Source organism: Lethenteron reissneri, chromosome 9 (assembly GCF_015708825.2).
Source record: "Lethenteron reissneri isolate LAM-NWPU_2019-01 chromosome 9, ASM1570882v1, whole genome shotgun sequence".
NCBI classification, from domain to species: domain Eukaryota; kingdom Metazoa; phylum Chordata; class Hyperoartia; order Petromyzontiformes; family Petromyzontidae; genus Lethenteron; species Lethenteron reissneri.
In genome coordinates, this window is record NC_083787.1 from 2,202,166 (window position 1) to 2,456,728 (window position 254,563).

Genomic DNA, 254,563 nt, shown 5'->3' on the forward strand with positions numbered 1-254,563 from the left:
ATGAAGTTATGTTGTCATTTGAGGTGGAAATTATTATAATTTTTTTCATCTAATTCATTCCAATTAGCGAAGGTTCGTGATAATGTAGGCCAAATATATATGAGTTGTTTGTCAATTTTCATCCGCAGAAATCACTTGCTGTTGTTAAGTGTACTTTGTTAATAACAAAAGAACCCGCACGTGGGGTGTTTGTGGTTTTGTGAGGCTGACGAAAGCGGGGCAGGAAGGAAGTCTGCACCCGGGTTAAATATCGACACGAGAGAGCGGCTTGCAGCGAAGGGGGTTTGGCATTTTGAATTCCACCAAAATTCGTTCTGAGATCGACTCCCTGAGCGGATATTGAAGAGACATGACTTATTGACCAAAGTTGATGGGTTTGTTTCCTCAAAAAAATATACAGTAGCATACAAACTTTTTGTTGTTGTTGTTTATATAGTTAGCTGTGTTTTTGAATTGTAATATTTTATTTTATACCTCTGACATGAGCGACAGCTTCGAAGACAACTTTTTGAATTTGCTCTTTGAGCAATCGGTGGTGAATCGGTCAGCTGAGTCCACGCAAGGTGAGTGGAACGCTTCATTTTATATTCGTGACGTTAACATCTTTGTAAAAAAAAAAAATAACCGATGCCTTGACATTCCTATTGACAGCGGTAATGGGAGACGATATGCCAGCTCCGAGCTACCAAATTAAGAGAAGCTTCCCCCAGTCGGCGCACACAACCTTTGCTTAATTTTCGCGCCACAAACGTTGCAAATTCGTGAATTGGTGCGATAAAATTGACAGCGGTGGACCCCGCTCCTGGGACACTTTCTCTCGCGGCGATGACATAAGACAATTGACATTTTTTTTTTCAGTGCCTCATTTAGATGTTTTGGTTGCTCACGCAGCGCGCAGAATATACGCATTTTTTCGTCTTCCTCCCTTAAACAACAGCAACTCTCCTCTCTCGCGAGACACCCGCGACCACTGCTAGTTCGCACGCCGCGCACGCCGTGGCCACTGCCCCGCGTGTACCCCCTGTGCCCCCCCGTGCCCCCCCCCCTGTGCCCCCCCCGTGCCCCTCGTGCCCCTCGTGCCCCCCGTGCCGTCGCGCAAAAAACTTCGCCCGCTCCGCCGATCGGCGCCGCGCGGTTTGGCCGGAGCGCGTTGAGCCCCACGGCCATCTGCGCCTCGCGCGTTCTGCCTCCGTGCAAAGGCAACGCTCGCGGTTGAGGACGAGGGAGGAGGAGGAGAGAAGGAGATGGTGGCTGTTAAACAAACACTGCCATTGTCCATACAGCTTGCACGCCCGCTCTCTCGTGGTCGCGCCGTTACCAGCCGTCGGGAGTTGCTTTCTGGTTGTGCCGCGTGCTGCTCGGGGTGAGCTTCGTACGCACGTGTCGCTCCCACGTGCTGGGACGCCCCTTGAGGAAGCGAAATTGGAGAAGCTCCCAGCGCCCGGAGCGAAACGTCGTAACATCACGCCGAAGAGCGCACAGTGTAACCCCAAAAGTCTCCAGCCATGGTGCCATTAATCGGCAGCAACGTCCATCAGGCGACTTGCGTCAATGTCTCCGGAACTGCGACTCCCTGCTGTTGCTACAACTGCGCAGGAGTGAAAGAACGGCGGTGCCTGTCCATATCACTCCGTTGACCGATCAATTCAAGAACAGCTTAGATATCCTAACGTTTTCAAGTTAGCTAAGACAATTGTGGGAAGAAGCAGATGGGTTACAGAATTTTAAAATTGTTATATTGTATGCACTTGGATGTTGAACTTTAATTTGTTTTTTCTAGATCTGTGGATATTTGGGAAACATGCTCAACCATTTTGGCTTGCACTGCTATATGTATTGGAATGCGAAGTTGCGGTAAAAGTATTACGTTACAATGATGATGAATACAATTGCAGGCAGTGGTTGAGTGAAAATGTGCACGTCTCTAGTAAGGAGACTGAGTGTGCCTTTGAGCGAGAACCATTCATTTCTTCGGGTTCGCCTGTGTATTTCAATCACGTGGAGTTTTGCTTGAGTCAGAGTCGCGGGCACAATGGGATCAGTGAACGCATTAGGGGTACGTCCGACTTCCACTTTCTCAGCTTGCGAGGTTTTTTTGTATTCGACTGTAACTGCTAATCGCTTTCACTCGTAATATCAATTTCCTCTTGGTAAAGTCACATTTAGACGCTTCCTGTTTCTAGTTCACAACTACCTCAATGCTTTCAATGGGATCCTATGCCATAACCATTTGGATAAAATAATGAGTTGGGGGGGGGGGTCCAATCTGTTTGAAATATTAAACTCACTGTCTTCTTTCTCTCGTATGGAATTTGAGCGGGCAAGCCATCGTCACGACATTAGGGGCCACCTGATGTTCACCACCGCAATACGTGTATTTAATATACTGCACGCAATTCAAGTCTGGGTGAACGTGTGGCAGTATCTGTCACCGAACCATCATCATCATAATAATCAATAATAATAATGACCATGATCAAAATAATAGTGCAATTTGTAATGTGCAACAATTTCGCGAAACAGAGAGTCACTGCGTGATCGCAAACTTCTCGGGAGGCGCGGGGAACAGGCTGCCGAATAAGTGCGGCCACTTCAGAGGGCTCCTAAACGTAGACGTTGGGAGTTGTGGAATACTTCGTACGTGGGGCGGCACAAAGTTCCAAATGACCGGAGCAGGCCAGGGAGAATCTCCGCTCGGCCAGGTCGATCGACAGAGACGATCTGTTGGATTGGGCTTTGCGTAATGCTGCGTTTAGCAGGAATCTACGGGAGTAAACGAGGAAATAACATCATCATAATGGCATTGATGACGATAGCAGAGACATTTCAGGCATATTTAAGGGACTGCATTTTCAATGGTGAACGGACATTCACCATTGCTAATCCACTGCTGGATGAGGGCCTCGCACCGTGCTGTTTGTGGGGATAATTTGACCATACCTCACCGTGCTGTTTGTGGGGATAATTTGACCATACCTCACCGTGCTGGTCAGTGCAGGTTGTTAATGGAGATGGATCTCCCACCACTTTTCTCAGTTGTCCAGCTTGTAGCTCCACAGCTTTTAATAACCGGCCATGCATGGTGAGCAATCATACAAACACGATCCAGGATCTTAGCTTCCAAGATATGAGATCAGATGCATCTGGGAGATTTTATCAAAGGCACGTTGAAAAAGCAAACATTAAATCAACATGAACTCACAACCTTTGCCGTTAATATTGCCTCATTATAGACAATATACCTTTGGCTGATGTTTAGGGCAGTGTCCATTAAACGGCGTAGAAAGAGAGGGCAGAAGAATCACACCTTCACACCGCTGACTTCAAGAACTGTTGATTATTTTGGTGGCTTATGATTTTCCACGACATTTCCAATGATTCAATACATGTAAAGTGCAATCTATGAAAATAACTTCGTAAATCTCTCTGCCCAAAACCATGAATCCATTTTTTTTTGTGACACAAAGCCACCCCAGAAGGTCCGCCAGAAATATGATGAACAGCTTAAAACTCAAGAGCAGTCACGTGGGGCTTGGGTAGAAGACGTCGCTGGGGGAGATGATAACCGATGGTCAAAAATAAAGATGGATTGGCAGCTAATCAATGAAATGTGTCCCAGAGGATGTCCGTTGGGGAGATGAAGCGAGGGGATCAGTTCATGTGCAGGTGCTATCGGTATTATATCCTCGCCCAATCGTGAGAAAATGGTGATGATGGTTTTGAGAGGCCTTCATCCGGCAGCAAACGGATAATCGCTGACAAATGACGAATTGCTGTGGCAATGATTTCTCATAATCCATACAGTTGTGACGGCTGGCATTTTTGTTGTTGTTGTTGTTGTCGTTGTTGTCGTGTCAGATGTAAACTTCTCGGCAGGATATTTCACAGCTCAGCACGACTGCAGCCAAGCCGCCTTCGGTCCCGGCTACCTCATGGCCGGTGGCCACAGAGCCGCGGCGGGAGGGAACGGGAGCGGCGCTCCGTACCCCTCCCCGTTCAGCTACGACGCCGGCGGCGGCGGCCTCTTCAAGTGCCCCAAAATCCACATCACGCCCGGCGAGCAGGTGGACCCTACGGTCCTGGCCTACGACTCGTCGTTCCTGTCCCACCGGGACTCCCCGCACAGCCTGAGCCCGACGCGCAGCCTCTCCCCGCACAGCTGCCACTCGGACAGCTCCCAGGGGGGCGATCGATACGTCCACGAGGTGGACGACGTCGAGCAGGAGATCGTGCCCAGCACCGAGAGGATCAACCTGCTCCCCTCGCCCTGCGGCAACGAGGGCGGCTGCCCGCCGGAGGCGCGCCACACGCGGCCAGGGTCGCCGTGCAAGAGGCGCTACCCCGAGTCGATGGAGCGCGACGAACGGGAAGACGGAGACGGCGTCGGTGGCGACTTGGCGATGGCGTTCGCCGTGGATCGCCACCACTACCAGCAGCAGCAGCAGCTGCAGCAGCAGCAGCAGCACCCTCACCACCACCACCCTCACTACCAGCACCTATACCACTACCAGCAGCAGCAGCAGCAACAGCAGCAGCAGCACCACGCGCGCTCACGATCGTTGTCCCCCAAGCGCACGCAGGGACTGGCCCCGGGCCTCGGGTGCCCCTACAGCCTCACGCGCAGCACGGAGCTGCTGCACCACGCGTCGTCCTACGAGCACGACGGCAGTGGCCACGACTCCCCGAGGGCCAGGAAGGAGGCTCGGCCCTCTGTGGGAGGGCGTCACTACGACTCGTTGCTCTACCAGTACCACGGGCTCGACAATTACCGCCTCGCGGTGCCGCCCGTCGTCAGCATGCAGCCGGCAGATATGTGCACCCACAGCCCCTTCCTTAGGTACGGACCCCACTCCCCCCCCCCCCCACCAGCCGGTGACCTCGACGTTTTATCTTCGCTGAATGTGTACGTAGCCAACCGCGCTAATCGGAGGTACGCAGAGAGATCACCTGTCCGAGGAGTACGGATTTGTACGTATGTGTGTGTGTTGAATTTCTTTCGCACCGTACGTAGCCAACAACGATAATCGGAGTTGTGGAGGAAGGATAAACAAATGAAAAACAAGGAGCAGTTCTAAAGAAATGTGTTTAAAATCTAGATGAAGGTAAAAGTGCAGCCCCGCTCACACCACTGCTGGCTGAAGGGTCTCCACTCGAAGAAGCTTCAGAGAGCCCCTCTTGTCTACAGGGTTTGATATCCGACTATTTTTTGATAGAGTCGTATTGATGGCTTGTACATTTTTATTTTAAACGATTGGCTGTTTTCTCCCGGGCATTAGCAACTCATTTAAGTGGTTGTTTTCCCCCACAACTGTTTTTTTATTTTAGAGTGCTCAACAATTGAGTGAGCCGTTTCAAAAGGTACACAAACTGAAAGCGCGTTCACAGCCACGTTAGTGTAGGGTTATTTGTAGTTTGAGCATGGCACACCATAGCACATAATACAAACAAATGTCCGTATAGCCATTTGTTGTTGTTGGTGACGTCACCACGGCGCTCGTGCCATGCTAGGTGCACTGAGGCCACGTGATGTGTCCAAGTCCCGCTGGCAGGAGGTCGCCGAACAGACCCGGGTGCCGTGGGTTGACTGAGATACAAAGGCAAAGATCACCCGCATGGCCTTAACAGGCTGTTGGGGCAAGTGCTGTGAGCGAACACCTGACTGGCAGATGCACCAGCTGCGCTCCCCGCTGTGCCCAAACCACGGCACCGGATGCTGCAACGCACACAGCCGTGCAGATTGTAAACATTTATTACTCTAGGAACTTAACCTTCCGGAAAACAGTACATTACATAGAGTAGTGTTTTGCTTTTATTTATTTTTCCAAAAGACTTGTCAACATGGTACATGTGCATATATTATAATCACAGTATAATTACAGTTCAATCCAGTTATAATAAACTTTAAGAGCAATTCGTTATTTCAATGAAGCCAATTATGTAAATTATGTATTTTCATTGCATTTAAATTAAGCCATTATGAACACAACATGAATTTCGTTATAACGAGGTCATTTAAATGAGATGCTACCGCTCGCATATACAACGCGCAGCTCTTCCATCAATCCACTGCTGGATGAGGTCCTTCCCATGCCGTGCGAGCCGTGGGTGTTAATTGACCATACTTCAGCACGCTGGTCAGCGTGTGTCGGTGAAGACAGGGGTCATGGATATAGCAGAATACAATTGCAAAAAAGAAGCAGTTGATATGATGCAACAGCCCTTAGCTGGACACAACATCGCCCTGCAGCCCGATAGCAACCTGCTTGTGCGTGGGTGTGCGTGTGGACATAGCTGCAGGAACCTACCCACCCCCACCTCTGTGCCACTGAATGTGGGACTTTTACAATTCGACTGAAACTGCTCCGGAGTGAGTAATCCGCCACCAGCGGTTGGCCCTGCGTTCATCTCGGGAGGCATCACACCGCATTGACATGTTCATGCGTCGGGCCCCCGCTGATGTACACATTATTATTGTGATGTACACATTATTATTATTATTACAATAATATCACAAATTCCCTCGAGATGAAACGTCTCGCTTGCAAGGGGGCACCGGCTGTCAGCTGACACGTACGCATTCAAACATTTTTAATTCCTCCACTTGATGACAACTAAAGGATTGCAATGGATTTATTTTTTATTGTGACGTAAATAGACATTTGATGCGTATAAATAGATCGGTGGTACAGCGGTTAACAATGCACTCTATGGACCCGGTGACCCTGAGATACATTCCTGGACACGGCTAACATTAGCGGTGAGACGCATCTAGGCCAGTCTTTAGGCACTAGAGCTGAACGATTTGGGGAAAAAAATCTAATTGCGATTTTTCTGACAGATATTGCGATTTGATTTGTCAAGCTTCAGTTCAATATTCACTGTGCAATAGATTTCAAACATGTGATGGAGCATTACCACATGATACCATCAAAATATTAACTGCTCTCTATATTCTAATGCAAGGATGAGAACTTAAAATACATGAATTGATTTCAACATGTATTTATTAAAATGTTTTCATTGAAATATAACAATCAGACATAAAACAATTGTTAAGTTAAATAAATAAAGTTATAATAAAAAAAACTATTCCAATAAGAAAGTAAGAGGGCTTTTCAAGTCGCGAAAAATCGCAGCTTTTGCGATTTGCTAATCGCATTGTTTCAAATTGCGATTTCGATTTGAAATCGATTAATCGTTCAGCCCTATTAGGCACCCCCTTCACCAACCCGCACTGACCAGCGCAGTGAAGTATGGTCAAACCAACCCCGATCACCAACACGGTATGGGGAGGCCTTCATCCAGTAATGTATTGACAAAGGGCTGCTAATCGTATTATTTTACTACTGTACTCTTTGTTTCTGTGAACATTAAAAAAATGGTGAATCAACCATTAGGATTTAGTGCACATTCCTGCTTAATCTAGTATGAAGTCCCCTTTTCAGCCCTTAATTCCATTTCATGAGCACGTTCATTAATTCAATCCACAGATAAATTGGCATTCAAAACCCACATCATTTTCTGGACTGTGATCTTCAGCAAACAATATCCTCGGCTGAATTGTGTACGTACGAAATTGATCATGGGCTGGATACAGTTTCGTTTTTTTCATTCAAATTTAAAGGGAATGGTGCACGTGAAATCCCCACCAATTACAGACTATGCTGCCAGAATTGAGTGCAGAAATGCTGCAAGGTGGATCGTCAGTACTGAAACCCAGCTGAATGAGCTATATGACAGATAAAGACAGCGTTTATTACAATGCATTATGGAATGTGTATATAATAATTACATTACATCTACTGATATTCAACTCTAAGTCATTCGGACACAATCATCATCATCTTTCACATCCCTCTATACATTGCAACATCTACATGTATATCGTGAATATAACGGATCATCATCATCATCAGCAGCAGCAGCAGCAGCAGCATCCATGTATTTCCTTCATCATCATCATCTATTATTATTATCATCATCACCATCATAGTCTTGCAAATGTGTACATCATCATCATCCATGCACAAGCGGGTATTGTGTCATCCGCATATATAACTTCATCATTACACACCAAATATTATGACCATCATCACCATCATCATAATCAGAGACCCATTTCCCCGAGTCTAAGCAAGCGCCAACGCTGCTGCTGCTGCCGCCACCGCTGACAGCGCGTGCCCGCTGTGCCCCAGCAGGAGCGACGTGTACCCGCCGCTCGACTGGCCCCTACCGAGCCAGTCGGGCTCCTACGACCTCCGTCTGGAGTCCCAGCCGCGTTCTCACCACAGGGCCCACTACGAGACGGAGGGCAGCCGCGGGGCCGTCAAGGCCCAGGAGGGCAGCCACATCAGGGTCAAGGTACGCGCACGGGCACACCCGCGACTCGACTCGCAGCCCTGGCGGGGGCGGAGCGAAGTTGGCACGGGCTCTGACACAGTCTGTTGTCTTGTCACGCGAATTGGATGTAACGTGATGTATTAGGGAACACGTCTTTTTTTATAACGCGGATGCGAATTGGATACACCGCGATGGAGCGAACGGAACTGCGTGGCGGGATGCTGCTGGATGCTTCTAGTTACAACCCACGCGCCTCAGTTTTTGTTCAGCCTGAGTAAGCATCTCACGTGTCATCGTGGACTGTGCTTTACCCCTATGTTATACATTATGTATTCTAAGGCCATTTTTCCATAATGTGGTGTTCTTAAGGAACGCAACTACCGCGTTATGAGACAACAGACTGTACTCAATATATTTCTTTGTCTGGGTCGCTGGTAGGCGAGAGTTGGTGGCAAGTGAACTGGTAGCCACATCCAGAGCGATGGGGTATAGGAGGTGTGGCGCGCCGGGTCGCGTAGATGTTTTTAGAGTCATTGATTTGGACAGGCCCGGCTGAATTTAAACCATAAGGTATGCACCATGCTCATAGCCCTAGCAATAACGTGTTAGGAAACCACCGGAGCATTAGGAAGCCACTGGAGCTATGCACTTTTAATTCTAAATTCAAAACTCATTTCTTCAGAACTGCTTTTGTGTTTAGCTTGTTGTCCTTTCCCCGCACCTCCGATTTGCACGATTGGCTAAGTACAGTTGTGAAAGAAGTTTAACATACACGCGCCATTTTCAATTCAACAACAATGGTGGGCATGAGAATTGGTCTAATGAGTGAAATGGGGCCTCCATGTCTAATTTCCCCAAATTTTTGTAGCCCAGTGCCTGGGCAACCTCTGGTTTTTTTCATCGCCTGCACACTCGGTAGCATCACCACTGTGCCCGAGTATCAGTGCCTAATTTCAGAAAACGTTTCCACACCCGGCAAGACCGGATCCAGGATAACCTTCGCCTCGGATGCGGCTACCAAGTCACATGCCGACACGCCAGTCTACTGGGTACCTGGGACAATATTCAGCGAAATGAAACGAAGCCCTGCAGAGCATGGCACCACAGCAGACTTAACAGCGTGCTATTCGAAGAGCTCGCTACGTGCGCTCAGTGCGCGTTCGTGACGGACTGGACTCGGAAGGTTTGCGCGACACCAAAATGTTCATGCTTGGGGACAAAGAGAAGAAACCGTTTCGGCAGGTGACTTTCACCTGGGTATAAAACGACGCGGCGGGGGGCTGCGGGTCAGGCGCGCAGCGGAAGGGCGCGGGCGAACGCACACGCCCAGCTTGTCGCGGTTAAGTAGTTTTCCTTGTATTTTGGAAACTGTGGGTGGATGGGTTAAGAGGAGAAAGATGTTTCGCTGTTTGAAAAGCAACGCGTGGCGCCTGCTGCCTTCCTCTTTTACGAGCAAAAGCAGATGGGGGGGGGGGAGTTTGTGGGAGAACAGCTGGGACACACGTGGAGAACAGAAGAGGTGGAGTACAGAACACACGGGCGGCAGGATGCGACGACCACCCCCCTGCTGTGGCCAGGCCCACAATGGCGGCTGCACGTGTCCTCCTGTGGAGCCGTCGCTACTAAACGCTGGCCAATAGGCAATAATGAGCGTGATTGTGATGTCGGGAGGGGGGGGGCGTAAATCTCACGTGGGCAAAACGTTTCCGTGATGCCTCTGGCTAGACGAGCCACTTGGCATTACTCACTTCTTATGGCTGTAATCTATACCGTAACCAGCACGACATGGTCATACATTACTCTGTTGATATATCGCAACGTTTTCCGAGCAGTGAGGTACAGACTTACTTCGTGCTGTAGGACTGTAGCTGTATTGTTTGTTCACAATGAAGTTTCTCCAAAGTTCACGACAGCCCTGTGAGAAGGGGTGAGGCGTGAAGTTGTGCGCGTGGGGCAATGAAGCCGGCGACCTGAGTTTCATTCCCGACTGTGGCTAACGTCAGTGGCGGGCGATGTGCTCTGAGCCCTTGCCCGGGGCCACCAAATGGCACTGATCGGTGCGGTGAAGTGCCGGCAAACGATCCCCATGGTTGACGCGGCGTGGGGGAAGCCTTCGTTCGGCAGCCGATGGACAAGAGGAGCGTGAATAATCAATATTATTATTATGACTATTACCATCAATATAAAAGTGTTTGGGAAGGTTTTGAAGTAGATGTGGGTCAAAGTAAACTCGAAGCTGTGAAATTTCTATTGCAACAAATAAAGAATGTAAATGCAGAGTTAAGCGTCACAAGAGAAAACGGGTTTCAAGAGTGCAACAGATTAAAATGTAGAATGAAATATAAAACCAAACAAATTTATATTAACACAAACGATACACATTGACACAAAGGGGAAAAGGATATTCAAGAATTCACAATTACGTACATGATATTTATATATATATACATGAATAATATTGTATATAGATACTTATCCGATAGCCTTGATCAAATGAATGTGCCAACATGATGTACATTCGTTGAGCACAAGGCCTTTCAGCTGTGGGCTAAGAGCTCAGCAATAAACTACTGGGGCGTTTCTATGGCAGCCATTGCTGGTGTTTCTCCAAACTTGGCCATGGACGCAGCTCACAGTCCGAACGATTCGGTGGGAATTCTGTCTTTCGCCACTAATTATCACGCAGCACACTCGCGTGATCACTCCCCCCGAGACGCATTATCGTGAGGTGGGGGGGTCTGGGGTTGGAACTTCGCGTACCCCGAACATTAGAGGCGGGCACGCAGACCACGAGGCCAACCCGGCCTTTTCCTAATGCACAGGAGACAAACAGTGCCGCGGTAACGGTGATGACGCAGCGGTCGGATAAAGCGACCGAATTGCACCTTGGGAATGGAGCCTGGCACTAGGGTGTTGTGCACAGGTGGGCCCCAACGTCCAATTCGTTTGTATGTACGGATGTTGAACTTCTTTCACACCGTACTTAGTCAACCGTGCTAATCGGGGAAAGGCGACAAACTTAACACAAAAAGCAATTCTAAAGAAATGAGTTCGTCAATCTCGATGATTTCAAAGTGCATAGCTCCAGTGGCTTTCTAACATTGGCAGGGAGAGCTTTCCAGACGGCCGCATAAGCGCGTCTGAAGGCACGCGATGCGGTGACCGTCTTTGTTCGATGGCTGAGCCAAAAGCCGCTGATGCGAGGATGAGCGGAGTTTACTTGAAGGTTTATGCTCTTTGACGAGATCAGCAAGGTATTGTGGTGGCAAGCACTTTGTGTGTGATGAGTGCGACCTTATCGTGTATTTGTTCGGCAACCTGGAAGCCAATGCAACTCGGCGAGCACTGGACGGACACTGTCATTATTGAAATATGTTCATCAAATCAATCATTCAATTGACTTATCGCCCTTACTCAATCTGCTGGGTGAATGCCTCTTCACGCCATCATGTTGATCATGGGAGTTTGTTTGGACCATACTTCACCAGGACGGCGAGTGTGGGTTGGTGAAGAAGGGAGGGCAAGAACGGTTCTCACATCACTCTCATGTTAAGCCGCGGCCCAATATCGAACTCAGGTCACCCACCGGATGAATCGCAGCAAGCGCTATCCACTGCGCCGCTGCTCCCCTAGGTGCACGTTTGTTCCGTGGCATTACTTGTAACGGACAATGAACAGACGTAGGTAAACCTTGAGTTAACTGCAAGCATCTGGTCCTCGCTCCACTAACAATGTTACTTGAATTCCCACCTATAAGATCAGCAAAAGCTGCTGATTAGCTCAATTTGCAGATCAGTAGGGATCAAGGAGGGTTCCAGCCGGTGTCGACTCACGCCATTATGACCACCATGGCCCCCACGGATGAGTGTCAACTGTTGAGCATCGTCTGGTGGCCAGTTAACAGAGGGGGTTGACAGCTGAACAGACGGACCCTTGCACCTGTGATCCAGTGGTACGTAGATTTCAAAAGCATAGCAAAGCTGAGCACTTTGATGGGTGACCAGCGTGCGTGAAACAGGTGTTATAGGCTCCTGCAGGGCTCACGGTGTCGGCAAGGGAGGGCAATACAGTACAGCAACATCCATTGTATTGTACTATCCAATGACCATGTTCCCGCCCTTTACCAACCCGCACTGACCAGCGTGGTGAAGTATGATGAAAACCTCTCCCCGTCCCCCACGAGACCAACACAGATCGCGGGGAGGCCTCCACTCGGGGAATCTCGAGAACGCCCCTCTGAAGGCTACTTTGGCCGACTCTTCCACACTTGTCAGACATCTCGGAAGAGCTGGGACTACCCCCGCACTTTAACCCCACGCCGCACGCGACCTGACGATCGACGATACGTGCCGTTGTACCTCTTTATATTGCTGGGTTGACAGAGGCTTGGGTCGGGGGGGGGAGGTGTGTGTAGGATTTATAAAACTCTCAACCGGGAGATCGATTCGAGCCCGCGACCTCTCTGGATTGCAACTCTGAGCGCCGCAAGGCGAGCGCGCGCGTCGATATTGATCCCCGACTGAAACCGCGAGACGCGATGGCCGTCCCCGCTTCGTGCCGCGCGCAGCTCTGCGGCTACAGCAAGACGCCGCTCATGCTGCAGCTTTTCATCGGCACGGCGGACGAGCGGCCCGTGCGGCCGCACCCCTTCTACCAGGTGCACCGCGTCACCGGCAAGACGGTGCTGACTCCGAGCCGCGAGCTGGTGCTGGGCGACACCAAGGTGCTGGACATCCCCATGCTGCCCGAGAACGGCATGCTCGCCACGTACGTTGTTCCTCCGTCGCACGTCGCACGCACACAAAAATCATCCCTACCACCCCCCCACCACCCCCCCCCCCCCCCCCCCGTATAGCCTTAACAGACTGTCGGGGCAAGTGCTCAGTTGAACGAGTAGGCTTTCGCGACCAATATTATTCATACGAAAGGTTTTTGGGTTAGATCGCGAAAGTACAAATGTTGTGTCGTAACCCTCCACCACCCGAGACTGCCAATTACTCAGGGATTTGTCACGTAAACAAAACGCCAATTAGTTACTAATTCAGCCCACGGTGTGTTGGAATGTAAATCCACAACATTTACTTGAGTAAATGTGGATTAGTAAATCCCTTACTAATTGCCTGTGTCGGGTGGTGGAGGGTTACGACACATTTATACTGACACGATCTAACCAAACAACCTTTATTAAGTGGCAAGTGCTGTTAGCGAGCACCAATGAAGGCCGGCACAGCACACGAGGGGGTGGTTGACCAGCACCACGCCCCACCGCCGTTGTCTCCCCTGTGGCGATGTTTACACACCGCACAGGGTACTCAGTTTAGGCTGAGTCGACTTTGGGGGAGGCCCGGGACCAGTTTGGATTGTCGTCGCTGGTGTTGGCAGTGAGCGGGAAGAGAAACGCAGCGTAGCGCTACCCGCTACGCCACCGCTCCCCACACACATGAAGGCACAGGCACTGTTTATCCCACTACACGCAGGCTGCCAATTGGCTACCAACTATTTTTATTTTACCAGGTAAGGCCCACTGAGCTATGTAGCTCTTTTTCAGAAGCGACCTGGCCACAAATGATAGCTCAACGAAGTGGCCCATCGTCACGTGGACATTTATAGCAGCCAAAAGCTCTAAACTCGCGTTGATTCTAAATGTGGAGTGAAGAACCGGAGGACCCCGAGAGAAAAATCCACGCGACTAACCATCGTGCACTCGCTTATACTATGGTACAATTTTTTTGTGGTATCAAAATCATGAAAATGGAATAGGCTTTAACCTTACATTATTATCAAAGCACTTTGTTTGCATGTTTTACCACAAGCATGTGTGCTTAATGCTGACTTGATGACTTGCAATAGGTGTCTATAAATAGGTGTTTGAACATCTTAACACCTCCTGTATCATTGCCGGAAAGGGTGAATGCTATTTTAAAAAAATTGGAAACCAATTTATACTGTTGGGTGAACACAGGCGGTGGCGTGGGATTTAAAACTTTCCCCATCGTTACAATCGATGCGCCGGGAGATCGAACCGGTGGGGATCGCGATGCAGCGTGCGAACCATCACGGCACGCCAGCATCCTTGAGCTTAAGCTGATGCATTTATGCATTCGCTGCTAAGCAGGGCAGGGAATTCTGTAGGGTGTTCGTCGTTACGCTCAAAATGCACATTTACAGCCCTCTTTGGCAATACCCCAGTCGAAGAGGATCTTTCCACATCTGTGCGGGTTTTCTGTAAAATGATATCTTTTTTTTAATCATACTTCGCCATGCTGGTCAGTGCGGGTCGAAGGCGGCGGGAGCCGACATGTAACCATAAAAATACGCAAAACAACGGACTTGGCGGTTATCGCCTCCCCCAGCCCGTCACGCGGCAGCCCAGAGCGGCCTCTCTGCGCGTGGCGGGTCTCCCGTCCAAGCACCGTCAGCGCTCTGCCGGTGCTTAGCCGCCGATGGGATCGGGCGCATCCAGGCTCATTTGATCACATGCGCAAGAGCCTCGCATGCAATGCATAATTGATGGGGAATATTTGCCATTTGGTTAGTTGGGCGTCCGCAAAGCTTGTTACAACTTTGGGCTTGTTGGGTCAACCCGTGGGGCTTGGATTTAGTGCCGGCGAGGTTGTTCCTTGCAGACGAGCCCGCCGTCGCGGCCCTTAACATTAAACACGTTGTTCCACACCACACACACATATTGTAATTTTCAATATTATTCTCCCTCCCGTTTGTTTGAATAAAATGTCAGCAAGGCCAACACCGCCGTTGCAGAGAGGGCCTATTACGCCCGCGCATGCAGGTCATGGGTGTCCGCGGTTGTTCGCGGCGCCCAGCGACAAATCTACAAACTTCCCCCCCACCCTACCCCTCCTTTGGGTGTTAGACAAAATGTCAAACATTACGACATAGGGGCACACCTCACTTCCAATATGTGTACCCCCCCCCACCGGGAGAACGTTGATCTACATTGCCGACCTCCAGGACCAGCTAGGCGACCTGTATTGAGTGTGGTCGCAGCAGCAGCAGCATGGGGAACGTGACGGCACGGTGAGGGGGGGGAGGGTATTCCATGCGGCGTGGGTTTCGTGTTGAGAAATATAAAGCGGGTGGCCAGAGTGCAAGTGGAAGTTGTGCACACGTACTGCTCCCCCCACACCCTCCGTGTCAATCCACTGCTGGATAAGTTTTGCCCAAAGTCGCGCATATCATGAGGGTTTACAACATTGGAACCTCATTTGCCAGTAAAAAATATGATTATTGGTTTTTACCCTTCTATCTGGCAACAAAACTGACACCTTTTTTACAAGGAGTCATGTTTGCATAGACCACAATACCTGCAGTCGTAATGCAAACAAAAAACATAACTCTGATAATGTATGCACTGTCCTTGAAGTTGATTGGTCCACACCCGAGACAGCTTTCCTTAGAGCCTAGTCTCACATGGTGTTGGACCAGATGACGCCAAAAGGACAGTGCATACATTATCAGAGTTGTGTTTTTTGTTTGCATTATGACTGCAGGTATTGTGGTCTATGCAAACATGACTCCTTATAAAAAAAGGTGTCAGTTTTGTTGCCAGATAAAAGGGTAAAAAAAACAATTATCATGAGGGTTATTTGAGCATAGTTCACCATGCTGGTCAGTCGGGGGGGGGGGGATGTACGAATAGCATAGACGACGTGGGAGCATAGAAGTGCAGTAACGTAGATTGTGTTTGCATTGCCATCGGCTGCCCGTCACGTAGCGCCGGTCTCGCAGCTGTCTCGGACAATGAAGAGTGGTCATCATCCATCAGCAAGCACTGTCCAGGCTCGAGGCTGCGGAGATTCCGAGATCTGATGAGAATGAAACCCATTCCGGGTGGTCTGTTCAGTGGCATTGGGTGTTTGCATACATTTGTTCGGATGTCTGCGATTGTTTTGTATGCTCTCACGTGCCACCCAAATGAGCCCTCCTGGGTTCTGTTGGTCAGGCCGTGTAATTCACCAACACACGTGCGTGTGTGCGTGTGCGTCACCCACCCTCTCGTGTGCCGTGCCGGCCTTCAAAAGTGCTCGCTAACAGTACTTGCCCCAACAGTCTGTTTAAGGCTGTACGGGTGATATTGGTCTTTGTTTTGAGTTTGTGTCAGTGTGTGTGTTTGTGTCAGTGTGTGTGTGTTAGTGTGTGTGTCAGTGTGTGTGTCAGTGTGTGTGTCAGTGTGTGTTTTAGTGTGGATCAGTGTGTGTGTCAGTGTGTGTGTCAGTGTGTGTGTCAGTGTGGTGCTGGCCACCCACCCCCTCGTTCGTGTACCGTTCCGGCCTTCATAGGTGCTCGCTAACAGCACTTGCCCCTACAGTCTGTTAAGGCTATACGGGGGATCTTTGTCTTTGTCAGTGTGTGTATCAGTGTGTGTGTTTGTGTCAGTGTGTGTGTCAGTGTGTGTGTCAGTGTACGTGTCAGTGTTTCAGCGTGTGTTTGTTTGTGTCAATGTGTGTGTGTGTCCTAGTTTTGAAATGCCCCAGACCCTTTTGCACGTGAGGTTTTTTTATTGCATAAAGCCAAAATATACCACGTTTATCTCAAATGCACATGCTTTTGAAAAGAAAACCCAGTGAATATCTTATCATAATTGGGCGCCGCAACATCGCAGATTTGTGTTTTCAAATTGGGAACCTCAAGTCAACAGCACTATAGCACTTGAATTGCAATGCTACATACGCCAGTGAATACAATCAAAGTAGCAAACTACCCTGCGCCTTGAGCTAATACTCTCTCTCTCTCTCTCCTTGGTCGTGTTTATTAATCATAATGAATATGCTCTTCAGTAATCAGAACATTAATGACTTAGCCATATAATGGATTAATATGTTGTGAACAATTTGAAGATGCTTATTTAAATTTCGATTTAAAGCTTTCGTGACTGCAGGGATTCATCTTCTTGGTTTTTTCGGTAAAGTCACGTAGAAGGTAAATAATAAAAAAAAACATAATAAAATAATTCTCACAACGTTTCGGCCACAACGCAAGCAGCCGTCTTCAAGTGGAGAACAGGTCTGTCGAGAGACAGAGTCTGACTCTCGTGAGAATTATTTTATTATGTTTTATTTTATTATTTTATTATTATTTTCCTTCTACGTGACTTTACCGAAAGAACCAAGAAGATGCTTATTTATTCCATTACATCTTCAAAGCATCGATTCATCAGGGCCGATTATTTATTTCCTTCCTCCATGCAACAAATTGTAGGAAAAATCGCGGTCGCAATTTTTCACCCGTTTAATTCTGGTGTCCTTTGACATTTTTTCTTTGCACCGTGCTCTCATTTGCAGGCTCTCGTTAGATTGTCCGCAAGACGCGACTCGTTTATAACACGACTAATCATCTCGAATTCATAACGCCAGCGGCAGTCACCGTCGCTCTCTAATGACGAACAAACAACAGAAAAAAAAAGTAGCGACGACTCGCTCGCAACTTCGCTCGCCAACAAAAACCGATGAATCTCTACGGCCCTCCACCTGGTTAAATAAAAGAACAGTGATGGAGTGCCGGCTCCCCCCGCTTTATTAATAACGCGCGGGGAGCAAAGAGTGTAACGGGCTTCCGAGACGGTGGCAGCAGCGTCCCCCCCCCCCACACACACATCCCCCGCTGCGCTTAACGAGCACGGCTCGCTCCGCGGGTTCCACTGCCGCCGCAGGATCGATTGCGCGGGCATCCTGAAGTTGCGCAACGCCGACATCGAGCTGCGCTCGGGCGAAACCGACGTGGGCCGCAAGAACACGCGCGTGCGCCTCGTGTTCCGCACGCACGTGCCCCAGGCCGGAGGAGCGGAGCCCGTGTCGCTGCAGGTCGCCTCCATCCCCATCGAGTGCTGTACGTGGTGACGCACGCGCACGCACGCACACACACGCGCACGCACACACGCACGCACACACGCACACACGCACGCACACACGCACACACGCACGCACGCACGCGCGTGCACGCACACACACGCGCACGCACACACGCACGCACGCACGCGTACACATGCGCACGCACGCGCACGCACACACGCACGCACACACACGCACACACACGCACGCGCACACACGCACACACACACACACGCACGCACGCACACACGCGCACACACACGAGAGCGAGCGAGCGAGAGAGAGAGCCGACACGATCGCGATGACAATCGCACGCAACGCCCCGGGGGGTTTAATTTCACGCTGAATATCGTCCAAAATAATTGTGGTGGTGGTTGGTGGTGGGTGGTGACGCTGCGTTCGTTGGCGGCAGTGCACAAGGAAAAGTAGGAAAAGACAACACGTTTGTCGATAACGTTGCCCTGACGAGGAAGACATGTATATTGGGTCACATTTTGGGCGATCTTCATAGCAGAGAAATGTTATCTTTAGGGCAGTGTTCTTCATGGGTGTGTTGATTTGTTTTCTACTTTGTCACCTGCCCTGGTTTTACGGTGATCATCTCCTTTTTGAGGCGTCCATCCTGGGTCACCTGTAACTATTCCAGGGACTTTAAAAGTCTCAGACTACTCGTAATAACACATCCCTGTGTTATGTACAGGTACATTGGAGATGGCAACCGTAATATTGGATGTGGTGTTTTCTGGGACGTAAATATGTTTTAATTTTAGCAGGTAAGGCCCAGTGAGCTATGAAGCTCTTTTTCAGAAGCGACCTGGCCACAAATGATAGCTCAACGAAGTGGCTTATCACGTGGAAATGTATAGCAGACAAATATACTCTAAAGGCGTGTTTTAAAATGTGGAGGGAAAAACTGGAGGACCCAGAGAAAAATCCACGCGACCACGATGAGAACATGCACACTCCAAATATTCAGGCGTCATGGTCGGGATCGAATCCACGACCTCCTCCATACCAGACCCTGACAGACCAAGCTGAATTTTAGCCCCCCCCCCCCCAACATCCCCCTGCCCCCATTTGCCACAGCACGCAGCTGCTCAACTTTGGTCAAATGACCTATAAACTTAATGGCCATTGAGCTGTTTTTATTTTTTACAAACGTGGGATTAAGTTTCGTTTCTTTGCAATGCAACACCCTGACATATGCAAGTATAGGACTGATGTTTGCATTTTTTTTTTATCGCCGTACACATGTCAAAAGTAGATGTGTGCATGACAAAGGCCTCTAGATTATTTTTATTGTTTTAAAACACGGACAAAGAATGGCGGTTCAAAGTTTCAAATTAGCAGCAGGCCTATGCCGACTAAAACCTAAATATTGCTCATTCATGTCTAAAAAAAGGTTAAATATTAGAAAGTGTAATTAAATGAATTCCAAACTATAAAAACTATTTTTAAAATCCCATTATTTTGACATGAAATCTTAACCGAGCCCCATGACTCAACACACACCTGGAACTTATGTAAATATCCTTACCCTGTCGTGCTGCCAGTTTGCCACCACTGTACTGGAAGTGATGTGGGCATTTCATCTGTTCAATGTTGAGCATATAACCGCACGTTCATGAATGACGTTTTTTAACAATATATATACATAGCCTTACACACTGTGAAAGTAAGTGCTGTTAGCCAGCACCTATTACATAGCCTTACACACTGTTACTGTTAAAGGAAGTGCTGTTAGCCAGCACCTATTACATAGCCTTACACACTGTTACTGTTAAAGCAAGTGCCGTTAGCCAGCACCTATTAAATAGCCTTACACACTGTGAAAGTAAGTGCTGTAAGCCAGGAACTATTACTTAGCCTGACACACTGTTTAAAGCAAGTCCTGTTAGCCAAGACCTATTACATAGCCTTACACTCTGTTACTGCTAAAGCAATTGCTGTTCACTAGCACCTATGAAGGCCGCAACGGCGCACGAGAGGTGGTGTGACCACGACCACGCCGATCCACCTTTGTCACCCCCAGTGATGATGCTTACATCCTGTAAGAGTACTCAATTAAGGCTGAGTGCACCTAGGGGAAGTCCAAAACCGGTGCAGAAATCACTCACCACTCACGTTGGCCATGGCTGGGAATCGAGTGCAGATCGCCAGGCGCAGCGCGCTAACCACAACACCACCACTTCCCACAAATACAAAGATCCCCCGTATAGCCTTATTAGACTGTTGGGGCAAGTGCTGTTAGCCATCACCAATGAAGGCCGGCACTGTGGCACACGAGGGGGTGGGTGGCCAGCACCACGGCTGGCCGCCTTTGTCTCCCCAGCGGCGATGTTTACACGCCACACAAGGTGCTCATTTGAGACCGAGTCGATCTAGGGGAGGCCCGGGACGGGTTAAGATAATTATCGTCACTGGTGGTGGCCGTGAGCGGGAATCCAACACGGGTCGCCGGGTTCGGAACGCAGCGTAGCGCTAACCACTACACCACCGCTCCCCGCAGTATGATTCCCACACAACACGCGCGCGCACAAACTCATATGCACGCGCCAGAAAATGTCCCCGGCTGTGCTTGTGTATTCCAAGCGTAACGCCTCGCCGCATCTGCTAAAATCCAACCAGCAATGCATTACCCATCCATGCGCCTGTTCGCTATAGGTCAGGTTGTGCCTCTCAGTCCCTCCAGCTGCCTTTCACACATTTCCCGGAACAGTTTGCACCTGCGGCGACCTGCTGCTGCTGCTGGCTGCTCTGCTCTGCCATTCCCCGTATCACCCCCATCCCCATCTCTCTCTCTCTCTCCGCGTGCTTCCAAATGGCACGGAGAGACCAGGAAGAGGAGGAGGAGTGCCTCGCGACTGCATTGGCGGTTGCCGTCGTGCAACTACAGTCGTGCACGCCTGATTTGTCGGAGTCAGATAGCCACGGATTACGGGAGAGATGTTAAAGACCTCGCCTGGTATACAGGAGGTCGTGACTTGGACCCCGACGCCTGTTTATGTGGATTTTGCATGTCTCTCTCCGCCGTGGTCGCGTGGATTTTTTTTCACCGGGTCCTCTGGTTTTTTTCCCCCTCCACATTTAGGAACACGCGTACAGAGCATGTGGCTGCTATACATTTCCACATGCATTAAGCACACATGCTTGTGATAAAACACGCCAAGTGCTTTGATAATTACGTGTTTAAGGTTAAAGCCTATTCTCCTTTCATCATTTTGATACCGCAAAAAAAATTGTACCGCAGTATAAGTGAGTACACGGCGGTTAGTCGCGTTTATTTTTCTCCGGGTCCTCCGGTTTTTCACTCCACGTTTAGAATCAATGTGCTTTTAGAGCTTTTGGCTGCTTTAAATGTCCACGTGATGATAGGCCACTTCGTTGAGCTATCATTTGTGGCCAAGTCGCTTCTGTAAAAAAAGCCATATAACAGCTCAGTGGGCCTTAACTGGTCAAATAAAAAATAAAATCGTTTGTTTTTGTTTATATAATCTTTATTTATAGAATCTTTATTCATCCTGGAGGAATCCGAAGAGCCACGAAGCTATTTTTCAAATATGTCCAGTCGGGGGGGGGGGGGGGGGGGTCTGCAAGTTACAACAACTGTGTCCGAGGGGGATATTTGGAGGGGTCCAAATGTCCGTCAGACAATGAGGGCTTAATCATCAACCGGCTCTGTCGGGATTGGTGACCCTGCAAGTGATTCTTCACTCGACACACCACGACAACCACAGCACCTGACGCTCTCTCGCCGTTGCTGTGGCTACTAATCCCGTGCCACCTCGATGTCTCGCAGCGGCAATACTGTTGGCTTGGTGCAATCACCTTTTTCTCCGGGCTCCTTCCACATTTACAATCAACATCGCGCGTTTACAGTGTCTGGCTGCTCTAAATTCCCACGTGACGATGGGCCACTTCGTTGAGCTATCATTTGTGGCTGCCAGGTCGCTTCTGCAAGATAGCTGCATAGCTCCTGGTGGGCCTTACCTGGTGAAAATACAAATTAAAAAAAACACCCGCTTGGTTGACGGGTGACGCGCTATCCTTCGGCACTGTTTACTCTTCAGCGCACGGTCCGGCCGACTTGACGGTAGCACGCAGTGGCAAGGGCTGTTGGTCACAGGGATGACCGCAGAACAACGATTCCTCCGCAATGCATACTGGGCATGAGTTGCAGTTACATTCGGTGGGCACTATGAGCCAGGCGACCCGAGTTCGATTCAGTGGCGATATCTGAACCAGTTCGGGACAGCTTCACAAATCCGCATTAACCAGCAAAGGGAAGTAAGTTAAAGAACCCCGACGATTGTTCACGCAGCAGTAGATTGACAAAGAGGGTGTAATATGAATCGGGTTTGACGCTGAACAACATCAATATTTATAATTGGGCATGTGACGATGCACAGTAGCACATTATTGTGCCTATGAGAATAGCACGTTATTGTGCCTATGATAATATATTGTTAATATATACAAATAGCTGTATTTGAAAATGATATGTGTACGGCACATCTGGGCTAATGGAACGGACGAAACTATACAAACGAGAAATAATTCGCGGATTAAATCGCTCGGCCAAATTGTGACAATTGATCGACGGGGAGGATCGAAGTGGAGCAATTAATTGTGACATTATTATTTACGACATACTGCAGATACACACAATGCAAATGTCCATGATCTCTCTCCACTGCTGGGTGAAGGACTCCCCCAAGCCGTCACCATTCCTCACACGCGGATGCAGCAATCCATCTGGCTCCTGTCTCACCGATTCCATCTCCTTGGGCTGGACAGACCCTCAGACACATTCGCTCATTTGGCTGCTTCTCCGACCGCGGGGGAGCGGTAGTGTAGTTGTTAGAGCGGTAGTGTAGTTGTTAGCGCGGTAGTGTAGTTGTTAGCGCGGTAGTGTAGTTGTTAGAGCGGTAGTGTAGTTGTTAGAGCGGTAGTGTAGTTGTTAGAGCGGTAGTGTAGTTGCTAGCGCGGTAGTGTAGTTGTTAGCGCGGTAGTGTAGTTGTTAGAGCGGTAGTGTAGTTGTTAGAGCGGTAGTGTAGTTGCTAGCGCAGTAGTGTAGTTGTTAGCGCGGTAGTGTAGTTGTTAGAGCGGTAGTGTAGTTGTTAGCGCGGTAGTGTGGTTGTTAGCGCGGTAGTGTGGTTGTTAGCGCGGTAGTGTAGTTGTTAGAGCGGTAGTGTAGTTGTTAGAGCGGTAGTGTAGTTGTTAGAGCGGTAGTGTAGTTGTTAGAGCGGTAGTGTAGTTGTTAGAGCGGTAGCGTAGTTGTTAGCGCGGTAGTGTAGTTGTTAGAGCGGTAGTGTAGTTGTTAGCGCGGTAGTGTAGTTGTTAGCGCGGTAGTGTAGTTGTTAGAGCGGTAGTGTAGTTGTTAGCGCGGTAGTGTAGTTGTTAGCGCGGTAGTGTAGTTGTTAGCGCGGTAGTGTAGTTGTTAGCGCGGTAGTGTAGTTGTTAGCGCGGTAGTGTAGTTGTTAGCGCGGTAGTGTAGTTGTTAGCGCGGTAGTGTAGTTGTTAGCGCGGTAGTGTAGTTGTTAGAGCGGTAGTGTAGTTGTTAACGCGGTAGTGTAGTTGTTAGAGCGGTAGTGTAGTTGTTAGAGCGGTAGTGTAGTTGTTAGCGCGGTAGTGTAGTTGTTAGCGCGGTAGTGTAGTTGTTAGAGCGGTAGTGTAGTTGTTAGCGCGGTAGTGTAGTTGTTAGCGCGGTAGTGTAGTTGTCAGTGCGGTAGTGTAGTTGTTAGAGCGGTAGTGTAGTTGTTAGTGCGGTAGTGTAGTTGTTAGAGCGGTAGTGTAGTTGTTAGAGCGGTAGTGTAGTTGTTAGCGCGGTAGTGTAGTTGTTAGCGCGGTAGTGTAGTTGTTAGCGCGGTAGTGTAGTTGTTAGAGCGGTAGCGTGGTTGTTAGCGCTACGCTGCACTACGAACCCGGTGACCCGAGTTCGATTCCTGCCGACGGACAACGCCAGTGACGAATATCTGAACCGGTCTTGGGCCTCCCCTAGGTCGACTCAGCCTCAAATGAGTACCTGGTGGAGATGTACAAAACATCGCCACTGGGGAAACAACGGCGGTTGAGCATGGTGCTGGCCACCCACAACCCCCTTTGTGTACCGTTCCGGCCTTCATAGGTGCTCGCGAACAGCACTTGCCCCAACAGTCTGTTCAGGCTATACGGGGGATCTTTGTCTTTTGACTTCCCCTACTAAAGCCCACAGTCGATAGAAGATAGTAAGCTATAAAATAAATAATTACAAATGTGGTTGCAGGGAGGGGGGGAGGGTAGCTGTTAATGGTTCTCGCTGGGGTTCCTACAACCTCAGCGCCGCGTCTGAACGGGCCTGCTTCTCGCTGTGAAGGGTGTTACAGAGCAGCCCCTCGTCAGCGCCGAGGGCTGGATGCACGCTATTCACCAATTTGTGTCGGCGTCAGCTATTCCACACGTCGCTTCTGCAAATCGCACGCAAACAAATGTTAGCGGGGAGCAAATGAGCAAGTGTGGCGTCGCGATTCCGTGTGGCCACAGGCGCAGCAGCAACGGGCGGATCTCTGGAGAGCCACTTGTTCAAGCCCCTCGCAGTAATGAGGCTGCGGAGACAATTTCAATATCACACGGAACCACCTGACAACGTGGGCCCGTGATTGAAGTGCAGAAGCTTCAATGATAATGGGATTTTAATATCCTGATGAATCCCGCATTGTTGCTGGACAATGCGTGTTAATTCAAGTGCGGCCACTTCTGAGATTTCTAGAACCGGGGTTTGATGTTAATTTTTGTATTTATGTAAATAAAAAAAACACAATCAAAAGGCCACTAAAAAGCGATATCCTTCATTCATGGCGACGGTTACGATGACCGTGATGAATTGTGAATGATGACACTTATTACGATGATGATATTAACATTGGTAATTATTGGTCATGGAAAGCAATGGCACTTTTATGAAAACGACAATGATGATGGTAATACTAATTATAATGATGATGATGTCCGTTCCAGCTCAGAGATCCGCACAGAAGCACCCTCTGATTGAGCGGTTGAGCATCAACAGCTGCTCTGTGATGGGTGGGGACGAGATGGTCATCACTGGAAGCAATTTTCTTCCAGAGTCGAAGGTCATCTTCACACAGAAGGGGGAAGGTGAGCGGCCCCACCGTGAGGGCTTTGATCTCGTTATCGCTTTGTCTGCGTTCTTTTCTTGCTAAGCGGCAGCCAGACGTTTTAATATTCCTGCACACGTAGATATTTTATGAGGTGTACACTGTATACAGAGCTTCATTAAGTTGTGACCTCCCTTTTTTTGTTAAGTTTGGTGGTTTTGGTTGATATCGTAAAAAAGTGTGTAAATAAATGTACATTTTTAAAAAAACATCCATATTGAAACATTAACAATTAAACGTGCACGTGGGGTTATAACATTTCACTTTGGAAACGAATTTTCATCGCTGTAATTGTATCCCAGTCGCGTTCCCTGCCGCTGAAAAATTGTGCTAAGACGACCCATGGCAGGGGGGGGGGTTGTCATTTGGCAGCTGTAATGCACATGGTGAATTATCACCTCAGCTGTACAAATTCTCACTCCGAACCCGGCTGTGGGAACAAACGGGGAAGGGCAAAAGTGTCACCACCACTCGTTGCTTTCAGCCCTGTAGAGTTTCACATGGGGCCAATTAAAAGTTCCGCTGAGAAGGAAAATAGAAAGAAGTGAAATCGGAGGCTGGGTGAGACAACCCTCGCGTTAGTTCCCGTACAGCGGGGTAACAAAAGGCGCGAGACGGTTGAGAGGATGTATATTTATGAAGCGATGTGGACTCCAAACGCAAACGGGAACATGAAACGCAACTGAAAAATGCGTACGCTCAGAATGCCAGCTACGGTTGAAAATGTATCGCAAGGAAATAACAACATTGTATACTTCGATTTAAAGCTTTCGTGACTGCAGGGATTCATCTCCTTGGTTCTTTCGGTAAAGTCACGTAGAAGGGAAGTAATAAAACAATAAAAATGAAGCATAATATAATAATAATTTTATTATGCTTCATTTTAAAATATTTTTTTTATTATGCTTCATTTTAAAATAATTATTTTATTATGTTTTATTTTTATTATTACTTCCCTGCGGATGGGAGCAGTGTCACTAAGTTACTATCGCATTATTTTATTACGTTTTATTTTTATTATTGTATTACTTCCCTTCGACGTGACTTTACCGAAGGAACCAAGAAGATGAACATTCTATACGTATAAAGGAAATGTACGGCAGAAGAGTGAGAATCTGGGACGCGTAATATTAACATTTTCTGACTGCTGAGATACAGGGCTTGGCTTTTTTTAATGCTCAACCGAATGACAAAATACCTGCACGATATTTAATTTAGAAAAATGTTCATAACCCGCCGTTGCCTTTTGGCACATTGCCTTGAAAGTCATAACGTATATGAATATTTACTCTCAAAGATGGACGGACTGTGTGGGAGAAGGAGGTCGACCTTACGATGGAGAACTTCCATTCGGTGAGTAGATAAAGCCGTTTCAACAGAACCCCAATTGCTGTGAAGGTGAAAGCTGTATTTGCACTCGAAACACTGCAGACTGCAGAGACGGAACGAGATTGCATTGTGCTGTTTGTTCGCTTAGAAACAGGGGGAATTAAGGCTGGCAAATTTCTGGGAGGCTCAACTGAGACACACGTGTTGAGCTGGCAGCCCCTCCCCCTCGGTCAACCACGCCTACTTTGGTATAGCCACGCCTACTCAACCACTAGCTCCCGTGCAGTGGGTGGCTCTACTCGTTCAAAGCTGGCCCCCACCTTCTCATAGGGCCCGCCTAGCCCTGTGCCAACCCCAACCCCGCTTCCCAGATCGCCCTTCCCTTGCTGTCTCACACATGGGAGGTTCGAAAATACTGAACGTTATCCACACTATGGGTGTAAATAAATTGTCATTAGCATCTTTACGCTTTGCAAATATAGCAACAATATATATAAACCTATTTTCGTATCATGAGTCAAGCAAGAGCCCAAAACTTTCTTATGTGCTTTTTAAAGTGGAACAAAAATCGGGAAGCTTCGGCGACATTGGGGACGACGTTTCTAAAGCGAGGAACGTGAGCCCGGCCCCCTTGACGCTCGCTGACAGCGGAGGTCAGTGCCTCGCTCGCACGGCGAGACGCGTCGCGTCTTCGCAGAGCGTGCGGCTCCCCCAAGAGGCCTGTGGCTAACCGCCTGGGGTTTCATGCGGATGGGAGCAGTGTCACTAAGTTACTAACGCATTGTTCTGGTAGACGCACGCGACTCCACACAAGCGGATGTAGAAACTCCCCAAGAGTGGCCCCCCAATGTTCGTACAAAAATAACTAAGTAGCAATGCGTAGTCCATGTTAAATATCAATAAAATACAAATACATGGGTCATCAAGGGGTTCATTTCTTGAGAACTGCTTTTTGTGTTTAGTTTGTTTCCCTTCCCCCGCACACTCCGATTTGCACGTTTGGCTACGTACGGTACGAAAGAAGTTCGACGTACAGTACATACAACGGGTGGGTGGAGAGAGGGGATGGGGCAATTGCCACAATCACCCCCCTCCCCCATCCCTAAATCTACCTCTGTGGCCTCGATAATTCCGTGGAGCTCAGTGTTAATCCACTGCGCGTTAAAGGAACCAAATTGACCCACGTCGTGGGGGTTGTTTGACCACCATACGTCTCCCTGCTGGTCAGTGTGTGTTGGTGATGGAAGCATTCGGCCCTGGACCGGTCCAGATATCGCTCGCAACGTTCATTAGTTGGGAACAGGAATTACATTCAGGTCACTGGATCCAGTAGCGCAGTGCTGCCCCCACCCATCGCCACCACCCACCACCTATAACCGCCCCGTGACTTCTGTTGCAACTGTCCTGTAAAGCTACATGGGGAACCGTACCTGTTTGCGAGCGTGTCTCTGCCGTGGCGACCTTCACAGGTGCTCGCTAACAGCACTTGACCCCAACAGTCTGTTCAGGCTATACGGGTGACCTTTGTCTTTGTATCTCCATCGACACATGGCACCTGGGCCTCTTCTGCGACCTCCTGCCAGCGAGCCTCTGACACGTCACGTGGCAGTTAGAATGGCACCAGCGCCGTGGTGAAGTCACCACCACTTGGTGACACGAGGCAGTCGTTGCTGTTGTGTATCTGTGTTGATGTGTGTTGATGTGTTCACGCGAGTGGAATCTGTGGCGCAGCAGTTGGCACGCTGCGCTACGAACACGGTGACTCGAGTTCCATTCCCGCTCACGGCCAACATTGATGATCACCTTTGGCATTTTGAATCTGATCGCTTCACTTAGCCGTCTCAAAGCCCCATCGAGAGAGCGGCGTACGCACCAAATCCCGAGCGTGCCGATACGTTGTTACACGTTGGTGACGTGATTTTAGAGCAAGCTGCAACGAATTATCGTGCAACGCACTGTGTTTTAGAAAATGTGATGTTTGAACCACTGCGGCTCTTACCCTGTCATTAACACACAGAGGTGTCATTTCACTAAAATTCCAGGACTAGAAGCCAGACGAGAGTCGCTTTAATATTGTATTACACATACACTTGGATATGGGGGGCAGTGGTGCAGTGAAAAGCAGGCTATGCTCTCAATCCGAATGTATGAAGCATATTCCTCGCCACGGCTAACATCAGTGGCGAGTCATAGCTGAACTAAGTCCCGGATCCCCGCCCCCTTCATCAACCGCGCTGAGCAGTGCGGTAAAGTATGGTAAAACAATCCCCTGACTGCCACGTAATAGCCATGTGAATGAACACATGGCTGTGAATTCTAACAAAACTTAGTCCCGTACAATATCAATGTTGTTAAATGTTTAGTCAAGTAGCGGGAAGCAATGTTACATTAGAAATTTGAAGAGCTAAATATATTATGCCATAAGATTATATCCATCCCATCTGTTAGTAACGTATGATTGTAATGCCAAACTAGGTTGTAAAAGTTTACTTGATTGCAATTTTCACGTCTATAATTGTACTTTCATATAAAGTCGTAGAAGTGCAACAGATGCATCAATTCAGCAATGTCCATGTTTAAGCTCACAATGCATGCACTAGTGGCCGCTACATCACAATCTAAAACAAACATTTTCTTGAATGGCATTTTGACCCCGAGCTGAGACAATTTATGGAATATGCCACGGTGAAATAAAATGTTTTGCGTCTGGTATTAATACACGCAGCAGTGTAGAGGATGGTCCACCCCCCTGTAGAGGCATCATCCATCATTACAGACTCACAGTGGGACAGCCGTTTGCACGATGTGATTGAATGTTGATGTGACATCAAATATATCGTATATGGCAAAAACGTGAGAAACTAGAGTGATCTTTAAGAGCAGTCAATGAAAGCGTTCAAAACAATTGCAGCATGTCCCCTAAGTACCCAGTGCAGTGTCTGAAACATCGACACTGGGAAGGCAAAGGCGGCCAGATGTGGTCCTGGACACCCACCCACTTGTGCGTCGTGCCGCCCTAACAGGAGCTCGCTAACAGCACTTGCCCCAACAGTCTGTCCACGGCTATGTGCGATTTTTGTCTTTGAATAGTTGTATCAACCGAGCCCAAACTGCCCTCGATTTATGATTCTTTAACAATGGACTTTAACTCTACGGATGCCGTGCACGGTGCATGGACATTCAGCCACGCAAACCGATCCTGGCTGCCGAGGAACTCCCGTGATTAATGCGTGTCGTGCGTGCGTGTTGCGTGTGCGTGTCGTGCGTGTCGCGTGTGCATGCAGGCCAAAGCCTTGGTGCGCGTCCCACCGTACCAAGACCGCAACGTCGCAGCGCCCGTGAGCGTACAGGTTTACGTCTGCAACGGAAAGCAGGAAAAGAGCCAGAACCACTCCCTCACTTACCTGCCGCTCACAGGCAAGCGACATTCACACCGGACATCTTGCTGCAGATGAACATGCAGCGACACTCCTCGTTATCCGCCCACCGATGAACATTCTTCCTCTTGTCCACCGCTCACCCCAACGCAGATATCATTTCCATTATTCACCACTCGATCTTTTAAATAAAACCTCTGTTGTACTGATACACACACACACACATAGATCTCAGACACACACACACATGAATGTGGGTGGTTATTCACGTGTAAGTTTGCGGGGAGCAGCAGTGTAATGGTTTGCGCACAACACCACGAACTCGGCAATCAGAATTTGATTCCCGCGAACAGCCAACATCGGGAGAGAATAGCTGAACCGATCTTGGGCCTCCCCTAAGTGGACCCAGCATTTACTGAGTAGCCGGTGTTGCTGTGTGATCAGCATTGGGGAGATAAAGGTGGCACGGGCGTGGTGCTATCCACCCGGCACCTCGTGTGCCTGTGCCGGCCTTATTAAGAGCTCGCTGACAGAAATGGCCAACAGTATGCTGAAGGCTACAGAAGGATGAATCTATGTCTTAGTATATGTGCATATTCAAAGACGAGGGCCTGCGTTTGATTTCAAGGGGGAATGTTGAAAATGTTAACTCTAAAGTAAAACAATGTTTTTTTTCGTATTTGTAAATCATGCACTAGATTATAAAAGACCATATGTCTTTATTAAATAAGAAATATCTGTTCGTATTTTTCATATCATTCAGCTGCAACTTATTTATTCTTATTATTGATTTCCACTTGTTAATGGCATCCGTCAGCTAAACATTCAACAGGGCTGTCTCGCCAGCCATCTAGCGTTACTTTTATGACTGTCAAGTAGAAGAGCAGCTGATAAGCTGATCAGGACTTGCTTTGATCTTGATCGCACCAAGATCTGATCGATGCACAATTTAAAAAGAATTCACTAACGTAAATCTCAAAAATAAGATGGGATCCCATTCCAAGCATGCGTTTCTTATGTTTACCATTCACAATATTATCAGTATATATATAGCCAAATAAATACGCCACGAAACCATAACAACGTGTAAATATTGTGGGGTTGAGACAAAAGAGTAGGGCTAGCATGAATGCATAACAGCGTTTTCAGTGAATAAAAAGCACAAAAATCTTGATGATCCCTTGACCATTCGCGCCAAAGCATTTCACAGCGGCAAATTGTAAGCACTGAAGCAAAAATCAAAACGCAACTGGAAGAACACCAACTAAATATAATTGCAAGAAATAGAACTTGCATTCAATGTGGATCAGCTGGTTGCTCACGCCTCACGCGATCAATGTTCATGTTTTTCTTTTTTTTTAGGGTGGGGGGGAAATGGGGAGACGGGGGGTGGGGGCGGCGGTTGTTAAAGCCAATAAATTTGCCACAACAGTGCCTGCCCTGCATAGATAAGCCCAGCGTGCTCCTAAAACAGCCTCCGTGGTAACAGCCCTTATCAGATAAAAGCTCTTATTGGGAGCCGTGTCAAAGTATAGTTCACACTTTCGATGGCGAACAAGTTAGAAACATACGTTCTATAAATACAATTAAGAGTTTGGGATTTTTCTCACTTTTTCGAAGCTTGAGTGTACCATCAGCCGAACATTGGTGGAGCTTTGCTCATCGTGTTATTTCAAATTTAGTGGAGGGCTTATTAGAAATAAGACATCAAGTGATGAAAAGGTGTGGGCAGTAAAGGCACAAGTGTGAAAAGGTATTACAGCGATTCGTTTTTTTGCCTTACCGCTACATGTATAAAAAGCCAGGAGAATATAAACTAAACGTAGACTTATTTTACATTGTATCAGATAAAATAGGACTAAGTGGCACAAAAAATATACAGCATATGGTAAAACTGCAACACACATGCACAGACTAAGTGTAACTGCATTTCAGCTGCTTGAGAGAGCTTGTGGCATTCAGGATTTGAACCTGGCATGAAATTACAAACAAAAATAAAAATATAGAATCAGACATTTTCAATGATACTTAAAAATAAATGACTATTTACCTATGACACCTGTTGCATCAGGGCTAGTGACAAAAATCAACAAAACTCGCTACGATTATTTCTAAAGGATGGCGGCTGGGAATTGACTTGAGGTTGGAATTGTTTTGGCTTCACAAAAGTAGTTACCAAGTATTTTACATATACAAGATTCTAGGCACTTCATTACGAGGAAAAGCGAACGTAGTTTTGGTGACCATAAATAGACACCCGTTACCTAAAAACCGATGCGGAAACGGGCACACGTACGTGTATATTAAAAAAACACGGGCGCGAGAAAGAGAGAGAAAGAGCGAGTGATCAAAGTACGAGCTGAAGCTGACCAAGCCAACGACGCCCAGTTATCTCAACGAGCAGGAGTGTTGAACGTCACCAGCAGGAGGCCCTTGTGGTCTCACGATTATTCAATCCTTGGAATTCTGTGCCCCCAGCAGTTAAAAATAGTCCCTGCCACCACCCCCCCACCACCCTCCCCCACCCGTTGCTGTCAGCCAAGCGCACATTTCGGTATCAGGATCTAAGACGTTTCTCTCATTATAAGCCGCGAAATGCTGATGGCTTGTCTATGCAAATGGCATTCTCATTGCGGCGATCAGTGTGGCCGTTGTTGGCCACTGCTCTTGGCACGAAAAGAGGGCTCGATTACATTATACGCGCCGAGGTTTAAGACACGGACACGTGGTTGGTTTACTGTTCATTATGCGCGCGTATTTGAACACACAGTGATTAGTTCTTTTGTTCATTCAATAGTTAACTTTAATTTCAACAAACGTTATCCCATTTTGCTTATGAGCTAGCGCTTACTGAAGATTCGATGTACATGAGGGCTGCTGCATTGTAATTTCGACATTATCCAATAAAATGTACATTTCACCGTGATGTTTATCGTGGAATCAGATTCCGTTAATTTTGCAATTGTATTTAGCATGTTCATAGTCTTGTTTTTGTGCCTTTATGTAATCAAGTATGCGATAAATACAGCTGAAACGTTACTCAACTGCAGTTCACTCAACATAAGCCTGCCATGAGTATGTAGAACTTCTTTCGCACCGTACGTAGCCAACCGTGCTAATCGGAGGTTCGGGGGAAGGACAACAAACTAAACACAAAAAGCAGTTCGAAAGAAATTATATAATCATTGAAACTTTACCATCCACTCACAATGCACTCACTGTTAGAAAAACGAGACTAGGCTCGAAAGAAAGCTGTCTCTGGTGTGGACCAATTTCAGAGACAATGCACATATTATCAGAGTGTTTTTTGTTTGCATTTTGACCACAAGTATTGTGGTTAATGCAGACATGATTCCTTGTTAAAGGTTTCAGTTTGGTGTTTTAGTATCTTAACACCTGTGTTGTTGCCAGAAAGAAGGGGAAAACCTATTCTCATATATATTTTTGTAAGCTAATTATGGTTGTGAACTCTTTCTTTCCCAAACATTCTCAGAAATTTACGAGAACTTCAAAGACCAGCAATAGTAAAAAAAATGACGGTATTTTACAAAAATGGACAATCTGTTTATCACGGTTTATATATCGTACAATGTATCACGGTATCGCCATATCATTCGTAAGGGTTTTTTTCCGAAAGATATGAACCTCGGAAGCATGCTTCAGTTAATTTTTGTTTCCTTGTATGTACATTTACTCGTAAATATCTCAATTGCGCAATGCTGACGCTGCTTAAAAAAACACTGCCCTCTGTCTCGGTGTTTAGGTGTCCCAATAAAGCAGGAGACGCCGTGCGAGTTCGCCCACCAGATGGTCCACACGTTCAGACCCGCGTCCCCCCTACTACCTGCCACCGCGTACGGCGGCAGCGGGGCCTCCCCATCGCCGCCTCGGCCGATGGCGTTCCCCGTCTCCCGCGGCGTGGCCTCGCCCCAACCGCTTGTCGTCCCCGCGCGGCTCTCGTCATCTCCTTCCGAGCAGATCACCGTCTCCGCCCGCCTCTCCCCGTCCCACAAAGCGGCGGCGGCGGCGGTGTCACCCGGAAGCTCGCCGACGCTCACGGCCGGTTCCGGCGCGAGGCTCTCCGCGAGCCCCGGCCGGTCGTCCGCGTTCTCCTCCGCCGCCGGCGTGCCGTCGCCCCGGTCGAGCTCCCCCTCCGCCTCGGTCATCGGCATTGGCGGCGGCGGCATCTTCTCGCCGCTCCGCGGAGTCGCCCACGCCGCTCCGGCGAACGTCGCGGCCACGGGGCCACCGGGAGGCCCCGCGATCGCATTCGGCCCCGCGGGCCGGCAGCAAGCATTTGCGACCGACGTCCCCAACCAGGCCTCCCGCCTCTCGTTCGGGCCAGATTGCGGCGCCCAGCCTCCGACCCTGCTCGTGGGCCAGGCCGCCCGGTGGCCCGAGGGCGGGGGCCTCCGCCGTCCCGTCGCCATCTCCGGAGCCGCTCCGCCCTCCGCGGGCCGGGCCGACGCCTCGTGCTCCTTCCGGATGGCGCAGCCAACGCCGCCGCCGCCGAGCGGACACCGGGCGGGCCGCGACGCGTCGGGGGAGCGGACGCCGTCCGCCTACGGGGAGATGCCGGCGTCCGGCGGAGCAGAGGTCGCGGGGTCGAAGGGCTCGCCTGGTGAGAGGCCGCCGTTTGGGACGGCGGGAGGGCGGGGGGCGAACTGCGGCGTGCCGTTCGGAGAGGCGCCCGCGTGGAACCCGGCGGCGGTGAAGGAGGAACCCCCAGGACGGAGACGTGTTTGGCATGAAGGAGTTCAGCATGCTGGAGGATGGTAGGTGACCGCGCGTCAGTTTTCATAACAAACACAAAGAGCCTTGCCACCACAGCGGGTGCTGTGACCTCACAGCAAGGTTAGGGTCGGCGTTTGCGTGCGTGCATGTGTGTGTGTGTGTGTGCATGAAAGATCTGGGCAAAGTCCCATCGGTGAGCTCTCCGGCAGGCAAGGCTGCGTTGGCTGGGTCATGTAGCCCGCATGCCCAGCCACCGCATGCCTAAACAACTTTTGTTCAGCCGGATCGAGGGGGCTAAACGGGCACGGCACGGGCTAGAGAAGAGATGGAGTGATGTGGTACAGGAGGATGTGGAGCTGAGTGGACTTGCCGATGGCTGGTACCAGCGATGTCAAGATCGGCCTCTGTGGAGGAGGCTCGTCAAGGACGCTACTGGGCAGTTGGAGGCAGTCGCCCTCCAAAAACAACGGAGGGCAAAGGAGCGACGGTCACAACAAGCAGAGCGCCAAGTGGCTAAAGCACAGCAAATTGGCACAGTAGGGGGCATAGGTGTTGCATCAGCCAGTCATCTCGGTCATCTCAGTCAGTCGACCCGTGGCACCTGGGTCTGCCCCGTGACCTCCTGCCAGCGGGCGTTCGACACTTCACGTGGCCTCAAGGTGCGCATGGCCTGGCACAAGCGTCATGGTGACGTCACCGCCACTTAGTGGCGAATGGCGGTTGTTGTTGTTGTGTGTGCGTGTGTGTGTGTGCGTGTGTGTGTGTGCGTGTGTGTGTGCGCGTATGTGCGTGTGCGCGAGCGAACTGTGACGCGCGTAGGACGGTGAAATTCGGCACCAAAATCTCCTTGGGCAATGGACGGAAAGGCCATTTCCAGTAACTGGACTGACCTCAAACACCCACATCAACCGGAGGCTCTTAGCAGAGCCATTGGCTCAAGTTAGTCAGCCAACGTAATTTTCCTTCAAAACCCCGACGATTACATTGCAGACCTCGAGTCTGCAATGTGCGGTCAGGTGCTCAGACCAGATCTCTGCCCATATCTATAACAATAACTGTTAGTCATAGGGTAGTGGGAAATGTTATTATTCCCAGTAGCTTGCACCCATCTACACAAGAGCGAGCTGTATTTATAGAAATATGGGCATGCTGCATTCAATAGTTTTTAATGATTGGTAAGGGACATTTTTTTTTCTTTGTCGAGTTCGATTAAATGAATGGAAAGGTGTTGGTGATGATGTCCACACAGTGTGTGTTACGATTTTATCGGACACTGTTTAAAAATACTCATTATTTAAATGTTGAATGTTCCAGTTTGGCTACAAAAATAGAACACAAATATAATGTCGACCAATATGTCACAATAAAAATGACAGCCACACCAGGTTTTTTTTTTACAATGGTGACTTAAAGTTACAATGTTTTCTCCCAAACACTTTAAACACCTTGGAACACGCGATATATATTTATCTACTCAACTGCAACCAGTGCTCCTGTGTGGATATTTGGCTCGTGATTGGCCAATCGTTTTACAGCCCAATATGGGAACTTTCCGAATCGTCTCGTGTGCAAGAGTGAGATCAATTGCTACATCGCTAGACCCAGAGATAACAACGTCTTGGCGAAGCTTTCATCCAGCAGTGGATGAAGGCGTGTGCCGTGAAGACTACATATATCCAGCCGTGTGCCGTCACCCACTGATGATAATTATGATGATTATTAATGAATAATGAACGGACAAAGACCAAAAAAAACAAACCAACCGTTATAACCCATGTCTGGCCAAATGGGGGCCTTGAATTATAGATTACACACAAGTGATGACATTATTGTCTTCATCATCAGATGTAATGCTGGCGATTGAACATTTCGGCTGTGGTCTGTTGAAGATCGTCTCAAGGTGTGGGAAGCAGACCAGGACCTCGCCCCCAACTTTGAGTGAACAAATGTTGCTTTGCGATTTTTAATCTCGCTTGCGCGTACTTTATCCTGATTGCACGTTTTTTGTTTCTCAGTTTCAGAGATAATACGAAGAGATCTTAATGACCTCCCGGCATCTTAAGATGACAAGAAACAACAATGTCCGAGCCGTGCATTTTCTCCAACGCTGAAAGTTTGCCAGTGGGATTCCTGAAAATAGTGGGCGAATTCAAGGGTGCAAGTGCCATGATATAACCGGGTTATTAACAAAAACCCCATTATTTCCACGAAGACAACATCTATCAAACCTGCAGATTGAAATGCCATTCATATTATTATATTATAGGATAAACAAAACAAAAATCGATATACGATAGAAAGGTTAAATATCTCCAACTGAAGCCACCGAAAGCGACGAGCCGACTCTGCAGCCGCGTGACACGTGACGTTTCTGCGCACCACAGAGACGCAGCGGCGGTGGATACGAGAGTTTGTTTTTGTAAGGGTTAGCCCCCCTCCCTCCCTCCCCCATAAAACATATCCTATTCTTCTACTTATTTCATATGGCGTTAAACAAAGCATACAGCCACTATTGTATTTGTAATGTGTTAAGCCATTCTACGGAATGCTGGTTGGTATTTGCGTGGAGACGTCCCGCTTGCTCCGCCAGAGTACCACGTGGTTGTATTGGGGCCAGTCGTCAGTGGTTCAAGCGTGATGGTTCTCACCACACGTCATTCGCAGTTTGGTGTGGTCCTGATCTTCCATTTAGAGGAAATACTCAAACCTTTCATGTTTTGATTGGAGAAGGTTGAGAGTCGAGTGAGGTTCTTGCTTGGGACGCCACTAAACTGAACGATGTTTATTTTACCAGGTAAGGCCCACTGAGCTATAACAGCTCTTTTTCAGAAGCGTCCTGGTCACAAATGATAGCTCAAGGAAGTGGCTTATCGTGTGGAAGTTTATCGCAGCCAAATGCTCTAAACGCGTGATTCTAAATGTGAAAAATCCACGCGACCACAGGCAGAACACGCAAACTCCATAAATACAGGCGTCAGGGTTGGGATCAAACCCATGACCTCCTGCATACCAGGCGAGATAGTTAACATCTCACCACCCTGGCGCCCACCAATTTCCCATGTCTCGCGCCATTATTATGTCTTTTTGAGGACACTGTATAATGGAGCATGTGTCACCTGTTTCCGAATACTGTTTGCTACTCGACAACTCAGGTTCAATAAATGAAAGTTACATATTGTATTCATTTTAATTTCAACGTTTATTTTTTATACTTAAGTATATTTTTCTATAGAATGCTTAGAATCGACGTCAAAGCCTTTTGAATATAGACAATATAAATGCAGCAGTATAAATAATCGCTCTTCGTAATATTTGTTATAAGTATATATTTTATGACGTATGTCAATGTAATATCTTGTGTGTTTACAATATATATATTTTAACGAAGGCTTAATTTCAACTTCAACGCAAAGCCCCCCAGACCCACACCAGGGATGTGGGTAGGTAGGTGGGCAGAAAAAAATATTTTCCAGCATTCAGCCCTGGACGCAACTCCGGCTGAAATTAAGCTCCGATTTAACCCATGCGTCGGTTTTACACGTGCAAATTAAAATTTATAACAACTGTGCCTCACGTACGTTCTGATATCTTGAAACAAAATATAATAATTGCCTGAGAACCAAGTTTGTAAATCTTTGATACCATAGAATTGCCACTAGATGGCGAAAGTGTTACACTTACTGTGTTACCCTGCACTGCATGGAATTGAGTTCGAGTTAGCCCACTCAATAACCGTGCAGTATTTATAACGGAGATTAGTTCAGCACTGGATGTCACGTGTGCGCCGTGTGTGCGCCGTGTGTGCGTGTATAGCTGCTACAAAACATATTGGTCGTGACAACCGACATATAAAATTGTTACAATTTTTGTTTGTAAAATAATAATAATAAACCATAAAGACTTAATCAGTTACCATAACCGATTGTTAATATCCAGGGGACAATAAGCAGGGGGATTCAACCCCCAATCACCCTCGAGGGGTGACTGAGAGTGAGGCAGTGAAATATATTCCGGAGCTCAGGCCCCTGACAGCTCCGGCTGACGTCATGTGTGTGTGCTGCTTCCAAATGGCACACGTGTGTGTGTGTGTGTCGTAATTTAAGTAAAGACATTCGGTGATACAAGGAGGTGGGGGAGCCGAGGGAGGGCACAACCAGAAATCACGTAATTCACAACAAATGTAATCTCACCGTCTGTGAGTCAGTTGCAATGTTTGAGTAATTATCTGATCACAGCCGACGAGAGAAGGACTGATTCTTGTCGGATGGAAACCAGACGGGCTATGGTATCGTTGATGACCTTTGACCTAGTTTAAAAAAAACACATTTAGATGATCATGGTGAACATTGGAATTTTGATTTGGCATTAGGTTTTGATTTTATTAAAATAATGGGGAGGGGCGGGTGTGGCATGTAGATGGGATTTCTTGCAGATAATCTCCCCTGATGAGTTTTCTTATAACGCGAGGTCGAAACATGGGCCTGGAAATACACGAGCAGTCAAATGGAAGCTGGGGGGGGGGGGGGGGGGCGGGGGGGGTGGAGGAGCAAGCCACGTGCTGTGCCCAATCATTAATCACATCGTAGCTACCTGATAGCCATCATTAATATTCATCACTTATGTTAATAATAATAATAATAAAACTGCAATGCCCTTTACCCAGCAAAGCCTCAAAACATTTTCCGGACAATCTTGGATTGCAATGCTTCATCGTTTCCATCCGATAATGAGTGGCAGCATGGGGCTGAAAAAAGGAAAATCCCGGATAAAGCCCACATTCGCGAGCACACGCGTATATGTCGGTAACACTCAAAGCTCCGCACAGATAGACTCAGGAAATCATTGCTGTATTGCTACCATCTCCTGGCCACCTCCACTCGTCCCCCAGTATCAAGATTGTAGTTTTGGTTGAAAGAAGTCGTGAAAAGCCACGTCCGTGGCCCGTTGCGAGAGCCTGCGGTGGGCGATTGGAGAGCTGATTTGGTCTCAAATGACTCGCGGGGGAGATCTTGAAGATATTTGCGCGGGTAGTTTAACATCAAACGCCACACAAATCAATGAATCGTGGACCGTCCGTCAACATTATATCCCCAAGCGCAGCGTGAGTGTCTGTTTTGCGGGAAACATTTGTGCCCTAGATTGTTGTACAGAAACGCATAATAAACATACTCGTTACTACACTGTGCCAAAATGACACGCATTTGTGTCCGCTTATTTTATTCCCCCCCCCAAAAAACTTCGCAGTGTCAAAACAGAGAGAGAGAAAAATAATGTGTTACATTCTGACATCTTAAATAATTATCATCTGCCGTGATCAATCCGCTGGTGGATGAAAGCCTCCCCCAAGATATCACCACCCCATCGCTCCACCTTCGATCCTGGCATGCAATTATCTGGCAACCACCACCTAAACTAAAATGTTGTTCATTTTACCAGGTAAGGCCCACTGAGCTATATAGCTATTTTTTCAGAAGCGACCACAAATGATAGCCCAATTAAGTGAAATTTATATCAGCCAAATACTCAATGCTTATTTCTAAATGTGGAGCTGGAGGACCCGGACAAAAATCCACACGACCACGTGGAGAACAAACTCCAAATATACAGCAGGAGTCAGGGTCGGGATCGACACGACGACCTCATGTATACCAGGCGAGGTAATTAACATCTCGCCACCGCGGCACCCCTGTAAGCATGGCCAATTCATTGTTACATTCCTTTAGGATGCATGGAACCTTCGATCTTCAACGGTGCTAGTTTTTGGAGAGAGAAAAAAAACCCCCAACAACTATAAAACCACCCAATGCGAACAAAGATAACAACATGGCCGTAAGAGGAGCTGTCCTCGGTTGTTCTCTCCCGCAATGTGTCGTGGCGTTGCCGTGGAACCTGCGTTGCAGACGGTTTACTAACGACACCGGACAGACGAACCCGTAACGCTGTTATTTGTACTGGCACATGCACGCGCCGGCATTTGTGCAGTCTGTGCTGTACAGACGGCTGCTTCACTCTCTATACACCGTGGGTGGCGGCTTACTTAATAAACTGGATCAATCAAGAGTCACCCACGCCAATTTGCAAAAGGCATGCTCGCAAGACCGCCTCGTGCCGTCTGTGCATGATTACGACGGCACTGTAAATGCAGTTCTTACTACGGTGGGGTATGTTTTTTACATCAAATGCGATGTGTTTTTTTAACAAAGGGATCATCTTTCTGAGAAAAAAATACCTGAGCTGGAGCGGGGACGCAGTGGTTAGAGTTATCCCAGTTCGATACGGCTAAGATCAGTGGCTAGCGACATTATAATCCAATCTCAGTGGTTCAGCCATTTGAATTTTGATTCCAGGCCACGGCAAACCTCAGTAGCGAGTGATATCTGAACCTGTCCCCTACTGCCCAACCTACTCGCACTGCCCAGCGTGGTGAAGTATGGTCAAACAAACCGGCACGGGAAAAATTTCGGATGCTGTCTTTCCGACAGCCCTGTTCTTCACCTGAGGACGGCTGCTTGCGTTGTGGCCGAAACGTCGTGAGAATTTTATTTTATTATGTTAGATTTTTATTATTTAATTATTTCCCTTCTACGTGACTTTACCGAAAGAACCAAGAAGATAAACCGGCACGGCTTTAAGGGTAGCATTCAGTCAGCAGTGTACTGACTAATGGCAGTAAACCATTATTTAAATATCGTGCTTTTTTAATTTAATATCACGGTCACGATGTTTGCAATAATTTGACCGCAAGGCAAATCGGCGGCAACATGTCATTGTGTTGTTTGTTGATGTCTCTCGCACACAAAGTCGCGACGATATCAGGTTCCACGAGGCGTCGCGTTTGCTTTAAAGACGCAATTTCCTGGCGGAGAGCTCGAGAGAGATGCAACAACAACAACAACAACCATAAAAAAACATATAACACCTCCTGCGGATTAATCATTCATCACCGCCGGTCCAGTCATTGCCTTGCGGACGCTTTAATCTTGATAATTAACGGTGCCAATGTGCTCAAGCGGAGCGCCGAGATGTTCCGCCGCACTCACTGAACTCTGACACCCGCCCACCACATTCCCATGGATTTTTCAAGCAAAAGTTGTAGGGTGCGTCTAATAATCCGGCAGGCGTGTCTGGATATGTAACCTGATTTACGTGGCATTCATTGACACCAGGCACGCGTTGTCTGGTGTGCGTCTAACTTGCCCCAGGGTCTTATTATAATCTGGAGGGATGCGGTAGGCGGTTTTTTTTCTTCCTTTTGGAACGTCACCGCACGTTGTTTTGCACGTGGCCAGCCTGATACCGACAGAGTGCGCACTGCCGTTAAAACTTCGCCTGGACAACCAGGAGCGAGACATGTTGTGCTCGCGGTATGAATTTCCCCGCTCGCCTTTGAACACAACACGCAAGCGAGCGCCGCTCTTGCTAAATTCGTCCAGCGAACGCAACAAGCGTGGACTAAATTAATCGATCGCTCGCTCCGCGCCAAAGCGATCGCGAGCGGCGTCGTTCAAAGATGCCGAGGGCGACTCCGCGGACGCGGCGCCGTTCACGTGAGATTCGGAGAGGCGCGGTCCCAGCGCGAGTCTCTGCCTCCATTGAGGGTCGTGCGTGCAGGCTGGACGCTTTGGGGTGGGGTGGGGGGGCCTTGCAACGGAAATGAGCGGCACATCCCATCGATGCGCTGCGCGTGCGAAGGCAAAGTCACCGCGTTCGACCCCAAGGTGGCTCTGTGCGGCCGTCTGTTGCGGATCGGCAACGAACTCGGCAGAGCAGCGATGGTCGCGGTTGTTCGTTGCAATGTTTAACTTATGCGGCAAAAGTGGGAACAAGACAAAACCGTATGGCGGCTACATTCTGATTGAGAGTCGTCAGTGTGAAAGAAATAAAAAAAACAACTGCAGTCGAATTGCCCTGACAGACAAAGTTTAGTTTTTTTATTCATCAAAGAAAATCATCCGGAATGGCGCACGATCTCGTCACGCCTCGGAAGCTGATGATAATTTGAGCCTGGACAACACAGTGCAGCATCGTGCTTGCCTTGACGCTGCTGTCGACTCGTCGGCGGACAGTGGCGGCTCCACGGAGCCAGAATTGTTTTTATTTGTAACTGATATTTTACCGCATGGAATTAATTGAATGCTATCCTTCATGTAGGGCCCAATTTGAAACATTTGAAACTACGGGACTGCCCTGTACGTACCCACCCTTGGAGAAGTTTCCAGATCCGCTTCTCAGTAAATAGCAGTACGTACCTTACGCAGAGCCGTCCCCTAGGGATAACTGCGAATTCTGGACGACCGCACCGGGCCCCACGCTTTGGGGGGCCCGCGCTTTGGGGGGCCCCGGGCTTTGGGGGGGCCGCGCTTTGGGGGGCCCCGGGCTTTGGGGGGGCCGCGCTTTGGGGGGCCCCGGGCTTTGGGGGGGCCGCGCTTTGGGGGACCCCGGGCTTTGGGGGGGGGGGCGCTTCGACGTCACGGTGTCAGATGTAAGACTCGAGGTTGAGTTTGAAGGCAGGGCCCCACCCCCCATGGACGACCCTGACTTACGTACAGTAACATCCATTGTTAGTATTACCCATCACCGATGCTTCTCCACCTTCACCAACCCACGTTCACCAGCCAGCGTGGTGAAGTATGGTCAAATAACTCCCACATCCCGCACGGCGGGGAGGTGTCGGGGGGGGGGGTCCTCGTCGATTCGTCAAAAAAAACATTCCGTTGAGAAATGGAGTCGTGACCGTACACCTGTCCACGGTAGATTTAAACAAGTGACGTCACATTTACAACACGTGCTACACGTTGACTGACTGAACTGCGGCAGAAACGCGTTTTGGGTGTTTTTTTTAATCCAACACATTTTAGCGCTAACACACTGGGACACACACGCAACGACGAACTGCCACCACTGCTACACACGCAGCACGCACGCCCACTCAACAGGCACTCCATCGTGCCAAGCGCGCTGCTCCAGCCTGTGCTGCATCATCTGAACACCCTCACCGAAGCGCATCCTCTGCTCGTCATTATTGGAGCTGGACGGGCATAACAAAAATACACAAAGACGCCACCCCCCCCCCCGCAACAGACCGTTGTAGTGAGCGAGCCGCTGTTTGCGAGCATCTGTTAAGGCCGGCTCGGTGCACTCGGCGATGGTGTAGCCGAGGCAGCACATCCCGGCCGCCTTTGTCTCCCCGGTGCTTGTGTTCACGCGCCGCGCCAGGTACTCGATTTGAGAGCGAGTTGGTGGTTTCGGTGGCGGCTGAGATCGGGTTTAGATATTAGTCGCTGCTCATGTCAGCCGTGGACTGCGGGGACCCAACTCAAATCGTCGGGTTCCTAGCGCAGTGCGCTCACTACTACGCCACCGCTCGCCTACCACAAAGACAAAGCTCCCCCGTATTGCCTGTAACAGACCGTTGGGGCAAGTGCTGTTAGCGAGCACCTATGAAGGCCGGCACAGCACACGAGGGGGTGGGTGGCCAGCACCACGCCCGACCGCCTTTGTCTCCCCTGGTGGCGATGTTTTGAAGCCCCGCACCGGCTATTCATTTGAGGCTGAGTCAACCTAGGGGAAGCCCAGGACCGGTTCAGATAATTAAGCACGGCCTCAATTGCTGAATATCCGATATTGATGGACACAATCAAAGTATGCGTTCATTGTATTAGACTGATGCGCTGTACGTGTTACATGGATGTTATATAAAGTTAGTGTACACACTGTTGTAAAGTATTCAGTTAATTGTACTTTTTAAAGTACAAAACAACGACTGGGCAGGCAGGACGCCCGTCTTTTAAAGGGAGTGCTCTCACCAATAACATCTGGAAAACGAACAGGGTTTACTTCCCAAGCCATACACCTGCTGAGCCTTAAAACATCAAAACCGGTCAATATTTTGCTTATTTAAATAAACGCTGCGGGATAGGATAAGCCCTGAAGGCAAGTCAACTCATAAACTATAAAGTATGTTTATTCTGTGTGGATATTCAAAAAGGAGGTTGTGATTTATTCATGTTTGGTAATATACGATTGATACCGAGCGAGCGATGTTATTTCCGGTACAAATTAACGAGAGCAATGGGAGAGCCAATTTTTCGTTCAAATTTGGGCCTCCAAAACGAACGGCACGGAGGTTCATCGGCTTCACTCGTGTAGGGGACAGGCGCAGCCGTGAGTTGGACATTGTTGCTCCAAGTCTCGTGCGGAACGCTTACACGTACTCGATACACAATTATCCTTTCTTTATGTGGACCAAGACGATCCCCTCCAGTGGAGTGTGACGTTAAAGCTGAAAAGAAGCAGATAAAACTCGCTACCGGCTCCGAGTACAGGGACCCCTCGACTTACGGACGAGTTCGGTTGAAGAGCTCTGTTCGTAAGTCGATTTAAGTCCAAAAGTAAGTCCAAATTGACTCCTGTCGATTCCAAACACGTTGTCCGGCATGTACACTGCACATGGGGAATGGCTTTAAAAGTTGTATAATCTCCTGTAGATGTAGATGCCACTGGTTCTTCACGTTCTGCAGATGTAGATGCCACTGGTTCTTCACGTTCTGCAGATGTAGATGCCACTGGTTCTTCACGTTCTGCAGATGTAGATGCCACCACCGCCATCTGTTGCGCGCGGCAGTTGAACTTACGACTCTCGGTCCAAACAGGCAACTGGACATACGGAGAGGTTTGTTCGTATCGATGAAAGTACATGAGTCGAATGTTTCTAAGTCGAGGAGTCCCTGTCTAACTACATAACTGCTGGTACAGAGCACAAACGAGCTCCTGATAAACGCTCAACATATGCTCTGCATTAACTCGAGGCAAATGCAATTTGATTATGCAGAGGAACGAGAGATGGGTTCAATGGGTTTGTTTTGATTGTGACGTCTGTCCTCCGGCCTTTTGGATCGGTTTTCAATTCATGTGCTTTAATTACCTCTTATCCTACAGTCTTCATCAACAACGCTTTTAAAAAAAAATATGGCAAGAGTCATTCAAAGACATCATTAACGTGTTATCAATAATGCCACCTTTTTAGCCGGGAAGAACCTCCACTCAGCATCGGCACTCTTTTTTGATGAGGCCCTTGTATCGGGGATGGTTTGGCCACCTCGATTACTGAGTGGCTTCGTGTGCGAGGATAACCGGAGGACCCTGGGAAAAGCCACGGACATCACTTGGCCACCTTGCAGATTCCATCGAGGCCGAATGATATCCTCTGATATCAAAGTCGTGTAATCAGAGGCGTGTGCACGGGCGTGCATACATTGCCACACGTAGCTGCGGACGTCGCTATCGAGTGTGCAGGCGGTGCGATTGCACCGCTGCCCCAGGCACCCGGCTACGAGGAGAGACGGGAGGAGGAGGAGGAGTGGCCATGACTCAACAAGGTCAGTACTCAGCACCTGCCACCTTGACAGCGTGCAAATACAGTTCGGAAAAGCACATCGGAAGAAAAAAAATAAAAATATGTATAGCCAGCGTCCTGGGCACCCTCGGCTTAAATATTAAGCACGAATGGTGCTGCGGCTGCATATGACTAACAGCAGCAGCAGCACGTGATGAATGCGATATAATGAAAGATAGCACTGCCAGCAATATGGACGCGGAATGAGAAGAAGTAAAACCCGCCCCGCGCGCTGCAGATGCGCGCTGCGTATTCACTCGTGAATTGTCGGAGCGACAAGAGCCCCCATCGCATCCCTTCCTCGGCCCTCCGGCCCGTCACGGCCTCCTCCTCCTCCTGCACCAACGCCGTGGCACGTTCGTTTCCAGTGGCCGTGTCTCGTCCAAGCCTTGCCGCTCGCTCGCTCGCAACGAGTTTTTGTTCAGACAATTGAAAAGGCAACATGGGGGCGGCATAAGAGGGGGGAGGTTGTTGTTGTTGTTTTGATCGCGGGTTTACTGAACACGAGGCCGAAAGGGGCCGAAACCGCCAAGCGACCGGTAACGAGCAGCGCTATTGAATTTGCAAATCGATAAAGAGACGAGAGCTAAACAACGCTTCTCGCACCGAGCAAACTTCGTATCCGAGCTATTAATACATATTACTTATTAACGTATACGTATTTGGTACTCTATGGTTCTTCGGTAAAGTCACGTAGGTAGAAATCTAAAATAATATATCACGACGTTTCGATCGCAACACAAGCGGTCGTCCTCAGGCGGAAAAAATAATCCAGCAGTGAAACTGCTGGACCGATGGCAAACACCCGCGTTCATGGTGTTGGCCATCGTTCTTGTGCTGTTCGCCTTTTGGCGTCCTTTGGTCTCCAGCACAGCTGAGACAAACCCACAGAGAGGCCGTTCGCATTTCCCAGCAACAAAACACGCAGGCATTACCGCATGACAAGAGGCGTTGGATCGTTTCAGGACCCACAATGCTAAGGAGGTGACCGTCAGGTTCAAACTCACCAACCGCTGTTTTCGAACTTTCTTTGGGAAAATAAAAACAAAACATCCACCAGTTCCCACTCTAAAACGAATTCATAGTAATACCTTTTACTGGTAGGAACCTCCTGGTTACACACAAGGGATTATTGTGTCCGTCCGTCGTGCATCCAAAAATGGGAGGGGTGGGGCTGGGTGGAGAGGGGAGGGTGGGGAGGGGAGGGTGGGAAGGGGCTGGGTGAGGAGGGTGGGGCTGAGTGGGGCTGGGTGGGGTGGGACTGGGTGGGGAGGGGCTGGTCACCCCGTGGTGCCCTTAAACGTTTAACCTACTCACGCCGGCTTGTGCCCGCCCTCACAGTCGGGCATATTTGCGGAATACACCACGCCGCCGTTGACCCTGGCCATTGACCGAGCAACCCAACGTTCCTACCAGCTCCCTCCGCAGGAATGTGTTTTGGCAGGGTTCACTGTGTAGTTCGGTCGCTATTTGGGACTCAAATTCACTTTGAGGGCTCAGGTTTAGTAAGTTGTTTGCTCGTGGCCATGAATACAGACCACACTGGCAAAATCTGGCTCATATCAAACCCAGCATTTATTATCCTTATTACAATTCCTGCTCAGCCAATGTAATTAAGCAAGCACGTCGCTGCTGGCTGGAAGGGTTTGGCGATTGATAACAATAATTACTATCACGCCGTAACATGGCAAGCCATTACAAGGGTTCTGAACAAACAACAAACACGGTCAACATGAGTCAACTGGGCCATTCCAATGACTATGCCACGGAGTGTCACTTTGTGGTTCTTGACATCTCGAGTTGTGAACGTGTTCTATTTGTATGAACGTGGTGAGGCGCGTGACTGGAGGCAATCATTTTTGGAGCTCAACATTTTAAGCATTTGCCTTCTGGAACGTTCCACTCCGCTTGGGCATCCACTGAACTGTATTTGTGCCACATTTCAGCTTCTCTCTCGTCCGCTCGACTATCGCTTCAATTATCATCAGTCACAAATCGTCTCGTACAGGAGCCGCCGACCTGCGGCTCTTTGGCTGCCACTGTTCGGGCAGTCGTTTCAACAAAAAACGTAAATCTTAAACATAGTTAACCGCGAAGACAATTGATTAAATATGGGAGGGAATGGGTCACTATGGAATGTCTTGGTGACGACAAAATGTACAACAGTCTAACTCTAGTGTTAAAGGATAACTAAGGGGGGAAATTAACGAAATGGACGCAGTTGAGTCCATCACCAATTTAGCTTAATTAAGTCGGAATGTTTGTTGACATCTGCTGTATACTTGCTGCTGCTGCGTCTGTGTACAAGTAGCTCTCACTGCCTGTGATACGGCTCTCCAATTATTTTGGTCAAATGGTCTGTCCATAAATGACGTCACGCGATTTTGGACGATTTTTGACCCCCCCCCCCCCCTTCGCCACACTGCGTCACAAAAAGTCAGACCCTCCCTCAAATATGACGTCACAAAGCTCTGCCCCCCCCCCAAAATAAAACATGCTTCAAATCGCTTTAAACTATTGTCATTGTAGTGCGTGTTTAATGTGGCGCTGCACTCTGATGTTGTAGGAGAAAACATTTATTAAAAAGTCTACTTAATTAAGTAGAACGTGTTGTCTATATTTATTTAAAGTTGCGCATTTTGATGTGACGTCACATTTCTCAAACCCCCCCCCCCCCTCGTCACACATCGTCACAAATGTCTGCCCCCCTCCCCCCAGGTGCGTGACGCCATTTATGGACGGCCCCAAAGACAAATCCACTTTTTTTTTTAGCTTCTTCCTTGAACGTTTCCAGGCCTAATATGCGGGCTAAGGTGGCGCAAGAGGCCTCCGTGGGGGTCGAAGGTCCATCTCGTCCACGTGCTGACAGAACTGACGTCACCAGCCATGGGTTGAGGCGCTCACACTGGCGCTCTCCTCTTGACGCACCGATGCTGTGTGCAGCTCATCAGAACCGCGTGCGAAGTTGCGAACACGCGGACATCATCATCATCACGATGTCCTTTTACCCCACGTAGGCATCTTAACCCCAAATTACGAGAATTGTGTTTTTTTTTTCTCCCAGATTACAAGACGCTCCGGAAAGCTGCTCCATTCGTCAACGAAATCACTCGAATCTCACCAAAGACAAAGATCCCCCGTGTAGCCTGAACAGACTGTTGGGGCAAGAGCTGTTAGCGAGTAGCAGCACCTATGAAGGCCGGCACGGCACACAACGGGGGTGGGTGGCAAGCACCACGGCCAGCCGCCTTTGTCTCCCCAGTGACGATGTTTACTACACACCACACCGGGTACCCATTTGAGGCCGAGTCGACCTAGGGGAGGCCCAGGACCAGTTCAGATAATCGTCACTGGTGTTGTCCGTGAGCAGGAATCGAACTCGGTCGCCAGGTTCGTAGCGCAGCGCGCTAACAACTACACCACCGCTCCCCACACACGCATACACTTAATTATCCTGTTGTAAAGCAATAGTTGGGGATGCATTTTATAATCCAGTAGGCGCGTGTGATTTGATTTTCGAGATTTGATTTTCCTCTCATCGAATTGGCCACCCGCTCAGACAGTTTGGCTGGAGGGCCAAATGGAGATGCAGACGCATCATCGTGACTTTCTCGAGTGTGCAGTACTTCGTGTTTCGGTAATTAAGAACTGTAATAATGTATCAAGACGAAATCACTTCATAAATATTCAGAGTCGTCCCGCATGGCGATGATGAGATAGGCGAGAGGAAGCTGTGCACTTGGCCCAAATACACACAAACTCGACATCAGGCATGAAATCACTCCACTGCTGGATGAAGGCCTCCTCCAAGCCGTCACCGCCTCTCACAATCTCGCCATTTCATAATCCGCTTTGCCCATACACGTGAGCCCACCCCCTCGTGTGCCGTGCCGGTCTTGATAAGAGCTCGCCAACAGCACTTGCCCCAACAGTCTGTTAAATGCTATACCGGGGATCTTTGTCTTTGTCCAACGTGATGCAATGAGCACTTTTTCAAACTGATATGGTGTGCGTGTATCCCACCGCTGTTTCAATGTAATACCCACGTGGGCTTAGATTAGTATCAATCATATCGTCTCTGTGCGTGTGTGTAGGCTTCATATATGTATTTGAAGAGCGAGGCAGAGGAGTGATGCAATCAGCTCGTGTGCATCGCAGCATCGTGGGATGGCGGCGACGTGGAGGTTTAGACGGGGGCATGCATCCAGCAGTGGATTAGTGAAATGGGTACACTCGGACAGCTGTGCCCGTGGTGAGACGCGATGATCGGCGGAGGGCAAACGAAGCCCCCGCCCCCCCCTATGTAAGATGGCTTACAGACGGTGGATTCTTTCTACCTGGCCGCTTCAAAACCGCGTCGCAAGTTTCGGTCGAGATGAGCGCCGAGTACCGGGGCCGCGGGTTCACCAAAGTCGCGATTCCTCTCTACCGGTGGGGCAGGGGAGTTCAGGGGACTGAGCAACAGGTCTGTGTCGTGTACATCTACCAACGTTGACAGATGTGAGCGCAGCCTTTCGGTGTTTAAAACCTCCCCTTCAAAGACCACCTCTTGCCGAAGCAAAAAAAAAAATGCGTACTTTAATTTTTCTTGAAGTCGTAAGATTAACTTGGAAAATCTGTCCAAATTTTTTGTTTAAATCGGCAGCCTATAGGGTTGGGTGGGCAGATATGCATCTAGGACCATCTATTGAGCAAGTAAGCACCATACATACGCATACGTGCGTAGACCGAGCTGTTAGTTGCATTCGCTAGCCGTGGAATCATTATCATCGTTCATGCCCCCTTACCTGCTCTTCTCTTGCACGCACGCGGTCGGCTCTGCTTCGCTTCTCCAACCGTGGCACACACAACTTCCTTTTTTTTCCCTGTATCGCACTCGGATCTCTGATTAGACAGCACGATCCCACCGACACATTCAAGTGAATGCAGTGGTGTAAGTGATCATGCTTTTTGGGGGATTTCATCAGTCGTAGAACGTGACACACCTTTGGGAGGTTGCCGGATGGATGGCTTAGGAGTCAGAACAATGAGCCGGGTACTGCTGAGTTTCTGGGTTTGAATCTGGCTTTCGGCCACCCGTGGTTAACCGGTTTCTCAAGCATAGCGAGTTGTCTCAGCTCGGTCATCAATGAAAGTCGCGTTTTCACGAAATATGGCAACACAAATATGCAGTCAAAAAAGATATCTGTACGAATTTCATTCGATGGAACAATTCTCTTTTAAGGGAGCGTGTGAGCAAGTGTGACCCCCATATGGGTATAAAAGGTCAGTTGATGGGACCTCAGTATTCTGTCAACTACAGATTGTTTTCTTCGAATGATCGATAATGCACTGCTCTCCCCAGAGTTCCAAACGGACGATTAATCTCGTGCCTAAAGTTCACGTGCACATCGACTTTGGCAATCCACTGCTGCATGAGGACCTCCATCCACCACGTCGGTCAGTATGGATTGGTGAAGGCACGGAACATAAACGGGGATGCATACAATTGACAATGCAACTTCGGATGTCCCTGCATCGTTCTTTCTGCTACTCGCCACGCGGGACCGCAATCCTGTGACGCCGTTTGTGCATGGTGGTCCGAGTGATTTGTTTAGCACGTTTCAAATCAAATTACGAAAGCGATAGAAAAAAAAAACAATCTGGAATGAATAACACAACCGAGCGACGAGGCCTCAAGGCAGCACCCATGGAACGGCTCCACCGGGTTTCGAATCGACTCCCTGCCTCTGGGCGAGCTGATTTTGCGGCTAATTTCTCCAGAGCAGTTAATTTTCGTTGATGGAAAAATCCACTCTCTCCGAGTCATTAAAATCCGACCGCAACGCCTTTTGCGTCTTGGGGTGCAAATTATCCGCGTGCGATCGTCAAGTCTCTGGCAGTTGCTTGCAACACGAACACCTCCCTCTGGCAATCGCGGCATTCTTGTTTTTTTCTCAGCCAAGGTGAGAGGAGCAGCTGTTGTAACGCGTCACGTGATTTTTGTTAAATAAAACCAAAAAAAATCTGTCGCATGCAACCGCCGTGCGCGCCGCCCATGGAATGTGTCCCGGAGCCGCGTTGCGAAAATGTGATGCTGTCGGGAACGAGCGCGTAATGGGATAGAGGCGGCGAGATGCATACATCTTACTTTGCCGTGATGTCCGGCCCGCCACAAGAGCGTACTCGCGGCACCGTAACCGCAAATTGGTTAACGTGGGGGGGGGGGGGGGCATTCGTTAAGTTGAAAAATGTGGGTTGGCTGCAACAGCAGAGGGGCCAGCGGTCCTGCTTGGCGCCACACATTATGCCACGGGACACTTTAATTGGGAAATAAATGACGCCCGGTTTGCGATCGGTGTTGAGAGCGGCGCGAGAGATGATAACGTGGGCGTGCGTTTCCGCGTGCACATCGTGAACTTGGGTGCAAACGCTTAGCGGAGCCAAGACGATGGCAACGGTTTATTCTTACCGCGGTGGGAGCTGTGTGTGTTGCAGCGGCGGCGAGGTGGATTTAATCTCACTCCGCTCAAGTAATGAGACGATTTACATTCACATTAGATCATATAAATGGGGGTTGCACAACTGTATTTGTGTTTGTTAGTTTGTTTTTTAAGCTTACGTATAAAGCGAGGTTGGTTGAGGATTTACATCTTGATAATTCCTTTAAAATTTGGCTTAATAACAAGTTCCAATGAAAAAGGTTGCTCGAAACCAATTTATTTGCAGATTTTTTTCCCCCCCACACAAAACTTGACGGACGAGTAATGTTTGTGACGAAGGCACCCGACAATCATCCGTAGACTCTCGACTCCCCTTAGCATATGTACTTAGCACTTACTCCGAACCGTGCTAAGGCTACAGCAGCCATTAATAAATAATAACCAAATTCCAAAGGTCACGCGCGTACCACGAGGCTCCATTACTATCCGCAGGGCACAGTCTCGGACCAGGTGTGCACCTTTTTATTAGCATCATCATCAACAACACCCGTGCAAGGAGAACACCACCCAGTTTCAGCAACTCCGTAAATTGACTTTGCATTCTAAAAACAAGGAGAGAGAGAGACCCCTCGCGAGGAGCCGGGACCTCCCCTATGACACCCCCATTAAAATGAGCAGCGGCACAATGCTGGCGTGAGACGACATCGAAGTGGGAGAATCGTCGTCACTCTGCTCAAACAACAACTCGTTAGCACATTTTGTTGTAACCCCCCCCCCCCCCCCCCACATCGTTAGCGTAAAGCTGCCCAGTTTTTTTGTTTTGTTTAGGCAGAATTATCTCGTTAAGCGGGGTTATTAAATAAGCCCGTGTGTGTGTGTGCCGTACTGGATCATTGGACCAAATAATGGGAGACCGCTGTAAGGAATGACCTCTGGAACAATGTGGGTTGTTTTTTTTTCCACACAGCGCACGCAACTCTTAGCCGCAACTCTTCGCGACCACGCCGTTGTTCGACAGCCTCGAACGCCACTGCCGTCGACATTTACGAGGGGTGCAATTAATTCTCTCCCCATCACGATCCAATGAATCGTCACTGATACACGGACTCGTAATTCCAATGTAAACATTCAGCATGGTTCATGTAAACGGAGGCCTTGGAGGTGATGAACTGGTTGCAAGGGTTTAACCCCGCAAGGAACGCATGCTTAATCTCAGCTCATGCCGAAGGTAGCGGCCCCTCGTAGTGGCTGGAGTGTGCCACGCTGAACAGAATACGCAAAACACATTCCTGCTGCGGAGGGAGCTGGTAGGAACGTTGGGTTGCTCGGTCAATGGCCAGGGTCAACGGCGGCGTGGTGTATTCCGAAAATATGCCCGACTGTGAGGGCGGGCACAAGCCGGCGTGAGTAGGTCAAACGTTGAGTTTTATAAGGGCACCACGGGGTGACCAGCCCCTCCCCACCCAGCCCCACCCCTCCCACTCAGCCCCTCCCCACCCAGCCCTTCCCCACCCTCCCCTCTCCACCCAGCCCCACCTCTCCCATTTTTGGATGCACGACGGGCGGACGGACGGACACAATAATCCCCTGTGGGCTGGTGGAACCAGGTGGTTCCTACCAGTAACATATTACAACCTGAAATACATCGATTGTTAGTGAATACGCTTGTGATCCTGTTGTAGTGCAGAATAGCAGCATTGTACAGGGTGACACACCCCTCCCCCCAATTAATTGACCCCTAAATAATGTTCCTTTGTATGCGTTTTTTTAAAAATAAACCTTACTAAATATTTTTACGTTTAAAATAATTAAATGGGGGGTAACAAGACATCTGGACCGCCCTGTATGGTATGGTGTTCGGTTCTGATTATATTATCCGGTCGAGAGCTTGGGTAGATGCGGAGTGATTTTGTTATGAGAGCATGTATCACGAGCTAAATAAAATGCAATGAATCGGCCAATCGATGCATCGCTATACCCCAAGAAGTCCGGCTTGGCAAGACAGGGCTGTCAGCTGCTATTTCATGTTTGCTTAAATACACTGCCAAGTGTGGCCGACTGGGATTATTCAGAGTGCGAATGTCAAATCGCTGACAAATTGATATTTAATTCATTGGACATGGCCCAGGGTGGACGTAAAATAAATCGGGGCAGATGGCACCGTCAGCTGGAAATGGTCGGGCTGTTTTGACGCCCGCTGCACATCGCAGAAGCAATGGCAGAGGCAGAGAGAGAGAAAATAAATACTGCCCTCATCTTGTTTGGCACGAAGTGAAAGCACGCATTTTGCATGTAAGCTTGTCCAAGTATATTAAGTGTAAATTATATTCAAATAGTTGGAACTGTTTATCGTAAACGTACCCTCTAAAGACAATGGTATACGGATTTCACACATGGTAACGATGCTATTTTTTACCCATTTACAGGTTTCAGCCTCCAAATAGACTAAGTCGGCGAAGATTGATGAGTAATTTTTGTTATCGCTGCAAAGTTTAGGGAATAAAAAACATTGCACGAATTATTTAAATTGCAAAGGGACGACTCGTTTGTACAAAGCATTCTACAATGTCAACATGCAAAACATAATTATGTTTTTTTTACGCGCCAATTAATCTAATTTACGGAAAATACATCATTATGCATGAACAAGGGGAGATGTATAATGCTGCTAACAATGCGTGCCATGGCAGTTCAAATTTCTAAAGCAATTTTCAAGCAAGTACCATGAGCACCGGTTTAATTACGGTCTCATTACTGGCAAATGGGCATCAATCAATGAATCCTGAAGCACTGTGAAATGCACAACTCAACTCAAACTTGGGCTGACAATCCAATTGGAACTGCAAACACTGTGAGATGCAAACAAGGCACGGAAGGGATTTTACCATATCTCTAAGCGCACACCTTTTCTGTACACATAACGTACACTTGGAATGCGGCTCCTGTGCAAATTACATGTGAATAAACATACCCCGTAATTGCATAAGTACTCCACGACTGATAACTTTGAATAATTGACAATAAACGGGGTGTCGGAGTGGTGGCGAAGTGGTTAGCGTGCTGTGAAATGAACCCTGCGATCTGCTTTAATGATGAATCCTGCGATCTGCTTTAATGAAGACCCTGCAGTCATCATTAACATGCACCGACCGAGCGTGGCGACTGACGCGGCACGGTGGAAGCCTTCACCTTGGCAGCAGACTCACGAAGGCCTGCAAAAATTATGAATCACCACTAAACAGTGGTTGCACGTATCCACATTTACACGTGCAAACGCATACGAGTCGGGGCAGGCAAGCCAGTTTCTCGCTTCACACACGCGCATAGAAACCCGGAGGTTTTTTTTTGAAGATATTGTACGTCGCCCTTCTCTCCGCCCCGTTTCTCCTCCTCCTTCGCTCTTCATTCCGACGACCCCTTCTCAGCACGGACCGTGCCCTTTGAGCAGTCGCCAGGGATTTTCTCACCGCTGCCACCGCCGCCTCTCGTGTCCATTCCCCCCTCGTCGAGAGCCCCCGCACTCGGCGTTCGGAGCACGTCCGTCTCCTTGGCGCCCTGTCCAACCTCCGCGACCTCCTCCCCCCGCTGCTGCTCCCCGTCAGCCCCCCGCTTGCGCTTGTTACTGACGGCGCTCAATTTGCCCCCCTCCCTGCTTAGCTTCATGCTCGGGAGGCCCAGGCTCTCCACGCACACCACCGCGGCCGCCTGCTCCGCCAGCTTTTTACTCTTTTCCCTGATGGGCGGGGTAGAAAGAGAAAACAAATCACGGGGCACGTCACAAACAAGCGGAGACAAGGCTCGCCCAAGTAGCCGCACGGACTGTCGAGGCAGGTGGCGTTAGCGAGCACCTATTACGGACCGAGTGGCGCCCGAGGAAGTGATGGGGGGCCCACAGGACCACACCACGCCACATTTGCCTCCCCAGTGCCGGATGTCGAAGTACCGCTGCCGTCTGTGCTGCTCCTTCAACGGAGGGGCAGCACAACCACGTGAAATCTCTCCTGAAGTGGCGAGCAGATCTCCACATTGGCATTTAGCTTCCGGAAATATTGGCACACGCAAGAATGTAATCGAAGGTCGAGTTTAACTAAAGGTGAAGATACTCGCTGCCGCCGTTGCTGGCCGAGGCTGGGAATGAAACTCGGGTTAACTGGGTTCGAAGCGCATTGCATTGCTAACCTCTGCACCGCTGCTCCCCACAATGTGCGCGTCACGCGCACATCAAGAGTCTACGTTCGGTTCAAAATATCGGATCGCCGGTGAGGAGAGATAACAGGAAAGGAACATTGTCAATACGCCACGAGGCTTCATACAGGAAATGATAGATCTGTGTGGGACCATCCACAGTGACGTTAGAGATCTCTCAGGATTGTTTTAAGAGCCATATCTCAGAGCAACCACTCGGGCTGATGCGGATAAAGGTTTTACCCTTTCTGGCAATAAAACAAGTGTTCAGCGGTTCAAACACCAAATAGATAAATTTTGCACGGAATAAAGTCTGCATTAACTGCACATACTTGTGGTGAACATGCAAACAAAGATACTTTTTTATACTTTGATACTGGCAAAAAGGTCCCATGGTAGATACAGGTTGCGTGCGCACACACACTTAGTAGTGCAAATGAAGAGAAAGAATGAGGCAACGTTTCCATTTGTGATATTGTGTCATTCACTTGTACATGCCATCATGTGTACATGGTTATGTGTCCCCTGGGATGGAGTGGACGGGTGCTGCTGCTATAAACCTGGCGAACTGAGTTCACGGGAGAGTACTATCTGTTCTCTGGCTCCTACCTTCTTCACCAACGTGCACGAACCAGTGCGGTGAATACTTTTTGGTTTTTTTCTTAGGTAAAGTCACGTAGGTAAAAAAAAAAAATCAAAACAACTAAATTAAATCACGACGTTTCGGGCACAACACAAGCATCCTTCTTCAGGTGGGGACAACGCAGCAAAAGCACAACCACTTACGTTGTCCCCACCTGAAGAAGGACGCTTGTGTTGCGCCCGAAACGTCGTGATTTAATTTAGTTGTTTTCATTAATTTTATTTTATTTTTTACCTACGTGACTTTATCGAAAAAAACCAAAGAGTATGAATCCTTGCAGTCACGAAAACTTCACATCTAGAACCAGTGCGGTGAAGTATGGCCAAACCTCCATGACGACATCACGTGGGGAGGCCTTAAACCATCAGCGCATTGACAAACAACCGTAAATGTGGATGTTCACCACAAGTACCGGTGTGTGGTTAATGCCGAGTTGATTCCTCGCAAAAGTGATCTATTTGGTGTGTGAACATCTTAACACTTGTTGTGTTGCCAGAAAGGGTAAACCCTCCTCTTTTTCATACTGTGATACTGTAAAAAAGGTCCCGCGATATAACCGTAAACGATTACTGTAACATCTGAAAGAGAATAAACACGTCGACACGTTAATTAACCGCACCGATAATCCGTACAGAAATCCACCGCCGAAATAATGGGATTGGCTCAGCTCCTACCGCTGCGTGAGATGCTGGGTGAGACGTCACCGTGATTGTGTGATCTCACCAGTTGACGGTGGAATATTTCTTCCCCGCCACCACTGCCACGGAGCGAAAGAAACGGTCTTCGGTTCGCTGCTCCTGCAGAAGAAAACGACGGATGGCATCAACTTGTCCCAGGTTTCGAAGCAAAAGCTCTAAATTTCTTCTTCTTCTTCTTCTTCCTGCTGTGTACATTGTTTCTCGTATTCGTCTTGACACGTGGTTGATCGATTTAAAAAAACAAACTGGGTTGGCCACTGCGGAATGTCAAATTGTATTCCAGCTACGAGTTGCAACGGGTACAAGACACAAGACAAATAAAAACAGCATGACGAGCAGCAATCAGATCGTCTCCTCCAAAGGATCTAAAACGCAGTGTCAGCTTTGTTGAGGTCGGCATCAACAGAAGGGATCTAGATTTTTAAAAAATGTTTGAAATATGACACAGTTATAAATATGAATACATAAAATCAACATGGACAGCCTTATTTTGTGAACTCATCCAATTTCTGCTGCTGCTGTTCACTTCACCAATTAGGAGTAAGAAGGTCTGCCGCTTGAAGCACATCAAACGACGAACATAAATGTGTGGTCGGCCACTCACGGTTGTGTACTGGGGCTGGCCGTGTTTCGAGTGGCGGCACCACTCCAGGACAACGGCCTTGGGGGTGACGTTCTCGGGGTATTCCCTCCTAGAGTGTGGCACAGCGAAAAGAGACACCTGTGAGCAAAGGCGCAGGTGAAACAATTCCACGCCTGTCGCGGCGCCGTGTTCGCAACGGCCTCTGTGAGCAGCGTGGACGTCGAGGGGCAGAACGACGAATGCGAACTTACGGGAGGCAGGGCAAGATCGGCGCCAATTGCTTTGGACGAAGGAAGATTCGGTCTAAACAACTTCGGTTGAACGTTCGGTTTAACTATCGTTCGATTTAACTAACGTTCGGTTTAAATAACGTTCAGTTTAATTAACTTTGGGTTTCACTAACTTTGGGTTTAACTACCCTTGGATTTCACTAACGTTGGGTTTAACTGATGTTGGGTTTAACTGATGTTGGGTTTAACTGACGTTGGGTTTAACTGATGTTGGGTTTAACTGACGTTGGGTTTAACTGACGTTGGGTTTAACTGACGTTGGGTTTAACTGATGTTGGGTTTAACTGATGTTGGGTTTAACTGACGTTGGGTTTAACTGACGTTGGGTTTAACTGATGTTGGGTTTAACTGACGTTGGGTTTAACTGACGTTGGGTTTAACTGACGTTGGGTTTAACTGACGTTGGGTTTAACTGACGTTGGGTTTAACTGACGTTGGGTTTAACTGACGTTGGGTTTAACTGATGTTGGGTTTAAGTGACGTTGGGTTTAACTGACGTTGGGTTTAACTGACGTTGGGTTTAACTGACGTTGGGTTTAACTGACGTTGGGTTTAAGTGATGTTGGGTTTAACTGACGTTGGGTTTAACTGATGTTGGGTTTAAGTGATGTTGGGTTTAATTAAAGTTCGGTTTAACTGATGTTGGGTTTAAGTGATGTTGGGTTTAATTAAAGTTGGGTTTAAGTGATGTTGGGTTTAAGTGATGTTGGGTTTAACTGATGTTGGGTTTAAGTGATGTTGGGTTTAATTAAAGTTGGGTTTAAGTGATGTTGGGTTTAACTGACGTTGGGTTTAACTGATGTTGGGTTTAAGTGATGTTGGGTTTAATTAAAGTTCGGTTTAACTGATGTTGGGTTTAAGTGATGTTGGGTTTAATTAAAGTTGGGTTTAACTGATGTTGGGTTTAAGTGATGTTGGGTTTAATTAAAGTTCGGTTTAACTGATGTTGTCGTTATTTAGCGCCCGTGTCCCGTCGCGACCGTGTGTGTCCCGGTGACTGCACCTGCGACGCCGCACATGACATCAACGGACGGCATCGATGATCTCCAGCAGCCACATGGACATTATTTTTGCGGATAAAACGTTCGTAAGGAAGGCAATTTTCTCGAATACTCCTGAAAATGATGACAGCTGTCAACAGGCTAAAGGCTATTTACTTGAAATCCGGCATCTGTCTGTTCACACGAAAAATACACCCCGTCACTATAATCTATTTTTAGTCCCCGACAACAAATAAAAGAAATAACAGCACTGATGTAAAAAAAAATGTTGTGTTCTTAATCAATACCCGGCATGTTGTATGAAGACGCTGATGACGACTTACGTTGAGGTGAGAAATGGATCGTGTCTTAACGCGTTTGTCTCGTACGGAATGTCACGTGTCGAACACAAAGCTCATCCGTGCGGAGCGAGTGACATTCGCACTCCTCCGGGAGTTCACAAGTGAACGAGAAATCTGTTGAATGGCGTTTCACCTCGCACGAACGCTGAAATTCATCTACACGTACTTGATTTTTCCTCCGCCCATGAAATCATCGGAAAAATAAATTAAAACTATCCCGAACGCTTCAACGCCGCAGTTATACCCTCGCCATTAGAACGTTGGCCGCGAAGTAATGAGTGTGTGCAGGCAAAGAGAAATAACGTGACCATATCTTCCATGAATCGCGCTTAATCAAGTCAGGGCAGAGCACTCCTGTCTACGGGTAACAATGCATCGTAATTTCCTCGTCAGGCGAGCATTCTTCATTATTAACTGGGAATTCGTATCGTCAAATTCAGCTCTACATTTTTTATATTTTCACGATTTCGATTCACCCCTCTGCACAGACCTCTCTGGTTTTGGAAGCCGACAGCTGGAGTGTTTTAAGGGTGCAACGTTAACATTGCACTGGTTGATTTCAGTGTTTTAGCTTCATTGTATGTATGTTGTTGAAATTCTTTCGCACCGTACGTAGCCAACCGCGCTAATCGGAGGTGCGTGGGAAGGACAACTAAACACAAAAAGCAGCTCTACAGAAATGAGTCTTCAATCTCGATGTTAAAAGTGCATTGCTCTAGTGGCTTCCTCATTTCTGTGGTTTACGTCTGCTCCTCCTTGGCGTTGAGAGTCCAACATTCTGACCCGTATGTCAATACTGCTCTTATTACTGCCCGATATACTTTCCCTCTCAACCAAGTCAGAATCTTCCTGGCATTACTATGATGATGAGGGGCATCATCATGATCACACTGCCGGTAACGTTTTAATTCGCACCGCGGACTTGCCATCCAGAAGTCACCGGTTCGATCTGCTGGCGCAGTGGTCGAGACAACGGCGCAAATTTATTAACCTCCACCGCCTGTCCACCGCGCAGCACGAATGCTCAAGTGTGTTGTTGTTGTTGTTGTTTTCCCACCTCTTCCAGGAAGGGTTGAAGAGCAGGCCAAAATATTATCTTGTGGAGGGTCTCTCTAGAGCTCTCGCTCATGGAGACCCTTCCGCCAGCAGTGGTGGGAGCGAGCAATTGCACGGCCTGCACCTTTACTACCTTTCGTCATTACCGGACTGCCAATTGCTAGTCGTCTGGAACTTATTTCGCAACGTACATAGTCCACACCTCCGATTAGCGCGGTTGGCTACGTACGGTGCGAAAGAAGTTCAACATACAACGGACATTCGCCACTGAGTGACGGTGACGTCGCCACGGCGCTTGTGCCATGCTACGTGCACTTTAAGCGAAATAGGTTCAATATACACGCACACATACATACACGCACACATACATACACGCAACCGTGCAAACGGGAGGTGCGGGCGGCAGCGACGTGGGAGCGAGCGAGGAGCCTCACCGGTCGAAGTGAGCGTAGCCAGCGGTGACGTCACTGGCCAAGTCGGACCGCAGGAGGCGGCTCGTCGCGTCCCGGCCGTTGAGACGCTCCACGGCGGCGCGATGCCGCTCCCTGGTGTCCCGGCAGAACTCGCCCATCCCGAAGAGGTCACTGCGCGCCCCACGGCGGTGGTGTCGCCCGGCATCGAGACATTTATTCAATACGTCGTCGATCGTGTCGTCACGTCTTGTGTTGTGCAGGACGAGGTCCCGGTCGGGCGTATTATTGCACAGGGTCATGGACAGAGACCCCGCGGGTGGCCTTTAAGAGACTGTCGGGGGCAAGTGCTGTTGGCGGAGCGAGCGGCTACGGAGGCCGGCAGCGCGGCACACGAGGAGAGGGCGGGGTGCCCAGCACCACGCCCAACCGCCTTTGTCTCCCCAGTGGCGATGTTTTACACATCGCGCAAGATACTCATTTTGAAGCCGAGTCGACCTAGGGGAGGCCCAGAACGGGTTCAGGTAATCGTCACCGGTGTTGGCCGTGAGCGAGAATCGAACTCAGGTCACCGGGTTCATAGCGCAGCGCGCTGACCGCTACACTAATGCTCCCCACAGCAATTCTCACACACTTTTTTTTTTTAAAGATTTCCAATTTTAGCCATTAGCACTGTCCAGTCGTTACAGGTGGTGACTTACTATAATAATAATTTACATTTATTTGTAAGGCATCTTCGATTAATGTCTCATGATTCAATATGATCAAACCTGAGGTATTAAGTGGTGTTGCAGTTAGTGCCTTCCCTGATATAATACTGTAAAAATAGATCAATGAGTTGGCCAAAACTTGGAGACACAACACATTTTGTCCTGCCAGCTGCCCGTCAGCTTCCATGCTGCTAATCAAATGCCTCTAAAGACAAATGCATGTTTTAAAATCCCTGCATACGCATGATTTTTCAACACCTGTTTCAATTACAAATCTTGGTTATTGCTCGATTAGATGCAGAGATTGACACTGCAGGTGTCACGGTCTCCGGTTGTGAATAACGCCACGGGAGAATTTCCTTCACACTTGCTACGCAAAGGTAACCCACCAATGTGCATAACGAAGGAGCGTTTTTGGGCAGTGAGCACAATACCGGCTACGACACCTGGGCCATTAACAAAAAACATTAAACATGCTTAAAGAATTGAGGAGAATTGCATGCCTGGAATGATACCGAGCGACAGGAAGAGAGGTATGTGGATGAGAGAACACAAGCGGGCGAATGAAATCGTTCAAACCTGTGAAGAAAGGTGAGTGGGCCTGGGCAGGACACATCACTCGAAGGGAGGATGGCCAGAAAAAATTAATCATCAGGCATTCATTTATTCACTGCTGGATGCAGGCCTCTCCATGCTCACAGGCCTCTTTGTAGGTTTGAGCAATGCGGTGGGTGAGCAATTACCATGTCAGAGGGTTTATCACGTGATTGTCCAGAGCCATCGATGAGACCTCTGTTACACATTTAAATTCTGCCCGTGGCACCCTCAATGCAATGCGACAAAACAAGCATATAAAACGCACCTCCGACTAGCTCGGTTGGCTACGTACGGCTCTGATACTCCTGCTGTTATGGAGTGACTCATGCAGCCAGCTATGACTGCAAAGTTTGGTAGGTCATGTTATGTATATCGTTTATTGTTTAAATTTCAATCACAGTTCCTATGATCACTGTTACATTGCTTTTATAGCTTTATTTTGGTGATTTCGAAAACGTTTTGGTTTAGCCATATTTGTTTGTTGTAGTACAGAGTAAGACTGATAACTTTAATCTAAGTTGTCTTGTGGTTGTTATTGTTTGACTTGCATCCCATTGGGATTTTTGCGTTGATATACGGTGCTTTCTCTGGAAAACGTTGCTGTTTTTCCTGGATTTTTCTGTTTGCGCGTAGTCACTTTAAGATGTTTCTTGTTTTTGTTTGTTGCGGTTGCACCCGATTCAAGAGCCGAATGGCTCACAGGGCTATACCAAATACATGAAATGAAAACGGCGTGAAAGAAGTTCAACATACACACACACGTACAAAACTATCAATCCACGAATAGATTAAGTCCACCCGGACACGATGTAGTCATCGGGGTTGGTGAGCATACCTCACCCACGCTGGGTAGTGGAGGCTGGCTAAGGGGGTGATGCCCAGCACTCAATCAGATACCACTCGCCACTGATGATAGCTAATTACCAATTACTATGCCGACCGCTCCGTTTGGAGAATGAAAGGGATAGAAAAAATAAAAAGAAAAACCTTCGATTTTGAAGGCTGATTTTGAAAAGGCCACGGTGACTCAAGTTTGATATGTTTTCCTTTCAAGAATTCATATTCATGGAGAACGTGTCCTAAATTGCTCGCCGCGGTCGTTGTAAAACGTCAACAGTCAAAAGGTAAATATAAAAAATACATGCACACATTTCCCTCCAAGTACGCCCTTTCCAGAAAAAAAAAAAACCTTAATAAACATTTCCAAAAAAAAGGGGACATTGTGGCACTTGGCCTTGGAATTTGAATACATTTCAAAATTCCCAAACCTGGTGTCAAAAGCAGCAGCTTAGCCCTCGCCGAAATGTTAACATGGGGGCGGGGTGTGGAGAAGAAAGGAGGGTTTGAGGCGTCGTGGGGATTATCGGAAATGCCACAGCACGTGGAGAGGCGTCACTCTCACTCGCAGCGGTTTTACAGTATTAGCAGCCGAGACAATTTTCACGTGGTCGACAAATCGAATCCCAGGCAGCATTATGATGCTACGGGGACCATTAACAAAGCGCATGATGCGTCGAAGGCACTGAACGCCGCGCAGTCTCGCGTTCAAGACCATCGTGTGACGACATCGCATGCCGATGTCGTGCCAGGGGCGTAAGGATATATAAAAGAAAATCGTTGTCTTATGGTGGACACAATCGATTACGTATTTTCCGATTTGTCCAGCTCTCCGATGTGTTTTGCTCTAGCTGCCGCGTGTCTGACAATTCCGCCTCCACTTGCCGGGAGCTTCTTCAGGAACTCAACGTTCAAATTCTAGAGGCAAACAGCCCAACCACGAACACCCACGAGGTGGTTTGCATTCGACTGTGTTGCACGTGGTGGTGCGGTGGCTCACGTGCTACACAATGAACATGGTGACCTGAGTTTGATTCCCGGCCACAGTGGTGGAGTCGACGTCTGAACCGGTCCCCGTTTTCCACAAATGCGGACAAAACGGTTACGTGTGGCCGTGCATTTGTAAGCGGGCGGCAGTTGAAGTCAGAAAGAGTGCAGACAGACCCTTTATTTCAACCAAGTGTGTGTCAATTGAGCGCTACAAGTCTCTGTTTGCAAGGGAGGCCCAGTTGCACACATACAAGCATACACAAGGAATAAAAACGTGCAAAATGCATGGGTTCTGCAATGCTTTCCAAGATGTGTTTGTCCTCGGAGGCACTTAATTCGCGATAATGAAGGCCGTGGTGATTGCGCCAGGCTCAGGAAGCAGGACGTTTGTAGGCCGCGATCAGACGATGCCACTCAGATAGCGGATTTACAGGGGAGGAGGCGTGGGAAACACTCATTTATTTGGCTGGTTTTCTCTGGAGGCGGGCCCAATAGCAACACAACTTTCTCATACAGCTGTAACCATATTGGACCATCTATTGCGAAAGTTATCCACGTATCCCCCCCTGCTTAGAGAGAGACAGAAGGACGAACGGACATCATACATAAACGCTTTTAACCAAAGTTAGAAAACGTTAAAAAGCAAATTTCACGGAAAAAAAGCATTAAAGGTAGCATTATAAATGCACACTGTTTGAGGAAATAAAATCCAACACAACAGAAACGATACAATCTTTACACAAATTAATCACACACATCCAAGATGCAATAGTATGTCATGAAAAAGTAAATACATTCCCTCGCATGATGCGATGGCTGGGCTGGCTGGCTTCCAGGGTACAAACTGTCATTGCTAAATCTTACTTAAGAGGATCAATTTGAGCCCTGTTGTGCTATTCAGCAAATGATGTGGTAATGGGGACACACATATTTGTCTCAAACATGTGCACTTTGTTCACTGGCAAGCACAGATGATGGAGAGGCATTGCTTTGCTCCAACGAGGTAGCAGCACATCAATACGCAGATCGACGTTCCCAAGGCCAGCTGAGCAGCCTTTAAATAATCCTTCGTGCATTATTATGACACATTTGTGCTTAGAAACGGAGAATAAAACCGACGGATCAATGCAATCACACTTTCCCATGACGACTACCGGGGTATTAATAAAAGGTGACATTTCACTCAAAGCCACATGCATTTAACCCGTTCCAAACAGTAGCCAATGCAGACGCTCAGAAATGTTCGTGTGAAATAGCTGTCTCCTTAGGACGTCATCAAAGTGTGTCGCTAAGAAATACGAAGCATTCACTCGAACACGATACACACGCTGTCCTGCTATTGAACCGTCCGTCGGTAAACCCGCGAGCACATCTTGACGCGACCGAGCTCGCACTGCGACTGCGCTGCGAGGACGGTAGCACGCATCCCCCCGGCGTGGCATCGTCGAGTTGTGAGTCGCGTTTCAAATGAAAACGCTCCACTCTTCTGACTCCACAAATTACTGGACATCGCACCAATCCCATCCCCCATTGCGAACCTCCGGAGCGCCCTCCCGAACGGTGAAATCTCGCTACTCGTGGAGCGAGGCTTTCCAGGGCAATTAAAATGTTCTCAACCGATCAAAAGTCACTGCTGTGATATCATCGATGGGGGTTGCACTGCACGAACGGAGGCTGGCAGGTGAATGCTGAAGTGTTCAGTAGGATGTACGCGCGAGCCCAATGCTAGCCGGCTGGATCATGGATTTCGTTTAAGTTGCTGCAACCTAGAAGGATTGACATTTACCCGTTGTTAAATCCGCGTGGCGTATTTTCTTTTCTCCCCATTTCCCCCGAGGAATTTAATTATGCACATCACTGAGAGACTGGCAGGCTTGTTAAATTAAGCATGCATTTGTAATCATCGTAATTAAACGTTAATCAGAGTTTGCTTGACAACCTCAAAGTGCATACACAAATACTGATGAACTGTTAATCCAGCAATAGAATTTTGATTGTGGTAATGCTCCTAACGTTGACTGCTTCAGTGAATCTTTACGGTTCTTGACTGAAAATTATTTTCTTTTGCAAAAGATGATTACTCTAAATGTGCACTCTCATGTGAGATATTCCATTTAGTTCTCGAGCACTGAATCACACAAGTGTTAAAGTAACAATTAAATAAAATATTTAAAGGTTATTGTTGTTTATTTAAAATGTTTGGTTATAAGGCCTTTCCTTGAGCATCCCTCGAGGGTATGTTGGCCTACTCTTCCACGACTAGGCAAACGTCTTGAAAGAGGTGGAAGTTACCCACACTTTACCCCACCACACCTGAGCCGCCCATCGTAGACCAACTGACCTGTGCCCATTCATACTGCTAAATGGAAAAAAGGGCAAGGGGCAATTAAGAAACCCGTACCACTGTTTAAAATTTCCACGCCAGAATATATATCGAATCGGCCGCCCTCTGGAACGATAATCGCTGTTACGCGTGAACGCAGCTTCTCACTTGCACAGCAATGCTGCGATTGGACATGTAAAATACCACAAGCGGCAGATATCGTTTGCAAGTTCAGCCCGCTAATTCAGCACTTTGTGAATTCCCCGTGCGTACGACAGCATGGCGTATACTAATGTGCAGCCTCTGAGTCAAGCTGCTGTGAGATGAACACCTCGTTCCACCGGCTTCAGCCACAGGGGTTGTTTGACCATACTTCACCATGCTGGTCCGTGTGGGTTGGTGAAGTGGCTGACCGAGGACTTGTTCAGATAATTATCATTCACATTAGCCACGGCTGAGAATCAAACTCAGGTTACAGGGTTCATAGCGCAGTGAGTGAACCACTGCCCTTACCGCTCTACCCCACAGAATTTGCCAAACTGAGACTCCAGAGTTGAATGCGGTTCCCGGGGCAGTTGCAGAGTGCACCCCAATGGAGGCGCTGACAATTTGTAACTTTTCAGTAAAATTTAATTTGAAATTATAAAAAAAAAATCATCATCATCCCTGGAAGTGGCAGCAGCCCAGCACACAAGCACTCCCGGGGTGCTCCCACAGATTTCTAAATCGAAAACTCCACAGCCAACTGACGCGAGAGAACCGGCCGCGTGACCGCCAAGTGCACATCGTGCAGCTCTCAGCCGTTGGGGATCTTAGCATGCGGCTTGTAGGGCCAGGAAGTTGGGTACAGAATGTACGTACAAAAAAATATATTGGTATTTTTTTTAAACCGGAAAGTCACGCGCTTAAGTCGTTGAAAAATAAACATCCGGGAGCTTATTCACGATTTTTCCACAGCCAAAGGTGTTAATGAGTTATTTCTGGAGAACCACATTTAACACCTGAATATTCTCGCTCACGCCACAACACCCCCCCCTCCCCCCCCCCCGCAGTGGTCTCCTGTTTGCGGCTTTGCGTCGCGTAAATTCGTGACGCGCTGACAATCTTCACAAAAAAACAACCGAGCATTGTGGTAAACACACCACCGCGGCGCAGAGGGCAGCCAGGACGTGAGCAGACCACCAGCCCAGGTGACCCTGCCCATTAGGGATGTCATGATTCACGCACACGCCGCTATTCTCAGGATACGTTCGCCGAATCGTTGCATGCAAAGAATCGACCGTGTATGCAAATTATACGGTCATGTCGTTTTAATCGAATCGCACGGGACGATGATAATTGTTTGCACGGAAAAGCCACGCTGCGTTATGACTCTTTTACCAGAGGGGGTCCTATATTGGGTTTTAATTTTAAGATGTTTACAACCAATGAACAAGTGTCCACAGAAGATCGATAAGCAACACAAAGTTGAACGAGAAGTAAAGCACAAAATGCGTTGGTAGAAATTCATCGAAGGGAGACCCTGAATCGAGACATCAGCCAAGATCTATCCACTGCTGGATGAAGGACTTCCATCTCAAACGGTCTCGTGACACCGACAACTCATCTGGCTCCTGCACAGGAGCCGATGTCATTGCTGTGTTTACGTGGCGGCTGCATAATCTCATGAATATTTATATCCCCTTGGACACTCTCCTCTTGGGCAAACATCCCCACGGGGCGACCAGGCATGTAGGGGAGGCTTCATCCCAACTGGACCTACGAAGGGCTTTAACGCACCGAGAACTTCAATTCGTTTTGGAATCATTATTTTTGTCGGCATTTGCTACAGTGGTAATTTGTTTGTTTACCAAACCAAGCTTAATAGCCTATTGGGATGTGTACAGCATTGCGGTCGACTAAAGAATGTATTTAAAATGTTAAACAAATCCTGATTAAGTAAGGCACTGATATGGTGTGGTTTACAAAAGTAAGCTTTACAATTCACTAGGTGTGTTACAATTCAACCTGTGATAGTATTCAACAATCCATTCTTGTTTGCCATTTTTTCAGCCTCGCTGGGATTCTCATATTTTTTTTGTCATCATCAGACACGAGCTATCCCCTGTTGGACGAAGACCTTCCCCCCCAGGGCATTGCAATTGATCCAACAATCCACGTAGCTGCTACACACCAGCCGAGTTGAACGCTCCATCTCCGTGGTGGATGTCCGACTGGGTTCCCTCCTTTGACGGTCACTCGCTCGTTAATCTCGAGCACCGGCAATGATCCCTTCTGGCGGTGATGTGCCCTGTTCAAGCCCACTTACTTTTCTTAGCAGTCACTATGACATCTCTAACCTGCTCAAGTTCTTCAATTCATGTGCTTCTCTTCCTGTCTGTCAACGCAATTCCAAGCATGTACTTCTCCATGCTTCTTTACGCACTCTTCTGCCCGCTCCATTTCCGTAATAAAATGCAAACCATACGAACATATAATTTAAATAGAATTTGCGTACACTGTAAATCATTGATTCTCGCACGCACGATTCGACATGTGTATCGCCGAGCATAAGAATCGATCTGCATCGATGGATCGACTCGTCATCACATGCCCACAACCCACTCAATCGTGCTTTATAACAACGACCTCTAGTCCTCGGATGACCGATCATATCTCGCGGTCACTTTACCCTCCATCATAAGGACACGAGCACACGTACACGCGTTTTCCGATAACACACATGGCGGGGAAGGGAACCACGCACTTATTTTATTGAGAGTGGAAGTGTGTGCGTGCAAGTGTGCAAGTGTGCATTTGCCCACGCGGTGACGCACTGCGGAGCGAGCGTGGGAGGCCTTGTGCCTTGCCCAGGTTTAAGCTCCACGTACCTTATTTCCTGCAAAGATTGGCAGGCGTACAACTGCTTCCCCAAGGGGCTCTCGAGCTGGTCGCGAAGCATCTGGCAGAGGCAGTACTTGGTGTTGTGTTGGGAGTTGTCATACTTCACTGCCTGTGTGAGAGCATGGGGACAGCGGCATTGAGCGCAGATGACAGCGGTAGCTGCGCAACTCTCTCGCGCAACATTTGTGCCATTTTGTTCGAGGGTTGAAAATGACTAAAACCGATGAATATAAAAATTTTAATATATAAATTCCAACATTTGCGCAGGACTTTAATTTGTCGACCAGCATGTACAATTTGTTTACGTTCGAAGGAGACAGTTTATATTAATTTTTAATGTTTCGTGAAATACGTAATAACAAATAACATTTAAAATATTGAGGATTTTTTTTATGCCAGCCACTTTATTGCAGGTGTATCTGACTCATCTCCGCTTGGGTTTATGCACACTTCTGCAAAAATGTACGTGACCGGAAGACAAAACTTCAATTCAGGAAGGAGACGGTTGGAATGTTTGAATGGTCATTAGCATCATTCGCAAACAAAAACTATTCAAGACAAATTATCTTCTCACGTAGCGAATGTACGCGTGGATGACGTCGTCCAAAGGAAGAGGGCCCTCCTTGCGCAGGACGGAAGGATTCCACATGGCGGCACGACCAACCATCACTGAAGTGGTCCCACAGGCCTCCTTGAACGTTTCGATGTCCTCGTAGCTCTTGATGAAGTCATTTGACCCTCCGCTGAATAGGAACAAATGAAAGACGCATGAGAGCCGGTGCCGAAATTAATGGAAATGTTTTATTTGGCGAGAACAATTACGGCCCACTTAAAAAAAAAAATTATACTTCACACACCGTTTCAAAATCGTCACCCTGGTTTGTTATCTCAAAAACAATGATTCAATAAATACAGACACACCACTAATATGCACTACAGAATTGCACTATGTTTTTCGTGGAATTTAAATCGTCCTTGCCTGAAAATAATAAGGCATGTCAATTTCTTTTTTTCTACATTCAATTCGAACATTTTCATTTAAATAAAAACAATTTGATAAATTACCACATAGGCCACAAATCCAAATAATAGTTTTAATATGGAAGGCTTAATTTACAATTAACGTTTCTGTCTGGGTCTCTTGTTCCTTTTCTCGTCTCATTTCTGTTCAAAACACTCAGCCTGTACCTGGAAATGCGGTGGTATCGAACGCGACGTGAGGCTTGACGAAAGCCATGTCCACGAGTTGTGAAGTGTTTACCGTTTTAGCTATGGACGGATGCGAGCATGTGACCGGTGTGCTATCCACTACCCACGGCAAGCCGGCACAACAACACATCACGGACACGCGCACACATGAAACTAACGCTGAATGATAATAATAATAAACATGGATACACAATTTATTCATTTTACGGTTAACCCAAATGAATGTTCATTCCCTTTTCTTGCATTACAGACCGGACGTTTGATCAATCACTCAAAATAAACAATTTGCACACGTGCACATCACCGAGTGTAATAAACACATTTGTTAGCATTCGTAAATGGGGTGTCTCACTTATATGCACTATTCATAATGAAGTAGAAATGGCTAGATATGGTCCATTAGTCTTATATATATATATTTATTCTGTACAAAAGAATGCTTTCAGCATGCCGCGGATATTTTTGCATACATCTAAAAGCATTTTCAAGTATTCGTTTTACAAACGGACGAACGAAGATGCAAAGTGGCCTCAGTGACTGTTGGTTCAGAGACACTGAGTCAGCACCTCTGAAAACCGGGGTTCACATCCACGATACCGCCCTCTTTGATTAAACTTAATTCTCAAGTGTTAGTGAGCTGATGGTCTCAGCCCGGTCACCAAAGATTCCACAAAACAAACCCGATCGTATGAAAAAATATATGATTTGTCATATAATGTACTGCATTGACCATTTTGTTCAAGGTGGAGAGTTACTAAATGATTCGCAGATTGTGGATGATCAAGGGATGGTGATAAGTAAAGAGATTGACGGATGGGATAAAAATTACAAAATAATACGGTGTGAGGATACACTGAAACAAAAGTGATAATATCAATTGAAAGTGGAGCAAAAATGAATATCACGATTGATGAACTGGCATAAAATGTGAAGACATTCTGGTACTTGGACACAATGATCACGTGGTGTGTAGCGGAAATAATATTGATGGTTGGCATGGGGAAAGAGGCATTCAGCAGCAGGAGGAGAGAATTGTTGACAAGAAGGAAGCGTGAAACAGCAAAAACAGAGAGAGAGAGAAAGTCAAGATGATTGTGTGAAGCAGAGCTTTGCACGGAGTAGACACTGAGAAAACGCAAACTGAGACAGTCAGATGCGTTTAAGACGTGGTCATGGAGAAGGATGCAGAGGGTGGAGCTGGGCAGAGAAGCGGACCAAGGAATAATTCTTGAATGGCAACAATCAAAGAAGAATGATAATTTAAGTAAACGGAAGGGGAGTGACGATGTGGACTTGATGCATTCTACGAGGTTATGCTTTGACGAATGAGGGCATTGCAGATTCCAAAGAACACAGGATGAGATGTTACTATCCTATGTGCAAGCACTTCCAAGAGTTCATGAACAGTGAGCCTGGTGAAATTTGGGGAGCGCATCGTCAGTAGTGAACCTTTGGTTCCTAGGGTGTTTCGGCCTTTCATACTATACACCCTCCCCAAAGGCGGCCAGCGACAGGGTGATCAATCCTACACTTGCGTCCCATTCCCAATTAGTCATAGGAGTTGCCTTGTTGTTGATAGCCAACATCCCATGGGACTATGCATGGCAGGGGCGTCCTCCTCCCTGAGTCAAGCATTGTTGACTGCATACCTCCTGGCCCTCTCAGAAGGAGGAAGAGAAGAGAACGAGAGGAAAGCCCGAGGATTGGGATTGGTGGAGGGGCTGCAGGAAGGGGGCGATTGTGGGAATGAAGAGGATGGGCAGTGAATGGAGGATGGAGAAGGTGGCAGCATAATCTGCTTGCCGCTTTGCCGCAAAGGCTCTGCTGGTTCTTGTCAACAAACTCTGCCATGCAGGGAGAGCACTACGAAGGCAACTTGACTAAGTCCAACTCTGACACGAACACAAACCTCAATCCACTAACACAAATCTCAATCCACTGCAAGAAATACAAAGCTCAAAGCAGTGTGTGGGAATGTGCTCTCCTGTCGTGTAACCATACAAAGAGGGCCACTTGAATGGTTTTTTGAGGTTTTCCGTGAAAATATACAGGGTCGGACCGCTTCATGAGATTTCAACGTGGATTATCTACCCATGGAGTAATGCTGCATGCATGCCAGGAATAAATACTTGGAGAAAGACCAAAACACATTTTAAAAGAGCACTGTTAATCCAAATTGATAAAGCATCTTGTGTAAGAGAGATCCATAACATGGTGTTATCGGAACTCAAGCGCTACTGCCCAACGAGCCACATCACATTAACACCTACTTTTGTTCCTCCTAAAGCTACAGAATATCTGTTTCTGACCATGATGAATGGACCCACAGTTCCTCCCTAAAATCTCACAGCTGGCGGCGTGGCAGAGGCGTTATTTCTCTGGGATGTGGCCCAGGCAACGCGCTGGCCTCCTTTTTTTCATTTACCGTGACCCCCAAGCCGCAAGCGTGCCGAGCACGCCATGTGCTCCCGGCGACGTCCCATCATCTCGTTCCGCTTAATGTCACGAGAGACAATAAGAGGCGCACGAAACCCGGGCATCCAAGCGTGCGCAATATATGCCTTTGAAAAAAGTGCTCGGCAACACACAACGTGTGAGACATCGTGATGTGAAAGGGCGAGAGGGCTATTTAAATGAACTTTGGAGGCGCTGAAGAAAGCCGGCGCCTCCAAATTATGTGTCACCGTCCATTGGCTGCGATTGCTGCCGAGCATTCAAAAACATCAACACCGTGATCCGAATGAGGTCAGAGTTCGTGTTTGCTGTTCATGAAAATGCAAGCACCCGTGACGAAAATGTTTCACAAGCGTTGTGTATCACATCCTGGGTGATTAAATTAACCAGACCGGATGCACAAGTAATTAGGTGGGCAGCATCTGTGCTTTCATGGTGTGGCTTCAGGTCAAAATAAGTCAGCATAATTATCCATACTTGACAGAGTGCATATTCTAATGAGATAAATATTTGTAAATCTACTAGACCGCATTGAGTTGGCCAAACTAGCATAAATTACCAGGTTTCAAATTATATGTATCATACTCAGATTTGTTTTGCAATGACAAAAACATAAAAAAAAAGATTGCATCTTACCCTTATTTTTAAGACCGCAAAAGACAATGTCAAGCCATTACTTCACGAGGCAAATTTACACACACATCTATATTCAAGAAAATAAGTTACGAATTAAAAAAGTAAAAACAAGAACATCAAATGTAACTGGAACAAAGGGCCTATTACGTGTCACCCGAGTACCATGGGCAAAACACACGACTGTGCAATGTCATCTCAAAATCCATCCCTGTGCAAGCCACCCCAACAGGAGTGCGATATATTGACGGCTTGCTGCTAGTGTTTGGCAATCAGTGTTTGTCATGATCATCCGCGTCCAGCCTCGATCGATATCGGCGAGGCCAGAAAGGTGCACAGAGGGGAGATGACGCACGTCCTGGTGCCGACGATGGCTTTGATGGAACAAAGCATTCGGTGCACACAGCAGGGGAGGGGTGGGGGGGGGGGGCATGTGCTGGAGGAACGGCGGAGGTAGAAAAGAGTTCAAGGCGCAGCCGTGCAATCGCTAGCTCGTACCGCTGATGGGGAAAGGGCCTCGGCTCGAGGGAGCTCTCGGGAATCCATCTTGGAAGGGATGGCAGCACCCACACTCGACCCCCACCACGCGTGACCTGTTGATCGACTCCCCCTGGTGGACCCATTTTTGCTGTTGCGTGGACATCTAATAAACTTGCACGATCGTTAAAAAAAAAAATTGCCCAATAAGAATTGGCGAAGATTTAGAGTGCGGAGACTACCAGCCTCCCGCTGTGGGCATGCTCATTTATCGGCTAAACAACCAAAGTTCTTCAAACTCCGTCACCGTGCGAGCATTTGAAACGAGGCTCACACTACAACCGTACCCACGTCGTCCGCGATGTTACATGGCCTGGCAGTAGCGAGTTTTCCACTTGTTTCTGCAGAAGTTCACGGTTCGGTTCGAATGCAACGGCCGTCTTGATTAGCGCTGCGAGTTGATCAACCGTAATACCACCGAGCGTCGCGTGCTTCACAGTGGACGTGAAATATGTCGTGACGTCAATCTCCAAGTGCAGGCCATTGTGTGCCGGTGTCATAAGTAAAACAAAAAGTAAAAATGACCCCCAAATATCAATTGGAATACACACAGCAATCACTGCCCTCTAATGCCAAACAAAAAACATTGGCAGGGCCCTTCTGAAAAATGTAAACAAGTGTAACGATAAGAAAGCTGTCGTCAATATCGTCGTCGTCCTCGTCATCTTTTTGGCTTGCCAAAGTACAGAAGTGCAGCAAGTGGATTAATTCCCATGTGTATAGGCATTGAGTGTTACACCACTTCACGCACGTAGATTTTCTCCAGGTACTCCGGTTTCCTCTCGCATGTGTAGTGTAATAGTGCCGGCTGGTGGACAGCGGCGGCAATTGTGGTGGACAAACAGCGCACACGCCGGTGAGGGCGTGCGCGTTGTGTTGGCAGGGCGGAGTAAGTGGGGCAAAGGTCACGGAGGACCCGGTCTGGAAGCCCCTGGAACCTGCTGGCGGGTTCGAGAAGGGAGGCACGGTCAGGGCGAGCCAGGCTGCGCCGGGAGCATAAAAGGAGCTGAGAGCGGGGGGCTCAGGGCTGCCGGTGTTGGGCGTGGACTCGTCTCGTCGTCGCTGGCATCTCGTCGCCGTCGTCGCTAAACGTCTCCGCTAGACACTGCGCTACGAAGGATAGCAGTTGGCTATCTCAGTCGGCGGCATCAGTGTTAGATGGCTCGTGTTATGTACAGGCTGGGCTCAGCAACTGTGGAGAGTGTGCGTGTATAAACACTCGTTAATGGAGTTGGTCAAATATTGCGATGTTGGATCACAGAGCTCGAACAAATTCAGTTGTTGGCAGCGCCAGTTCCGGTTTCCTTCCTGCTCCCGTCTGTGGTTTCCCACCCCCACCCCCGTGCCTCTGTGCAACGACGACTGCACGCTATAAATTGTACTCGAGATGCAATTTGCAAGGAAGACGCAATATATGTATTTTATTCATCTCGTCATGACAATCATCCGCAAAGGGCTCTCTGCCAAGAGGATGATGAAAATGCAAAAAATGCTGACAAGTTGGTGAACCGTGACGGAGAGAGGATTTGTCATCCCAAGGGGGAAAATTCAAAGCAGCGCCGGCACAAGCGCGAGTCCTCGGACAAACAAGATGAACTTCGCACGAGCGCTGGCGGGGACGACCACTCCCGCTGTCGGGGGGGGACTCGGGGGATCGCGCCTCACTCTCCCGGTCGGAGTGAAGGGGACCACTCGCACTTCACTCACGCTGGGGGCTCCAGAGACCACTAAAGCGGTTGCACAGGGGGAAGGGATCCTACATAATGGGGGGAGAAATCTCCAATCCCCACAAAGCCCGGTTAAAGGCATGCCCTAAAACCAAAATGACACTTTTTTTTTACTTCGCAAAGGGTAAAAAATTGCGGGATTTATTTTGGGGAGAATTTTGCTTTGAATTTTTTAGAAATACTTCGGGTAATTTCCCATGCGAGAGTAAAAGTCAAAGAGGTAAAGGTGCAGCCTTACAACCTCTTACTCACGGCACTCTTGGCCAAAAGGAGGCTCCCACCATTTGCAGGAGCTCTGGCGAGCACCTTCTACAGGCGTGTTTTGGGCCAACTCTTCGTGCTGGACTACTTGAAGAGAACACAGGCGAGTGGGTAACACTCCCAAACAAGGCCAGCCCCATACCTGGCGTGAGCAAGCAACTGCCCGCCGTGGGTGGCTTCCGTGTGCAATGGTGTTCGTGCGACGGATTACGCTGGCCTGTGGGATCGCACTCCTTCTGCACCTTCTTTGCGGCCACGTAACTTCCCGGCGCCTTCCGCCCGAGCCAAACCGCACCAACCTTCGCCAGTTGCGACCGTGCAGACAACACCCACGGTATGCGGGGGAGGAAAGCTCCATGATGACAACCGTGTGCGATGTGCTCAAGTGCGTAATTACGAGCGCAGCGGCGACCCACGAGAAAAAAACGTGAAGTGAACTCAGAAGATCTTGGCGATTGCGACTCACGCATTTGTTGTGCTGGGTCGGTGGAAAATTACTCGGCTTGACGCAAACTTTTCTGACAAAATACATCCCCAGGAGTGCTGAACCTTTCAAGAATTTCACGAATCAAAAAGTTTTGCCGTCAACCTTTGCAGAAAAGGGCGCGCTCAGCTGGGGCATCGTGCAATCACGCGCCCTCTGCCTGGGCAGTAAAATTGGACGCATTGGCTCAAAAAACGTCGTGATACCGCGCATATAGCCATCGCAGCCTTTAAATTTAAGACAAAAAGAAACCTCCCAAAAAAATTACACACGGAAAACCGCTTTCTAATTAGAACAAAACAAAGCGGGTCTCACAGTGACGAGCGGTATTAAATATTTGATCCAATTCATTCAGTTGCAAGAGCAGATACAATTTTAATGAGCGCAAACACTTTAAACTTGCCGAGAAAGGGAAAAGAGGAGATAAAGCAGCGCCCGAACCTGCGGTGATCAACGGCAACATTTCCCTGTGGTTGAAGTCACATGTCAGAATGTCTCTAGTGTCAAAGTAGAATTAACAAGGGACCAGGAAATGGAATATGCACTTAATCACAGATCTGGAGGGAAATACACAAAAGCCCCACAATGTATTTCCGGGTTGTGCCGTGTTTGTTTCGGCATGATGTCTGACGTTTCGCGCCATGTGCTGGGAGCTCCTTCAGGCACTGGGGAGCTCTTTCAGTTATTCCCAGGACGTAGATTAAGATGGTGGACACAATTCAGAAAGACACTCGGTACAATCCCAAAAGCCCTCACAAACAGTCCAGCAAAACCACGAAAATGCATGCAGTAGTATAAGATGTAACAAGGACATTAACGATGAACGTAATAAAACAGGTTTCCCTCGCTATAAGAGAGTTCACTTTCTGCGATTTCGCGTATGAGTCTAACTTTATTTCTACCCAAAATTCGCTGCCCGGTTTGAATTCATTCTATACGCGGCTATGCGGTCGGACGTGGGACATCGTGTGTGTGTACTGTGTGTGTATACTGTGTGTGTATACTGTGTGTGTGCACTGTGTGTGTATACAGTGTGTGTACTGTGTGTGTGTACTGTGTGTGTGTACTGTGTGTATACTGTGTGTATACTGTGTGTGTACTGTGTGTGTGTATTGTGTGTGTATACAGTGTGTGTACTGTGTGTGTGTACTGTGTGTGTGTACTGTGTGTATACTGTGTGTGTATACTGTGTGTGTGTACTGTGTGAGCGACTCAGCAGGAAGGTGTCACGTGCAGTGCATTGTGGATTGGACGACTGGATTGGTTTTGTGCGATTTCGCTTCGTGTGCCCTTTTATGGGACTCATGTACCACATGAAGCGAAGGAAAACCTGTATTTCTTTGGGCTTTGTGAGCACTGGCTCATGGTGCTCTAGGTCATAAGAGCGATGTCCAATTAAATATGAAGAAAACATGTGCTGTGATTGTAAGCCCTGGGGCAGAAGGGCTTTGATCAATGAATAATGAATTTGAATAATTATTTTACATTGACAAATGAATTAGTAAATATATATTAGAAAAAAACTATGTTTTAGGAGCTGACAAAAGCATATCTTGAAATTATAATACACCATTCACAAGTGAAAAGATACACAATGAATATTTAACAATCTTAAATATGAATTAGGTATAATATATTCACGTCACTAGTTGGAAGCTGTACACAACAAACCAACAATTAATTTATTTATCAGGTAAGGCCAACTAAGCTATTTAGCTCTTTTTCAGAAGCAACCTGGCCACAAGCGATAGCTCAACGAAATGGCTTATCTTGCGAATATTTATTGCAGCCAAATACTCTCAAAAGGACGTTGATTCTAAATGTGGAGGGGAAAACCGAAGGACCCTGATAAAAATGCACGCGACCACGGGGAGAGCATGCAAACTCCAAATATACAGCAGGTGCCAGGGTCGGGATCAAACCCACGACCTCCTGTATACCAGGCGAGGGAGTTAACATCCCATCACCGTGGCACTCAAATGTCAAACAGCTGCCAATTGACCACGGTGCATGCAACCGCACGCTGTCGTCACAGCGGGCGTCAGAGATTTTAATATTGTTATTCGTTTTTTAATAGTCTGAGATTTTTTTTAAGAATCGCGGTGGCGCAGTTGGGAGATGAGCGGGGGGCGGGGAAGGGGGAGAGGAGGCGAGCGGGGGGGGGGGGTCAGGAATGGAAACGGCGGTCATCTTGATCGATGCGCCCGGGGAGAACTGCGCGCTGTGCATCCACTGGGGCAAGCGCCCCGTCTCTCCCCGTGTTGTCGGTTTAAGCGAGCCGGCACGACGACCCGACGTTGTCCTGGAACGCGAAGGGCGCTTGCCAACGGCGACGCCACCACACCGAGACGTCGCCAGTGTTTCTTTTTTTCAGCGGGTAAGGCCCACTGAGCTAAACGGCTCTCTCAGAAGCGCGAGCAGTGACCCCCCGCCAAATAGGTCGCCCTGTATTAGGGTGCAGCGGTGACAGCAGCGCTTACTTCGCGCACTGTGCTACAAAACCCTGCTGGCACCGACTTTCGATTCCCACCCAATGGCTAACGTTCGTAGCAAGGGATATCTTAACCATTCAAACGAGCGGCGTGGGGAAGCCTTCATCCAGCGGTGGAATGACTCAGGGTTGTACATGATCACATATCGGTGTTACAGTCATAAAACACAGACCACACACGCAAGCCCATTGCCAAGCCTGTTTGCAGCAAAAAGGCAACCCACAAAACGGCTTAGTGCAGTGGGTGTGGAAATCATTAGTAATCATGACCCTTTGCTCACTGAAGACCATTATTTGTAAGTCCCTGAATAAGGTACAGGGTACTGCTGGAGCACACAGTCATCGTGGCGATCTCAACCATGTAATTATCCCATGGATGCTTTCCAGAGCACGCGTCCAGGCAGACAATTTTTCTTCTCCCTCCGATCAATTGATTGACTCGTGTTGTGGATAACAGCTTGGGCGTGTGTCGTAGTATTTCCTGTTCCTAATGCTGCCGGCTTCTTCGTATTTAGCACTCTAGCCAGGCCTCTCAGGATCAAAGAGATGTGTGCTCATAGCAAAATCGGCAACATCTTTCCCTTAATCTTAATTATGGAGCTTTCGTGACTGCAGCAATTATTCTTTGGTTCTTTCGGTTAAGTCACGTCTAAAGATAAAATAATAAATTAAAATAAAAGCATATTACGACGTTTCGATTGCAACACAAGCAATCATCATCAGGCAAAAAATAAATAGCAACAAAAATCTAACTAGAAAACTATAGACAGACATACAAGCAGACAGACATCACAAGGACACACAGAGAGAGGACACATATCGGCACAAAGAGAGGGGTCGTTTCTGTGACGGTCCCTTAAATATAGAGAAGGGGGCAGGGACGGAGAGAGGGAGAGGGCAGAGAAAATTAGCATATCAATGAGTGGCAAAGTGCTGCTGCTGCTCTAGTAAGATGACGACGTGGCACGGCACGCAAGCTTGTAAATTAGGAGAAAGGCACACTAAAATTAAATAACCTCGCAAAATATCGAAATGTGATGTAATACAACACAGAGAGTCGGTCAACACACAATTAACGCATAGCCTGGTTGATTACGTATCTCAAAGATTCACAAGTGTCCTTGTGATGTCTGTCTGCTTGTATGTCTGTCTATAGTTTTCTAGTTAGATTTTTGTTGCTATTTCTTTTTTGCCTGATGATGATTGCTTGTGTTGCAATCGAAACGTCGTAATATGCTTTTATTTTAATTTATTATTTTATCTTTAGACGTGACTTAACCGAAAGAACCAAAGAATCTTTCCCTTATAGGCACCAGGCAAACAGAGGAGCACCGTCTTATTGGGTAACTTAGCGACCTGCCACTCGACGTAGCCTGGAAACCAAGGCTTCTTCTCCTGGCTACGTTGAATAATGTACCGCATATTGAACTTCTTTCGCACCATACGTAGCCAACCGTGCTCATCGGAAATGCGGGGGAAGGACAACAAACGAAACACAAAAAGCGGTTCTAAAGAGATGAGTTTTTCATTTACATTTAAAAGTGCATAGCTCCAGTGGCTTCCTAAGATCGGAAGGAAAAGCGTTCCAGACAGCCGCGGAGGCCAACGGTGCCATTTGATCTCCCGGTGGTGAGGAAGTTGAAACAATGGTGCAAGTTTCTTAGAATCTTTCTCTGCCCATCGCGCCGTATAAATGGGTAACACCACAGTTCGTGGACCAGTAGGTCACATGTGGTTGTGTGGAGTGTGGATATACCCACTCTTTCATTACATGTGGCCAGCGTGGACGAGAAAACGGAGAAGATTCTCGAGGTGCTCTCTCGAATGGAGGCCCTTCCACCAGCAGTCATGTGACCAAAGATTCGCAGCGCTGCACTTTTTGCCTTTCGCTATGCCTGTTATGCCTTGCTTATTTTTTGTGAAACGTGGATATTGATGAACGTGAATAGAAAAACTCTGAAAAGTTTGCAAATAAATACAAAGAGATGCGTGCGTGAAATGACGCTGAGAAACAGAAAGAGAAACGCGTTGTTTAGAGAACGTATGCCGGTAAAAGACGCCATTGCGGGTTAAAGACGCCCTCGCCAATTGGCCTTGGGCAGGCCGTGGCGCTGTGAGGGCCACTGGCCGGTGTTCATCACTAACGGTGTTCATCACTAACGGTGTTCATCACTAACGGTGTTCATCACTAACGGTGTTCATCACTAACGGCAGTCATCAGTAACGGCGGTCAACACTAACGGCGGTCATCACGAACAGTAGTCATCACTAATGGTGGAGTGACAGCCAGGGCAGGTAACGTGCCTGAGACTACGTCCATGGTGGAGACAGAGAGACGAAATCAGCTGTCGCGTGCAGACGCCACGTGGACAGTTACATCGCAGGACTGCCAAGGATGGTGACGGCTTAGAGAGGCATTACATCCAGCAGCGGATCAATCTTGATCACGGCTGATGATGTGGATGAGGCAAACTTGGTTACACTACCGCATTACTTTCTGGGGTGAATTTTTGTTGACGCCGTGACAGCGCGACAGCCCCCGAGGCTCGGGTAAGAGCGGGTACGCTGCCCTAGCGGAAGCGATGCGGCCCTCTGAGAGTGAGGAGCTCCGCAGGCTGGTGGAGTCCGCTCGGCCTGCGTAAGGTTGCTAATAATAGTTATAATAGTTCAATTTGTAACGGCGCGCAAATTTGCGGACGTAATGGCCGCAACTCAGAGGCGCGGATCCGAGCTCAGAGTCGCTCGAAAGCATGATTATAGAGGTGAGTTTTCAAGTGTCTCTTGAAGGAGGCGATTGAGGTGATGCTGCGAACTGTGCAGAGGGGATATGCGTTCCAGACTGTTGGGGCTGCCACCGAGAAGCGGCGCATAGACATGACCATCCTGGATCTTGGTATAAAGAGGAGGTCGTGAGTCGCGCTGCGCAGGCACCTGCCGTGTGCTGAGCTGCAAGTTGTCAATAATGAAGAAAGGTACGGCGCGCAGGCGGATATGAAGGCATTGTGGCAGAAGGCAGGCGATCTTGTATGTGACCCTACTGGCGATGGGTAGACAGTTGAGTGCGCGGAGACAGGCTAGTGAGTCGAGATGGGGATGAGAATCCAAGCTGCGCCCGCTTCCCGAACAAGGCCAGGCCACGGAGATGCGGAGGCGTTTCGTCTGCTCATTTATCTCCTCGCTTACGTTCTCACCAAACGACACGGATTATTACGCTGCGTTGTGAGTCGTAGGGGTTTTGCGTCAAACTGGTGGGACCCATATCTCACAGAGAGGGCCGTTCACCAGCACTGGTTCAAGTGAGTCTGACTCTGCTGATGGGATACTGCATGTCGAAACCGGTCCAGTTTGCTCGTGTTGAACACTTGATATCATGCACTCTCAGAAGGCCGCGTGGCTGATGGAATGTGTAAACACACTTGCGTGGTTTATGTGGATGGACAGGTATATAAGGAGGCCTATTTGACAGCCTGTACTTATTTATCTCTCAAGGGAAGGTAGCGTTATGGTGCGCGTAACGCCGCACTCACACTGATCTGTGGCACGGCACAGCTTCGAGACCCACCCTCCCCCCCAGTCACATTTTCAAGGAAGCACTTGGAACAATTAAATGTAACGTGAACAGCTGGGCAGGGTGCGAGTGAGTCACTGGGCTCCTGCATGTCCACCGAAGCGTTGACGAGCAATGCCTTCCTGTAACAATCCCAGGTTTTCCATTAGGCCTCGCCGAGCTTACAAGGCCGGGCGAAGCGGATGGCCGCAGTGCACAGCGCCCTGCGCTACGAACCCGTCGACCCGAGTTCGAACCCCAGCCAGAGCTAACAGCAGTGACAACTGATATCCGGTCTGGTCCTTCTCCCCCCCCGGAACAATTAAATGTAACGTGAACAGCTGGGCAGGGTGCGAGTGAGTCACTGGGCTCCTGCATGTCCACCGAAGCGTTGACGAGCAATGCCTTCCTGTAACAATCCCAGGTTTTCCATTAGGCCTCGCCGAGCTTACAAGGCCAGGTGAAGCGGTGGCCGCAGTGCACAGCGCCCTGCGCTACGAACCCGTCGACCCGAGTTCGAACCCCAGCCAGAGCTAACAGCAGTGACAACTGATATCCGGTCTGGTCCTTCTCCCCCCCCCCCTCCTGCCCCCGCTCCACTTCACCAACTGACATTGACCAGCGTGGTGAAGTACGGTCAAATCACCGCGAATGCCCGACAAGCGCGTGGGGCAGGCCTCCATCGAGCCATGGATTGGCAAAGAGCCTTTAAGTGAATATTGCGAAAAGGTTACATTACATCTTCACGCGAAACAGAACGAAAAACAATATTTCAGCAAAATAGTTATTTCAAATTCATCGGAGGACTGCAGTCGAATCGCATGAATGCTGTTTCTGCCGAGCGACGGATGTCAGTGCCTACAGAACGCACAAACGATTAGCGCTGTTGGCAATGTACGGTGCGAAAGAAATTAAACAAATGTTGCTGAGAACACCATGTCACATGGCCAGAAGCTGAGGGCTCATCGTTGTTTTGTCCACATAACGTAAACCCCTGACTCTTATTAATAACCACATTGTGCTTTAGCCATGGATCAGCGAACAGGGCGCAGTTTTTTTCTCTCTCCCTTTTATATACGGGACCTTCAAATAAGTTTTCTCCATTATCCGTAATTGTGTAAAATAAACGGCCTCAAAGTGATTTCATGCACAAATGAGCAGGGCTGCGATGCTCATTTCATGTTCACAGCCCCCCGAGTCAGCGGTGCAGATCTGTTTGTGGACAACGCGGAATCGCAGGTGAAAGAAAATGTCCAAAAAATTTGAGAAAAAATTTGAGAAAAAATTTACCCCCAACAGAAAGGCAAAACTCGCACTCCCATTTTTTTGGCAAAGAGAAAATCTGGTTGGGCTACAAAGAGGGTCGCTCTTTTTATTGGATCCCTTGCGGCCCACGGGAGCGTCGATGGTCGACATTAAAGAGATGCAGCCCCAAGATTGGATGCTCGCGTAAACAAATAAAAATTGGACCCAACAAAGGTCGGATTTTTCAAGGATGAAATATAGAAAACCGCCCATCGGTGTTTGCAAAGTTCAACATTTTGGCAACCGCCCCACCGCAAGTTCCAATTGACAAGTGCATTGTCCAGGGTGGCCCAAAATTAATTTACTTTAACATTGAAATCAACACTTTTTTATTGCTAATTCTTTCAGTTATCATTTAATCTATTATCGTTATTAATATATATTTTTTGTCTTCTTCCTTTTCAGACGACATTTACAATTTATCTGAAGACGAACGAGTTAAATTCATCTTCACGTAAGAAAAGGCTGCTGTCATCTTGAAAAAAAGTTCCAAATTAATTTCAAAAGAAAATCAATGCGTGCATGTGTGCATTAATGTTCATGGAAGTCCGTTTAAACGTTTGTTAAAGCAAATTAAATATCCCTTTGTGATTTGTTCAAATAAATATAATAACCTTATGTGTCCTGATTATTAAAGAGTAATGACGACGGAGTGGCATCGAGGGGATGGAACGTGTCGGAGAGGATATCCGAGGTGGAGATGGAGCGATGAGGTCGGTTCATGTGCAGCTGTCGGATGGAATGCTGCATCGTAGGATCGCAAGAGGTGGCGACGGCTTGGGGAGGCCTTCATCCAGCAGTGGATTGATCACGGCTGCTGATGACGACGATTATTATTATTCCGCAAATGAAAGCATCAGTTATTTCAGAACGTACGCTAGGTGAAATCAATAACCCTGTCTTTGTGTGCGTAAAGCGATAACGCAACCACATTAAAAAACACAAATGTACTTCATATGTTTATTCATGCAGTCTTATGAATAATGTATGAGAGGACCCATTAAATACTATTTAATGTATATTGATAGTTGATTAATTACTTATACAGATGAATGAATTAGGCTGTAAATATTAGCATTTACTAAACTGTCTTGTCACGAGGTGCAGGCATGAATCCTGCCACCTGAGTTTGATTCCTGGCCATGGACAACATCAGTGGCGACATCTGAAGTAGTTCTGAGAAATCCCTCCCAACATCCATACTGACCGGCCCGGAGAAGTACGGTCAAACAATGCCCACGGTTGCACTGTGTGGGGGAGGCCTTCATCCAGCAGTGGATCAGCATTGGGCTGCAACCTTTGCATTGTCGTGAAAATGGAAATGCGCACAGGCTTCACGAACACAAACCACTTGCCGTACGAGCTGCCGGAGGCACTCCGTTGGCCTCCGCACGTGTATCGTACACACGATCGCAGTGCGATCCACCAATCCCCTCCCCTCAAAAGTACCGGATTATGGACGCAGGTTAAAGACGTCATTCGAAGAGTTAACGGAAGGAGTGAGTGGGCTTGGGCTGAAGAAGTCACGAGAAGGGACAATGGCCAATGGTGAAGAATAGTGGCAGAGTGGCAGCCCCCACAGACGCAATCCATCTGAGAGGATGCTCACCTCTGGCATCGAAGTGCCCTATGAAATGACCACGAGGTGCAGCTGTTATGGTTAAGGACCCAAAGCGGTGAGTGTGTGCGCGTGTTTGTGGGGGTGTGGCTGTGTAGCGGTGAACATGCTGTGTTAACGAACCCGGTGACCCGAGTTCGTTTCCCGTTCACGGCCAACAACAGTGACATTTAACTGAACCGGTCCTGGGCATCCTCTAAGTCGACTCATCCTTAAATTGTTCGATGTGCAAACATCACCACTGAGGAGACAGAGGCAGCCAAGCATGATGCTGGCCACCCACCCCTTCGTCTGCCGCCATGGCCTTCGTAGGTGCTCGCTAGCAGCACTTGCCCTAACAGTCTGCGAAGGCTACGCGGGGGAAAATTATTTGTCTTTGCAGTCATGTCAAGATACTAAAATGAGAGATCTGCGATATTCCCAACAGAACTGCCAAATGCGCGTTCCTGTGAAAAAAATACGACAGGATGGAAAGTGGACTGCCGCCTTGATACAACACCAGCAGCACCATCTCCGCAGCGATGGCAGATTCAATTATGCGCAGCTCTTCAATGCAATGTAAATTCACAGCAGGCCGGAAAGCCCACTCCGAGCGGCTCATCAGAATACCCAACGGACATCGTGCCACAAAAGCTCGTTTCCAGAAAAGCATCTTAAATATACACAAGGGTAATGAAATGTACGTGCAAAAAAATGTACACGTCGATTAATATTTGATACTGTTTTTCGATCGTTTTACTTTTATTTTCTTCATACCATTTTATAGAGGCCACTTTTCTCCTGTCAGCCGATAGGCAGGCTAAGCTTCCGCAGCTATGGGATGTTTACTAGGAAAACAATTATTTACCCAGGAATATCCTGAACAAGTTTCAAGACTATGTTTACATAAAGTCCAGCATTGGGATGGTCGGTCAATAGCATGAACCCTTTCCCGTTCCGATGACGAAACCGGAAGAAAAGGTAAAATAAGATAACTTCATCAGTACCGAGGCTCCACACAGCTGCTGCAAGAAGAGTAATATCACACGGCTGCTGCCAGTAGACTCAACTACGTAAAATTGTTACCTCTCAAATGAGCGTTGAGGCAGTGCCAAGAAGGGGACAACACTAATTTTAAGAACTTTAGGCCCTTACGGTTCTCATCACCGACATGTAAAATTGTTCACATAAATCACAGGGAGTTGAATAATGGACATTCTAGAAGCCAACCAGCCAGCCATACAAGCATGGACCGTGACACCGCGACATGAATTTTGACATTGTCGCTACTATGATAGATGGCGACAGTGTAGGAAGGTCTTCATCCAGCGGTGCACGGAGAATGGCTACGGGCGATGACAACGACGCTGCGAGAAAGTGCTATTGAGAGAAATGCAAATGTTTCCTTTCAGTTGACCATTAGCCGAACACATCTCCACCGGTGTAGAGAGACACAAGACGAGTGTGCCAATCCAGAGTCTCGAGTCAATTACCCTTTGCACAAGTCCGCTTTAATCAGCGGCCGCTGGATCCACTCTCTCTGAGCTGAGTGATCGCAAATCAACTGGAAAGTTTCGACCTCAGAAGCAACTTCTTTTCCTGGCACGCACATCAATCATTTAATAAACTGCCCAGCCAAAATCCATGTTCTCTCTCCTTAGTTTCAATATTCATGTTTAAAAAATGTTCTTTAAACATTTCCTCCATCCGTTTGTTACTACCCGAGGGTCACATCGAGTGGTTAGAAACGCACGCACGTGTGCAGATTCCTTAAATGTCATAGATGATCAGGTGGCCGTGCGAATCGGAGCACTTGAGCCAGCAACTGCTGAGACTGCGGGTTTCAATTTGGGCAGATACTTGTACTTGGTCACCTATGCACATGCCACAAAAAAGTATTTCAAATTAATCACGGTTGTTTTCCAACAATTTGACATATCCCGCCTCCGAGGCTTAAATATTAGAAAATTTATTGGAATGCATGGCACACTCTTTATACGAGGAATATCAAAAGTGTGCCGCAAGTGTGGCCAAAGAGGTTTGCCGCAGTAATTTTAAAACAAGTTTTGTGATGTCATCTCTTTGAGCCACTCTTTGCTACAGGGTTGGTGCGCTGCGGTCTACGAGATATTCGATGTAAATTTATGCACCTAATTAGCACACACAACTGTAATAACTAAGTTGGGGAGAGGGGGGCATCCAGCGGACAAAATAAAATAACTAGTTACTTGCAAACTGTTTGACAGGGCAGATTTGACAACTGTGTGAACTTCCTTATCGGGCGACCGCACGGCACCGCAGCAGACCCACAGATGTGGACGCCCATAAAAGATGTTTATTGGGTTAGACCGTGCAAATCTTCACGCGATCCAACCCAACAGTATAGCGAAGGCCTACATATTAAACAGATGTGGACGTGTATCCCGTGCTTCATTTCAATGGGGCCCGTCCGGGTCAGCGAACCGGAGAATATTTCCGCAACCCGACCGAGATGCCACAATGCAGGCTGCCACCTCTCGCTGGGGCTTCCAGCAACCGGCGAAAAACATCCCGTCGCCGAAATCAAGACCCCCGATGAGGCGTACTCATATTTCACGAGGCCGGCAGGTGTCATTCTTGTCTGGCGCTTGGGAATCGCGGCACTCACTTGGCGATAACGGGGATGGAGACTGCTTCGCTGACGGCCTTGATCACGTCGCAGCGCACCGCGTGCCGTGGACGCTCATCCTTGGTCCTGAGGAAATGCGCAATGAGCATTCACCCCGATGATTACTGGGCGCATTAACCCGTGAGCATGCACAGGCCAGAAAAAGCAGTGTTTTTTTTGTCCCGGCCGCTACTTCCCTCTATTCACTTCCTGTGCTCATTTCCAAACTGTGAACCAGAGGTTCACGCTCGATGGTCCTCGTAACATTCATCGCCACGGAGACGAACGTCACTTGCGAAAAACCATTGATAACACTGGTCAACACACTTTTTCTGGCATAAGGTATTCCAACGGTTTGAAGGTAATTTTGGGGTGCTGATTTCAAATCTGGCATCAGTTTTTGTCTATCATATCAGGTTTTTGAGATATCAAATATTGCATTTTCAATAAAAACTGCAGAAGAAAAATATAAAATAAATGTGGAAAACACACTATCCTAAAAATACAGCACCATATTTTAACACTAAAGCAGTCACTGACTCGCAACAACTTGCAATCATAGGTGACAGAGTTAATTTCGGGTAAAATCAATGAAAATGGGGTATGCCGATAGCATAAAAATGAGATGTGATAGAGAAAATCTGAGATCAGATTTGGAATCAGCACCCTGAAATTAGTCTAAAACAGCTGCAAAAGTCCAGGCGAGAAAAAAAAAATTTGTTGACCAGTGTAATTGACACAAGAAAAGTAGCGCTTAACAATAGTCCCAAGAGCGTTTTGACATTTTCCCATCTGTCAGTATCCTCGCCGACTTCCGTTTACTGGGACACCATGGGTGGGGCGGTCGGTGGAAGGGACGGAACAGAAACAGCCACCACCACCACCGCCACCACCACCACCACCACCCTTGGGCGGCGCCAGGGCCCCTTTCTGCCGTACCTGCCGTGCACGGCGATGGCGGACACGCCGGTCTTCTCGATCCGCCGCACGAGGCTGAGCGTGGCTTCCAACTGCAGTCGACACGCGGGACGAGCGCAGATCGCGGACAAACGCAAACGACGCAGTCGTTAACTCTTTGGCGGCTAGCGAAATTGCAGAGGTGTGCAGGTGGAACGTCGGCGTTTTAAATCGCACACGAGAGCGAAGCTGCAGATGCAACAAAAGGCAAAGGAGTCGCGAAAACAAAAAGAAAAGACTAGTACAGCACACCGGTGTGTTGGAGAGTAAATCCACAACATATTTTTACGGATTATTTGGTCTAACCTCCGCGGAGGCCCCCCCCCCCCCCCCCCCATATCAACACGGATTATTGAATCTCTGCTGTTTTAAGCAAGGATGGCTTAAATCTGTCTTCAATTCCTCCGGGTGCAGAATGAAAAGTGAGGCTGACTGATAGCAGGAAGTGAGGTCGGCAGGGTGTGGGCACCATTAGGCCGCTCCGTAAACTCTTGTTCGACACCCCGTTCTATGGCCCCGGTGGGAATTGCTAAAGATGAGAAACAATAAAATAAAAAACTTCCACGCTCACGACCGTCGTACCAACGTGCGTAGGGTAGCGAGCCCTCCTTTCCCCTGCCACCGCTCCTCGGGGGTTTTTGTCCGCAGAATTTCTGCATCCCCACTTTTCTCTTTGTTAATCGTTAGTGCTCTTTACCGGGCTCTTGTCAAAATACAAAAAATATAAAAAAATGTAGAGATAAGAAACAACATCTCTCTAGTGGATGGCGATGTGGACATAGATTTTAAGTTTTAAAGAAATGTTATTTAAATCTTACTTTGTAATAGTACGGTAACATGCCGATTTGCGCCCTCCCGCTTTACGTACTTTTCGCTACAACGTACTCAACTTGTTGATACGTATACTCCATCCCGATTCACGTACTGCGTACCTCGCTATAACTTACTTGGGATTTACGAACTTCACCATTCTGCTCAAGTTTTTTTTACGTTGCACGGCGAACATTGAGGCACCAGATGACGTCCAAGCGTCCCTGAATGGCTCGGAGTCTCTTTGATGTGTACTCTTTTCAAATTTTGTTCCCCACATACCGTATTTATGGCGACTATTTTTAAACAGGTTAAAAACATTTTTGACATGATAAACAACTAATAATACATACAGTGGAATAGACGAGGTAATATATCTAAATATATCAAAACCATACACTTATTTTTCACAGCGATGATTAGCGAAAAAATGCTTCGACTTAAGTACCGTACTTTCGATTTACGTTTTGCTTTTCAGGAATGAATCCTGGGCGTAAACCGGAGTATACCTGTACATACGTTGTTTTTCTCTTATTGTGATTTTTATTAAATAGTAATTTTATTTTAGAAACACTAAGTCTGTGCTTCCCACTCACCTTGGGTGAAAAGTGGGCTAGATTTTGCCCAATCCTGGCCAGCTGGCTCCAAAAAGAAATAAACTAACTAACGTCGCACCAGGACCTAGAGTTGAAGCCCAGGACCAGTTCAGATAATCGCCAACTGCTGAATGCCGTGTCCAGGAATTAAACTGAGGCTGATGGGGTGTTTTTTTTATTGTAGTGCACTAGCCACGACACAGCTGCCCGCTCCAAAACAACAACAACAACAACCGCCATTCGCCACTAAGTAGTGGTGACGTCACCACGACGCTTGTGCCAGGCTACACAACAAAGCACAAACACACACACGTGCGCAAAGAGAGCAAAACTTGCATTGCTTTTGAAAGCCGAGTGTACTTAGCGACAGATGTGTGCACACAAAAGAGGCTACAGCCTTCACCGAGATAAAGGATTGTTCCTTGGCTGGCCTGCCCTGTCACGACAGATTCAGGCGCCGTGTGTTCACTCATTGCAGACTCGGTGCCTTACTCGCCAAAAGTGATTTCCCCAACCCACTTGGGCGATTGAGCCCGGGCGTTCGGAGGCAGAGCCGCAACCACAAGCACACATCGCAGCCACTGCAGCTTGGCAACCACCAATTACCCTCAAAAGTCAGTGCTGTTCTGGAGATGGGTTTAGGGTTTAACTTGTTATTCTCGAGGTGCAGCATTTGTGCGTTTGTAACGTAATCTTGAACAGAATACGGCGGGCTCGCACATCGGTAACGACGTGACGGTTTGTCCAATTTCAAGGTCCGTGATTTGATTTTGAATAAAATCGTGGGATGCTCGTGCCTCGAGTGGCTGCAAAAGTGACGTGAACAAATCACATACAAAATGAAAGAGATTAATTCTAACGTGCGCGCTTTTATGTACACGTCAACAGTTGAAGAATACATTTTAATCGACAATAAGATAAGGACTAACACACCACGATTGAGATAAATATGAATGCGGTAATACTGCTGAGGTTACGAAAAAGGTTTTGTCAAATGCCATTGTGAGGATATTCGCGTGATATATCGAAAATGAAGAGAAACGTCAAATCGCAGCTTTGCGTTGACACAAATATAATACCAGAAAAAAAACCTGAAGGTGATACATTGGTGTTTGTTTTTTCAAGAGGCTCGCAAATGATATTACAAATCCGGCATGACTTGTCACAGCTCTGGATGATTCACAACAATAATTATTTACGCAGCATAGCCTCAAAGAGCCCCAGAGTCCAGCATTGAGATGTTTGGCCAATATCATATGAATGAGTTTGGCTTCTTGTGGGAAAAAACCGGAGTACAATGAGAGTACCCATTGCATGTCAAGGGTAGCACTCAACACTGCCACGCCCTGGATACAATGCACACTGTTGCTGGCTGTACTGCTCAAACGTCGCACTCAGATTGTAAACGTTGTGGATTTGCTCTCCGACACACCGGTTAGTGCTGTACTAGTCACGAATCGGCATGCTCCATTTACGTGACAAACCTTACTAATTGGCCGTGTTGGGTGGTGGCGGGTTTCACGACACATTTATATTTACACGATCTAACCCACACAAAAAAACCGCTGTGTTATGGATGAGATTGGTCGCGAAAGCCTTGCCACGGGTTAAACTGGCCTTTATCTCCTCACGGAAAGTAACCACTCGGGGGCGCTGCCGTGATGCGACGGCGAGAGCACGCCGGGCCTGCAATACAGAGGTCAACCGTAGACGATCTGCCGGCGCGGCAGTTGAAAGGAGTTTCTTTAAATCTCCCCTCCTGCCCCGATCCAACCCGCGGCGTGGCATGGGCCCAGCACAGCGAGTGGATCGGCAAGCCCGCGTGCGGTGGGGTAAAGTGAGATGAACGAGAGAGCGAGCGAGAGAGCGAGAGAGTGAGCTAGAGGGGGGGGGAGGGGGGTTTACATAAAGCCAAGTTTTAAAAATTTAAATAAAAAAAATACGAAATGATGAACGAAGCAAAGTGCCGAATACACCGAGCATCTTCATGTTTCCACTGATCGTAAAAAAAAAGAGATGAGAGCTCTCTCTCATGGAGGTCCCTCAGCCAGCAGCGGCGTCAGGGAGCAATTTCCGGGCTGCACCTTTACCTTTGTTTGCTTCAGTAACCGCTAAATGTGCTAAAGATTCAAACTTTTCACAAGTGTGGGGGAGGGGGGGGGATTTTTCCTTTATTCCACCTGTCACTAATTTAATTTACCCTTTTCCAATGGTTGAAGACACAATAGCAGTTACTATTAATTGCAAAGTAATATGAAGGAGGCTCCAGTTTAAAAATAAACTTTACTTTTCTTTAATGAGCTGTCATCGTAGGAAGGCAGCGTGACCGCGTGCACATTCAACGTTCCCCACCGTGTCTCTGACATGCTCTGGGCAGAGTAATTAAGACGGTGAATCTAAGAGACAAGTCAATGCCATGTTAGACGAGCAGCTGGTAACTCAAGGGGTGCGTGGTAACTGCGCGTGGTAATTGGTGCCCTGCAAACTTGCACAACAGCGGCGTTAACCGTTCCACGACATCTGAAAGACCAAGTGTATGGAACAACGGCGGCTGTGCCAAGACTGATGTATGGCTCCGAGCGCTGAGCAAAGGGGATATCGAACGAAGACAAATTGCGACCGCACAGAAGGTTGGCTGAGAAGAATTATTGAGAGTGTCTCGACTAGATCTCGGCTAGAGATGGTAAGAAATGAACGACTAAGAAAAAGGGTTCACGCTGAGAGAGAAGATTCACGAGTGACGATTACAGTGGTTGGGACACATGGTAGAGAATGGATCCGGAGAGAATCCCAAACGAGGTGCTACACACACAAACACACACACATAAACATCAACACAAAACACACACAAACACACACACGTAAACATCAACACAAAACACACACAAACACACACACATAAACATCAACACAAAACACACACAAACACACACACATAAACATCAACACAAAACACACATAAACACAAAGATCCCCTGTATAGCCTTAACAGACTGTAGGGGCAAGTGCTGTTAAGCGAGCACCTATGAAGGCCGGAACGGTACACGAAGGGGGTGGGTGGCCAGCACCACGCCCAGCCGCCTTTGTCTCCCCAGTGGCGATGTTTACACACCAGGTACACATTTTAGGCTGAGTCGACCTAGGGGAGGCCCATAACCGGTTCAGATAATCGTCAGTGGTGTTGGCCGTGAGCGGGAATCGAACCCGGGTTACTGGGTTCATAGCGCAGCGTGCTAACCACTACACTACCGCTCCCCACAATACAAACACACACACACATTAACATACACACACACATTAACATACACACACGATAATTACAGGTGGGCTAGATTGACTCGGTGAGGAATAATCTTGACCAGAAAGGTTGACGAGTCAAGGAAGCAGTGGTGCTGGTCCGAGAACAGGGACAGGTGGAGAGACCTCATTCGGCCCCAACCTCTCTAGAAGATGACGCAAGGGAATTCAAGTATGAAAGCCTGAGATGCATAAGCATCAGCGATGGCTGGGGTTGAGCCTCAACCCTTTTCAAAAGATGGGATACAGAGTTCAAAAGAAACGCGTTCTTATATTTTCCTCTTCTTGCCCCACCCCCCCTTCCTTGGAACGAACTTCCCCTCCACATTTCGATTTAAAGCTTTCGTGACTGCAGGGATTCATCTTCTTGGTTCTTTTGGTAAAGTCACGTTACTTGATACAGCTATCGTGCTGTGACGGTTCCACCTGAAGACGGAAGCTTGTGTTGCCTCCGAAACGTCGTGAGAATTATTTTATTATGTTTTATTTTTATTATTTTATTATTCCCCTCCACACTAAGCAGTCACCTGCTCCTCACTCAAATCTCACTTAACTGTTCCCCAGATCACTCCACGACCCCTGAATCTCCCCCAGTATAACCACCACCTCTTCATGTTCTCATTCTATGGCTATCACTCATTCCCCATTCATTCAATCCATTCATCATCGTAATCTGCTGTCCTCAATTTCGCTTTCACCGAATCCACGCATCACAGATTCGCCCGCCATCGCTTCCTCTCGTCTATTTTATTCACCGCATCTCCACCGTTACATTCACACGTTGTGCTGTTCTTAATTCTTCGTAAAGCGCCAGGGTTAAGTAAGGCGCCATATAAGTCCCGTTAAGATAAGATACCATGCATTTGGAAATCTGACCTTCACAATAAAAAGTAACACACCAATGTGCACCAAATGAGAATGTTTTCAAACAGTGTAGATCACCGGCTAAAGTGACATACACTGGCAAAAAAAAACATTGCCACTGACAACCACTTTGGATGATGAAATTAATATATCAGCTTGTGGTTTGTTGGAGCCGTGCGTGTTGTTGCATTGTGAGAAGAAAGTGAGCTGTGGCCAAAGGCTTGGAGAGGGCATCACGGTGGCATTTGAGGAAGACGACATTCTCTCCGGCATCCGTCACGCACCGAGCGTGACACACTGCACACACGTGCGTTCGGCACGGTTAATACTATGGGTATTTATAAGGGCTTAACTTTTGGACTACAACCGTAATCCAAGACATTTGACGACGTGCCGGCAATGCAACAATGCATCCAAGGTGTTAGATTACATTACTTGAGTGAGAGAAAACAAGGGATTATTTTTTAGGGTTGCTCTGAATTGGAATTGTGATCCGTAGGCCTGTGATTCACTTTGTTTAAAAAGCAATACTTTTAGGATAAAAATGTTACCCGACGTTCTCAATGCCTTTAGTCACCGATGTGCACATTACAGAGATACTCACCAGTGAGTTTAGGGAATTCAAAGTTGATTGTAGAGAACAAGTGGGGCCAGTATACAGTGGTACGAGATGTACATGCTTCCACTAGCGCAACCACTCGGCATCGTCCCGAAGCATCCGTGAGAAAACAGATCTATGGCAAGCGCACGGCAAGATGCAGGACGGCTGTCGGGAATTTTTTGTATGGACACTGCCAAAAACACAAGCGGATGAGGAACGGGTTCGCCAAATTGCGCATAAAAGACAAGCGCGGAGCGTTTATAATTAGCAGCGCACACGCACAGTAGCGCGGCACTGCTTTGGTTAACCCGGCGTTGACCACCGCCGTTATTGACGTGAAATCGTCTCACGAACCCCCCACCTAACGTGTTACCAACAAATTGTCAGATTTTTTTTAAACTGTGAGGAGTAACGGTGCCTTGTTCATGAATCAATGCTGAATATTAACAGAGCAGCATGTGAATCGTATGGGGAATACGGCAGCTTGGCAATGCCTTTGTCCAGTGGTGGGTAAAGATAGAACATGGCTGACTACGACGACGACGACGACGATGATATAACACGCAAGATTTTGAATGCAAATCAGTGAAGGCATTTAATGGGGTTTCTTTTCTTGACCAACTCCCATCACGGAGGCGAGCCGAAGCAATTATGACGAACCTCTCGCCGCCATCGATTGAGCGTGCCGCATTTATTATTTCGTTGCCTGTTCAGCGCATTACACTCTACCAGAAAAAAAGGTTACGTCTTGAATTGCAATACGGTGCAATTTTCATAAATACTAACAATACAATGTCAATGAATTCTGTTGATTTATCCGGGGAAAATAAAAAGAAAATCACGTCAAAATTGCATGCCGACTTTCATCCGTTTTCAAAACCACGCCACGGTTTTGTACATTTTCAATGACGGCTAAAACTCGTGGGCAAGGGCCCATCAATGAGCAAATGATAATGCTTTGTCCTTTTCATTATTTTACAAAGTGCAATCATTCCAATTGTGTGTTTTTTCATGAGTTTGTTGATGGTACAAAACGCACTGTGGCTTGATACAACCGTCCCACTTCACATTTGTCTCCCGGCGACCAACATCACTTTTGCCGTCGTGTTTTTTTTTTTACTGGATTGCAAAAAATGCGAAATCGTAACAAGTCCCCATTTAACACGGCGCAAAGATGATTGATAATTTCCCTGCGTGACTGATAATCGCGCTGTGTGACTGCCGTTGTTTTAATCGCCGGGCCAATCTGCCCGTTTAATTGTCCGTGGCGTGGGAGATGCCGCTATCGGTGTGATGGTTAGCGCAACGGATCTCCAAGCCAGAGGTCACCGGCTCTCAAATCGGGTGAAGTGTGGTGGGGTAGAGCGTGGGTATACCCACTCTGGCCAGTGTGGAAAAGTAGGCCAAATACCCTGTGGAGGGGCTCTCTTAGAGCTCCGTGGAGTGGAGGCCCTTCTGCCAGCATTGGCGTGAGCAGGCAATTGCAGGGCTGCGCCTTTGCCTTACTTTTAATCACTCTTGACATACAAGTGACATTTTCTCCAACGTGGTAATCTTCTGGGGATGTCTGGCAGACTTACCGAAGGCAGGATTCTTATCTTGCACGTCACAGGCTTCGAAATTCCTTTGACGAGCTTTGTAAGAATCTGAAAGAAGTAGAAACGTAATCATTAGCGTTGATAAATTACAGCCCACTGTCGCCTCCATTGCTGGGTGAGTGTCTCCTCCCTGCCATGTGGGTCATTGGGAGTAGTTTGACCATACTTCACCACACTGGTTATGGCGGGTTGTTGGAGGAGTGGAGGGGGGAAGCGGTTAGAAGTTAACTGGCTGTCATGGCCAAGAGCTGAAATCAGGTCGCTAGTATTCCTCACGTAGTACGGTAACCACTGCACCACCACTCCCCCCCCACAGTAAACACAAATCATTAAAATACAGCATGGAGCTACACTTTAAGAAACCTCTGCTCTCACAAAATATATTATTTACCGAGTACAACTCATTTTTTATACATTCCAGAAATACAAGGCCCTTTTCAGTCATTTGAGGTCACCACTGGACTCCCAGGGCCATGCTTTGCCAGGCGATATATGCATTTCAAATACATAATGAGTATATGTATGTCTGTGTGTCTTTATATACGTGTGTATGGGGGGCCAACATACCATTCCTAAAAGTGGCGTGCTTATTTTTGTTTTGCATTTGACTAAGAATGCCAACATCCACACACAAATTCAAAACGTGCAAAACGAGCGCGATTGTAAATAATGTGCATGTATATATTATAATGTAAAACGTCTATCAAAATTGCATTTGCGGGTTTCAATTGCTCATCTGTGAATCAACATAGGAGTTTACTTTGTGAACTGTAACCGAGATGATTCATGCAATACTTTATATATTGATTAACATTTGAATAGAAAGATAACAATTTATTCAACTGAAGACGAATACAACAATGGGGCCTTTTGTCCACAGGAGTGTAACCACAAATTAAACAATCCAACCCGAGTTTGATTTATTTATTTTTATTTAGTTGAAACATAACACTATTGCAACACAAATTTTGTTCCTGGGGCGTAAGTGTTATTTCGTAATCGCTTATACCAGAAAGTATAGAAAATGTCTATTATTCCCCACAATCTTTGCTTTTGTGATCAGGACAGTGATAGTTTGAGTTGACGTCATGATCTATACACTGTTGACGTCATGATCTATACACTGTTGACGTCATGATCTATACACTGTTGACGTCATGATCTATACACTGTTGAATGAAAGCCTCTCCAAGCGGCTGCCATCTCTCACGGACTTGCAATGTAACAATCAATCTAGCGCCCGCACAGGAGTTCAATTCATCGCTCCGTCTCCGTAGTAGCAACGTGCCCTGCCCAGGCACACTTAATTTCACAGCAGTCAACGCGATGCCTCTAGCTTGTCTATGTCCTCCAATCCACGTGTTTCTCTTTCTGTCTCTCAGTTGGAATTCTAAGCATGCCCCTTTGCATCCTTTCTTCATGTACTTATCAGCTGTTGTTCCTTTTGCTTTGTCAATGTCCGTATTTTTTATTCATGCGTCACAGCGGGTAACAGACACTGATTGACAACTTTGTTTTGCAGGCACGTTTTTGTGTTGCATTTGATTACTAAGTTCTGTTTTTTTGCAAAGCGCTCCATCCAACCTGTTCTCTTCGGCCTCCGTCCTTTGTCGTGTTGATAACGGCACGCCATGTCTTCAGAGGCATGGTGACTCAGTGGGAAATGATGCAGTCATCGAAGCCCTTATAAACCCAGGCTTAAAACATATATTTTTCGAAATAATAACGAGAAACATTTCAATGGCAACACTGAGATTGCACAAGGTAAGTATAGAAAAAATGCCGGACTAAGAGGCACGCACTCAATAACGTTATTCCCAGAAACATTATGGGACATTTTATAGAAAATATACTTGAAAAACTTGAAATTTGCTGATGACGGAGTGATTGTAACATGCAATGGAAATGAACTCCAGGAAATGAAAAACTTGATAAAAAAGGCTGGAAAGTGGGGCTCAAGATAAAAATGAGCAAAACAAACGGAAGATACAAGCCTGGATAATAGTTTAAAGGTAACGGTACGAGACCCGCTCAGAGCAGTTCTTGAAAGCGGACAGACCAAATCATACACACGAATTGAAAATAATAGATTATCACGAACACACGGTTTGATAATAATAGCGCAATTTGTAACACTGAAAATATGTCACAGGTATGATTGACCGTAACTTTGTGGTGCGGAGCCAAGATGGGTGTTAATGCCAGGCTAAAGAGGTGCCTTCAAGTGTCCCTGAAAAGTCGGCCGAGGTTGAATTTTGCGAACGTGGTCGTGTTTTGGGTTAGACCGTGCACACGTAACTCTGTCATACACCCACCTCCACCCGTCACGGCCAATTTGTAAGGCTTATCACGAGAAGAAAAAAACGTGTCAATTAATTCTTACCTCGGCACACCCGGTGTCTTGGTGAGCAAACCCACGTTGACAATTTTTAGTCCGATGTTTAGCTGGTGATTACAACCAGCAATACGACACATTTGCATCTTCTTGGTTCTTTCGGTAAAGTCACGTAGAAGGGAAATAATAAAATAATAATAAAAAATTTGTTAAATACAATGTTTCATTTTATTCTTTTATTATTTCCCTTCTACGTGACTTTACCGAAAGAACCAAGAAGATGAATCCCTGCAGTCACGAAAGCATTAAATCTAGACACATTTGCATTTATGTGATCTAACCCAAAACACTTTACCACGTGTAATAATGGTCGCGGAAGTCTACGCGTTAAAACAGCATAAAGATCACTTGGAATCGATCACTCAACGTGTCGATACGCCCATTAACTTTCACCATCTTTGGCTGCGTCATTCGGCTTCGCGGTGCCTGGGATTATAACAACAAATAAATCCTTACGCTGATTTATTTTGTAAACGCATCATGCTGGGCGCTGAGCGAGCGTGCTCGCTTTCGCGATGAATCGACACGGGAGAAAGGTGTTGGCGTGCTGCTGCAGTACGAGCCCTGTGGGAGTGGAGAGAAGCTGTGGGTGGCAGAGCCACGAGCGCCGGCGTTATCGAGTCGACCCCACCATCGGCACGTCAGAGTGCGCTCCCAGCGCTCCGCCGTGACTCACTCTCTCAACTATTTATTCATCCGCAAGCTACTCTTTTTGACACCGACGCTTTCTGGCAGACAGACCTTTGCCTGCGATGCCACCGCCATTCCTCTTTCCTGTTTAGGAGGCACGGATTATACGTAAACACAGGCAGTCCCCGGCTTAAAAACGCCCGACTTACGAATATCCGCAATTACGAACGAGCTTCCACGAGATAGTTGGTTTTAACCATCCGACTTGAGGACGTGACCTCACACTTGCGAACGGAACCGCGGAAATTTTATTCATGTATTTACCGTATTGATTTTACCCCAAAATACAGCAGCTACTACAACGGTGTTTCCTCTCCCCAACTAAATTTCCTACGACCGTTCTGCAATTTGTAAACTTGTTATCTCTAATTCATGCTTACATGTTGTGTTTTTGCAACAAATTTACATTTCCGAGAAATGTACAGCGTTACGCTTCACATGAGCAATCTTCCGCGGGTGGAAATGACGGGAACATGAATCGAGTCTCGAGTCTGCTGATCTGGCGAATGATGCTCAATAAAGAACGTATTAAAATAATGTATGCACATTTTTAATAACGGCAACAAAATGATCAACAAATTCATCAATTACATTGTGACCTTAAAAGGAAAACAAAAACAATATAATAGGAGACATTTCGGGCAATAACCCTTCTTCACGACACAAAAAAATAATACGAGTAGTCACTTGTCCGTGGTTACCCCACACCTCTGAATCTAGGGAAGTTACAGGCTTTGAAAATTTTTTGCAAACTTTAACTTTTTTGGAGGGACTGTGCATCTATTAATACTGTATAGATTCTTCAGGTTACGATGCACGACATCAGGTTATCTTGTCGGAATCAACAAGTTTTTTTCCTTCTCCTATTTGTACATGTCGCGTGTCAATGGGGGTCAAGCCGTGCAGCCGCGCTTGAGGTTCTTCCATTCACTAGATTTTTATGGAAAAAAGAGTCGGATCGAAGTGGCCGGGTGGCGTTCAGGTGTCAAAACTCCGAGGTGTCGTTTTGGGATCCTGGTTTACAGCCACCGGGCGATTAAAACGGGCTCCCAAGTGTCCCGTGAGAAGACGACTCAGCCCAATCACCAATGACTTCAACAAAGATCCCCGCATAGACTTACGTAGCGGAGCGTAGACCTGACATGGAGACTCACAGAATTACACAGAGACCCCCTCCGTATACTCACAAAGATTCCCCATGCACTTTTATTGGACAGGTTGTCATTAAGCCAAAGTGCTCAAGGTGTAGGAGAAAATGTGTGGTTTTTTCCACTTAACTAGGCTGTCCACTGGTAGTTATGAATCGTCGATGACGAAACAATGCACCAGTTTCAGAACCAGAATATTTATTTATGCTGGAGGAATCCGATGAGCTATTAAGCTCTTTTTTGACAGATGTCCAGTAGGTGGCACGGGGTCAGAGCATTACAACAACCAAAGAGTACAAAAGCTGCTACACAACGAGCACAAACATCATAGCAGAGTTATAATAAAGGTTTTTGGGTTAGATCGCGTTATTTATAAATGTGTTGTGAGCCTCCACCGCCCGACATGGCGAATCAGTAAAAAAGTGTCACGTTGACAAAAGACAAATAGTTCACTACTCTAGCCCACCGGTGTGTTGAAGAGTGGAGGGTTACGACACATTAATAAATAACGAGATCCAACCCAAAAACTTTATTATGAACAATATCGCTCGCGAAAGCCTACGTGTTAAACTGATCATAGCAGAGTGCTGGCAAAGTGCGCCTATTATGGTGTGAAGATAAAAAGCAAGCCACTCGAAAGGTCTTCTTGGTTCTTTCGGTAAAGTCACGTAGAAGGGAAATAATAAAATAATTAAAATAAAACATAATACAATAATTCTCACGACGTTTCGGCCACAACGCAAGCAGCCGTCCTCAGGTGGAGAACAGGTCTGTCGAGAAGACAGAGTCTGGGGTGTGTCATTCAGACTGTCTTCTCGACAGGCCTGTTCTCCACCTGAGGACGGCTGCTTGCGTTGTGGCCGAAACGTCGTGAGACTTATTTTATTATGTTTTATTTTTATTATTTTATTATGTTTCATTTTTATTACTTTATTATGTTTTATTTTTATTATTTCATTATGTTTTCTTTTTATTATTTTATTATGTTTATTTTAAAAAAATTGGATCCTTTGTCTCACGATAATAACCAACAAGGGCCCCTGGAATAACGTCGGGAAAGAGACAGATATATATGCCAGTGAAGAATGATTGATTCCAGAATCGTGACCAATCATTGAATACGGGGGATGGGTGGAGGGGGAGTTCCACCTTTACTGCTGACCAAGTCACAAATGTGTGCCCTTCACAGTTGTACACAGGGATTTCTACAGACGTGAACATGAAACTTCTGTTCATTGACAATTTCAATATCGTGTTAAAAACCTGCACCCAAGCCGAAGGCAACTCATCAGGGGCTTTAACGTTGTGTTGGGAGTGGCTTCTTTTGTCATCCTGGCTTCAAAGGCGACAGAAACACCGCACTGAAGTTGCACTCACGTACTTCAACAAGAGTAGAGTTCTCCAGCTCTTTGAGGGCCTCCACCACTATAGTGAAGCTTTCCTAATATAGTTGAAAGCATTTATGCATTAGTTCTGTCCACCGGTCTGTGCCCAATGACGATTCCATTCTTTTTCGCTTCTCACTCCCTTACACTGGAACAAACTGCCCCGACACGTCGAACAATCGGCGTCGCTCTACAATCAGTCATGAAAACCACGTCCCCTTTCCCAACTTCCCTCCCCATTGATCACGCTACCTCATCACTAACCACTCAATGTCACTCTCATCATCATCATCATTGTTCATTTCACTCATCATCATCATAACCATCACGTGCTACCATCCTTCCCATGACACTTCTGCCGTACGAATAGTTCACTCTTTGTTCAGAGCCTCGGTGAAGCCACTATATACATTAAAATAAGATGAGAAGATTTCCCGTTGCGGTCCGGAGGGTAACGTTATTATCGCTTATTAAAAAGTTAATTTCTGAGAATGAATGCGTGTTGAAAAGTATTCGAGAAGCCACGACGATTCTATACTTGTCCTTCCTTGTCATATTCAGAAACCAATAAAGTCAGGTGCGGCACCGTGCCCATTATTTTTTCTCTTTGCGCCCAGATCGATAAAGAGTTGTTTTTGTGTGTGTGCGCTATCTTCCCGTTCATCGCTATCGTGAGTGCAAGAGTCAAGGCGCTAGAGACGATCTGCAGATTGTATGCAGGGAACATTCATCTTGTGCTTGACATCCATAAACCGAAGCTAACTTTCGCAGCCGTTTCGTTGTCCCAAAAGGAGACCTTTAGCTTGAAATAGAATTTGGCAAATTAAATTATTTTTTGTTAATCCCACCTTGTTGGACTTCTTTACATCCATCACCATAATTATCTACGGCACAGTTTCTTAATCTTCCAGAACTCGCAACCCAGATTTCTCTGTTCAAATCTCAATTACAGGAAGTAGTTACACACCGCACGCAATTCAATATTCCAAACAGTGCCGCGTGATGTAGACAGGGCAGATTCAAACGGTAGTACAGGCAGTCCTCGTTTAGCGCTCAAGGTACGTTCCTGGAGAAGTGAGCGCTAATCGAATCGGCACTAAAAGGGGTCAACATGTCATTGTATATATTGGGATGCGTTCTCGACAGCGTTATATATTACGTATGAACAGTATATGAGGGCTTCAGTAGGTTATCTGTAACAGTGTGGCTAATAAAACAGATGGTAAACATTACTTTATAAGTATTTTATTTACGAGAACACCCGTATTATGTACCGTACTCATCAGTGCAGCCACCTGACGCTCACCCGCCCCGACCCGCCTTTGCACTTGCATTTTAACATCCAAAGTGATACTTTTCCTTGACACTTTGTCACATTTCCGTAACTAACACTTCCAGGCCTTTTTTCCCAGTCATTATGTGTCTAAAATGCTCACAAAAAACACACGAATATAAGGCAGAGAGAGACCAGGGCGGAGTCAACACACCTCGGCGGGCACGTGTGTTGTTTAAAAACAGTTGAGTGCCGCGTGGCTCAGAGCACACCGTAATGACATGAAATGAGATATTCTGTAATAAACTTTTGAAGAAAAAAAACATCGCTTAAAATGCAATCGTTAGTACGGAATATGATATCTAATCGCGGGGGTGCAGGGTGTTGGCTCAGAGCTTTCGTCGCTCGCATTGGCCGAGGGAATATAAACAAAGATAGCGACGGGGGGGGGGGGGGGATTTGCATGGCGCTGCGTGTTCTCGTGAACGATTTTTGCATTTAATTAATTGTTTTATGTTCTCCGGGACAAAGAGCGCTGTGATGAATCGGCGTTCTACGGGGTCGCGCTAAGCAAGGTCTGCCTGTACGTTTGCAATACAACAGCGTCTAAATGCGACCTTTTCCCAAGCAGCTGCGCAGAAACAGTGGGCATATTTAAGATAGACAGACCTCTTGTGCATGTATATGTCTGAGTTCACTAGGGAGACAAAGGCGGCCAGGCGTGGTGCTGGCCACCTACCTCGTCATGTGGCATGTCGACTTTCATAGGCGCTACGCGCTAACAGCACTTGTCCCAACAGACGGTGAAGGCTATGCGGGGGATCTTGGTCTTTGCGGTCAATTCGACTTAAGAGAGAGCTGACCAAAACCAACGGATTCATTGTGACTGCAGACAGGCCGAATCTAAATAATCTGAACTCTCTACGTCGCACGACACGTGTTTCACAATCGTAACATTCCGCTTGGAAACCATTAGATCAGCATTTAAAATATGATTCTAGATTTGAAGCTTTCGTGACTGCAAGGATTCATACTCTTAGTTATTTCGGTAAAGTCACGTAGGTAAAAAATTAAATTAAAATTAATAAAAAATAAAAACAATAAAATCACGACGTTGATACAGATCTGTATCAAGTTGATACAGATTTTTTTGCTGTGACAGTTTCACCTGAAGACGGAAGCTTGTGTTGCCTCCGAAACGTCGTGATTTTATTGTTTTTATTTTTTATTAATTTTAATTTCATTTTTTACCTACGTGACTTTAGCGAAATAACTAAGAGTATTTTAAATGTGAGTCAAGGATGGCTGGGTACGGTGTTGATCACCCACTCGCATTGTGTGTCACGACAGTCCAATCAGTGCTCTTCAGCAGCACTTGCCCGGATGACTAATTGGGGGATCTTCAGTTTTTGTTTTCATGCGAGGATGTGCGCGTGTTTCGGTACACGTGCCGATGGAGCTGCGGCGTAGTGGTTTGACAGCCCGAGATTGATTCGCAGCCACGGTTAACACTGGTGGAGGATGATGCCAGTGGCGATCCCAAGAGTCTGACAGACTACACAGGGGATCTTTATCTTTGTCTAGCTTTGTAACAGTACAGGATGTGAACTACTGGAAATGCTAGAACTTACTCCACAAGTCTGCCTAACCTCAAGGTTATCACGAACAAAACAACACGCATTACGGTTACATATGTAACACGATTTTTGTTCCTGGCTACTAAGTGTTATTTCCTAATTGCTTATGCCTCAAAAGTATAGAAAATGTCTATTATTCCCCACAAACTTTGCTTTTGTGACCAGGACTTTACGTGAAGGAAATACACAAATGCACACCGTGTTTTCTCATTGAAAATAGGTAAATTTCAAAAGATCACTGTCCTGGTCACAAAAGCAAAGTTTGTTGGGTATAATAGCCATTTTCTGTACTTTTGAGGCGTAAGCAATTGGAAAATAACACTTACACAGTGTTATCAATTAAAACAATTGCAATTCTCTACAGAACAGATGCAATATCTACGCTGTGGCCCGTGGTGGCATCGCAGGCGTACATGCCACACTACCCCTGTCACGTGCACAGTGCACATCCACGCGTCCCTGCACGAGAGACGCACACACACGCGCGCGTGCGCGCACGCGGATCATGGCTTACACACGAGACCTGGAGGGCCATCGCGAGTAAACACAACACGATAATCGGACCCGGACACATCACTCCAAGACAAGGGGTGGGGGTGGGCGCTGTGGGCTTTTATCAGACATCTGGTTGATGACGGAGAAATGAGACCGCAGGGTCCCAATTATGCCGGCGCACACCCAAAGCGTGACGCTTTGAGGAGGGCGCACTCCCGTTTTCGGAGCGCCACGGTAAACGGCACGCAGTGTGTGGGTTTTTTTGGATTCAAGTAAATGGCTTAGAATGTGCGGCGGGGGTCGTCCCAGGTCGCCACGGCCCACGCGCGAGGTGTAGCGGCGGGCTCGCTCGTAGGTGTCGAACTCCCTGCGGCCGACGGCTCCACGTGGAACGTTTCTGGGCCTCGGGGGCAACAACTCCGCCATAGATTCAGAGCTCGACGTCGGTGCTTGCAGTTCTGTGACGTACATGAGCTTGGTTGTTTTCCGTATCCCAACCCCACGGGTGCCTGCACAAGTCGGCAGCTGGGTAATTAACCCTGGAAACCCACCGCCACCCCGCCCACCCCCCATGACTGGCAGTGTCCTCAAGATCAACGGCGATGTTATAAACACGACGGGTATGCGATGGATGGATTTTTAAAAAAAAACAAATCAGCCATTGCCAATCCACCGCTGGATGAAGGCCTCCGCGCCATGGCGTCGCCATCTCTCACGATCCTGCGACGTTACGGTCCACCGAGCACCTCCAAGCAGGCTGAGACTCCATCGCTTCATCTTGCACGGGCGTGCACCTCCCTTTGTTCCCGTGCCTTTAATGTCACCAAAGTATATAATATATATATATAACCTGTTCGTGTTCACTGCGAACAAAGCACCCAGAATGCGCCGAATATTGTCGGGTTTCAGAAGTTAGGCACGCTTGAGGCTGGATAGTGCTTGGATGGTCGACTGCCATGCACAACAGGTTGTTACAGGCTGCGGAGCTCGGCTGTAGGCAGTAGATGACAGGGATGGCAGAAAATTCCATGGTTTTACCGTACTTCTACACTGGAATACCTATGCTCCCTGCCTTCAGTAACGCGCACTGACCGGTGTGGTGAAGTATGGTCAAAATAATCCCCATTGTCCGCACGGCGTGGGCATGTCTTCATCCAGCAGTGGAATGGCAAGGAGGCTGTGCATGTACGTGTTCATTTAGCACCGTATGTTTTGTATTAGCTAATAACATTCCGCAAAAGGTACACAATATTTTTTCTTATTGATGTGACTGAAATGCAAAATAAAGAATAAACAGTATGAAGCATAAAAATCCATGTGCCCATCCGTTCCCTGCTGTGGGTATTGCTGTGTTCCACCGGTCTCTCATCAAACACCCATCGCAATGCCATGCTTGTCGTGCATTTGCCAAGATGCTGATGATGAACACTGCTGTACATCTGTAAAAAAAAGCGCTTCATAGCTCATCGGACTCCTCCTGCATAAATCAACATTCTGATTCTGCATCGCATGCAGAACAAATGGCTCCACACAAACTGAATCTTTCCCGCACAATCAGTGGCGTAGTAACTACATTATCAGTGGCGTAGTAACTACATTATCAGTGGCGTAGTGACTACATTATCAGCTCCGGGGGTACGGCAATCGGTCAGGTGGGGCCCCAGTATTTAATTTGTCTCGCACGGTCACACCGAGGCTATTATATATTGCGCCTCCTCTTGCCTAATCACATCGCTATGCTCACGGTTCTCCAACATTTAACGCTGTAAGGGCGCTCCATCTTCGCAAAATGTTGAAAACATCTCTTGGTGGTTGTCAAGGGGGCCCACCAACTCGTAGCTTGTGGCCACCAGTGGGGGCCATGGTGCCCCCTGCAACCCGCGTCAGCTAAGAAACTGCCGCACGATCCTTGCTCCAACGCTGCTGCTTGAACTGAGCGTGATCTGACGCAGAGGGCCCGATCCAGCCCTGCTCACTTCTCAACCCGCCGCGCGTCAGAACGTAGTCCATGCGCTTTCAAAACAGCCAAGTGGACAATCCATTTTGAAATCTGTTGCAGAATTTTGAAGCGTAAAATATTTCGTGCAATTGGACACGAGATAGGAGGGCATCATTGCTTGAAGCCCACCTGATAAATTACGTCAGGGCGGGCATGAAGCGCGATGTCGTGCGTTCGCCGAGATGCCGATTTGATGGACCCTGCTGTTTAACAAAAGCAAATGTCATTCGATCAGTTTACATGATAAACTGTCTGAGAATAAAATCTATATTTGCGGAGGTTGAGGCCGAACTTTAATTTGGAAAATGACCATTATTCAGGGCTTTTTATTTGCCTCAAATAAATTAAAGTGCATCTCATTTAAAGTTTTACTCTGACAGCCTCTGTTTTGATTGCCATTTTTCTCAGTATTTTTTTACGCTTTCCAAATAAGGTCGAGGGGCATAAATCCACGATGCTTTCTCTCTGTCCCATTATTTTACACGAAGACGGGCAGACATGCTACGAAGCATTTTTCACCAGGGATGGGGCTATGTGAACAATGGGGCTGGAGAAAGTTTGCCCCCATGGCAAGGGTTGCCATGTGAACAGACGAAGGAGACAAAATCTATTGGCAGAATCCCAGCACTGCGGCCCTGGGGGGAGGGCTTGTGAACACCCCGTGTTTGAAAGGTTGGAACAACGCATTGATTCCTCACATCCATATCGATTCTCAAGCCCAGCGACGCTCGCATAGAATCGCATGTTTCAGAAGCAATGTGTTTCGATACGCTTAGACGGGGAGGTAAGAGCAGCGAGAGATAGCGACGCCTTTGGGAAGGCCTGCAACCAGTAGGCGGCGCCACAACGGAGAGATGTTAACTCTCTTGCCTGGTATGCAGGAGTTAGTGGGTTCAATCCTGACCCTGACGCCTGCTGCATATTTGGGGTTTGCGTGTTCTCCCCGTGGTCCTGTGGATTTTTCTTCGGGTCGTCCGGGTTTTCCCTCCATATTTAGAATCAATACGCATTTAGAGTACTTTGGCTGCTATAAATGTCCACGTGATAAGCCACATCGTTGAGCTATCATTTGTGGCTGGCCGCTTCTGAAAGAGAGCGACATAGTTTAGTTTTTTTGTTTAGTTTAGCAGTGGATATACAACGGCCGATGATAATGATGGAAGATGACAAAGATAACATGTGTCATAGGCTCGCCACACCCCGACAGCCACTGGAACCCTCTACCGTTCCCGCCACAATGTAAAAAAAAAAAGCATTGGATCAAAAGTGGCCGGGTGGCTCAGAAGTTGGAGAGATGAGCCGGCAAGACTGAGATTTTGGGTTCAAATCAAAATCCGTTTGTGTGGGGGTGAACGCCCTGGCGTTCACGCGGCAACAGTGGGCAATCACAAATGTGTGTAGCACAGCTGCTAATGTGGGCACAGTGCAGCACAGCTGCTAATGTGGGCACAGTGCAGCACAGCTGCTAATGTGGGCACAGTGCAGCGCATCCGCAGCACCCGTGTCAGACAGAACCGGCTGCACGCAGCGGCTCAAAGAAGACCGTTCTGCCAGTCTGCATTTTTTTTCTATCCACCCGTGACAATTTCTATTTACCTTTTTCACAGTCACTGGAGCAGAAAACAAATTAGTTCGAGCATAAATATGTATAGGTGTGACCCATCATCTCCTGGGCGTCTGTGAAAAAGAGCTTCATAGCTCATCGGATTCCTCCAATCTCGATTCTGATTAAGATTCTGAAATCGGTTTTGTAATGATGGACTTTACATCATGCTTAGTATATAGTGCGATACGTATATATGCAAAAGAAAGTAACATCGTTACTGCCAAGTTGTTTTAGATCAAGGTTTATAACATCGGTGGATGTAATTTAAAATGTAATTGTCATTTTTTTTCAAATCTTAATGTAATTGGGGGAGCGGTAGTGTAGTTGTCCGCGTGCTGCGCTACGAACCTGGTGACTCAAGTTCCGATTCCTGCTCACAACCAACACGAGCGATGATTATCTGAACTTTATCTTGGGCCTCCCCTAGGCTGACTCAGCCTCAAATAAGTACCTCGTGCTATGTGTAAACATCGCCACTCAGGAGACAAAGGCGGTCGGGCGAGTTGCTGGCCGCCCACCCCCTCGCGTGCCGTGCCGGCCTTCACAGGTGCTCGCTAACAGCACTTGCCCCAACAGTCTGCGAAGGCTTTAAATGGCTATGCTTCCCTTCCTCAATCCACTGCTGTATGGAAGCCTTCCTTCAATAGTGTAGGTCAGGACAGGTGTTGGACCACAGTTTGCCACGCGGGTCATTGTGGGTTGTTGAAGCGCAGGAGCCCAGGTTGGGTTCAGACATTGCGAGCCACTGGTGTTAGCCATGGCTGGAAATCGACCTGAGGTTGCCGGTGTTAACAGAGCATAGTGGTCAACCGTCCCAGCCAGTGTTCTGCATTATTTCGACTCAAAATCCAAACGTGTTTACCAATCCTCCTTTAGCCTGTAAATGCACACTCAAAAACCCGCCAATACCTTCGCAAGTCCAACGAATTGCTTTCTCCACGATGACGTTATCAACCAGTTTAAGTCTTAACTGGCTGTGATGTTCCCATCCTACCACCTTCTGATGTTAGTTGTTATTTGCGGCTTTATGATTTTACATTAACAGGTTAAATTGCCACCAACTAGCACAGTCACCTCGCTCGCCTAGCTCGAAGTTGCTGCTCTGCGATCGCCCATCAACATGCTGATTTCTCACATTAACATAGCCACCCGCTCTCCGATCTCCCATCAACATGCTGATTTCTCACATTAACATAGCCACCCGCTCTCCGATCTCCCATCAACATGCTGATTTCTCACATTAACATAGCCACCCGCTCTCCGATCTCCCATCAACATGCTGATTTCTCACATTAACATAGCCACCCACTCTCCGATCTCCCATCAACATGCTGATTTCTCACATTAACATAGCCACCCGCTCTCCGATCTCCCATCAACATGCTGATTTCTCACATTAACATAACCACCTGCTCTCCGATCTCCCATCAACATGCTGATTTCTCACATTAACATAGCCACCTGCTCTCCGATCTCCCATCAACATGCTGATTTCTCACATTAACATAACCACCTGCTCTCCGATCTACCATCAACATGCTGATTTCTCACATTAACATAGCCACCCGCTCTCCGATCTTCCATCAACATGCTGATTTCTCACATTAACATAGCCACCTGCTCTCCGATCTCCCATCAACATGCTGATTTCTCACATTAACATAGCCACCCGCTCTCCGATCTCCCATCAACATGCTGATTTATCACATTAACATAGCCACCCGCTCTCCGATCTCCCATCAACATGCTGATTTCTCACATTAACATAGCCACCTGCTCTCCGATCTCCCATCAACATGCTGATTTCTCACATTAACATAGCCACCCGCTCTCCGATCTCCCATCAACATGCTGATTTCTCACATTAACATAGCCACCCGCTCTCCGATCTCCCATCAACATGCTGATTTCTCACATTAACATAGCCACCCGCTCTCCGATCTCCCATCAACATGCTGATTTCTCACATTAACATAGCCACCTGCTCTCCGATCTCCCATCAACATGCTGATTTCTCACATTAACATAGCCACCTGCTCTCCGATCTCCCATCAACATGCTGATTTCTCACATTAACATAGCCACCCGCTCTCCGATCTCCCATCAACATGCTGATTTCTCACATTAACATAGCCACCCGCTCTCCGATCTCCCATCAACATGCTGATTTCTTATATTAACATAGCCACCCGCTCTCCGATCTACCATCAACATGCTGATTTCTCACATTAACATAGCCACCCGCTCTCCGATCTACCATTAACATGCTGATTTCTTACATTAACATCGCCACCTGCTCTCCGATCTCCCATCAAAATGCTAATTTCTCACATTAACATTACTAGCCCCGTCCACTTCGTTTATGACCCGAGGCCTACAACCTATATAAACAGTCTGCAACTTTCCTCCTGATGACGATCGCTTGTGTTGTGATCGAAACGTCGTAGTTTTTTGTTATTTTTTTGGGTTATTTTCTTTGAACCTATCTACGTGACTTAACCGAAAGACCCAAAGAAAATTAATTCCAAACAACTTTAATATAGCACTTCAAGGGAAGCACAAAGGCTTTTATTCTAAATTGAAATATTACACACAAAGATGAGACTCAATGTGAATTACGAACTCTATTAGAAGATGCTGCTTCATCATGTCCATGGTCATCGGCTCAAACAAGCTTGCAATCACGGTCCTATTTGGTTTCAAGGATCCTCACATATTAGGATCCAATTATTTACAGAGACGCCTTCTCCGTGGCGTGCTTTTATAATGGGGCACTTGCAATGCTTCACCGTGGTGGCTCTGAATGGGATTTCCCCCCCCCCCCCGACCATAAAATGGGGTTGTCTGCATTACGTACACTGTATTTGCACAATCTATTAAGCAAGTGGCCCAACTGTACATTCGTGTGAACGTACATCATTGTGCACAGAATCGGCGCTAGACAATTTCGCCAATTTCAATTTGCTGCTCTAAATTATTAATTCCCAGAAGGATGTGCGGCTGATGTGATGTGTGTAACAAAGACACATTTTTTTGTGAAGAAACAAATATGAGGAAGAGGCATTATTGTCTGTTCAACTCTTTTGTTCAGGATATAATTTTGTTCTGTGGATTATCCAAAGTGATGGCCAATCATTATCCACGGCGCCTCTTGCTCCCACACATTTGCACCGTCTCTTTCGATTAGCGTGTGCTTACGTCTCTGCGAAGACTGAAATATGAAGCTCACTTGCACGCGTAGCGAACTTTATCTGACGCCTCTTGCTGTCACACGATATTTGCACTGTTCTTTTTTATTTGTGCGTTTCATTTTACGCCCGTTAAATACCCCGTTTTCTCGTTGTGCAATATCCCTCGGAAAATAGCCGGGCACACTGGCTAACCGGAATCATCATCCGTGTGACAAATAAACTCAATGCAGTTAAGCGTCGAGCAATGACCCACACCTAACAGGAAGGGCCCTTGTCTATAAACATTGATCAATTCCCCAGCATTGCTTTAAGCAAGCCGGACTTCTGTTAATGACACAACGAATGTCGAAACTGGTTTGCTTTAAACCACTCACAGAAGGCTGTGCAGCTGACGGGATATGCAAAAAATACGACAACAATTGTGGTGACACACGTGGCAAACGCATGTTTGTTTATTATTCAACGAATAAGGTGTTAGTTGAAAGCTGATGGCACGTAGTGTATGCTGGGACATTTTTTAAAAGTTGTTTATTGGCCCCAGTACTTATCCACTTTACCATTTACAAAAACATCGCATGATGCACCCCCCCCCCCTTTTCAAAATCATACACCGGATAGGCATATTTTTGTGTACAGGAAATTCTCGATTATCCATGGACAGAATATTCTGGGCTGCAGATTAAACTTGCTTGTGATTTATTTTTTTATCTATCTTTATGATTCCAAATAGATGTTTGCACGCTACAGAAACCACTAAATAATTCTGCCTTCACGGTTTCTGACCCGAGGAAGCCTGGACGCAGTTCCAAGCGAAACCCCCGTGTCCACATTTGGTTCTGACACATCGTTCTTCAATTTACCGGCAAGCCACAACATTAATAATTGACCCACTAAACGACGTTGGGTGGTGGAGGGTTACACGACAAAAATAAATTGGCGAGACCATTATACGACATAGCCCCAAGAAAATGTATAATTAGTAATATCGGCCGTGAAAACCTACGTTTTCAGTTTAAAAAAAATGTATCTCTCTCTGCGAGGTGGATTAATTATTCACTGCTCCTCACTCGACGGAGCAACATGCACGAGAGGGCAGTCACCCTGCTGAGTTGGAGCAACGGCATGAGCTCGTGCGCAAGGAGTAAGGTAGAATGGTGCATCGGGAGACCCTTAAGAACGACGGTGATTTGGGGAGGTCTTCGTTGAGCAATGGACAGATCACGGCGAACGATGACGAAACAAAAACAGGACCGAAAGGGTGGGCAAAATATCCGTGATGTAATTCATGAGGCTGCATGGACTGAACGTATTGTAAATTTATGAACAACAAGAGCTCCATCATACTTGCTGGCTGATCTCCTCCTAACGTATTCCATAATGAATGACCTTGCATCGATCGCCTTGTGAATTTGAATTAATGACTGCGCCAGTCATGCCGTGTCTGCTTACCCGTTCGCGCAGCGCACGAACGGAACATTCACTTGGTAATGTAACCTCCTCACTCATTGAGCGCACCGTGCGCTGCAACCGAGATGGCAAACTTTCAGAATGGTGCCGTCAACTCTGACGCGTGTATTTGTGTTCGTTTCCGTTTTTTTCAAGTTATATACCATTTGTGCTTTTGGAGTTATGTCACAACACAGATACATTTCCATTGGGAATGCTGCCTAGTGAGTACTTGGATGGGAGACTGCTTGGCAGTACCAGGGGTTGTAGGCTTGGGTTATGAGATGGCCAGGATATGAAAGTACAGCAATGGATGTGTTCATCTGAATATAGATTTGAATAATACCTCCTCTGATTATTCGTCCCATTATCCTTAGGAAGCAATCATTCGTAATTACCATCACCCATGATCTTTCCACTGCTGAACAAAGAACTGATTACAATATATTTTTTCTAAAAAGTTACTCTTTTTATGTTTTTCCAGCATCTTATTTATTCGGATGTATACGGCTTCTAATCACGAACGCATGTGAAAACGCTGGAGAAAAATAGTTAAAGCGCACACACACACAAAAACCTACCTCGAACTGCCCAACAAATAAGAATATATTTGCTGTGTTTCTCCTCCTTACTCTAAACACCCCACGCCACCTTCGGGACAGCCAAGTCCACTCTGCGTCTCGGCTGAAGTCACCACTATATAAAAACAACAATGCCCATGGTTTCCTGCACATGGTCACGAAAGCCCGGGCTAAAGTATTCGAAAAGAAACGCTCGGAAGGTGTCCTCTGCAACGCAATTGCACGCCAGCATGCACAAATCCAATTAATAAACACAAGAATAATTTAACCGCCGCACACTATTTTAAATTCTGATTCGCAGGGATAAAATACATATTTATGCATATATATAAACAATGTCAGGACGCTTCCATTGTGGTGTAACGGTTAGCACACTGGCCTGAAAATCTAGATGTCGCTGCGAGTTCAATCTCTCGGTGCGGCAACTGGCATAATGGTGCAAATCTCTAAAACCCCTACCCCAACCACTGTCCACCCAGCTTTAGAAACGGGTACACCAGAGTAAGTTGATTGGCAGCTCACACGTGTGGTGGGGTAAAGTGTGAGGACTCCCACCTCTTCCAAGAAGTCTGCCCAACGTGGAAGAGTAGGCCAAAGTAACCTTCTCGACGGGTTCCCGTCTAGTGCAGGAGGCCCTTCCTCCGGCAGTGGTGTCAGCAAGTAATTTTAGGGCTGCACCTTTACCTTTGCATATAAACAGTGAGCCACATTGCACGATCCACTGCGCAGTAGCTGCTACAAAAATCCGGAGCTCCTGCCATCTGCGTTGGTACAGCACTGCAGGTGAACTGCTGCTTCTGAAAGCTGGCAAACCATATGGTGCATTGCCCAAAAGGGCATTCCTGATAGACCTCAACAAATGCAAAGGAAATTAGATTTTTTTTTATTTCTAAGGACAGTGGGTTCCGCTTTGTAACCGTCTTATTAAATACACACGCTCATTGTGTTGCTCGTTCATTATTTATTTAAAAAATAAATTGTAAATCCTTTTTTGTTTTACTAATGCCCCAGCCTCATTTGCAAATGTTGGCATTACAAATTCTGCTTGGTATTCATACGTGGCGAACCATTTTTGCGCTAACGGATAATTACTATTCAAATGTGTCACACACGTACATGTATATACGCAAACATGGATAGAGATAATTTCTTAAACACTCCAACCGAATGAATGAGAGTTGCCCTTCATCGCAATCAATCATTCACCAGCCAACTCCTTCGCCAAGACTTACAGCAACTTCATTTGTCAGTGATTTCCTTTCCCGACAGTAAATAGAATTTCTCACGACAATTCTAGAGGTGTCAACAAGGCAGTGTGACAACAAAAATAATACAAAATAACTTGAAATCCTTTGTCAATCTACTGCTGAATTAAAGCCTCCTCCAGTCGTGAGAGGTTGTTTGACCATACTTCACCACACTGGCCAGTGTGGTTTAGTGAAATGGGAACTTTATATGTGTATGTTGAACTTCTTTCGCACCGTACGTAGCCAAGTGTGCGAATCGGAGGTGCACGAGGTGGAATGGTTCCGGTGTCATTCACCACCGATGCTAATTAGCCGTGGCTGGGAATCAAACGTTACGTGTTTGGGTTTGTGGTCCGGCGAGATAACAAGACTCTGAAACCTCTGTGCCCTGCCAAGCTCAGTTGTAATAACAACAGACTATTTGCATAGTTGTACCGCCACGAATAGTTTGCTCAACAAAAGTCTGCCAAAAAAACCCCACAGCCAGACGAATCCCCTCGCGAGACGCGAGCTCTTGCATGACATTTACACAGCCCTGGGCTGCAACTCACCGCAGGGAGGGAGTATATTGCGCCGCTCAACACCAAGATGACAAGCCGGTCGGTACACTGAGAAAGCCTCCTCGCCTTGCTGGGGGGATTTCAGCGCGGGAAGTGGCACGCGCGCAAGGGAACGTGGACACAAATACAGAACGCGCACCGGCGCGCGGAGCCCGCGTTCTAACGCCCGCGTTCTACCGCCTGCGTTCTAACGCCTGCGTTCTACCGCCTGCGTTCTAACGCCCTCGTTCTAACGCCCGCGTTCTAACGCCCCCATTATATCGTCCCCGTTCTAACGCCCGCGTTCTAACGCCCCCGTTCTATTGCCCCCGTTCTAATGCCCGCATTCTAACGCCCGCGCTCTAATGCCCCCGTTCTACCGCCCGCGTTCTAACGCCCCCGTTCTAGCGCCCGCGTTCTAACGCCCCCGTTATATCGTCCCCATTCTAACGCCCGCGTTCTAACGCCCCCGTTCTACTGCCTCCGTGATAATACGTGAAGGCTCATCGGATGACCGCACAGTACATCTCCCAGGTACGCAGATGAACAGAATCAGAATCAATCTTGTTTGAGGGCCACTCGGCCACAGGCTACCTGGTTGCCTTACAAAGACAACGTCTTCAAATTCTAGATTTGAAGCTTTCGTGACTGCAAGGATTCATATTCTTAGGTTTTTTCGGTAAAGTCACGTAGGTAAAAAATTTACATTAATAAAAGTAATGATAAAGCATGATAGCTGTATCAATACAGCTATCGTGCTGTGACGGTTCCACCTGAAGACGGAAGCTTGTGTTGCCTCCGAAACGTCATGATTTTTTTTTTTTTACCTACGTGACTTTACCGAAAAAAACCTAAGAATATAACGTCTTCAAAGATATTAATAATCATTTCATTTAAAGTGTTTTTCATCAAGGATCTCAAAGCGCTGAGATCCATGATACCTCCTGGCAGCCGATTCAATCAAGACGGGACGTGTTTACCGTACGCTTGTGTAAGCACTACACGCATGCCAATGAAGATTTTGAAGTCACTGTCCGAAAGTCAATACCAAACTGGGAGCCCCTAAAATTCAGAAATGTACTTAAGCAAACCCCCACACGTGGAAGGATATTTCGTGTATGCCATGTTGAGCAATCATCCCATCTCTAATTTTAGAGTCAACATTTGGAAATTACAATGCTAAAACGTTATGAAAGAATTGGACAATTCCAGGCACACATTTTCATACTTGTTTGTAAAATGCAGAGCAATAATGAATGTTGTATTCCTCTCATCATTAGACAGCAATTGATACTGATTCTAAAGCTCTTGATACACGTATGTCAATCCTGTGGGTAAGAATCAATGTTTCTCAAATTCATGTACGTCGCACGTAACGGTTCACTTGACCCCCAGCAATCACTAGTGGCCGCTACATACAACACCATGTTAATAAAAATAATAGATTCTTCATTTGAATTGTAAGCCTGAATTGGGCGACAATACATCGATTGTCCAGGCGGATGAATCATTACACAGCACTGGCAAGATACATTAATGTGTTTCACAACAATGAGTTGAGTTTACAGTATTCTCTCATTATTTGCGAGGGATACGTTCAGGAGATGCTCGTGAAAAAGCACATTTCACGGATAGTGATATTGGCCTACGAAAACCTTTTTTTAAATAATTACCTTAAATAAATACGCAAATAACTTTCTCTCTCATCACTTGATTTCATCACTTTAACGCATCACATTCTCTTGCATCAATTCATCTCTCATCATTTTACCTCTCATCACATTATCTCTCATCACATTATCACTCATCACTTCATGTCATCACTTTAGCTCATCACTTTCTCGAATCACGTTCTCTCTCATCCATTTTTCTCCCTCTCGATGCAGTCAAGTAGAGTTCCAGATTGGATTCGCGGATAGCCAAAATCGCAGATTACAAGATGGTCCATCCCATTTCGCCACCTGCCCTGGCTATTGTACACGGGATATCCGCGGTGTGTGAACACAGCAGCGACAAAAACCAAAGATAAAAACATCAACATTGCAGAGAACGATTACAGGCTCCTTAAAATATATTTGCACAACTAACAAACGAGGTATTTAACGGTCGTAAAGGAAACACACGCAAATCTAAAAACAGTGCAAACATAATATCGGCGCAAGAGGCAAAAGAGAAAAATAAATCAGGTCCAGGTGCAAACTCAATATGCTAGTCGAATAGGGGCATTGTGAACAGGGACACACAACCAATGTAACCTCGGGTTAAACTTGTTTTTTCCCTCGTTTGAGGTATTAGTATGACCACGTACAGCATATATCACTGCAGTTATTACGACTGTCGCAACGGAAAAGCTTGTTTGTACGTCGGCAGTGGGGGGGGGGGGGGCGACAATGGCTTTGTCTGTTTTCCAGGAATACTCCGGTAGAGCAGTTAATTAGGGACCCTGACAATGACACAAATGGCTTGGGCTTGTTTGGCCCCCCTCTGAATGTGAACGAGCGAGCGAGCGAATGAAGCAGCGGAGAGAGCGGTCTGTGCGAGAGGCAGGGCGGTGCTGCGCAAAGTCACGAGCCCGGGGCGTGCTGCTGAGCGACCCCGGGACGTCACGTCGTCAAGCCTCGCGTGACAGAGGCACAGAGAGCTGCAACGAGCCGCAGAGAGCCGCATCGAGGCAGAGCGAGCCACAGAGAGCCACAGAGAGCCACAGAGAGCCGCAGAGAGCCACAGAGAGCCGCATCAAGGCACGAAGAGCCACAGAGAGCCACAGCGAGGCAGAGCAAGCCACAGCGAGGCAAAGCGAGGCAGAGCGTGGGACAGAGAGCCGCAGTGAGACACAGAGAGCCACAGCGAGGCAGAGCGAGCCACAGCAAGGCACAGAGAGCCACATGACCACAAAGCCCCCCCCCCCCCCCCCCCCCACTGCGCTCTTCTTCTTCAAATGTGCGAGCCTGGCTCATCCACCTCGGCCATTGCAACAGCAGCATGTCCTCAAAACACCTATAGCAAAAACAAAACACCTATAGCAAAACTAAAATTCTATCATTTCCGTGAAGATCAAGTCGCACGGTGGGGGGAAATGCAGCTAACAGAATCTCAGCAGAGCTTTGCATGATATTATATTGATTGAACTTCGCGATTTAAAAATGTTTCTCCCCCAATTCTTTTTTTTTAGGTTTCCCTCCAACCCCCCGCCCGGTACATGATATAGCAGCTCACATTATTTTACAAGAAAATAATGACACTTGTTAACTTCATTGGGAAAAAATAATAACAATACAAGATGAAATAACAAATAACCGGCGAGTCTGTCTGCCGAGGGGCGAAAGGGCAAAAGGAGAGCATTGGGATACAATTACTTACACTGTGGGGGGGGATGGACAGGGAGATGTGGAACAGATAACATTTCGCATAAAAACCAAGGTGCCCGGTTGTTGCAAAGCTCCCATAAGACAGGTGGGCACCGAAAGGTTAAAAGTGAACATCGCTAATCCGTCCCCCGGGCGTTGGGGATAGAACACAACAAATGATGAATGCCACCGTGAGTGGGGAAATATTCCGTAACGTGGCGCTATGAAGTGATCTCCACCGGTGGAGATTCAACAGACGACTTGCGGCAAAAGCGAGAATTCGATGAGAAGAGCCGACTCCGCACTGCGCGGTTGATCCCAGGTGTTCAAAAGAGCGGCCGCATTATACATTCAGTTTGGCCACATTTTAAAAGTGATGTTCTTTCCAGTGATAAGCCCACGATACTAACTTTAGCGTAGCAGACCTGTGGTGAGGTGCGTTGGGATTTAGTTATCATCGTGTCTGAAGTTAGGTTAAGATGGCGAGTTTCTAGGGAAAAGAAGGCCAAATCTCTGCACGCCTGGTGGAAATAATTAAGACCCTTACCACGTACGGCTCGCCACAATGCACGCTCGAACTTGCCCCCACCCGTCTGGAGGCATCTTTGACATCCCGGGCGAGCCAAGGGGGCGTAGCGCACCCAACACGGCGGTCAGGAATTTGCATCACGAGAGTCTGAAATATGTGGATGAAAAATTCAAGGACGCTCAAGGGTGGAGGGCCAATTTACTACGGAGAAAAGAGGGCCCACCAAACGGCCAGTTTATTTAAAGAATAATAATCACCTTCTTGGTTCTTTCGGTAAAGTCACGTAGAAGGGACAGACCTGTTCTTCACCTGAGGACGGCTGCTTGCGTTGTGGCCGAAACGTCGTGAGAATGATTTTATTATGTTTTATTTTAATAATTTTATTATTTCCCTTCTACGTGACTTTACCGAAAGAACCAAGAAGATGAATCCCTGCAGTCACGAAAGCTTTACATCGAAATTTACTTACCTTCCTTATACTTTGCACTCCCAATATTTTCTTGCATTTTTTTTTTTACTTTCTGACCCGCCCCTCCTGAATATGTGAAAAAGAGCTTCCAAGCTCATTTGATTTCTCCAGGGTAAATAAAGATTCTGATTCTGATATTTAAAAAGGCAAATGTCATGCGATTAATGTTTTTTCACCACCTCAGCCCTCACAGGTAGGTATGTAATAATGTACCCTTGCATCCCCGTCTTCCACGCCAGTTTGATTTAAAATTAGATGTGTTCTCGTCTTGTTTTCACAGTCTTGTTTGCACCGTTAACATGCATTTCACATCATCATCATCTAGGGCCTATCCACTGCTGGATGAAGACCGTCTTCCCAAGCCGTAGCCGCGTCTTGCATTTATGCGAAGGAGCGATCCATCCAGTGCCACACTCACATATAATTTGGACGTAAGGTGCATCAATTATAAAAAAAACAATGATTACATGCACAAAGCAATGTGTGTGTGTGTCTGTTTATATAGAGAGGAAAGGTAGTGGAGCCGTTAGCACGCTACGCTTCGGACCGGCGGCCCGAGTTCGAGTCCCACTCATGGCCACCACCAGTGATGATTATCTGACCCGGTCCTGGGCCTCCCCTAGGTCCACTCGGCCTAAAATGAGTACCTGGTGCGGTGTGTAAACATCGTCACTGGGGAGACAAAGGCGGCCGGGCGTGGTGTTGGCCACCCACCCCCTCGTGTGTCGTGCCAGCCTTCATAGGTGCTCGCTAACAGCACTTACCCCAAAAGTCGGCTAAGACAATACAGGGGATCTTTGTTATTTAGAAAGTGAATGCAGGAAATCATTTGAATTGATGAATCAACACATCATTTACATGAATACCGAATGGCCTATCTATCACTTTAGGTACGAATGAGCATCACTGCAATAAGTGGCAACTCTCAGCTAACCTGACAGAATGCACAACAACGTACGCAACCAATATATATATAAATTAACAAATAGCGTCAAACAAACCAGCTGATGTAAACGGTCAATCATCCAGGGACCACGGTGAAACTCGTCAGCCTGTCAGCTTTTTAGTGAGCGCGTTTCAGAACGAAAGGTCCAACGAGGGTTATCCTTGCGACAGCACGAACTCTGCAGTGCGGGAAAACTGGAGACAGACAGACAGCACCGCTGCGTAACGCATTCCCAGTGCAACGATGCATTCGTTAGCCACGCATTCACAGTAGCCTAGAGCAACGGTGTCTATCTTCGTATACCGTGATTATTACTAATTAGTATGCTCGCTGCTATCCACAAAAAACGTACTGAGCCTCATGAGTCATTTGCAGGAGGGTCCTGCCGTGCTCTGTAGATTGCAGTGGAGTAATTTACGGGGTAATTTTGCCAAATTTGGACCACGACACCGGCACACAATCGCCTACTCTTGCGAATGATGTCAGGGTATGTTGAATGTCCACTGAACCAGAAGGTGTGCATATTAAAACTATAAACCATTTTTATTTTACCAGGTAAGGCCCACTGAGCTATGCAGCTCTTTTTCAGAAGCGACCTGGCCATAAATGATAGCTCAACAAAGTGGCTTATCATGTGGACATGTTTCTAAATGTTTTCTAAATGTGGAGGGAAAAACCAGAGCACCCAGAGAGAAATCCACGTAACCACGGGGACAACATGCAAACTCTAAATATACAGGCATCAGGGTCGGAATGGAACCCACGACCTCCTGTATACCAGGCGAGGTAGTTAACATCTCACCACCACGGCGCCCCCTCTTCATTCCGGTAACTGGACCTCTCTGGCCCATGGGCCCCGTTGCAGCTGCACCACCTGCACACTTGACGGCAATGCCACCGCCACCGCTCCTTCTACAGACGATTCGAAGGGGCTGTGACCTAATACACCCGGAGGAATAACCAGGGCGGACGCTGGATTCGAACCGTGAATCTCTGCAACAATGGGCGAATGCGTGACACCTCTGGGTCCAGGCCACGTGGTGCTTTCAGTCAAAAGCGTGGATTGTTGGCCACTGCTCTCTGGATGAAATGAAGACTGGTTCACGAGACGGATCGTTTGATGATTTCATTTTTTTATTGGACACATTGTGAAAAGTTCGTTGTGTGCATATATCTATCTATCTGTCCATGAACTGCTTTTGTGTTCAGTTTGTTGTCCTTCCCCCGCACCTCCGATTAGCACGGTTGGCTACATATGGTGCAAAAGAAGTTCAACATGCATAAAACATGCCATGGAGTTACACAACATTTTCGAAAATTGCATCACCATGATCATGAGCTTGAAAGATAACGTTCACGGGACATTGTTACACAGTGGCACGCATTACAGACAGGATAGATAGATATGGAGTTTTTTATTTAAACAGCGTATTGTAATGAAAATCAGTGTGTAGACACTACATTTTATTCATCACTGCCAACACAGCAGAAGCAGCAAATACACGCCCGCTGAGCTCATATCAGAAGTAGTCTGCTTGTATAAGAATTTGCCATTTTCTTTCGCATCACCAGTGTTATGTAAGCATGTGGCTAAGCACAATACATGCATCTGAATCGCGCGTGTAAGAATCTATAAATACATGTTTTGTATGGGAGGAGCGGTGGCACAGTGGTGAGCGCACTACGTCATCAAATCCCAGGCACGGCTAACATCAGTAGCAAAGGATACCTGAACTGCTCTAAGGCTCCCCTTTCCTTCACCAATATGCCATAAAAAAAGTATCGTGTGGCGAGGTCAAACGTAACCCCCTTGATCAACCTGGAATGGCCAGCAGTGCATCCACAAAGCGCCCTCAACGATTGCTGTGCTGCATGAAACGGGGGGTCACGTGACCCCTGCACAGCCATTGAATGAATCGGGCAGGAGTGGCCAATGGTGTTCAAATGTCACAAACACCGAGCTCTTGGGTTTTGCAAGCCTGGTTTCATCCGCCGGCGATTAGAACGGGTTGCCAAAAGTGTTACGCGAGTAGATGGCTCAGCCCCAGTTAGCAATGGCTGACTGCATAAAGACCGACCCTAACTCAAAAATGTTTTTTTTCACAAACTGGATAAATTCCGCATCTGAAAATGAAAACAAAGAGTTTCATTGTTACCCACTAAGCACAAACCACGAACAGAATTGTGACGATTCATCAAATTGTAAGGAGATGGATAGTCCCACCCTTACGAACAAGCGTAAGGGTGGGACGACTATCCAAGCTGGCTAAAAGCCTGCAAGCAAACGATTTATAGAAGTAAACATGGAGGTGCTTTGATTTGCGTAGAAATGCACAGGAAACCTGTAAGAGAACCAAGATGTTGATCAAAATTAAACCTAATGTACAGCTCTTTATGAACAAACCAATGACCTCCAAAATGTAATGTAAATATACAACTGAAAAAGTTCTCCATTTATCCCTGTTTGAAAATAATGGCGTTTTAACGAATAATGAATGCATCAAAAACCACTCAATAATATTTTATTTTCTAATCTGCCAGCGAGCTTCCACGTGTACATTAAGTTTCACGCAATTGTATATACACAAACATCGAGGGGCAGACATTGAGCGGCATTGCAGGAGTTATCTCACTGCGCTAAACACCCGGGGTGACGGGAGATCAATCCCTGGCCACGGCCGGTATCTCCGCCTTCACCACCACCCCACAGTGACGGCTGGTGTGGTGCCGCAGGGTCGCACAGCACTCAGGGTGGACGCGGCGTGGGAAGGTCTTTGCCGTGTTAAACCACCAATACACAAGTTGTGCAAGATATGGGCACTGACAGGCAACTGCTGAAGACCATCATTAGCAGGAAGTGTTACTACCTAGGCCACATTGCCCGAAACGACCACAAATACCAGCTATTAAAGCAAATCCTGGAAGGAAAAATCGAAGAGAAAAAAGGACCAGGACGGCCAAAAACGACATGGCTCAGTAACATTAAAACATGGCTACAATTAACAACAGCAGCACAAACTCTACACGCCGTGCTAGACCGGGACCAATATCATCGTGAAGTCGCACACGCCGTTAGGCAGCACTAAAGAGAGAGAGTGTTAAAGAAGTGAACGGTCAAAGGGCTGCTGCAAAATTAGTTTTGACGAATCTGATATGAGGGACGGCTGAAGATTGTGGGACTGCATATTAAAAGTACACACGCATTAACATATTTTTCTCATTACAGTAATCCTTCACATAAGTGGCCTCATGCAGTAAAAGTGCACCTTTACAAATGATGAATTCTTGATGCATTCAACCTCGTTTTCAAAATGTCCTATTAAACATGTTCATCTCTCATAGACATATTATATCTACACACAAGTATAGCATTACCATTTTAATATCATTAATATAATCCACAGCTAAAGGAAACAGTGGCTCACACTAATGTATTAAAATCAAATTCCTCTTTTTAATTGACTGTCTATAACTCTATAACTATATTAACATTTTGTAAGCTTTATTGCAAAATTAAACACCCCGTGTCAGAGTTAATTAAGATAAAGACATATATATACAAACTCTAAAAATTTGTCTTTGGAAAAACTAAGTACAAAACCTTGAAACTAAACGCATTTCCCCCATTGAAGCTTACCAAGACCTTTTAACGTTTTAATTGAACATTATTAATCGCGCTTGTCAAATGGAAACCGAAAAAAAATATTCGTCGCAAATCCTGTACTACCCCCACTGTCAGAAAGGATGAAATAATTGTCTCCCCGTCGTTACATTCGCATTTAGATTGGAACAAAAGTGCGCGCCCGCTCATCGGAAAGTGACAATGTCATGCAGAAAATAAAACATCTACCAAGGGCACGAGCAACTTTCAATCGACTTCAACGTGTATTTTATTCAGCGGGGGTACACCTGATTATGATGCTAATTTGCTGGGGGGAGAGAGGAGAGCAAAGCCAAAGGTCTCCGCAAACACGAGTCCCTCAGCCAACACTGAATCGCTACAAAGTAAGCGGACGACGATATAATAACGCACACGCCACTAAGGCGATCGACGGGGGTCGAACTTGGGTGAGGTAAAGTCTGGGTGCCCGTACCACTGGCAATATGCCTTGGGCCAGATTGGAAGAGTAGGCCAAAATTCCCTTCGCTAGAGCTCCCCCCCTTTCGTGGAGATCCTTCTGCCGGCAGTGATGGGGGCAAGCGCTGCAAGGCTGCACCTTTACTCTTTGGTTCTTTCAGTAAAGTCACGTAGGTAGAAAAAAAAATAGATCACGACATTTCGATCGCAACGCAAGCAATCGTCATCAGACGGAAGCAATCGGCGATTGCTTGCGTTGCGATCGAAACGTCGTGATCTATTATTTTTCGACCTACGTGACTTTACCGAAACAACCAAAGAGTATGGATTCCTGCAGTCACGAAAGCTTCAAATCAAGATTGCACCTGTACCTCTAATACAAATAAAGCAAACGTCTCGAAAAATGTGCTGCAAAGTTGTTTTTGTGCGTTTCATTTCTCCATAACGCACAACAGTGAAATGCAAAACGCACACACACCAAGGAGGTCTGCGTGGATACGCAAACTATTTATAGGAGTATTGAATAAAAGTTCCTACAATGATTGATAGTTTCCATGCAATTTCAAGTAATGTATGGGTAAGCCTTTCAAATGCAGAATAACACGAGCTGGTGAATGCCCTCTATCGAGATGAGACACACACAAACTGCAGATGACATCGGGGGTGACAAACAAAATAAAATAAGGGGGAGACAACTGAATGAAGTTTATGCCGTGGAAGTCTGATGTACATGTCCAGCCCTTTGTCAATCCACTGCTTGCATAAGGGCCTCCCCATACCATGCGGTTTATGGTATAATTTGCCAAAACATCACCGCGCTGGACAGTACAGTTTTGTGAACACAGGAAACATATACGGGGGAGCGTGAGCATAGAAGCACAACAGAACAATGATCTTCTTGGTTCTTTCGGTAAAGTCACGTAGAAGGGAAATAATAAAATTATAAAAATAAAACATTAAAATACAATTCTCACGACGTTTCGGCCATAACGCAAGCAGCCGTCCTCAGGTGAAGAACAGGGCTGTCGGAAAGACAGCGTCCTCAGGTGAAGAACAGGGCTGTCGGAAAGACAGCGTCTGAATGCTTCCCTTCTACGTGACTTTACCGAAAGAACCAAGAAGATGAATCCCTGCAGTCACGAAAGAAGCTTTAAATCGAAACAGAACAATGATCGTTTCCTGCACTGTCCTCTGGTCTCAACAGTGTGGCTCGCCAGCCTATAACACCTGTTATGCACTGTGGTCGCCCATCCAAGCACTATCTAGGTTCAAATTCCTGATTAGCTTTCGAGATCAGACTCATTTGGGGTGCTATAATTACACGGCGTAGTCTGATATTGTGTTCAAAATGCCAATGGAAACATTTTTAGATACCACAATGGAAAATCCGCCTGTGGGTAACAGCCAAATGTGGCACGCTAAATATGATGCAGGTAAAACGACAGTGGCTTGCAATGCCATCACAAAAACACAACAGATGTTTTTCACTAATTTTATGGAGGGCACGACTCAGAGGCACGGAACATTTAACAAGTCAAAGCGTGACGAAGCCAATTATTCCGCTGCTCGTGAGCCGATTACAAATGTGGCGCCCTCACCTGCTAAGAGCAAACAATTAGTTGGATTGGCAAGTCAGATGTTGCGCTTTTGCCACCAGATTCTTTGTTGCTCCCGATTGCACATTCTTGAACACCACATACGGCAAAAACCTGTGCCCTCATAGTTGAGCGTGTTAATTGCAAAATCACTGGGCCGGCTAAAGCTGACGGTGGATACATATTTCTAGAATTGAAGTTTTCGTGACTGCAAGGATCCATATTTTTTTATTTTTTTCGGTAAAGTCACAAAGACGGACGCTTGTGTTAAGCCCGAAACGTCGTGATGTAATTTAGTTGTTTTCATTTTAAATCATTTTTTTACCTACGTAGCTTTACCGAAAAAAACAAAAAGGATGGATACATACATGCACTGGATGTGGAATGAGTAATGTACGCGAGAAACTGACAGACTATGTCATCAGTAGTAGAGGGTTTTTTTGGGTTAGATGGCGTAAATATATAAAACCCACCACCACTGGACACAGCCAACTAGTAAGGGTTGTCACGTAAACAGAACGTGGCCAATTCGTCACTAGTACAGCACTAGTGTATAATGTAGTGTGTAGTGTATAGTAGTGAAGTGTATAGTGTAGTGTATAGTAGTGTATAGTGTAGTGTATAGTAGTGTATAATGTAGTGTAGTGTATAGTGTAGTGTATAGTGTAGTATATTAGTACAGCACACCAGTGTGTTGGAGAGCCAAGCCACAACATTTACAATCCGAGTACGACGTTTGGCCAGTAATTACAACTGTGTCAGCAATTTAATACATCGGCTCTCACGACTTAATATCATCCATAACATATATATTGTTTGGGTTAGATCGCGTAAATATGTCATCAATTCCACGGAAATAGAATTACAGCTTCTAAACGGAATTTAATTATTTGTATTATTTCACTTGTTTGCCCAGGAAGGCGTCAATGAGTGGCATGACTCTTGTTCGCAGCAGGGAGCAATGATTGCTAAATAGATGACAACTGAGTACAGTAATTTGCGGATAATTTGTCACGGTTGGTTATGTACGGCGCGAAAGAAGTCCAACCTGCGTGCGTGCGCGATTTATCAAACTCCGCAAAATCCGGACCGTGACGCGGGCACACAACGGCACACTCGTACGAATGATGCCAAGGGTCATATTGAACGTCCACTGGTAACAGCGCCAGGCAGCGTTAATCGGGGCGGCGACTGCTTTCGAAGCGTGAACCTCGGCAACAGTCAGGGGGGGAGGAGGTACAACAAGTACATCGACGCAACAACAATCACTCGACAAGAACGATTCTCCAGCTCACGATGTGAGCGCGTCAAATCGCGCTTGCGAGATCAATATGTTTGGATTGATGCATCGTATTTCATGCGACCCCTCTACGCCACCGGAGGGGAAGGCCGTTATATTCGCGACAATCTATAGGGCATAAAATAAACAAAAAAAAAATTAACCCGTAAAAACAAACTTTTTCACTATAAATCCTTTATATGCGTGGCGGCTGCCACCTATGGGTCAGATGATTGCCTGCCAGTATTAAGCAATTGGTAATTAAATATTCAATTTGTTTTCCCTAAACAGTGTAAAATTTTGGAAAAAAAATTTCACGAACATTAATTGTCTCGCACAACGAGTCGGTGTGCAAAATGTCAGCTCGATTGGATCACGGGAAGTGGGTTAAAAAACGACCGAAAGATTTGCACGGTCGTAAGCAAGCAAGCACGCAAGCAAGCAAGCAAGCGAACTTAATATAAAGGATTTAAAAAGCCTTGTTTTTTGTTCATTTTACTTTATTATTTTTTTAAGCTATCTACGTGACTTTACCGAAAGACCAAAAGAATAAAAAAATATATATTCATCAATTCTCGAATAACTTCGCAAACCGTGAATCATGACTGATCGAATCGCCGAGCGGAGGCAATCTTTACACCGCACAATATGCAACCTGATTCTTACCAAATGTCTCATAGTTGTCAGTCACGCTCACGTAGTTTTCTAAATCTTCTTACACAGCAGGGCGGACCGATGCATAGGTGCGGCTATTTCATCACTGTGTCTAATATGCGTGCGTTTTCCTTATTTCTGCCACTTGCAATCACCGATATCCGTTTACGTATAGAACAATAACAATAATTTAGAGCTGCTGGATAGATGGCTCCCATATGCCGGTGTTTGACCAAACTCCGCCACACTGGCCGGTACGGGTTGGTGAAGAGGAGGGGTCCCGGGACCGGTTCAGATGTCACTCGCCAGTAAAATTAACCGTGGCTGGGAATCAAACTCAGAGGGCAACTCTGCAGTGCGCTAACCAATGAAGGATGATTCCACCCAAGATTTATATTATTATTAAAACAGACAATTCACTGCTAATTATGAAATGCCATTAACGGGCAATCACGCTCACGCACAATGTAAAATCTTTGAATTGACGGCAATCATACGCGGGATGGGGCCACACCACACATGAAATTAAAAGCGTTGGCTCAAATCAAGGTATTGCAAAGGTATTAGAAAGAAAAAAAACACCCCAACATAATCTCGCTGCCCATAAAACCAATCAAGCCACAATCACGACACGGGACACGTTGGCGTTCCTCACACACACACACACGCGAGAGTCGATTTCATCCGTCTTCTCTCCTCGTGCTGTATTTAGTTAAATGTGTTCTTTTGGTGAGATGTCACCGTGCCCTCAAAGATATAATGAGAGGCGGTGAGGGGGGGGGTCATGGGGGGTAGGGGTGGGGGTGGATGGGAGAAGGGGGGGGTCTTACAGAAGACTGAGATATTTCACAATAAAGTAAGTGACAAATAAAGGCAGAGATGGAAGGAATATTTGTACTAGACTCAAAGCAGTCACCTCTGTGACACAGGGCTGTTGGTCACATGTCGAAGTTGAATATAAACCTCTCTCATTTTCCATTGGCGCATTTAATCTCTGAAAACCAAGACTTCCTATTAAAATAAATCTATCACCTTTTCTCTTCCTTATTTACATGTCCAAAGCATACCCATATATGTTTCAAATTATCTGTGAACGGGAATCAAACTCGAATGGCCGGAGCCACAACCCGGTGCACTAAATCAATGCACCTCCACTCCACAGCCCTACACCCCTCCAAGAGAATGATGCACTTTGCACAGTTGACGTTAGCCAGAGATTTATTGAATTTGTTAGCCAACGCTTTTGTGATATTTCAGATTTGTTTTCTTTTAAATGCATTGGCTCCGAAGCAAACCAATTACGTGCGCAAGTAAGTGTGCGACTAATTGGCTTGACAATGAGACAGTCATTTTTTATGTATTCATTATTTTACTACTTTGTGGATACAAGGACGATTTTTGTTTACAAGCTTCTACAACCTGAACCTGAATTGTATCTATTTAAGGTGAGGAAAATGCCCTGATGTGAAAATATTGGACATTTGTGAAAAAGAGCTTCATAGCTTATCGGATTCCTCCAGTATGAATAAATGTTCTGATTCTGAAATATTCTGAATTACAAACAGGTGATTATGTGAAGAAAATTTTAAATCAATGCAAAATGTCATTGTAATTAGATGGCAATAGGATACTGAAATCATTTCAATCACAGTATGTAATGAAACAATGTTGAAATAAAACTAAAATTACAATTATGCACAAACCGTCTTTCCATGACAGCATTACTGATTGGTATTGCAACTGTTGACTTATTCTTGGGTCTTTCGGCAAAGTCAGGTAGATAGGTTCAAAGAAAATAACGAAAAACCTTTGAACCTATCTACGTGACTTTACCGAAAAACCCAAGAATATGAATTCCTGCAGTCCCGAAAGCTTTAAGTCAAGATTTAACTGTTAACCTGCGAATGACGTTGCATATCTTGCAAAAGAGGTCTTCGACGACGAGTAGTTAGACAAATAAAACAGCCAGCCATGCATTACAGACCACCCAGCAGCAGCAACGCAGAGTATGAAGTGAACAAAGTTCAGCAGTTGTGCACGGGAAACGTAATGTCTGTTCAAGAGATTAAAAAAAACCCAATCCCGACCGGAGATAAACACGCAGACATAGGGAACGATAGCTTGAAGCTTAAAGTTGCATGTTCTATCTCCGAAAGCGAAACACGTTCTGATAAAAAAATATATATATATTTCGTGAACCCTCTCTTAATCCGGAGTAAGGCCTGGATGGGGGGGGGGGGCGGCGTGGGGGGGCGAAGATACATAACGTGTGCTCTGTTTGTGTCGCTTCTTCAAGTAATGGGCCACTGAGTCACTGACTTTCAACGAGTGAGGAGCGAGGTTAAACTGTGCCCTGGATAATGTGGCCCACCAACAATAAGAGCGTTAAACGTGTTCGTGATTTTTTCTTCTACATCATCGCAGACTTTACAACGGCAAATAACGTAGAGGTCACTTCTGGACAATATCAAGGAAAGGACGGAATTGAAGATCACGGGAGAGATCTTTGCCCGCCAGTGGGAAGTCGCAACGAGAGCGACACGTGTCTGAGATTGAATCCACAGAAATCTACGATGGGGTCATCGCGTTGGCTCGAAGGAAGCCCTTTCACAAAATCACGTCCCTGCGATGGGCGGCTGTGGGAAAACGCCGACACGATCATACCACGGGACCTTCACCTCGGCCTGCCCCACGGACCAATAACCACGGCAGCGTTTGACCAGTCACTGACGCCGCGTTCAAAGCAATGGGGGGTGGGGGCCGGTGGATGCACGCGGGTTAAGGCTTGCACATTGGATCAGCCGACTATTCGCGAGCACCCCGTGTGCCATGGGAGACGTGTGGGAGAGTAGGAGCAGGGCATAGTCACCGACTGTGGGTGATGTTAACTCCGCGGGCTGCATGCGTGGTCACACTCGGACAGAACCCGAGTGACGCAAAGGACCACTTCAGGGCCAACAACAGGCTGCTGACAATTCCCGGGGGGCTGCTTCTCAAATAACAAACACACCCAAAAACAAAATGCATTATTTATCACGAAGCCCTGGGATCGGCCGAGTCTGTCGTGCATTCATTCGGCTGCGAGCGCAAGTTAAGGGAAGGTGCGTTTATAAACAGGTGAGTGGGCAACCCCGCCACTGGTTACGCTGCTGGCGAAGGGCCTCCACCAGATGGAGCTCTAGAAAACCCCCCGCAGAGAGAATCTTTGGCCTAATCTTCCCTACCGGCAAGGCGTCGTAGAAGAGGCGAGAGTACATTCCACGAAGCGGGAATTCATTTCCTGCTTTAAAACATAGGCTCGCTGCGCCGTCAACTTTCGTCGTTTCCATGGCGTGAAGAAAGGTCGATGCCGCGCTCTCTATATGGTGGAACAATGCATGGACTGATAGATTAAAATGTTATTTTTTTTCTAACGCTCACGATACACGCATCGAACCACTGGTGTCAGAGGCAATGCTCATCCTCGCAGCAACGGCTTTTGGCTAACCATCGACCAAGGACGGTCACCGCATCGCGCGATTTCAGATGCGCTTCTGTGCCCGTCTGACACGCTCTTCCATTCCAATATTAGGAAGCCACTGGAGCTATGCACTTTTAAATCCTGATTAAAAACTAATTTCTTTCGAACTGCGTTTTGTGTTTAGTTTATTGTCTTTTCCCCGCACCTCCGATTAGAATGGGTGGCTGTGTGCGGTGCGTAAAAAGTTCAATAAACATACAACATTTTAATTTGTATATGCCGCATGTGATTGGTTCACACACACATAACAGCTGGAGCCACTGGAGTTCCCTACAATCAATTTTTTGCACACGCATAAAGTGTGTGGTTTTCTACTTCCGTAGTATTTATAATATAAATTTTAAGTCCTCGCGTATTCAACGTACTGAGAACTACTACTTTAGAAATGATGCTGTTAATACAGTAAAACCTCGTTATTTCGGAATTTGATCATTCGCAATTGGGGATAATTCGGTGAGCTTAAGTGCAGACCTGTTGCTTTGGATTTCACCTCGTTTATGCACCCTGTGCAAGCCAACCCTCTCCGAAATGTCGTCTACACCTACATCAAGAAGTAAGAGAAATGGACTGATATATAAACCCCTTAGTCTGTGAGACAAATCCAAAGTTTTGGATAGAATTGATGCAGGGCGTGTGTCAATGGGCATGGTGTGTGAAGAGTTTGACAAAAAATTCAGCACCTTGAACGACATCAAGAAAGGCCGGGAGAAGATTAGGAAGCATGTCTTAACCTTGAAGTATCCTTGAGGTAATATCCTGGAGGTAAGGATTCATTGTTAAGTGAAAAATGTAAAATTTAAGTTCGTGTAATTTGGTGTTTAAGTTATAATTTAGTGATAAAGTGAACATACAGTAAAGTAGGTACGTGCCTACCAAGTCCATGAAGCCCCCTCTACAAACTCTGTCACCTAACACATGGAGCCTACCACATCCTCCTTATTCGCCTGCGGTGCTGCCCACTGATGGTCTTACCTTTTTGCCAAAATAATTTTTGGAAAACAAACTTGGCGAAAAAAAACATTTGGGCAGGAGTCACTGGGGAGTACCGCTGTACATAATTCGGAATATTGGTTAATCGGCAAGGCCAGAGCTCCGTGTTTCGAATTAACAAGGGTTCATTGTTCATGAAAAACGATTTGTCATTGGAAGCGTATCCCAATGTCATTACAATGAATCAATGAGGCCTAATTCCCAGAATATGCTCTTTTTAGACGATTGCTTTTGTGAGAGTCAGAATCAAAGTAAGAGAGTTGCGTCTCGGCTGTACGGTTTGATGTATTCAAGCACTCACACGGTCGTCACTTCATACTCACTTGCTTAGAAGAACGAATATTCAGGAACATAAAAAAAAGTATGAATCAATTAAAAGCCTGCAAGTCGTGCTCTCTAACCTAAAGCAAAGGTTTCATAGTCACCTGGTTAGAATATAAATGTTGCCAAGTGTACAACATTCAAATATGATTGTGTGAATTGCATTACATTCGGTAACCTGCAGTGCTGACAATTTAAATCCCCTTTTCTAAAGTAATTCTGGAGGAAAGCCTCTCCATTTCTCCTTGGTCACGATCGTTCGAATGCACTTCACCGCGCCGGTTCAATGCCAGTTGGGCGAAGGGAGGAGGGGATGATTCAGGACCGGCTGAGACATCGCTCACGTCCCCCGTTAGCCACAGGCGGAAATAGAACTCGTGCCGCCGGCTTCCAGAGTGCGGCGAGCGAACCGCTGCGCCGCGTCTACACCCCCTCGGGCGGCGATTTGACAGCGCGGCGCACTCCGCTCTCAAAGGCCCCTGGCGCACGACCCACAAAAGTTAATTTGAATCAATGCAATAAATTACACTCGTAGTTCAACCTGTAACTTCATTTACAAGTCATATGTACAGCTTGAGCTTGATTCTCATGGCCACTTAACCTGCAGATTGCAAGCCTACCTCAATTGCTCTCAAACTGCTCGCGAAGCCCGCGTTCGTATATGATTGCCTCTTATCTGCTGCTGGAACTGAATGTGATCTTACCGGCGAGTGCGCATTAGTTTGGCTTTTTATCTCCCCTCACCCCCCGATTGCGGTATCGACACCCTGTCACGGGAAGCAGTATCCGTGGGGAAGCGTCGCAGAGCTGTGCAGCCCTCCGTGGGAGAGACACGGGCCACCTGCGTGGACATTCTGAGAGGTGGCCGTTCCCTTCAACTGACCTCTGGCCCCACACACTCAGCGGCAATGCTTTCCCGTCCGCTCTGCCACTGACAGCCACGTCAGTCGCATGGCAGTCGAAATAAATGTTGTTTTAATTGTCAAGAGCTGGAACGGTAGCCAAATGTATTGCAGAACCAAATTCAACGTGATGGATGTTACAATAGGGTTTTTTCTCCTTTTTTCTGGCAACAAAACTGAAACCGTTTTACAAGGAATCATGTGTGCATTAACCACAATACTTGTGGTCAAAATGCAAACAAAAAACACACGGATAATTTATGCATATATTATATGCAGTTTTGTTGCTAGAAAAAAGGGGAAAAACCCAATTATTATATTTTGGTACTGGCAAAGGAGGTCTAATGATGTTATGGATGTTTTTTTATTATCTAGTCATTGGTGGCCTGATTGAGACCATCAGCTCACAACATTTGAGAAACCGGTGTAATCACAGGTGGCTGCCTGGATTCAAACTCAGAGTTCGATCTCAGTGGTGCCAGCTCAGCTCTCTGACTTCTGAAAATCACTGTCAAGGCTGAGAAATGTATGTCGGACCGTCCGCCCCATCTGTCCACACTGCACATGCTTGAAAGAGGTGAGAAGGCGCTTTAGAAACTAAACTATTTTAATTTTACCAGGTAAGGCCCACTGAGCTACATAACTCAGAAGTGACCTGGACACAAATGACAGCTCAACAAAGTGGCTTGTCATGTGGACATTTATAGCAGCCAACTACTCTAAACACATGTTTCTAAATGGGGAGGGAAAAACTGGAGGACCCGCAGAAAAACTCCACACGCAAACTCCAAATGTACAACAGGCGCCAAAGCCGGAATCGAACTCACGACCTACTGTATACCAGGTGACCTCTTGCTGCCACAGACTATCCACGGAATGAAGCCAGTGTGTGAGGAAGGGACACATTCTACGCAAATGCTATTCGCAACGATTAACATCAGTGGAGTGTGATATCTGGAATGGTCCTGGGCCCATCCTTCCCCCACCTCCACCTTTATCGGCGAACACTGACCAGCTTTGTGACGCATGGTTGATAGATCAACGACAGGCACTATATTGCCCCACGATCAACACGGCTTCAAGAGGCTCTAATCCAGCCTTACATTATTCTTGAGCCACAGAATACTCAAGGCATTCTTAGCACTGGTTTTTACACTATCAAAAGGTAATAAAAAAAATACTTGTATTTACACATTCAACGTTATTGTATTCTTGGTTCTTTCAGGAAAGTCACGTAGAAAGGAAATAATAACATAATAAAAATATAAAAATAAAAATTCTCACGACGTTTCGACAGCAACACTTTACCGAAAGAACCAAGAATATGAATCCCTGCAGTCACGAAAGCTTTAAATCAAAATTTAACTGTTTTTGTGTTTAGTTTGTTGTCCTTCCCCTGCACCTCCAATTAGCACGGACATTAAAATAGGCATGCGAATACATTAATCAAGGATCAACCATAATATAACCCCCACGGTTAATGCTTGTTTCAGTTGCGGATGCAGGATGTACTCCAATGCGAGTGAGTCAGCTAGCTCATGGGCTATGATATCCATTATTCACTACGAGATGTCACGTCGCCATTATCAACCGCATCTTTAACACACGGTGTCTGTCCTGCCTGCGATGCCCTGCAACCTTCCGTCACCAACAGGACAGCAACACGCACAGCATTCTGCACCGCAACGGCACATCACAGCCACAGACTGTTGACACACAACACAAAAACACGCGTAAGCAGAAACGCAACCTGTGTCTCCACGTATAAATAAAATATACAGTTTATTCCATTTGTTCATTGGTTTTCCAGACATATTGTTAAGCAGCATTTGCTCAAGCAAGCCAACTCTGGGACTGGTGTATTCCTCATGGTGTCTTATCAGCATGAATGCTAAAATAAGGCTGCAAGGTTACCAAACATTACAGGCAAGAGCACGCTATGCACATCCCAAACAGCAATGTGCACGCGTGCATGAACCGTAATTAAGATTAACAGTGCAACTTTACACAATTTTTACATGACAATTTAACAGGTGTTTTTGCCATTGCTGATATCCCAAACTTGCCACCCTTAGCACGGGGTAAAATGTCCCAAATTCGATATACCGGCAGTCGGCAGAAGACGCATAACATTCACCAACAAAGGCTGGGAATCAATAATTCATAAATAACGTGCAAATTTGACTGCGAGGCAAACCTCGCGACGGGGCCAGAAGGGTAATAAATACAGAATGTCCACGGCCGATGACGACCCTGTACCCCAAGCAGGATAATTGCCTCACAATGGAAAAAATACATAAAATGATTCGTTCATCCCCGACCATCTGTGGCCAGGGGATGAATCGGAGCTGCCAAAATATCCCAAAGACAAATCAGTTACACCCGTGAACATAAATGCCGTCTTGGAAAGCCTAAGAATGTCTCCGGTGTGTGTTTCAACACGCAAAAACAATATATATATACAGTTCGCTTTTTTCCCATCAACTTATCCTTTATTGTGAGCTCTGCTTCACATTGAAACAAATTAATTTACAGCCCTCTGCCAATTCACTGCCGGATGAAGGCTTCTCAACGGAACCTGTCGATCACGGGGATTGTTTGACCATACTTCACCAATCTGTTCAGCGCAGCCCGATTGGCCAGAGGGCCGCGCACGTGTACCCAATGGGTGAATTGCTCTCGACAAGGCTTCCCGTATCAAAGGGGGTTTCAAAGCGGATTTGCTGGGGCAAGTAATTATAGGGCGGTGCGACAAGTGGTTTCAAGAGATGGACACGCGGTTGGAAAGTGGTTTCAAGAGATGGACACGTGGTTGGAAAGAAGTCATCCATCGATTAAATAGGTGATGATTTGCACTATTATGAAGTGTCAAGTGCCCTCGGCTCTCATGTGAAGGATGTATATTGAATTAGTATTATTTAGTTACACTAAACCGCAACGATGGTTTTGTAGTATAGCACTGTCAGATGTTAAGAGAGTAACTGTTAAGTGACTTACCTCACGTGTTTAGGATGAAGGCCTTCCCACGCTGGTCAGTGCGGGTTGATAAAATGGAACGGCCCCAGGATCGGTTCAGATATCGCTCATCAGTGATGTTAGCCGTCACCGGGAATCCAACACAGGTCACCCGATTCAGAGCGGTGCTGACCACCGCCAGTGTGACCACCGTGCTCCCCACGTGTTGTGTTTGTTGCCTTCATAACATAACTGTCAAGAAATTTACTTGACACTTCCTGTCCTTCACTCTGCATCAAGTATTTTGTTTCCATCCATTTGTAAGTTAGTTCAAGTTGACAGGCACGTGGCGGGGTAAAGCGCAGGTACCCCAACCTCCTACAAAAAGTCTGCACAGAGAGGAATATTCGGGTAAATCCCCTCAACAGGGACACTTCGTAGGGGGCTTCCCCTCTAGCGGAGTCCCCTTTCCGCCAGCAGTTGCGCGGGCAAGCAATTGCTAGGGCTGCACCTTTACCACTTTAGTTCTTTTGAAAAGTTTGCCATGCAAGAAGACACATGCAACAAGCGGCCACCTTCACAACAGCAGAAGCCGTCGATGAAGCGACTCGGGTAACCAGACTCCTTTGTGGGTTCACGGAACAGCTGGGAGAGAAAATGCCGTCTGCAATTTCAACCAATTGCTCGCCGTTGAATTCTTGGTCTTATTTCAGGAGCCCGTGATCGCTAACTGGCTCGGGGGGAGGCGGGGGGTGCCAGTGTGTTGGCAGAGACGAGATAAAGCAAAGGATTGCTCCGACAGCTTTAGGGGGTGCCTTCCAAGCGGCAGATGAAGGGACCTAGTTGGTGTGAAATCTAAACAGACACCGCACGCCGCCTCAGCCCACAAATGTTCCCAGCTCAGTCCTTGATTTCCTCTGTTGTTGACAACTGTTTCAAGGATGGAATAAAGAGCTCGGCTACGTGTAGCACGTGGGCAAACATTAAGGACAAAAACAGAGCAAAAATCTTCAGCAATGCTTGCAATATTTTCGGTGTATAATATCGCTATCCATGGATTTTCTTTTGCTCGTGAGATTTAGAGATTGTGCAGAGTGGCTAGATAAAGTGGATGGGCTTTAAATCAATGCGCTTTAACTCCAGAGAATACATTGGTCTGTAAATTGTAAAAATTACAAACAACTCCAATGATTTTGATTTAAAGCTTTCGTGATTGCAGGTATTCATTTTCTTGGTTCTTTATTATTTTATTGTTTCCCTTCTACGTGATTTTACCGAAAGAACCAATTATCTTTTATTGTTTGACAAACCATTTCATTTCAGGGTGGCAAGATGTGAACTACCTCGCCTGGTATACAGGAGATCGTGGGTTCGATCTCCACCCTGACGCCTGTTGTATATATGGCGTTCGTATGTCTCTCTCCCCGTGGTCGCGTGGATTTTTCTGCGGGTCCTCCGGTTTTTCCCTCCACATTTAGAAACATGCGTTTAGAGTATTTGGCTGTTAAACATTTCCGCGTGACGACAAGCCACTTCGTTGGGCTTTCATTTTTGTGGCCAAGTTGCTTCTGAAAAAGAGCCATAAAGCTCAGTGGGCCTTACCTGGTAAAACAATTGTAAAAAGTTTAGTTGTATTTCCTTTGTCCTCTGTTTAAAAAAAGGTTGTACTTCAAGATCATGACTATTTATAACAAATGTAAACCGGGTGCTATCTCCAGGGTTCTCGCTTCAATTGTAAAGAGGCGTTTGACAACCCGAACCTTCGTTCGCAATGCTTAACGGGGTCAGAGAGGAGGGGTGCAGCGACGGTGAAGTGGTTCTTCCACTGGGCTATAACCCCCCCCCCGCAACCCGAGTTGGATTCCTGACCCACGGCTAAAGAGTGACATCTGAACAAGTCCTGGGCCACTCCCTGCACCAAAACAGCACTGGCCAGCGTGGTGAAGCCCAAGTGGCCTGGTCGGTGTATTGGCCAACGATGAAGGCTGCTGGCTACATTCGCCACGAAGCTCAACAAAAATAACAGATTATTATCTCAAATTGTGTCCGTTAATCCCCACAATTCATTGCATTGCCAGGGGGAGGTTGATCATCATTATCAGGTCATCTTCAGCCAAGGTCAATCAACTCCCTGATGAAGGCCTCCCCTCCAAGCTACCGCCATCTCTCATCACACTCGTACAGATCGTGAGTCCAACCTGCATTGTTTAAAGGTATAATATGTACTGAACTCGTAGCATCCATAGTGGCGCTGTAACAGTGAAACCACTTGTATGCAAGAGGGGCAGCATCTGGGTTTAAAGGTGAGCATGGCACATCTGAACAGCTTGTACGACAATTATTTAATAGAAAAAAACCCCAATAATACAACACTGATATCTTCCACAACACCCCACGTTCTAAATAAGTCCATCTGCATCTCTTGAGGCAAAATAACACCACGCTGCTTAGTTAGAGGGAAAAAAATATGTCACGAGCAATACAAAAGTGCATTAGGATTAATGAGGTTGATCATGCATAGCTCTCAAGGGATCTGACATCAATGCATCCTCTTTCAATACAGCCAATTGGAGGCTTCAAAGGAAGCAAAGTATGAAACGCACGAATGTGCTGACCGCCTTCACAACCGTGATCATCCACAGGGAGACGGTCAAAAACACAGAGTGAGGAACACATTTTGTACTTGCCAAGGACACTATCATTCTCACGCGCGGTATGTGCACCATGGGGACCTCATTTGCCAGTAAAAATATGATAATTGGTTCTTTACCCTTCTATCTGGCAACAAAACTGACACCTTTTTGCAAGGAGTCATGTTTGCATAGACCGCAATACCTGCAGTCATAAATACAAACAAAAGACATAACTCTGATAATGTGTACTGTCCTTGAAGTTGATTGGTCCACACCCGAGACAGCTTTCCTTCGAGCCTAGTCTCATATGGGTTGGACCAGATGACGCCAAAAGGCGCACAACTCAAGGACAATGCACCATCAGAGTATGAGAGCTCGGGGCAAGCATCTACACTATGGGGACCTCATTTGCCAGTAAAACATATGATAATTGGTTCTTTACCCTTCTATCTGGCAACAAAACTGACACCTTTTTGCAAGGAGTCATGTTTGCATAGACCGCAATACCTGCAGTCATAAATACAAACAAAAGACATAACTCTGATAATGTGCACTGTCCTTGAAGTTGATTGGTCCACACCCGAGACAGCTTTCCTTCGAGCCTAGTCTCATATGGGTCGGACCAGATGACGCCAAAAGGCGCACAACTCAAGGACAATGCACCATCAGAGTATGAGAGCTCGGGGCAAGCATCTACACTATGGGGACCTCATTTGCCAGTAAAAATATGATAATTGGTTCTTTACCCTTCTATCTGGCAACAAAACTGACACCTTTTTGCAAGGAGTCATGTTTGCATAGACCGCAATACCTGCAGTCATAAATACAAACAAAAGACATAACTCTGATAATGTGCACTGTCCTTGAAGTTGATTGGTCCACACCCGAGACAGCTTTCCTTCGAGCCTAGTCTCATATGGGTTGGACCAGATGACGCCAAAAGGCGCACAACTCAAGGACAATGCACCATCAGAGTATGAGAGCTCGGGGCAAGCATCTACACTATGGGGACCTCATTTGCCAGTAAAGGACAGTGCACATTATCAGAGTTATGTCTTTTGTTTGTATTTATGACTGCAGGTATTGCGGTCTATGCAAACATGACTCCTTGCAAAAAGGTGTCAGTTTTGTTGCCAGATAGAAGGGTAAAGAACCAATTATCATATTTTTACTGGCAAATGAGGTCCCCATAGTGTAGATGCTTGCCCCGAGCTCTCATACTCTGATGGTGCATTGTCCTTGAGTTGTGCGCCTTTTGGCGTCATCTGGTCCAACCCATATGAGACTAGGCTCGAAGGAAAGCTGTCTCGGGTGTGGACCAATCAACTTCAAGGACAGTGCACATTATCAGAGTTATGTCTTTTGTTTGTATTTATGACTGCAGGTATTGCGGTCTATGCAAACATGACTCCTTGCAAAAAGGTGTCAGTTTTGTTGCCAGATAGAAGGGTAAAGAACCAATTATCATATTTTTACTGGCAAATGAGGTCCCCATAGTGTAGATGCTTGCCCCGAGCTCTCATACTCTGATGGTGCATTGTCCTTGAGTTGTGCGCCTTTTGGCGTCATCTGGTCCAACCCATATGAGACTAGGCTCGAAGGAAAGCTGTCTCGGGTGTGGACCAATCAACTTCAAGGACAGTGCACATTATCAGAGTTATGTCTTTTGTTTGTATTTATGACTGCAGGTATTGCGGTCTATGCAAACATGACTCCTTGCAAAAAGGTGTCAGTTTTGTTGCCAGATAGAAGGGTAAAGAACCAATTATCATATTTTTACTGGCAAATGAGGTCCCCATAGTGTAGATGCTTGCCCCGAGCTCTCATACTCTGATGGTGCATTGTCCTTGAGTTGTGCGCCTTTTGGCGTCATCTGGTCCGACCCATATGAGACTAGGCTCGAAGGAAAGCTGTCTCGGGTGTGGACCAATCAACTTCAAGGACAGTGCACATTATCAGAGTTATGTCTTTTGTTTGTATTTATGACTGCAGGTATTGCGGTCTATGCAAACATGACTCCTTGCAAAAAGGTGTCAGTTTTGTTGCCAGATAGAAGGGTAAAGAACCAATAATCATGGTATGTGCACCGTTTTTATTAGCACAAGGCTGTCATGAAGCCGCTGCATGTCACCTAGTCTGCAGTCATTTTGCAGTAGGGAGAAACGTTGCTTTTTCCCCGATTGTAAACATGTCTATGTTGAACTTCTTTCGCACCGTACGTAGGCAACCGTGCTAATCAGAGGTGCGCCAGGGGAAGGACAAACTAAACACAAACATCTGTGAAAATAAATTTAGTTTTCCATCTACGTGGATTTAAACGTGCATTGCTCCAGTGGCTTCCTAATATCGGACGGTTCCACGGGACTGCAGAAGCGCACCTGAGCGTGTGCGCGATGCGGTGACCGTCTTCGTTCGATGGCCAGCCAGCTGCTGCTGCTGCTGCCGCGAGGTTGACTGGAGTTGGCACGACGACGGTTTATGTTCCTTTGACGAGGTCAGCAGCGAGGTATCGTCATGGCGTCCTTCCCGCCGGGCGACGCCGAGGCCTCGCTGAGGCCTGGCGAAGACGCGGAGCCCCACAGCCGGCGGGCGACGGCCGTGGAGCTGAGCGACAAGCGGCATCCTCTGATATATTTGCATATTAATTGTCTACAGTGCCGCCATCCACGGTGCTGCTGCTGCTTTTCTCGATTGCACGCCGTAATTTGCAATTAAAAAGCTGGCCCGAACGGTGGTGTGCGTAGAAAAAAGGGTTTTAACAACCTACGGTGCACGGCCTTTTGCTTGTCGTAATCACACAATTTGTCTCGCGAATTACGTGCCATTTAACACGCACACGGGGACATTCCAAATGAGAGGGGACGCTCGTGCAAATCACCGTCGCTCGACCCCCTCCTGTTCTTTATGAGCTGACATCAATCAGGGGAATTCGGCTCACCTCTGAATTTTTCAACACACAATCGACGTTTGTGACAATCCATGCTTGCCGAGGTAGAGAAAAGAAAGTCCTCCTGCCAAGTCGGGGAAGTTAATTTTATTATCAACGCTGCAAAGGGGAAAGAGTGGGAAAAGGGACGACGAGCTGAGAAGGAATTTTGTTTCGTCTGACATACAGGGCATTCTTCAACCGCGTGAGTGCCTTTAATCTAGAGCTGGGACAATAAGTCGATTAAGTTAACCAATCGACTAAAGATTGCAATCGATTACTTTTATCGCATCTGGTTACTCAGACTCCTTTAAAAAGTGTCAGTCGCCCCAACATCCTGCCTCCTGAAGGCAGAAAACCCCCGACGAAGCCACGCCCCGCATGATGTGGCTGGTGATGCGGATGACATCACCAAGTCCCGACCATCACTCCGCCATCCAGCGACAGATGTGCAATGAGGTGACTTCTTTTTTACCTGATTAGTCGAGTTCACGGAACTGATCATTACGTGGTAGACATCTCGATTTCTCATACTGTATATATAACTGGACATACTAGCTCTACTTTAATCACAGCAATGACAACAGCATTTTTCAACTGGTTGTTTTAACAGCAAAGGAGTACCAAAAAAATCTCCACGCAAAAAAAACAACCACATTAGCGTTCGTTTTACATGTCAAGGGGTCTTGACACTGTGAGAATACGAGAATCATAGCACGATTTAAGTTGCGACGTAATTGTATTTGTCGTGAAAGCCATTTGCAGCAGCAGCAGCAGCAGCTATGGAGGCACATTCCAGAGTTCCCAGGGGCCTGCTGTAACGCACCTCCGATTAGTACGGATTGACTACGTACGGTGCGAAAGAAGTTGAACATACATTCGTCCCTCGGTTAACAGTGACCATCGTTTTTTATCGGTTAACGTTTCGCCTCCCATAGGACTCCATGGTTTGGACTCACGTTAACATTTTGGTTCGCGGTACGTTCACGGTATTCACGCGAGCGCCAATTTCGGCCAATCCGAGCGCTCGTAAGTGGGGCCGAGCCATGCCGTCAGCCAATCAGCGACGCACATTTATGAGCGTTTACACCTCGACTGGCTTCGTTTAACATTGCGTTTTCCGTTTGGCAGTGGAAACAGCTCTCTCTTGCAGACTTAGTGATTTTTACGTATTTATTAACTTACAAGTGAAATCAATTAACAGTTATATCGGTTTACAGTAGATTTCGTGGAACGAATTAAAAATATTAACTGGGCGACTACTGTACCTACGCAACATCACAGCACCCTGCAACGTAATTCAGCGTTTCACAACACGCAGCCGGAGTGATTGGCGATTAAACTTTCATTTATTTACGTTCGGCGAAGATGCCATTATAAAGGCCGACACGTTACGTCGCAAGCAAAACATTCACCGTGCTTCCAACCCCACCAGCCCTTTCCTTTATTTCTGTCAGTTGAACAGAGAAGGTGCAGACCTGAGAGTTCGTGCTCACACCACTATGAAGAGCTCCTCTCCAGGGGACCGCACCTGGCCAAAGCTTTCTTTAGGATCTGACGAGATCAGGCGATTCGAGCGATGTGGTCGTAGGCGGACTCGTATACTTAATATTTCTGTAAATTAAATTTTAATTCTGCTATGACCATTCTGAAATAATGTTCCTGAGCCGGCTTACAGGGCAGGTAATTTATTACTCAACACTGATTCACGTTCGTGCAATAGTTTCAATTTCCCACGTGAACAAGTTATTGTTTTTTTGCCGCATTGCCGCACGTTATTTTATTTGTTTTGCTCGTGTCTTTTTTGTTGCTGTTAACGCAGGTCACTTTCTGGTGAAACAAAATAAAAACTTAGGACTTGCATCAAACGACAGGAGAGGTCGTGGGGCCGAAGGCTAAGCGCTTTGTCTACCTCGGCGAGCGAGGGGCCTGCTATGACCTAGCAGACCGCCGTGACGTGCCGTGCACTCGCTCGCCCAGAGACGACCTACGAGCAAGGTCATCTGAAAATCAAAAATCCACGCCGAATGCCAACGGCAAGTCACAGAAGGGCCCAAAAATGCCGCCACGATTTTTTGAGACGTCAGAAACTTTCCCCGTTGTTTCAAAAACAAAATCCATCTCACTCCTCCATCTCTTTGTCAGCTTCCAAATCGAATATGGGCCGCACGTGCCACACCAAAGCAAAGGAACGGGCAGTCCCTTCCGTCAGTCAGAGTAATTGTACTCATACATCCAACAAAAGGTTGGGCTGGTATTTTCATCTCAGAATCATCAGGTCACACACGCACAAATTATCGTATCTAATGGAGATAAATGGCAAAACGTGAAGAGTAACCGCCCATAATTACGCTGTCAATCAAAACGCTTAAGTACAAACCTGATGCGAGCACAAAGGAAATGTGCTGCATTGCACACAAGGCCGTGGGAAGTGTTCTCATACGTCGGGTCCTTTTTTTGAAAACCGACATTAAGCACCGGGGGGGGGGGGGGGGGGGGGTTGGGCGTATATGTAAATAGTCCAGTTAACACGGTCATCAAATGTCCCCGGCTGCGGCGCGAGTCTACCAGACGGGTGTCTGGTGAAACCCAACACGGAGGGGGGGGGGGGTAGAGACACGGCACAAGAACGAGCGGCGTCTCCTTTCCGCTGGACAATGGCAGCACGGGCGGCTTTGATGTTTCCGCACGGGGAAAAAAATGTAAGAGCCGTTTGCTCGGAAACATCCTTCAAAAAACATTTTCTTCTAAAAAAATTATACATGAAATCCGCCGCACGCAGGCAAATATAAAAACACGGGCAGGTGTGTGCAATCGGTGTATGTCTATAAGCACTGCTTATTAATGATGTCCCATTGAAGAGTGGGGAACATCGGGATACGAAACGCGCAAGTGGACATTGAGTATGGGTACTGGAGGTCGCCCTCCCGTAGCGACCGGGACGTGATCTACCCAGAAACGCTGATGATGTGGAAGCTCAACGGCGTTTTTGGGGGTTCACCCTCGCCTGAAGCTGATGTTGCTTCAAGGTTCCCCACAAAGCTTCACCTTGCTGTTGCGGGGCCAACGCAAACTGAATCGCATGCAGTTTGCATCGTGATATTTTTGTTACGCGTGCGCTACGTTTGAAAAGAAAAAATGCTAATAATCACGCTGTCAAGCCAGGGTCACGCGGAGAGGAAACCTTATCAGTTGTGGGTCAGATATGTCACAACCTTTACAACAGAAGGCCCCCCCCCACTCCCTCTCCTCCCTTGAATCGCTGACGGCAATCTCAGAGCACGCAGCGGCCGTCTAGGCGAGCATGAGAGGCGGCGAGGTCACGCAATGAGCAACTCACCTCCTCGATTTTCTCCGGGTCCGAAAGGAGGGCAGCACCCATTCCTCCCTGCACGAGGAGGAGGAGGAAAACAAAGAGGGGAGAGACACGGCGTTAGAGTGCCGAGAGCGAACGTCGCACCTAATTGACTTAAGTGCGAAGAGCCCACCGGTTTCATGCTCGGCAAAGGTGAGGTCTGCTCCTCAATCAACCCCGCGGAGCACGTGCGTGGCAAGTTCCAAAACCATGACATTTATCAGGCGACCTTCGTGAGCCGATACGAAGCTGACGGCACACGTGGCAAACCTGTCTGAACTCTGCTATGCCGGACTCTCGGTCGAATGTTATCCTGGGTATAACGTTAGTTAAGGGTGCACTGGGACGTAATGGGATGCAGTGCCCGTGTTTCTTCAGCCGATCAAAATTTTAATGGGCTTAAGCATATGGGTCACTGAGCGACGTGGAGAAAATTGAATGTGCATTTTCTTTTCGGTGCTGCTCAACTTTGGTTTCAATTACATTTTTGAAAATGAAAGTGCCAAGCAAAGCTTGCCCTATATTGGTGACAATTCACCAGTGGCTCAGATATAAAGCCATTTTGCAAACAAGCTACGTCAATTATTGACATTAACCCTGCTTACACGTGATATATTTCTGAAGGGTGAGAGACATGTTTGAAAATAACATTGTCAAATAACACAAAAATAATCGTCATCTCCTAACATACCATCATGAGGCTATTTTGTAAAAAAAATTGCATTTACATTTCAATTAAATCTCTAATACGACGACTCTAAAATAAACTGTGGTATTTATAACCAGGCGACAGGCCCATTAAGATAAAATACAGACTTTGCATTAAATATACAAGCAACCCGAGATTCAGCTATTGTAGGCACTTTAGTGGGAATTGATCTGTGAACTCAGGCTCAGTAGCAAATAATGTGCTGCTCAACTGCCTATGAGTGTGTGTAGTGTAGCGGTCAGCGCTACGCTGCGCTATGAACCCGGCGACCCGGGTTCGATTCCCGCTCACGGCCAACAACAGTGACGATTATCTGAACCGGTCCAGGGCCTCCCCTAGGTCGACTCAGCCTCAAATGAGTACCTGGTGCGGTGTGTAAACATCGCTACTGAGGAGACAAAGGCGGTCGGGCATGGTGCTGGCCGCCCACCCCCTCGTGTACCGTTCCGGCCTTTATGGGTGCTCGCTAACAGCACTTGCCCCAACAGCCTGTTAAGGCTACACGGGTGATCTTAATTATAATATTAACAATAATTTCTATGTCTTTGCCAATCAATTGCTCAATTAAGGCCTCCACATGCAGGCTCAGTCTTTGGGGCTGGTTTAAGCACACTTCCACATGCTGGTAGTGTGGGTTGGTGGACAGGAAGGGACCAGGACCTGTTTAGATATCATTCGCCAGTCATGTTAACTGGTGGCCAGGAAACATATTCAGTTTGCTGGGCTCATAGCGCAGTGCACCAAGCACTGCAAAAGACAAAGCTCGCCCTTATAGCCTTAACAGAGTGTTGGGGTAAGTGCTGTTAGCGAGCGCCTACGGCATGGCACACGAAGGGTTTGGGCGGCCAGCACCACGCCCGGCCGCCTTTGTTTCCCTCGTGACGAGGTTTTTTTACACACCGCACCAGGTACTCATTTGAGGCTGAGTCGACCTAGGGGAGGCCCAGGACCGGTTTGCGATAATCGCCACTGGTGATGGCCATGAGCGGAAATCGAACTCGGGTCACAGGGTTCGTAGCGCAGCGTGCTAACCACAGCGCCACCGCCCCTACCCAAGCACTGCACCGCCACTCCCACCCCCACCTGCTCCCTACTTAAAACTTTTTTAAATAAATAAAATCTTTCAACACTTTTTTTAACAACTGATCAAAGAACACAATGCAAGTCAGAACCAAATGAGTGATGTTTTAGGACATCCAATTACACACTGCTTACATTATTCCGCCAAAACACACTTTCGGTACGCCTGTCACTGATTTTGCACGTCTTGTACACGCCGTACTAGCCACTGATAATCTTCAACTTGTCTTCAATTAGAGGAGTAATGTGCATTCTCTTGCAGGGTAACTTTTTTGAGCACGTAAATACAATTTGTGAAAAGAGGCCCTGTTCCGTCTTTACTGGGAATAAAAAAATCCACGGGTAATCATCGGTCATTTTCCATTTAAATTGGCCATGACGTTGACGCAGAATGGCCTACTCTCGAAAACAACGTCGTTGGGTACCTTTATTTTACGTAAAAAGCACACGGGACATTCTCTCTCGTGAGTGTCTCGCAAGCCTCGTTGACATTTACAAGGTACGCAATCAGCGTGGCAGGGACAGGGGCCTGAACTAGTTCGCGAGTGCACAGCGAGAGCCTTGACACCCTGAGATGAGCATGCAAGATCTGAAAACTTCCCAGTCTCCCAGCTCCCGTCAGCACGCTTCGAGCAAAACACTGTCATCTCGCAGCACAGCTGATCACGAGCCGAGCCTGACCATGGCAAAAAGCTCATCCATCAGTTTTGATTTTTGTAATTCACTTCTGGGGCCATTTTCTATGCACTGCTTCGTAAAAAGCACGTCGTACTATAATGCCACGAAAGAGACACCGTTTTTGCGTATATTTGTTATCTCTGTTGCCATCGTTCACCGGGAGAGAAGAGAAACTGCTTCATCGTTTGCTGTTCCGAGACGTCTGCAAGTTGTAGGGCGTGTAATGTTTACCGTTGAATCTCGGAGCGAGCCAGCGTTCAGCGTTAATTTAATTGAGAGGCATAGCGCAGTTGTTTTTAAAGATATTGTACTCACCGCAGAGAACTGCAGCGACACGACCGCAATCTGTGATAGCTGGCACCAAACTGTGCTACACGCACTCCTGCATGGCCTTGTGGGAGCCTCGGTACCGATAAAGTTATTTTATTTTGATTTAAAGCTTTCGTGACTGCAGGGATTCATATTCTTGGTTCTTTCGGTAAAGTCACTTAGAAGGGAAATAATAAAACAATACAAATATTAAACAATACAATTCTCACGACGTTTCTACTGCAACACAAGCAATCATCATAAGGTGTGAAATCCACAGCAAGAAAATTTGAAAAAAGTGGCGGTTTTTTCTTAACTTCAGCGCCACGGACAGCGATTTCCAAACATAGATGGTCTCCTCCATCTGACCAACTGCCAAATCGCTGTCCGTGGTGCTGACGTTAAGAAAAAAACGCCAATTTGTTCGAAATTTCTTGCCGTGGATTTCACACCTGATGATGATTGCTTGTGTTGCAGTCGAAACGTCGTGAGAATTTTATTGTTTTATATTTTTATTATTTTCCTTCTATGTGACTCTACCGAAAAAACCAAGAATATAAAGTTATTTTACTTTCGCATTTTTTCCGGAATTGAATGAAAAACTGATGACATACACATACGTCATCGAAATGGGAAAAGGCTGAAAGTGTTCCTGGTGTACTGGCCATCTCTCTAGGTGTATCTTTATCAATTCTTATCCCAGTAGACTTCAAACTTGCTGGCCAAAATGTAACATTTGCACCACTTGGCATTATGTTTTCTAAGAATTCCTTCAATTTTTACATCCATCATCTAAACTTGACATATATATACATCAAAGTCTTTCAACAACTCCTTGATATTTTCAGCTCATGTCCTCCACATTTTTGGATGAGAGAAATATCTGCCCTTGCCTGGATCTACAAGGCAGAGAACATTCAACGGGCAGTATGTCTGTTTTACGCTGGTTTCTGATAGAGAAAATGCAAGTTTAATTATCTTGAGCATTTTTTTAGCTTCTTAAATTTGTGTTCCTCGCATCCACAAGGTCACTATAAGGTTAGAACACGCTGAAATACGTCACAAAGTTCCAAAATTAAATCACACGTAAATTAGTTACGTAGCTTTAGGAGCAGTTTTTTTCTAAGGTTAAGTAATTATCTTATCATAACCAACAATGTATTTGAGATATAGCAACAAGAAAACACTCAACACACTCGTGAGATGTGATCGGAAGTAGGGCCACTGCATGAAACGTTGCCAATTTTATATATTTTTTAAAATTTAAGGCCACAGTCCTGTTGACGAGTGTGTTGAGTGTTGTTGTTAACTGTGCTTGTGCACCACTGCCATCGCAGCGGCATCACCAAGTCATTTGTTTAATTTCTGAGAGGCACTCTTTAATATGAATGTGCGATTTACGATATGCGAAATATAAAGCAAGCTGGTAAAAACAAAAGTATTTAGGAAGACCTTCAAGTAAAATGGATTACATCGTGCAAATTATATACTTTCGTTTTAAAAATAGTGATTCTGAAAGAAAAAAACTTCCAAATATGATAATAATAAAAAAATCACGGACAACTTTAAACAAGAAAAATTCACTTTCAAAACCTGCTTCACTTAATCTTTGAAACCGGCACGTCTTAAAACCCCTGCAAGACAAGTTTCAAGCTTTCTCAAGAAGTGCACATCCCCCTCTGTCATTTTGACCGCACGTCTGCCCCCCACCCACCCCCCACCCCCCACCCCCCGGGCAGTCGTAAGAAGATTTATCGCCCCGAGTTCCCGTGCCTCCAACGTGTGCTCTGCTGTCGGCGGAACAAACACCCGTATCGAGAAACGCCTCCCCCAGGTGATTCGCCAATCTCTCTGGGGTGGTTGTGTTGAATGCTTCTGCTGTGTGCTGTTGAACATCACTGTAGCTTTTTGGGGAGTATGCATGTGTTGTGTGGTGCAGGACGACTCGTAGACTGAACTCTTAGTAAGGGCTTGAGCCGGTTTATGAACACGGGTAACAAACACACCAGAGGTAGGTGTCCCCTACACTCGGTCCTTCACGCGGACCTCAGGCTCTATCTACTGCTAGCCTGGGCTATCTCTTGGGCTCTCTCACTCGAGTCGGGACGGGGCCTCATCCAACACCGCCCGACCGAGGAGAGCAGCACCCCACGTAATCTTAGCCGGCTCTTGCAGACTTCTCTGAGCCCTAGCCCTGGCTATCTCTTCGGCTCTCCTACTCGTAGAACCCGGACGGGAGATCAGCCAACACCGTCAGGTCACGAGCCGGAGAGACCTCCTTCAGACGCTCTCCATCCCGGGCTCCTACAACGACCCCGCTTTCGTCACGGGGTCCCACTTAAGTGACATGACGTCATCGCGCCTCACAGCGCTCAAGACGTCACGTGGTCATACTACTCCTCTACACATGTATGTATGCTGAACTATTTTTTTCGCATCATACGTGGCCAACCCTGCTCATCGGAGGTGCGGGGGATGGACAGGAATACGCCGCCAACAATTCAACCAATGCGCTTCAGACTGAAGCCTCATCATAATTCTGACAACGATACTTTTATGGACACTATATATACTGCACACGAATCGAATTTCTGCCATCATTAACAATGTACTCTTACATCAAAGTCCCTTTGAGCACGAAATCATTTTGACTAGACTTGCATCATCCTCCAGACAGTTATCTTTGTAGAGCACTGAGCTCAAAGCCTGCCAGTTCAAACCTTCGTCAAAGTCCTCTAATCCCATAACCCCCCTGAGTAACACGACCACCACTCAAGGAGCACTGCTTGGTAGGTCAACAGTGTATTTCCCCTTGTGTTGACTCTTACCTGCCATCGACATGCGTAATTTCCACCAAAATACATGTTTTGCACAATTATAAGCTACAAGACTATTGTTTTTTTTACCTCTTACCCAAACCAAATGCTGTAAGGCAGATCGAGTTTCCTATACAGTAGATTCCTCGGTTAACCGTGACATCGGTGAACGGTTTTTCGGTAAACGTTTCGCCTCCCATCGGATTCCCATGGTTTCAACTAACGTTAAAATATTTTTTACGGTACGTGGACGTTATATGCACGCGGGCGGCAATTTCGGCCAATCGCAGCACTCGAAAGTGAGCCGAGCCATTCCCTCGACCAATCAGCGACGTCCATTTAGTGTGTTTAGACCTCGACTGGCTTTGTTTAGCATTGCGTTTTCTTTTGGCAGCGGAAACAGCCTCTCACTTGCAGACTCAGTAATTTTTATATATTCGATTAACAGTTATTTCGGTTAACAGTAGTTTTCGTGGAACGGATTAAAAACGTTAACCGAGGAACTACTACATTTACAATTTCACTCCCCCGCACCCCCCCACCAGTAACACCCTCCACCCCACCACCACAATAATAACAGTGAATGACGACGAAGCATTACCGACTTAACGTGGCTTAAAGTGGGTGTTTAATTTTTGCTACAGCATGTTGGAACTTTAAAGTGGCTGCCTTGCTTGGTGTTAAGTGTTTGTTGTAAACACGTATGCACCACTTCCTAAGGACTATCAATAACACAGGCTGAACCACCCGTTTCCCCTTATCACATTGTGAGAACAAACCCGCTAATAACCCACGTCAAATACTTAATTTCTTACATAATTTTTTCACAATCATCAAATGGTGAGCGCGTGTAATAACCAATGTTTTTTTGATGCACATATATTGTACGGAAGGGGTACAAGTGACCCCTGCAGCCACCAGTGGCCACTACATTCACCAAAATGGTAAACCAAAGAATAGAACGGATTAATTTATTGAATCGCGACACAGAATCGCAACGATTCATTGGATCTCCAGGGAGATATCAACGTCACTTTAGTGAATTATGACGTACGGTATCGTAACGTTCATAACTAGCCTGCCGGATTAGCGGCATTGGGTTTAATAACATTCACAAGCGGGCCGTCGACCGTATTTCCATTAATGTATGAAAATTCAACAGAGCTCACATTTGCCAGTCCCCAGTGTTCCTGGAATCAATGAATAATGCATTCAATATAAAAGCCAGCGCACACAACGTGAACGAATACAGTAATTTAAAATGGCCGACGACATTTGGATGATGAGCACCATTACCTTGGTTGAATATTCCTTGGGGCAGCCCATGTTGACATCAATCGCAGCAACGTCGTGTTCCCTGAAGAACGTGAACCAACAAAAACGGGAGGTCATTACTTTTTTTCGAAGGGGGGGGGGTGGGGGAAGGGGTGGGGGGGAGAAAAAAGAAAACATTCGCGGAGCAGCGAACGCCACGAGGAGTCTGCCGCAGCGTACCGCCTCGCGCGAGCTCAAAACTTGCAATCCGGAGGTGGCCATTTCGGTTCCATCTCCGGGAGAGGCGGTTGAAGAAAAAACTGCAGTGAGTTTCTGAATCGCCGCCCCCACCCACTCCAAATCACCGCTGTCCACCCAGCCACACAAATGGGTAACACCTCTTCCGAGATACCTGGACAGTGTGGAGCGGCAGGCCCAATAACCAACAAGCGAGGCTTTCTAGCGCACCGTCTAGAATTGCGTAGTTTCCTCCAGTTAGAGGCCATCCTGGCAGCGATAGAGCAGTGTGAGCAAGCAGTTGCAGGGCTGCCCCTTTACTTTCTTGAAATATTTTTTTAAAGTATTGTTTTCATAAAGGTGGGCATAGCGAGAGAAAAAACAATATATTTTTGAATGACCCAATTTGCCCCACGGGAAGGGGAAAAAATGAGCGACACCACAGCACCGTCTCACCGGGGGAGGTTTTTGAAAGCGGGCGTTTCGGTGAACGTTTGTCAATCCCCTGCTGGATGAGAACCAACCAATTCCATTAAGGTATTGGGGGCAGTTGTTTAACCACAGTTCACCACGTTGGTCTGTGCGGATTATGAAGGTGAACAGCATCAACGTGGGAGAACACAAGCATCAAGCATCGGACAACAAAGGACTGTCGAGACCTCCCGTCTGTCCTTTGCTATTAACGAGGATGAGTTATGATGCTGGTCTAGTGGGCTACGTTAAGTGTTGCTAGATTTTCTTCTTGAAAGGATTGTTGCGGTTTCCTCTTCTTTGCCCATCAGATTCCACAGCTCGCCGTTGTGTACATCAGAATCACACTATTTATCCTGGAGAAATCCGATGAGCTATGAAGCTCTTTTTCACAGATGTCCAGTAGGGGCGTGGGTCAGAACGTTACGACAACAAACGGTACAAAACACGATCGGAGTGCAAAGTATAGGAAAGTAAAGCAAACCCGAAGAATAAATTCGTAAAATTGCACAAGTACACCAATTCCCAAGCTTAGCCAAGGCAGCAAAACAACAGCAAGAACAGCCCCAGACCACACCAAGACAACGACACACAGTCCTCCAATAAAGTTACACATTCAAATGTAACTTGTGATACATGAAGCACGTCCCCGCAGTAGCCTATGACAACCTGGAGTGCACCGCGGTCGCCCGTCCAGGCCCAACCCTGCCGAGCGTCTGAGGTCTGACGAAATCGGGTGCATTCTGTGTGATATGGACCATTAGGTATTGCCCCAAAAATCTACGAGATTTGGGGGGGGGAGGGTAGTCGCAGGAATCAAGATGACCACAGGCCATTCTCGCGGGTGTGCCAAACGCGCAGTGGGTGTAACGGCAGGGAAGGGCGGCATGTTCCATCCCTCTTCATGTTCCAACCCTCTCCGTGTCCCGTCCGGAGGGGGGCCGTGAGAAAGCAATCGATCGTTACGCATTCAAATGTCAAAACTGCGCGCACAATAGGCGTGGTGGCCAGGCCATCGATCAGCAGGGGAAGGGATGACAAAACGATGGTCTGCATCGCTCCCACGTAGCGCCGGCCGCGCTGTGGTATGCGTCGCTCGGCACACACGCCACAATCTCCAATTTTAGCAAATAAAGTCACGGGTGAAGAAGCAGCAGCAAGCAAATGTGCCCCTAATTCTTATTCAAATTATGGGGGGGGGGGGGAAGGTACGTAAAAATTATGATCGTTATTTGCACAGAGCCAAGGTGGCTAGTTGTAAATGCATGTGTTACTGTGGGAAACTTTAATATACTGCATTGTGTGCGTGGTTAGCGCATTGTGCCGTGGACTGTCGCGGATCTGAGTTGTTTTACCGTCTGTGGTTAACATCAGTGGGTCGTGATATCTAAACCACTGAGCTACCCTTCGCCAACCCGCACCGACCATAATTCAAACGCACGCTCCAACAGCGAGCCGTGACGACTTGATGAGGTGGCCGAATGCCTTCAGGAAATGAACCGACTTCTGAACGATCGCAAAACACACCGCGGCGCCGCAACGGAGGAATTCGACGGAATTGGAGGTGAAAGGTGCAGAGATGAGCGTATGATTTGTACATTTGGGCAAAGTAAAGAACGAAGGATAACAGAAGTCTCTGAGTCAGGCAGGCAGCAGGGACAAGATAATGAACACCTGTTGCAAAAAGAGAGTTGAGGCAAAGAACGTACAGCCCAAATGGAGACGTCTGAAATGAAATTGACTCGATTGTCATGGACAAATCCCAGATTGTCAAAGGACGTCTCTGCCCCCAGAGAAATTTCAACGCAAGCAGTAAATGCAGGCTGGGGCAATGCAAATTGTGCTTCCTCATAGCCAAAAAAAAGAACAAGGTTAAGAACAAATTATAAGGCAGTGTTATAAGGAAGCAAAGTGGTTTCTATAGATATATGTTTCACCTTATGAAATAATAAAATAACAATGTAATGACCGCATCGTGAAATGGGGAGCAAAGTTAACAAGAAAAGAAGAATACGTTATTTGACACCACAAAAGGCATGTCGAAAAAATTATTAAGTTGAGAGTGATAAAATTGGGTGGTGGTGGCTATGCACGTAGCCAGCATTCCAGCAATAATGGAAATATAAATTTTGCCAGTTTAACTCGTAGGCTTTCGCGACCAATATGAAATGTATCGTTAAACTTGGCACCGACCGACACAGCCAATTAGTGAGGTTTGTCACGTAACGAAAACATGCCAATTTGTTACGGGTGGTGGCGGGTTTAACGACATTTATATTTACAAATGTTGCCAACCGCCCTTCCCGTGGGTATTGAGGTGTCACACCAGGAGGCGGGAGAGCAAATGTGGACTAATATCATCTGTTCTGTCTGCATGGGATTGAGATTTGCCCCCCCTACCCCCCCACATAACACTGTGTAACAATAATTATTTTATTCCTGGTTAGTAAGTGTTATTTCCTCATTGCTTATGCCTCAAAAGTACAAAAAATGGCTATTATTCCCCACAAACTTTGCTTTTGTGACCAGGACAGTGATATTTAGAAATTTACCTATTTTGCAGAAAATTCCAGATAGATTCAGTGCAGAGGAAACTGGAGAAACTTCTAGAACGTTCCAGTAATATAAATAGTAGTATAAATACCTTAAATAGTAGTAAATGCCTTAAGCCCACCGGTTCAGTTTAGTTCCAGCTGCCTAAGTGGATACATATCTGCATTTTTCTGAGATGGCATCAAGAGGCTGCAAACATCCGGACAGATGCATTTATCAAGAGAAAAAAAGTACTCTGTGGAAGCATCTGCTAAGATGTGTGAAATCACGACGTCTCACGAAACGTCGTGATTTAATTTATTTTATTTTATACCTACGTGACTTTACCAAAAGAACCAGAGTGTGGAATAATGCCTCAATAATTATTCTGTTTGAAAAGGAAAACTTTTTTTTTACTTCCCTTCTACGTGACTTTACCGAAAGAACCAAGATGAATCCCTGCAGTCACGAAAGCTTTAAATCGAAATTTAAGGAAAACTTTGTTTGTGAAGAAGAATTTTAACTGCCACCAGCCTCATCAAAGTATTTCAATTGTACACAAAGGGCCACGGAGAGCAAAATAACGGACAACGTGGCGACCAGCCAACACCAGTGGAAGGCTGGATTTATCAAATATGTTTCTACCATTGAGCACACACAAGCTATCCATAAGAATATTGAACAAACAAGTGAATATCAAATTCCACGATGCCCGTTTTGAATACGAAACATTGGAGTAATATGTCAAGGAGACACGCTATTTACAGCGACATTCAAAGATATGTTCTAAATATTAAAAGCATGAGCTGCAGACTAATCATTTGATTGAGGCTTGAAAACAAATTGGAAAGAAATAAGCCGAATATTACATTTAACCTGAGATTATATACGCTTCCGACAACATTAATATAACCATTCTGACGTTAATAACCTTAACAGCATAAGAACATTCGCGTGTTTAATAGCACACTAATAAATTGTGACATAATTGATGCTTCAAATTAAATTTTCATTTAATCACATTGACCTCTGGCTCACCTGGTTGGCTGAACCAATGATGACCTAATTTTATATATCCGTGTATATATCTAGCACCTACAAAATACCTCTTAGAATTATTCATAAACTTGGCAACATAACATTATGGTGGTTAACAGCATACTACCTAATCATGAGATAAATCGATTACTCCATATTATAGCATGAAGATTGGGATGTGACATAATGGACTAACTTCTTTGTAGTTTGTGCTTTTGATTTTGGTGCCATTTATTACTTAGTTTTTTCATTTTTTATTCTGGCTGGCAGTAGTAGGGTTTTCATCTGCTTTGGTAGTGGCTGTATATGGGATATGGTCCCGATATACAATTAATGTTAAGCGATAACCAACCTAAGGAAATTAACGGTAACTAAATCATCAACACGTTCAACACGGATTTCCGTCCCATTGCTCCTTCTCCCAAATTCTTGCAACCTCGCACAAATCAAGAAATGCATCAACTCTCATCTACTACACCTTCAACGGTGCCATTTGTTTGACGGCCACTTGGCATTTTGGTCCATCGGTGCCTGTGCTTGGCAACCGTGATGACATGTGTGCGAGTGTGTGCACGTGTGTGTGCACGTGTGTGTGTGCACGTGTGTGTGCGCGCGGTAATACCCCGTTCCTATCTTCGCCGGGTGAATCGGTAAAATTAAGGCGAACCACCCGGGCACAGCACAACACGCCATGCGCTGGACACACGCTCGTGTGGGGAACGGGGGGAAAAAAAAGAAAAAGAGATGAACAAAAAAAATCACCAAAATGCACAACGGCATTCCCCGTGGAGAGCAGCTCCGGAGGAAGGGATGGAGCATGATCAATTTTGAAAGCGCCGACTGGCACCTGGACAAATAGGACAGATTGCGCCGGGCGCCACGGCAGCAATCGGGCCGGCAGCGAGAGCGCCGTTATTGGGAAGCCTTGCGGGTGCATCCCCATTGGCATGATTCTTGCGGCCGCGCAACGGCAACGCTCGGCATTCGCGCCGCATTCAGCAATGTCCCCCGGCTGTCGTGGCCTCCCGTGGGAGAAGGTTTGTCTCGTACGGGGATTATTTGTATTTTCGTAAAGAGATGCCGAATGGAAATGGAAGCGATGCGCCTCCCCCCCCCACCACCACCCCCGGCAATGACTAGCAGCCCTCGGCGGAGTCGCGCTCGCTGTGCAACGGAGGGGTTGATTCTCTGCCGGACGAAAATGAGCACCCCTGGACAGGCGCGGCGCACGGCAACGCTGCCAACATAAACCTGCACGTCCTGCACGGCAGACGAAGGATAAGCAACGCAATTTTGGATGTATATCGGGTGATTTACATTGCGGGACCGTTAGAGATGGCGAGGGCTTTGGGATTCCTTCATCCAACAGAGGATAGATCGTGGCTGATGATGACGACAAGTTTCCAAATGCGACCGCATCTGGAGAGCGCCGCACAGATAGGGGCCGTGTTAATTTTAAAGAAAGAGGAAAACAGAGGATCGTGGACGTTGTCGTTGTTCTTACAATGACCTCCCGACTATGACCGAGCGACTTTAAAGAAATCCATCAAATGTCGCTTACTTCGGCTTAAACAAAAATACTAAATTTGAAACACTATGAAGGATGTATAATTTTCATCCTGTTTTGGAGTGTACTTTTGTTTAGAATTCCATCGTGGAGATGTGTCCAAAGAAACAAGCGAATCGTAAAAGCAGCGCGAGGAGCGGGGGACTGCATTCAAAGTTTGTAGAACCCACGTAAAAAAAAAACTCTGTCGCACATCAATAAGCGCGCATCATCTGTCGCACTTTGTTTACGCGTGGTATAAAAAAACACTCCCTAAGTGGATGCGGCTGTGTTGCGAGAGAAGGCAATGAAAGGAAAGCAGAAGAGAAAGTTGAAACATTTTGGCAGCCCCACAATGCTTTGGGGCTACAATGAGTTTGTCTGCATCTCAAGTTCAAAGCAGTCTGTGGATAAGAGGTGCATTAAGAAACACATCTGAAAGGAAGTGAATGAAGAGAGGATGGTCATGCACTCTCCAACTGTAGCTTCATAGTTTCGCTCATATTAAAAGATTTTATAATCCACTGGACGATCGCATGACCATACTTCACCATACTGGTCAGTATGTATAGGTGAAGGGTGCCGGGCAGGATAGGTTCAGATACCACTCGTCAACAATGTTAGTTAGCCTACGTGTTGAACTGATCTTAGTTAGCCGTGGACGCGAGTCGAACAAAGGTTGACGGATTTATAGTGCAGTACGCTAACCCATTGCTCCACGGATCAAGCCGTAGAGTATTGCGTTTCTTAATTCCAGACCTCAACAGTCCGCCATTTCGTTTTGTTATTCACATTCAAATAAAAAAATGTTCACGGCACGTACAGAAAGCATGGGTAGACCACGGGGACTGCAGTTGAGAAACGATATATATTAATCTCAAAAAAAGTTATACAATATTAAATCGCTTCGTTATACAGCATTAAAAACCTCAAATGCTGATGAACCATAATTATGCTTGCGCTCGTGTTAATGTAATTGTGCACCCACACACACACAGATGCAAACCCACAACAACAGCAAAACAACAACACAAAACAAATAAGAGAGAGGGATCTCCCCTGTTAGTGAGCAGGGGAAAGAGAAGACACCACTCAACAAGAAGCTCCATTTCGATTTAAAGCTTTCGTGACTGCAGGGATTCATCTTCTTGGTTCTTTCGGCAAAGTCACGTAGAAGGGAAGTAATAAAATAATAAAAAAAATATTATATTATTTCATTATGTTTTGTTTTTATTATTTCATTACTTCCCTTCTACGTGACTTTACCGAAAGAACCAAGAAGAAGAAGGTCCATCTCCACTCGTGCTGTGGAGCGACGCATTTCAGGCCGCGTGCTCGCTCGCTGGGGGCACTCGAAGACACAAATGGCCACGTGCACAGGAAGTGTCACAACGAATCGGACGTCGTCAAGGAATCAAATACCACGTTTCTGGATGCCCTCCGACGTTAAACTAATTTGGGCTCGTCAATTTTTTTCAATGTGGCATTCATTCCAGTCACTTATTTGTAAGTGCATGCGTATTGTACGCTCATGAATACCGAGTATTTTTTTCACTTATTATTTGTATATCAAAATCACCATCCTTCACAGTAACGACGCTCGGTTGTGTCTGGGTATCATTAAACTGATGGTCGGTAGCGGATTGTGCCGCTCACTCAGAAAGAGACAGACAGTAGCGTCTGCCGATTTGATTTTTTTCTTTTCTTTAAGCCGAGACCTGTACACAATGTGTCCTGGCTTGCGCGCGCGCGCACACAAGTACACACACGTGTGCGTCGCATAACCCCATGAGCGCTCACCTGTTCCATTCTTCGCATCGCGAGGACAAAGCTTCGCTCGCGTAAGGGGAACAACTTCACCGCGGCGGCGGCGGCGGTGGCAACAACCAACGCCGTCAGGACAAAACATTTCGAAAAACTGCAACGCATCCGGCGTGAACGGTGCAGGAGAAAATTATTTTGCGGCTTCATTTCGGCAAACAAAATCCGTGTGCTGAAGTAGCAATATTCTAAAGAGCTCAATTTATTTGTAAGAACGTTTTTGAATCTGTCATTGTAAATTGATTTCCACCTCGTGATAAACGACATCAACATTCTCGACAGCATATGGGGAAGCTGCAATTTTAGGTCAATTTCAAAAGATTCTGCATAATGTTTCTATCGTGCATGCGGGCAGCGTCAGGTCCACTTAGGCATCTTCTTTACGCACCCTGCAGCAACCTCAGTAGATTCAGCTGACCAAAGATTTCAAAATTCAAAACCAATTGGCGAAAATTCAAGTGTTTCACCGCTTTAAAGCTTTCCTGACTGCAGGGATTCATCTTCTTGGTTCTTTCGGTAAAGTCACGTAGAAGGGAAGTAATAAAATAATAAAAATAAAACATTAAATAATTCTCACGACGTTTCGGCCACAACGCAAGCAGCCGTCCTCTTCACCTGAGGACGGCTGCTTGCGTTGTGGCCGAAACGTCGTGAGAATTATTTTAAGTTTTATTTTTATTATTTTATTACTTCCCTTCTAAGTGACTTTACCGAAAGAACCAAGAAGATGTTCCACCGCTGTTGTCTATAGCTGTGCGGCCCCGTTGCGGGGCCTTGGTTAGGCCATGGGCGTGTGTGGGTGAATCGAATCGGGAATAAAAGCATTTTTGTGCAAAGACTGATGAAGAGTTTCCCAAAAAATCATCCCCAATGCATCCATCAATCCAGTTGAGAGCAAGTGTTGATTATACTCGTGCACAACGTTTCGAATGATTGTACTGTATAATGAAGTGTACGTATCCGGCACATAAATATTGTTTTCAAAAATAATTACTACAGCAAACATAATAAAATCTTTGGTAACGTAATGCCCCAAGTCATGATGTGTGCCATCGCGAGGATAAACCTATTTCAATAGAAATACCGATATGATATACCATCATCATCCATAATAGTAAGCAGGTTAAAAAATCGCAAATCTCTAAATCATGTAATCACAAACCCACAATACTATCATCTACCCAGTGGTGGACGAAGGCTGCCACCAAAGCACTGTCATCCCCCCTGGTCACGCAACGGCCCATCGAGTCTCTGCACACCAGCTGAACTCATAGCCCCAGCTGTGCCGGGGACGGTCTCAATCACCCGTCACGGCCCCTTCCGGCATCTGGCCCAAGCCCACTTACTCCTCTGTATAGCCAATATGACGAATTGAATCCAGTGCAATTCCAAGCATCCACATCTCTATTCGTGCTTCTTTGAAAAAGCATGCAGACGATACATCTCCCTCTCGTCTGTCCTTGCGTATAAAAAAACACATGACTCTTTACACTTCCCATCAACCACAAGGCCTTCTTGTGTGCATATAAAACTAAAACTGGTAACCCGCAGTGCAGCATTCGCTCTCTCTCTCGAAGAGCGAGGATGACTCGGAGGCTCGAGGAACCAGAGGCAAGTGGGAATAGCAGTGTTTACATGTGGGAGGAAACCGCAGTGCCCGGAGGAAACCCATACACGCGCAAGCAGGCAAGACTGCATCCAAAACAGATGGAACAGATTAGAGTCCACATTTTGCTGTACCGCCTTCTATTGGTGAGCCAGAGTATGGCACCGCGAAGGGCATTTCACAACATGCGGGATCCACTGCCTCCCAAGTGCTGGATTGCAGGCATGAACCACCACCGCCATGCATAGCTTCAGCAGCATTGGTTCAACACCGGCACACTCTAAACCTCGACACACGGTGTCCCATCGGCAGTTAGACCGACCCGTTCCCCGACACGATAGACAAGGACCCTCTCTTTTAAGAAATGAATCCCAGCTCGAAGCAAGATTGTACAATGCATAACACAAAACATGCATCCGCACTGTTGTGGAAAATACAAGCAACGCAATAAATGAGACAATGTAAAATTGACTGTTGTCTGCTCGTTTATTCCCTAGCTTGTGCTCTCCACAATGACGCAAATAATTATTTTGTGCCAAGCCTCTTTGCTTAATTTTCAGATGAGTGTTCCATATTGTCACATTTCTTATCTTTATATATTTTAACTAGTGCCTAAAATAAGTAACATTTTAAAAGCATATTAAAACATCAAACACTTAAGTCTCCCCCACCCACATATTGCCATGATTTTCATCCATCTAATCACTGTATCTAAATGAGGTCAAGCCTCCCGTAATTAACACGACTTATCTGAATCCCTTTCCATCCGAAGACAGACACTGCTCCGTGCAGCTCGCTTCTACTCGCTCCTTCATTCTCTCTCGTGCTCTTGCGTCCCACTCTGATCACCCTCTCATCTACGACACCTTGACCCGGTCATTCCTTCTCCACCCCCACCGCCCACCCGCCCCTTCCTGGCCAGTGATCAGTCTTTCCTTCCTACTCTTAGTTTTTTCGGTAAAGTCATGTAGGAAAAAAAATAGAATAAAAATTAATATAAATTTTATAATAAAAATCACGACGTTTCGGAGGCAACACAAGTCTTCGTCTCCGTCATCTTGAGCTGCGCCCTCTTTGTCCATCTTGGAGACTTCCTGCTCGGCATCCCTTCCCCTACCCGTTCCTTTTCTTTATTTTTCCCACGCATTACATCCGTTGACTCTACTCCCCTTCCCGTGGTGCGCCATGGATAAAAATTTTTTTACGAAATTACTGAAGTTGAATACATCAGCCGTACACCCACCACAACGGAGATATTGCTGGGTGTAAAATGTGACTTCGTGCAAGAACTGCACAGCCAAGAATGGACCACAAGTGGCAGTCTGTGACTGTAAACTACTAGTAAACGTTATTAAGGAGGAAACAAATATAAACAAACATATTTTTTTAACTTCTTGGTTCTTTCGGTAAAGTCACGTAGAATGGAAATAATAAAATAATAAAAATAAAACATAATAAAATAAGTCTGAATGACTGTCTTCTCGACAGACCTGTTCTCCACCTGACGGCTGTTTGCGTTGTGGCCGAAACGTCGTGAGAATTATTTTATTATGTTAAATTTTTATTATTTTATTATTTCCATTCTACGTGACTTCACCGAAAAAACCAAGAAGATGAATCCCTTCAGTCACGAAAGCTTTAAATCCTAAAATATTTTTTTAAGTTTAGAAAATAAAAAAATAAACACGAAACTAAGCCTCCCCTCAACGTGACAACAATGCAATGCGGCAAGGCTATTGGAACGCGAGGTATTCTTGACTTAATGAACAAAAAAGTCACATTTTGGGCAAAGCACAATTTGTTTTCTTGGCTGCTCGTTTTACCCCGCATTTCACCGACCAGCTGAAAAGCTCATCACCATTTCAACCCTGAGAGCAATCACTGGAGTGGGATGACTAAACAGCACTCACATCAATTCGGTAAACTTTTCAAAACCACCCACGGACGACCGAGTGCGGCTATTTCTGCAAAAGAATGAGCGCCGTTCAATTTACAACGTTGCATAAGGCCCATTACCACGCGTTATTGAAAAAGGCACAATGCTGTAATTGCCCAATAATGCAAACAAAGCGCTGGGTTTTATTTCTGAACGCCAACAATAAGACACTACTGCGATGTGCATAAATATAACACACGTAACATAGTGAACATTTATTGAAGCTAAAAAAAACATTTTAAACGATCCAGCAAACAGAAGACCGTGTGGATACAAAGTTAGAACTCAACGCAATCATCAATAACACTGTGGCATGAAAATGCTATGTAATAGGTGACGCTTTGTGCAATGGCCCTCCCTCATTGCACGTACAACTGAAAAAGTATTATTTTTCAGGGTGTAATCAGGGTAACACGCACAGCCCGCTTCACTCGCAGTGGACGTTAAAGATCCTCTTACGTCATTCGCAAGAGGAGGCCACCTTGAGCCGGCGTCAGGTTACAAATTTGAAAATGTTTTAAAAATATATTCCTGCATATTTCTCAAATGGGATAACATTGCAACCCTGAATCATTCCACCCTTAATGATGTTCTATATCAGTGAAAACGTTCTCAAACTGCGAGCTGGCGATAGATGGCTAAATCCTTCTGGCACGAATAGACCGTATATTGTAAACATTCATTTAAAGCAAATCTCGAAAAATATATTAACACGACTACACATTGTATGTGACCACTGATGCACCGGTAAAGGTGTCTGTCATCATGCTGCATCCGCAACTGGATAGAATATCTGCACCCAAGGAAACAAAGCTGCCTCCGCTCTCTTGCGCTGCGATCAGCAATCCGTCCAGCGAGTTAGCAACTTAGGAGTCGTCAGCTCGCAAGGGAACGAGCACGGAGCCTTTGGGTTGCTTCGCTGGTGGGAAGGGTTCATTTATCAATTCACGGTAGGGCAACGGGCGATTTAATGAATTGTAATCCCGCATTCACGGATTCGGTACGTGAAAAGGTTATCGTTTCTCAGTTGACTTGCTATTGATCGGCAGGACTGTGTACCCGTGTGTAATTGCCCTCATCAGGCCTTGAGCCACACTCCACCACGATGTACCAGACAGCCCTTTTTATATCCGCCGTCTCGCACACTCAAAACCACCACTATCGGTCCAAGGTATCAATTTACTTAACTTAAAACCCCCAATTACCCGCGTGTGCCAGAACCCTAGTGAAACCCCAAGGATAAGTGAGCACTGTGAAGTGGTTAAATAGCATAGATTAGTGTCACCATTTCTCGAGTAACCTTGGATGGGAAACGTCACTGGAAGGGATGATGGGAGCTGGTCGAGATTAAAAATGGAATCCCAGTGAATGGAGAGCGCATCCCTGAAAGAGGGCCACCATGGAGATGGAACAATGAAAAACGGCTTGTGTGCAAGGCGCTACACGGATTGTTGTATCGCAGGGATGTGAAATATGGTGATGGCTTGAGAAGCCCTTCGTTCAGCAGAAGTTACAAGAGCACACATGTATTTTAATTTAGTCAAATGCACAGCATTGGTGACTGTGCGTGTATGTCAGTCATCTCGGTAAATCCATGGCACCTGGGTTTGTTCCGTGACCTCCTCCTGCCAGCAAGACTTCGACACTTCACGTGGCCTCAAAGTGCACCGAGCATGGGACAAACGGCGGTTGTTGGTTTGTACTTTCTCTGCATGCAAGCTCCATATATCTTCACCGATATACAACTTACAGTCCAGAGGTTTTGCATGCTTAAACAAACGCTGCTGGGTAACATAGGTCTGGAAGTACATTAGATCAATATAAAATGTACCTTTCAGTGGAAATACAGAAACAAATTTCACTTATGTATTACCCAGAATGCCCTACAATAGCACTAGGTGAAGTGGCCGGGCAGCTCAGAGGTCAGAGTGCTGTGCCGGCACTGCTGAGATCCCAAGTTCGAATCCAGACGTGCAACCAACACGAACAGCGCATGCAGAGTGGGAGGGAAAGTGCTGCCCTCTATTGTGTGGAGCAGAGGTCACGTGAAGAAACCTCGGCGGCAGCTCTATGATATCCGTTTCTGTGGGTCGCTAACTTGACGAGGGTCGCACTGTCCTGCGAGAGAACAGAATGGATCCTCTGACTCGTGACATGACGCTGATAGTGCGATGAAAAGGACGATAGCAAAAAAAAATCACAAAAATTTAAAAAAAAAATTGCCAATAAATTAGTGTTGTCTATAAAGTCAGCCTCGACACCAGATAAGGTTTGTGGAATCATAGGCTTGTGGTACATGGAACAGCCATGAGGGGGTAGAACATCTCTGATAGCAAAAAGGTATGTTTTGCTGAAGATCCTAAACTCCGATTCGTTTCCCATGTGGTTTCTTTTTGACAACGTGCTACACGTCAGTCAAGGTTACTTGTTGCTCAGATCTCATCACACACATCGGCCGCCTCATTTCGTTTCTCCAGTTTACATTCACCCCTCCAGGGCTCTGCCCTCGATGCTCCCGCGAGCCTCTAAGTGCATCATCCGGCAGCGCAAGCACAAAGGGGGCAACGCGACACACAACGCGTCGGGTGACCGCGCTACGAAATGGCGAAGGTGGCTTCGAGCGTGCACTCTAGCAGCCCCCTTAGAATGCCCCGTGCCACGCCGCTGCATCAGTTAACCGTCTCTCCGTTCTTGGTCCCAGGTCAAGCCAGACCGTCGCGCAGCCACCCGGCCCATTTTCTGCAGACATCAGAAGAACAGCGAGTGCCCCGGCCTTAACAATACGGCATACATTAAGCTACTCTAGCCGCCTCCCCCGCCCCCCCAAGCTGGAAAATGCCGCTAAAAAACCCAAGGCAAATGTACACGTGCTGCTCGGCTGAAGATACGCTGCCCCTGCTTATAAAGTGCCTGCTGCTCTGTCACAATGCAACCTTTAAACTTTAAAGGAAGAGCAAATAATGACAGCGCTACCGGTGATGGGATCTTTTTTGTTGTTCTTTTTGCCGCGCGCAGACAAGGCGTGGGCAAGGGCGCCGACGCTGTTCAAGATGAAAGAATCAAAAAGCTCGCCTGCGTCAACATTACATTTACGCATTACAATACCACGGACGTGAATGTATTTCAGCTTTTTTCGGTAACACAGACTTGGGAGCGTAGAAGTACAGCACAACAACAAATGTTGTTGCACCGCTCCCTCCGGTCTCTGGCACTCACCGAGAGCACTCTATTGTTCAATATGCTGTTGTGAGAATTAGTTTAAGGTTTCCAGATTCGTTCTCAAACTGGATTTTTTTTTTTTACACTCTCTTGTTAGCCGTGTTCCACAGCTCGCAGTTGTTTACCTGAAGAGGTTTCATTGTTAATATTTTTATGGGGTGAAAAACCACGTGGAAACCGAGGGTCGATAAGCACAACAATGGGGGCCCGGGCGCTTTGTTTACCGCCCATCTCGGCGGCGGATGCCCCGTCATGAAGGCGAGCTTTCTCTCTGCCTCACGCTCGACGTCCTATTCAAATCCTGGAAGCTGTCACGCACAACAAAGGGCATTGGTGGTCTCGTCGAAAATAAGCGATATTAACATATTCATAAAAAAAAATAATGAAGCTGATTTTTGTTGGTAATTTGTAAAAAAATTAAAATAAAAGGCTTTAATTGCAACACCACGCTAATTTGTGTCTTGATTGAGCCTCGGTTTTTTTTGTTATCAGCCCACAACTAAGGAAATAAATAAAAATATTTTTTATAATTAGAACAAATATGTAAAAGAAATTAGATGGAAGATATACAAAAAAATAAATATGTTTTGAAGCCCTGTAATACAAAGCTCCCTTGTCATAATAAGCCTTTGGTCGGGGAAACTCGTGCACATTTGAATGTTACACAATTTAATCATTTACTTCTAATGCAATCTTTTTTTTAAGTTGTACCATTTAAATGTGCAACACCTGTCCCATTAAATTTGACAAGCAGAAGGGAGTTAATAAATGCATAATCGCAGTTGCAATAAAAAAAACATTTCAAGGTTTACTGTTACTGTTTGAAGTATTGATATCGAAAATTCTATGAATACGGCAGTGAGATTAAATGAACATGAATCTTAAATATATATGCAAAGGTGTTTTAAATTACATGTTTTTGGGGGGATTTGCATAAAAATCTAGGATTGGTTAAATAAAACAACCATATTGATGAGATGCTGCACCGGTACACTCCTGCAAATGTCCAAAAGTAATAACACAGGTGGCAGCAGCAGCACCATAAAAGCACGAATAGGTTTTAGGCTCATACCAAATAAGCACTCCCACCACTTGCACCACTGCGAATTAGAGTAATCGCCGTGAATCGCATTCAGGTTTCACTGTACTTAATTTCCGGCGAGTAGTGAATGTAATCTGGGTGTCCTCCGCACTGTCTCGCCTGGTACGCACCGACTATAGATACTCGCCACTCACACGGCTCTCCCGACACTCACCACACATCAGACACCTACCACCACTCACCTGACGCTCGGGTGAGAAGCTAGTCACCAGACTCCTAATTCGCTACTCAACAGAAAATCTGAACACTCGCCCGATGACAAATTACTCGAGCGTGACAGTGGCTGGGCACTGGTGCGGTTGGCAGCAGAACAAAATCCAATATCGCAAGAAGTCCAGTAGGTGGGGGGGGGGGACCACTCATTGCACTTCAGAGGCGGTCACAGATGCTTTGACCGAGGTTAACAACAGCCGTGACGAGAACGACCTTGAGTCGTTGAGTTGCGAGTGAGAGCTTTCCAATGATACCTCGCGTACCCAGGTTGTTGATGCAGTTTAGGAAATAGCAAAAATAAAAACTGACATTTGGACATCTGACCACGTCCGTCCAGCGCTCGCTGTGCTGCATTGGCTTCTGGTTTCCGAACGAATGAATTATAAGGCCGCACTCATTACACACAGAGCTCTTGCCACAAATTAACCACAATGCCTTGCTGATCTCGTCAAGGAGCATAAACCATCACGCAAACTCCGGTCACCCTCGCAGCGGTCACCGCATCGCGCAATTTCGGATGCGCTTCTGCGGCCGTCTGGAACGCTCTTCCGATATTCGGAAGCCGTTGGAGCTATGCACTTTTAAATCTAGATTGAAAATGTATTTCTTTACAGCTGGCCGTATAAGTAAAATGAACACAGCGCAGTGAATGTTCACAACGCTTACAGAACCGAACCCACGTGCGCAGTCCACAGAGATGGTGACAGCATCACACGCGCGCGGAAAACGGAAGCCGGAAAACCGTCCATGTGAAGAATAAACAAAGCGTGTAGGTGTTTGAAATAGCAAATTTAATACTTGTGAATACATTTTTTTTGTTCAAATGTACTTTGGCAAAAGGCTCCAAATATCGGATGAAAAGTTTTAAATAATCTGGCTATGTACGAGAGGAAATGTTTCCAGTCAGTAAAGAAAAAAACTCCCTTAACAGTTAGTTTGGTTTGCCGAATGACTTCAAAATACCTTTAAGGTACTTGCCAACTATTTCCAGAATGCAAAAACAGCTTTCTTGATAAATGCATGCCTTTGATAAAAAAAAAATAACTATGGAGAAATTACTTATGAAGTAGAAACAGAAATTCTATTACACTTTGCTAGAATGTATGTGGGGGGTGGACGCGGGGCTCACAACTGAGCACACGGCACTATAAATGGGAGTTTGATTCAGGTCAAGGCGAACATCGGTGACGAGTGATATCGAAACCAGGCCAACTTCACCGTACCAACATTAACTACCCAGTGTGGTGAGATATGGTCGAACATCCTCCATGACCGACATGGCTTGGGAAGTTATCCACCAGCTGGTTGACAAAGGGCTCGAAAATAAGTAATGGGTGTAGCAATAAGTTATTTTTTTATTAAACGTTTTGATAAGCTAAGTTATGAGAGTTGCACGTTTAGAAATGTACCCACTCAATGTATTTCCCTGTCGTGTGTTCAAGTCCAAAAGCTCTCCTATGTCCTTAAGACTGCCATTTCCAGTTCTTCGGTTTTGGTGCAACTTAGTTTTTTTGCCTTTAATTTCGCAATAAAATAGAAACATTTTGGACGTGACTTACACTCAATCTTACAGTGCCATCATCAATTGTGTATGCTCAAAGACCCGAGGTGCACAAAATGTCTTGAAGGTCAACGTTTTCAAGATAACCGCAAAGGCCAACATTCTGTACCAACAACTATCTCCCAAATGTGTGCAATTAGAAACAGATAATGTTGTTGGCCATGAATTTAATGCAATTACCAAGCCAGCCTGATGAAATGAATTCCGCAAAAAAATATTTACTATGAGGAATTCCATCTCACTGCTCAGGAGCATTCCCGATGGCTGTAATAATAACCATTGTTCCACCGCACGTCACTCAGAAGTAAAATGCTAAATGTATGAGAGAGCGGCCTTCAATCAGAGCAGAGAGAAATCGCAAGGCGCATTGTAATTTAAATACAGTCTGGAATGTGGTTTATCGAAAGCCTGAAATACTAATTTATTTACTTTTGATATCAACAAGGCTGCTTACATCAGGAACAAAACAAAGCTATGCTTCAAATGGAATCACCTGGCAGGATGGAAAGCCATAAAATTGAAAGCTTTCGTGAGTATAGGATGAAAAGTGTCAAATTGTAATCGGTAACAACACCATCTCATGCGACCAACGTCTTTGATCCGCCCATGACACGGTGAACGTAAAACTGTACAGATACCTTTTTTTTTTTATCTCTGGTCATTTTCCTCAATTTTGCATCAACCCAATTTCATGCCCAGTCAACTGTTGGCATGGCGTCATGAGACAAAGGACCACATTCGAGAATGGCTGCACAAGGGTTTTTTCCAAGATACTTTGTTTCGAAAAAACCCATCAAGAGGGAGGAGGCCTTTTAATATTTGCACAACAGGCGATGCACTTTTCCCCACACACTGTGCATTGACGTTTGTCACAAATCTCAGAGCAGGAACTCACATCAAAGTTGTGATAACTCACGATTAAAGCGTAAACAGTCACGCAAAGCGGCTGCTGTGTTTTTCATCGCCATCATCAGCCACAATCAATCGACTGCTGGATGAAGGCCTCTCACAAAGCCATCACCATCTCAGCTGATGGGATGTAACAATCCATCTAATTGCCAGCGAAATGTCGTACTCAAAATTGTAAATGATGTTGATTCACTCTTCAACACACCAGTGGGCTAAAGTAGTGAACTATTTGTCTTTTGTAAACGTGACACATTTTTTACTGTTTGGCCATGTCGGGTGGTGGAGGGTTACGACACATTTATAAATAATGCAAACTAACCCAAAAACCTTAATTATGAATATTGGTCGCAAAAGCCTACGTGTTAAACTAATCCAACCTAGCACCTACACACAATCTGATTACATCACTCCAACAGCGAGTTTATATGAGTGCACAATTAAAATGATTGGTTTCATGTAAAAAAAAAACACAGCTTTCCCCTGAAGAGATAAAAATAAACTTCCTCATAGAATGTGTTGGTAACGCGCAAGAACATACAAATATCTCACTGTGTTAAGACACCCAGTGTGCCCTGAGGGTGACACAAACAACAGCTTTGCAAAGCCTCTTTTCCATTTACAAAAACCTTCACTTAATTTTCAATTCGGGCGGGTGAATCATCTTTATAAGAACTTGCAAATGGAAATCATTCTCCGAATTCACGAGATGGCCTTCTCGATTGTGCTATCTGCTTTCGTTAACATGAAATGGCACAAGGTCACACAGACAGGGAGAGGGGATACCAGTGTTTGGCCTGCTGACAACATTTAGGAATATGGATTATCTTCAAGGTCTGATGATTATCAAATACATTTTTTAAATAACCACACGTTTGTCATTGTCGGCAATGAAAGGGCTACTCCCGTTCAAAGTGATTTAATTACACGACTCATTTGTTTTTATCATCAACCCCAGTCTTTAAAACCACTGCCCGCAGTTTAGGGTTAAACCAATTTTTCCATCTCAGACATTGTTTCCAGAGGTATAGGTGACAGTGACAGTGGGAATGGGTTCCCAGTGTGTCACCCGAATGCCATTATTTACACGGTACCTGCCTACCGTCATTCTGCTGCCTAACACTGCATCGGATTAGGCATTCAACATATGTACACAATACAACCGCAAATATTTCATCAACGGCAAAATTAGATTTTTGTCTATTGGGTGTTAAAACGAACTGAAACCTACAACTGCAATTACGCACGCGTGCGTAGAGGAATTGAAAGCACTTGGGCTCTCGCGTGTTTACCATGTGCTCACTCCTGGCTGGACTTCTGCCTCAATACAATTGCACACACACACACATTCATACAACAAGCACAGCCCTGTGGTCAATCTACTGATGGATGAGGGCCTCCCCCAAGCCCTGCAGATAGCGGGGGTTTATTCGACGTAATTCACCACGCCGGTGTCTGTGCGATCTGGTGAAGACGGGAAGCATAGATGTGGGGATCATAGAGGTACAGCACAATAATTATTTTGCCGCAATGTCCCTCTGCTGCTCACAAGGTAGCAGCCGATGACAGCTTTACCGTGCATTATGGTCACCCATCCAAACACTATCCAGGCTCAAATTCCTGCTGAGCTTCCAAGATCTAACAAGATCGGGCAAAATGCAGGCGTTTTCTGTATACGCGATGAATTCGCAATGCACTTATCCGTGCACTCTCTTATGCGGTGGCAGTAGTGGCGACGATGATGGTCATTGTGGTGGGGAAATATTCTCAGAGTTGTTTTGCGCTTTTTAATTTGATTTTTAATTAAACGGATGTTACACTTTTCTAAAATAAATGTTTGCGGTATTGTGTTCGATGTAAACGGCGCCTTGCATGGCTGATCCGTGCCTGAGAGGCGCCACGGACTGATTAAAAATAAAGCTGACATGACTTTGGGAAATTTAGGGGACAAGACTAGTCAATATATTTTTTATATTTTTAGATTTTGTTCCATCTCTGATCACTCGTTCACTTTACATTACAGCTGATAGTTTTCTCATGCAGACATTTAGAAACTTAATTTGAAGGGCTGAGACGTTTTGTGTCAGTCCATCCGTCTGTTCTCCAGACACTTCACACATTTCCATAAATAAAACCCATCTGCTATGAAACTCACCATGGAGTTTACCAATATTTCTCGTAGTCTTCATTTATTTCATGCTATCGGTAGGTATGCCATGACACGAAGCATCACTCGTACGTCCGTGTAACCCATGCTACGTATATCGGCTGAATTAAGTGCAGAATCAAAGTTTATGTGATGGCTTTCATTTTTGGTGTGTGCAGTCATTAGTGACCGGCCGAGGTCGCAACCGGCTACCCATACCCGTTTGCGACCCTGGTGCGGCCGGGTACGGGTAAACCGTGAGTCACTGCTGAGTAACTGTTTGTCACTCATTTCCCAACGTCTTGTCTCTTCTCACAATTCAAGTTCCTAGAATCAACCCACCCGCGCCTGCAACATGGCTTCATCCCAGAGGTCGCAATCGGGTACTCGTACCTGTACCCTACCCGTACCCGGCCGGGTACGGGTACCCGTTTGCGACCCTGGTGTGGCCGGGTACGGGTGGTAATGAATCAAAACCCGTTTGCGACCTCTGGTGACCGTGCAGAGACTGCCAGCACACTCCACTTGAGAACCTGGTGAAGTCACAGGTGGCTTGGACTGGATGCAAACCCCGCATCTTAGCGATACCAGTTCAACGCTCTGGCCTCTGAGCCACCACAGCAACGCCATGAACTGCGTAGATTTTGCTTAAAGTTGACGCTGGAAGATATTTTTATTTTATACGTCATGGTGGATCCGATTAGCGAGCGGAGGAATATGCTACGAGTTCAAAACGTACATTATGAATAAAGGCACATCCACGCAACGTGCTAATCACACTGGTACTGAACACATCATCGCAAAGGCTTGCTCACTTTCGGTCATGAATAGTAAATGATGTTATTAAAGTAACATACAAAAGGTGATGTACAAAAAATTGCCTGAACAAAGAAACTAATTGCTTGGGGGAGAACTGGAAACACAAGAGCGTGCATAGCGATGGCAATTACTAAATGCGGGGCCAGGGTCAAAATCATGAAATTAAGAGGTAAGCGACGGGAAGTTGGAGTGCGTTTGAAAAATTGACTTTGATAATTAAAAAGCAATGTACCAATGTGCCAAAAGAATCAAGTTTCCAATCAGCTTACAATACCTTATATATGGCACATGGATCAGAGATGTGGACATTGATCAAGAAAATGTAGAAAAAAAAACTCTGGACTGAACTATTTTTTTTTATTTTACCAAATAAGGCCCACCGACTGGACTATGTAGCTCTTTTTCAGAAGCGACCTGGCCACAAATGATAGCTTAACGAAGTGGCTTAACAGCGTGGGAAACATTTATAGCAGACAAATACTCAACCTTTCTCCTCGTCAAAAAAGCTGAAAAGTGCACACAAAGGGGCTGATAGACGTACGTTGAGAATGGGGGCCAGGAAGAGCCATACGGATCAGAGAACAAATGCCAATTACAGACATTGTGGGCTGTAAAAAGGGAAATAAGTGGGCTTGGGTAGAACATATTGCAAGGATGGATGAAGACCAACAAAGACTAACAGTGGATGGCAGCTAAGAGGACATCCACTGCGGAGATGCATCAATAGCAGCCCGTACGCAGGAGCGCGGTGGTTTATCGTGAGAGATGGAGGACAGCTTGGGGTGGCCTTCCTTCAGGAGTGGAAAGCACATGGCAGGTGAAGAAGATACGGTGGCTATACATACGCACTGTGTATACGTAGCGCAAGGCCGTAGCCACGGAGTCTACATTGGGGGGGACCAAATCTTACAGGGGGTCTGCTGGAGGTCCCCGCCAGAAAAAAAAAAATCTAAATTTTAAAACTCATTTCCTGCCTAAAATATTTTAAAAAATCACTAACACACGGTAAGGACTTTTATTTATATTTTACAATAATGTCGAAGAGTGTTTTGTATTACATTGCTTTGTTTTTTTTTTTACCTTTTCTTGTTTCATTGTATGTAATGGCAGAGATTAGGGATTCATAGAGTACAACCATAACCACAATCGTTTAAACAAAAATCTATGCATTGTTATATGAAGACAAGTCCAGATATTGTGGCCAAGGTTTAACAAATTGTTTATATTTACATAGCATTGCAATTATCATTCTTTGAAATATTTTTATAGCAATATATTGGGGGGGACTTGAATATTGTAGGGGAGGGGGGGGATGTCCCCCCCCCCCCCCCCAATATACATTACAATTACGGCTTTGACGTACCGTGTGTAGTTTCGTCGTGCAATGATAATATAATCCTCTAGAGCCGATTGACAACGTGCGTCCGCATGTGTTTTCATGTTTGTTGCGTGTGAAGATTTATTTGTACAGTCAACTCCACCTGTCATAGTTTTCTTGGGATTCTCTCGCAATATTGCTAAATGTAGAGTGTCCCTACGTGGCCTATGAATCTCCGAACAAAGTGAAGGTTCCCTTCACAGACTGGCTTGACAACCAGTTAAACATGGCATGAAATTACCTTCATTATGTAAATATTCAGATGACTATTTAACCGCCGATGTTCACTCGATTATACAAATATAATAAAATACATTTTTAATTAACCCCCCTCCAATATGATTTCGCGCATACTTTAATAAAACTATTTTACCAAAACCTTTATTGTCAACTAGCTTTTTTGCCTGCCCAAGGACGGGTGTGTTTTGCAGTAAATCTGAAATATTCAATAGAAAAATGGTTCAGCTCATGATTATTAATGGCTTGCCCCATGTGGAGTGACGTCACCCGTTAATGGTTATTGTATAGGGGTGCGGCATGTGGAGTGACGTCACCCGCTCGTGGTTATTGTGGAGGGGTGCGGCATGTGGAGTGACGTCACCCGCTCGTGCTTATTGTGGAGGGGTGCGGCATGTGGAGTGACGTCACCCGCTCATGATTATTATTGAGGGGAAGGAGTGGCATGTGGAGTGCGTGACCTTCTTGTGCGTCAGTGTCAATTTCCACACGCGCATGAATATTAATGAAGGGGGGGGGGGGCTCTTTTGCAGTGACGTCACACAGACATGTGCGTGACGTCACTGCAACATTATTTAATTCAGCTCGACCGGCCTCTGCGTTAGTGTAGAAATCCACCCACTCATGAATATTAATGATAGGGGGGGGGGGCTCATGTGGAGTGACGTCACGCGGGGGTGTGGGCCTCATGTGGAATGACGTCACACGCGGGACACACACATTCTTGGCTTATTATAGTAGTAATTGCTGGCTCTCATGTGTACATTCCTATATCATAAAAAAGTGCACGTCTGACAGTATAGTTTTCCATTTGTATAAAACCGGCAAATCAACCGTTTTCCTAGAGCCGAGTATTTTAATGGCAGAACAAATTCTCGGTATTTCCAACTGGTTTGCTATAAGTGGCTAAAAGTTGTATTTTTAAAGCTTTTAACACCAAAGTGATCATAATTGCGTGCAGTGCCAATGACGGTACAAATTTAAATGACAGCATTACGTAATTATGCAAGTTTGAAAATACAGCAGATGTTAGCGCTATGTTAGACTCTGCAGTATATATCTGGCTTTGCTTGTTATATGATTTTAAACCTTACAGAGCATTGATGTGTGTGTTTAACGTCTCTAGCCGAAGTGTTTCAAATTTACTCCAATATTTTTTTTCACATCGAGTACAAAACTGCAACCTATATTTAAGGGAGGCACGTACATGTTACTGTATTGCGGTCATTCCAAACAACCACCCAGAGGCGACGACAACAACTAATGCACGTGCAGATGTGTGCAGATGTGTACGTGTCAGCCACATCTTATTAATCCACTGCTGGCTAGGGGATCCCCACACCAGGCAGGTTCGCGGAGATCATTTGAATATACTTCAACATGCTGGCCACTACTAGGTGGTGAAAGCGAGGAGCGTTGATGTGTGGAGCATAGTGGCGGTACACTACAACAATAACTTTTGCTGCACTGCCTTCTGCTGCTCTTAACGTCGTAGCCCAGCAGCAGCGTATGACATGGCTTTGTGTGCGGTGGCCGAGCATCCAAGCGCTACCCAGGTTCAACACCGGTTCAGCTTGGCTTCTGAGATTGAGCACATTCTGGGTGATATATATACGATATATACATGTATATGTAAAAAAAAAAAATGGCAAATACAGGGTGTTTCAAAAAGATGGACCCGATTTGAAATCGCGAAATCTCTACAACTACGAACCGCCCATGAATGAAACTCTTACCACTTGAAAGGGCGGGGCATAGAGAGGGCGGGGCATAGAGAGGGCGGGGCATAGAGTTTCAAATGATTACAGCTAGATGCACAAACAGCCCCTAGCCTCGGTTATTCACAAGACACACTGCCTCAACGTTGGATAGATCACATGGGACCCCAAGACTTGGCGCTACACTCTTGGCCCCCAAGATCCCCAGACATCACACCCTGCGACTTTTTCTTGTGGGGATACGTCAAAGACCGTGTTTCTGTGCCACCATTAGCGACTAATCTGGATGACCTCAAAAACAGAATGACGGCAGCGGTGACTTCAGTGGAAGAAGACACTTTGAGAGGCGTTTGGGACGAATTCAACTATCGTCTCGATGTTGTCCGTACAACAGGTGGAGGGCACAGATGATGTATAACATGGTTAGTAAAACTTGATAACTCATTAAACCATTTGTAACTTTTTGTATAATTGTAACATGTTGCCATCGTGAAATATACTGCTTTGAAATTGGTTACATCTTTTTGAAACACCCTGTACCATTGGGGTTGTTTACATGCATATTCAAGCAGGCGTGTATTTGTTAAAACAAATTAATACACAAACACAACTCTTCATAAGTACCCACTTACACGAGCCTTGCCACTTGGAGGGCCCGATCTGAATCCGCTGTGCCCTAAAAAAACAAGGACATTGATGTTTTTGGTAAGAATCATTGACAAAAAAACATTGGGAATGTACCAACCTCAGCAGCATTAAAAACTCGGTATTTGCACAACGACCATCACACTTTCTCATTTGCTAGAGGTGCCAGGGTGGGACTCACGGGTTAGGCAGTGAGCTGGCAGCACTGAGATCCTGGGCTTGAATACAGGTTGTATCAGCCTCCGATTGAATCAGATCCTCAAGTGTAGCGAATTGATCTCAGCCAATCACCAAATAATGCAAATAAACCATGATATTACATGCATGTTTATTTTACAATAAAGAATTATTTAGATTTAAAAGGCACCTTCTTCTTCAGCAATGAATGAGAATATTTATCAGAATCAGAATCTTTATTTAGACTGGAGGAATCTGATGAGCTATGAAGCTCGTTTTCACAGATGTCCACCAATGGATCGCAGAGCGCCATGCATATGGAGGCGGAAGGTAGTGAGAAGTAACAGAGGGGAGAGAGACTAAAGGGACAAGACAGACAACGAGAGAGACAGAGAGCATTTCAAACAAGTTCGTCTAAACGTGTTCACTTAATCTGGTTTGTTGTTGTAGCTCTAAGAATGGACAATTTAAATTTGATCACAAACGCAATCAACAATCTCCACAGGACACGTAAAGGGTGTTGTTAAAAAGAAGTCTACGGAAATGACCTCCTTAGACGTCGCCATGAAACTGCAAGCTGCAATAGTGTCTCAAGCCACTGCGCCAGCAGCACAATAGGAGGGTAATTGTGGAAAACAATGTCAAGTTGTAAATACACGGAATTTAACTTCATTTCATTGTCATACTTTTCACAGTCGCCGGGGGGGGGGGGGGGGGAGGACATCCAGTTGCGTTAATTAATTTGGGAATGACCAAAATATTTTTGTAAAGGGAAAAGAAAAAAGCTACGAGCTGGCATCAAAAACGCCGTCCGGCGCAGACGGTCAGATTGTAACCCTGATCCTCGTTCCCGCTGAAGGTAAACGCTGCCTTTTATATTCCCCTGTTGTCCGCATCGTGCAACAAGTTCCGCTGCCGGAAAAAAAAATAACTATCGAATTGTCTGAGCACAAGTCATCGCATCACCAAACCTGCCTCTGAACAAAGGGGGGCAAACACTCAATGACCATTACGGGCAAACCCGCCACAAATCTAATGATGACAAATAGAGCCACTTTGGGGGTGGATGACCGTACCTCGTGCCCACGAGCGTGCGCGCTCAGCGGCCAAGACAATGAGCGCCGCCCACAACAAAAATCCAATTTATGACTCATAAACGGCAAATTTCAAAATGTTCACGGCGAAACGTATTACCGTGCACGCTGTTCGCGGCAATTATCTAAGACAATTTATTTTTGCAAGGTGCAACAGTTTGACAAAGGGGGTGTGAAGTTGTGCACACGAAGATAGCTGCCCATTGTGCAAAATATGTATTTGGATGTAGTTCTGATTTTGTTTTGTACGTGTTCCTTGAAAACACAGAGAAGATAAACCACCTAATGTCCTCAGAGGAGGCGTTGCTTGTTCCAAAGGGGTCAAAATCCATCAAGGAGTCTAGACACGCTGTGGCATACTGGCATGCAGTAGCAAACAATACACAGGCTGCCCCGAATGGTATCATCATGTGTGCATCCATTAAATAATTATAATTAAACAGCCGTTTGAAGCGTCTGGTGGAAATGTTGGCACGGTACTACCTATAATCGGTGTTTAATCTTCTGTTACATCAAAAAGCTCAAGGGTTCTCCAACAGCACGTAATAGAAAAATACAAAATATTTCCGCGTCAGATGTCGCTGAACACCTGGGATTCTCGATGTGTATAAAGGGACGAGTCTCATTTGGTAAAATCTTCACACTTCCGAGGGTATGCGCACAGCTCCATCAACCGAGCACAGACGGCTGTCGAATTATAATTGTTTAACAAGGGACGACAACTCACTGGACACCGTGTATTTTTAGGACAGGATAATTATGGACAAAACAGAACACTCAACATTTCGACCACAAATGTTGTTTCAAATGGGCACATGCATTTTTTTTTCCTTTGCCAATACATATTTTTGAAGATTACTCTTAAAAGCAAACACGGTCTGACAGATTTAATCACACGCACTCGGTTTGCATTACCATTTGAAATACTACTTTGTCTTTCTCCTGGCTGCACGTCCTAAATACGGTCCTCCCATTGGACGTAACAAAATCCACAGTGCCCAACGCCTCTGCAAGTAAAACAAACACACACACACACCACGAATTAACTCTCAGATAAATCATTTGAAGGCATCACTGCCTACAACACCTATTTATGTCAGAGACAGGGAAAAGTCTGTATGCCGTCAAAAAGACATTTTAAGAGGAACCCAATAACTCATATTTTCCGAACAGTTACAAAGATTCACAGGGTATCTTCCATCAGTGTCAAGAGATAAAAAAGTATCCAGGCATTTATAGCCGCTTTGTTTGAGTGGCACTGAACTTCAGTTTTTCTTTGCACTGTAGATAATCACGTGAATACAATGAATTACAAAATATCTGTTATCAGTTTTAACAACCATCGCCAACCCCACACTGAGCAGCATGGTGATGTATGATCAAAAACGTGCCATGATCAAGACTTCATGGCGAGGGCTTCATCCAGCAGTGAACTGACAATGTATAATTTTTTATAAGTAGATGCATAATAATTGCATTTTTCTAGCATAATTTATACTAATAGATTCCACTAAGGACTACATTATTTATATACGAGCCAAATCCTATTCATAGCAACTACCACGCAAATTAAAATCCTCAGATAACAATAATAATGAATAGAGAAATTAAGAAATTGCACGAAAACAAAAGGCACAAACAAGAAAAAACAATATTGCAACAGAAAAACAAGTCCATTAAGTCACATGCCACACCAGTAAGTTGTCACGTGACCAATCACCTAGGAACGTACTGTTCCGTTTGAGGGTCCGTGCGTGCCAAACGGTTAGGATCGTTACCAAACTTTACTGGATACAATTATACTATCAATTCCGTGACATTTGCAATTGATAATGCATCCCGTAAATGGTTATCGAAAAAGAGAATACATTATTTACATCCTCAGTGGCACACACTGAACATGTAATCCAGCACCCTATACTGATGAAAAATGTGTTTAAAAGAAACAAGTGTGCATTTATTTAAGGTTTAGCTTGATTATCACGGGTGAAATAGGCTTGCAATAATGTAACGGCAGTACCGATCTAATACACATTGTAAGACTAAGCAGCTAGTGTGGGGAGGGGGGGGGAACAAGGCAATATGTTCACACCTCTGGAGAAAAATCCAAACAGATGTCACCACTTTATGCCACGGGCATACTGCAAACGAGACCTCGCATCGCTGCTGTTCACCCTCGGTAGAAATTTGAATCTAAAAATAACGGTGGGCATGGATTTTTTTTTTTAAGTGTAATCACAAGATGTGTGGTGCAAGTGCGTTCTGCTAATACCTCACATTAAACGTCTTACTGAAAACCAGGGACCCGCATTGACAGCTGAGCAATGCATCCATTTCCTGAGACTTTTGGAATGAAAATATTTTTTTTCGAGGTAACTCTGATAAGTGGCAGTTGGGTTTTCTTTAATTCATGAGCAATTCAAATTCATTTGTCAAATTCACGTGGTTTTTATCGCATCACGGGCACTTTTAAAAGTTTGCAACGGGGGATAAACTCTCAACGGATACAACGTTTTGATAGATGTCGTGGAACGTTTCAAAACCACCTGTGTGGCACTACGCACATTCAGACACAAGATGCATCTGTAAAGTGCAGTCGCAGGCCTGTATTAATTTGGCCCTGAGGAAATATTCATATTTGCTACGAGCTGTTGAATGATGAATTGTGTTTTCCAGATTATTTATTTAGCTGTATCCAATAAATGTATTTGCATTGCACATACTCAGGGGGCAGAAATTGCGAATGTGTATATTTCAAGGTACGGTCGATGAAATTCCTCATTATATACCCACAGGGAGAAAAATCAATTACGGGCAGCAGTCTGATATGATTATTTTCATGATAAAAGACAGAAATAGTCATCTACAGCGCACATATTTACTACGATTTGACCCTTGGGATACCAACACTTTAACACCTTTCTGCACAAACGTAGCTTGTGCTTGCCTTCACGAAAGAAAGGTTTGGTGAGATGGACGTTTTTTTTTCTCTCTTTACTCTTAAAGAAGGACGCTAAGTTAATGTAGGCGTGATAACGATTCAAAGATCAAGACACTGCACACAGCTTCCAGTAGCCAAGAAAGAACATTCCTTCTGCTCGTGTTCCCGTAACATGATCAGTCTTAAGATTAAGGAAATTAAACGTCGCCCTCTTCTTAATTGGCAACCACTTCAAATGGTTTACACAAATGAAAAAAAAAGACAATGCATGAAAATATTGCGTTCTTTGTCACAATGAGAAATGGGAATGCACTTCACAGACATGAAAAAAATATTTCAACGTCATTTCTATTGTCCAACTTACACAGAACCAATAATAATATTCATACACGTATACTTTATTTCACCCAATGAGAATCCCACTAGACAGAAAGGTCACATTTTTGGACAGACCTGGGCCGCAAAGCGATACAGTAAAAATATAAACAGATATTGAAGACATCTAACATCAAAAAAATGCGATCAATACAAACACCAAACAATATAGCATTTAATACATTAACAATAAACAATGCAATACTGCATCTATTTTAAAATTAGAACAACTTCCAAGAGCTAACTATGTGATGAAGTGTTTGAGATGTGCTTTGTAGACGTTGTAAATGTGTAAACTCCTGTGAAAAGCTGCTCTTACATCCCTCCTGCTAACACTTCAAACATTATTTCACATAAACATCTGCGAGTTGGCCCCGATTGTAAAATCCCAAAACAAATAACTTGGTGATACAGTACACGTCTCCTCTTATCCAAGTCCCTATTAAGAGTGCTTCCAATAATCCGTGAAACCCAGGCGATCCACACACCTTCCTATAATTGTTGAGCATTAATGCGATGGCCCTTTATCAGAGCCATTTATGTGGACAATTCAAGTCAGAAGTAGTCTCTGGGAGGCATTACATTCTGAATCATGCATCCGTGTGTGGATAAGAGGAGTGATGCAAACGTATCCCTGGTTTACCACTCCGATAAAAATTTTAAAAATGCACGCGAAACACGAACATCAGGATCCACTCCCAGCACACCCCACAGCAAATTGGACAAGGAGAGTTTTCCTATAACGTGCTTACGAGTGCGGAACAACACCACCACCACCCACGTTTCTTAGCCTTCAGCCCAGCCGAGCAACGTCCGTGAACCGACGTTCGAGAGTTAACTAACCGTTTTCGGTCCTCGTGCACTGCAGCATTTTCAGATCAATGAGCTCCTATGGGCAGAACGCAAGGGTTTCAAAAAGAAACAAAAAATTAGCACCACAGGGCACGGGGACGGGGAAGCTACTCGGTGGCTAAGCAGCGTTACGTTAATTCCAGCCGGGAATGACGACATTACTCACCGGTGATCAAAAAATCCATATATCCGCTCATTTAAATTGTCGTAAATATCACATAATTGTACTCGACAGGCTCGAAAACACAATGTAATTACAACGAATCATATTAATCTAAAGTGATAAAGTATGTCATTTGTGTGGGGGGCGGGAGGGGGGGTTGTTTAAGATGCGGTTTCAACATTTTAATTTGAGCAATGAAAAATTATGTCAACGAGGGGTCGTGATATACGTTGCTAAAGTTGCGTATTTCCATAAGTTAATTGTGTCAAAGCATGAGAAATTATGACAAAATGCAATAAAATATCACTCGGCACATTAGAAAGACATTCAGTGTGATGAAAGAAAATTAATGTCCTGCACCAATGCCACACACACCATCCTTCTCATTATGGCCAAAGCACAAAACGTCCAAACCAATTGGAAACATTAAACATATTTAATTATTCCCCCCAACATTAGCTGTTTAAACAGGACATTACACCACTGCATCTTATTAATAAAGGGCATGTTAATTTCAAACACTGACATGGCATTTTGTTACAACTCAATTAAATTAATATACATTTTAAATTAAATTTCAATAATGCAAGTCTAATAATGTCACAAAGGCTCGAGAAAAGTTAAAACTTTAGTAAACGCACAAGGAAAGAATTGAGGTTCGGTGAACGGTTTCGTTTACGGAAGATATCAACGAGGAGCATGGATATTCATCTGTTCAAAGAGACTTTTGGCTGCTTTCAAAGTAATTATTACAAAGCAAACGCTTTGTCCAATACAAATAGTATGCACTGTGGAATGCCAAAATTAGTGTAAAGAAAATCTGAATGTTATGTAATAACGCAAACAGTATACTGGTGATAATTACTCAAACGTCTAACTATTACGTTTGTATGGTTGACTCGGTCATCTTTGAAGAATGTAGTTTAAATCTAAATGAGTTTTCACCTGGTTATGAAGATATGTTTATAATTTGAGTGGAGTGGTTGCACAGTGCTTAGCGCACTGCACAATGACCCTTATTCGATCTCCTGGCACGGTTAACATCAGCGCTAAATAATAACTTAACCAGTACTAGAGGTGCCTCCTCCTTCACCAATCCACACTGACCATCGTGGTGAGGCATGGTCAATCGATCTCTACGAGTGACGTGGCGTGGGGATATCATTGACCAGCAGTGGATTGAAAAAAGCCTGTGGACATTTTGAAATCACGTCTTAAAGCCTTTTTTGATACACCAATTCCTCGTTTAACATGGTAGATGCGTTCCTGAAAAGTGCCCCGTCAAGCAAAAACGCATTAAGCGTGGAATTACCGTACACAATCAGCCTGCAATCACCCCACAACGGGACAGAGAACTGAGATGAGGGTACATGGGGGGGGGGGGGGGGCGTACTGTATCAATCCATGCGTATACCCAGAATTCCCAAACCGCTCAGCTAAACAATCCGGTGTCGACACTCAGAAACAGTGTTATTTATCATTTACACATTTTTTTTTAAGATTTGCAGAGAAACTTTGTTTGTAAATTTGACTTTAAAATAAGTGATTTTTTTTTTACATGGACAAATCCTTGCCTGAGCAGAGTGAAAATAAAAATATTTCATTATAAAAACCTTGAACCAGTTTAATATAATAAAATTGTAGTAATGTGTTATGGGTTTAAGTGCAACGGGACTATATTCACACAATGTGGAGCATCCTAGACGCCCCATAGCTTTCACGGTCTGGTATAAGCAATGATTAGTCTGCACAACATGTTATGCAACTCAAGAATGTCGATGTTTGGTCTCCAAAACACCACAGGGCAGAAGGTAGTTTGCGGAGGGTGGCACAAAGTAGAACCACTCCACAACGATATTTTCCCAATTTAAAAAAAATAGGAGAGGTTTGGTTGGAAGAGGGCATCAAGGTCTTGTTCTCAAGATAACAGTGCAATTTTACAATCATTACGTGCATTACCCATTTCTCTACCAGCCTGACTTTCCACTGCCTCACTGGTGAAAGTAAAATAAAACAATTTGACAGTGAATTGGAACACATGACACATGCCCTCCAAAGCACAGCGGGGCCAAATGCTGCTCTACGCATCACATACTGCAATGTAGGAATAACTGAACATAATGTCCGCCAATATAAATGAACCAAAATGTTCCACCGGATCACAAATGACTTTCAAAGAAATCATTGGAAAATTGCAAAATAACTCCGGAGATTTTTTTTTTAAGAATTATTCACTTTCATTGCAAAGCTAAAATCTTACCACAACCAGCCAGCTGAGCATCTTAACTTAATCAGCACAGTAATGTAATATTTAAATCGTCAAAAAGGCAGCAAAGGTTTTTTCTGTTCCATTTGGATATATCGACCATGTCACCCTGAGAAACTCCTGACGACAAACTTCGCCAGGGCAGGTGATGAATCAGGGCACCCTCTGGCGAACCACGGCTCGCCCTACATGGTAACAAAGTGGGGAGTGAATTTAAACTCCCAGAGCTACGGCACCGCAAATTCCGAGAAGCTCGCGCGGAACGACGACCTCGCAGTAGACAATGTCGGCTCCATAATCGAGGGCGAGCAGGCGCGTGGGCAACGTTCCGATTCCGCACCATGGGCGCCAACAGCAAGCGGCCGGCAAAATTCAGCCGCAAAGCCTCGACCGCCACAGCCATCCTCCCCCTCCGCAGTTTGCTGCGAAGGCAGAAATGACACAAACAACGCAGTTATTTAATCATCATCGATTCACAATTGCGCCCACCATGCATCACATCTCGACGTGCCAGAATGTTTTTAAGTTTATGTGATGGTGATGGTTGTAAGTTGTGCAGCAATTACTAACTGGGCTGAGACCATCAACTTATGACAATTAAAAAACTTTAAAATGTGCTTCTGCAGCCGTCTGATATTAGGAAGCCACTGGAGCTACGGGCTTTTAAATCATCGGCTGGCTACATGCCGTGCAAAAGAAGTTCAACATACAGAAAGACATTCATAACAAAAGGATGCCCATATTGAAACCCAGGATATCAACAGGGACAACGCAGCACTCTGACCTCCGAGCGACCTGGCCACCTCGACACAGCACCGTAAAAACATATGAACAACAACACTGAATGCGACATTTTTCTGTTACATAATTAACATAACAATATTGACATCTGACGGAATGGCTGTCTGTACAGTGGGAAGTCCATATTCAAAAAGTACAATATTTTATATTAAATATGTATACCAGGTATTTAGCAAATAAACATTGCACTATAAATGGCTTTTATACAAGACTAAATAAAAAAAAACCACGACGTTTCGGAGGCAACACAAGCTTCCGTCATCAGGTGAGACAACCACAGCAAAAAAACAGAATTACGGTAAAGTTACCGACGTGACTTTACCGAAAGAACCAAAGAGTATGGATCCTTGCAGTCACGAAAACTTCAAATCTAGAATTAAATTAACCAACTTCAACACGTGTGGAGGCTTACTGAAAAATGTCGCTGCTCTTAAAGTATTGCAGCAAATCATCCCCACATATGGAGGTAATACAGGGTGCTTCTAAAAAATGTTAACACTTCTAAGAATTTGCAACAATGCCACAAGAAATATGCCGCCGGGCTTTGGACACCACCTGGAGAAGATTCCAAGTATGTGTTGACAATGATGGGGAACAAGTGGAAACTGACTTTCTGAAACTATTTACATACATTTATTATCATGTTACAGTGTTTTATCCGTTATTTTACCATTAAAAACGTTAGTCCCATATCAATACAAAAACTAATTCTAAGCACCCTGTATAATTTACTCCATTCACCAAATCAACCTCCTCTCAGCAATACCCCCAGTTTCCAGACAATACACTTTTGTTTCCAAGTTCTTCCAGGACACACGAGTGGGTGCGTTGATGGACGTTGCATAACCACGTCTAACAGAACAAATACAATTGCTGTTGGCGTCTGAAACATAGCTTGCGATAAACACATATCACATTATAAGAATAGGTTTTATCCTTTGTGCATATTATGTATATTACCAGAGCATGTTTTTTTTTAATATATGTTTACCACAAGCACGCGTGGTTAATGCAGACTTGATTCCTCGCAAAAGGTTTCTGTTTGGTGTCCGAACATCTTAACACCTGTTTAATTGCCAGAAAGGGTAACACCTTTTCTTATACTTTGATACCGCCAAGAAATATCACGCATATCACATTAACTTATCTTGCGCGCGTGTGTTCTCGTGTCATATCTGGAGCAGAGATGCCATTCCATTTAAAGCTTTCAGCCACGTGTGACTCCTTTAGCTATCGGGTCCGTTCAGCGTGTAACGAACGAATTTACATCTCATCCGAAGACATTTAGAAACTCGACATGACGTACAGCGGTGAGCCACGAAGCAAATCAGCTTGAGAACCCCCTTGAATAACGCGGAACGCACATGACCGTGCGCTAGTAAACACGGGCGAGCGCTTTAAGACGTCCGCATTAAAGAAAACCCCAACGCGAGTGGCGACGACAACGTGGCGAGACCTTCATCCAGCAGTAGACGGATCATGACCGACTGAGGACGATGAACACACAACTCAACAGCTCTCCTACGTACGAATATCCGCTGTTGCATCTCTAAGCGGACAGGCGCCGTATCAGAACGTTCTTGTGATGTCCGCATCTATGCCAAGAGTGACGTCCACGGAGTGCGCTAATGACATGCTCCATCACAAGCCGTGAGCTAATTAAACAAGATTGAAGAGCGGTTGTCTGATGCCCGTATCACAAACGGGGTAACTACAGGTGCTCCGATTGGGGGCAAGAACATACTTTGAAGTAATAATGTCAACACCAAATACGTGGGCAAATACAGCTCGGCCAGTGCGGCGTTAACTAGACGTTGCTTTGCACCGCGCTCGTTACATTCAAAAAGCACGAGACACCAAAAGCGTGCTTTCGCGATGACGGTGTGTATGGCGAGGTAAGAAGGACGCCTTCAAACACGCGGCGGATACGTTCGGCCAGGGGGGGTCGGGCAACCTGCGGCTTCGGAGCCGCATTCGGTGACTCTAAAGAACTGCCGCTTCGCGACGTCGTTATTTAATCAAGAGGACCACCACCGTCTCGTATTCACCACGCAGCTGCACTGAGGCTCTTGAAATAGTGACGATTCGAAGGAATAAAAATGCCTCTTCTTATTATTATTGTGGTTGCCGACCCCCTGTGTTCGAGGCGATGGAGGGGGGAGGGAGAGAAACTCTGAAACTCACTCGTGGTACCGGCAACTCAACAGCAGCAGCACCAGCAGCAGCAGCAGCGTCAGAATGCTGCCACCACCACCAACACAAACACCACCAACACCGCCACCACGTGTCACGCGCTTCTCACTTTCCGTAGTCGAACAACCAACAACGCCACCTCCCATTGGTCGGGGAGCGCCCGGGCGCGCGCGCGAGCAACGAGCGTTCTGATTGGTTCGCGACGCGGTGACCGCGGGGAGGGCGGGGGAGCTCCATGGCAACGCGCGGGTTTCTGTTTCTCAGGTTTCTGTGGGCGTCGCGGTTTCTTGGGTTTCAATTGCGGAGTGCGTGGTGGTGATGGGGAGCGGTGGGGTAGTGGTGAGCGCCACGCTGCGCTCCGAACCCGGCAGCCCGAGTTCGACGATTATCTGAGTCGGTCCTGGGTCTCCCCTAGGTCGACTCAGCCTCAAATTAGTACCTGGTGCGGTGCTTAAAAAAATCGCCACCAGGGGAGACAAAGGCGGCCGGGAGTGGTGTTGGCCACCCACCCCCAAATGAACAATGCGGAAACGGTGTTGTGATGTCATGTTCACAGTGAAAGTACTCCGTTCTGTTAGTTGCTAAATTGTAATATGTAACATGCGGTGTATGAATGAGAAATCAGGTTAATTCTGTGATAATTGTCCGACGAAATCATAATGACTTGGTTTTCGTGTTGGTGCGATCGTTACCGTCGTAAATGAAAACGGGCAAGTGTATAGTTGTGGTTAATACTAAACATCGTAAATCATTTAAAAAGCAAATTTAATTATTTTACGAATGTATTTGTACGCATCGTCATCAAAATGGATGTCATGTTGTAACTTCAATTGTAGAACGTAAATTGTATTTTAAGTGTCGATTCATATTACACAATTTTAAATGTAGTTTGTTAATGTGTTTAGATGAGTAATATACACGTTCGCCACACATGGGGATGAATTGCCTTAACTCTTCTCTCAAAGTAGAACAACTTTCAACGAGGCTAAACCTTTACAGGCCATAATTCTAGATTTGATGCTTTCGTGACTGCAAGGATTCATATTCTTAGGTTTTTTCGGTAAAGTCACGTAGGTAAAACATCAAAATTAATAAAAATTAAATAAAATTTTGTTTTATTCTTTATTTTATTTTGAAAATAAAATAAAATTTTGTTTCATTTTATTTTCATTAATTTTGATGTTTTACCTACGTGACTTTACCGAAAAAAACTAAGAATACTTTACAGGCCACTAGGTGGCCCAAATGTTGCTTGTGCGCCTGCGTGTCAGTGCCACGTGCACCGAGGAAGGACCCAGAGGGCACGAGACCACAGAGGAGGAGAGGACACTTTGAGGGGTGGTGGGTGGCTTTCAATTCCCTCTGCGCCAGGGCCCATGGCAGACAAAGTCACTCCGCTGATGCGTGGAAGCAGCCCCCCCCCCCCCCGTTACTCACACCATTAGTAAATCAGTAAAAAAATTGGGGGGGGGGGGGGGGTTAGGTCATCGTGCAGTGTACAATGTCGATGTTTAATTGAAGCCCTCCACCACCCAACGGAGCCGGATAAAAAATAAAAGTTGTCATGTAATGGGCAAATTATGCCACACTTGATTTGGGTTATGAGCAAAATAATATGAAAATTTATTGAATAAAAAAATTACATTTGGTTTTGCTGATAGGCCAAATCGATTGGCTTCTTTGCCCACGTGACGGCTTGATTTTATTGACTGTGGTGGTGGAGGGTTATCGTAAAACGATTTACATTCCGACCCTACAATCTTAACCCAAAAGAAACAACTTGTGAACGATTCCCCGATTGTACTTAGGACTCTTATCATGCATGAACTCAATATGATCCTCAATACCTACTACCCTAAATAAAAAAAAAACATTGTTGGCAACGTTTCTGGCAATGGCCCTTTATCATAGCAGATATAAAAGCCAGAGAGAGCTTGAGTGAATAATAGATAAAGATTGTGGTATATACACCATGGGGATACAAAAAAGTGTAATTTCAAGAATGGTTCTAGTTGAACGGTCTTAAATTGACACGAAGTTTTTTTTAATCATTGAGTACTTGTAGAAATGTTTTTTTTTATCGAGTTCATGAACAACTTGTTTATGAAATGCCAATAGAGATTAGCTTTTTCCGTGCGCGTGTTAGAGGATAAGTTGTAGATTGCATATTCCTTAGCTCTACCATGCATGCTTAGTACATGCACTGAATATAATCACATCTACTAAGGACAATTATGCAATTTGTCTGAAGCTATAATTATAATAAAGACATTATAATTTCTCTGGCGATGTGCACGATGGATTGTAAAGCTCCAGGCGATGAGATTAAGCGAAATGCGTCTTGAGCAGTTAACTTCAATGTGTTCCAATCAGCGACGTGAATCAGTGCTTGTGCCAAAGCATCAAACCGACCCCTTGATTGAAAGCAATAGTTAAATACTCATTTATACTTACATAGCATATCTCCACATTTGTTTAAGCAAGCAAACTCAGGAATGATTTCGACCTTCTGGGTCTCATCAGTAGTTAAGTTTGTTCTATCCGAGGCCCTGTTCGCTGGGAAAAACATTGTACAAAATGCAACACTTATCGACAACAGCCCAGGTGCCACGATACAACACGTGTCCCTTTGGCGCTTCGAATTGTAATATTAATTCCGATTCTTCTTTGGAACGGCCGATGTAGATGCAGAGCAACAACTACAATTTCATCATTCAGATGGTCAATTACGTTGTCGTTTTGACATCAATTTTATTTCTTAATGGACTGTTTACAGAACCTTAATATACCACGAATCACTAATGTATCCCGAGAACGTAACACATAAACACAATACTGTTTCGTGTAGACAGGCGCAGTGTGAACTTCTGTATATACAATAACTGGTGGGATGCACAGTGGCCTTACTACTCTGGCCGATTAACCATAACAAGGCACAAGACTAATGGCCCATTCAATTAGGTCAAACGTCTAAGCCAGTAGTTTAGGACAATCCCGTAAATTGGTGTTCTTCATCTGCCATTGCCACTTCTGAAATTGGGACATTAGTACTCTTTTCCCGAGTATACACTTTAGCAGCTTAATAGTTGGTTATTTTGCAACGTGCGCTTTTACGAGGTAGCTCCTTCTCGGCAGCTGAGTCTGGAATTCTCTTCCATCTAAACTCTGTGTAGTTGAGGAAACTCAGCCCTTGTTCAAGTTTTCATGTTCATGTACATATTTTTATTTTATATGTTACGCTTTGTCTTTCCTGTAAGTTCTGGAGATGCGGTTGCGTTTATATGGAATTGTAAATTATGTTGTATATAATTATGTAGGAGCATACGATATGTATAGAATTTGTGTGTAAGTTTCCAAAAATGTGTATTATTTTAATGACTATTTTGCTTGACGTAGAAAGCGTATATTGTTAAGCTACTAAATATGTTCAGGATAACAGTACTAATGCCATTATCGGTAGCAGGTGGTACCAAGGTAAAGGCGTACCATTGTTTTGCACATGCCCAGATATTTAACCCTCACCCTGCATACACACTTAATGCATTTTTTGTTTGTTACCCCCTGTACGTATGCATTCCTATTTGTGAATAAATACTGTATTATCAATACATGTCACCTTTAACCGATATACAGAATAGAATTCGTAAAGGTCACTCACTCATTATTAAATGTCTTCCTTTGGATATGTTGCTTTGTGACACATGTTCATACGTCTAACACTGCGCACAGCATTTACTGACAAATGCAGACCCTACGTTGCACTGTACTATGTAAGTCACAATGAGCATCAAGACTTGCAGGACCACTTAAATGTTAAGCTGACAATGGTACAATCTCTTACCATCAAGGTTGGCAAGTTACAATTATCTGACACATTCTACACAGTATATAAAATACATGGCCTACAACATGTAGGCTACCTTGTGTTTATATAATACTCACAGTTAACAGGACAAGACAAATACATGTTGGTTTTTTTTTTCTTATGCGTTAGCATTCCAAAGCTTGAAGCAGATCATAATACAGAATATATAACACGGTATTTGAAGCTTCGAACGTTTTTCATGTACAACATGTGATTTTATACGAATCACAGTGGTGAATTACCGGGTGCAAACCAGCACCTTTCAAGACATCGTCTTACAATATCTCAAGCCTCATCGTCATCTTTGCGTGCACGCAAACACTTGTCCTAGAATCACCGACGGTCTGATACGTTATGGGACGAGATTCACATCTTGACAAAACGGCCAAGCACATCGTCTGGGCGATTTGCTCCATTACTGTCAGAGCAGATTTTGGTACGGTTTTTATAATGTAAACAAAAACTTTGCTCTTTTTCACCAATGGGTTTGAATGATGGTGGCAAGTGTTGTCTTGTTAAACTATGCCTTTAAAACTGAAAACTACTTACCTGCAGTACTTCTATTTAAATACACTATCGAAACAATTATTGACACCCCTCTGTCAATCATGGTGTTTCTCAGTGTGGATTTGTGAACACACTTTGTAAACAGTACATACAATAGTACGCGTTTTCAATGCGCTGTTCATATTGTAACAAGCGTTTATACCAATGTTACTCTACAGAGTAGTGAGTCGCCGCTGCTCTTATCAACATACAAGCGGTAGGTGGGGACTATGGCTTAACCGCAAAAAAAACCTATCTGCACAGATGCATACGGACAAGAGAAGTATCAAACAGGAGGAACTAACGGTGCAACGCATCTCATCTGCTAAATGTCTGCAGGTAATAGATTTGTCATCGATTGATCCTGGCTGCAGACATTGGTAGGTCACATAATAATGTAGATAAGAGAGCAGTTTCACTGTATTATGTGTCCCGTTATGACAAATAAAGGACCTAGGTCGTGTAGGCAGTTTGAGCAGCTTGGATAAGACATGATCCTGCCCATACCCGAGCATGGAGTGCATTCTCTTGTTCAGCTCTTCTGCGCATTCGTCCTCGCCGCTGCGCTTGGACATGACATGACCACAGAATGATCCGCGCCAGGCGGGTCGCGGCGTTGATGTGCGCGGTGGGATGGAGTCGCCAAAAATAGATGAATGAATTACGATTTTGACTTCCGTTTATTCGGGACCCCGGGGTCCCGCCATACATTTCATCAGTCAAAATGTGAATCTGGCCCATAGATTTTGATGAGCAGCAAGCGCGGTCGAATGACTCGCACACGGTCCGTTGACAATTCTGCAGTTTTGATTACAAAATACATCTCATGTCTCACTTGATTGATTGATAGCCAGCGGCGTGCCATAGCTCCAGTTCAGTGAGCCAGTGAGCTCCTCCTTGGGTGCTGTAATTACAGGTGACATGAGCAAGTGATCCACTAATCAAGTGGAGTCATATTAAAGCAGAGGTGATGTCTCATGCACCAGTGGGTGCTGGGCTTGTCACCGGACTTGGATGGCTGCACACATCTCTCGGCCTGGAAAGCCTGCGGTGGAGCTTCCATGCCCACCTGAACTGGAGCCATCGCACGCCACCTCCAATAACGCGCGGCCGGGGCCACTATCCAAACGACGCTGACGAAGTGTCACCGGTGTGCTGACGGCCGCTACGTGCGGTGGCTTCGCAGGCTACGGGTCAACAGCGACAAGTTTATCGAGAGGGTGTTGCGATGTGTGTTCTCCACGCTTCGCCACGCTTGCGTGCGTTCGAAAGTGTCGCCGCTCATATTTGTCTCCTCGCTGTTGGGAAGAAAAAGGGACGGATTTACTCCATCGGTCTTGAACGGCTGGAGACACACGGGCACGTGGGGACCATTCTGAGTGCCCTTGGGGACAGCTATGTACGTGTGTGTATGTTGAACTTCTTTCGCACCGTACGTAGTCAATCGTGCTAATCGGAGGTGCAGGGGAAGGACAACAAACTAAACACACAAAAATCTGTTCCATTGAGGGTCCGTGTTAAATAGCTATGGGTAGCCTCGTCAAGGCTGTTAATTGTGGGGGGCACAGCATATGACTTGCCATTCCGTACAAAAGGTTGGGAGCGTGGTGGTGGTGATGATGTTTGGCAGCTGCCTCCCTTGTCCCACTATTCCCATGCTCATGTAGACAAAGTTGTCCCACATATATTGTGGAGTGTAATGCTGCTGTGCGAGGAATGCTGCCGTGTAAGTGGGGTCTTTGTACACAAGTAAAACAAGCCTCCCAGCTTGTGAATCTGTTTAAGAGCCACTGCAGTCATCATGTCATAGACGAGTACCTCATAGCGGCTACACCGTTTCGCCTATGCTCACTTAAAATTCATCAAGGGACATAATACACATATAAATGAACGATCCATAAACAGATACATACTTTATACCCCTGTTGAGAAAGTGTTGACATGTCAACAAGAACTCTGCAGTATTCATAAGCACGTTAAGAAATATATACAGAGGACATGAACTTCGAATTTCCACCAACAAACCACCATCACCACTGCGGGTAGTGAGTGTGTGACGTGTGGGTGTATATATATATATAGAGAGAGGTGAGGTTATTGACTCAGGGGCAGTAAAAGTCGGCTCATGTCGACATTAACTGAATATTTACATTATCTCAATGCTCATTCTGTGTATTACTCTCCCATTCAATGTGGTCTAGTTGTAGGTGAAGGGAGTGCACGTGTATATGTGCGGATGTCACGCGTGCACTACATGAGCCGACTCTGGCTACTTGCTTAGTGAAAGAACAGTGATGGGACGCATGGTGCCCTAATAGGTGCCGGTGGTGCCCTAGTACGGGCTGGTGGTGCCCGAATAGGTGCCGGTGGTGCCCTAGTACGGGCTGGTGGTGCCCTAATAGGTGCTGGTGGTGCCCGAATAGGTGCCGGTGGTGCCCTAGTACGGGCTGGTGGTGCCCTAATAGGTGCTGGTGGTGCCCGAATAGGTGCCGGTGGTGCCCTAGTACGGGCTGGTGGTGCACGTGTGCGTGGAGGAGAAATTCTCGAGCCGGATCCGTGTGCTCTTGGCCTTTAGCGAGGAGCTCACTGGCAGCTGGCAGCTGAAGACCTGGCGGTAGGCCTTGCGGAAGTTCTCCGAGAGGAAGGCGTAGATGATGGGATTGGCGCAGGAGTTCCCGTACGAGAGGCAGTGGGACACGATGCGGAACGCGAAGGAGGCGCTGGTCAGCGGGAAGGAGCCGTAGAGGACCCACATGTGAATGACGTGGTGAGGCAGCCACGATATGCAGAAGACGGCCACCACCACCAGCACCGTCTGCGCCGTCTGTGTAGCGAGAACAAGCAGCGGAGGCAGCAGTAGCGACGGTCAAAGCAGTCGTAGCAGCAACATCAGAAGTAGCAGCAGCAGTAGCAGGAACGGGAATGTGGGATAACATCACTATCACTGAGAATGATTTCACACCGCAGGACATTCATGTCTTGACGTTTACATTAACTATTTATGCCAACCAATGTTGATGATGTAGGACCTTTGATATAGCAGGCAGCCGAGATCACAATTTAAATGTAGCGAAAAGGTCAATTTAAGAAGTGTGGTAATATCACCGCATGAGGGTGCTTGGAAAGTTACGGTTACACACTAAATCATAAAAAGATTAAGAATGCCCCTCATTAAACCAGCAAGGCCTTATTGAGTAGCAAGACTTGTTTGCATTGGAATGTTTGGCCAATTACTTCAATTAGTGTTTGGAACGTATTTATCTCAGGACGAGATAGAGCCGAGTAGAACAGCCACAGGGCTTCCAATCTTGCCATTGTGAGTTCAACTCCTGGTCAGGGTTGACAGTCAATCAGCCCTCCATGGTCAGTGAATGAGCAACACGTGGGAAAAATCATCAGCTCCTGCCCTGTGGAGATTCTGTTCCCCATTCTGTTCCCCATCACAGAGATGTCTAAGTGACAATTCACCAGCTTCCGTTTGAGCAGAGATACATCTTGGATTTGCATTGTCAGAATATTTGCCTACAATAAATTGCTTAAGAGCCAATAATTTAACATGTCGATCTATGTGAGGCTGCGTGACGAATGCATTTTCTTCATAGAACACGTAGAAATGAGAATGAAATTGCAATTACGTTTAGTCTTTCCAAGGGCAGTCATGATGTTTTACTCAGACGTTAAGCTCCGATCTCACGAATAGCATACAACTGCATGCAGAATAAATATATAATCGAATAGACGCAGCCATATGACCAAATCTCCTGCTTTCTCAGGGTCTCAAAAGATAAGGAAGATTGAGCCTTGATCAGTACTTGTATGGGAAGCCACCTGGACTTGCCAGGTGGCGTAGGCATGGAACTGTCAGGTGACCAGGAGATAGCAGTGTAGAGTGTTACCCCGCTTGTATGTGCGGTCCAGACATTCCAGTTTCCTCCCACGTGAAAGGCAAATACCCATCAATGGAGTTGGGCAAACATCCCAGTGTATGACTCTCCAACTCAGTGAGACTTTCCTTCGTAAATAATTGACATGATGATTGTGAGACTTTGTGTGCCTCCCAGATCTCCGACCCACAGGAACAACTTTGCAGGTTAACTGAGCATTTCTGTGATGTATTGGGGAAAGGGAACCCCCTCAGTTCCGATAACATCATGGGGCAAGGTGGGAATAACCCTGCTGGGGCTGCTATGCCTCAAATATTGGAAGAAGTAGCCACCCACTGTGAGTGGCTGGTTGAGGTGCCATCTGTTGAGGAAGTACGAAGGGCGATCCAGAGTCTGAGACCAGGAAAATCACTTGACAGAGATGATATCTCCCAAGCAAACTGCTGAGGGAGGATGGCGTTTATCTGCAGACTGCCCTATATGACATAATCACAACAGTCTGGACCACTGGACGGGTTCCGCGTGGTTAGAAAGACGCCCTAGTGGGCCCCCGCTTTAAGAAGGGGAACCGTACGGATTGTAACAACTACCGGGGCATCTCCCTCTTCAGTGTGCCAGTAAAGGCCCTTGCAAGGATTGTCCAATATCGATTTTCCAGGCACGCTGAGGAGAGGCTTGTGGAGCCCCAATGTAGTTTCAGGCTGGGGCGGCCCTGCACAGACGCCATATTCTGATACAGCAGAAGTGTAAAGAATTTCAACAGGACCTACATCTCTGCTTTATTAACCTATGATACCATCAATAGGCCAGGTCACTGGGGTGATTATCAGGTTCGTGAACGACTCTAGTGGGCAGTTGGAGGCCTTCTCCCTTCAACAACAGCGGAGGGCAGAGGAGCGAATACTCACGAGCAGAGCACCGGGCGGATAAAATGCAGCAAGTTGGCAGAGTGGGGAGCACAAGTGGTGCATCTGCCAGTCACCTCAGGCAGGCAGCCCAGGGCACATGAGTCTGTCCTGTGACCGTCTGCTAGCGAGACTTCAACACTTCACGTGGCCTCAAAGTGCACCTAGCCTGGCACAAGCACCGTGGTGACATCACCACCACTTAGTGGCGAATTGCGGTTGTTGTTGCCTCCCCTCGGTCGAAAGCCTCAAATGAGTATCTCTTGCGGTGTCTATTACATCACCAATAGAGAGACATAGGTGGCCAGGTGTAGTATTGGCCACCCACCCTCGCGTGTGCCTCCATAGGTGCTCGCTAACAGCACTTGCCCCCAAAAGGTCTGTTAGAGGCTATACGGGGCATCTTTGTTGATGAATTATTAGTTGTCAAAAACGTGTTTTGTTTTATTTCGGCCGGTGGGGTTACATTGAATGCGTGCACGTTACACATCAAACTTTTGAGCACACGCACGCGTGTCAATGCAAAGTCCGTTTTCACGTGCACAAGTCACCTTTTTCTTCGAGCGCTGTGACTTCTTGGATATGTTGCGCACCTTTCTCTGCAGGTGTGTCAGCACCTGCGGCGGGGATAATGGTGAGGGATGCGGTCGTCGATAATTCGTAAACCATTCACTGGTGTGTTTGTGCACAAGGCCCTCCGTAGTAGAGGCGTACGGGGCCCAGGCAAACTCACACTCTGTCCCCCCCCCCACCCCCATGCCTTCAAACTAAACCGAAAGTCTTACATCTGACACCGTAACATGGAAGCGCAGTCCCCCCCCCCCCCAAGCGCGGGGCCCGGGGCAGTCGCCCCGATTCGCCGTAACCCCTCGGAGATGGCTCTGGTCATGCAGAGTCTTGGCACGAGCAATAGCGACAATGACGCAGACTGTCTCAGAGTCAATGCGGAGCGGTTGTTGATGGTTGTGCTTAAAGACTGGTGTTCATGACGAATGCGGTTAGTTTGTATTCATATAGATGCATTAATTCGTGATTGTGCATCGCGACCAATGCAGTCCTCTCGCAATGCAGTCTTTTCCTTTGTTGTTATTCAAAGCGGAATGCTCACATGGACACTGATTCTAATATAACGCACCGGCTAATCGTGTATACATAAGCATGCACGTAGGACCTGTGCAGTCATTATTTTTTGTATCAATCCACTGCTGGACGAGGGACATCCCCACGCCTGTGCAGGCCGTGAGGCGTGATCTTGACCATACTTCACGCCGGTGGTGCATGAAAGCACGCTATGCCGTTCAATGGGTTTGAATGCACGCAAGGCGGATGGACAATAAGCCTGTGCCTGGTGTTCACTCATCCAAGTCACGAGCACTATCCAGCCACGAAAGCCTGCTTAGCTTCCGAGATGTGACAACGTCGGCACTCTGCTGCGTATGTGCACATTAAGATGTAGGCGGCAAATGCAATTTTTTTCTCCAGGTGTCACCTTAATAAAGGACGAATGACAAATTAAACTGAACACATCCGCCACTAACATTGTCTCTAAAGGAAGACAATATCAAAGGCGACGATTCGGGCACTTGCCCTTCTCTGTCGTAACATTTCGCTCGGTAAAGAGCCTCGTAATCTCGACGAGCTTCTCATCTGTGTTTAACAAAGACGTAAACAAAAATCCATAAATCTTCACGCGCTTGCGGGCACGTGTGTGTAGGTGTGTACACACACGTGCCCGTGCGTTAAGGTGCAATTACATTCGTGTGTGTTTTTCCATGCTCCAAATTTAAACTATCATTGGCCCTCTCAGTGGATTATTTCCCAGCAGTGCAATTAAAAGTCACCGTATACACGAAAGTACTTCCAAATTAATCCAATTACGGTCTTTAATAAACTAAAGACTGCAGACGCCTCCACCTTAATGTACTTCACGTGCAATCAATCGACGGGAATCGCTCCCACAAGGCTTTTGTGAGCACTTTGTTGGGTAGTTTGGACGGATAATTTGATTCTTCTTCCCTGTAATGTCAAGGAGCGCATGTTTTTCCTGTTGGAGTGCTCAACATAAGCCCACACGAAAGGTCAATTTAAGACAAAAAAAATATGTCAAGAAGGAAGGCGACAAATCCATAGACGTCAGTCGTAAAACATTTCGCTTTTGCTAATTAAGCCTTACCTTTGTGCGTGCGCGCGTGTGTTTTAAGGGTGCATTGTGAGTGAGCCCAGCGTGTTTCAGAAAGTTCATTTAGCCTACTAATGCTGACAGGAAGCGCGTTATCACCCCTTTGTTCAGATAGGGAGTGATGTATTAATTATTGTATCCATCGCGAAGGTGGTTTACAAACACCAGCGGGTGGTGATGTCAGATATAGCATAAAGCGGTAATCTCGGAGAGGTTTTACGGCATTTCGGTTCATGTCCGCTATTCGATTCTTGCGTATGGCAATATGTTCAGGAGCCGATTGCCAAAGTCGATCTCTTATAGCCACGCCGCTGCTATGCAGCCTACGAAATGCATTACGTCCATAATTTGCATAATTGTGTCTTGCGAACCGCAGAATCGCTATGCATATATAAACGGTACTGAACGAGGAGTGACTGAAGCGATGTTACGTACGATTGACCGACAGTACTTCGATTGTTTGATTTTGGTATATGGCAGCATTTCACGATGACCAACTCTTGCGAACAACACCACAGGTTCTTTAATTTTCACTCTAAAGTTTTTTTATGCTGAAATAATCGCGCTGCATCCGGGATCGAACCCAACCCCCCCCCCCCCCCCCTCCTTAGGCTTAGCAGAGAGCGCGAAGAACACGAACCCAGCAACCAATCGACGCCACAACATTCCTTCACAAAATAAACTCTCTCCTTCCATCGATATAAGCTATGCAAATATATATATATATGTGCGTATCTCTACTCCTCCACTTCGGGGCGCGCAACTCACGCTGACGTAGCAGCAGGAGATGAGCAGCAGAGGCAGCAGGTAGCCGAAGATGAAGATTGCCGTGATGTAGGCTCGCCTCTTGGATGCCTCCGCCTCCCAGCAGAAGAACTGGCCCGGGTGCGAGTAGTTCACTCCGTCAACCAGCATCCGGTTTTGGGCGCAGGGGATCGCGGCTACCACGGACAGCGCCCAAATCACGGCCACGCCGGCGAGCGCGTTCCGCGTGGTGCGCAGCACGGGCGAGCGGTGCGAGTGGACCACGGCGATGTAGCGTTCTACCGACATCGCGGCCAGCGTGAAGATGCTCACGAGCATGAACACGGTGACGAAGTAGTGCACGGCCTTGCAGAGGAAGGCGCCGAACACCCACGTGGGCAGGACGTAGATTGTCGACTGGAAGGGCACGCACACCATCAGGAAGGTGAGGTCGGCCACGCTCAGGTTGAGGATGAACGTGTTGGTCGTGTTGCGCTGCACCCGCCGCGACTTGCGGCACAGCAGCACCACCAGCACTAGGGTGTTGCCCAGCACGCCCAGCAGAAAGATGACGCCGAAGACCGCCGGCACGATGATTTGGGTCAGGTCCATTCCTTCTTCGTCGCCGCTTTCCTGCTGCTTCTCCTGGTGGTGGTGATGCCCCGGCCCGAGCGACCAAGTGACGTTGCCAAACCCGTCCGCGCTTGAGTTGGTGAAATTTACTCGCGCGTTCTCCATCGTTCCAGCGAACGAACGCAAATGAGAGAGAGAGAGAGCAGCGAGGAGTGCAAGAGGTCGAAGAGGAGAGGGGACAGGGAATGAACGACGCCACTGTGCGTCCTATATCTGCGCGCAACCGTCGATGAATCCCGCTCCGCAATCACGCGCCGGTCTTAAAAAAAAGAAGCATTTTCGCTCGTGCGCTCAGCGCATTCTCTCGAGGAGAGCGCGAGGGAGAATTCTCCACGCCGGATGATGAAGCATCTACTCCGATTTGCTGTGAGGGGGGTCAAGCGGTGTTCACGCGTGTGCTCGCGGGCTGCTTGCTCACTCACGGTGGGTAACACGCGGTCGCGTCGCCCTTTGAGCAGCAGCTGTTGCTGCCGCCGCCGCTGCTCTACGGACACGTGCGAGAGATCGAGACTCGCCCACTCTCAAGTCGCCACCGCTACTGATCGATGCAGCGGAGAGCAGAGACGAGCGGACGGGAGTGCGTCACGCGAAAGCGCGCAAAAGCGAGACCTCTCTTCCTTTCCTCTCCCCTCCTCTTCGCTCTACCCTCTCTCTCTGTGTTCACGGCAGCCCCTGTCTGACACCTGTGCGCTGAGATGAAGCGAGGATTTTCTCGCTACGAGCGCCGGCGCGCGTTCCGAGAAGCCCTGCGGGAGCCGAGGCGGCGACGCGGCGCTCCGCCGGACAAGTTGCGAAGAAGGAAGAAAAAAAGAGCGCATCGGAATATCTCGTGCCGAGCGCGCGGAGCCGACAAGTGGCTCCGGTGCGTGCGTGAGTGACAGCTATAAAGAGATGGACTGCCTGGGACAGGGTGGAGGGGGTGCGTGGAGGGAGCGAATCACAGGGGGGGGGGGGGACGGGGGGCGGGGGGATACAATTAACGCGTGAAAATGCGCCAGCGATTCAGGGAAGGAAAAAGCGCCCGCACACCAAGCACGTGTTCGGCGATGCGCCTGTGCAGCCGACTCAATGGACAGTTGTGTCCGACCCTTGTCCAGTAACACCTTGTCTGTGTCGGTGGTTCAGTGCACAGCGGCACACCCCAATCTTGAATGCACACCCCTTATGATGGAGCGGCGAGGTTTTCCATAAGATGGCAGTGCAGCAATTGATTCTAATCATTATTATTGCATCTGTCTGTGTGGTGGTTCGAGGGCTATCCTCTCGCGATGCGCGGTGGGTGTTGCTCAGGATGCCCAATTTTCCTCCCACACGAAGGCAAACTCTCATTCAAATGGCATTGGGCCAACATCCCAATGTAGCAAAACCCACCACGAAACAAATGCCTTTTCCTAAGGTAAATATTACCTTGCACGACCAATTCTAGATTTGAAACTTTCGTGACTGCAAGGATTCATACTCTTATGTTCTTTCGGTAAAGTCATGTCGGTAAAAATAATAATAAAATAATAATAAATGAAAATAACTAAATTAAATTACGACGTTTCGGAAGCAACACAAGCCTCTGTCATCAGGTGTAACTGCTCCAGTAAAATTCTTCACACGCTACAGTAATTTTACTGGAGCAGTTACACCTGATGACGGAGGCTTGTGTTGCTTCCGAAACGTCGTGATTTAATTTAGTTATTTTAATTTATTATTATTTTATTATTATTATTATATTTTTTTACTTTTACTTTTTACCTACGTGACTTTACCGAAATAACCTAAGAGCTTGCACGACCAAATCAGAGACATCGGTCACGTGAAAGATCTCGCATTATTCGATGGACAACTCACTAACGTTGCCCCACGTGCACACACACACAAACACAACTGCATTTCTGTACCACAGCTCTGGACACCTGCCGTCGGCATCGTTTTATCAACGTGAAGGCCACTGGTTAGTTAGAGTGTGTTCATGCCCATTGCTGTAGACGACATTCATTTAGCACCACTGCAAATGATACTATTCTCTTTTATATTTGGGCGTATTGGCACATGACACGGTGTAACAAACAGTGCATTGGCAAATTCTATAAAAGTATGTAAATATTCTCCGAACAAAGACGGTCACCGCATCACGCGCTTTCAGATGCGCTTCTGCGGCCGTCTGGAACGCTTTTTGGTCTGATATTAGAAAGCCACTGGAGCAATGCACTTTTGAATCTGGATCGAAAACACATTCTTGAGAAGTGATTTTTGTGTTTAGTTTGTTGTCCTTCCCCCGCACCTCCGATGAGCACGGTTGGCTACGTACGGTGCAAAAGAAGTTCAACATACGTACATACAAGGACACGCATTTCTTGCTTGTGCCTTTTGACCAATGGAAGAATCGCCGCTGGTGAATGCCTCTTGAAGAGGGCAGCTCCGAGCACGAGAGGATTGTGTGGCCATGATAACGCCCAGCCGCCTTTATCTCTCCCCGTGCTGACGTTCACACGCATGAGTTCGCACTCGAAAGATGCTCGGGACCGATTCCAATACTTTGCCCACCGATTTTCGGAGTGGTTGGGAATCGAATTCAAGTCGATCGCTGCTCATCACAAATTACATTAGCACATTCACACCGATTTGGCCCCAAGTGGTCATCTGCATTGCCAGTCAGCCACCAGTGGACTATTGCAACAACAGTTTTCTTAGTTTTAATCAAATGTTATTTTAATTAATTATTAACCATGGCCGTAATGAATTTAATACCGTTTTATTTAACCTGTACTTATTATAATATTTAAACGTGTGGTTGCCTTTTTCGAGTTTTTTTATCATTATAATAATAAGAAAAAAAAACAATTACACTTTGCGACAGTGAAAATTTCCTCTGGCGAGGGAACGGGAGACAATAATACAATCTGGCAACCTCCTACCTCTGTGTCTCTCTCTCTCTTTCGTGCCTGTGTCCTCAAATACGTCGGCAGTGAAGGCGTTCCATTTCGCTGTGTCCCTGATATTAACCTGTAAGGCTTTTAAAGGGCTCACCCCACATTACTTGCAGTAACTAATACATTTATATATTCCATCAGGGTCCTTAATATCTACTGATCTCCAACTGCTCAGCACTCCCAGGTCTAGGTTGTGCTCTTTTGGTGACCGTGCTTTTGTTGGCGTGGCACCCACGCTCTGCAATGCCTTGCCACTTGAAATCAGGCAGTCAGAGTAGGTAGATGTATTTCATTCTGCTTTGAAAACCCATCTCTTTAAAGTGGCCTTCCTTCTTTAGTTTGGTCGGTTGCCCCCCCCCCCCCACCCCGGTTCTGTTTTTCTTTCTTGCATTACACATTGTGATCCGAGGATGGAGCGCGCATTATACATTTGAATTCATTATTATCTACTCAAGAACTTTGCATTAGAGACTACCATCTGCATACAGTTGTTAAAATTTGCTTATATAACTTAATGCGATATCTTCCCCGGCTTCTTGTAAGCATCATTAGCCCAGTCAAAAACAAATTCACAACATAGGCAGCTTCTTGGTTTCTCATCACACGTCCGACAAATCTAACTTGCTTTATTTTTTAATTGTTCTGAACGATTTTCTTTACAACCTTATTTCTACTTCGTATTTCTGATTGTATATTAAGTCTCGATTTTCAGTCCAGGTAGGTTGACTTGATGCTCTAACGTTAAGTATAATCAGTAGCATCTTTACACGTTTTATGTTCACGTTTCTCAGCGTAATTCCAAGCATGCCCCTCTGAAAACACCTGGGTCATGAATTTCGATTTCAAGCTTTCGTGACTGCAGGGATTCATATTCTTGGTTCTTTCGGTAGGCTCACGTCGAAGGGAAATAATAAAATAATATAAATAAAACAATAACATTCTCACGACGTTTCGATTGCAACACAAGCAATCATCAGCAGGTGTAAAAACCACAGCAAGAAATTTTGAAAAAAGTGGCGGTTTTTCTTAACGTCAGCACCACGAACAGCAACTGGTGGTTGTTGAGACGGACGAGTCCATTCTTTCTAGATTTGAAGCTTTCCTCTATGGAGAGTCCTACTATGCTCCAAGCATAGATGGACTCCTCCATCTGACCAACCGCCAGTTGCTGTCCGTGGTGCTGACGTTAAGAAAAAAACGCCAAATTTCGATTTAAAGCTCTCGTGACTGCAGGGATTCATCTTCTTGGTTCTTTCGAAAAAGTCACATTGAAGTTTATTATTTTATTATTTCCCTTCTACGTGACTTTACCGAAAGAACCAAGAAGAAAAAAACCGCCACTTTTTTCAAATTTTCTTGCTGTGGTTTTCACACCTGATGATGATTGCTTGTGTTGCAATCGAAACGTCGTGAGAATTTATTTTTTATTTTTATTATTTTATTATTTCACCTGGGTCATAAATAAAGTTTTACCACCCTGATTATTTCACATATTACGATTCCTCGTAACTCATATGTTAATAATGTGTGCGTTACATTGCGTGGTCGTGTAACCTCGACACTCTATCCATAAAAGGCAAAACAAACACAGAAGAGAGAGAGACAGATAAAAGATGTGCCCAAACTTTGCCCAGCTTGCTTCAGGTGGTGGTGGGATGTTCGCTGTTGTGCAACGTTCAGGTATAGAATTTCAACCTCTGTCTGTCCCGGTATTTAATTAATTTCGATACATTGTTTTAAAGTTGTCATCCACTCAGCCTCTAGTTCTGGTTCTTGCTAATTGCCCCCTAACATGTAATGTTTAATTTAGTTTTACTGAGTTGTCAGATTTTTCTTGTCATTTCTCTGCCTCCGTATATAGCGGGATTTTAATTTTACGGGGATTTTAATATCCACGTTGATTCGCATCACTGTTCCTTTTCAGTGGATTGTTAAATCCTTTATATTAAGTTCGCTTGCTTGCTTGCGTGCTTGCGTGCTTGCGTGCTTGCTTGCTTGCTTACGACCGTGCAAATCTTTCGGTCGTTTTTTAACCCACTTGCCGTGATCCAATCGAGCTGACATTTTCCACACAGACTCGTTGTGCGTGACAATTAATTTTCGTGAAAATCTTTTTCCAAAATTTTACACTGTTTAGGGAAAAAATTAAAATATTTAATTACCAATTGCTTAATGCTGGCAGACAATCATCTGACCCATAGGTGGCAGCCATCTCAAGCCAGAGGACGAGAGGACTCTAGCCGCCACGCATATAAAGGATTTAGAGTGAAAAACTTTGTTTTTACGGGTTAATTTTTTTTGGGCCTAGCTTTGATTGCTTTAGGCTCACTCGGCATGCTAATGTGCCGACTCACATTCGGCGTCACATTGGATTTTTTCATTACTTGTGACTTGTCATTATCTACTCCCTTTCAGTTAGGCGTTCATGACGACACGACTATCTTAATTGATTTGGAACTCTCATTGCCTGTTCTTAACACGAAATATCCTATCAAATACAATCATTTGAGGTCGTTCAACTCGGTTTATATTTCAGAGGTTATTGCGTTCATGTCTTCTAGTAAGGCTCAGCCTGTTAAATTAGATAACATTGTTACTTTCTATAACTCCACCCTATAATAATAGGGGTTTTCCCCTTTTTTCTGGCAACAAAACTTAAACCTTTTTTTACAAGGAATCATGTCAGCATTAACCACAATACTTGTGGTCAAAATGCAAACAAAAAACACACTGATAATATATGCATTGTCCTTGGAACTGATTGGTCCGCACCAGAGACGGCTTTCTTTTGAGCCTCGTCTCAATTGGTGCTAGACCAGAGGCGTACAGCTCAAAGACAATGCACTATCAAAGTAATGAGAGCTCGGGGTAAGCATCTACATCATTAGACCTCCATTGCCAGTACAAAATATAATAATAGGGGTTTTCCCCTTTTTTCTGGCAACAAAACTGAAAACCACCCTGATTGATATTTTGGAGTGCTCGCTCCTGAAAAACATGTTTAGTTTCATTTACAGTATCTACGTACACACGGGCACGTGGGGACGATTCTGAGTGCCCTTGGGGACAGCTATGTACGTGTGTGTATGTTGAACTTATTTCGCACCGTACGTAGCCAACCGTGCTAATAGGTGGTGTGGGGGAAGGACATCAAACTAAACACAAAAGCAGTTCCAAAGAAGTCGATTTTCAACCTTGGTTTAAAAGTGCATAGCTCCAGTGGCTTCCTAACATCGGTTGGAAGAGCGTTCCAGACGGCCGCAGAAGCGCATTTAAAAGCGCACGATGCGGCGACGTTATTCTCCACGTCGCACGGGATTAGTTCTGGGGTACTTGATGTAACTGTTCATCTACAGCTCTGGCAGCGACATCAACTGGCTTATAGGGAACGCTGTCACTTCAGCTAAAGCCCCCTCTTTAGCCCGCAACAGTAACGGGGACGGCCCCGTAGTAAATCCTACGATGTTATTTTCTGTCATCAATCGCACGTTGGAGGCGATCTATGTAAGCCTACACATTATTCTGGCTCGTTTAACGCAGTGGAAAAAAAGCCTCACTCGAGCCTCTTCATCGGGAGGGAGCTGTCACGTGCTTTGCCGTCGAAGGGGGTGGAGGCGACGTTGCTGTGAGGCCAATTGAGTAATTTGCAGCGAATGTTTCACCATCGGGATGTTTGGCAGATACCGGTTGCACTATATGGGGTGGGGGGGGGCGGTGAGATTTAGCTGTCGGAGAAAACCGATGAACCACGAGGAAACCCATGCAGAACAGGGGGAGAACATCCAAACTCCACACAGAGAGACACCCGACACCCGAATCAGAGATCGTACTCGGGACCTATTTTTGGGTTGTGAGGCACGAGTGTTATCACTGCACTAGCTTCTAGAAAACGGTGCAATGCACTTTTATGATCATGTTTTTTTTTTACTAAAATTGATCACTTACGTGTTCCTCCACGAGCTGCAGCCTTGTCAAATGCCACGCTCATGTCTATTGGGGTCTCGTTGACATAATGTGTACAGGCCACTCCTTCAATCCTGTCTGAGTTAGTTGCCAAGATGAAACTTACAGCATGTCCCTTAGATCCTGTCCCTGCTGGTAGAACTTTCATCGGTAACCACCATTGTCAATTTACCTGAAGGCTCTGGAATAGAGCATTCTACTTTAGAAACTACCTCAGGTATCCCTCACCATTCGATTGCAAAGCCTTTGTCATTTACTATTCACGTATCACCACTTGGTCACATGACGCATCATTGAGGTGTCAGTTTTCATCGTTCCGCTAACGATACGCAAACCTACTTGCAGACTAAACCGTTTCGCTTACGGTGTTTGTCAGAAATGAAATCATGGATCTATCAGACTTTCCTGCAACTGAACCGCGATAAGACGGAGGATAAACGCTACTCGGTTCTTCCGCATCAGCTACGTAAAGTTGAACGCTTCAGTTTGGCCATCGGCGAATGTGAGATCGGGATTAGTTCTGGTGTTTAGAATCTTGGTGGTTATTTTTGAGCCACGTTTGGCCTTTGACTCTCATGCTTGAAATGTCACTCGGGATTAATTGTTCCATCTCCACAACATTGGCCACTTACGATCCTCGTCTGTCTGCGTCTGATCCCAATAAGCTGGTTCACGTCTTTGCATCGTCCACAATTGATGACTCTCACGCGTTATTTGCTGGGTGATTCTATGAATGCATTTAACAGATTACCCAGCGTGTGCACAACGCAGCCGCTCGGGGTTTTACACAAAAAAAAACTAAATGAATCTGGTCATGTGACATCGTGTAACCGCTCTGGCATCGTTGCATCGGTTGCCTGTGAAATCTAGGACTGATTCGAAGATTGTGTCGCGAACATACATGGTGTGTCTTCATCCTACCGAAGACATCCGATTTCCTACCATGCGCCTGCACGTGACACCTTCCTTCGTTAGACTCTGCACGCTCGCTGGTCTCCAACACGAGGCTTTGCTCCATGGGTGAAAGGTCATTCTGTTTGTCCGCACCGGATCAGTGGGATTCTTTGCCCAAGGCTTTCGGAGATTCGCACACCGTTGCTATTTTTGAACCTCATCTTAAAAAAGAAATATTCTTAAAACCTGCCTTTTCATACGATTGATTTAGTAGGTATTGATTTTTTTTCAGAAGCAGTTTTTGTTGTTGCTTTCTATGTTATTGTGTTTTTGATTGTGAAGCACTATGGGACATATGCTATTGTGAAAGGCGCAAGACTTAATATTTTTTGTTGTTATAATAGCGCGGTGATGTGGTGGTGAGCATACTACCGTATGAACCCAGCGATCCAAGTTCGATTCCCTGCCACGGCTAACATCGGTGGCAAGTGACATCTGAACCGGTCCTGAGGGCATCCTCCAGTTTCAAAGCCACGCTGTGGCCAGCGCAACGAAGTGTCGTGAATCAACCCTCCATGGACACGGCTTGGGGGGAGGCCTTCATCCTGCAGTGGATTGACAAAAGGTCTATATGAATGTGCGAATCATAATTTGACCCCATGTTCATGTTTGGTTGAAAGACGGAGCACGGCAACACGTCGTGACGACGGGGACACGTGCCGGAAGAATTTGTTGAAATTTCAATTGAAGCCATTGGGGGGGGGGGGGGGCAGGGGGGGGGGGGTGAGAGAAAAAGACTTACTTTACTCTCGCCAAGAAAGCAGTCAGTTCATCCACCTGCCTGGCAACTCCTTCGTGTGTTCGCACAGCAGGGCTCATCACAGCTGCTGAAATCATCATCAGCAGCAGCAGTTGGCTCCCAGTGGCCATCTCCCGCGTACCTGTGGCCCCGTCTTCACCAAGCCTCGTGGTAATTGATGTCTCGCCGTGCCGTATTCATCACAAGTGCCGAGTGATTTAAAGGAAATTAACGCATGGGTGGGTGAGCCGCCGAGTGTTTGTATATTATCGCTGTATTAGTTGGCAAGGTGTCGATCTCACGCTGCCTTTTGCGGCGAACGCTGAAGTCGTGCAGTGATTCTCACTAATTATGAATCAGCTTACGAGATGTGTAAAACAACAAGCACGTACGGATGTTGAACTTCGTTCGCACCGTAAGTAGCCTACCATGCTAATCGATAGTGACAGCAAAAATCAACTGCGTAGACTTTAAATTTCGATTTAAAGCTTCTTTCATGACTGCAGGGATTCATCTTCTTGGTTCTTTCGGTAAAGTCACGTAGAATGGAAATAATAAAAGAATAAAAATAAAACATAATAAAATAATAAAAATAAAACATAATAAAATAATTTTCACGACGTTTCGGCCGCAACGCAAGCAGCCGTCCTCAGGTGAAGAACAGGTCTGTCGATAAGACAGATTCAACGCAGACCTGTTCTTCACCTGAGGACGGCTGCTTGCGTTGTGGCCGAAAAGTCGTGAGAATTATTTTATTATGTTTTATTTTTATTATTTTATTATCTCCATTCTACGTGACTTTACCGAAAGAACCAAGAAGATGCGTAGACTTTCTTCCAGTCCCTGAAGAAGTCATCTTCATGCACGATCCATCCACCGCTAAATGATGGTCACTCCACAGCGTCAGCATCTCTCATGGTCACGCGATGCACCGCTGAACAGGGGCTGATCTCAGTGCTGAGTCTCCCTGGTAGATAAACTAAACTCTTTTTTTTTTTACCAGGCAAGGCCCACTGAGCTATGTGGCTCTTTTGTAGAAGCGACCTGGCCACAGAATGATGGCTCAACAAAGTAGCTAATCATGTGGACGTTTATAGCCGCGCAATACTCTCAATATACTTTTTTGTTGTTAATGTGGAGGGGAAAACAATGTGTAAATGGACATCGCGAACCTTAGAATCGCTGTGAATCGATTAAAAGTAAACAATAATAATAATAGAAATAAATGTATTTAATTTATTTCTATTATTATTCCTATTATTTTTCTTTTATAATATTAAAAATAATAGAAATAAAATATTTTATTTATTTCTATTATTATTTCTATTATTTTTATTATTTATTTTTACCTACGTGACTTTACTGAAAAAAACCTAAGAGTATGAATCCTTGCAGTCACGAAAGCCTCAAATCTAGAAGTGAATCGATTAATCGACGACTCGCTACATTATAATCGAAGTCCAGGAGCTGTGAGCTTCTGATCTCTGCTGTGGTAACTCATATTCAGTGTCAAGATACAAAGTTGCTTCTGCAGTGCGACATACAATAAATAACAGCTTCATTAAATGTTTTAAATAATAACGTGACATTTCTAACGGACTCTTTCAAGAAAGTGTAAAACACGTGTTCCCCTCTCAGTTAAAGTACATTGTATGCATTTGACGAACTTCATATCGCGTTGAGGTTAGTGACAGTCTGGACACCATTCTTTAAAAATGTGATGCAAGGAGATTGGCAGTCAAAGGTGAGAACAAAGACAAATATTCCCCGTATAGCCTTAACTGCCTGTTAGGGCAAGTTATGTTAGGAAGTCGGACCTATGAAAGCCGGTACGGCACACTAGGGGTGTGAGTGGCCAACACCACTCCCGGCCGCCTTTGTCTCCCCAGCGGCGAAGTCTACACACCTAGGGGAGGCCCAGGACCTGGTCAGATCATTCATCGTCACCGGTGTTGGCCGTGAGCGGGAATCGAACTGGGCTCACCGGGCTCGTAACCGCTACACCGCCGCTCCACAAGAGGGAGCAAAGATGCCCCGTGTAGCCTTTACAGACTGTTGGGGCAAGTGCTGTTAGCGAGCACCTATGAAGGCCCGCACGGCACACGAGGGGGTGGGTGGCCAACACCACGCCCGGTCGCCTTTGTCTCCCCAGTGGCGATGTTTACACATCGCACCAGGTGCTCATTTGAGGCCGAGTCGACCTAGGAGGAGGCCCAGGGCCGGTTCAGATAATCGTCACCGGCGTTGGCCGTGAGCGGGATATGAACCCAGGTCGCGGGGTTCGTAGCGCAGCGCTAACCACGACACCACCGCCCAAGAGGACACCCCCGCAGAGATGGAGCAGTGGACATCAGCCGGTGCCCAGGCGCTCGGTGAATTGTCGAATCGCTTGACCTTGAGCTAATGACCGCACAGGTGCAGCGGTGGACAGACCGTGGCAGGCGACAATGATAAACACGCCATTCGTCGTAAACGCCGCGCTGCCACTAACTATAACCGCGTGAATGCGATTGTGCGCACAGCCAAGGGGCTTCGTTCAGAATTGAGTTGATGATGATGCCACCTCCCGCTCTCTCGAGGCGTAAGTCGCCTAATCAAAGTGCCACCCCTCCGCCCGGTGCACTTATTTCACCCTCCAATTTGATGCCTTTCAGGGGGCGACAGGTGGCTCCGATTTCACGTGTTGTTGCCTGGAGACGTCATCACCGGTGGCGGTGTTGCGATTGGCACGAGCCCCGGTGCAGGGAATGGAAATTGGTGCGGTGGGTGCGGTGGGTGCGGTGGGGGGTTGGGAGTTTCGCTGTCAAAGCCCCCCACTTGTCAAAGCCCCCCACTTGTCAAAGCCCCCCACTTGTCAAAGCCCCCCACTTGTCAAGGCCCCCTACTCCGTGCCCCGTGGGCCCCGGTGCTTCTGCAGCACCGCCTGGCGCACACTCGGTCGCCACGCCGCTCGAGTCCCACCAGGGTGCGCGTGAACACATTCGGAGTGGCTTAAAGCACCGCTCGGGCCGAGACAACGTGATGTTTGTTTTATTTGTTGCTGCGAATCGGCATTGTCTCGCCGTGAGCTCAACGCAATGCGTTGCGTCGTATGCGCGGCCCTGTCGCTGTGTGTATCTAAAATTAATTGGGAGTAAAATACAACGAGTGTGGTTTATGTTACCGAGGAAATCCCCTCTGAGCCTTGGCACTCTTTGACAGAAGGGTGCTGCCGTGCAACGTTGAACCAACGTCTTGGACGAGTGTTTGTTGGCGTGTGGAATGCCCGGAGAAACCCGCCATGTAAGAGGGATAACACTCAAAACAAAACGTCACGTGGAGAGGCTAAAGCATTGATTAGTGTGCTGTCAACACCAAGCAATTTTGGAATCAGTTCCCAGATTGTTTTTGGCAATCAGCGCCCAAACCTCTGGACAGAAGAGCCTAAGATTGCCCTTTTTTACTATGGAGCCCAAGAAAGAACACACATTATTACTGAGATTATTTACACCACGACCGATGGCAACTGCTGGGAAAGTTCTTCTTTCGTACGGCTGCTGATGTACACGCGGAGCAGCAAATACAATGTCACATTCAGGTGGTCAAGCCAGATAATCGCGTCCGGATCAGCGGAGTGGTATCGCTGCGATGTCTCATTCGTATTAGCGGATCGGGCGTTGCGTCGTTTATACGTTGAATGGCCACAGTCGCACACTGCTGGAGATTTTTTAATTTTCCATTTGTGCATCAAGAATCCGCAGTGGATGCGATTTGGAGTTGACTGTGAGCTTCGTGGACGATCTAAACCCAGGGATCTTCTGCGTTTAGGTCTTTCACAAGGTGTTTGTGAGTTATTTTGAACTCCATTCAGCTCTCCCGGGGTAAGTGAAAGTAATGCAGAAATTCACCATCAAACCTTTCAGCTCAATGCTGCCCTCTGTTGGAATGAAAGCGATTAGATGCCAAAACGCGTTGCGTTTTTCAATTTCGTTGTTTGCTTTAGTTGGGCATTTAATCCAGCAGATGGAGATGTTGTGTGTGCTGTAACCACTGCGGGCACGCTTGCGTCACTCACAGATGGAAACCAGATTCAAATAAAAAATGTTTTGTATATTTTACCAGGTAAGGCCCACTGAGCTATCTAGCTCTTTTTCGAAAGCAACCTGGCAACAAATGATAGATCAACTAAATGGCTTATCATGTGGACATTTATAGCAGCAAAATACTAAAATCGCATGTTGATTATAAATGTAGAGGCAAAAAACCTCAGGACCCGGACAAAAATCCACACAACCACGGGAAAAACATGCAAACTCCAAATATACAGGCGTCAGGGTCGGCAGCGAACCCACGACCTCCTGTATACCAGGCGAGGTAGTTAACATCTCATCAGCGTGGCACGCCAGATGGTAGAGGTCATCGGCATGAGACTCGCGACAAAATCCTTACAGAGTGAAATGTCATAGTGGCACAGGTAATTCAAACTTGCCAACCCTACACATTTATATATAATAAAAAATAATAGGTTGTACTATTTCTGCCAATAAAACAGGTGTTAAGATGCTCAAACATCAAATAGAAACCTTTTGCAAGGTTTCTACACATTTAAGTGGTAGGCTGCCGCTTTATTTGTTATAATTTTACCGCGTACAAATATTCAATGCTCGACTTACCTCTTGCATAATATATTCGGGAATAACTGTTCCCAATTTTTCAGATGCATTTCAGTAGCATCGTTATTAACAGTGGGGACAACCCGAAGAGGAATTGGTAAAGGTGGAAAACCCCGGGAGGGTGAACAGCGGGCAGAAAAACCCGATAAGTTAATGAGTGTGACACAGGGGGTGAGACGAGAAAAAACAACCCCCTACCTCCTCGTTGGTGCCGGACGGCAACGCTGTGGTGAGCGGTGCCTTGGGGGGAGGGCCAATTTAGATGGCCATTCCCCTCATGTCGTTTGTAACCACCACAGCGGCCAAATGGGGGCTCTGGACGGGTGCAAGGGGCTGGTAATCTCTCTACCTTCATTTAATTACCACAGAACCACGTCTAAAATATATAATTCAGCTTGTGCTGGAGGCCCCGGGGGAACAGGCGTCTATGACGTCTCCTGGCCAAACCCCATTTGGCCGAGCCAGGAGATGGAATTCTTACCCTCGGGGCTCCTCCAGAAACAACAAAAAACCACTGCGGATGGCCACGTGGAATGTTCGAACACTAACTGTGGAGGAGAAGCTGCCACTCATCAATTCGGAGCGGGATCGGTACCGCCTGGATCTCTGTGGACCGGCTCTGGCTCCTGCCAGGGGTGGACAGTCTCTACTCAGGGCAGGAGACTGCTAAACAACAGGGAGTGGCTCTTCTTCTGAATAAAATAATAAAGGGGGAGTGGGAGCGTGGCAGTGAGGTGTGGGACGCGATAAGCCCCTGTCACAGGTGCTAGCTAAAGTGGCCCCTCGAGATAGAGTCATCTTGTTGGGCGACTTCAATGCCGGAGTTGGTCATGATGCTGGCACCTGGTCTGGAGTGATTGGAAGTCATTGGCCAGATCAGCTCAATAACAACGGCAGGAGGCTTCTAGTTTTTTGTGCAGCCCATGGGCTTGTAATTACCAACACGCTGTCCCGGCATCGGCGCATCCACACAACATCATGGATGCATGCCCGGTCCAAGCAAGCACATCCGCTGGACTACATAGTGACAGAACAGCGGATGCGGGCCCATGTCCTTGACACCAGGACCTACCGTGGAGCTGATCTGCCAAATGACCATCAACTTGCCATCTCTAAGATGCACCTGCTATTCTTCCACTCCGGTGGTGGGTGTACACCCAGGACCCCATTCAAACGCAAAGTGACCTGGTCTCAGCTAGCTGATGAAGGTTGCAAGCGAGAATTTCATAAACGCTTGCGGCTGGAGTTGGCATCGTCCCCCACTCCTCCTGATCTCGAGGGGAAATGGGCGAGGTTTAAGACTGTGACTCAATGCAGCTGCAATGGCTGCTTTGGGTACGCGGTCCAGACCTCCCCAGAGACCCTGGCTGACAGAGGAGGTGTTCAGGCTGGCTGAGAAAAAGCGGCAGGCCCACTCTCATCGTCTACCGCATCCCACGTCAGAGAATGAAGAGGCTTACCGCAGCCTTTGCTCGGAGATTCGGAGAGCCGTGAGGCACTGCAAGGATTGGTGGTGGTCGCGTGTTGCTGAGGAGATGGAGTCTGCCTCAAGGGCCCGCGATCACAAATCGATATTTAACTCCATCCAAAAAGTCAACTTCAGCGCCACACCTATTACCATCATTAAGGGAAAGAACGGTGATCCAATCTCCGACCCACAGGAATATGTTTGCAGATTTGCTGAGCATGTCTGTGAGGTCCGAGGGGAGGGGAAATCCCTCGGCCTGGAAATACATCGTGGGACAAAGCGGGGATGACCCGGCTGAGGCTGCGGTGTCTCAAATATTGTGCACAGACTGCCCTACATGACATCATAACAACAGTCTGGACCACTGGACGGTTTAACACGTAGGCTTTCGCGACCAACATCATCCATAATAGATGCTGTACTCTCATGCAAAACGGATGGATAAGCGCCAGCCTCTACGGATGCAGACCAGAGGTGCCGTGAAGGTGTTACAGGAGGCGGCTAAGTGGACCGTTCTCTACCCCACACAAGGAGTTGCACGCCACTGCGACAACAACCGAATGTCGACGTCACGTCGCCACGTGGCAGCTGAGAGCACGACCGGTGACTACAATTGGAGTGAAATTACAAATTATAATTAAGTTTAAAAAAAAACACACACACGCACCGTATGGCTCACACCAATGTCACTCGTCACATTTCAACGTTTTGGAAACGTCCAAAGGCCACCCAGACACGGTGGCTGTCCACAAAGGCGAGCGAGGCATTACGACTGGGTCACAGGGACGACAACAATGGATCGCCGCGCACCAGTGACCTTTCTCCTTGCAGACGTTGCAAGTAATTGTCTTGGATAGTGAAGGATTTCTTCATTGAGCTAAAAATAAATATGGTGACACTTTTATAGATATATATCTCTGTGTATAAACACACAAGGCACTTTGGGGGCGTTAATCGATTCGGCTGAATTCGTATAAGCTCACGGCACATTGAGTGTGTGTTTAATTATTATACTTAAAACAATGTTTTACTGTACAAAGAAAGCGTCACAGAGCGTCAGTGTGGTGGAGGGCCCTGCCGAGTTTTCGCAGTAGGGAGCCCCGTTGCCGGCTCACGAAGAGCCGCTTCGCGACGTTCCTCACGAAGGAACTCCGCCGTCTTCTATTCACTCGCTCGCATTGCGGCTCTTGAAATGTTGATAGATTTTTTTTTACCGATTTTGAAAAAAAAATAAACTTTTGTACTCATCTTGTAAATTTGCTTGCCGATCCCCTGCTTGCTGTGGTGTAACACCAATTTGGGTATCGTGCGGGTAATACTTTCACCGGTGGGATGTTGGGCCAATCGCAGTTAGACTGTGTGTGAGGAGTGTTGGAGCAATGGGGAGACACCAAGATAACTCGGAGGAAACCCATTGAGGACGGGGGGAACGAAGGGGGGGGGGGAGTGCAAAGTCCACGGAGAAAGGCGCCCGAGTCTGTAACCAAACCGAGGCGCGTGTGACGACTGCCCACGACCCTGGCGCCCACTTTGATTCGGATGTACGTGACCCCCGCAACCACGAGAATCGCTGACATTCAACAAATGACGACCGCGACACACACACACGCACACAAAGATAAAGATCCCCCGTATAGCCTGAACAGACTGTAGGGGCAAGTGCTGTTAGCGAGCACCTATGAAGGCCGGAACGGTACACGAGGGGGTGGGTGGCCAGCACCACGCCCGACCGCCTTTGTCTCCCTAGTGGCGATGTTTACACACCGCACCAGGTACTCATTTAAGGCTGAGTCGACCTAGGGGAGGCCCAGGACCGGTTCAGATAATCGTCACTGGTGTTAGCCGTGAGCGGGAATCGAACCCGGGTCGCCAGGTTCATAGCGCAGCGCGCTAACCGCTACACACCCGCACACACACACACACGCACGCGCGCAAACGTTGTTTTGCCAAGGCATTTTGCAAACGATTGTGACTTTTGCGATCGAAAACTAAACACGAATATCGTGACATTGATCACAATACTTTGTTAATCCAACGTTAAATAAGACCCTGCGTCTGCACGGCTTCACGCACTTGTACGGCGCTTCGACAAGAGTTTAACGACTCCTGTGTACTCGAAAATATGTTGCAAATGTAAATGTTGTGAGGGTACAAGAACGTGTTGATAGTAGATGATATTGGTCGCCACAGCCTCCGTGCTAAACGAACGTGTTGATAACTTTGAAAGTGCTCGAGCTGACTGTCTGACGGTGGCTATATGGAAGAAAAACACATCATTATTATTATTCAAATATGAATTGCCTGGTCATCATTACCACGCAGTTGCTTCGCCCCCGAGGGAAAATAAGAGAACGCAGGAATACGACGCACCCATGACTGCCACTGCGCGTGGTCGGTTGACAACCGCGACGGCTCAACACGAGAGACATTGCCAGGGGGGGGCAAGAGGCGACAGGGTTCATTTACCAACGCACAACCACGCACGGCGCTCGCGGCCGCGGGGGACGAACACACGGACGACAGGTGAAATCAAAACGCGTTGGTGTCCAGGGTTTACAAGACCGCAGTCATCGCTACCCTCCACCACCAAAGCTACGTCTCTCCGCGTTTCTACCAATGTGCTCCCCATTCGAATACCAATGAGCTCGTTAAACGTGTCGCTACGTGTCGCGCTAAGCAACGGAACGTTGCCTGCGTGCGCGTGGGACACCGTGCGCGTGGGACACGTGCGCGTGGGACACCGTGCGCGTGGGACACGTGCGCGTGGGACACCGTGCGCGTGGGACACGTGCGCGTGGAACACGTGCGCGGCAAACAACGTGCGCGTGGAACGAGATCTCAATACTTTCGCCGTGACATAGGATCCGTTAACGCAGGCGTCGTTCAAAAGCGCGTCACTCCGGGACGTTGTTTAACAACTATCGGGCGCGCGCAGCGCGTGGCACGAGCTGATCGCTCTTTGAATGCAGCGGATAAAAGTGGCGAACGCGAAACAGTTGGAGGTGGCGTGGAGAGGGGGGCGGGGAGGGTGCGAGCGAGCGAACGAGGCCTGGAGTTGGGGGACAGCTCTGCGCCATGACGTCCCCGACGTGTGAACTTCGTGGCACGGCGCGTCTGATACGAGCTGGGGGGGGGGGGGGAGTAACGGAGCTGAGTGCTAGCGCCCTCGCCCATTTTGCCACGGAGTTTGTTCTTGTTCTTCTCTCCTTATTCTAAATGTCAGCGCAGCGGGTCGCTGCGTCGGTGCATTAACCGTAAGTACGCCGCCCCTGCAGCCGCAGCCGCAGCGAGCGTCACCTGGTGCCGTGACGCTGTTCCAAATAGAGCAGCGGGGTGCGCGTGTGCTGGGGAGGGGGGGGGGGACATGGTCTCACGTGTGGCCGCGTTTAAAAAAACTAAAAAAAAGATATAAGTTACATAATTGGGTGGGTAAAGCCGTGTAGCAATAAAAAAAATCGCCCCCTACTGTGAAACTATTGCAGACTATAATCGCCAGTGGAACCGTGTGCCTTCTGTAATAACCTTGCACTTCAAGAATAATACTAATCCCAAATGCAATAATAAAAATACGACTTTTTATTTTTAGTTTGTTGCCCTTTCCGTGCACCTCCGATTAGCACGGTTGGCTACGTACGGTGGGAAAGACGTTCAACACACATACGAATTTTTTAGTTGCCCCTGTTCAATTTCTTCCCCTGCCCCCTCCTCTTCGTGGGCCGACATCTGGGCCCCCCTAAGGCCTCCGTGGCTCCAGGTGCAGTTGTACCGCCTGCGCACCCCACAAGCTGCGCCCCACTGCGAGACACGAAAGCGAGACGTGAATCACAATTCGCGTGCACAAGTTCGCATACACAATTTCCCTTTCGCAATTTCCGCGTACGCAATTTCGCATGCACACTTTCAAATTCTCACTTGGCGCGAGGACAAAGGGGCTGTTAGGTGACCCTAGTTCACTCGGTGGGTATAGGCAGTAAGCAGTTACCAGCACGAAGCATCTACAGCCACTGGAGGATGACGTAAAGAAGACAGTTTGTCCACGGCCCGTTGCCACACTGGGGATTCTGCGCGAGATGCGGCTGAGCGCGGTTCTGAGCCACTTTTCAAAAGCAAAAAAAATCCTCTCGAAATACGCACCTCTGTGGTTGCACATTGTGATGGCTGCTACGCGTTATATTTGATGGATGTGGACGTTCGCGTTATGGATTTGGTATAAATGCGCAATACGTTCACTTGGAATATTGATGGCCCTTTTTTAAATGTAAATATCTTTTTTTTTACTTTTGAATTTACAGCCCATTGTCAATCTATTGCTGGATGAAGGCCTTTCACACGTCGTTTCAGTCACGGGGGCTGTGTTATCATACTTCACCACGCTGGTCAGTGCAGATGGGTGAACGGAGGGCCAGGTCCGGTTGAGTCATCACTCGCCACTGATTTTAGCCGTGGATAGGAATAAATCACAGGTGACCGGTTCCATAGCGCTGTGCACCAACCAATATACCACCACTTCCCATATGTATCTTGTAACTTATAACAATGTTTTCATTAGCACATGTTTGCTTGTTATCATTAGTATTTATATTACCTTTCGTTTAATATCACGCATACTTTCAACATCGCACGGATTGACGTTTTACTGCCTCTTTCTCTCTCTCTCTCTGAACGTGCGCTAAAGTTTCGAGACATGCCTGCGTACACTGTACAAATGCAATATATATAACAACCCACACATACTACCTCCGTTTTATTGCGTTTGCATGTTGCTATAAACGTGGCATTAAATTAGATGAGACGATCAGATGCTGCGATGCACATGCGATGGGGCCCATGAGTGCCGTGGGTGGGAGGGGGGATACGAGAGTGATGCGTCGGCTCGACTGTGGTCAGTAGGATGTGTGTCACGTGATTCCTGCATCCTTTGTCGGATTTCTTATTTCAGATCCCCAGAGAAAGGATGGCCACAAGTCTCCCATTCATCGGGCGTATTTATATGCGCGTGCAGTTTACAGTGACGGCGCGTTCCTTTCCAGCGTGAAATTGCTAAATCATATATTCTCTCTGTCTCTCCCTCCCTCACTGAACCTCGTGTCCTGTCAACATCTATAATCCGATCAAAGTGGCCATAAAACATTTCACTTTTCGAGCCCTGAGGCAGAGATGCAAGGGAGGCGTCGTGCCTAGGATTGCGAGATGAGACTTTATGGGAAATTTCTACCACGTCGAGCAACATTATATTTAGATTATCTTCTTCATAATAAAGTCCGCGAAAGCTGCCGGTCAGCTGTGCTGGACAGTTGCGTACGTCAAAGCACCGGATAGTGGTGGTACGTGCACCCTCGTAACATCAGTGACCGCGTGAGGAACTCTGGGTAAGCTGGCTCATCTGTTCCTCTGCGTGTCCACGGGTATCAAAGTGAGTTAGCATTTGCCATTCGAGAATTTGTTCAGCTATGAGCTATAAATTACGATCAGATCCCAACTTAGTCGTAACTTGATTTTCTTTTGAAAACTATTTTACGTATCACCAGTTAAACTATCTAAGTTTGTATAATTTATTGAAGTAATTATTGTACAATAAAGAACATTACTCTCTCACGAAAACGCGATGTCATGAACAATGCTGGAGATGTAATATGCCATTGTGGATGTGGCTATGAGATGGTGGAACATCACTGGATGCTTCTTCCTCGCTACATTGCAGGACCGTGAGAAGTGGTGATGGCCTGGGGAGGTTTTCATGTAGCAGTGGATTGGTCATGGATGATGACGAGGATGATGATGACGATAACAACGCTGGTCTTCTCTCACATACCACAAGCCAAACTCATTCATGGCCATTGGCCATGAGGACCCTGCAACGAGAGAGTTTGAGTGAGGTGCTCCTGGAGAGAAAAAAAAACCCCACTGCATTATTAAAAATGATCTCAGTACAAGACGCGCAATGAGAGAGGTCTTCTAACACGGCGAACTCGCCTGGGTAAAATGAAGGGCATTTTGAAATGTATCTTGTTAATGTGCCCACGTTTGAAATTGCACTAAAAGAGAAGCATTTTCTTTCAACTCCATTAGTTAGAGGCGACTGAAGCAACAAAGGGAACATTCGCAAAGCACGCGGTTCAGAAAGGGACCCGTGTTTGCTAAATTACCCCAAAATGGACTTGGCAGCTTCGAGGTCGCAGCATTGCAATTACGATGCATTGTGATAAGTGAGACAAATTGCGCGACGCGATAACACGAAGTGGGAAAGAGGTTTTCTATTATTTTGTGTTGCGTCGCACTCTCGTGTTAATCTCTTTCGAGCGTTTCGTAATCACACGGCGGCCTGCCTATATTTGTTTTCTCTTTCCATCATTTATTTAAAAGTTCTGAATTCCTGCGGGCTATGTGCGGGCGTCACGGTGGTGACGACGCCCGCGCTTTTGTTTCGCGTTCCAACGTGAAACACACAACAACAAAAAGAATGACGGTAAGCGAATGAATCGGCGAATTCAACCGCGACGATTGCGCCCGAATCTTCCAAAGAGGCGTCGGACAACGAGCGACTTGGTGCGCATGAAAATTAATCGTCGAAACAAGATCTAAGGGGAGTTTTTTGCTGTTCGCTCACGTAGCCAAACGACTCGGAAAAACCCCTCGGGGTGTCGGCACCCACGCACCGGACCCCGGCCACTCATAGAACGATGGCGCGTTAATCTTCTTGGTTCTTTCGGTAAAGTCACGTAGAATGGAAATAATAAAAGAATAAAAATGAAACATAGTGAGAATTCTTTTATTATGTTTTATTTTTATTATTTTATTACCATTCTACGTGACTTTACCGAAAGAACCAAGAAGATAAATCCCTGCAGTCACGAAAGCTTTAAATCGAAAGATGGCGCGTTTCTAAACGCCGCGGTATTTTTTTTTTGTTGCCGACTGACATCAAAACACGAGGACGTGCGGCACGCCAACCACGGGGTCCACGAGGCCGCGTATTGTTTTGTTTTGCAACACGCATCTACACGCCAACTCTACAGCGGCGTAAGCGTACGTAAATAGGGCAGTGCAGTGACATAAGCTGAGAGAGAGAGAGGGGTGAGAGAGGCGAGGTCTTTGAAACATACCCACACAACCTGGCAGACACCCCTAAGAAAAGTGGTTTGCTCGACGGCTAATCATCAAGTGAGGGGGTATATGACGATTGTGCTATGGCTGTCATGTTGTGAGACTTGAACTTAAACTATTATTTATTTTACCAGGTAAGGCCCACTGAGCTATGTTGCTCTTTTTTCTGAAGTGACCTGGCCACAAATTATAGCTCAAGGAAGTGGCTTATCACGTGGAAATTTATAGCGGCCAAATACTCTAAATGCATGTTTCTAAATGTGGAGGGAAAACCCGGAGGACCCAGAGAACAATCCACGTGACCACGGGGAGAGAAACATGCAAGCTCCAACTATACAGGCGTCACGGTCTGGATCGAACCCACGACCCCCTGTATACCAGGCGAGGTCGTTGTGATCTTTCGCAGTGCAGTGCAATCCTCCACATGTTTGACAATGGTCCATGGAAGCAGATATTACAGAACTACTTCAGAGTTCACTTCAGGTCACCCCTTATCCACACTTTCCCATACTTCTTGTTACAAGAGAGGAATGGTCATCACACGACAGTCAAACAAAAAAAAATTCTATCTCAGAGCTGGAATTCAGCAAAATTAAGTGCAGAACCAAATTAGTATTATGTTTTTATTTGCGCAGTCATTGGTGCTGAGCAGGATGAGACTTTCAAAAGTGCTACACTTGAGAACCCGATTAATTAACCGTGTGCAACTGCCCAGATTCAAACCCAGTATCTGAGTAATGCCAGGATCTCGGTTCTTTCCTTTGAGCCACCCCACCACATGTATACTTTGTCCTTAGAAACTCAACCCTAGATTATTTGCTGTGGTCACTCAGAGGGGTTTGTGCTCCAATCAGGCCCAGATTTACCCAGCGGTTAATACGGCCATCGGCCCTCCATCAGGTCCTTCATTCTGTATTGAGTTAACAGCTGAGCGACGGTAGCGTGGCCATCGGTTATTGTTTGTCTTTGAATAACGATATCATTCGTGACTTTGACGCAGACAAATTTAAGGGGGAATTTTGTTTAATAAATTAGTGGAGTGAGTGATTTATGTTTGATAAATGTACCTTAAGTCGAATCAATGTGTGGATTTAACATCGGTAAATAAATCAATGTTCCATTAAAGTTATTTTTTTACATAATGCAATAAATACGTAGGCCCTGTCCTGCTGTGAGCCTTAGGCCCCTCATAACCTTTATCTGACCCAGGCTCCAGTCCATGCAACTTACAGCGTTTCTTCATTTCCAGTTATCACAAAACGTGTGAGTGCAAACGCCTTGCTCATATATTATATCGACACCTGGTCTGCAACCGGTAGGAGAAGATTGGCAGTCAATACAAAGTGGACACCAGGGAGCCTTGGAGGCTGGAGTTGAAAACCCGCGGCTCTAATGAGAGAACGCCGGCAAGGGCAGAGTGCACCGGTTCACTTTGATGGAAATAACTTTGGAGAAATTACACCCGAGAAAACAAGTCTGTAGCACTCAAGCAAGAACACGGAAAGTACTAAAATGAAACATGCTACTTGAGTATTTAATCGCTCTGCCGTATGGGAGTGTGTCTGTGAGTGTGTGTGAGTGTGTGAGTGTGTGTGTCTGCGAGTGTGGGAAGCGGTAATGCAGCGGTTAGTGCGCTGCGCTATGAACCTGGCGACCCGGGTTCGATTCCCGCTCACGGCAAACACCAGTGACGATTATCTGAACCGGTCCTAGGCCTCTCCTAGGTCGACTCAGCCTCAAATGAGTACCTGGTGTGATGTGTAAACATCGCCGGGCGTGGTGTTGGCCACCCACTCACTCGTGTACTCTGCCGGCTAACAGCACTTGCCCCACAAAAGTCGGTTAAGGCTATACGGGGGATCTTTCTCTTTGGTTTGTGTCTGTAATAAGAGATGGGCTGATGTGGTACAAGAGGATGTGGAGGTGAATGGACTTGCTGATGACTGGTACCAGCGGTGTCAATATCGGCCTCTATGGAGGAAACTCGCGAAGGACGCTGCTACTGGGCAGTTGGAGGCAGTCGCCCTCCAGCAACAACGGGGAGCAGAGGAGCGACGCTCACAACAACGAGCGGGAGCGCCGGGTGGCTAAAACGCAGCAAGTTGACACAATGGGGAGCACAGGTGGTACATCTGCCAGTCATCTCAAGCAGTTTACCCATACCCACCTGGGCCTGTCCTGCGACCTCCTTGTGAGCAAAGCCTTGGACAACTTCTGATGGCCTCAAAGCGCAGGCCAGCCTGGCACACGCGCTGTGGTGACATCACCGCCACTTCGATGTGACGGCAGCTGTCGTTTTTGTGGTCGGCGTGTCTGTGTGCACGCGGGGAGTTATTGACCAACACTGCCACTGGAAGAAGCAATTATTCAAAATCCTTCTTTGCGCGATGAGCCTCGTATCACTGCTAAGTGTGACGCTAACTGCGTACAAATGTCTCCGCATGCCTCATTAGCAGTCGTAAATTTTTTATCTCTCTCGGGTAGGGCATCCAGACGCTCTTTATGACATTACGAGGAACCAGAACCTCCTCAAGAACACCTGCCCCCCCCCCCCATCCCCTGCATCGCTGATTACATCTGACCATTAAGGCTTTTACTCCGCAAAAATCATGTCTGGCAGGAAGGGATGGAGTGTATTTCATAGTTGAATGGCCCCTTGCAGTTTAACTCAATCAGGCTACACGTGAATGGTTTAGGACAGGACCCTATTTTTTTACAGGGAACCTGGCAAATTATGGTTCATCACGGTCCGTGATGTTCATCACCGTGACCCTTTTCCACAAAGATAAGTTATTAGTCATTTTCACTCGGCTGAATAACTCGATGGTCAATGCAGTAATAATAATGATGATGCCAATTATTTACCCAAGAAAGCCTCACTTGGTCTTAATTGTTTTTTTTTGTCGGGAGGCTCCGGCATTGGGATGTTTTACTTATTTCAATGAACGAGAGTTTGGCTTCGTGCAAGAATAACCGAGAGAAAACTACTCGCGCATACGACGGAGTTGGGGTTGCCACTCAGCACTGTCATCGCCTGGCCACCCCAAAGGCCCCACACCGACAACAGCTGGCACGCCCCAACTGGTCACCCATCAATGTCCAGGACCAGTTTTTATATATACATCTCCATATATATAAGGCAAAGTTGTGAATATGTGTGTCTGTTCAAAATGTTTAGCGTACTTTCCGACATGCAACAAATTGGAAATTTGCCATGTGGGTACTTTCCAGACTGTACAGCATGCAAAAATTATAAAAATACACTTATTTTTTTTTGGGGGGGGGGGGAGCTCAATAATGCATAATCTTTTTGCACGACAAGTGAGCTGTGACGTCAAATCTGTCACGTGACCCGCGCATGTGGAAGCGTAACGCATTGTAGTGTAGTGGGTAGCGCGCCGCGCTACGAACCCGTCGACTCGAGTTCGATTCCCGCTCACGGCCACCACCGGTGACTATTATTTTAACCGTTCCTGGGCCTCCCCTAAGTCGACTCAGCCTCAAGCGAGTAACTGCTGAGGTATGTGAACATCGCCACTGGGGAGACAAAGGCGGACGGGCGTGGTGAATCCAAGTCCCGGGCGAAGCCGGGTAGTACAGCTAGTCTATGTATATATGTATGTCACTGGCCACTGCTTTTATCTGCGTCCAGGAATCAAACTCAGGTCGCCAGGCTCGTAGCGTGGTGCGCTAATCACTGCCTCCCCCACCCCTCCTCCACCACTGGATTATTAAATAGGGGGCATAGGAACCGAAATAGATAACAACACAAGGCAATAGCAAGCGGTGGTAGCATTTGCGAGGCGCAGCGCTGATTGAGCTGTTGCCACAGCCGCGGCTGCAGTGAGGCAGTGGAGCTTGACCGGCGCTGTTTAGGCAGCGCCCTCTCTCACCTCCTCGGTGGCCACCGCAGAGCGGCTGGACAAGACTCAATTTGTTATTTTCTCTCCACAACCGAGCGCCTCTTAAACGAGCAGCAGCAGCAGCAGCAGCAAAACCGTAGCCCTGTGTCACAATGTGCGCGACGATGATGATGATGTTGACGTGAAGCGGGTTTTATGTCCGGATCCAAAGTGCTGCGAGTGGGTGTTTTCCGTCATGGTGGCACGGGTAAGAAGGATTGATGAGCCGATTGGTCAAATGCCAGAGATATTGTTAACGAGTATCTCCACATTGTCCGTGTTATTGCACTGCCAATTCCAAAAGAAGAGAGAAAGAGTGACGGTGGAAGAAAAGAAAGAGTGGACAGAAATAATTCAATTAGTTTGAATCGTACAATGATTGAATACGGCTGGCGTCAGGAAACAGTTCGCAAGTGCCAGTATCTTTAATTTTAATCACAGTTAAAAAAAGGGAACGTCAAGCGATGGAAATGAAATACAAACATACAATGTCTGATCCTCTAAAATTAAAACCGATAAAAAAAATAGTTGCATCTTGCACTTAAACTTGCCATGGTGATCTTAAAGAATAATAATATAGGCAATTAGTTTAAGATGTGATGGTAAGAACCAATTAAAAATAACTCATGATGCATCCCTTAAACACGGTGCCAGACATTTCCATGTAATTATCCTAATTAAGGATTAAAAATTCCAACACTTTGGATTCATATGATATCCCTGAAATTCAATAACAAGGGGGGTAATAATGCCTCTTAACCAATCCCTCCCACCCGGGCATCCCACACTGATGAGCGCGACGCCGAACGCCCACAACAAACCTCACGACTGACGCAGCGTGGGAAGGCGCTCATCCCAGCAGTGAACTCTGATGAGGAGGCCGTCAATTGCACATCGCCCACAGGCAAAATGACATCCTCCGCCTGTGTTTGCTTCGCTTGAGCGACGGGCTGCAGAGCGCGTGTGTCAAGAAGAAGACCTTCACGGCCGCTCGTCTTGAGTGCGGGCCCCTGTTTGCTCGGCATCACCCCCTTGTACCGTTAAATTTCGATTTAAAGCTTTCGTGACTGCAGGGATTCACCTTCTTCTTGGTTCTTTCGGTAAAGTCACGTAGAAGGGAAGTAATAAAATAATAAAAATAGAACATAATAAAATAATTCTCACGACGTTTCGGCCACAACGCAAGCAGCCGTCCTCAGGTGAAGAACAGGTCTGTTTTTCAGACGCTGTCTTTCTGACAGACCTGGTCCTCAGGTGAAGAACAGGTCTGTCTTTCAGACGCTGTCTTTCTGACAGACCTGTTCTTCACCTGAGGACGGCTGCTTGCGTTGTGGCCGAAACGTCGTGATAATTATTTTATTATATTTTATTTTTTATTATTGTATTACTTCCCTTCTACGTGACTTTACCGAAAGAACCAAGAAGATGAACCCTTGTACCGTGTAGAGCGAACGGTGATGGACGGAGCGAGTGTGCGCCCAGCCTGGCAGCTCGCCCGTCCGCCGCGCTCAACGCAAGCGGCGTGGAGCGGTGGGGTCCCCGTCGCTCGCTGGGGAATCTGGCGAGAAGGGGACGACGCAGCGGCATCGAGTTGAACGCTCATCTCGCGTGCGAAACGGCGAGGGGGGGGGGGATGGCAACGTGCCCCGTCCAATCCTTCTTCTCTCTCTCCTCTCTCGCCTCTTTCTCTCTCACGAGATTGCAAAATAACTCGCGGCACTTCTAGCGTGGTGGAAAGAGTCACCACCAAAAAAAAAGACAAAGTTGTCCCGTATAGACTTGATAGACTGTTGGGGCAAGTGCTTTTAGGGAGCACCTATGATAAGGCCGTAATGGCACCACGCACGGTCGCCTTTGTCTCTTGAGTGGCGATGTTTACACACCGCACGAAGTACTCATTTGAGGCTGAGTCGACCTAGGGGAGGGGGTCCAGGACCGGTTCAGATAATTGTCACTGGTGTTGGCCGTGAGCGGGAATCAAACTCGTGTCGCCGGGTTTGTAGCACAGCGCGCTAACCACTACACCACCGCTCCGCCCAGTCACCACCACCACCATCATTGCCACCGTCATCATCAGCAGCAGCAATGTGTACATGTGCAGCTCTTTGTCAATCCACTGCTGAGTGAAGGCCTGCCCGTGCCGTGCGGGTCGTGTGGGTTCATTGACCACACACACTTCGCCACGCTGCTCAGTGCGGCCCGGTGAAGCCGGGGAACATAGAAACGCAGTCCAACGGTCGACTTTTCTGCCCGCGACCAAGCCCCCCCGGCTCGACAACACGTGGTGTACACGGTGATCGCCCCGTCCAAAAGCGACGCCGTCCAGGCTCAAGCTTGCTGAGCAACCACTGGGCCATCTGACGAGACGAGTGGATTGCGGGGCGGTTTTGTCGCAGAGCTTTTCAACCCCCTTTTGAATCACGAGCACCCGATGCCACGTGGTCGCAGCTCACGCCGTCCGGACGCGAAAAGCAGCAGCCGGTGTCCAATTACCCGCGAGCTCCTCGGCCGATTGTCGCTCGTCGAAGACTCACGGCCCTCACCCTCGTGACCTCCACGTGGGCTCGGAGCCAATTATTTAGATTTTTTTTAAGTGTGCGGTTCTGATCTGCCAAACGTCGTCTCGGCGTGCGGTCGCCTTTGTCTCCGCAGTAACAAATAGGTTCGCCGTGCCTGTAAACGAATCACAGGTGTCGCCCCCCCCCTCCGCCCCCCCGCATACGACATTGGCCACTCGTGGGCTACGGATACCCATGCCTCTCGTTGACATTGAGGCAGGGATTCATTTCCTCCGCTAAGCTTAAAAGCCACGTTGGCGCGCCGCGGACGGCTGCTCGGATAATCGTTATCCGTGTCACCCTGGGCCTCTAAGTCACACCCGGTAGTAGCCTTACATAGACACATGGACCCATAGCTTCACATAAGGACCATAGCTTCACATAGGGACCAGTAGATGTATATTTTATTCGAAGCCAGGAGCCCCATTGTAGGGTGGGTTTGGCTCCGTTTCTAGTCCTCTTCTCTCATCCCACCTCGTCCCACCGCACACAGTAACCTCACACTCGGCCTCCATCTACTCCCTCCGTCGCGTATCACTTTCTCGCAGTTGCATCTCGTTTGGTTAATCTCCTACTGGATATGTCACCGAATGTAATGTCTGACTGGCGCTACAATTCTGGGCTGGTGGCACTTGCCGTGCCTGGAAGCCACAGCCATCGCGATCGGTTCACTATGGGGACCTCATTTGCCAGTAAAAATATGATAATTGGTTCTTTACCCTTCTATCTGGCAACAAAACTGACACCTTTTTACAAGGAGTCATGTTTGCATAGACCGCATGACTGCAGGTATTGCGGTCTATGCAAACATGACTCCTTGTAAAAAGGTGTCAGTTTTGTTGCCAGGTATTGCGGTCTATGCAAACATGACTCCTTGTAAAAAGGTGTCAGTTTTGTTGCCAGATAGAAGGGTAAAGAACCAATGATCGGTTCACTGTTTGTGGTGTGCCGGGTGTGGACAATATTTTTTCCCGGATCATCAAACTGGAGAGATCCGGCTGAAATTGAGCCCCGGTGTTGAGGCTGTTGAAACAAAACCAAAAAGTAAGTGGGCTTGAGCAGGGCACGTTGATAGAAAGGATCATGACCGACGGTCAAAGATACTACTCTTCTTCTTGGTTCTTTCGGTAAAGTCACATAGAAGGGAAGTAATAAAATAGTAATAAAAATAAAACACAACGCAAGCAGCCGTCATCAGGTTCACCTGAGGACGGCTGCTTGCGTTGTGGCCGAAACGTCGTGAGAATAATTTTATTATGTTTTATTTTTATTATTTTATTACTTCCCTTCTACGTGACTTTACCGAAAGAACCAAGAAGATGAATCCCTGCAGTCACGAAAGCTTTAAATCGAAAAGTCGTGAGAATTATTTTATTATGTTTTATTTTTATTATTTTATTACTTCCCTTCTACGTGACTTTACCGAAAGAACCAAGAAGATGAATCCCTGCAGTCACGAAAGCTGTAAATCGAAAGATACTACTCTTCTTCTTGCGTGTTGCCGCTGATGTTGTAGGTTGCAGAGCCAACGACCACGATTCCACGTGCAGGTGTTCGAGCCAGATCACTGCGTCACGATGCAGCAGAGTGTATCGCTGTAACATTTCCTTCGTATTTGCGGATCCGGCATTCCGACGTAATATGTTGTATGGCCTACTTAAAAAAAAACTCAAAGTTTCAAGTAGCCGCAATGCACGTCGTGATCGCGAGGCCTGTGGTGGGTTCTTAATTTAAAGAAAAAAACGTCACGAAGCAGCCGTTAAAGAGCCGCAGGTTTCTGACTCCGCCTGCACTCGACGGATGCCTTTCACCCAGTACGAGTGCAGTGGCCGCTGCGTGATGATGATGTTGATTGGGGGGCTGTGTGCCAGCACACGAATGAAGAGGGGACGCACGAGCGACGGGGCCGGTGATGGTGGAGGCCAGGCGATTCCGTTTCTGATCCGCGAATGTCAGGGACCTCCCCTCGCGTCTCCCCTCCACGCTCGGCCACGCTCTCCGCATGTAGCTCCGACGAAAATGTAATTGCGCCACAAATTAAGTGATTAAAGCACAGATGTCGGTGCTGCGACTGTGTTGTTGTTGTTGTTTTTGTCGTCGTTCCAAGTGATCATAATCTACGGCCGAATCTGGGTTATCTTGAGCAACAGCAGAAGCTGATGTTGCTGTTGCAGTAGCAGATGCAGCAGCTTCGTATTAATCCTCTGCACTCGGGCACAACCAGTGCAGGGTTTCTCTTGAAATTAAAACAGCAGTAACCTGTGATTGTATGTCTCTGTGTGCGTGTGTGTATATACGACTGGCAAAGCCATCTGGATTGTGCGCGTCCTCATCAGATGTGGTGAGCTGGGTTAGCTTTAGTCGAGACCCTGCCGCGGATGGGCGAGACGCGATGCACACATTTTTTGGTGACGCTGAATTTCCAGTGGTGCATAAATACAATGAACGTTGACGATTACGATGTTTGTTTTTTCTTTCCAGGCAGTGCTGTTGACGAGTGTGTTAAGATTGATTGTTTTACGACGCACAAAGAGGTTGTTAGACCAAAGGACGCCAAAAGGCATTCTCTAACACTGTTTGAGACGAGGCTCAAAAGAAAGCTGTCTCTGGTGTGGACCAATCAGTTTCAAGGACAATGCATATATTTTCTTGTTTTTTTCGGTAAAGTCACGTAGAAGGGAAATAATAAAATAATAAAAATAAAACAATAAAATAAAATTCTCACGACGTTTCGGCCACAACGCAAGCAGCCGTCCTCAGGTGAAGAACAGGGCTGTCGGAAAGACAGCGTTCCGAATGGTATATATTATTAGAGTATGTTTTTGTTTTCATTCTGACCACAAGCATTGTGGTTAATGTAGACATGATTCCTTGTAAAAGGTTTCAGTTTGGTGTTTTAGCATCTTAACACCTGTTGTGTGCCAGATAAAAAGGGAAACCCCTATTATCAGGTTGCTGTTATCTCTCGCTGGGCTATGTTTTTTTTCATATTCGGTGAAAATGCGAAAACCAGCTATATCAGAACATTAGTACATCTAATCGGCATCGTAATCATTGGTTCACTGCAGCTCAAAGACTCAATAGTCCCTAACAGGCGTGTGGTGAAGTTTGGAGATGCCCCGCGTGTGTGTGAGCTCGGCACTTGAAGGCAGAGCCAGATGAGGCTCGTGCGGCGCCTGTAGCCTCTGTTATAAAAGGGCCCTAAATAAATAAATACACACTTAAATATTAAAACACATTTTTTTACTTGCACAGTAAAGTAATTGCCTTTTTTCATTTCCTATACAGCCAGATAATACGACAAATCGCTAACCTTCAACACCCAGTCGTTCATCAAAGTCGAAGACAGTATAGTACTATAGTAATAGAGCAAGTGCAGAATCATTTAACCAGAATTGATGGCTTGAAAGCATTTAGCGCGGGGCCCTTGAAAGTGCGGGGCATATAGAATATGTCGCTACTTTTGTTACTGCAGTACACACACACAGTACACACACAGTACGCACACACAGTACACACATTACGCACACACTAACACACACAATGTTATCCAACGTCCGACCGCATAGCCACGTGTAGAGTGGAATTAAACCGCGTAGTGTAGCGAATTTTGGGTAGAAATAGGTTCGCCGCATTTACAGCGCGAAATCGCACAAACCGAACCGCATAAAGGGAAATCTGTGTATATTTTAGTTGTTATCTCTCGCAGGGTGAAACATTCTAATTGTGACAAAGGCACCTCTATATGATTTGCTTTCAACAGCAATATTGATTGCATCATTAAATAGGGCTCTCAAATGTATCGTGCTAATGGTCGCGAATGCCTGCGCAAACACAGCAGCATAATTAATAATTCAGATTATATTAGCTCCGGGAATCAAGAAGCTTGGTTTGATAGCAGACGAAGAACAGACGTTGCATAACATATAAAATAGGGATATTTAATTGATATCACAAGACGCGAATCATTTCTGTGATATATTTTTTTCGGGGCCGTTCTGTGATACGGGGAGGTGCACCGCTCACTGCGGGAGATTCCGAACGGCAATTCATTATGTTAATGACGATATGTTAATGATGATATGTTAATGACGATATGTTAATGACGATATGTTAATGACGACATGGTGAGCGGCCGGGTGACGCCGCAGTAAAACAGTGCGGCTCGAAATGGCAAGGTTACATATTCAAATTCTGGTCAGGGGGTCAGCTCAGCCCATCATCCCCCTGGGGCCATTAAATCAGTACCAATTAAAAAAAAATCAACAGCGGTTTGTCCTACAGAAAGAGAGTCACCTCTGCCATAGGAACGTGGAATTTCCACCAAAGGCTCAGTGCTGTGACGAGAAGACGGATAACCGCCGTCCGATGTGCAATTAAGCCGCAAAGGGCTCCAACTTTATTTTAACAACACAATGCGGACCTCAAAATTCCACCACAACAGCGGGAGAAAAATGTAAACAATGTTCAGCGGCAATATCGATCGCGTTGTATAACAGCTCTGCTGTGAAGAAGAGCCATGGCTCAAAACGTCACCCCATTGTATACACTGCCTCCTCTTTAGGGCACGGTTATTGACGAACGTCTTGCGGCTTTTGTTATTATGTTGTGCTTGCGTGCCACTACCAATGCAGTATTACAACAACAACAACAAAATAGACGTTAGTGTTCTAGATTTGAAGCTTTCGTTACTGCAAGGATTCATACTCTTTGGTTTTTTCGGTAAAGTCCCGTAGGTTAAAAAGAAAAGAAATAAATTAAATCACGACGTTTCGGAGGCAACACAGACGACGGAAGTTTGTGTTGCCTCCGAAACGTCGTGATTTAATTTATTTGTTTTCTTTTTAACCTACGTGACTTTACCGAAAAAACCAAAGAAGACGTTAGTGTCTTTAATATCACGCCCGGGCATTACATTCACACGAACACCACACCACGCACACGCGCGCACAGATAACAACGCTGCAAATTACGCAGCGAATCTTCTGGGCCATGTAATTGGGTTGGTCCCTCCGGTGGCGAAGCAACCAGGAACCGACCCATTTTCATTGACGCCCCCAGAGGGCCGTGCGGAGCTTGCAGTCAGCTGGATGTTTGCTGCTCGCGCAAGGCGCGCGGGCTGCTACCAGCGGTCACACCGGAGCCCCTGCTGCAGGCACAGAGAGAGCACGTGGTGCTCGTAGGCCTACGGAATCACAATCTGTATTCATCCTGGTGAAATCCGATGAGCTATGAAGCTCTTTCTCACACATGTCCAGTAAGGGCAGGGGGTCAGACAGTTACAACAACAAAAACAATACAAATGCGAGTGGAGTGCAGAGTATAGGAAAAGTAAACAAATACAAAATAAAATAGATACATTATATATATAAGTTCTAATTGCATAAGTACCCCAAATCACAGGCTCGGGCAAGGCAGCAAAACAACAGCAAGAACAGTCCCAGACCACACCAAGACCACCGCACACAGCCCCCCAATAACATTTCACATTAAAATGTTAGTATCGATACATGGGTAAGGATGGAAAGTTATAAATCACGTGTGCAAATACGGTTGTATCCAGCGCCAATCTTCTGCTTCAGGATATTTCTTGAAGGAAGATTTTCGATGTCAAGGGAGGAGACAAAGATCTTCCGAAACTAGATTTGAAAATCAAATAAATGAAAACAACTAAATTAAATCACGACGTTTCGGAGGCAACACAAGCTTCCGTCTTCAGGTGGAACCGTTACAGCCAAGTCACTGTTGTGAGTGACTTTGGCTGTAACGGTTCCACCTGAAGACGGAAGCTTGTGTTGCCTCCGAAACGTCGTGATTTAATTTAGTTATTTTCATTTATTTTAATTTATTTTTTACCTACGTGACTTTACCGAAAAAAACAAAGAGTATTCTTCCGAAACGTTGGTGCTGCAACGGCGACCATCACGGCACTGGGACCAGCAGCAGGAGCAGGGATGAGTGTAAAGGTTCGTTCGCCCGGCCTCACCGGCCTCATCGTCGGCCGCCCATCTGACGGCTCGCAGAGTGATGCCTGAAATCTGCTACATCGGTCCCTAGATTTTCAATTTTGCCATGATTCAATTTAAGAAACCATTTTTCCCCGCTGTGTGTGCTATTGTGGTGAATGCGGATCCTCGAGTAAATGTGGGGTGCTTATGTGAAGCAATGACATATGATGCATCGTTTATGATAACATATTTTTGAGCCATTTGTCGCCCATTCACTGTTTGATTAAGGTCTCATTCATGCGCCGTGGGTCACGGGGATTGTTTGGCCATACTTCACCACGTCTGTCAGTCGGGGTTGGTAATAAAGGCTTCCCGGGACCGGTTCAGATATTGACGGTGCGATGTCATTGCCTGGAATGGAACTCAGGTCGCCGAGTTTGTGGGTCGGCGCGTGCACCGCCTGTGCCACCCCCCTTCCTCGTGTGTTTTTTTTTTACGGTAACAGAAGATGTTTCCTGAACATTGGATCGGAGAATAGGAAAGCATACGGATTAAGCAGAAGGGAAAAAAACATAGACTGTATCAGATTTGCTGAAGACACATGCATTATAACGTCCAATGGGAATGAATTACAGGAAGCGTAAAGAAGAAAGCGTAATACACCGAGGCCGCAAAATTGGGCTCGGAATCAACGCGAGCAAAATTAAAGTCCATCGTACACAGCCAGTTCGCTCAAACAATTGAATACATCTGTCGGAGAGACACGTGCGTGGGGACAAACAAAAACACACAAACACAGCAGGACCTTTGCACCGAGAGCAATCATTACTGAAGGCAGACCGGGACTAAAGTTCCGTGACTTTTCAAATTTAAAGCTTTCGTGACTGCAGGGATTCATCTTCTTGGTTCTTTCGGTAAAGTCACGTAGAAGGGAAATAATAAAATAATAAAAATAAAACATTAAAAAATTTCATATTATTTTATTAAGTTCTATTTTTATTATTTTATTATTTCCCTTCCGTGACTTTGTATAAAAAAAACAAATTGAGTCTCACGCTCGCAGTGCAATCAAAACGCGCGTGCGACGCGCTAACGATCCAAGCCGAGCGCGCTGACGAGCATCGGACGCGTCGTGCGTGGCGCAGAGGCCCTGGGAGTGAGGGCGGTCGCACGCCTCGAGGGGTCGGCCTCTGCATCTCGGATATTTCCAAATCACAATTTCCTCCTCCGTGAAATCCCGGAAATTAAAATACGGATCAAGGCATATTTTCATAAGAGGCACGGGCCGTGTATGCACGAGCAGGATAGATTTGTTATTAAAGAGCACAGTCGAGAATTTACATCGCGTGATCCCTGACCATAGCTGTTTAACCTACGTCTTAACCTACAGCTATTTAACCTATTTATTTTGATGGTTTAATGTCGGAAGTTTCATCGTAATTTCCTTTTGTTTTCAGCTGCTACAACGCCTTGTTCGCTACTTTTTTTTACGTGTAACCGCAAAGACAAAAACATAAATCCCCCATATTAACCTGTAACGGACTGTTGGGGCATGTACTGTTAGCGTGCACCGATTGAGACTGACACAGCAAACGATAGGGTGGGTGGCCAGCAACCATGTCCAGCTGCCTTTTATCTCCCTACTGCTCATGTTTGCACACCGCGCCAAGTGCTCATTTAATACCGAGTCGACCTCTAATAAATTGAGACAGATGCCATCCAGGTACGTCGATGACACGTTCGTCATCTGGCCACATGGCCTGCCAGCTCTGGATCGGACCAATTCTTCAACCACATCAATTCCATACACCCAGCCATCAAATTCACCATGGAGGTGGAAAAGGATGGAAAGTTACCCTTCTTGGATGTTTTAATCGAAAAGAGAGCAGATGGCTCAATGGGACACTGTCTACAGGAAAGCCACCTATACGGATGTCAACCTAAAACCTGACTCCCACCACCATCCATCCCAGAAGAATTCCCTCATCAAAACTCTACACCATAGAGCTCGATGTATTTCCGACCGTCATCACCTAGCCAGTGAACTGGAACACGTACACCAAGCCCTCAAGATGAATGGATATTCAGACTACACAATCCGTAAAGCTATCGCCCCAACCGTTTGGAAAGAACCATCTGAGGAACCAATCAAAACCATCACCTTGCCAAACATAGCAGGGGTCACCAAACAGATTTACAAGATCATGAGCAAACACAAGATCCAGGTTCGATTCAACACAGTACATAAAATTCGTGATCTGTTCCCTTCTGTGAAGGATGTGATCCCTGATATGCAATACCCCGGCGTCTACAAACTAAGCTGTGTCTGTGGCAGTAGCTACATTGGGGAAACTAAGCGACATGTCTCGGACCGTGTTCGTGAACATAAGGCAGATCTGAAACACAGTAAGACCAATACCTCAGCCGTGGCTGATCATTGTTTTAATGCGGTGGGCTCACACGAAATAGATTTTTCCAAAACGAAGGTACACTGCAAACCCACTGGCTATCAACAAAGATTCGTTCATGAAGCCATCCACATTTATAAACACAGACACAATTTTAACCAAGAAGATGGGTACAAACTGAGCAATCATTGGAAGAACGTTATTAACCAGGTTAAGTCATAACTGGCTGTGATGTTTAGTAGTTATTTTCGACTCTCTGGTGTTACAATAACAGGTTAAATGCCTTTACATTAATAGGTGAAATGCCTCACTAACACAGCCACCGTTGCTCGTTTTCCTTGATGTGGCAGTGGCTCTACGATCGTACATGGACATGCGAATCTCTCACAATTCAATGGCCACCCCTTACATTGACATACTTTAGTTTTCTACGTGGTTGTTGAGTAACTGCAGCTACATATCAACATTCCTTTCCTTTGTTACTGCTACTCCCTGCACCCCCCCCCCCCTTGGTGCTGTTGACCCTGCATAATGCATGGGCATAATATGACTTTGAAACCCCCCCCGCCCACCTCCTACGCATTTCCCATGAATATGCTAAATTCCTCTTCATATGCACATTCTTTTTGTTAAGGCGCTCTTCCACCTCCAACGCAGCTTCCACCTCCAACGCAGCTTATATATAAGCTCCTAGCTTGGTAGTGTCTCATTCTTCACCTGAAGACGGCTGCTTGCGTTGTAGCCGAAACGTCGTGAGAATTATTTTATTTTATTATGTTTTATTTTTATTATTTTATTACTTCCCTTCTACGTGACTTTACCGAAAGAACCAAGAAGATGCTAATCTCTCACAATACAATGGCCACCCCTTACATTGACATGCTAATCTCTCACAATACAATGGCCACCTCCGCAGCTTCGTCGCCATGGAGGTTGTCCAGCTCTCTCCGATCTTACATTGACATGCACATTTATTCACTAGCCCCGTCCACTTCGCTTATGACCCTTGGGCTACACCCATCTCAAACCTTTATAACATCATGCCTCAGCAGCTCTCTCGCGAATCTTTTCACCTGATGACGATTGCTAGCGTCGCGATCGAAACATCGTGATTTTTTTTTCTATATACGTGGCTTTACCGAAAGACCCAAAGAAAATAATTAAAAGACAATTATTAATAATCCAAACCAACTGGGATTTGCAAAGTTCTGTCACTCGCCTGAACCGAGGCAGCAACAATTATGTTAATAACCCCACACTAGGGAATAGGCTGTGCAGCCACTTAACCCCTGTCTCACAGCACACCCTCATAGGGCCTTCACATACGGGCCTCGTTTCGGGCGCATTTGCAAAGCATTTGTTTAACGTCTTGTTAAATAGCGCAAGCACCGACTCGTGGTCATTTGCAATGCGATGCAAACAACACGCACGCACGAACTCGCACGCAAGCAGGGGCTGGCTCAAGCTGGGACGACAGTGTTTGTTTCAACTGTGTCCGCATTGCCATCAACTCAGCACTTCACCGCTGGCGAATTGCACGAGACACATTTGCGCATGACATCACCTGTCAAGAAAGGGAAATCTACGGCCGATTTGTCAATACCACTGCTGGATGAGGGCTTTCTCGTCGCAATTCTATACAATCGTTTGCACGTATTAGGCACCTTCAACGATGTCGCAAGGCGCCGTGCATGAAAAGGACAAATATCTTCTTGGTTCTTTCGGCAAAGTCACGTAGAATGGACAGACATGTTCTCCACCTGAGGACGGCTGCTTGCGTTGTGGCCGAAACGTCGTGATAATTATTTTAATATGTTTTATTTTTATTATTTTATTATTTCCATTCTACGTGACTTTACCGAAAGAACCAAGAAGATGAATCCCTGCAGTCACGAAAGCTCTAAATCGAAAGGACAAATATCTTAAAGAATGCACCGAGTGGGCAGAATAAGCGTCAGAGAGGAACGAAGCTAATGAAAATAAACCTTTTGCGAACAAAAAAAAACTCGTGGTCTTCAGTTGGAATTTAACGATAATCAACACTGTCAGAGAGCCTGATCTCCAGCGGTCGAGAAATCCACAACCTGGGGGGGGGGGGGGGGCATCACATTAAAGGCCCAATCACCCCAGGATTTCCGTGGGCGTCATTAAGCCGTACTTCGCCGTGCTGATCGCTGTGGGTTTGTTAAAGGCAGCCAGGCAGCCCAGTGCAGTTCAACGGTGGATTGTGTTGCATTGCTCTTTGCTGGCAATGCAATGATTATATATGCGCGCAAGAGATGATGTTTGTTTGCACATACTAATTAGAATATGAATTGCACTCAGCATGCGCTGCATGTCAAGATGACGCCACCATTCTTGGACGCGTTGTTGCGCACGGTCTTGTGACGGATACCGGCTCAAAAGGGGAACGAATAAACATGCTTTTGAATAAACAATATTCAGATAAAACGTGTAGCGTTGAATTATAAATTATACCCCCGTCTAGCCTGATAGACATTTGGGGGCAAAGTGTGTTAGGGAGCATCAATTTAAGCGCCACGGTGGCTAGGAGATGTTAACTACCTCGCCTGGTGTGCAGGAGATCGTGGGTGTCGATCCCGATCCTGACGCCTGGATATTTGGAGTCTGCATGTTCGCCCCGTGGTCGTGTAGATTTTTCTCCGGGTCCTCCAGTTTTCCCTCCACATTATGATTATTTGACTGCTATGCATTTCCACACGATGGTAAGCCACTTCCTTAAATTATCATTGTGTGGCCAGTTCGCGTCTGATAAAGAGCTATATAGCACAGCGAGGCTTTATCTGCTAAAATAAAAAATAAAATAGTAAGAGAACGGCAGGAGGCATAAGGGGATGGCACTAGCCGGCACCACGCCTGGCCACCTTTGCCTCTCCTATCGCTTATTATTTTACATACCACCCCCAGCTACTCACTTTAGGCTGAGTCGACCTAGGCGAGGCCCAAGGCAGGTTCTAATACCACTGATGTTTTACGCGGTTGAGACATCGCAGCGTGAGCAGCAGTGTGCCACCGCTGCGCTCACTCATTCACTCACAATTCGAGTCTACAGTTCAGACTGATTTACATATACAAGGCTGTGAATGGGAGGATGTTAGCAGCAAGAGATGTGAAGGCACGTGTGTCCATATGAAGAAATGTAATGGGACATCATTAATTCGTATTACGGAGTCTTGATACGCATTTGACTAGCATGTAATGTTGAACATATTAAATTGACATGTTATATTGAACATGTTATGTTGACATGATATATTGAACATGCTATATTGTAGACCTGCACGTTGCTAAGCATGCGCATTTCCTTCTGTGCCCTTGCTTGAAACTATTCCCACGACTGGATTAAGTAACTGAAACCGCACGTAACACGGCCCTAAAATGCAATTTATTTACTTTGGGAAGGCTCAAGCCTAGAGTTGTCCTTATTAAAAAGTATCCTTCTTCGGTAAGAACACAGCAGGGTGTGTACATCGTGGGGCCAACGTTTCACGAACAAGCAACGCACCCCGCGCGGAATTGCATCACCTAGCATCAGGTGCATATCACAACAAACGCACTGATTAGAATTCACAGCCCTTTGCCAAGCCGCTGCTGGATAACGGCTTCCCAACGCCGTGTCGGTCAAGCGAGACGTCGTCTGATCATACTTCACCACTCTGGTTAGTTAGTGAACATATTCTTAGATTTTTTTTCGGTAAAGTTACGTAGGTAAAAAATTAAAATTAATAAAAGTAAAATAAAACTAAAATAAAAACCACGACGGTGGGCAGGGCGGTGAGTGGTGGGAGTGGGAGGGGGAGGCAGGAAAGTCACTCGCCACGAGCGTTCAATGACTCGATGATTCGCTCTTGCAATTGGGCTTCTGTGCCCGCTGGCTAAATAAACAAAGTCGTTTATTTTTTTTGTCCACCGAGTTCGTTACTTAACAGAACCACGCCGCCACCGCCGTCGCCCTGACGTCAAATGTGTCACGGCGTTTGACGTGACGCATATTCGTGCGTCCTTATTCAATTATAGTTTGCGCAAACAACAACAACAACAATGTTGAACGGTGCTGTGCTGTCCTTCGCGACGGCTGGAAACCCAGAAACGCTTGACGCTATTCGAGCACGTTTGTTTGTATAACCGCCGCATACACTAAGCCCGGTGTCACCAGCGTAAAATAAAGAGCGAGATGGATGTGGCGTGCGAAAATAATCCTGGGAAGGACATTCCGCACTGTACCATTGGGAATGAATTGCTGATTGCAGCTGCGAATCGAACTCATTGCACACAAAGTGCTTGCCACAAATGGACCACAATACCGTACTTTGCACTCCCATCGTTTTTTTGTGCTGTTTTTTTTATTGTTGTAACTTTCTGACCCCGTGCCCCTTACTTGGCATCTGTGAAAAAAGAGCCTCATTGCTCGTCGGATTTCTCCAGGATAAATAAAGATTGTGCTTCCGTAGGCCAACGTGTGTCTCTCTTCAGTGTTCCTCCTTCACCCCGCCAGTCCACGCCTCTCCTCCTTGCTCCTTCCACGTGGCAGACGAATTCCTCCAATGCCAATTTTATTGACCCCCCACTCTCCATTAGTTTTTACTCGTCCAAACCAAAGAAGCCTGTGTCTTTGTACACTTTACAAAGACACAGACTCATACCGGCCTAAATTAAACTTTTTCACACGAAGTTTTTTTTACTATAAATGGACCACAATACCTTCGCTGATCTCGTCAAGGAACATAAACCATCACAGAACTCCGTCATCCTCGCATTCAGATGCGCTTCTGCGGCCGTCTGGAACGCTCTTCCTTGCGATATTCGGAAGCCACCGCAGATATGCACTTTTAACTGTAAATTGAAAACTAATTTCTTTAGAACCGTTTTTTGTGTGCTTAGCGTGTTGTTCCTCTCTCGCACATACGATTCGCACGGTTGGCTACGTTACGGCGCGAAACAAATTCAACATTCGTTCATAGGCCGCAGGGTCGACAGCACGGCGCGCTAACCGCTGAACCACGCACTCCACCCGCCATTTATAACACAACTGCAGCAATGAGAATCAGAAGCGAAGCCCATTGAGCTAAGACGCTCTTATTCGAGTGTGACTGCCACTGCAACCGCATCACCACGGGGCAGCAGCCGCTTAGCAGCACCAAACGACATCCCACGCCACAAGGCAACGACAGCTGATGGAGGGCTGCACGGCTGGTGACCCGTGACTCGTTTGACGCTGCAACAAACTCAGCACTCGGATGTGGATTTTTTTTTTGACCGCACGAGATTAAAAAAAATTGTTCGTGTCCAAAACGAAACTCCTTTTCAAAAAAAATCACTCGTCTTGTCACGAAATCAACTGGACGTGTTTGAATCGCGTAAAATGACAGCCGCGGCCAATTTATGATGCCGCCGGAATTGAGGAGAGAGGGATTTGGAATGGCACAGAGCTAGATTCTTCCATATTAATTGACATGCTGCCCGAACCTATTGGCCTGCCGGATAGTGACAGTGGCGTAACGAGGACACGGATATAAGGGTTACCGTTCAATTGCGGAACCGTACGATCGAGAGCGTTCAAAATGTTTTAATTAAAAAAACATTAAACGTTACAATGTCTATCGTTTATCAATCACATCTCACCGATGATGCTCATTGTCGAGTTGATGATATTTGCGAGAGGAGAGACAAAGCCAGCTCTGTGTTCACCGCGGCGAACGGGAGCACGCTCTCTGTGTTCGGTGCCGAGCTCTCGGGAGAGGCCCTCGAGCCAGCTACCGACAAGACATCGGACTGCTGAGTACCAGTACACAGGTGTGTGTGTGTCTGTGTGTGTGTGTCTGTGTGTGTCTGTGTGTGTGTGTCTGTGTGTGGGGAGCGGTAGTGTAGCGGTTAGCGCGCTGCACTACGAACCTGCCGACCCGGGTTCGATACCCGCTCACGGCAAACACCAGTGACGATTATCTGAACCAGTCCTGGGCCTCCCCTAGGTCGACTCAGCCTCAAATGAGTACCCGGTGCAGTGTGTAAACATCGCCGCTAGGGAGACAAAGGCGGTCGGGCGTGGTGCTGGCCACCCACCCCCTCGTGTATCGTTCTGGCCTTCATAGGTGCTCGCTAACAGCACTTGCCCCTACAGTCTGTTAAGGCTATACGGGGGATCTTTGTCTGTGTGTGCGGTCGGGCGTGGTACTGGCCACCCACCCCCTCGTGTACCATTGCGGCCTTCATAGGTGCTCGCTAACAGCACTTGCCCCGACAGTCTGTTAAGGCTATACGGGGGATCTTTGTGTTTGTCTTTGTTTTCTTTTTACCAGAGGTGCCCAGGCTTCATTGGAGGTGCAACGACTCTTCCGTGACCCCTGCACGCATCCCTCCCCAACGCCCTATACCTATACTGCGTATCGTTTTAATTGTGGGACGCACGCCACGAACTGGGCTATTGTAAACGGTCGAGCGGATTAGCAGCGTTGGGCAGAGTGGCCGAATTTTGGGGTGGAAAGATGTACATTCACCTTTCGCGTAACGTGTGGGTCATAATCTTGTGTTTTTTCGGTAAAGTCACGTAGGTAAAAATAAATAATAAAAATAAATAATAATAAATAACAGAAATATTAATAGAACTACAATGATTATTATTTCTATTATTTTTTTTCTTTCTTTTTACCTACGTGACTTTACCGTAAAAACATAAGATTATGAATCCTTGCAGTCACGAAAGCCTCAAATCTAGAATTGTGCGTCATAATCTTGCAAAGGATATCTCGTTCACTGGCATGGGTGGAGCGGTCTACGATGGGTTCTCTGGACAAACACGCATATCAGCATTCAAATTAGCTGCTCATATTTGATGATAATGGCGATGGTAATACAGGCGGATCCAATTATATTGAAACCCCACTGATTTCTAAGAATGACCGCTTGAACGTCTTCTCAACGATGTGATTGAATGTGAAAACAACGGCTGAATGTCTTTACAGTGGAGGATGTTACAAGATGTGGAACGTGTAAAGAGATTGGTGGGAGTCGTGAAGAGACTTAGGAACAACGTGTACTTTTTCCCCTATAATCTCTCCCTTTCATTATAATTTCTTTAGCGGAGTATCTATTAATGGATCACCCTGCAGAATAACATAACATTATCAGCGTGCGCCGTGCTCCCATCCAACTTCCGAGTCGTGTTTTTTTCGGGGTGGGGGGGGGGGTAGGCACGCGTGGAAGAGTAGGCCAAATACCCTCCCAAAATAGTTGAAGGCTCTTTCCGTCACCAGCGAGCGAGGCAGTTGCAGGGCTGCCCCTTGATCTCGTGCTTTTCACGGCCGCCTCGTCGCAACACCGGGCGACAGCCGACGCGGCAGCGGCGGCAACGGCGTCTCCACTCTCCACCTGTGGCCCACTCCGCGCAGCAAACAACTTTTTGTTTTGAAATCGGAGAGCCTCTTCATATTTACACGACCGCGACAAGGCATCCCGCACAGCTCGCCCTAATTATATTTACGTTTAGACCGTCGGCAGTGGCCCTCGGTGTGTCCAAGTGACCAGCAGGGCTGGGCTGCCCTCTGCGGGTTTGCACGCGAGTGGCGATGTCCCCCAGGGTATTCGCACACGTGTCCGTTACGATAGGGCCCCTTCGTTGTAGATATCGTCTCACTGACTTGGGACCTCACTACATGCGCGTGCGTTGAACTTCGTTTGCACCGTACGTAGCCAACCGTGCTAATCGGAGGTGCCCTTTTGTCAATCAACTGCTGGATGAGCTCCCACTCCAACCATCCCTCCCCAACGCCATCCGGGTTAATTGAGCATACTTCACGACGCTCGCCACTGCGGGTGACAGCGAGAAGCATAGGGCGCGGGAGCGTAGAAGTACGTAACAACAATGGATTCTGATGCAACCTCCCTCTGTGACAACCTGGCAGGCATGGTGGAGGGGGGGGGGGGTCGTCAATCTACATATATATCCAGGCTCAGCCCGGCTCAGCTTACGAGATGCGTTCTGGGTGAATTGGCCGAATCATTGAAAGCGAATGTCACGCGGCCATAGGCCAAAGCGAACGTAATACGATGGAATGTAAAATCTAGCGTGTTAATATTACAACCATGGGCGGAACCACGTGTCGATGCATCGATTGACATCGATTCTAAGCGCAAGGCGCACGCGTTGAATTTCATGTTGCAATAATCGATGTGTTTTCCCCGATTCGAATGCATCGCAGGAAATGGGTTCACGTCGCACGCCTGCATGCACGATTCGACACAATGTAAAGACAAAATATTGAATTGGATCTCGACTCTCAATTGTGAAAACTCATAAAAACCTCGTGGGGTGTGCGGGGCAGGGATATAGTCATTTTACTCCTAATTAAGACACAAATTACAACGATAGTTCACACCGTCGCAATATTTGCTCTCAGCTGTGACTGGGGCAGAGGGTATGCGTGTGTGTGTGTGTCACCATCACTATCACGACGAAGGATAATCCTACACGACGTTCAGTGTGACATGTTACTTGCATCTGCCATGACATTAATTCTATCACTTCTAACACTGCTCTTCTGCGGCCGTCTAAAGAAATGAGGAAGCTCATTTCCTTAGAACTGATTTTTGTGTTTAGTTTGTTGTTTTTCCCCCGCACCTCTAATTAGTGCGATCGGTTACGTACGGCGCGAAAGAAGTTCAACATACATATACGTAAGACATATTCAGCAAACGCAAGTAACCAAAACACACACAAAGTAACCTCATTATTACGGAGCATCGTGAGATCCGGATGAAGGATGTGGTATGCCGTAGAAGCATTGATCTTCGTCCTTTTGTTGCCTTGGAGAACAGGGACGTAATTATGATCTAACACCGTATGCGTAGTGAACTTGAGAATGCTGCTGAATCTTAAAGGACAGCGAATGCTTCCTGGTGCAAATATAAGGAGGCACGCACAGCCTGCAGAGAGGACACCGTGTGTCCTAGTCAATGCTTGCCGAAAGTTATTCTCGAAGGACAGGTGTTGTATGATAGATTGAAAGATGTTGTTAATATTGAACGCTTGCTTGAAGTGCGTACAGTGGAAGCAGTGGCACTCTGGTTAGCGCACTAAGCAACTAGCAACCAACTCCTGTTTATGGATAACATCGGTGGCAAGAGTGATATTTGAACCGGCCTTGGACCCCCGCCCCCGTTCACCAACTCCACACTGACCATTGTGGTGAAGTATGGCCATAAAACGTCCCACGACCTTAATCCAGCATTGCATTTACAAATTGAGTCGATGGGGTGGAATTATGAAGAGGAACGCGCGTATTGGAGAATGTGCACGAGTTAGAGGCGTCATATTGCAGGCCGGCTTGGGCAGGACGCGTGATTGGAAGGGACGGTGGCTGGTGGTCGAGACTAACAACGTAGCGGCAGCCAAAGGAGGGAGGCGTGCCAGAGACATGCGTTCAACGCTGATACGGAGGCGACCAGACCAGGTTCGCCTGCATACGCTCGGGCAGGAGTCGACAGCCTGCGGAGCCGCATGTGGCTCTTTGTGGGCTGCTTCGTGACATTGTTTACAGAGGGACCGCCGTCTCGTATTCACCACGCAGTGCGTTACGGCTCTTCTAAATAGAGAGGTTTTTTTTCTTCTTGGTTCTTTCGGTAAAGTCACGTAGAAGGGAAGTAATACAATAATAAAAATAAAACATAATAAAATAATTCTCACGACGTTTCGGCCACAACGCAAACAGCCGTCCTCTTCACCTGAGGACGGCTGCTTGCGTTGTGGCCGAAACGTCGTGAGAATTATTTTATTTGGTTTTATTTTTATTATTTTATTACTACCCTTCTACGTGACTTTACCGAAAGAACCAAGAAGATGAATCCCTGCAGTCACGAAAGCTTTAAATCGAAATTTATAGTTTTTTTTTGTTTTTGTATTACCGAATTCGATTTTTTTTTATATTCTTCCTATTTTGGTTTCCGACCTCTGCGCTAGGCGCCTTGTTGCGGGACCACGACGAACCGCGTGCGGAGGGCCTTCGTCCAGCGGTGGAGAGGCCGTGGCCGCATGCTGACGATGATGACGGTAGCGGGGCAATACGCCGCTGTGACTACTGGACCAAGCACGCAGGTGGCCCCGGCATATTGAAGCGCTGAGCAAGCGCGAGTGGCGACGTCGCTGTTTGTTTAGAAGCCATTCAGCGCCACGCGCCGTCCTTCAACAGCGTGGCAGGGAACGTCGCGTCCCTGCCGTCGAAGCCGCTTCTCCTGGCTTCGACACCGACTCGTAGAAGGGTGACGGCTCCACGGAGCCAAAGAGCGGTACGGAAGGATCGTGGGGCCTCCCTTGCCGGTATAAAAATACAAGACGACGCTTTAACCTTTCTAACAATACAACGGTTGTGTTGAGATGTTAAAACACCAAACGGAAAGCTTTTGCAAGGAGTCATGTCTGCATCAAACGCATGCGCTTGTGGTGAACACGCAAACAAAAACATGCTTTGTATATGCATTGTTTGAAACTGAATGGTCCACACCAGAAACGGCTTTCTTGAGAGAGCCTCGCCTCAAACGGTGTTAGATTAGAAGAAGCCAAAAGGCGGACAGCACAAATACAATGCCACGATCAGAACATTTCAAGCTCGGAGTGAGCAGAAAGGGTAAAATCCTGTTCTTACAGTACGGTGGGGTTCACAAAGGGCATTTGCTTTGATCGTTTCCGATTATAAACACAGGACAGATGTATCTGCCCTTCCAAAGCATTACATTTCACACACACACGTGTAAGAAAAATAAATTTTAGAGCTGTACCATCTCAGGGTTTTGACCGGCTGCTGGAATCGCGAATCAGACAATGTGAAATTTGTATCGCTTTTAATGTCCCGATTGTATAAACAACAACATAATTGCAAAGCCCATCGTCAAACCACTGCCTGCCGAGGGGCTTCCCCGCACAGTGACGGTCAATGAGGCCACTTTCTCCGAAATGTCACCACTTTGGTCAGTGCGGATCGATTCAGATCTCAACCAGGTCCAGTTGAGATATTCGCTCGCCACTGATGTTAGCCGCGTAAACAGGGGAATGACCACGGGGGCCAGCGTGTCAACAGCGCAGCGCGCTAACCACTGCGCCACCACTCCACCCTCGTACTCCTCTAACAGTGTAACTACACCTCAAATTATTAACTTGGTTTGTTTAAAAAAAATTTACGTTTTGTGATTGTGTGAACGTGGTCGCTCAAGGCTCGGTCCCAGCAAAGTGAGGCCGGGGTCGAGCCAGAACAGCGTGGAGTGATGACGCAGCTGCTGGGATAGGCCCCTCGCAAGCACCGCTCCAGACAAAGTCCCGTGATGAATGCACGTTGAACATCTTTTAGCACCGTACGTAGCCAACCGCGCTAATCGGAGGCGTGGGGGGGAGGAAAACAAACTAAACACACACAAAAAAACAGTTCTAAAGAAATGTGTGTTTAAATCTCTAGCTCAAGTGGCTTCCTAATTTTTGGAAGAGCGTTCCAGACGGCCGCAGATGCGCTTCTAAAAGCGCGCGATGCAGTGGGCGTCTTTGTTCGATGGCTAGCAGCCAAGAGCCGCCGCTGCGAGGATGAGCGGAGAACACGTGATGATTTCTGCTCCTTGACGAGATCAGCGAGATATTGTGGTTCATTTGTGGCAAGGGCTTTGCGTGGAATGAGTGGGGGCTTATATTATTGGTTCTTTCGGTAAAGTCACGTAGAAGGGAAATAATAAAATAATAAAAATATAAAACAATAAAAATTCTCACGACGTTTCGACTGCAACACAAGCAAGCAACACCCGATGATGATTGCTTGTGTTGCAGTCGAAACGTCGTGAGAATGTTTATTGTTTTATATTAATATTATTTTATTATTTCCCTTCTACGTGACTTACCGAAAGAACCAAGAATATAAATCCCTGCTGTCACGAAAGCTTTAAATCAAAGAGTGGGAGCTTCTGTCGGAGAGTCCATCTTCTGGCAAGTCCTTGCATCGAGGAAGGCGAGAAACGAACAAACGGACGGTTTTGTTTAAGTTAGATTTAATACGTGTATATAGAAAACAGATTCAAGCACACTTTCAAAGAAATATACTCATTATTAAGTGGTTCGCAGTGCTCTGGCGAGAGAAGAGCTGCTTCAGGAGCATTCATTTGTTCGCATATTTAAGTTTAGCTCGCCAAGGGGACAAGAGAACGAGGAGATAATCTCGCGTGCAGGGGTTCGATGGATCGTTCCATCGCATGGCCTTGAGAGATGGTGACTTCATCCAACAAGGGATAGATCATGGGTGATGATGATGATGATGATTTTAGTTTGCCTTAGTTTCGCAATCATTTGTTTACACATACAGTCGTTTTGCTTTGCACGATTTATTTTATTGACTCTGCATCAATTGGTAAAATTCGACGTTGTGTTTCCGATGTGCGTTTGTGTTTCTTCCCAGGTCTCCATTGAAGAAAACAGACCTCCGTTCTACATTTGCTCTCGTCTGCAAATGAACAAAGATCTCGCGCATGAACACAGATCTCGCACATGAACACAGATCTCGCGCATGAACACAGATTTTGCGCATGAACACAGATCTCGCGCATGAACACAGATCTCGCACATGAACACATATCTCGCACATGAACACAGATCTCGCGCATGAACACAGATCTCGCGCATGAACACAGATCTCGCGCATGAACACAGATCTCGCACATGAACACAGATCTCGCGCATGAACACAGATCTCGCGCATGAACACAGATCTCGCACATGAACACAGATCCCGCGCATGAACACAGATCTCGCGCATGAACACAGATCTCGCACATGAACACAGATCTCGCGCATGAACACAGATCTCGCCCATGAACACAGATCTCGCACATGAACACAGATCTCGCGCATGAACACATATCTCGTGCATGAACACAGATCTCGCACATGAACACAGATCTCGCACATGAACACGGGCCACAACGCTTGCAATCGCCAGCGGTGCTCATTGATCTGAAAGCCACTCCTCGGAAGCACATTGGACGCGGGATGGAACAACAATGCGTCACCTGTGAAAAATTACCTCCATTTCCATTGTGTGCCCAGGGGCAGATTAAGGCTATGAGGAGCCTAAAGCTAATAGGAGGTAAATGTTACATACTGTCAACAGAATATTATGATGTCATCAAACACATTCATTTATGTACCTCTGTCAAAACAACACATTTATTCGACTCAAGGTAAATTCGTCAAACATAGATCACTCACTAAATACATTTATTCAACACTTCCCCCCCCCCACCACCGCTAGCTTTGGCCGTGGCAAAGTCGTGAACGGCGTCATCGTAATTCAAAGACAAATAAGTTCCGATGGCCGCGCTACCGTTGCTCAATATGGAAGGGAGGGCCCACAAAATGTGAGGGCCCAATGCTTTGGTAGCCGGTGGCAGCGGTGGCCAATCGGCGTCTCGGAGCCGCATGTGGCTCTACCGAAGGGGACATCACGTGGAGCGCACGATCACAGTCGTAGCGGAGAATAATGAACGTCCTCCCGTGCTGTGCCGTGAACTGTCAACACATATAAACACACTTTTTATTTCTACTTGATCCTTTGCAGAACACACGGGGACTTTTCGGCTCTCGGTCTGTTCCAGGTTTCGACACCCCTGGCCGATGGGTTAATCCGGACCCGCGTGTGCCCCATCCCTCCGCGCAGGGCTTCATTTCTCACTCGATATTTTCCAGGCCCACTGGGAAACTGGAGTTGTCGCGTGGCTAGTACCCACAGCCATAGCAGGAGAGGCATCCTGGATGCTGGTGGTCTATGCCGGGTGTGGAAACATTTTCTGGGTCGCCGACTCGGACAGACCGATGCTGCAGCTCACCCCTGCGTGTAACGCAATGTTCCTCCGACCACCGCAGGCTAAATGTCCTGCTCAACAGCTGCACAGGCAACCTGTTGATGAGCTAACGCCTTGCTATTAGTGAGCGTTGTGGGGAGAATGGGCTGGCAGATGGGATGGGGGGGACGCTGATGGTGATGCTTCTGCAGCAACACCAACGGGCAATGTGCATGATGATCGCTGCGTTACCAGAAGGCGGAATGACTCAGCTAATGTGAGTAATGCATTCGTGTAAGTTGAGCAATTTCATCATCATCAGCAGCAGCAGCAATGGACAATTCACTACCGGATGAAGGCCTTCCGTAAGCGGTCGTCATTATTAGCACTGTCGACGGCGTACGGCGCAAAAGAAGTTCAACATATAGCACATACATACGTCATCTCCCACTCCAACTTGCACCTGCTGCACGCGAGCTAATTTCATCGCTCCATCTCCACGGTTGACGTCACCCCTCCGGTGTGTTCCTTCCTTTGGCTGCCACAGCATTGATGAATTAGACAGCTAGGGACCCTGTATGTATAGCTTCTATGTAGATAGGAAAATAATAAAAATATCACGACGTTTCGATCACAAG

The 254,563-nt window shown here is 46.5% G+C and overlaps 3 protein-coding genes across 5 annotated transcripts; 1 reads left to right on the top strand and 2 right to left on the bottom strand.

Moving 5' to 3' along the window:
* Nucleotides 1–292: 292 nt before the first annotated feature.
* On the top strand, nt 293–34,827 carry NFATC1 (nuclear factor of activated T cells 1). Its single transcript, XM_061548633.1, has 9 exons — nt 293–563; nt 3,859–4,837; nt 8,199–8,361; nt 12,908–13,107; nt 18,008–18,183; nt 25,182–25,322; nt 26,640–26,695; nt 29,956–30,088; nt 33,812–34,827. Exons 1-9 carry the CDS (start codon nt 482–484, stop codon nt 34,825–34,827), a joined length of 2,946 nt encoding a protein of 981 aa, XP_061404617.1. The 5' UTR covers nt 293–481.
* A 19,314-nt stretch (nt 34,828–54,141) lies between these two features.
* Nucleotides 54,142–190,839, bottom strand: DUS2 (dihydrouridine synthase 2). The gene is given in 17 exon segments (XM_061548634.1): nt 54,142–56,332; nt 58,151–58,224; nt 58,730–58,817; nt 61,831–61,980; nt 70,134–70,255; nt 70,721–70,889; nt 89,039–89,125; nt 89,978–90,048; nt 97,744–97,809; nt 147,878–147,925; nt 154,781–154,841; nt 179,857–179,900; nt 182,056–182,147; nt 185,300–185,345; nt 188,008–188,070; nt 188,072–188,159; nt 190,723–190,839. Coding segments are annotated over 16 exon segments (1,581 nt in total). The 5' UTR covers nt 188,141–188,159; nt 190,723–190,839; the 3' UTR covers nt 54,142–56,001.
* A 2,634-nt stretch (nt 190,840–193,473) lies between these two features.
* GALR1 (galanin receptor 1) lies at nt 193,474–204,322 on the bottom strand. 3 transcript variants are annotated; one of them, XM_061548638.1, is made up of 4 exons: nt 202,879–204,322; nt 200,483–200,548; nt 197,896–197,966; nt 193,474–196,440 (listed from the first exon to the last, which is right to left on the bottom strand). In XM_061548638.1, exons 1-4 carry the CDS (start codon nt 203,590–203,592, stop codon nt 196,308–196,310), a joined length of 984 nt encoding a protein of 327 aa, XP_061404622.1. In that variant the 5' UTR covers nt 203,593–204,322; the 3' UTR covers nt 193,474–196,307. The 3 variants fall into 3 exon arrangements, with proteins under 3 accessions (XP_061404622.1, XP_061404619.1, XP_061404621.1); XM_061548635.1 differs by having other exon boundaries at nt 196,304–197,966; XM_061548637.1 differs by lacking the exon at nt 200,483–200,548 and having other exon boundaries at nt 196,304–197,966.
* Nucleotides 204,323–254,563: the final 50,241 nt, after the last annotated feature.

Bases quoted from the DNA above. Each gene is read 5' to 3' on its own strand.
- GALR1 (XM_061548635.1), bottom strand. From the start codon at position 203,592: ATGGAGAACGCGCGAGTAAATTTCACCAACTCAAGCGCGGACGGGTTT. The intron at 200,549-202,878 runs GTGAGTTGCGCG...TCCCCGCCGCAG, and splicing joins TCTCCTGCTGCTACGTCAGC to GTGCTGACACACCTGCAGAG. The intron at 197,967-200,482 runs GTGACTTGTGCA...CTCGCTACACAG, and splicing joins CACAGCGCTCGAAGAAAAAG to ACGGCGCAGACGGTGCTGGT.
- NFATC1 (XM_061548633.1), top strand. From the start codon at position 482: ATGAGCGACAGCTTCGAAGACAACTTTTTGAATTTGCTCTTTGAGCAA. The intron at 4,838-8,198 runs GTACGGACCCCA...GTGCCCCAGCAG, and splicing joins ACCCACAGCCCCTTCCTTAG to GAGCGACGTGTACCCGCCGC. The intron at 26,696-29,955 runs GTGAGTAGATAA...GTGTGCATGCAG, and splicing joins CGATGGAGAACTTCCATTCG to GCCAAAGCCTTGGTGCGCGT.